At 37.4% G+C, this 243,793-nt stretch overlaps 11 protein-coding genes and 8 long non-coding RNA genes across 39 annotated transcripts in view; 9 read left to right on the top strand and 10 right to left on the bottom strand.

Annotated features, from left to right (window-relative positions):
- The first annotated feature begins 495 nt into the window (after positions 1-495).
- LOC309476035 (uncharacterized protein) lies at positions 496-42,180 on the top strand. 6 transcript variants are annotated; one of them, XR_014197910.1, is made up of 9 exons: positions 496-785; positions 35,483-35,794; positions 35,878-36,213; positions 38,650-38,961; positions 39,148-39,258; positions 39,364-39,389; positions 40,115-40,213; positions 40,347-40,544; positions 41,230-42,180. XR_014197910.1 is itself a non-coding variant. In XM_082139154.1 (9 exons), exons 1-8 carry the CDS (start codon positions 30,999-31,001, stop codon positions 40,482-40,484), a joined length of 1,449 nt encoding a protein of 482 aa, XP_081995280.1. In that variant the 5' UTR covers positions 30,945-30,998; the 3' UTR covers positions 40,485-40,495; positions 41,230-42,180. The 6 variants fall into 6 exon arrangements, 3 of the variants coding, with proteins under 3 accessions (XP_081995281.1, XP_081995282.1, XP_081995280.1); XR_014197912.1 differs by lacking the exon at positions 496-785 and adding an exon at positions 30,945-31,113; XM_082139154.1 differs by lacking the exon at positions 496-785 and adding an exon at positions 30,945-31,113 and having other exon boundaries at positions 40,347-40,495.
- Positions 15,505-24,236, bottom strand: LOC309476082 (uncharacterized protein). 3 transcript variants are annotated; one of them, XM_082139242.1, is made up of 7 exons: positions 24,079-24,236; positions 23,134-23,451; positions 22,715-23,050; positions 19,382-19,693; positions 19,073-19,192; positions 18,981-18,999; positions 15,505-16,488 (listed from the first exon to the last, which is right to left on the bottom strand). In XM_082139242.1, the coding sequence occupies exons 1-7, from the start codon at positions 24,122-24,124 to the stop codon at positions 16,476-16,478; spliced, it is 1,164 nt and encodes a 387-aa protein (XP_081995368.1). In that variant the 5' UTR covers positions 24,125-24,236; the 3' UTR covers positions 15,505-16,475. The 3 variants fall into 3 exon arrangements, 2 of the variants coding, with proteins under 2 accessions (XP_081995368.1, XP_081995369.1); XR_014197923.1 differs by having other exon boundaries at positions 15,505-18,465; positions 18,954-19,192; positions 24,079-24,235; XM_082139243.1 differs by lacking the exon at positions 18,981-18,999 and having other exon boundaries at positions 24,079-24,235.
- Positions 42,181-44,824: 2,644 nt separating the features above from the next.
- On the top strand, positions 44,825-115,877 carry LOC309476364. Of its 2 annotated transcripts, none has more exons than XR_014198062.1 (4): positions 44,825-45,492; positions 98,789-99,139; positions 110,864-111,331; positions 111,399-113,656. It is a non-coding gene; the product is annotated as an uncharacterized lncRNA (long non-coding RNA). The 2 variants fall into 2 exon arrangements; XR_014198061.1 differs by lacking the exon at positions 111,399-113,656 and adding an exon at positions 115,692-115,877 and having other exon boundaries at positions 44,832-45,492; positions 110,864-110,943.
- Positions 48,344-118,257, bottom strand: LOC309476216 (SLAM family member 9-like). Of its 6 annotated transcripts, none has more exons than XM_082139471.1 (5): positions 91,421-91,534; positions 58,798-59,136; positions 56,288-56,434; positions 55,161-55,228; positions 48,344-49,668 (listed from the first exon to the last, which is right to left on the bottom strand). In XM_082139471.1, exons 1-5 carry the CDS (start codon positions 91,461-91,463, stop codon positions 49,615-49,617), a joined length of 651 nt encoding a protein of 216 aa, XP_081995597.1. In that variant the 5' UTR covers positions 91,464-91,534; the 3' UTR covers positions 48,344-49,614. The 6 variants fall into 6 exon arrangements, with proteins under 6 accessions (XP_081995597.1, XP_081995599.1, XP_081995598.1 ...); XM_082139473.1 differs by lacking the exon at positions 91,421-91,534 and adding an exon at positions 59,513-61,585 and having other exon boundaries at positions 48,344-49,656; XM_082139472.1 differs by lacking the exon at positions 91,421-91,534 and adding an exon at positions 59,513-61,585 and having other exon boundaries at positions 56,288-56,422.
- Positions 56,297-63,902, top strand: LOC309476327 (uncharacterized protein). Its single transcript, XM_082139623.1, has 4 exons — positions 56,297-56,452; positions 61,592-61,930; positions 62,472-62,756; positions 63,382-63,902. The coding sequence occupies exons 2-4, from the start codon at positions 61,759-61,761 to the stop codon at positions 63,510-63,512; spliced, it is 588 nt and encodes a 195-aa protein (XP_081995749.1). The 5' UTR covers positions 56,297-56,452; positions 61,592-61,758; the 3' UTR covers positions 63,513-63,902.
- On the top strand, positions 66,381-82,618 carry LOC309476081 (uncharacterized protein). 2 transcript variants are annotated; one of them, XM_082139241.1, is made up of 7 exons: positions 66,381-66,746; positions 68,413-68,715; positions 70,930-71,269; positions 71,507-71,817; positions 75,817-75,942; positions 80,675-80,722; positions 80,912-82,618. In XM_082139241.1, exons 1-6 carry the CDS (start codon positions 66,701-66,703, stop codon positions 80,719-80,721), a joined length of 1,173 nt encoding a protein of 390 aa, XP_081995367.1. In that variant the 5' UTR covers positions 66,381-66,700; the 3' UTR covers position 80,722; positions 80,912-82,618. The 2 variants fall into 2 exon arrangements, with proteins under 2 accessions (XP_081995367.1, XP_081995366.1); XM_082139240.1 differs by having other exon boundaries at positions 66,382-66,746; positions 70,930-71,265; positions 71,503-71,817; positions 80,912-82,204.
- Positions 74,096-75,808, top strand: LOC309476384. Of its 2 annotated transcripts, XR_014198089.1 has the most exons (4): positions 74,096-74,432; positions 74,714-74,808; positions 74,904-75,283; positions 75,474-75,808. It is a non-coding gene; the product is annotated as an uncharacterized lncRNA (long non-coding RNA). The 2 variants fall into 2 exon arrangements; XR_014198090.1 differs by having other exon boundaries at positions 74,714-75,283.
- On the bottom strand, positions 76,013-80,668 carry LOC309476476. Its single transcript, XR_014198188.1, has 2 exons — positions 80,224-80,668; positions 76,013-78,437 (listed from the first exon to the last, which is right to left on the bottom strand). It is a non-coding gene; the product is annotated as an uncharacterized lncRNA (long non-coding RNA).
- Positions 103,424-105,471, bottom strand: LOC309476410. Its single transcript, XR_014198117.1, has 2 exons — positions 103,922-105,471; positions 103,424-103,561 (listed from the first exon to the last, which is right to left on the bottom strand). It is a non-coding gene; the product is annotated as an uncharacterized lncRNA (long non-coding RNA).
- LOC309476372 lies at positions 113,020-115,653 on the bottom strand. Its single transcript, XR_014198073.1, has 2 exons — positions 114,833-115,653; positions 113,020-113,821 (listed from the first exon to the last, which is right to left on the bottom strand). It is a non-coding gene; the product is annotated as an uncharacterized lncRNA (long non-coding RNA).
- A 305-nt stretch (positions 118,258-118,562) lies between the features above and the next one.
- LOC309476254 (uncharacterized protein) lies at positions 118,563-123,722 on the top strand. 2 transcript variants are annotated; one of them, XM_082139526.1, is made up of 6 exons: positions 118,563-118,721; positions 120,464-120,865; positions 121,196-121,255; positions 122,096-122,209; positions 122,304-122,352; positions 122,543-123,722. In XM_082139526.1, the coding sequence occupies exons 1-5, from the start codon at positions 118,676-118,678 to the stop codon at positions 122,333-122,335; spliced, it is 654 nt and encodes a 217-aa protein (XP_081995652.1). In that variant the 5' UTR covers positions 118,563-118,675; the 3' UTR covers positions 122,336-122,352; positions 122,543-123,722. The 2 variants fall into 2 exon arrangements, with proteins under 2 accessions (XP_081995652.1, XP_081995651.1); XM_082139525.1 differs by having other exon boundaries at positions 122,087-122,209.
- On the bottom strand, positions 123,577-124,840 carry LOC309476526. The gene is made up of 2 exons (XR_014198238.1): positions 124,552-124,840; positions 123,577-124,286 (listed from the first exon to the last, which is right to left on the bottom strand). It is a non-coding gene; the product is annotated as an uncharacterized lncRNA (long non-coding RNA).
- A 37,132-nt stretch (positions 124,841-161,972) lies between these two features.
- On the bottom strand, positions 161,973-166,353 carry LOC309476556. Its single transcript, XR_014198270.1, has 3 exons — positions 164,450-166,353; positions 163,542-163,575; positions 161,973-163,293 (listed from the first exon to the last, which is right to left on the bottom strand). It is a non-coding gene; the product is annotated as an uncharacterized lncRNA (long non-coding RNA).
- Positions 166,354-167,763: 1,410 nt separating this feature from the next.
- Positions 167,764-170,831, bottom strand: LOC309476192 (uncharacterized protein). The gene is made up of 4 exons (XM_082139441.1): positions 170,632-170,831; positions 169,677-170,003; positions 169,110-169,397; positions 167,764-168,863 (listed from the first exon to the last, which is right to left on the bottom strand). The coding sequence occupies exons 1-4, from the start codon at positions 170,672-170,674 to the stop codon at positions 168,706-168,708; spliced, it is 816 nt and encodes a 271-aa protein (XP_081995567.1). The 5' UTR covers positions 170,675-170,831; the 3' UTR covers positions 167,764-168,705.
- A 9,149-nt stretch (positions 170,832-179,980) lies between these two features.
- LOC309476555 (zinc finger BED domain-containing protein 4-like) lies at positions 179,981-181,924 on the top strand. The gene is made up of 2 exons (XM_082139644.1): positions 179,981-180,190; positions 181,335-181,924. Exons 1-2 carry the CDS (start codon positions 179,998-180,000, stop codon positions 181,760-181,762), a joined length of 621 nt encoding a protein of 206 aa, XP_081995770.1. The 5' UTR covers positions 179,981-179,997; the 3' UTR covers positions 181,763-181,924.
- Positions 181,925-200,154: 18,230 nt separating this feature from the next.
- On the top strand, positions 200,155-205,427 carry LOC309476256 (uncharacterized protein). Of its 2 annotated transcripts, none has more exons than XM_082139528.1 (6): positions 200,155-200,455; positions 202,241-202,624; positions 203,256-203,309; positions 203,439-203,558; positions 203,647-203,697; positions 204,102-205,427. In XM_082139528.1, the coding sequence occupies exons 1-5, from the start codon at positions 200,413-200,415 to the stop codon at positions 203,688-203,690; spliced, it is 645 nt and encodes a 214-aa protein (XP_081995654.1). In that variant the 5' UTR covers positions 200,155-200,412; the 3' UTR covers positions 203,691-203,697; positions 204,102-205,427. The 2 variants fall into 2 exon arrangements, with proteins under 2 accessions (XP_081995654.1, XP_081995655.1); XM_082139529.1 differs by having other exon boundaries at positions 200,156-200,455; positions 203,650-203,697.
- Positions 205,428-210,181: 4,754 nt separating this feature from the next.
- LOC309476235 (SLAM family member 5-like) lies at positions 210,182-213,433 on the bottom strand. Its single transcript, XM_082139505.1, has 3 exons — positions 213,275-213,433; positions 211,666-211,983; positions 210,182-211,506 (listed from the first exon to the last, which is right to left on the bottom strand). The coding sequence occupies exons 1-3, from the start codon at positions 213,321-213,323 to the stop codon at positions 211,154-211,156; spliced, it is 720 nt and encodes a 239-aa protein (XP_081995631.1). The 5' UTR covers positions 213,324-213,433; the 3' UTR covers positions 210,182-211,153.
- Positions 213,434-215,503: 2,070 nt separating this feature from the next.
- Positions 215,504-216,821, bottom strand: LOC309476554. The gene is made up of 2 exons (XR_014198269.1): positions 216,580-216,821; positions 215,504-216,070 (listed from the first exon to the last, which is right to left on the bottom strand). It is a non-coding gene; the product is annotated as an uncharacterized lncRNA (long non-coding RNA).
- A 10,643-nt stretch (positions 216,822-227,464) lies between these two features.
- LOC309476251 (uncharacterized protein) overlaps positions 227,465-243,793 on the top strand; it is a 24,257-nt gene continuing 7,928 nt past the window's right edge. The window contains exons 1-7 of one of the 4 annotated variants that reach the window (XR_014197982.1): positions 227,466-227,695; positions 228,687-229,088; positions 229,400-229,471; positions 230,907-231,017; positions 231,113-231,163; positions 235,289-235,369; positions 235,924-236,052. Coding sequence is in view for 2 of the 4 variants with exons in the window: in XM_082139522.1 (XP_081995648.1) it covers positions 227,650-227,695; positions 228,687-229,088; positions 229,400-229,471; positions 230,907-231,017; positions 231,113-231,156 (675 nt within the window). In the remaining 2 variants the exon portion in view is untranslated. Of the gene's footprint in view, positions 227,696-228,686; positions 229,089-229,399; positions 229,472-230,906; positions 231,018-231,112; positions 231,164-232,108; positions 235,256-235,288; positions 235,370-235,923; positions 237,485-243,793 lie in introns of those variants that run through there. The other 3 variants (XR_014197983.1, XM_082139523.1, XM_082139522.1) reach the window with 3 other exon arrangements.

Below are 243,793 nucleotides of genomic sequence, written 5' to 3'. Positions count from 1 at the left end.
AGACAATGTTCTTATTCATTGTGTGTGTGTGTGTGTGTGTGTGTGTGTGTGTGTGTGTGTGTGTGTGTGTGTGTGTGTGTGTGTGTGTGTGTGTGTGTGTGTAGAGAGAGAGAGAGAGAGAGAGAGAGAAATATATATAGAGAGAGCCTACATTAGATCTTATTGAATCATATAAGCTCATTTTATATTTTAATTGTCACACTTTAATGGGTAAAATAATTTATTTAATGAACAAATCAAACACAAACATGTAAGGTTTTTATTTGTACACATAACATTGAAACTATGGAGTGTGTTGTGGTTGCTTCATCTGCCAGAGCTTCTAACACAGGCTTCTGCCTGCTTTATTTTAAATAACCACCAGATGGCGCTGCTCTCGGCGCTGTTCTCGACACTCTCGAAGCTTTGAATCTTTTCCCGGAACAGTCAGGGGATAGCCTCAGTGATTCATGAGGCTTCATTTCCCCATCCCTAGTGTCATCACTCTAGCTTGTTTCTGATTGGAGAAAAATAACATGTTGCAACCATCCCCGGTCTCCCTACTGACATTCTGAAAAGCATATATGATCCTCGACGCGCTCCGTTGGAAATTGCCCTGCTGGATCCATGCTGGAGCCTCAGTAGCCGCGTTTCCACCTATGGTTTCCACTGTCGGGTGCGAGCCAGGGCTTTATTAGACGTGCCGGGCTAATTGTTTTAATTCTAATTGTATTGTCACCAGACTCAACTTATCATCAGTATGAAGAGCCTTGAATTAATCTTTCTTTTCTCATTAGTTGTGAACGGTAAGTGTTGGCTTTTTGTTTGGTTGGTTGATTAATTTTTTTTATTTTTATTATTATTTTTCATCGCTGCAATCTTTTGATTTTATCTACTAGTGGAAACGTGTTTTAGGAAGCTTGGCTTCCGCGGGTCTGAAACCCCTAATGTGTTTTTTTTTACACTACCATTCAAAGTTTTAGATCAGTAAGATTTTTTTTTGTTTATGTTTTTTAAATAATTATCTTCTGCTCACAAAGGCTGCATTTATTTGTACTAAAATACAGCGAAACAGTAATTGTGTGAAATGTTTTTCTAATTTAAAATAACTATTTTATATTTGAAAATATTTTAAATGTAATTTATTCCTGTGATCAAAGCTGAATTTTTACTATCATTACTCCAGTCTTATATGTCACATGATCCTTCAGAAATTATCCTGATTTGCTGCGCATGAAAAAATGTGTTATTATCAAAATTGAGAACAGTGTTGTTTATGATGCTTTGATGAACACTGTAAAAAAATATTACATCCCCAAGTCAAAAATTTCAAGTGACCGATAACATCTAAATTTTTCAATTAGTCTGACGTATTATTTCTCATTGAGCCAATGTTAACAGACTATTGCAACAAGAATTTCACTTGGGCCAATTGAAAAATGTAGATGTTATCGGTCACTTGAAATGTTTGATTTGGGAGGGTTAGAAATTTTTTACAGTGAATAGAAAGATCAAAATAACAGAATTTATCTGAGACAGAAAGCTTTTGTTTTATTATAAATGTCTTTACTGTCAGTTTTGATCAATTTAATGCATCCTTGCTGAATTGTAAAAAAATATATATATTTGAATGGTAGTTTATAATGTTACAAAAGCTATTTCATCTCATTTCTAGTGCATCTCATTTCTCTGAATCGTCTTCGGGACATTAATTGGAGTAAATCTGTCGTATATATATATATATATATATATATATATATATATATATATATATATATATATATATATATAGTTTAGGCGGTGGGTAATTTTATTTCTGCTTTCATATTTAATGTGAAATTCAATGTAATGAACTGTTTTTGTGTGTTCTGCAGATGTGTCTGGTGCGGAGACAGATGTTGTAGAGTCTGTATCAGTGATTGTTGGAGATTCTTTCACTCTACATACAGATGTTACTGAAGTACAGAGAGATGGTGTAATTGAGTGGAGGTTTGGAGAAGATCTTATTGCTAGAATCAGTAGTGAATCTAATAAGAACATAATACTTGTTAACCCTAATAAAGAGACACTGAAGATGGACAATCAGACTGGAGATCTCAAGATCAGGAAAGTTAGAATCACAGACTTTGGACTTTATAAACTTGAGATCAACAGCGACAGGGGGATATCATCAAAGACATTCAATGTCAGTGGTGAGTATGTCAGGTATTTAGATGAGGTTTGAGACTCAAGGTGGAAGTGTTTGCTCTCTAACAGAAATGTTTCGGTTCATTAGGTGTGAATAAGCTGGTGTCAGATGGAGTGACAATCGTGCCGGTGCTGGAGAGAGACTCTGTCATTCTACCGTCTGGTCTTACTGAAATACAGAGAGATGATCAGATAACCTGGAAGTTTAAAGGCACACTCATTGGTCAACTAAAAAATCAAACAGCTGAAATCTTTGCTGATGTTCTTGATGGGAGATTTGAAGACAGACTTCAGCTGAACCAACAGAATGGATCGCTCATCATTACTAACGTCAGACCCAACACCTCTGGACCTTATGAAGTAGACATCACCAAGAGCGGCAGCAGTTACACCACACACAAGACTTTCAGAGTTACTATCATTGGTGAGTCACTTTAATATTGCAATGCTTGAAGGATCTCAGGGTCATTAACAAATGGTTTAAAAATCTAGATGTAAACACACGTGCCAAGTTCTCAAATGTTTTACAATCGATATGCGCCCTCGATGCGCACTATTGCCGAGCCTGCACTGATGTGAGCTCCGCAGCAGACATGATCCAGACAGTCAAACCGATGTCGGAAGACCGCAAGTGCTTAGGGTGCCATTTGGGACAGGGCCTACATTATAAAATAAAAAAAATAAAAATTATCATTTTTGACATCATTAAAAATGCATACTTCAGGGCTCAGCATGGTATACACTTGTTTGTTCATGGTTTGAACATTCTTATTTTCTTTATCATTCAATAAAGTTATTTTCGAGATGTGTGGTAAATTATCCATTGCCGCTTATATTACAGATATAAAAGCCATGCAAAAATGTCTGCCACAGTGTCGCAGAAGTAAAAACCATTCAATAAATGGAATTGCCCTGTTCCTTTTCAAGATCGGTTCATTGACATTACATTAGTAGCTGATGCTATGGGAAAACATGTTTCTCCTGGAATACTGAAGCCCAATTGCATAGGCCAATGACGATCAAGCGCACACGTGATGGGCAGAGCCATCTTCTATATAACACGGCACTAAATAATCTTTCTCCTTCAAGCTATTGGAATATGACTCTCGCCATAGATTTATGCTCTCAAGAAGACAACGCTCTCTTCACAAATCCCCTTCAACGTTCCAGTGAAGAAGAGGATGGCCCTGAAGGAATGCAACATGTGTGGGGGCCCAATTCAGCTCCCGGATGGATACAAGGCTTGCATCTTGTGCCTGGGCCACGCCGAGATGGCGTTTGACAGGCCTAGTGGTCAGCACTGCGAAGAGTGAAGAGCTTTCTATTGTGTTGAATGCTGTATCTGCTGCCCCTCCGCTTCCTCCTCCTCCTGCCATTGAGACATGGGACAGGAACCAGCGGCAGTCACGCTCAGGAGGCTCTTTAAGCGATCTCAGGCTGGCCCAACATCCGTGTTCTCCGCAATCATTGGAGCCTCCTCTCTCTTATGCTGTGGACAGTCTCCGCTCCTCTGAAGGAGACCACAAAATTGTCAACACCGGCCTTGGAAAAAGACAACTGGTGTCGTAGCTTGCTCCAGAAAGATATAATATTATATTTAAATATATATATATATATATATATATATATATATATATATATATATATATATATATATATATATATATATATATATATATATAATTGACTCACCTACAGACCTTAAGAGTGTTGTAGATTTTTCCCTAAACCTAACTATCTGGGTCGTCTCCAATCGACGTTCCCTATATAGTCTACCTGGGTCGTCTCCAATCGACATTCAATATATAGTCTATCTAACTAACTTGCTTCCCCAACTAGCTTTCTTGCTGCGCAGCAATGATCGACAAACAGACTTCAGCAAATGTCCTTTAAATGCTTTATTCACGGCCGGAAGAGTTCCCGAGCAGTTCTCAGAGAATCTCTCCCAAGAAGAAGCAAGGCCGGAGGATCTCAGACAAATTCCATTGAGAATCCCACCAGCTAACACAAATACAACAGTTTTTATAGAATAGGGAGGTATGGCAAAATGATATGAATTTGATTCTTCATATGAAAACCCTTCTGTTACTAGGTAAAGCAAACTTTGTTTTAATGATTGGGGGTGGTGGTGGCGCAATGGATAAGACACATGCCTTTGGTGTGAGAGACCCGGGTTCGAATCCACTGTGAGACACCAATGTGTCCCTGAGCAAGACACTTAACCCCTAGTTGCTCCAGAGGCGTGCGACCTCTGACATATATAGCAATTGTAAGTCGCTTTGGATAAAAAGCGTCAGCTAAATGAATAAATGTAAATGTAAAATGTAAAATGATTACATCATTGTTACTCACAAGGTTCTAACCTAGTCATCTGTCTACTTTCATTTCCCATATTTGTTATTTTTACACTCACACCACCAAAGTCAATGGGGTATGGCAACACAATATTCAAAAACACAGGACAGAACGTTTAAGTACATTGTGTTTCAAAGTGTTAGTTTTGTTAGGCCTAAAAAGGGAAGTAAGGTTAGATGTTAGAGTTAATATTAGTTTGACATACAGTTTACTATTTTATTCATTAAAAATTCAACATAAAATTACTGCTGTAGCAGTGCTACCTCATCCACTCCCGCAGAAGCTCCACTACCGCAGCAGCGTTATCTCTCCTGTTCCCGCAAGAGCTCACCTATGTGCGACCTTCCACAGCTGACTACCAGCAAGGCTCACCCTTCTGATTCCACGACCATCAAACTCTCATCTGACACAAGAAACCCTTCCGATCCAATGACTAACCCCTCCCTATGATTGGCACACCTTCAGCTTCGCACTCTGCAAGTTTTTGGGGGGTTATCAACATCATTTTCTGGCTGCTGTCCCGCGTTAGTTTTGACTTTTTGGGGGGAGTACTCTCGGCCAAATACAGAGCTCGGAGCCCTCTCCTCGGACAGCACAATAAATACGCATACCATTTATTCTATCTTACTTATTTGTAAGGGTAAATTGTGAATGCTTCACTGATGTGTCCTGTACACTCGTTGCACGTTTACATTGAATGCTCAATTAAATTTCAGAGAGACTGTCTCACTGGATTATGTATTAGTTTGTCTTTGACATGCTGCTGTTTTGGACTCTATTGTGACTTTTTCATTTCCAAGAAATGGATGAACTTTGTAAAAAAGCACATGCCAAATGCGTAAATGTTTTACTGTATGCTTAATCTCTGTCTGTTAACGTTCTCCTGTGTTTTACTGTATGTTGAGACAGATGGAGGGAACAGGCTGTCGGTGATGGAGGGAACTTCTGTCACTCTAGAATCTGGTGTTTCTAAAATACACAGCGATGATGTGATAATATGGAGGTGTGAATATGGAGACTCTGTCATAGCAAATATCAGCACTGGGATCTTTGCTACATTTGATGGTACTGATGGGAGATTCAGAGGCAAACTGGAGCTGGACTTAAAGACCGGATCTCTGACCATCAGGAAAACAATAACTAAACACACTGGACTTTATCATCTCGATATCACCGGCAACCGACGCACCATATTCAAGAGATTCAATCTTTCTGTCTCTTGTAAGTATCTGAAGTCTTTTAATGTAACAACAACAACCATATTTAGATCACCATGTTTTCAAATTAACTGAGGTTAATTGAGCAAACTATTAATATTATAGTGTAACTGACAACCAAAACTGACAGTTGCAAAAGCCAGTCAGAAATGATGGTCAGATTGCTGATTGGTTGATCTCTTTATCATTACAGCACAAGATTGGTCTCCATGTGTTATAGCAGTAATTGGTGTTGCTGTTCAGCTTCTGGTCGTGGTTGGAGCTGCTGTTGTGATTTGCTGTCGAAACAGGGTCTCTCGTAAAATAAAAGATGGTAAGTATTACAAACAGCTGCTATAACACGTGAAGCATTTGAGATTTAAGTTTTTTTTTTTAAACAGGCATCAGGGGGAATCCTGAACATCAGGTAAGATGCTGTTTGCACTATTATTAGCAGATAGTTGGGGCCTTAAGCACATTTTCGCGCAAATTCATTTAAAAGCGCCAAATTTGGCACAGATGTAGGTCATGTCATACTGAAATGATTTAGCTAGGCTGCCGGAGCCTGCGACCCTTGGTGCCAAGATGGCGGCCAAATCCAATATGGCCACCGCCTAAAAGGGATTCGGCTATAGCTTTAGAGCCAGATGAGATACAAATACAAACTTGATGTCTATTTTACATTTTTTGACCATGGGAAACCCATAGGAATACTTACATTTATGATTGGGTATATCAGGACCCCCCAGATTCCATAAATTCAATATGACTGCTGTCCGAAAAAGGGTTTTGGCAAAAAATTTAGCAGGACATAAAGCAGGATATTTTTTCTATTTTGCAATTGTAGTCATTAAGAACAAAACACATGTAGATAAAAGTAAACCTGGTTACTTACACGAGGAAGGAAGTTGGTAGGAAAGGAAGTAGTTGGCTAAACACTGTTGTTGGTCATCTTCATCTTTCACCGTTGTTGTCCATCTTGCTCACAAGCATGGAGAAGCACTAAACAGCTGCTCCACCACAGTCCATACAGTCAACTAGTATTCTCAATATTTGCTCAACATTGCCCAAATCTATGCTGGAATTCTATGCTGGAAATCAAATATGCCTTCCTTACATTCTGAATTAGAAAATTGGTGGGAATATTTGGAAAGTATGAATTATCAGGTAGTTGCTTTCTTGTAAATGCAAATGTGGGGTCTAAACATAGACAATCACAAATGTAAGCATACCCGTGTTTTTGTCATGAAAAAAATAAATAATAATTAGACATTAAGTTTTCATCTGTAGCTTATTTGGTTCAAAAGTTGTAGTCAAAACCCTTTTTCGGACAGTAGCCAGATTGGATTTGGGGACTTTGAGGGTCCACATATACCAAATCATAAATATAAGTTTTTTGTGTGTGTGTGTTCCCCATAGCCAGAAAAGGTGAAATATCAAATTTACATTTGTATCTCATGTGGTTCAAAATATGCAGCCGAATCCCTTTTCACGTGGCGGCCATATTGGATTTGGCCGCCATCTTGGTCTCAGGGATCACTGGCTCGGGCACCCTGGCTAAATCATTTCAGTATGCCGTCAGCTGCATCCGTGCCAAATTTGGTGCTTGTAGATAAATTGCCGCAAACAATGGGGTGTCAGTCCAAATTGCTTTTTTGGACAGCGGCCTTATTGTAATTGGAGGAATAAGGGGTCCAGATGCACCGGGTCATAAATATAAACATTTTTATGTGTTTACCATGATCAATTAAGCTGAAAAAGACATCAAGTTTGTATTTGTAGCTCATGGTTCAAAAGTTATGGTCGGAACCCTTTTCGGGCAGCGGCCATTTTGGATTTGGCCGCCATCTTGGCCCCGAGGGTCGCTGGCTCCGGCGTCCTAGCTTAATCATTTCAGTATGACCTGAGCTACATCTGTGCCAAATTTGGCGCTTTTAGATGAATTTGCACGAAATTACCTATTTATGAGCTTAAGTCCCCCAACTAAGAACATATAATAAAATTACTAACAAAATATGTTGTGTTTGTGCTTGCTTTGTTTTTGTTAGTAGCTTTTTTATTGTCCACACTGATGCCGTCATCTGTGCTCAGCTTGTCAGTTTAAAAAAGAATGTAATGCAAAATGTAGCAGGAAACTTTTGCCAAATAACACCAGTCTTGTCGTCCAAACCAATGCCTTCTTCACTTTGCAAATGTTAGTTTTGACACATGATAGTTTATTTATTTATTTATTTATTTAGAAGCAGCCTCTTATTTTGTTCTATTGGCTGGATTAATGTATTACACATAATGGAATTACGTTTAATAAAAAAAAAAATCTGTTTAAACAGCGAAAGACAATTTTTGCATGTTGCTGATTGTATCTCATGTTCTGAGCTTATCTCTTGTATTTGTGCTTATCTCTTGTAGTTGCCGTCTGTGATGTAATATGAGAGTGATGGTTCTGCATTTTTGCGTGGTGTTATCAGATATGTGCAATCACACTGGACCTGATGTACAGGAATGGAGGTAAAAGATGAAATTCAGCCAAAAAAATATTTAGCAAGGCTCAGGAAGCTTCATCAAGAGGAATCATCCTTACTATGAGCTTTTCAAATGGAATAATTTAATTAATTAAAACACTGTTGTTCTGATGTCCATATTGATCAATGTTCAATCACTGATGCTTTGTGGTTTTATTTGTTTTTTATTGACAACAGAATGTTACTGTATGATTTATATACAGTACATTATCAAAACATAGTGCTAGCAACATTAATGCAAATATAATGCAATCCGAGTCATATTTTTTTTGCCATATCTAAAATGCTTATTTTTAGCAACCAAGGAAAACAGTGCTTTAAAGTCTTTGGAAGGTTTTTGGAAGATCTTTGTATGTTCATGTGAATTCAGTGTCATAAAAACAAATTGTATTTAATAAGAACATCTGTAAATTGTTATGAAATGATGTATGAGTTTAAAATAAATAATATGTACTGAACTGTCACTGAATCATTTCACCTTTAACATTTCAGGCTTCTGATCTAAGGATTGATTAAAAGTGTGTGTGGCTTCAAGATAACAAACGTACATCTGCGTTACACTGTTTATCTCTTTTATATTGCTTTTATATTTGCTGATTTTATTTTTATATTATTTTATATTTGTATGCCACTGTAAAATCTTGTTTTGCTCTTTGTTTTGCACCACATTATCCTCATAATTGACTTGGAGATAAGGGAATGGGAAACGTATGCTTTCACTGTGACATAATAATACATGTTGCATCTGGTCAAAATCTTTATATGTAAGGCAAGTTTAATTAATTTTTTTTATATAAATACTATGATCTTCTTTTTCTGAAACAATGAAATCAATGAAGTGATAAATGTCAATAAAAATATTTTTCCATAATGACTAGAATCATTATTAATATTAAATATTGGATGGTGGCACTAATCTTGGAATGGTGAAGCCATTCCTCTAGTGGTCAAATCCTGTTATAGTTTCATTTCGGAGGGTGTTTATCTGCAGCACATGTAGGAAGGCAGTGAGATACTTTATTTATATATATATATATTTTAAATAACATTGTATGCTGTAATAGATCTCTGTGTAAGTTATGTGAGCTATGCTAGGTGTAAACACACATCGGCTAAATTTGATTAGCGAATCACGAAACAAAGTGGTAAATTATTGGCTAAATGTTAACATGCCTGACTCATTCCATATTGACGGGATGCTACTATTTAGAGCTGTTTGTATTTCCCCAAGCGCTAATGCTAGTGATGCTCTGAAAGTGCTTAATGATAACATCTGCTTACTTCAGAAAAAGCATCCAGAGGCATTTTACGTCGTTGCAGGAGACTTTAACCACGTCAACTTGACGGATATTATCCCTAGTGTTGGGGGTAACTCATTAGTTGCGTAATCAGATTACTTGTAACTATAGTAACGCTACTTTTTCACATTTATTGACTGACATGTCCCCATGTTGAGAGAAATAAAGTGAGGAGGTGTTGTGAGTAAACATGATGGTTATTTTTGTGCTAGACTACTTTTCATCTCACTGCCACGAAAACATTCAGTATTCCTGAAAATGAATAAAAACAGTAAAGTGCAATCACAGAATTGTATATAATTTAGTATATTAAATAACACAAATATAGTTTATGTATTTAATCTCACTTTATTAACCAATGTCTTGCTGCTGACCTTCAATGATTCAACCATACTAATAAGCAAAAATAACTTCAGATTCGATTTAGAAATAAGAGTGTTGAACTTCCTTCTCCTGTATCCTATTGTTCTTTGATCCAGAATGGCAGAAGGTTTGTTTGAGCGGCGCCCTCTACTGTGCAGTAGTAAATATGCATTTCCTTCAGCCTGAGGCTTTTTCATTTCCCTTTTGGTGTGAAAGGGCCTTAACATTTGCCAAAAATAGAACTTTTTTGTTGTTATTAAAAAATAAATAAGCAAGCCCATCCCAGGTGAGAAAAAGTAATGAAAAAGTAATGTCATGCTAAGTAACACAATACTAAGTAACACAATTATACTTTTTTGGGGATTAACAGAATATTGTAATGCATTACTTTTAAAAGTAACTTTTTTAGAAACCCTGATTATCCCGGGATTTTAAAGCGGATCTGCCTTCTGGTTCTGATGGACATTTTTAATATTTCACTTTTCCAGGCAATAGTTCCGTCATATGCGTTTCGTAACAAATCCTTCCCTCGTGGGTCATAATGATCCGAAGCCCTAAAATAATACTTCATTTTATTTCTATCCGGAAGCTTATTTTATTTCATTAAGATAATTGTTTTTCTATTTTTTACGATTTGCGATTTATTTTATTTACCTTCAAATTACTAGATTTGATTGATAAATAATAAATATATAGTAATTTAGTCATTTAAGCACATTCCTCAAATTCTTTAAACTTAAATAAAAAAAAAGAATACAAAAAAAACATGCATACACCTTTTAATTTAGCTCAAAATATCTTACATTGGGTGTCTTTCCCGAACTCTTGTGGAATATTATATAACATGTTTCATGACTCTAGCCACTAGATGGCCTTATAACACTATAGAGAGCAAATGAGCTGTTCCGAATTGTGTGGATTTTGAGCATTTTAAGGTTTTTCTATGTGCACTGAAGCATGCCTCGCATTCCATTCATTCCTGGTCAAAATGACCCTTGAGGGAATGATTTGTTAGTTTTTACTTGAATCCATTAAATTATTGTTATTATTTTATTATTTATTTTTGAAACTCATGTTACTGGTTTTGTGGTCCAGGGTCACAGATGTTATTTAATTGTGAGTTAATAGGATTTGGTCTTAGACGGCTGAAATATCTGCCTGGAGGTGTTGCAAATATGGCCGCCGAATGAACAGAGCAACAGACTTTCCTTGAAATAGACTTTGACAGCTCTCAGTGAAACAATTAGTGGTAGGATCGTTAGATTTTAAATAATGTAGATTGATTTAGCAGAGAGGACCATTTTCCTTTACTGTTGATTTTTAAAATTAGAACCAGCAATGCCCGATTCATGAATGAATCACTAATTTTCCTCTGTATTGTCCTTGTGTTGGTCAGACAGGTTAGCAATACAGTGTGATTCAGGCAGATAAACAATAGTTTTAAGCAGGGTTTCCAAGGCCTATGAGATCTACCTTCCAGCAAGTTCAGCTCAAACCCTAATCAAACAACCTGAACCAACTCATTTATGTCGGGTTCACACTACTCGATTTCGAACTTTGCAGGAAGGTGGATCTTCAGGAACAGGATTGTGCACCCCCGGTTAAGAGCATCCAGTATGTCGGTGCCGATGGCCTCGTGGTCAGCGCGCCAACATGTAGCGCTGTTGCGGTCGGGCGGCCCGAGTTCGAGTCCCGGTGTTGTGTCCAATTTCGACCCCCAGCCAAATTATCACCCCCCTCGTTGAAGTCAGTACCTGATTGACTAATCCTAACCCCACCCCTAATCCTAAACCTACCAATACTAGGGGGGTAATAATTTGGCGGGGGTCGAAATTCGGCACAACACCGGCACGTGGACCTTTCCGATCCCGTCCCCTGTCTCTCTCCCACCTCGCTTCCTGTCAACTCTCTACTGTCCTGTCACAATAAAAGGCAAAAATTGCCAAAAAACAATACACACACACACACACACAAAAAAAGAGCGTTCAGTAGTGTCATTTATTACTGTGCCTTTGGCTGCTCCACTGTGAAATTTGTTTTTATACCACACTCTGTATTTATTTTGAACACTAGATGGCGCTCACGTCTTGGTATGATGGTATGCACACTTTATCAGGGGTGTCAAACTCAGTTCCTGAGGGAAACTGTCCAGCACTGCGTCCCAATCTGCATACTATCCACCCTCTCTGCCCTAAATAGTATTGACAATTACTAATGTCACATGCTATTTAGGATGGATAGTATGCACATTGGGACGCAGGTCACATTATGTCGTCAACCCTGATTAAACACATCCGAACCAGCTTATCAAGGTCTTCAGGATTACTAGAAAGTGCAACACTTTACAGGACAGTGGCCCTCCAGGAGCAAGGTTTGACACATGTGATCTAAATCAGGGGTCAAGGTTTGTTTGGTTTATATGGTCTATATGGGGGACATTCTACCAGAAACGTACATTTCCACTTCTAAAAAATCTTGGGGGAAAAAATATATTTTTCTTAACGTTGAGTCATATGTTAGACTATGAGAAACACATATCATGCCATCTCAGCATGTTTTTATGATTGAATAAAATAAATTTTTATACGCATTTCACCCCTAAAATGTCAGGCCCGGTCACAGATCTCAAACAATAAACTGTCTGCACACTTAAATCCTTTAAGCAAATTGAATCACCAAGCTTTCGGTCAAACGACCATCCTCAGGGCATACAGACAATAAATGTAGCAATCAACTTAACTGTGTTCAAACACATCAGGACAATCAACAGTGATTACCACACCTGTGAAAGCCAGGTAGGCCCTGTCACAGACAAATGTGTATGGTAGAATGGTTTCCTAATGAATTTCTTTGATACAAACAGCATTTTCTTATTGATCACATGTCCCTGATTTTATCTAACATGGTTTTATAATTCCTTTAAGAAATATAAGTAACTTTTCGGTCAACTGTAGTACACAAAATCACAGAATACCCGCCAGGCACTCATATAGTTGTAAAATAACTACCTTTATATAACTTCCATGGCCACAGTCAAGCACCTGGGCCTTCATTTTACTATTGCATGCGTTAAATACATAACATATGCAATAAATGTAATAAAAAAAGAGCAATAACATTAATTTGTAAGGCCGTGTCACACAGGAATGTGACAGGGCCTGATGTGACAGGGCCTGACGGTCTGCCATTTTAAACTGCCTGCTAGTTTACTCAGCCTGCTAGCATGCTAGCATAAAAACTGTTAACATGCAAGCAAGGAATTTCAGTAACCGTTTTAGACATGTTTTGGATTTAAAACATTTTCATTATTTTCTGGAATGTTTTACCGTGACAGGGCCTGACCCTTTAGCTCGTCTTCCTATTTGCAATTGCGTTTTCTCATTTGAGTTTGCCTCAAATATGCTCATATTCAGAAAAAAATCGAATCAAGCTAAAGTCAATGAAAAAGTGACATTTGACAAGTTTAATGCCATTTTTCTCAGTTGTTACGGCTTTTGTCTCTGTGTGCGTGTATCGTGACACCTGACTCATAATGCGACGGATCACTTTAAATATTACAACTCCCTTAATCTGTGATTAGAGTGAGTCAACTCCCTTAGTCCCTTCTCTTTTAGTCTGTGACTTTGAAACTATAAAAACACTACGAATGAATGGCTGAGTGTAGCCTATAAAAGGTCATTTCACCCACATAATGGTGTAGTTAAAACATCTAGGCTACAGTATAAGCAGGGGTGAATAGACCATGGGACATTCGACCAGAAACGTACATTATCTGTCCTTGAATTGTTACAGTGAATAAAAAAGTATTTCATCCCAAAATGTCTAAAACTGGCTCATAGTTGTTCTGTAAAGGAATATGTCATTCATTAGGTTCTCAGATATTTTTTTCTTTATTAAAAACAGTTTTGAAAATTACAAATCCTGTCCATGTCCTTGTCCTCAGCCAAATTGGAGCTACAGCTTTAAGACATATTTACAAGTTTTGATCCACAAACAACCGATTGTCTCGACAAAGTGGGAAATGGTCCATTTCAGGAGCGTATAGCCTGCATTGTAGGTTCTGGAAGCTGTTCTCTGTAAAATGTGCTGCACACAGATAAACGTTTGGGTTTATAATGTTCAGGAACAGTGTTTTTAATTAAATTTGAACCACTAAGTTTGTTTTCCTTAGGAAGGTCAAACAAATGGGTTTTGGAAGCGGGGTGGACAAAACAACGTCTCATAGACATAGGGACAACACTGTCTTCTCTAATGCAGATCTACCAGGCCCCGCACCTTTTTTTTGCGAAATCCGTGGGTGGAAACTATAGATGAGTAACATTGTGACTCGGGGAAAATGCGTTGTTGTCCAAACGAGCTTTGTAGTGTAATCTTGCAGATCTGTTTTATTCTCAAACAGCAACATTGCAGACTGATATATATTGTGTTATTTAATATAGTCAAGTCAAGTCAAGTCAAGTTTATTTGTATAGCGTTTTTCACAATACAGATTGTATCAAAGCAGCTTCACAGTATTAAATTAAAATAATACAACAAAGTTTGTTTCAAGAGGAATTTATTGATTGATAAAATTAAATTAAATATCCCCAAAATATCCCCAACTGAGCAAGCCAAAGGCAACAGTGGCAAGGAACCGAAAAACTCCATCAAGTGACCTAATGGTGTCCTAAAACTCCATCAGGTGACCTAATGGAGAAAAAAAAACCTTGGGAGAACCCAGGCTCAGTCGGGGGCCAGTTCTCCTCTGGCATTTATGAGCTAGAGGCCGGATTGTAGTTTGAACTGTAGGATTATATGAATGCCTGGCTGAAGAGATGCGACTTTAAATTATATATACATATATATAATTTAGTATATATATAAATATATATATACTAAATTATATACAATTCTGTGATTGCACTTTACTGTTTTTATTCATTTTCAGGAATACTGAATGTTTTCGTGGCAGTGAGATGAAAAGTAGTCTAGCACAAAAATAACCATCATGTTTACTCACAACACCTCCTCACTTTATTTCTCTCAACATGGGGACATGTCAGTCAATAAATGTGAAAAAGTAGCGTTACTATAGTTACAAGTAATCTGATTACGCAACTAATGAGTTACCCCCAACACTAGGGATAATATCCGTCAAGTTGACGTGGTTAAAGTCTCCTGCAACGACGTAAAACGCCTCTGGATGCTTTTTCTGAAGTAAGCAGATGTTATCATTAAGCACTTTCAGAGCATCACTAGCATTAGCGCTTGGGGAAATACAAACAGCTCTAAATAGTAGCATCCCATCAATATGGAATGAGTCAGGCATGTTATCATTTAGCCAATAATTTACCACTTTGTTTCGTGATTCGCTAATCAAATTTAGCCTATGTGTGTTTACACCATAGCTCACATAACTTACACAGAGATCTATTACAGCATACAATGTTATTTAAAATATATATATATATATAAATAAAGTATCTCACTGCCTTCCTACATGTGCTGCAGATAAACACCCTCCGAAATGAAACTATAACAGGATTTGACCACTAGAGGAATGGCTTCACCATTCCAAGATTAGTGCCACCATCCAATATTTAATATTAATAATGATTCTAGTCATTATGGAAAAATATTTTTATTGACATTTATCACTTCATTGATTTCATTGTTTCAGAAAAAGAAGATCATAGTATTTATATAAAAAAAATTAATTAAACTTGCCTTACATATAAAGATTTTGACCAGATGCAACATGTATTATTATGTGACAGTGAAATCATACGTTTCCCATTCCCTTATCTCTAAGTCAATTGTGAGGATAATGTGGTGCAAAACAAAGAGCAAAACAAGATTTTACAGTGGCATACAAATATAAAATAATATAAAAATAAAATCAGCAAATATAAAATCAATATAAAAGAGATAAACAGTGTAACGCAGATGTACGTTTGTTATCTTGAAGCCACACACGCTTTTAATCAATCCTTAGATCAGAAGCCTGAAATGTTAAAGGTGAAATGATTCAGTGACAGTTCAGTACATATTATTTATATTAAACTCATACATCATTTCATAACAATTTACAGATGTTCTTATTAAATACAATTTGTTTTTATGACACTGAATTCACATGAACATACAAAGATCTTCCAAAAACCTTCCAAAGACTTTAAAGCACTGTTTTCATTGGTTGCTAAAAATAAGCATTTTAGATATGGCAAAAAAAATATGACTCGGATTGCATTATATTTGCATTAATGTGGCTAGCACTATGTTTTGATAATGTACTGTATATAAATCATACAGTAACATTCTGTTGTCAATAAAAAACAAATAAAACCACAAAGCATCAGTGATTGAACATTGATCAATATGGACATCAGAACAACAGTGTTTTAATAAATTAAATTATTCCATTTGAAAAGCTCATAGTAAGGATGATTCCTCTTGATGAAGCTTCCTGAGACTTGCTAAATATTTTTTTGGCTGAATTTCACCTTTTACCTCCATTCCTGTACATCAGGTCCAGTGCGATTGCACATATCTGATAACACCACGCAAAAATGCAGAACCATCACTCTCATATTACATCACAGACGGCAACTACAAGAGATAAACACAAATACAAGAGATAAGCTCAGAGCATGAGATACAATCAGCAACATGCAAAAATTGTCTTTCGCTGTTTAAACTGAAAAAAGTTTTATTAAACGTAATTCCATTATGTGTAATACATTAATCCAGCCAATAGAACAAAATAAGAGGCTTCTTTTAAATAAATAAATAAATAAATAAATAAATAAATAAACTATCATGTGTCAAAACTAACATTTGCAAAGTGAAGAAGGCATTGGTTTGGACGACAAGACTGGTGTTATTTGGCAAAAGTTTCCTGCTACATTTTGCATTACATTCTTTTTTAAACTGACAAGCTGAGCACAGATGACGGCATCAGTGTGGACAATAAAAAAGCTACTAACAAAAACAAAGCAAACACAAACACAACATATTTTGTTAGTAATTTTATTATATGTTCTTGGTTGGGGGACTTAAGCTCATAAATAGGTAATTTCGTGCAAATTCATCTAAAAGTGCCAAATTTGGCACAGATGTAGCTCAGGTCATACTGAAATGATTAAGCTAGGATGCCGGAGCCAGCGACCCTCGGGGCCAAGATGGCGGCCAAATCCAATATGGCCGCTGCCCGAAAAGGGTTCCGACCATAACTTTTGAACCATGAGCTACAAATACAAACTTGATGTCTTTTTCAGCTTAATTGATCATGGTAAACACATAAAAAATTTTATATTTATGACCCGGTGCATCTGGACCCCTTATTCCGCCAATTACAATATGGCCGCTGTCCAAAAAAGCAGTTTGGACTGTAGTATGGGGCCTTACACCCCATTGTTTGCGGCAATTTATCTACAAGCACCAAATTTGGCACGGATGCAGCTGACGGCATACTGAAATGATTTAGCCAGGGTGCCCGAGCCAGTGATCCCTGAGACCAAGATGGCGGCCAAATCCAATATGGCCGCCACGTGAAAAGGGATTCGGCTGCATATTTTGAACCACATGTAAATTTAAATTTGATATTTCACCTTTTCTGGCTATGGGGAACACACACACACAAAAAACCTTATATTTATGATTTGGTATATGTGGACCCTCAAAGTCCCCAAATCCAATCTGGCTACTGTCCGAAAAAGGGTTTTGACTACAACTTTTGAACCAAATAAGCTACAGATGAAAACTTAATGTCTAATTATTATTAATTTTTTTCATGACAAAAACACGGGTATGCTTACATTTGTGATTGTCTATGTTTAGACCCCACATTTGCATTTACAAGAAAGCAACTACCTGATAATTCATACTTTCCAAATATTCCCACCAATTTTCTAATTCAGAATGTAAGGAAGGCATATTTGATTTCCAGCATAGAATTCCAGCATAGATTTGGGCAATGTTGAGCAAATATTGAGAATACTAGTTGACTGTATGGACTGTGGTGGAGCAGCTGTTTAGTGCTTCTCCATGCTTGTGAGCAAGATGGACAACAACGGTGAAAGATGAAGATGACCAACAACAGTGTTTAGCCAACTACTTCCTTTCCTACCAACTTCCTTCCTCGTGTAAGTAACCAGGTTTACTTTTATCTACATGTGTTTTGTTCTTAATGACTACAATTGCAAAATAGAAAAAAATATCCTGCTTTATGTCCTGCTAAATTTTTTGCCAAAACCCTTTTTCGGACAGCGGTCATATTGAATTTATGGAATTTGGGGGGTCCTGATATACCCAATCATAAATGTGAGTATTCCTATGGGTTTCCCATGGTCAAAAAATTTAAAATAGACATCAAGTTTGTATTTGTATCTCATCTGGCTCTAAAGCTATAGCCGAATCCCTTTTAGGCGGTGGCCATATTGGATTTGGCCGCCATCTTGGCCCCAAGGGTCGCAGGCTCCGGCAGCCAAGCTAAATCATTTCAGTATGACATGACCTACATCTGTGCCAAATTTGGCGCTTTTAAATGAATTTGCGCGAAAATGTGCTTAAGGCCCCAACTATCTGCTAATAATAGTGCAAACCATAGACATGTATAGAAAGGCTAGATGGCTCAAGGCGGAGTCAGCTGTGTCGTCACTTGGCGGCCATCTTAGGTCAGGAGACTGCGCTGCTGCTCCCTGCTGCTGTGGACGGAAGGTGAGTGACATACGCCAACTAAAATGCTCGTAACTTGCTGAATTCTTGACGGATTTACAAACGGTTTGGTTTATTACAAACCTTATTAACGTGGCTATGATTTGTGCTGATGCCGTTTGTGGCTATAATTTTTCACAAGTATGCAGTTAAATAGCCGCATCCCTGACGTTTATGACACACCAAGCCGTTTGAAAATCGGTTGAAAATTGAGCAAAATATAGTTATTTCAGCACTACATGCACAATAGACTTTAATGTTATAACTGGACGAGCGGTCCTGTCCTAAGATGGCCGCCGTGTGACGTCGTCGGGTCCCATTGGCTCTCAGCGCCGGTAAGCTATCTAGCCTTTCTATACATGTCTATGGTGCAAACAGCATCTTACCTGATGTTCAGGATTCCCCCTGATGCCTGTTTAAAAAAAAAACTTAAATCTCAAATGCTTCACGTGTTATATCAGCTGTTTGTAATACTTACCATCTTTTGTTTTACGAGAGACCCTGTTTCGACAGCAAATCACAACAGCAGCTCCAACCAGGACCAGAAGCTGAACAGCAACACCAATTACTGCTATAACACATGGAGACCAATCTTGTGCTGTAATGATAAAGAGATCAACCAATCAGCAATCTGACCTTCATTTCTGACTGGCTTTTGCAACTGTCAGTTTTGGTCGTCAGTTACACTATAATATTAATAGTTTGCTCAATTAACCTCAGTTAATTTGAAAACATGGTGATCTAAATATGGTTGTTGTTGTTACATTAAAAGACTTCAGATACTTACAAGAGACAGAAAGATTGAATCTCTTGAATATGGTGCGTCGGTTGCCGGTGATATCGAGATGATAAAGTCCAGTGTGTTTAGTTATTGTTTTCCTGATGGTCAGAGATCCGGTCTTTAAGTCCAGCTCCAGTTTGCCTCTGAATCTCCCATCAGTACCATCAAATGTAGCAAAGATCCCAGTGCTGATATTTGCTATGACAGAGTCTCCATATTCACACCTCCATATTATCACATCATCTCTGTGTATTTTAGAAACACCAGATTCTAGAGTGACAGAAGTTCCCTCCATCACCGACAGCCTGTTCCCTCCATCTGTCTCAACATACGGTAAAACACAGGAGAACGTTAACAGACAGAGATTAAGCATACAGTAAAACATTTACGCATTTGGCATGTGCTTTTTTACAAAGTTCATCCATTTCTTGGAAATGAAAAAGTCACAATAGAGTCCAAAACAGCAGCATGTCAAAGACATACTAATGCACAATCCAGTGAGACAGTCTCATGTAAACGTGCAACGAGTGTACAGGACACATCAGTGAAGCATTCACAATTTACCCTTACAAATAAGTAACATGGAATAAATGGTATGCGTATTTGTTGTGCTGTCCGAGCAGAGGGCTCCGAGCTCGGTATTTGGCCGAGAGTACTCCCCCCAAAAAGTCAAAACTAATGCGGGACAGCAGCCAGAAAATGATGTTGATAACCCCCCAAAAACTTGCAGAGTGCGAAGCTGAAGGTGTGCCAATCATAGGGAGGAGTTAGTCATTGGATCGGAAGGGTTTCTTGTGTCAGATGAGAGTTTGATGGTCGTGGCATCAGAAGGGTGAGCCTTGCTGGTAGTCAGCTATGGAAGGTCGCACATAGGTGAGCTCTTGCGGGAACAGGAGAGATAACGCTGCTGCGGTAGTGGAGCTTCTGCGGGAGCGGATGAGGTAGCACTGCTGCAGCAGTAATTTTATGTTGAAAGGAGAAACGAGGCACGAAGAGATTAAACTGATGCAGCAGTGGAACCAAATTTGTTTTTCAGCTTGCATTTCCCAATTATCCAATGGATAAGTTGGACGGGGCTCCTGCAGGAGCAGAGGAGGTAGCCCTTCTGCGACAGTAGATGTATGCCGAAAACTTTTGTGGTGGATTTTTAATGAATAAAATAGTAAACTGTATGTCAAACTAATATTAACTCTAACATCTAACCTTACTTCCCTTTTTAGGCCTAACAAAACTAACACTTTGAAACACAATGTACTAAAACGTTCTGTCCTGTGTTTTTGAATGTTGTGTTGCCATACCCCATTGACTTTGGTGGTGTGAGTGTAAAAATAACAAATATGGGAAATGAAAGTAGACAGATGACTAGGTTAGAACCTTGTGAGTAACAATGAAGTAATCATTAAAACAAAGTTTGCTTTACCTAGTAACAGAAGGGTTTTCATATGAAGAATCAAATTCATATCATTTTGCCATACCTCCCTATTCTATAAAAACTGTTGTATTTGTGTTAGCTGGTGGGATTCTCAATGGAATTTGTCTGAGATCCTCCGGCCTTGCTTCTTCTTGGGAGAGATTCTCTGAGAACTGCTCGGGAACTCTTCCGGCCGTGAATAAAGCATTTAAAGGACATTTGCTGAAGTCTGTTTGTCGATCATTGCTGCGCAGCAAGAAAGCTAGTTGGGGAAGCAAGTTAGTTAGATAGACTATATATTGAATGTCGATTGGAGACGACCCAGGTAGACTATATAGCAGACATCCCAACCTGCACAAAGTCATTTCCGGGAGTCAAGAAATCTCCAACGGGGGTGGGGGGTTCTGATTAATTCGGTTCGAGAAATCTCCAACGGGGGGAGGGGGGGGGGGGGGGGTTTCTGATGAATTCGGTTCGAGAGTAGAGATAAAATCCCGAGGCACACACGCAAGCTCTCGCTCCCTCTCTCTGCCGTGCGCGCGCTTCCGGGAGATTTTAACTGATTTGCGGGCATCAGGGAGCCGCTATCAATATGCGGGAGACTGCCGGAACTTCCGGGAGACTTGGGATGTCTGATATAGGGAACGTCGATTGGAGACGACCCAGATAGTTAGGTTTAGGGAAAAATCTACAACACTCTTAAGGTCTGTAGGTGAGTCAATTATATATATATATTATATAAATATAAATATATATATATATATATATATAATATTATATCTTTCTGGAGCAAGCTACGACACCAGTTGTCTTTTTCCAAGGCCGGTGTTGACAATTTTGTGGTCTCCGTCAGAGGAGCGGAGACTGTCCACAGCATAAGAGAGAGGAGGCTCCAATGATCGCAGAGAACACGGATGTTGGGCCAGCCTTAGATCGCTTAAAGAGCCTCCTGAGCGTGACTGCCGCTGGTTCCTGTCCCATGTCTCAATGGCAGGAGGAGGAGGAAGCGGAGGGGCAGCAGATACAGCATTCAACACAATAGAAAGCTCTTCACTCTTCGCAGTGCTGACCACTAGGCCTGTCAAACGCCATCTCGGCGTGGCCCAGGCACAAGATGCAAGCCTTGTATCCATCCGGGAGCTGAATTGGGCCCCCACACATGTTGCATTCCTTCAGGGCCATCCTCTTCTTCACTGGAACGTTGAAGGGGATTTGTGAAGAGAGCGTTGTCTTCTTGAGAGCATAAATCTATGGCGAGAGTCATATTCCAATAGCTTGAAGGAGAAAGATTATTTAGTGCCATGTTATATAGAGGATGGCTCTGCCCATCACGTGTGCGCTTGATCGTCATTGGCCTATGCAATTGGGCTTCAGTATTCCAGGAGAAACATGTTTTCCCATAGCATCAGCTACTAATGCAATGTCAATGAACCGATCTTGAAAAGGAACAGGGCAATTCCATTTATTGAATGGTTGACACTGTGGCAGACATTTTTGCATGGCTTTTATATCTGTAATATAAGCGGCAATGGATAATTTACCACACATCTCGAAAATAACTTTATTGAATGATAAAGAAAATAAGAATGTTCAAACCATGAACAAACAAGTGTATACCATGCTGAGCCCTGAAGTATGCATTTTTAATGATGTCAAAAATGATAATTTGTATTTTTTTTATTTTATAATGTAGGCCCTGTCCCAAATGGCACCCTAAGCACTTGCGGTCTTCCGACATCGGTTTGACTGTCTGGATCATGTCTGCTGCGGAGCTCACATCAGTGCAGGCTCGGCAATAGTGCGCATCGAGGGCGCATATCGATTGTAAAACATTTGAGAACTTGGCACGTGTGTTTACATCTAGATTTTTAAACCATTTGTTAATGACCCTGATATCCTTCAAGCATTGCAATATTAAAGTGACTCACCAATGATAGTAACTCTGAAAGTCTTGTGTGTGGTGTAACTGCTGCCGCTCTTGGTGATGTCTACTTCATAAGGTCCAGAGGTGTTGGGTCTGACGTTAGTAATGATGAGCGATCCATTCTGTTGGTTCAGCTGAAGTCTGTCTTCAAATCTCCCATCAAGAACATCAGCAAAGATTTCAGCTGTTTGATTTTTTAGTTGACCAATGAGTGTGCCTTTAAACTTCCAGGTTATCTGATCATCTCTCTGTATTTCAGTAAGACCAGACGGTAGAATGACAGAGTCTCTCTCCAGCACCGGCACGATTGTCACTCCATCTGACAGCAGCTTATTCACACCTAATGAACAGAAACATTTCTGTTAGAGAGCAGACACTTCCACCTTGAGTCTCAAACCTCATCTAAATACTTGACATACTCACCACTGACATTGAATGTCTTTGATGATATCCCCCTGTCGCTGTTGATCTCAAGTTTATAAAGTCCAAAGTCTGTGATTCTAATTTTCCTGATCTTGAGATCTCCAGTCTGATTGTCCATCTTCAGTGTCTCTTTATTAGGGTTAACAAGTATTATGTTCTTATTAGATTCACTACTGATTCTAGCAATAAGATCTTCTCCAAACCTCCACTCAATTACACCATCTCTCTGTATTTCAGTAACATCTGTATGTAGAGTGAAAGAATCTCCAACAATCACTGATACAGACTCTACAACATCTGTCTCCGCACCAGACACATCTGCAGAACACACAAAAACAGTTCATTACGTTGAATTTCACATTAAATATGAAAGCAGAAATAAATTAAAAACCCCATCACCTAAACAATATTTACAACAGATTTACTCCAATTACTGTCTCAAAGACAATTCAGAGAAATGAGATGCACCACAAATGAGAGGAAATAGCTTTTGAAACATTATAAACTACTGTTATATATAATAACAATAATAATAATATTGAAATAAAAATTATTGAAAAGATTAAGAAATTATTCAGCAAGAAATCATTAAATTGACTTTGAACTTTCTATTGATCAAAAGAATACTGAAAAAAACTTTGATAAAATGTTCAAAAAAAATAATAATCTACACACTATACTGTTTTTCCTTATTTTGGTACAAAATAAATGCAGCCTTGGAGAGCAGAAGAGAATTATTTTAAACAAACAAATCTTACTGATCTAACACTTTTGAATGGTAGAATAAAAAAGGGAAAAATCATTAGGGGTTTTAGACCCGTAAGCCTCTAAGCTTCCTAAAACATGTTTCCACTGGCAATTTAAACAAAACGCATTTGGAGCGTTGCCAAAAAAACTAACCAAAACAATAAAAAACAATTAAAAAACAGAAATCCTAACACTTACCGTTCACAACTAATGAGAAAAGAAAGATCATTACAAGGTTCTTCATGCTGATGATAAGTTGAGTCTGGTGACACCATAGACAGTAAAAGAAGGGGTGACACTGAGGCTCCAGCACAGATCCAGCAGCGCAGTGTCCAACGGAGCGCGTCGAGGATCATATGCTTTTCAGAAAGTCACATGAAGAACGTAAAGGAATCTGCCGGCATTAATGTTTCATTAGGCGTGTTTAAACTTGACTCCAAAAACCGGTATAGTGTAGATTACTCTGAATGCTTTCTATAAGCAGCATGTTGTTGAATTTACTAGGCTATTATTAATTTACTAAACCTACTTTTTGCTAATTTTCGTTGTTTTTCTGTAGTTTGGTGTTCAGTGATGGATAAAGAACATTCTTCTGCAAGAATGACAACAGATAGAAAAAGTTACTCCGTTTAGAAAAATAATAATAATATATACATTATATTTCCATGTGTTTCGAATGCTGAAGAGTAAAGCTTCAGATGTTCGTGGGGCTTCATTTCTCCATCCCTAGATGAGTGAATTCTGCTGAATTTTGCTAAACATTGTAGCATATAAATGCTAAAACACATCTTTGTTAAAACAATATTTATTGAGATTTAGTTCAACTTTGAGTCGGCAGTAAGGTCTTAAAACACAGTAATATTAGTGATTAGGCTATATTCAGAAAACGTCCAAATGTTGACATACAGAATTCAACGGATTAACCATTTCATTGAATGTGTCAAATACACTTGATAATTCAGCATGAAATAAGTTGATACAATCTGACTGGGAAAAAAATAAAGGTTTTAACTGGTCAACACAATAAAAGCATGTTTATCTAAATAAATGTCAACACATATACAAATATAGTTTATGTATTTAATCTCACTTTATTAACCAATGTCTTGCTGATGACCTTCAATGATCTATAATTCAACCATACTAATAAGCAAAAATAACTTTAGATTCGATTTAGAAATAAGAGTGTTGAACTTCCTTCTCCTGTATCCTATTGTTCTTTGATCCAGAATGGCAGAAGGTTTGTTTGAGCGGCGCCCTCTACTGTGCAGTAGTAAATATGCATTTCCTTCAGCCTGAGGCTTTTTCATTTCACTTTTGGTGTGAAAGGGCCTTAACATTTGCCAAAAATAGAACTTTTTTGTTGTTATTAAAAAATAAACAAGCAAGCCCATCCCAGGTGAGAAAAAGTAATGAAAAAGTAATGTCATGCTAAGTAACACAATACTAAGTAACACAATTATACTTTTTTGGGGGAATAACATAATATTGTAATGCATTACTTTTAAAAGTAACTTAAAAAAAAAAAAAAAAAACCTGATTATCCCGGGATTTTAAAGCGGATCTGCCTTCTGGTTCTGAATAACATTTTTTATATTTCACTTTTCCAGGCAATAGTTCCGTCATATGCGTTTCGTAACAAATCCTTCCCTCGTGGGTCAAAATGATCCGAAGCCCTAAAATAATACTTCATTTTATTTCTATCCGGAAGCTTATTTTATTTCATTAAGATAATTGTTTTTCAATTTTTTAATGCAATTTTTTTGCGATTTATTTTATTTACCTTCAAATTACTAGATTTGATTGATAAATAATAAATATATAGTCATTTAGTCATTTAAGCACATTCCTCAAATTCTTTAAACTTAAAAAAAAAAAAAAAAAAGCAGAGAGGACCATTTTCCTTTACTGTTGATTTTTAAAATTAGAACCAGCAATGCCCGATTCATGAATGAATCACTAATTTTCATCTGTATTGTCCTTGTGTTGGTCAGACAGGTTAGCAATACAGTGTGATTCAGGCAGATAAACAATAGTTTTAAGCAGGGTTTCCAAGGCCTATGAGATCTACCTTCCAGCAAGTTCAGCTCAAACCCTAATCAAACAACCTGAACCAACTCATTTATGTCGGGTTCACACTACTCGATTTCGAATTTTGCAGGAAGGTGGATCTTCAGGAACAGGATTGTGCACCCCTGGTTAAGAGCATCCAGTATGTCGGTACCGATGGCCTCGTGGTCAGCGCGCCGACATGTAGCGCTGTAGCGGTCGGGCGGCCCGAGTTCGAGTCCCGGTGTTGTGCCGAATTTCGACCCCCAGCCAAATTATCACCCCCCTCGTTGAAGTCAGTACCTGATTGACTAATCCTAACCCCACCCCTAATCCTAAACCTACCAATACTAGGGGGGTAATAATTTGGCGGCGAAATTCGGCACAACACCGGCACGCGGACCTTTCCCGATCCCGTCCCCTGTCTCTCTCCCACCTCGCTTCCTGTCAACTCTCTACTGTCCTGTCACAATAAAAGGCAAAAATTGCCAAAAAACAATACACACACACACACACACACACACACAAAGAGCGTTCAGTAGTGTCATTTATTACTGTGCCTTTGGCTGCTCCACTGTGAAATTTGTTTTTATACCACACTCTGTATTTATTTTGAACACTAGATGGCGCTCACTTGGTATGATGGTATGCACACTTTATCAGGGGTGTCAAACTCAGTTCCTGAGGGAAACTGTCCAGCACTGCGTCCCAATGTGCATACTATCCACCCTCTCTGCCCTAAATAGTATTGACAATTACTAATGTCACATGCTATTTAGGATGGATAGTATGCACATTGGGACGCAGGTCACGTTATGTCGTCAACCCTGATTAAACACATCTGAACCAGCTTATCAAGGTCTTCAGGATTACTAGAAAGTGCAAGTGTTTTGAGGCTGGTTAGAGCTACACTTTACAGGACAGTGGCCCTCCAGGAGCAAGGTTTGACACATGTGATCTAAATCAGGGGTCAAGGTTTGTTTGGTTTATATGGTCTATATGGGGGACATTCTACCAGAAACGTACATTTCCACTTCTAAAAAATCTTGGGGGAAAAAATATATTTTTCTTAACGTTGAGTCATATGTTAAACTATGAGAAACACATATCATGCCATCTCAGCATGTTTTTATGATTGAATAAAATACATTTTTATACGCATTTCACCCCTAAAATATCAGGCCCTGTCACAGATCTAAAAAAATAAACTGTCTGCACACTTAAATCCTTTAAGCAAATTGAATCACCAAGCTTTCGGTCAAACGACCATCCTCAGGGCATACAGACAATAAATGTAGCAATCAACTTAACTGTGTTCAAACACATCAGGACAATCAACAGTGATTACCACACCTGTGAAAGCCAGGTAGGCCCTGTCACAGACAAATGTGTATATGGTAGAATGGTTTCCTAATGAATTTCTTTGATACAAACAGCATTTTCTTATTGATCACATGTCCCTGATTTTATCTAACATGGTTTCGGTCAACTGTAGTACACAAAATCACAGAATACCCGCAGGCACTCATATAGTTGTAAAATAACTACCTTTACATAGGAGATTTTTACAAAAAACATAGTAGTGGATATATACCCCCACCTTCATCTACACAGTTAAAGAGATTAATGAATTAATATTTCCTCAAATAGTACACTTTTGTCATAATTTCCTGTGTGACAGGACTGACCATGGCGTGACAGGACTGACGGTACTGTGACAGGACTGACTTTATGGATTTTGATGATGCAGAAAAAGTTATGTTTTGTGTTCTTTATTTTAAGTTTTGATTGGCATTTCTTTTTTAAATTATTATTATAATTTTAATGTTAATGTAATATTATACTATGGTCAAATTCAGCCAAGGACATGCATAATATTGCCAAAAGTATTGGGACAGCCCTCCAAATAATTGAATTCAGGTGTTCCAATCACTTCCATGGCCACAGTTGTATAAAAATCAAGCACCTGGGCCTTCATTCTACTATTGCATGCGTTAAATACATAACATATGCAATAAATGTAATAAAAAATAACTATAACATTAATTTGTAAGGCTGTGTCACACAGGAATGTGACAGGGCCTGACGGTCGGCCATTTTAAACTGCCATTACTCAGCCTGCTAGCATGCTAGCATAAAAACTGTTAACATGCAAGCAAGGAATTTCAGTAACCTTTTTAGACATGTTTTGGATTTAAAACATTTTCATTATTTTCTGGAATGTTTTACCGTGACAGGGCCTGACCCTTTAGCTCGTCTTCCTATTTGCAATTGCGTTTTCTCATTTGAGTTTGCCTCAAATATGCTCATATTCAGAAAAAAATCGAATCAAGCTAAAGTCAATGAAAAAGTGGCATTTGACAAGTTTAATGCCATTTTTCTCAGTTGTTACAGCTTTTGTCTTTGTGTGCGTGTATCGTGACACCTGACTCATAATGCGACGGATCACTTTAAATATTACAACTCCCTTAATCTGTGATTAGAGTGAGTCAACTCCCTTAGTCCCTTCTCTTTTAGTCTGTGACTTTGAAACTATAAAAATACTACGAATGAATGGCTGAGTGTAGCCTATAAAAGGTCATTTCACCCACATAATGGTGTTAAAACATCTAGGCTACAGTATAAGCAGGGGTGAATAGACCATGGGACATTCGACCAGAAACGTACATTATCTGTCCTTGAATTGTTACAGTGAATACAAAATTTAATCCAAAAATGTCTAAAACTGGCTCATAGTTGTTCTGTAAAGGAATATGTCATTCATTAGGTTCTCAGATATTTTTTTCTTTATTAAAAACACTTTTGAAAATTACAAATCCTGTCCATGTCCTTGTCCTCAGCCAAATTGGAGCTACAGCTTTAAGACATATTTACAAGTTTTGATCCACAAACAACCGATTGTCTCGACAAAGTGGGAAATGGTCCATTTCAGGAGCGTATAGCCTGCATTGTAGGTTCTGGAAGCTGTTCTCTGTAAAATGTGCTGCACACAGATAAACGTTTGGGTTTATAATGTTCAGGAACAGTGTTTTTAATTCATTTTGAACCACTAAGTTTGTTTTCCTTAGGAAGGTCAAACAAATGGGTTTTGGAAGCGGGGTGGACAAAACAACGTCTCATAGACATAGGGACAACACTGTCTTCTCTAATGCAGATCTACCAGGCCCCGCACCTTTTTTTGCGAAATCCGTGGGTGGAAACTATAGATGAGTAACATTGTGACTCGGGGAAAATGCGTTGTTGTCCAAACGAGCTTTGTAGTGTAATCTTGCATATCTGTCTTATTCTCAAACAGCAACATTACAGACTGATATATATAGGCCTATGTGTTGACATTTATTTAGATAAACATGCTTTTATTGTGTTGACCAGTTAAAACCTTTATTTTTTCCCAGTCAGATTGTATCAACTTATTTTATGCTGAATTATCAAGTGTATTTGACACATTAAATGAAATGGTTAATCCTTGAATTCTGTATGTCAACATTTGGACGTTTTCTGAATATAGCCTAATCACTAATATTACTGTGTTTTAAGACCTTACTGCCGACTCAAAGTTGAACTAAATCTCAATAAATATTGTTTTAAAGCCACACCGTGGACTTTGTGACCTAAAGAGTTGACGCATACGAGTTATTTTAAATGATTCCTCAGGCCAATATACAGCGTTTGACACTATTAATGCTCCGATCGGGGCTGCCCTCTTGAAATACCGCCTATGTAAGTTTGGAGAAGACGGACCGTCGTTGGCCAGGTCATGTGACCTGGAGAACGTATCGCTTTACGGCCGTCTTCCCCCGGCTCTCCCTCGTCGTCCTCTCCCTATTTCGGGAGAGGACTCTGTAGATTCTTCAAGCGGTGAAGAAAATGACTGACAATAAAACGAACATCGGCATAAATGTGGATATATAATGTAATATTTACTGCGAAGTCTGGAAATCGTGTAACAAAACTGATATAAGTCACAACATAGCCTACTGCCGTTATTTGTAGGCTTCAGTTTCTTTGTCCTTTTACACATTCATATATGTGTGTATTATTATTAGTGGCTTATATGATTTTAGATACAAACGTGTATGTATTATTAGAGGCTTATATGATTTTAGATTCAAATTCATAGGTTACTACAGGAAAAACACAAATAAAACGATGCAAGTCCGATCTAAAGATAAAATGACTCCAAAACAAGCACAATAACAACTTAGTTTTAGGTACAAAACGTCTATAACCTGCTCCCGCCGATCGACTGTCCTGACCTGCACAGTTTATCTCCAACCCTAATCAAACACACCTGAAGCAACCAATTAACTTATTCAGGATCGCTTGAAAATTAAAGACATGTGTGTTTGATTGGAGATGAACTGTGCAGGACAGACGATCGGCAGGAGCAGGGTTGTGCACCCCTGGTCTATGCGACTTACCTGATCAGACATTATTTTCTGTTCACTTTTTGTGCAATTAATTTATTAAGTGGATGTCTTCTAGGCTTTTGCGACAGTGCTGCGGCGCTTGTGGCCTCTAGGGGCGCTAGACGTGAAAGTTACAGGTCTAGCGCCCCTAGCGCCCGCAAAAGTTCCGCGGTGTGGCTTTAACAAAGATGTGTTTTAGCATTTATATGCTACAATGTTTGGAAAAATTTTAGCAGAATTCACTCATAGGGATGGAGAAATGAAGCCCCACGAACATCTGAAGCTTTACTCTTCAGCATTCGAAACACATGGAAATATAATGTATATATTATTATTATTTTTCTAAACGGAGTAACTTTTTCTATCTGTTGTCATTCTTGCAGAAGAATGTTCTTTATCCCTCACTGAACACCAAACTACAGAAAAACAACGAAAATTAACAAAAAGTAGGTTTAGTAAATTAATAATAGCCTAGTAAATTCAACAACATGCTGCTTAGAAAGCATTCAGAGTAATCTACACTATACCGGTTTTTGGAGTCAAGTTTAAACACGCCTAATGAAACATTAATGCCGGCAGATTCCTTTACGTTCTTCATGTGACTTTCTGAAAAGCATATGATCCTCGACGCGCTCCGTTGGAAACTGCGCTGCTGGATCCATGCTGGAGCCTCAGTGTCACCCCTTCTTTTACTTTCTATGGTGTCACCAGACTCAACTTATCATCAGCATGAAGAACCTTGTAATGATCTTTCTTTTCTCATTAGTTGTGAACGGTAAGTGTTGGGATTTCTGTTTTTTAATTGTTTTTTATTGTTTTGGTTAGTTTTTTTTGGCAACGCTCCAAATGCGTTTTGTTTAAATTGCCAGTGGAAACATGTTTTAGGAAGCTTAGAGGCTTACGGGTCTAAAACCCCTAATGATTTTTCCTTTTTTTATTCTATAGGCTACGCTACCATTCAAAAGTGTAAGATCAGTAAGATTTGCTTGTTTAAAATAATTCTCTTCTGCTCTCCGAGGCTGCATTTATTTTGTACCAAAATAAGGAAAAACAGTAGAGTGTGTAGATTTTTTTTTTTTTTTTTTTTTAAAGAACATTTTATCAACGTTGAAAACAAAACAAAAAAGGTGTCATGCCTTTTTTTTCAGTATTCTTTTGATCAATAGAAAGTTCAGAGTCAATTTAATGATTTCTTGCTGAATAATTTCTTAATCTTTTCAATAATTTTCTTATTTAACTTATTATTATTATTATTATTATTATATACTGTATAACAGTAGTTCTCTTACGAGAGGTCTCTCGTACTGCGTAAGATATCTTACGCTAGGGGAAAATCCTTTTTCCGCGAGATATTGAAGCCAAAAATTATCCTTAATTTTGTAATAATGCAAAACGCGTTGCGGCAGCATGCAGACATAGGCGAGGCAGCTCGCGCGCCTATTGGCTGCTCTGCGGCAACTGCAGCAGCCTATCGAGCGAGGCCTATCGAGCGTCCCACCGAAACGGGCGTGGTCTAGGCCTATAAATACCGCTCGCAGGCAGCTATTATCAGATTTTTCATCCTTCAAGCGAAGCACACGCATCGCTGGAGCTGGAGAAGAAGCCGCGCCGTCTGAGAGAGCACCTTCAGCGGGACGAGTCACTGAAGTCGCTGGCCGCGCCGCCTTCCTTGCCTTCCTGCTGCGCTTTCCGGCACTTATATCCTTTTCATTACTCTGTACTGTGTGTGTGTGTCGCCGCCGCGACACACATTCTAAAAGAGCTAGCGTCTTTTTCAAGATGCCTTCCTGCGGCTCGTGCAGAGCCACACTCAGCGACGGGGACCGCCACGTTGTTTGCGTTTCCTGCCTGGGTGAGGAACATGCAGTTCTCGTACTCGCTGACGGCGGCTGCCCTCACTGCGAGTCTGAGGACTCGCCTGGCTTTCTTCACCGAGACTGCTCCCCCGCCCGCCGCGGTGTCGCGCCGTAAAAAGCGCCGTGCCCAGCGAAGCCCTTCTCTTCCTGACGGACAGCGGCCGCTGTCTGCCGCCGCTTCCGTCGACATCGCTGACGAGGAAGCCCTGCTGGGAGAGGATGATTCCTGCTCTATCCTGGCGTCAGGCAGTGAGGATTGGGCGGGCTCTGAGGATCCCGCGCCCCCTGCCCGCACATCGTCAGGCAAGAGAGCGTCCATCGAGACGGAGCTCATGCGGATATTCGCTAAGTCTTGGAACGCCCCTATTCAGCTAGAGTGCGTCCTGCTGTTTCTTTGACATTCTCTACAGTTGACGATGCCAAGAACAGGGGATACCTTTCGCTACCGCCGGTCGAAGAGGCGATAGCGGCCCACTTATGTCCATCTCTACACACAAGCACAGCCTGTCACACAGGGCCCGCGCACATAAAATCGACTCAGATCGGTTGCGCTTCAAACGTGATAAATGTGCCCACTACCCAGTGCCCACAAACACCACGCTATGCATGTCTCACGGTTTCTGTAAAAACGAAACCAGCGTGCATTCGCTTCACTCAAGCGAACAATGCTTTCGGTGTGATAAATGTGCCCGCTGTCCCGCGCCCACATCCACACATAGACATGACAGTTCCTACGGGACTCGCCCAGCCCTCCCCCTCGCGGTTGACCGCCGCAGAGGAGTCGAGCGCAGGCAATCTGCCCGCTGTTATCAGCGCGCCCCATGCCTCAAATGTCACGAGCGCGACGCTTGTGTTACAGCACACCGAAGCTTCTCCATCGCTGAGCGAGCGGAGCGCGCTTCGTATTCAACCCCTAGCTATTCATGCAGTCGCATGGGCAAAGCTGCCCGGGGTTTCGAAGTGGGTGCTGGACATTATAAAAAGAGGCTATTCGCTACAGTTTCGCCGACGCCCTCGCCGCTATGCGGCGCGCGTCGAGACCACGGTAAAAGCAGAAGTAGCACATTTACTTCGAGCCGAAGTGGCGAAACTATTGAACAAAGGGGCCATTGAGCCTCTCTCTCAAGTTCAGAGCGAAGGAGGGCTATACAGCAGATACTTCCTGGTACCGAAAAAAGACGGGGGTCTCAGACCCATACTAGATCTAAGGCAACTGAACAGAGTGCTTGTGAAGCGACAGTTCAGGATGCTCACGACCAGACAAATCCTCGCCAAGGAGATTGGTTTGTGTCAATAGATCTGAAAGACGCGTATTTTCAAATACAGATAGCGTCACGTCACAGGCGATATTTGAGATTCGCCTTCGAGGGCCAGGCAAATCAGTACACAGTCCTGCCGTTCGGTTTATCCCTGGCATCCCGTCCATTTACGAAGTGCATGGATGCGGCGCTCGCACCCCTCAGAATGAGGGGCGTGCGAGTACTGAACTATTTGGACGATTGGCTGATTCTAGCGCAATCTCGCTCAGTGCTCATAGAACACATGACCATTTTACTCGATCACCTCGAGAATTTGGGTCTCAGTGTCAATGGGGCGAATAGCTCTCTGTCCCCCAGTCAGACGATATCTTTCCTGGGCACAGAGTTGGACTCGCTGTCCATGATAGCGCGACTATCACCACAGCGCGCGGTAGACATTCAGCGCACAGCGAACTCGTTCCGCTGGCTCATGTATGGCCCCGCCGCCCGCTCTATGCTTTTCCCCCCGTCTCTCTCCTGCCTCAGGTGATAGAGCAGATCAGGGAAGAAGGATGCTCAGTATTGCTTGTAGCACCGTTCTGGGAAAACCAACCTTGGTTCCCAGTTGTGATGCAGTTAGCGAGCACTGCCCCGTGGCCAGTGCCAGTGAGGAGAGACCTCCTCTCTCAGGCCCACGGCTCGATCTGGCATCCTCACCCGGAATTGTGGTCCCTTCATGTCTGGGCCATCAACGGGAGTATTAAACACGATCACGCAGGCTAGAGCTCTGTCTACGAGACGGAATGGTCAGTGTTTTCGGGCTGGTGCACAGCCCGTGGCGTGTCACCCACAGACTGTGGAGTGACGGAGGTGCTCTCCTTCCTACAAGAGCTGTTGGATAAGGGCAGGACCCCTTCCACGCTCAAAGTTTATGTGGCGGCTATAGCAGCGTTCTCAAGAACAACGCTTGGTCAGTCAATAGGAAGGAACGATTTAGTCATCCGCTTCCTTAGAGGGGCTAAGAGACTGAATCCTCCCAGACCTCCCTCAGTCCCCGTATGGGACCTTTCTACGGTTCTGGAAGCCATTAAAAGGTGGACCATTCGAGCCTTTACAGTCAATTGATCTGAAACATCTGTCTTTCAAGACACCCACATTTCCCCATCAGTTCAGGCCATACCCCGCCCTGTCTGTATGATGAAATTCGCGTCTAAGCGACGCTGCCATATGTGGAAGAGTGCGGCTTCGCCCCTCCCTCTTCCCGGACTCCCTGTGAGTTCCCTGGGTGATTGTGCACTATATGAACCCCGGGATTTCGCCCTTGGGTCTTTGATGTCAGATCATCATCTCAGCATGCACGGCGTTTTGCATTGGGTCCCCTAGCGTAAGATATCTTACGCAGTACGAGAGACCTCTCGTAAGAGAACGTACTCGGTTACTAACGTAACCTCGGTTCTCTCTAGAAGAGGGAACGAGTACTGCGTATCTTGCCGTGCATGCACACGCTCTGGTTGCTTCGATAATGAAAAACCAGATAATAGCTGCCTGCGAGCGGTATTTATAGGCCTAGACCACGCCCGTTTCGGCGGGATGTGACGCAGCGGGCGCGAAGCACCCTCATTGGGTCTGGCGTCACGCCAGGCCTCGCTCGATAGGCTGCTGCAGTTGCCGCAGAGCAGCCAATAGGCACGCGAGCTGCCTCGCCTATGTCTGCATGCTGCCGCAACGCGTTTTGCATTATTACAAAATTAAGGATAATTTTTGGCTTCAATATCTCGCGGAAAAAGGATTTTCCCCTAGCGTAAGATATCTTACGCAGTACTCGTTCCCTCTTCTAGAGAGAACCGAGGTTACGTTAGTAACCGAGTACGTTTATAATGTTACAAAAGCTATTTCCTCTCATTTGTGGTGCATCTCATTTCTCTGAATTGTCTTTGAGACATAGTAAATCTGTTGTAAATATTGTTTAGGTGATTGTTTTTTATTTTATTTCTGCTTTCATATTTAATGTGAAATTCAACGTAAATAACTGTTTCTGTGTGTTCTGCAGATGTGTCTGGTGCTGAGACAGATGTTGTAGAGTCTGTATCAGTGATTGAGGGAGATTCTTTCACTCTACATACAGATGTTACTGAAGTACCTGATGGTGCGATTGTGTGGAGCTTTGAAGATGTCGTTATTGCTAGAATCAGTAGTGAATCTAATAAGAACATAATACTTAACCCTAATAAAGAGACACTGAAGATGGACAATCAGACTGGAGATCTCAAGATCAGGAAAGTTAGAATCAAAGACTTTGGACTTTATAAACTTGAGATCAACCGCGACAGGGGGATATCATCAAAGACATTCAATGTCAGTGGTGAGTATGTCAAGTATTTAGATGAGGTTTGAGACTCAAGGTGAAAGTGTTTGCTCTCTAACAGAAATGTTTCTGTTCATTAGGTGTGAATAAGCTGGTGTCAGATGGAGTGACAATCGTGCCGGTGCTGGAGAGAGACTCTGTCATTCTACCGTCTGGTCTTACTGAAATACAGAGAGATGATCAGATAACCTGGAAGTTTAAAGGCACACTCATTGGTCAACAAAAAAATCAAACAGCTGAAATCTTTGCTGATGTTCTTGATGGGAGATTTAAAGACAGACTTCAGCTGAACCAACAGAATGGATCGCTCATCATTACTAACGTCAGACCCAACACCTCTGGACCTTATGAAGTAGACATCACCAAGAGCGGCAGCAGTTACACCACACACAAGACTTTCAGAGTTTCTATCATTGGTGAGTCACTTTAATATTGCAATGCTTGAAGGATCTCAGGGTCATTAACAAATGGTTTAAAAATCTAGATGTAAACACACATGCCAAGTTCTAAGAAATGTTTTATACCATTTTTCAGTGGTTTCAGTCGAGAATACCACACTTTTCTCTTTTTTAAATGTGACTTTTGAATATGAGAACAGCCACACCACCCTCAAATTTCACTTAATGCCTCAAAAATATACATATAAATTAATTCAGAAATTTAAAGAATGATCATCACAGAAGAGGCATCAGTGTTTGAATGTGATCATTATGAGTTTGCGTTTGTTTGAATCATAGATGCTTCATTTTCCCCACATTGTTCAGACATAGTGTTTTTTTTTTTAACACCAGATGCAATGTGTCTTTTTTTTTCACTAAACGTGACAACAATAATCACAAATCACAGCCAATCAGAAGAGCTCATGGGTGGGCTTGCTGTCTCACACTTGCAACAAATAGGATAAGTGGGCTACTACATAATCAAATGAATGAAAATTCAAAAAATAATAATAATTTGATATCATTCAAAATGCATACTTCATGGCTGGTACAATATATGTCATGGTATACACTTGTTTGTTCATGGTTTGAACATTCTTGTTTCCTTTATCATTCAGTAAAGTTATTTTCAAGATCTGAGGTAAATTATCCATTGCCGCTTATATTACAGATATAAAAGCCATGCAAAAATGTCAGCCACAGTGTCGCAGAAGTAAAGACCATTCAATAAATAGAATTCCCCAGTTCCTTTTCAAGATCGGTTCTTTGACATTGCATTAGTAGCTAATGCTATGGGGAAACATGTTTCTCCTGGAATACTGAAGCCCAATTGCATAGATGGGCACTCTTGTGCTGAGAACAGTCTTCGCCCCTCCAGCGGAGGCCGCAAATTGATCTCATTTGGCGCCTTGAACTATGACATAATGTCAACAACAGTCTCAGAAAAAGACTCCAGGAAGAGGACGCTCCCCACAGTATAGTGAGTGAGCTGAACAGTAGCCCGCCAATGCTGATTTACTGCGGATCCTCTACCCTTCGGCTAGAGGCTGGAAGTCCAAGGCATTGTTTCCGTCCAAGCCATGGGAGGGAGGCCTTCACAGGGAAGAGAGTTGACATTTCAGGACTGCGCTGTCGTCGCGTCCAGGCGCAGGTCCTTCATCAGATCTGGATACGGCCCGGATCCGGCGGACTGCGGTAAACCTTGGGATAAACAGAGAGACTAATATTAGCGTAGACACCATTCTTCTTATGATGTAGCGAGTACATCAGGATTTATGGGAAGTGTTCCCGGTTCCGGCTGGCCTAATCTATCCAGCCTAACATTGAATTCTAAAAGTCTATAATGTGTTATGTGTATGCTAGGTCAAAGAGATGTGTTTTTAGTCTAGCTTTGAACTGACAGAGTGTGTCTGCTTCCCAAAACTTTTGGCAATATAGTGTATGTGGCTGCTATCACATCGTTTCATGCCTAAGTAAACCAATGCTCGGTTGGGAGGCATAAGCTGGTGACAGGTTGTGGTGAAGGGAGCGAGGTAGCTAAACCATCCGTGCTCTTCTATGAATCTGTCTGGGATTTGGCATTAGTTCTAAAGGCACTTTCTGAACCAACATTTGAGCCGCTTCGCTCTACTTAGCTGTGACTGATCTCATTTTAGGCGTTAAACCAGCTTGTCTGGAGTTTGGACGGGATGATTGTGTGTTTAGGCTGCCGTTGTTGTGGTTTCTCTCTCTTGTGAAATCACTTCTCAGGGATCTTTAATGCCAGAATGATTAGACCTTATTTTACAATAAAGCCGTGCATCTTCTGCAAAGATCACTCTAGATTTCTGCTCAGCTTACACATATATACCAAAGATTGTTTTCCAAAGATGGTAACATATTTTGGGTAAAAATCTTGTACCATATGACTTCTCAGAATAAAATGGCAACATTCCATGCCTTTCTTCAGGCTGCCAAAAGTCAAACCAAAGTCACACACAGAGGAAATAAGTGTAAAAATATATAGATAAATTACTTATTTTCTAAATAATAAAATCTTCTACACCATTTACCCCAAAGGAGTTAGTAATGGTTTACAGATGCCACTTATGCTTCACCGCTGTGTCCTGTACTCTCATTGCAGGTTTACATTGAATGCTCTGTCGAATTTCAGAGAGACTGGATTGTGGATTAGTTATTTGCGATTGGCTGATGCTGAGGATGTATTGTGTGATGTATTTCTCTTGAGCTTGATTGCTATTGGAATATTTGAGCCTGTCTTTGACATGCTGCTGTTTTGGGCTCTATTGTGACTTTTTCATTTCAAATGGATGAACTTTGTAAAAAAGCACATGCCAAATGCGTAAATGTTTTACTGTATGCTTAATCTCTGTCTGTGAACGTTCTCCTGTGTTTTACCGTATGTTGAGACAGATGGAGGGAACAGGCTGTCGGTGATGGAGGGAACTTCTGTCACTCTAGAATCTGGTGTTTCTAAAATACACAGAGATGATGTGATAATATGGAGGTGTGAACATGGAGACTCTGTCATAGCAAAAATGAGCTTTGGGATCTTCGCTACGTTTGATGGCGCTGATGGGAGATTCAGAGGGAAACTTAAGCTGGACTACAAGACCGGATCTCTGACCATCAGGGACACAAGAACTAAACACACTGGACTTTATCATCTCGATATCACCGGCAACCGAAGCACCATATTCAAGAGATTCAATCTTTCTGTCTATTGTAAATATCTGAAGTATTTTAATGTAACAACAACCATATTTAGATCACCATGTTTTCAAATTAACTGAGGTTAATTGAGCAAACTATTAATATTATAGTGTAACTGACAACCAAAACTGACAGTTGCAAACGCCAGTCAGAAATGAAGGTCAGATTGCTGATTGGTTGATCTCTTTATCATTACAGCACAAGATTGGTCTCCATGTGTTATAGCAGTAATTGGTGTTGCTGTTCTGCTTCTGGTCGTGGTTGTTGTGACTTGCTGTCGAAACAGGGTCTCTCGTCAAGCAAAATTTGGTAAGTATTACAAAAAGCTAATATAACTAGTGAAACATTGAGATTTACTGTGTAAAAGACACAATCAAAAAAACATTTTAAATCTGTTTAATGTTTTTAAAACAGACAACTGGAGGAGTCCGGAACATCAGGTGAGATCCTGTTTGCAATATTATTTGCAGCATATATAATAAAATTGGTAACAAAATAAATTTTGTTTGTGCTGCCTTCGTTTTTGAGGTATTTGACTTTATTTAAAAAAATAAAGTGCCATCGGTGTCGTCATCTGTTGTCAGCTTAAAAAAGATGTAAAATGATGTAAAACCTTACATGTAAAATGTAACAAGGAACTTTTGGGATAAATGATACCAGTCTTGCCATCCAAATCTTATTTGCTTTGTAATTGTTATTGTTATTATTATTAATATTATTTTTTAAAGAAGCTAAATAAAATAAATGTATTTATTCTAATTCTGTTTTATTGGCTGGATTAAGTTCAAACAGTGAAAGCCTATTTCCTGCATGTTGCTGATCGTATCTCATGCTCTGAGCTTATCTCTTGTCTCTGATGTAATATGAGAATGGTGGTTTGCATTTTTGCGTGGCTTTATCGGATTTGTGCAATCGCACAGTTGATTTACTGGAATGAAGGTGAAATGAAATTCAGCCAAAAAATATTCAGAAACCCTCAGGCAGCTTTATCAGAAACACTGATCTCAAACATTTTGTAGTGTTGTCTGCGTTGTGTGTTTTGTACAGTTACACACAGGACAGCAGGCGGCAGTTTCGCTGGATCTTTAATTCCTCTCCTGATATAAAAGAAAACATCCACTGCCTCTGTGAGTGAATTGCCCTTAACATTCTCTCTCCCATTCAGTTACCATGCGAAAAGGAAGAGGAGACAGAACAGGAAATGATGTTATGTTCAAACATCATGCCATCGAAAGGGAAAGTCACTCAAATTTCATTCCGTCAGGTGTGTGTTAATGAAAAATTTTGAGTGAATTCTACTCAATGATACATATATTTAACAGTATAATTTAAAGTTACTCTAGGAGCTTGTTACAAAGGCTATTGTTTGCCTCTGTATTACATCTCTCCCTCTGTAGTTTCAGGAACACTCATACACAGCAAATTGCTTGAGCCAAACATTCTCGGCAAACTTTAATCGCATGAATTACCCCACCGTCACAGAGATGGAAGATCACAGTGGAACACGGAGACGCCTGCTAAAGAAAGTGATGTGACGTGCAGCAAAGTATGGTGTCCCATTCTCGGATTTTCTGATCTGCATTTCACCCTTCCAGGTGTGCACACACACACACACCGTGAACACACACCGTGAACACACACCCGGAGCAGTGGGCAGCCATTTTTGCTGTGGCGTCCGGGGAGCGATTTGGGGTTTGGAGCCTTTGCTCACTCCCCTCACCTAAATTCCCTGCTGATACTGAGACTCGAACCCACGACATTCAGACTCTAAACATTAGGCCACGCCTGCCCCTGTAAAGTTACAGCAGCATAATAAATAAGTGTTTATATTTCACCTGATTGACGAAGTGCTGTGCGTAAATGCAAAACTATATTTGCAATCTTTAATTTTATACATGAATTCTATTTCTCTATTTTATACGGGAACATTTTTTGTAAACAACTTGTTACACGCTTTGCCCAGACCGAGTGGCGCTACACAAGGTGTCGGGTTACAAATGTCACTGTGTATAATATAAAGCTTACAGCCTGCCTTATATTTGCTCTCAATCATTTGCTGATAATGTTTAATTATTCATTTATTTTATGTATGCTGTAGTGTCACTATCTTTAATTATCACTATTATTATCCCTTATGTATACTTATGTTTATGTCACTATTTCTATTTTTATAGAAAACCACAACCACTCATAAACACCCCCATCTATAGCATCTGATACTTCTGAAAATCAATCAGTTGAAAACGAGTGCTGACCATAAATGTGTTTTTTTTTCCCCAGAAAACAAGCGAGTCTTCATTCCGTATCTATCCGGACAGCCTTTGGTGGGTCAGCACCCGGAGCCGGCAACTTGTCTCTGGTGAAGAGCTACTAAGAGCCAACAATGTTTTCTTAGCTTTTCAACAGGAATCATTTCATTAATTAAAGCCCTGTTGGTTTGATATCCATATTGATCAATGATCCAGCTTGGTGGTTTTAGTGTGTTTGACTATATAATGTTACTGTACGATTTCCACACACATTTATATACATTATTATCACCTCATGAATGAAAACATAATGCAATCTGAGTCATTTTGTGTCATATCTAAAATACTGCTAAACTTTTTCTTTAGCAACCAAGGAAAAGACTGCTTTAAAGTCAAGTAGGTTTTTGGAAGATCTTTTGTATGTTCATGTGAAAAACAAATTGTATGTAATCACAACAGCTGTGAATTTGTTTGTTATGAAATGAATCTGATGTATGAATTTATTATTGTAAATTAATGTGTACTGAACTATCACTGAATCATTTAAGACCTTCACCTTTAACTTTTCAGGCTTCTGATATAAGGAATGATTAATAGTGTGTGTGTGTGTGTGTGGCTTCAAGAAAGCAAACGTACATCTGTGGTGTTACTTCATTTATGCTGTTTATCTCTTTTAAATTGATTTTTTTATTTGCTCATTTCATTTTATATGATTTTATATTTTTCTGTTACTGTCAAATCTTATGTTGTTGTAATCTTCACCATTGATTTATAGAGAAGGGAAAGTCTCCATTTCTACGAATGTTTTCACTGTGATATAATAATACTTGTTGCATCTGCTCAAAGTCTGTATATATAAAGCAAGTTTCAGTTTGACATTTCATTTTATTTTTATATAATTACTTTGCAGCTATTTTTTCTGAAACAAGGAAATGAATTATAAATGTGATAAATGCCAATAAAAACAGATCTGATTTTCCCATATTGACTAGAATCTTTGACTAGAGTTTGTCATGCAATTATTGAGTTTGTAATCAGAAATAACTCATCTAATAAACTGTAATTTTAGCTTTTTAATATTATTATTATTATTAAACTAAGGTTACTATTGTAAATGAAATTGCTTTGTGATTTATAAGTGCATAATTTTCTTTATGGTGAACATTTTCAATAATTATAATATACAGTATACAATAGTAATAGTGAACTGTTGCCTATAGCAAATAGCATTACACAAGCATAATATTCTGTGTGAATAATGACCCATCCCTCTAGTGGTCAAATGCTGCTATAGTTTCATTTCTGAGGGGGCTCTGCAGCACATGTAGGAAGACAGTGAGGTAATTGTAGATTTAAATATATATATATAAAAATAAAAGTGGCCTGGGGATAAAACACATGTTGGGTTATTAATGATTACGGATTAACTTCAGTCCTCTAAACGTTTTTTTTTTTTTTAAATACTCCACACAAACACTGATTTGCATGATAATTCCTTTATTTTCCACTTATCTTTCAACAGTGTTCGTGTTTTTTTTTTCTATTAGCTAGTAGAGATGATCGGTTCACGTGCGCTAGGGATCTGTCGTGTACATTTGCAAGCGCCAAAACGGTATTTATTGTTTGAATTGCGTAATAAAATTGACAGAATCTGAGAGCTGAGATTTTTTTATATCATAAGTAACCTGCTCTGTCTAGTCTGTCGGTCTCCGTGTCCTCTTTGCTTCGCAATTTTTCTGTGCGTGAGAAAATTGATGTGTGGGCTGAGAGCGTGTGAAAAGTGTCAATTGCGTGAGTCTCACGGTGAATGCGTGAGAGTTGGCAGCTCTGGCGCTAGCTTGGTCAACATCAGCGGATGGGCCGTAGTTAACGCATCGGTACGCATACGCGTCCACAAGGCTACGCGTCATTATGCGCCGATGCACGCAATACTATGCGTTGTCGGCGGGGGCGACATTGCAAGTATTGTACATTCATTCAAGTATATTATGTTTACAGAAGAAGATTTGAATACAATGGCGGGCGAAGAGAAAAAATTATGCGAGCTTATGCGCATACATCTCGTCTACGATGTGTGTGTGTGTGTGTGTGATTTTGGTTGGGTGACAGTTGTAGGTTACAGTTTGAAAAAAGCACAATGTTGTGTTTTACATAAATATAAGTAGGCCAAACACTTTGCAGTTTTAATGATGTCCTGTATGAACAAAATGCTACACACACACACTCCAGCATTGCAATCTTGACATCGGAGCCTGTTATTAAGCTGCGTCCAAAACGCGAATAGCGTCAAATTCGCGTCTAGTTCGACGCTTGAAAATTTTGAATCCATTCGCGCGTCCAAAGCGAAAGCGAGCGTTTGAAGCGAAATATAGGCGTGCGTTCAGAACTATGACATTTCATGCATCGCCCGTGATGCTTGCATCTGCTTGCGTCCACTGTTTTGACTATGAAAGGGAGCGCGTCGCTCGCGTTGCCCGCGTTGACTATGTTAACGGCCTAACTATTAGGAGTTGGCTCGGCTTCGGCTAGGGTCGTTGTGAAGGTAGGGGCGGAGCATAGAGACTATGCCGTTTCTCGGTTGTTACTCTAGAGTAGACCAACTCACTTTCTGGAGGTATACTGCCCCCATCTGGTATGGAATCTGGAGTATGAATTGATTTTTTGGCGGACATTACACAAGGCACCTTTAATATTTTTATATTATATTTAAAACGAAAAGAGGCAGGTTTGTGTTTTATATTTCGTTTTGTTATAAATAGGCAAATGTTATATGCAGTGAATATAATCAATGCGCGTTGCCTGAACCACATTTGTGTGGCTATAATGTTTAAGATTTCTTTAAATGAAAACGAAAAGAGTTAGTATGGTGTTTTATAACATATTTCGTTGCCTAAAATATACAGAGATAACCGGAGTAGCAGAGCGAGCTGAGTGACGCGTGCTGCGTCAGAAGGTGGGCGGGGTTAGGATTTTTCAAGATGGCGCCGCCCATACCCCCCATAAACGGCTTCAAAACCGTTCTTCAGAAAGTCTATGGGTGACGTCACAGACGCTTTGTCCAAATTTTTTACAGTCTATGCTCGAACGAACCCCAGATCTTATTTAACGAGTCATTGTTGGCTCAGTCTGGTTGATGGGTTTGTGAGGAGAGAAAATTTATTTATTTAATGAACAAATTAAACACAAACATGTAAGGCTTTTATTTGTACACATAACATTGAAACTATGGAGTGTGTTGTTGCTTCATCGGCAAGAGCTTCTAACACAGGCTTCTGGCTGCTTTATTTTAAATAACCACCAGATGGCGCTGTTCTCGACACTCTCGAAGCTTTGAATCTTTTCCCTGAACAGTCAGGGAAAGCCGTTTATATACTGTCTATATGGGGAAAGCCCATAGACGGGAAAGCCTCAGTGATTCACGAGGCTTCATTTCCCTATCCCTAGCTAGTTGTCAAACACAAATGTCTCAAATTATTTATATAATTATAAATTATAAAATTATAAATAATTATAAATAATTTGGAAAAAATGTGATGAATGGATTCTAAATACAGGATTACGTTTCCGTGTTTATGGCTTATAAGAAATCCTTTCTGATCTGTAAAAAAAAAAAAAAAAATGTCTTCTAGCATCCGAACCCTAGTGGAGAAACTATGCTAGTGCTATCATTGGTGTTGTCTGTGTACCGTTCAGAGAGGGTCCGTGTTTCACACACTACGTTTACTGATACTGAGATGTTTTAATATGATGTAGTGCCATTTTCGATCAATTTCATTTATTTAAAAGCGAATGTTTATGTCATGTGTTCATCACATCTCGCTGCGTGCCGCCATGTGCGCGTGACGTCACGCGCTCTCGCATCTCGTAAACAAAGGTTATGGACTTCCGCGTGAGTTGGAAATATGATTTAAGAGACTTTTCTAATCAGAAGTTGGAAAGTATCACTTTGTAGGTGGACTAATTAACATTAAATATTAAAAATAATATTGCACAGTTACAATTTGCAAGTACAAATGATCACATTTACGATTTTCACCTGGTGGATGATAAACAGATGGAAAAATTCCTACAGACTTGGAACGAGCGAAAAAGCGACTCGAGCAATATCATAGTTGATTTGACTCTTTAGCCTAGTAAACAACCACTAGCAACCACACGGAACACCTTAGAGACCTCATAGCAAGTCTCTGAAACCGCAGACCACATTGACAGGTACTATTGCAAAGCTGGAGAAGGTGCAGATCTTCATCAGTCCTCTGAAGTCTGGAGTTTGACGCCATCAGGATCCCTCAAGGTGAGATTAAGTTTGGTAAACGCCTTTTTCAGACACATTTTGGGATTTAATTCAATTTCCTTGAGACTGTTCTGACTAAATGTTGTTTCAAGTTGATGACTGAATTACGTTTGAATACAATTTTAATTATGAATTTCTTGTATAGTTTGGAATTGCAGAATTTGCAGAAATCGTTTGTAAAGATTCTTACGTTTATCTATTAAGGGCAATTTATACAAAAATAGGGTTATGGACCCTTATGTAGATAGCAATTAATTGTAGCCTATTTATGTTTCATAAAAGAGGCCCTGTATACCGCAAATCACACTCATATTATCTGTCGCCATTTAAAAAAAGTGTTTAGCCCTATATATAAATTTAATAGACATTTCCTTATTTCGCCAATAATGTGTCCGGTATTTTCTGAAATACGAATCGTTCTTTTGAGTCGGTTCTTTTCAATGAAATGGCCAAACGCGTTAGCAGAATGGTTTGAATCGAATCGCGATTCACTCTGAAAGATTCATTAAAGGGATAGTTCTCCCAAAAATGTAAATTCTGGCATCATTTACTCACCCTTGTGTTGTTCCAAACCTGTATGAATTTCTTTCTTCTGCTGAACACAAAATATTTATTTTGAAGAATGTGGGTAAACATTTGATGGGCCCATTGACTTCCATAACAAACATGTTAAATAAATCGTAGTGGAAAAAAAAAATCTGGTTACATTCATCTTCTTTTGTGTTCAATATAAGAAAGAAATTTATACAGGTTTGGAACGTCTTGAGGGCGAGTAAATTATTACAGATTTTTATTTTTATTTTATTTTTTTACTATCCCTTTATGAATCTTTTTGAGCAGATTTTCACTAGCAAAACAACAGAGAGAACCAGAAGAGCCCAGCATGAAGCAAATCTTTACTGACAGTCATTTGAAACTAAACTAATGCATTATCTGTCAGTGTTGAAGGTCTTTATTAAGCTGAACTCTTTACTGCAGATAAAACCATTTTAGACCTGAATTGAAGAAATAAAATTAAAATACATGAAAAAATTTAAAGTATCTGACTTATCAGTTTTTTGATGTTTTATACATTTTCCTAAAATTAGATACAAACTTGATTTGTTGCTCTACTGTGAGATCTATTTGACCATCTGTTAATAGTAGAGCTACAGTATTCTTGAACACTAGATAGCGCCAGTCTAATAGTGTAAACACGTGGTATTATGGCACTCTAACTCCAGGGGCCAAAAGTAATATGTTCATAAAAAGTAACATGATCGATTTCGGCTATCGGATTGGATCAAATCTTGAAAATGGTTGTTCAAAAAAAAAAAAAAAAGATTCAGAAATAAGATTAGGCCTAGATCAAAAAATCCAATCTTGGTTTTGTTAAAAACTTTTTAAGATTGAGATACTTTTAATCCTTTAATAAAAAAAAATCTGGATTATACTGATCCCAGCAGAAAAGAGTGGATTTCAGGAACAAAAATATAATTAAACTTTAAAACTGGTAAAAAATGCAACACACACACACACACACACACACACACACACACACACACACACACACACACACACACACACACACACACACACACACACACACACACACACACACACACACACACACACACACACACACACTTATATTTGTATTTTGCTTTTGATTAGTTTAACTGTGAAAGTAATACATTAGAAAGTAGGCATTAGGCCTTTCGGTAGCCTACTGTAAAGTAAAAAAGAGATTTTGGTGCCATTAAATAATCCCCGAACAGCTGTAAAAATCAGACAAAAATATTATATTTAATTCAAAGTGTTTTATCACTGTTTCTAAACTACATTGGCACAATCATAAGAGATGAACCAGTCAAAAGATCTTTGCAAGTGAACACAAAGTTTTTTTGGTGAACGCTATACAAAACTTTTTATAATTTTTTTCCTATCTCATCTTTTTTCCATCACCATGTCCCTTTGGGGGTTCCGTAGAGCACCAGTAAATCCACATTTGGTAATCAGAAAAAGTGTACATCCAGATCGGGGTGATCCAATCCAATTTTGCTTTGAAAAACCGGCACAAAAGTAAGATGGATTACCTGATCCTGGATAGCAAAACATGGGATTTCCAAATCCAGATCATTCTGATCCAGATTAAACTTTTTGAACAACTGGCCCCAGGTGGTCAGGGTTTATCTGGTCATCATAGCCTTGTTAGGCTCTGCAGTTATATACTGTAATTTCTCCATTTTACAGGCAAAAATACTATCTTTCCATAGATTTTTTTGGGGGGCTTTAAACAGTGTAAACTAGACGTGTCTTTCACTGTCTGCTAAAAAAAAAGTTTTAATTTAGAGCGATCAGTCACGTAACATGATTCATGCGGTTAGCATCTGACATGCTACACTGCTATTGAAAAAAGTTTCTTAATGTTTAAAACAACAATTATGCTAATGCAAAATGTTATAAATGTAAGTAAGAAACTCCCCAAAATTGATGAAAACTAAATAAATAACTTATGCATGATGCACTGAAAATCTTGCAAACACATCAATATTGCAACTGGCAGTAAATCAGGCATTGCATTTATTTTTAAATTGATTTACTTGTTTGTGTCTTTGCTTAAAAGATAGACGAACAGATAAGAATAGTGGAATCTTCTTAAAAACAATGAAGTGTTGCTGGAGCTGCAAATAACACTGAAACTAACACTTATTATCTATCAGGATCACAGCATGAGTATGAGGTCATGGAAATATAGAGAGATGCAAATGCTGCTGAATATCAATCTTATATTTCACATGCACAGAGTGTATGATACTTTTTAATATTTCTCATTCACACAGAAAAATCTCACAGAGTATATTTTTTAAAACATTTTCCATTCTGTACTTTATTTTGCAGTAAAACATTGTTTTGCATAAAGAGGAAGTAAAACTGTGGAAGTTCTTGAACCCCTCAAGATTCACAGGATCACACACTCACACTATTCACAGAAACACACACTCACACTATTCACAGCTCAAGACGAGCAAACACTGATGCACATTAACCACAAACGTCCATTAAAGACACGTTCTCTTGCTCTCAACAGATGAAACCACATTTCTTTCCAGATCTAAAGCTGAGGCCTTCTGTGGTTTGAGTCTGTTGAAGGCAATACTGTATAATACACCAAAAACATCTGTTTTCTGCTCATATTTATCATGAAATTAAAAGGTGTAATGTTATTCTGCAGATTTATGTATATCGAGCAGTGACTTTTAATCTGAATGCATTGATAATGTGCTGTTAGATGCTATATACAGTATAAGGTGCTATATAAAATTGCTGTTTAACCTCAGCTGGGATTTCCTGAACACACACAGAGTAAAACTGAAAAATACCCTGTTCAAAATAAATACTTGTGAACAAACATCTGAGCCGTTCCATGTGAGCTTTAACATCAGGACCATAGAGATGGTGTTATCTATGTAACTTTGCACTCTCCCCATCAATTTGTGTTAAATTCAGTTCATGTATGTCTGGTAAATGTGGATGAGTTTTAGGCTTCAGAATCCAAAGTAAATCTTCAAAGCTCTTGAATAAAATCCAGGTAATGTCCCATGATGCTCAATTATCCCTGTTATTTTTTTTTTTTTTTTTTTTTTTGGAGCTTTTAACCTTAACTACAACTGAAACACATTAACATACAGGATCACAATAAACAGAAAATGTACAAATAAAATAAAAATTACACACAAAAACACATTTGAGAAAAGGTAAAATGAATGTTCAGAGTTTACATGCACTTAAGAAATTGGTTTATTGCAGCGTTCAGAAATGCGGTGTAAGTGTGATGCTCTTAACCTGCGTACACAGTGGCTGATATCAGTAATCGGCTTTAACCAAACCCCTGTGTTACTTTAGTTATCTCACAGACACATGCACACTCTTCAGAAAACAGTAAGAACACAGTAAGAACACAGTAAGAACGCAGCTAATGCTTTTGCATGGCCATAAGCTGTTACTAATACAGTGCATGTAAGCATGAGCAATGCTTCGAATCTTAAACAGCTTGGTTGCAATACCGGCTTTCTAGTGTGCATGAAAACCCTATTGATAATAACACCAATAATGAGGAAAAAGCCTCAGAGAGTTCATTAATTAACGTCTGGTGACGACACCTGCGTATAACACCTCATCCTCCTGTTTAACACTCTGAAAGAAAACACACACAGAACATACAAAGAGACAAATTGTCACTTATTCATAGTATGCAATGCTAAGTCTAGTAAAAAAAGATTTAACAATAGCAATATATATCAAATATGTATTTGCTGGAAATAAGGTTGCTATGATATAAATTTTAGATACCAGGGAAATTTCACAATTCTCAATACTAATTTCGATAATATGTTACTAGGCACACAAATAAGCAAATTACAAACAATAGGACACATACAATAGAAAAGATACAAATTAAGCAAACAGTGCTTTAAGATTTCAAGTATCAACAGGATACTATACGGAATTGAATAATCAAATGTAAAATAAAACAGCGTAGTCTTCACTATAAGAATGAAACTTTGTTTTATTCTTAAAGCTACTCAAAGCTCAGTCAAGAGCAGTAAGTGATTTTCCTTGTCTTTTGTTGTTTGATTAACATAAATGACATGGGCGGCATCAGGTTTATTAAACAGTAAACTTGCACAACATTCTTGAATGAATAATTTATTAGATTGTTGTAGGGACATCGACTTTACATTTTCACACCCCTAAACATGACACGAAACAAAACAAACTGTGGTTGGTTGCATTACATGTCTGTCCATGCCCTCTTGGACGGCCCTTGACAAATGAAAGCTGCGATGGAGTCCAGACCTTCTGCTGTTAGTCTGAAGGTCTGGCTACATGAGACTAGTGTGTGGTGTGCTGTCTTGGTCACATCACGGCATTTCACACACAACACGATGGGAACAAATCTGTTAAAGGTTGTATCAGCGATTTCAGGCCCAAATATAAATGATCATTCATCTAATCTTTCCTAACGATCCGCTGGCTGCCCGCCCCATAAGCATGCCGTCAAAAAAACCGCGTCTCTGTAGGCAGCCTAGGCTCTGAGATCTGCACACAAAAACATTTGGTTTCACCAACCACTCAAAACCAAAATAAATAGTGTTCCAACCAATCACCGACACTTCGCATGCGGCCGCCATAGGCAGCTGTGCACGAGCGCAAAACCTCACAATACCCACCCCCTGTCTGTGATTTTGGTTTTGAGTGGTTGGTGAAACCAAATGTTTTTGTGTGCAGATCTCAGAGCCTAGGCTGCCTACAGAGACGCGTTTTTTTGACGGCATGCTTATGGGACGGGCAGCTAGCGGATCGTTAGGAAAGATTAGATGAATGATCATTTATGTTTGGACCTGAAATCGCTGATACAACCTTTAAATCATGATTTTTTTTAATTGTCATATTTGTGGTCTGGCAGATTTTTTAAAATCTGAAAAGATTGTGAAAATCTTTTAGTGTGGGCCAGCCTTAAGGTGTCATGTCTCTACATAAACAGTTAATCTTGCTTTTTTTCTTTATTGACTGCTGTCTGTAACACATTACTAGGCAGTATAATTACATCCTCATGATGACACGTGATTATTGTTAACTAAAGATGGCTAAACTCTCTCAGCCAGTCAGCTAAATATTAGAGCAGCAGTTCTGTCATATAGGCCTACACAAAAATACAATTTATATATGATAAAAACAATATTAATAAAAAAGCATAATTCAAGGATGGGCCATGTTTAAATGAACTTATGATTTCTTATTAGCCACTGCACAGCATCTCAAATGTTGGTTTGATCATCTAAAATGCCTGTTACAAAGTCGTCAAAGGGACATAATTTGTCTCCCATGTCTCCTTTGACAGCGTTCTCAAAGATCAGGCATCAGCCTCTGAATGCAAGATTACTTGACCACATTTATTGTGTCGTTTGCACGCTCTGAGGCGCAAGTAATTTAACATGTATGAAAAAAGAGCCACAGTGGCTTCTCCTACAGCAACTTACATTTTTATTTGGCCCTGTTTCCACCTGGCATTAAGGATATCAAGTGGACGACGCTAAATACAGGTGTAAACGGGGTCCAAAACGTTTTGAGCTTTTCCACTTTTAACCACTTCCAGAGGTAGTTGAAAACTCGTTTGACCGGATTGCTTTCATAGTGTAAAGGCTCAAGTGGCTGAATGTGTTCGAACAGCCACAGAAGACCGTCTCTCCGTCTACCTAATGCGTAACATTATGGGAAGCGCTATAGCCAGACGGGATGTGAACTTTGTCGGCTGAAGACCCAAGTTTGGTTTGAAGATGAAAATCGTACCAAGCACAATCCGTCCAGGCAAAGTAGCGTTTTACGACAGACTAATTGTAAAATAATTTTGTGCAGCTTGGATCATTTCTATGAGGTGTCCAGAACAACATACTAAAAGAAATCCTAGTTGAGGAAATGTTTAATTCTCATCAATCCGAGATGTGTGCCAATAAGGCCAGGCAACAACACACCCCAATGGGACTATTTTCTTCCTTTACTCCTATCAAAATGAATCTTTACACAATGAAAGTACCCATGAAAAGTAAAAAAAATTGTATTACAAGTTTATTTGAAAATTTATTTTAATATGCAAATGAGCTATACACTAATCGAATATGCCCAAAATACACCCAAATAGGCTTATTTTTTTTCCTTTACTCCTACCACAATAAAACTTAACATAGTAAAAGTATACATGAAAAGTAACTTTTTTGTATTACAAGTTTCTTTTGAAATGAATTTGAATATGCACATGAGCGATACACTTATTGAATATGCCCTAATTTGCATAGGCAGAAACACCATTCATATGTATGACAAATACATCGGCCCAATCTTCATCCAATCATCCTACTGCCAATGGGTGATGGCAATGCTGCTTTTAGACTGGCCTCTAACCTGAAAACTGCCTGGCTTGGTAGTACCTGCCAGGGGTATACTATAACCCCCGCCAGTATAGTCTTCAGGGTCATGGAGGCACACAAGCCTCTCCACCACCACAAGGTAGCAACAACAGAGGAGGTTTCTTTTTTTTTTTTTTTTTTTTTGTCTTTAACTAACCTAGATATTGCTATTGCTAGCTTCTCATAACACTGCAAAGCTACTTTACAAACAAATACTTGCTAACTACAAAAAGAGAAGCAGTTTTGGTGTCTGGCAAAATTATTTTAAAGAGCTGGAATGTCTGGAAAGTGTGTCTATCCAGTTTTTCATCTGTCTTCTGTGTGAGAGTGAATCGTTTAGTTGGTAAGAATGACTTCTGCCTATAATCTCGTAATCTTACCAACAATACCAATCATTTGTAAATCCACCAGCCCAAAATTTAATTTCACCACATTACCAATGACTAAGATGGCTATTCTGACTTTCTTCTGATGTTATCTGTGGGGGAATGTCATTAGCAAAAATAAATTAATAATAATAATAATTTAGAAAGCAACTGGGGGCAAGATTGTGCAATCAATTCGTAAGGTCAATATAAGTCTTTTTGTAGCAAGTAACCCAGGTAAGTGTGGCTTTTTATGCATAGGTTAACTTACTGAATGGACATGTATGTGTTAGTTATTTGGCCCCTGTTTTTTCTACTTGTGACTTTATGGTTTCTTGGCCATAAGTCAATTAGGCCTAGTGTTGAGCTCATTTGCATATTTAAAATAGATTTTTCAAAGAAACTTGTAAAACAAAATTTTTACTTTTCATGTATACTTTAACTCTGTGAGGTTTGATTGTGATAGGAGTAAAGGAAAAAATAAGTCCATTAGGGTGTATTTTGGGCATATTCGATTAGTATATTGCTCATTTGCATATTCAAATTCATTTTCAAAGAAACTTCTAATACAAAATGTTTTACTTTTCTTGTAGACTTTCATTGTGTAAAGTTTTATTGTGGTAGGAGTGAAGGAAAAAATTAAGCCTATGCGGGTATATTTTGGGTAGCCTATATTTGATTAGTGTATAGCTCATTTGCATATTCAGATACATTTTCAAAGAAACTTGTAATACAAAAAAGTTTACTTTTCATGGGTACTTTCATTGTATAAAGTTTCATTTTGATAGGAGTAAAGGAAAAAAAATAGCCCCATTGGGGTGTTGTCTGGCCTTATTGGCACACATCTTGGTTTGATGAGAATTAAACATATTTCCTCAACTAGGATTTCTTAGGACTTTTAGTATGTTGTTCTGGACACCTCATAGAAATGATCTATGCTGCAAAAAATTATTTTACAATTAGTTCTATTTTTGGCTCCAAAATGAGTTACTTTGCCTGGACTAATGTTCTCTCACTATTCCTGATTTGTAAGCGTTCGGCTGGTCTTGCGTCTGTCAGAGCAGAAACTAAAGCTGCCGCTCTCCGTGTGTCTTTCCGTCGTCTCCGGGCGCATTCATATCTAAATTGCACAAGCTTATTTTTGTTCATTAGTTCAAAAGATATGAAAAAAAACAACACACATTTACCCACCCATAGAAGCTCCCCTTGAAGAAATCAGGACAAAAGTGATTGAAAGTAGACTAAAGAGACTGATTAAATCCCCAGGTGTAAACGGGTATGTGTCTGCCTCGTCTACTTGTGATCCGATCAACCAAAACACATCAGGTGTAAACTGGGCCTTAGTGATATTTGGTGCCAGTTTACCAGGAAGTGATGGTTTTGTTCTCTTGAACTCATTGGATGGAACCGGAGCTTCATTCAGAAATGTTTTATGCGATATTCTAATTTTCAATTCACAACTTGACACTGACACGGTTTTTAATCTTTTATACTGTAAGCTGTTTGCTTTAAAGCAATACATTTGTATAGAGTGCAATCTAAATATACGTGACATGACTTTACTGGAGTGCTGAATTGCAGATTTCTCAACGCTGTGATTTTTGTTGCGTGTTTATTTTGTTATTGAGAGGAGCATGAATGATGCACATACATATTAATCTAAATAAATATAAATATTCACCTGACATATAAATATTCATTTAAATGTCACTCTTGTTGGGAGCGTTGGGATGTTTGTGAGTATATTGAGACATTAGGGGTAATAGACACATGAACTGCCCCTGAATCTCAAGTGCTTGTGAAAGAGGTTTGTCTTCGGCTGCTTCGTGAAAGTTGAGATAGTGTCAGCAGATTGGGGGGTTTGGGAACTAAACTTTTGTTTCACACTTTTTTTTTTAAACACTCTTGACTTTGGGTGAACTTCCCATTTATATGTTATACATACGCATGATGTTTTCTCAGAACTAGCTTCACTTTTTTACATAATTTGTACCCACTTAAACTGGTACGGCATTTATTTTTAGTGAATGTATGAAGTCAGATATCTACTCTAATCCGCATTTGAAGTGAATCAAAACCTTTCATTCAAGTTATACATGAATTTTGATTATGTGTGTATAACTGTTTGATTGTGTGTATAACATATGACATTAATGTGATTTAATGTCAAATGTTTAGTGTTACCTGTTTTTTAGTAACTCCCACTACAATCTAAACTAGTAGTTGTATTAGTTTTAATTTAATAATAAAGAAAATCAGGAAGCATAGCCATTTACACGTATACAGGAAAACACTAAACACATCTAAATGTGATTCTGCTGATTATGACACAGATGACGGTCATAAATGATCTTACCGATTTCTGTGTGTTTCTCTTGTAGAATGTTGGATCAGCGTAGGTTATCTCTTCATCACGAGTCTCATCTGTAAACAACAATAGATGCATTAAATCAACAAAGTGGAATCACTAAATCAGTTTTCATCCTAAAAATACATTATTTGAGATTGTGATGGCCAGGATTTGTGCAACACATAATTCATACATTTATCTTTGAATTGATCAATAAATAAAAGGACATTACTGTATTGGTTTGATACATTATTGTCATTGTACTGAGTCAGTGCATGGGCTTAGATATTTGGCTTAAGGTTAAAACATTAAAACCAGTTAAAATTCCTCTTTGGCTAAAATGTGATTTTTAAAAACAGCTAAAATTGTTAAAGTTCATTTGGTATTTAACATGATTTTAAATGTTTATACCTGGTGTGTTGTGGGAATGGACCAGCTTAGTGTCAAAGAGATTTAAACAGGAAGTTGATCTGTTTTATGGTAATTGTAAAGGAAATTACACTGTACTAACTTAGATGTATTAGAGCGGACATACTGTAGGAAAACGTGATGTCGTGATTTTTGATTAATAGAATTATTTTTGCATTAACTTAAATGTATCCATGGCTCTAAATGTAGTTAAATGTATTGTGTTCATTTCAGGGTTTGTGTTGTTACTTTTGTTAGAATTTTGTATGGTTTTGCTTCCCTTTTTTTGTTTTTATGGTGCTGGCCACCTCCTATTCAGTGTATGTCTTATCTAGAGAGTCTTGTTTCTTATTGTACTCTGGAAAGTGGTGCTGATTTTGGTCCTCTGTCAGTCTGAGAGGCTCAAGTATGATTATGTCCTGAATACTTGCTATTTCCTGTGATGTAACTGGAATATGACTTTTGGATTTTTCTAACTGTTACAATTTTTGCCTTTGTCCTCTCTAATGAGGCTTGATCACTTTTTGTTTTGTTTTTGTGCATAAGAAAGATTCAATAAAGACTGTCACAATTGAAGACCACTTTGCTCCTTTGTGACGATAGATTCATTTTTTTTTATAGTGATTTGTTAAGACTCCGTCACAGAGATGAATTCTAAAAGTTTATAATTATTCATTGATATATAATAATTTTTTTCAGTTGTATCAGTAGTAGGAAATACTTGCCGACTTGATCTCTTTTTCTCTGTTTCCTGCAGATCCAGATCATCCCAAATGCAGCAACAATCAACAGAGATCCAGCAGAAGCAGAAATCTGCACTATCAGAGATTCAGGACCTGAAGGAGGATCTGAAGGAGGAGCTGCAGTAGGAGCTGAAGGAGGACATAAAGGTAAACATGAAGGAGAATGTGAGTAGTTTGTGCGTCTGGTGTTGTAGTGGCTAAAGAGAGACAGTCATTAGTAGGAGAAAGTGTCAGGTCTGTGTAACGTAGCTGACATGGAAGCAAACAAAGACAATAGTGTAGAGGACACAGGTGCAGTTTATTACAAGGTTAATAATCCAAAGATAGTGATGGCAATTTCAAAACAATGCTTCATGAAGCTTCAAAACCTTTACGAATCTTTTGTTCCGAATCAGTGGTCTGGTGTGTATCACACTGCCAGAGTCACGTGATTTTAGTAAATGAGGCTTCATTACATCATAACTGTTTCAAAACACTTTGAAATGTCAATGGTTCACCACTGATGATCTCTGTCAACCCATGAATCATGAGGAGTCTCTGAGAGCCAATGAACAAGTGTCTGTGGGTTTTACCTGATCTATGAGCAGTTTTATACATTGGTAGACGTTTCAATTAGACATTAGTATAATTAAACTGAATAATGGTAGTTAATAGTCTCTTATTGGCCTGTTTAGCTGAGCCATTTATAGAACAAACCCTGACAATTGATTAAAGAACATATAGACACTTGATAATCTTATTAGATGATTAGATAATTGCATTTGAAATACTTTACTTTCAATAAAAAAAATTGCAATAGATTTTTAAAAGGTGTTTTTATGCATGTTTGGCCAGGGTTTTTGTTGCATTTACACTGTTCTGAGCACTAGGGGTCACCGTGGAGACGGGTGTCGAATTGAGTGTTTCGAAGCCTCGACACAATACGGCACATTTGCTGTTTCAGTGTTTCACAAAGCCTCGATCTGCCCACCACTATCCAAAGATGTGAAACATCAACTAGGAACTTGACTTGACTGATAACAGTAACATGGAAACAGCATTACATTGTTGAATACAATTCAATGCAAAACATAAGGGCTTAAAGACTTTGGGGATCACATGACAAAAGCAACCAATGAACAGACAGAACTAATGAAACCAGAACCAATGAGTACATGACTCATGAAACAAACGAACCAATGAAAACAAGGCACATGGAAAGGTGAAGCACATGACAGGATCACATCAAGGGAACAGAGAAGCACAAGACTAAATTCCACAGGCACAAAAAAAAACCTAAAACAGACATGAAAATCTGTAAACAAAATAAAAAAAATTAAAATACAATTAAAAAACACCCTGAAATATCTGCATTATAAAGTGAATTGGGATGTCATTTGGTGAGAGTTTATTGTGATGATAAACTTGTGATGTGATAAATAATTTCACAAAACATTATCCACCCTTTATCTGACCATCAGAATGAAACGCTTGGTTTTGAAGCAGATTCTCATTTAAGTGTTCAAAATAAATCTGTATATGGTACAACACACTGAAAAAACACTGTCCCAGCAGTCAAAGACGGCAATCTAGTCTGTTAACATAGAGCAAAAATTATATTGATATAAAATAGAGCAAGAATGTGTCTAGTTTGAACAACTCCTGATAGTTATTTGTTATATCTCTTTCTCCACATTATAACGTCACAATTCTGTATAGCCTGGTTTCAATAAATGTTTTCAAGTGAGGTTTTGAGGGCTGAAATATAAAGTATGTTTTTATAATACACTGACCTGTTATATGTCAAATGATCAAATACAATTTCAGGTGAACGTTCACTAGCTGAAATGGTCACGGTTACAAAAGGATAAGACAGGTTATAAGATTATATGGGGGTGGTGGTGGCGCAATGGATAAGACACATGCCTTTGGTGTGAGAGACCCGGGTTCGAATCCACTGTGAGACACCAATGTGTCCCTGAGCAAGACACTTAACCCCTAGTTGCTCCAGAGGCGTGCGACCTCTGACATATATAGCAATTGTAAGTCGCTTTGTATAAAAGCGTCAGCTAAATGAATAAATGTAAATGTAAATGTAAATAAGGTGATAATCTTTCTGTAATACGCTCCCAGAAGCTGCTCTGTTTGAATGGAAGTCAATGGAGATGTTTCAGTCTACAAAAATAAAATGTTTTTCTGTGGAGATGGTTCATCGTATAAGTATATGGCTAAGTTTGCATGAAATATCATTTGGACTGAGCTATATGGGTTTTTATATGAACAATTATAACGGTATGATGGAGGAATTATTTATGACACCCACTGTCAGAATCAAGAGGCTTCTCTTATGGTCAGTTTTCAGTGTTTAGAAGCATATGGATTACTATTTAAAATGGAATTGAAGTGTCATAGAGACATTTTTAAAATTTTATTTTGTAGTATTAAGAGGAATTATAACAATAAAATGGCACTTCTGTAATATATAATAGAGTGAGCTGTATTTCTCTACTCACCATATACAGTAACAGTGAATCTGTAAGTAGACGATGGGCTGCTGCTGCGGCTGATCTTAACTTCATAAACTCCAGCATCTTCAGTTCTGATGTTCATGATGGTCAGAGATCCAGTCTTATTGTCCAGCTTCAGTCTGTCTCTGAATCTCCCATCAGGATTATCAGGGATCATGTTGTTCACTCCATCAGTTTTAGCTATAAGATTCCTGTTAGTTCCAAATGTCCATTTTATATCTTCATCTTTCTGTATTTCAGTGAGACTAGAGTTTAGAGTGACTGAATCTCCCTCTATCACTGACACTGACTCTGTCTTCACTGCATCTGTGTCAGCAAACACTCCTGAAGAACACACAGAAACAGTCTCTCAGTCACACATTCAACTTTACAATGTTTTAATGAAGCTTTAACTGTTAGTTTCTAAATGATTACAAACTTTGAGAAAGTAGAAAGATAGAAACAGCATCATGGGAAATAAATGGCAGGGTGGAAAACACAGATATCTGAGTTTACACAACTTCACATAGTTTACATTTTATGTTTGGTTTAGTGTTATAAGTTCCATAAGTAAATACAACAGTAGGAAACTTCTCATGGTCACATCTACATCTCAGTAATATCTGTGAATAAGAGCAAGAGCTTCTTCTGACTGATTTAAATGATGGACTGTTGATCTGAACTAACTTTTACCAGAACACAAAAAAAGTTTGTAACTCACCATCCAGACGGCAAAAGTACAGCCAGAAAAAAACTGTTTTTCCTTTAAACATTTTCTTCCAACGGCTCTGAGGTATGAAATAGGAGTTTTGGATAGGAGAAATCTGAGAGCGATGTGGACTCGTGAAGGAAAACCCTTTCTTCTACTTCTGTCTCTGTGTCTCGGCTGAGTGAGCATGTGTGGAGCGCGTTTCACAACAGTGATGTCTTTTCACATTTTCATTGGGCCGTGTGTCATTGTGCTAATGATGCTGTATTGATTCAGACCAACAAAATCTTGGACTTGAAAAAATAACTGGATGATATGTCTTCAAGAGAACATGATTATTGAGAGTTACATTTTTTTCCTAAATATAAAATTAATCTGTTGCTCTTCTAAACGTGTGGAAAAAACATGAAGCAGTGGTTTTTCTTATGAAGAGGTACAAAATTAGACATGGCAAAACTGATGGACTTGTGATCTCTAAGTCTTCAGTCTTGCATGTCGAAGAAGTCCACGTGAATTCAGGGTGTTTCATCTTATGATCCTTTACAGTGACTGTGTACCCTCTCTACCCGAGCCTCTCCTCTTCACACTTCTGCCCTGTGGCTGATTTTCACCCTGCATGTTTTTAAGGATTGTCTCTTCCATTATTACTATATTAAGACTGAACTGTTTTCTGGATTCAGATTTTTGAGAACAGTTTTGAATGGACTGTTTATGCAATTAACCGTAATATATTCGGTTATTAGTCAGTCTGAGGCCATACTTGAAAACGTACACAATTGAACGCTATTATATGACGCCACTTTGATTTATAGGCTACTTATTTAAATAACGAATGTGTGTGACAGACACACATTCGGGATTTTAACACTTGGTACACATTACATTACATATTCCACATAGTTGTTTAGGTCACTAAATGATATGGGGAGCCATACAGGAGGATTTGTTTGTTGTTTTGCTCAGAAGTGTGCCCTCTCCTGGTGACTATATGCCAGAAGAAAGAAAAAACAGACATTATAAATTAATTATATAAAAAGTACAGTATGTTATCAGCTCCAGCGTGCAAGCATCTGTCAAATCCAGTTCTATATTTTCAGCTATATATACTGTAGAGTTATGAATATTTCTGTGCTGTGAGGCTGGGCCGGCTCTGGGCAGTGTGGCAAAGTTAAGGATTGCTCAAATGTATGCAAATGAGCAGAGACAAGATGTGACGACGACAAGTGGGAGTGTAGAAAGAGATCTTAGAAACTTAGAAACCACAGCATTGTCAGTGAATGATCCTTAAATCATGTGCTATAAGAGATTAAGATATTTATTTAATCATTTTCTTTGAAATAACACATAAATTGTACTTACTTGCCAGCTATCACTGAAATTGATGTCCTGACACCTGTCTGTATGATAGCCTGTAAACAGCTAAAAATTATTATTTAAATGTGAGAGACTTTAATCAGAAAACTTGAAGGCTTTCTTACCTGTCAATCATTTTGTGAATTCTGATTGGCTGACAGGTCTTTGAGCGGGTTTTGTAGAGAGGGCGTGTGTTTGGAGGCAGGGGGCGTGGCCTAATTCAGTTTTAAGGAAGTTAACAGAATAGTTTAAGCTGTTAACAGCTTGTATCTACTCATCTTTACAGCAGACGCTCTCAGGTTTTCACACTTAAGTCTTACTATTTCAGACCACTGAACTATTGAAGAAAATGTTTCACACATTTGCTTTTTGCTGTCTGTGCTGTTGCTGTCTGGTTGGTGAGTTATAAGTATGTTTTATGATTTATAGTTGCATGTTATTTGTGTGGAGCTCTGATGAACTTCAGTTCCACCATCAATGAATAAAAATGGAGATATTTTATAACTGTTTACTTATGGAACTTATAACACTAAACCAAAACATAAAATGTAAACTATGTGAAGTTGTGTAAACTCAGATATCTGTGTTTTCCACCCTGCCATTTATTTCCCATGATGCTGTTTCTATCTTTCTACTTTCTCAAAGTTTGTAATCATTTAGAAACTAACAGTTAAAGCTTCATTAAAACAATTTAATGTTGAATGTGTGACTGAGAGACTGTTTCTGTGTGTTCTTCAGGAGTGTGTGCTGACACAGATGCAGTGAAGACAGAGTCAGTGTCAGTGATAGAGGGAGATTCAGTCACTCTAAACTCTAGTCTCACTGAAATACAGAAAGATGAAGATATAAAATGGACATTTGGAACTAACAGGAATCTTATAGCTAAAACTGATGGAGTGAACAACATGATCCCTGATAATCCTGATGGGAGATTCAGAGACAGACTGAAGCTGGACAAGAAGACTGGATCTCTGACCATCATGAACACCAGAACTGAACATGCTGGAGTTTATGAAGTTAAGATCAGCCGCAGCAGCAGATCATCGTCTACTTACAGATTCACTGTTACTGTCTATGGTGAGTAGAGAAATACAGCTCACTCTATTATATATTACAGAAGTGGCATTATATTGTTATAACTAAGATGATTCAACTTTATTTTTAATGTAAAAGTATAGATCTTATGATATATAAAAATGGGGGACGGGGTCTTGCATTGGACATAGCACACATGATGCAGTTTGTTAAAATGCTTTCAGTGATGATCAGGATCTGGAGGGATAGATTAACTATATTTGGTCTCCTCAAGAAGTAAAGACACATTTGTGCATTTTTATTATATGAGACTGTAATCATTTTTCTTATTCAAGAAGCAAGAGAGCAACAGCAGTGCTTGTGTGTAAAGACTCTCAACTGCATATGCCAGTATTAAAAGTTGTTGTAAGTGTGGGTCAGTGGATAGACGTTGGCTCTTAATCATTGCGTTGTGGGTTTGAATCTCACACAGTGTTAAGATCTGCCTCTATTCATTTGATTCTTTGCATTGTGCTTTGTGGAATGTAGATCATGCATGGCCTCATAATTTATTCTTATTTTTCTGTTCTTTCATGTTTTTCAGCTCCTCTGCCCATTCCTGTCATTAGCAGTAACTCTTCAAACTGTTCATCATCATCAGTGTCTAAATGTGTGCTGGTGTGTTCAGTGTTGAATGTGAGTCATGTGACTCTCTCCTGGTACGCAGGAATCAGTGTATTGTCCAGCATCAGTGCGTCTGATCTCAGCATCAGTCTCTCTCTACCTCTGGAGATTGAGTGTCTGGATGATTCCTACAGCTGTGTGGTGGCTTCTTCATTCACCAACTGGACCACACATCTCAACTCTGAACTCTGCCAGACATGTCCAGGTACGTCAGCAGTTATTTTACCAGTTATTTACTGAGTTTATGTGTTCCTTGTCACTGATTTAATGTATTTTTATCAACGAAGTTATTATTAGATGTGTTGATGTCCTCGGACACTGAACTCTTTCTAGATTTTTGATGATTGTTCTTTCAAGAGAAATTATATTTCCCAAAATATTTTTAAGAAAGTTTAACATTACTTTACTGACAACTTCTCTTGGCTTTTCTATGTGCTAAGATGCTTTCATTGAAAAAAAAGGTGAATAAAAGCTGTTATAGTGAGCACAGATCCACACTTCGAAAATCCACTGGAAATAGTAGACCATCCTGGGACTTCTGGCGTACTCTTTCAACATACTATGCTTTGGGACACACTTATTTTAATCTCACATACTGTTTAGGATGGATAGTGTGGACATTGAGACGCAGGGAGGGAGTGTTCAGAAAACCATTTTGAAAACATGAATTAATTTTTCAATTCCATTTTGTGCCACTAGTGGAGCAGATATTACACAATATTCAATGATAATAAATGCCGTATATATGGTTCCTTCTGTCACTCTCAGGTGAAATGCTGTTAGTGTCCAAATGTTCTGTTCTGATTCATATTGTTCTTTTATTTCCTCAGACTGTGTTTTATGTTGTCATGTTTCTGAAGCTGTCACCCGATTGGTCATCTCTGCTCTGGTGGGTGTGGCTGCTGCCTGTATTGTGGTGTATGACATCACATCCAGAAAAGTTGAACAGGAGAGAACATAACAGACATCATCATCATCATCATCATCATCAGACCCTCACAGATGAATCATATAATGTCACATTGTGAGGAAGAGGAGGAGGGAATGGGGCTTTGCCAGAATATTCAGTTGATCTTGAATGAATTTACAGAGTAAAGTTCAGTTCTTTCAATGATTCATTCTTTCCCTTTTAATAATTATTTTTACACTTATTCTGTTATATAACTGAGAATAATGGGATTGCTGGATTATTTTACTCAGTTTTTTTCCTGTTTATGTTTTTCTTATTAACATTATTTATTATTAAATATCACTTAAGTATTATTTATTACTCTGTGTGAAGAGGGTGCATTAATCTGTGCATGTGGCAAAAGCTTAACAACGTTTAGTAGCAGGGAAGGTTGCTGTTTTTTTTTGTTTTTTTTTTAAATAATGTAGCTGTTCAATGTTTACAGTATTTTATTAAGTGAGGTATTGTTGTCAAGGCTCTCTCTTTCTGCCTGTGTCCTATTCAGCTTTCACCCAGTTGGGAAATTGTCATGTTTTCCATGGATATTAAAATTTATAAAAAAATAAAAAAAGCTTGACTAGTGTTTTTTTTTGTTTTTCTGAGTGTTTTTATGTGATGGTAGCAAAACGTCCACTGAGAACCTGAGGACCTGGAATCTGAATTGGGACATTTTATTGCCGTCCAGTTAATAGAAAATAACAAGGATCTTTCTTTCTTTCTTTCTTTCTTTCTTTCTTTCTTTCTTTCTTTCTTCAAATGTCAATTGCAGCATTGACTAGTCAAGCATATATATATATATATATATATAAAAAAAAAATCTTTAATAGAACATTGTGTTTCAAAAATGTTTAACATAAAATAATCAGTAAAAATATCAGTAAATTAGGGGGCACTTTAACTTTGAAGTGATTCAGGATGTCAGAGGCCCTGTCCCAAATGGCACCCAAAAAAAAAACACTCGGGCTGCGTTCGAAACCGCATACTCACATACTTACTTAACGAGCGCTAAAAGAGTAGGTAGGCTACTTAATAGCCAGATCTCGTTAAGTATAAATGCGAGCAGTACATCATCCGCCATGTTGATGTTTTCATGTGACCTACTACGTTATCACAAGCGCAACAACTTAAAATATATATTTTTTTTTTTTTTTTTTTTTACTTAAAAGATATGAGCGACAGGTTTAGTTCATCTATCTGTAAATATCTTGATATTGACGAAACTGGCTAATTTTGTGTCCTTGTTGAAGAAACAGCTAGCCATTTATTTTGTGAATACATTTATGGTTGATTTCTTATATTTTAAACCCTACTAACGTGACCCAGTTTTATCCTTAACGATATTATTTTTATTACGAAAACCCAAAATCGTCATCTCTTGAATATGTTGTTAATTTCTTTGTTTTATCCATGGCTTAAATCTCCTTTATGTTTTCCTCTTTTTCTTGTTGAATTTATAAATAACAAATAACAACAAAAAATGCTTTTTTTTGTATGTATTATGATGAATTATTTAAAGTTATTTAACCTCATCATTGTTCTTTTTTCCTGTGCATAAAATATCATATTATGATTTATGCAAACCCATTATATTTGTTATTTTATTCATTCATTGTTAAATATACAACCATGGTATTTTTCCCTGATTTTGAATGTAACTAAGTTTGGCAATAAAAAAAAAAAATGTATATGAGCGACAGGTGCACTAACACCTCACAACATCAGTAACTCGACAGCCCTATAGAATGGTTTTCCAAAGCGTTTGTAATGTCTGCACAAAGGAGACGGGCAGCTGCTCGAAGATCTCACCTTTGGAGAAAACTGTTGATTTTATACTCGAAAAATGTAAGTATCACTCCTTAAAAATTAATATTACCCCAGAGCAAATTGTATTGCTAGCCCACCCCAAAACTTACACACGATAATAATGATAAATGCTGGCCAATATTTATAATTATATTACCTTTGTTGTCTCGTAAGGGCAGGTGGAGTGATGGAGGGACTTGTCCATGGAACCATCTCCAGGATTCAGCTCTGGGCTCCTCATCCTCAATGCTCACATCAGTCTGCAGAGATTTAAGATCCTACAAAAATACACAAACATAATACAAAAGCAGTCATTTTAACATCACTATGTCATTTTATTGTATTAGAAGTAACAAAATATATATTTTAGTAATATTTTATATTTTAGTAAGATCCCTAAAATACCCTTTTTTTCCCCCCACAAATGCCACCATCATCTTCCTTTGCAGGTCCTGCCCTTGCAGGTCCAGGTCCTGGTACCACAAAAGATCTGCAGCAAATACACAGAAATCAAGAATAAATTAAAATAAACTACAACAATATGTTGTTATTCATTTCTGTAGTATAGCCTACTCACTCAAAGCCTTCTTCAGCCACTCTCCATCGGATAAACACACACGTGTTCATCTGTCCCTGTAACATCCAGACAAGATACCTCTGTAATTTATGAGCTCAATACTAAATTTACATGTTGAGGTTGTTGCTGATGTGTTAACTCACTTTTTATCCAACATAAATGTTTCTCAATTTATCAACAGTACAAATTGACAAATAAAATATATAACTTATGTTTAGTTACTTTATAGATTTGTTTATTAACTTTACTTACAACACATTTGTCTAATGTAAACAGTGTTGACAGCAGTGAAATATCCGACATAATAGCACACATTCATCACTCAGATGTCTATTCCATGTTGTGATGTGCTCATCTGCAATACTTATAGAAGATTTCCCTGTCAGATGTAAATAGACATTTAAAATAAGTGTCTTTAAGATGTATAATTATGTAAATCCATTTTGGAGACGTCTCCATCTCTCTATAGGCCCTATATGGCTCTGGTTGGTAGGTGGCGCTGTAGACTAGCCTATATATCTGATACAGACACAAGGAAGATTCAGCCATTTTTTAAAACGGGACTTCGCTTTTTATTGGTTTAAATCCATAAGCAATATATAGCATCAGTCTCTTTCAGCATAATAGAAATAAGCAAGATATACTACACCAATAAATCGGCGTAAACATCTCGACGTGTTTTTTTTCTTTCTTTTTTTCTGTTAGTCGTCTCGTGTAATAATATCTCTGGTTCAGGGCGCGGCTCAGAAACACTGAGAGAACAGAGGACTTTAATAACTCTACAGATCATCTACTATCCAACACTCATCTCTACATCAACATGAAGAGCGCACTTACACATGTTCTTTTCTTATTATGTGCGATCGGTAAGTGACTGTGGTTGTTGTTGTTTTTAACAAAACTGCAGCACTTTCGTTTTCGTTTTCTACACACTGGGAATTAGCATTTTCTTTAAAATATGTTCTTATTCTTTGAATTTCAACTGTGATCACTAGCTGTAGGACTTGTATAGTGCACAATAATGACTACGTGATATTTTAGTCGAGTAGCCTAGCCTAATATTCATGGTAGACACTGGCAGTGTTCACACAGGCCTTGTTGTTTTCAACGCATACAGACCCTTTCCAAAAAATTAGAATATCATGGAAAAGTTTATTTATTTCCGTAATTCCATTCAAAACGTTAAACTTTCATAGATTATAGATTCAGGGCCCACAACTTAAACGATTTCAAGTATTTTGTTGTTTATTTGTACATAATTTGGGCTTCCAGCTCATAAAACCCACGAAAACAGGATTTCAAAAAAAATTGAATATTACATGAAATCACACAGTAATTACACAGTAATACCATGGTCATTGAACCAGGTTTTGGTTATTTTGGCAGTGTGGACAGGTGCAAATCCTGCTGGAAAATGAAGGAAGCATGAAGTGCTCTGGAAATGTCCTGGTAGACGGCTGCGTTGACTCTGGATTTAATAAAGCACAGTGGACCAAAGTCCTCTTTTCTGATGAGAGCAAATTTTGCATCTCATTTGGAAACCAAGGTCCCAGAGTCTGGAGGAAGAATGGAGAGGCACACAATCCAAGATGCTTGAAGTCCAGTGTGAAGTTTCCACAGTCTGTGTTGGTTTGGGGAGCCATGTCATCGGCTGGTGTTGGTCCACTGTGCTGTCCACTCAACGCAGCCGTCTACCAGGACATTTCCAGAGCACTTCATGCTTCCTTCAGCAGACAAGCTTTATGGAGATGCTGACTTCATTTTCCAGCAGGATTTGCTCCTGCCCACACTGCCAAAAGAACCAAAACCTGGTTAAATGACCATGGTATTACTGTGTAATTACTGTGTGATTTCATGTAATATTCAAATTTTTTTAAATCCTGTTTTCGTGGGTTTTATGAGCTGGAAGCCCAAATTATGTACAAATAAACAACTAAATACTTGAAATCGTTTAAGTTGTGGGCCCTGAATCTATAATCTATGGAAGTTTAACGTTTTGAATGGAATTATGGAAATAAATAAACTTTTCCATGATATTCAAATTTTTTGGAAAGGGTCTGTATGTCGCAACATGGTTCGAGTTCCAATTAATCTAATGCATTGAATAATTTGAATTAAATTATATTGTTTGTTTGAGACGAAACTCGAATATAGCCTAATAATTGTTGACTCATATCTAGGTAATTGTTAATAAGAGTGAGTTATAAGTTTGGGTTCCTTAAATGCAAATATTTATCCGTTGTTGTTTGTTACCACATACTAAATATTTTATATTACTTTTGTATTTATTTTGCGTAATATATATATATATATATATATATATATATATATATTTGTGTGTGTGTGTGTGTGTGTGTGTGTGTGTGTGTGTGTGTGTGTGTGCGCGCGCAGAACAGTGTAGACTCAGATTTAATGCAGACTGCTGCAAATCATGTGAGATTTATTAGTACCGCTGATCAGTCGACAAGATTCATGATTTCTGAGTGTTTTGTATGTTTTATTTCCGACTGACTGTTTCTGTTTGTTCTCCAGGTGTGTTTGGTGATGCAGAAGTAGAGACAGTGTCAGTCATTGAGGGAAAGTCTGTCACTTTACACACTGGTGTTACTGAAATACAGAGACATGATGTGATAGAATGGAGTTTAAATGATAAACGCATTGCTAAAATCAGTGGTGATGACGCCAGGACTGATGGGGTATTCAGAGACAGACTGAAGCTGGACAAACAGACTGGAGATCTCACGATCACAAACATCAAAACCACAGACTCTGGAGAATATAAACTAGAGATCAGCACTACCAGAGGGTCCTCAGTGAAGATATTCAATGTCAGTGGTGAGTGTCTCACAGTTTTTTAATTTAACAATTGCTATTTACATAAATTAACACATTATAAACAATTAAAATTATCCACAATGTTTTATTACAGATTTAAAATGTTACTGGGAAACTGTTGTTTATACAAATCATTTATTAATTCTGTTTTATTTATGAATAAAATACTTGTCATTATCTGACAAGAAAACTGACAAAAAGACCCTTTAAAATTCAATACAACTGCCTCTGTGCTGCACTCTGTACAATGACAATAGAGTTGAATCTGATCTAGCAGATTTCTGAATAATCAGTCAATAGTTACAGAAGTCCAAATTCACCCTCATCCGGAATGCAGAATCCCTGACAACATTCAAAAGACAGCTGAAAACCAATCTCTTCCGTGAGCACTTAACCTTATAGAAAAAAAAAAAGAAAAAAAAAGTTTCCTTTCCCTTTGAAACATCACTTATCAGGCTTATGCTACTCTGAATAATACCTGAACTTCGTATTTTGAGCACTTCTTGCGTTGTTGTTGCTTTTGCCTCTTTATGATGACTCGCTGAATTTTGTCCTAATTTGTAAGTCGCTTTGGACAAAGGCGTCTGCTAAATGACTAAATGTAAATGTAAATGTAAATTGTATGACGTCTCAGATGCAGTTTATTGTGCAAACAAAAGATCAGATCAGCCTGTAATGCTGAATGTCCTCGGACGCTCAGCATAATGTATTTTTTCTAATGTCAGGAATGCATTTTTACTCTTTACTTCAGAGTATTTGATATTTTGTATTGATTATCTTTAAATTGATTCTGTAATTATCATGATACATTTACCTGTCTATTAATGAATTGTTACATTTGGATTTATTCTGACTTACTCTGAAATGATTGATTCTAGTAGATTACGTTGCATCCATTGTTACCGCAAATCTGCGTCAGGTTAGTAACAGAATACAGTGATTATATTTGCTTGCTGCGCAGCATTAACTAAACAGACTCCAGACAATGCCGTTAAATATGCTTTAATCACGGCCGGAGGATCTCAGACCAATTTCAGAGAGAATTCCACCAGCAAAAAGATATAAAACCGTTTTTATAGAATAGGAGCTTAGCAATGGTGACATGATACATTACATAATTTCCCTACAATTTGATTGGTTCTTCATATGCAAACCCTTCTGTTACTAGGTAGAAGCAAACTCTGTTTTCTTGTTTACTTCACTTTGTTCTTTAATCACGAGTTTATAAATGTAGATATTTGTCTAGTTTCATTTCCCCTTTTATCCAGAGATGATTCACTAATACACACTCACACACACTCAGTCACGAGTTTATAACATTTATAAGTTTGGAAACATTAAGGATTCAAAAGCATGTGAATGTTATTCCTGCAAGAAAAAAACTGTTAGTTATGATTAATTAAAAAATCCATCAAAGATCAAAACCTTTCATCAAAGTTATACATGAATTTTGAAGTATACCCGTTCTTGTCTAAGGACAGCTTTGATGAACTTTTTTTGATCCAGTTCAAATGTTGACTACTGTATTTTCTGCAGTAAATCCCATAAGTGTTACTGGCCTGAATGGCATCTTATCACAGACTGTCTGGTTAGGACATGATGTCACTGTTTCCAGAACACCTCAAACTCAGATTCATTTAACAGCGTCTCACAGTCTCTCTTCACTGATGAGATGAAGCTGTTATAGTGTCCTGTTCAGTGAAGCTTCTGAGCACTAGTGAGGGTCTGTTTCTCAGACTAGTTCAGTTGAGTTTGACTTCATTTTGTAAGGTTTGACCTGCAAGTGTATTTAAGACTTAAGCTACTAGAAACTAAGTATTGAAAAAAAGGTCTGGGCTTTGCCAGCATAGGGGATAATGGAAATTGTAGCTTTTAAAAATGTTTAGAAAAGATTTTTTTGTAATGTTTTTGTATTATGTATTTTTTTTTAATATATATATATTTAAACTTTTTATTATTATTATTAAATACTGTTTGATGAGTTAAGTACCTTGATGAACATTTATAAGCATGTAGTATGTGTGTGATAAGCTTTCTCCATCTGCTTTGGACTAGTTCAAAAAAATCTAAACAAAATGACTGGTTACGTTAAATTTAGACTGCAGAAAGTCACATGATGTTTATTGCACAAGACTCAGTGATCATCTGTAAATATCTTATACTGACAGTTATAAAAGTGATAACTGACAGAAACTCTTCTGGTTTGTTCTTCAGCTGTGTATGATCCTAGGTTTGATGGAGTGACGGTTGTGTCAGTGACGGAGGGAGATTCTGTTGTTCTACACGCTGATACTGAAATACTGGAAGATGATGAGATACTCTGGAGGTTTAGAGGGAAATATGATATTGCTAAAATGAAAAAAGATGAACACATCTTCTCTACATATGATGATGTTCCTGATGGGAGATTCAGACACAGACTGCACCTGAATTATCAGACTGGAAATCTCAGTATCAGTGACATCAGATCCAAAACCTCTGGACTTTATGAAGTTTATGTCAAGAGGAGATCATACACCATACACAAGTCATTCAGAGTGACTATTACCGGTGAGTCGCTTCAGTATTTAAATGTAATAATGGTTGTATTCAAATCAGCACTGTAAATAATTTACATACTCTGTTTACACAAAAACACCAAGACAAAAATCTGTATCTGAAACTGTTACTTTAGTATTCATTGGTAACCAAAGTTAACAAAATAAAATATGTGTATAGAATGTATTATTATGGTTCTCTGTGAATGTTCTCATGAATTTTATTCTTGTATGTTTTATCCTGAGACAGACAGACTGAACAGACTGTTAGTGAAGAAGGGAGATACTGTCATTCTAGAATCTGGTGTTACTGAATTAGACCGAGATGATCTGGTACGATGGAGATTTGAACATGAACTCTTAGCAGAAATCAATAAAACGGCTGGAAACTCCTCCACATCTGATGATGTTCTTGATGAGAGATTCGGAGACAGACTGAAGCTGGATCCTCAAACTGGATCTCTGATCATCATGCACATCAGAACCACAGACTCTGGACTCTATGACCTTGAAATCACCAGCGTCAGACACGTCATATTCAGGAAATTTGTTATTTGTGTCAGTGGTGAGTATATCAAGTGTTTTAATTAAAATATATATAATCTATTTACATCAGCACTTTGTGAACCTTTTTTGTATTGTAATATGATGTTTACTAAAATTAAACCAATTTTAACCACTAAAGGTACAATCTTAAATAGATTTTAAGGAGTTTAACAAAACACTGCAAAATGATATTTCAATATATTTTTAAAGGAACCAAATTATATTATTACTGACTACTAAAACAACATATTTAAATAATTTAGATTTATTTAAATTATTGGTAAAATCCATTTCACTAATTATGGTTTATTGTAGAAACAGGAATCTAAAAAGATGAGTATACAAATGGATTTTACTGGTATTTGTTTCGAATCACCTCAGGGATCCGCACAAGGAAAGAGGGATTTAGATAATAGAGCTCCTCTAACTTCTAGACTAAACAGAGTCTCCCAGAGTCACACCTCTTCACAAACACACTTGGGTATTAAAATATAAGGAGTTGTTCATTTAAGCAGCAACTCCATAAGGAGACCAAACTAATTCACTTTGGGAGAGAGAAAAGGCTAAACCAAAAACACAAGTAGCTCCGGGGGGTTAATAAAGGCCTTCTGAAGCGAAGTGATGCGTTTGTGGAAGATAAATATTCATATTTAATGATTAATAATAATGATGTTAATCATCATGCAATCTTTAATACGTTTATTTAAACATTAACAAGCATGTTATCTCATAGCTATTTGAATATATTTTAACTAACGATCCATTAAGTATTATATAATGTTTGTTAATGATTTATTAATGAAGCGTTTATTCCTTGTAAACCATCCTCACTCAGGTTATATAGTGCTGATGTTTATAGTGTGTGTTATAGATCAGACACACTCACACTAATGTCTGTCTTTATCATTACAGTATCAGATCTACACTCAGGTTATATAGTGCTGATGTTTATAGTGTGTGTTATAGATCAGACACACTCACACTAATGTATGTCTTTATCATTACAGTATCAGATCTACACTCAGGTTATATAGTGCTGATGTTTATAGTGTGTGTTATAGATCAGACACACTCACACTAATGTCTGTCTTTATCATTACAGTATCAGATCTACACTCAGGTTATATAGTGCTGATGTTTATAGTGTGTGTTATAGATCAGACACACTCACACTAATGTCTGTCTTTATCATTACAGTATCAGATCTACACTCAGGTTATATAGTGCTGATGTTTATAGTGTGTGTTATAGATCAGACACACTCACACTAATGTCTGTCTTTATCATTACAGTATCAGATCTTCACTCAGGTTATATAGTGCTGATGTTTATAGTGTGTGTTATAGATCAGACACACTCACACTAGTATCTGTCTTTATCATTACAGTATCAGATCTACACTCAGGTTATATAGTGCTGATGTTTATAGTGTGTGTTATAGATCAGACACACTCACACTAGTATCTGTCTTTATCATTACAGTATCAGATCTACACTCAGGTTATATAGTGCTGATGTTTATAGTGTGTGTTATAGATCAGACACACTCACACTAGTATCTGTCTTTATCATTACAGTATCAGATCTTCACTCAGGTTATATAGTGCTGATGTTTATAATGTGTGTTATAGATCAGACACACTCACACTAGTATCTGTCTTTATCATTACAGTATCAGATCTTCACTCAGGTTATATAGTGCTGATGTTTATAGTGTGTGTTATAGATCAGACACACTCACACTAATGTCTGTCTTTATCATTACAGTATCAGATCTACACTCAGGTTATATAGTGCTGATGTTTATAGTGTGTGTTATAGATCAGACACACTCACACTAGTATCTGTCTTTATCATTACAGTATCAGATCTTCACTCAGGTTATATAGTGCTGATGTTTATAATGTGTGTTATAGATCAGACACACTCACACTAGTATCTGTCTTTATCATTACAGTATCAGATCTACACTCAGGTTATATAGTGCTGATGTTTATAGTGTGTGTTATAGATCAGACACACTCACACTAATGTCTGTCTTTATCATTACAGTATCAGATCTACACTCAGGTTATATAGTGCTGATGTTTATAGTGTGTGTTATAGATCAGACACACTCACACTAATGACTGTCTTTATCATTACAGTATCAGATCTACACTCAGGTTATATAGTGCTGATGTTTATAGTGTGTGTTATAGATCAGACACACTCACACTAATGTCTGTCTTTATCATTACAGTATCAGATCTACACTCAGGTTATATAGTGCTGATGTTTATAGTGTGTTATAGATCAGACACACTCACACTAATGTCTGTCTTTATCATTACAGTATCAGATCTACACTCAGGTTATATAGTGCTGATGTTTATAGTGTGTGTTATAGATCAGACACACTCACACTAATGTCTGTATCATTACAGTATCAGATCTACACTCAGGTTATATAGTGCTGATGTTTATAGTGTGTGTTATAGATCAGACACACTCACACTAATGTCTGTCTTTATCATTACAGTATCAGATCTTCACTCAGGTTATATAGTGCTGATGTTTATAGTGTGTGTTATAGATCAGACACACTCACACTAATGTCTGTCTTTATCATTACAGTATCAGATCTACACTCAGGTTATATAGTGCTGATGTTTATAGTGTGTGTTATAGATCAGACACACTCACACTAATGTCTGTCTTTATCATTACAGTATCAGATCTTCACTCAGGTTATATAGTGCTGATGTTTATAGTGTGTGTTATAGATCAGACACACTCACACTAATGTCTGTATCATTACAGTATCAGATCTACACTCAGGTTATATAGTGCTGATGTTTATAGTGTGTGTTATAGATCAGACACACTCACACTAATGTCTGTCTTTATCATTACAGTATCATATCTTCACTCAGGTTATATAGTGCTGATGTTTATAGTGTGTGTTATAGATCAGACACACTCACACTAATGACTGTCTTTATCATTACAGTATCAGATCTACACTCAGGTTATACAGTGCTGATGTTTATAGTGTGTGTTATAGATCAGACACACTCACACTAATGTCTGTCTTTATCATTACAGTATCATATCTTCACTCAGGTTATATAGTGCTGATGTTTATAGTGTGTGTTATAGATCAGACACACTCACACTAATGACTGTCTTTATCATTACAGTATCAGATCTACACTCAGGTTATATAGTGCTGATGTTTATAGTGTGTGTTATAGATCAGACACACTCACACTAATGACTGTCTTTATCATTACAGTATCAGATCTACACTCAGGTTATATAGTGCTGATGTTTATAGTGTGTGTTATAGATCAGACACACTCACACTAATGACTGTCTTTATCATTACAGTATCAGATCTACACTCAGGTTATACAGTGCTGATGTTTATAGTGTGTGTTATAGATCAGACACACTCACACTAATGTCTGTCTTTATCATTACAGTATCAGATCTACACTCAGGTTATATAGTGCTGGTGTTTATAGTGTGTGTTATAGATCAGACACACTCACACTAATGACTGTCTTTATCATTACAGTATCAGATCTACACTCAGGTTATATAGTGCTGGTGTTTATAGTGTGTGTTATAGATCAGACACACTCACACTAATGACTGTCTTTATCATTACAGTATCAGATCTACACTCAGGTTATATAGTGCTGATGTTTATAGTGTGTGTTATAGATCAGACACACTCACACTAATGACTGTCTTTATCATTACAGTATCAGATCTACACTCAGGTTATATAGTGCTGATGTTTATAGTGTGTGTTATAGATCAGACACACTCACACTAATGACTGTCTTTATCATTACAGTATCAGATCTACACTCAGGTTATATAGTGCTGATGTTTATAGTGTGTGTTATAGATCAGACACATTCACACTAATGACTGTCTTTATCATTACAGTATCAGATCTTCACTGATGTTTATAATGTTTGATATATAAGACACATCACACTAATGACATTCTATATCATTACAGGTTCAGATGATGTAAAATGGATTGTTCCTATTACTGTTCTTGGTGTTCTGCTGGTGGTTGTAACTGTAGCTGCAGCTGCTGGTGTGATTTACTATCGCCGCAGAAGCATTATACTTGCCAGCAAGGGTAAGTATCACACAGTTCATATAATATGAAAACATAAAAGTCTGGTTCCCTTTAAAGGTGGGGTAAGTCGTTTTTGAAATATGCTGTTTGGATGTTAATCGGTCCGACACAATAACAAACATTTAGCCAATCAGCATTAGGAGTGTATGACAGTGAGGAGAGAGAACGATCAAGAGGGAGATTTGAAGAAAGACTCTAGAAATAGAGAGGAGACACAATACAAAAGCGAAAAGTTCAGAAGAAATCACTGGAAAATGAAGGGTTATGTCTGCAAAAGAGTTTGATACGCTCCACATGTGAGTAACACTGGGATTGAGTGTCATTGTGTGTCTGGAGCTGCTGTGCTGTTGGCAACCAACAACCAACTCTTGTTTGTAATTACTATTGTGTTACTGCACTTTTCACACGCTCTCACGCCACACATCCATTTTCTCACGCACAGAAAAATTGCGGAGCAAAGAGGTACTTTTAATATTAAACTAATTATCAGCTCTTAGATTCCGTCAATTTTATTACGAAATTCAGACAAAAATACATTTGGCGCTTGTAAATGTGACGTGACAGATCGCTGAGCGCCTCAGTTCAACTGCACGTGAACCGATCATCTGTTACTTTTTTATTTAAAGATGCAGTACAACTTACCGAAAGTATACATAATATCGACCAATTAGTGTTTTTCAACCACTGAAAGAGGTCAATATATAATAACAGGAGAACAATAATGTCACATAACGTTACATTTACCTCAGGAAAGCCATTTAATGACCATAGCATGTTAATTGAATAGAAAAAATAGCTAGAGAGGAGATTTTGCTGAGCACCAGATTACATATTTATTATATTTTTACTTATGTCATTAAATAATTGTTATTATAACAAAAACTGCATTATATTTAATTTCATTTGTTATTTTTAACCTTTAATAATACCAGCAGATTGGGCCCTCTATGTTTACAGCGTTAGGTGAGATTATTTTTTTTAAATAAAATTTAAAATAAACATGTATCCAAAGTAGTCAATATTGAATCAAAATCGGAATCAAAAATGCTTCTCGTGTTTGGAAAAATGAAGAAGGGGTGTGTTTGTTTGGTTGATTTCAAATATCAACATTGGCCAACATCATATTTCAAAAACGACTTCCCCCACCTTGACAATAACAGATGAATGGCAGATACTGACCCACTGTGAACTCTATCTGTGTGTGTAAAACTCAAACTCAGACACAGTTATTGCAGATATTATAGTGTTTAATCTCTGCAGCATGTTTGTGTCTGTTTGTATATGACGTGCCTTCATCATTATAATGGTATTACAGATATTCAATATTAAACAGCATTACAAAAGAAACAGCATTAATACAGAAATACTGAATCCAGCACTGATCTTGTGCTTTTAGCTTTAGACTAAAGAACAAACCCTGTATCAGTCTGAACAGTAAGCCATATATTACACAAAGCTAACTTAAAGGAAACTTAGATGTTTAACTAATTATAAATATTATTAAACAAATATTAATAGTATAATTATAAATGCAGCATGAAACATCTGCATGATCATGCAACATAAACATCTGCACACTGCACAATTTAAGAACAGTAAAAGGAAAAGGTTTTTAATCTGGTTAAATACAGGTTAATACAGTCAGTGCTTATGAGTATAAAATAATGACTGCATTTCTCAGAGTTTTCAAAGGTAGTCCTGCACATCAAATCTGAGTTTTGTTTGTGGCACACATTAGCAACTAGAGCGACCATGTGAACAGCTTTTTGTGAACAGAACTCTGTGTTTGCTTTCAGCAAGGCATTCGAACTTCCGGTGAGAATGAACAAACACTGTGAGATGTTTGTGATTCATTCCTGTTGTCCATTCAGAAATCATTACAATATTAACCCTATTAATACAAATATATATATATATAAAAAAAAAATATTTAATGTTTTTTCTGACTGACTTTCTAATTTTCCTGACTACACTTTACAGAGAAGCTTTACAAATAGGCCTACTATTTTCTACGGGTGTTTTCACGCCTGATCGTTTGTTTCAGGACCATGATGTGTTTCTCTCTTGGTTCGGTTCGTTTAGGCATGTGTGAACACGGCAATCGCGCTCGGATCCACACCAAAACAATCACTCCGAGACTCTGGGGCGGTTCGCTTGAGGTGTGAAAGTAATCCGACCAACGAACCAAATGGTACTATAATTCATAACAGGAATTGTGCCATATAAGTAGCAGAAGTGTCCGATTCTGTGAGTGAGCACATCAGCTATCACAGCTGAAAACTAAAAGAGCTCCTGTTCATCTTTAAATGTTGTGTAATTGAGCTTCTCAGTGCTAGAATGCTGTCCTGAAGAAGCCTTGATTCCTCCTCTAACTGCATTATAACATTCATAGTGTTTGCGTGAGTCTTTACACAGTTCATCTCTAGACAGCGCTGCAGATCCAGAGAGAGCGCATTTGAATCTGCTGCACTATTAATACAAATGTATCATCTGGGCTTCTTCATAATTGGGTCACACTTAGCTTCCTCCCGCCCGAAAACGGGCGAAGCCTTAAAATTGTACTTAACTTTTTCCTAGGATAACCAATCAAATATTTTTTTGTTCTATAATGTTTTCTGATTATTATTTAGAATTTTTAGAATTTTTTATGATACTTTGCATTAATTATATAATTTTTATGAGCTATTTTTTCCATTAGAATTAATATTTATATTTTTATTTTATTTATTTTATTTTATTTTTCAATAAATGCAGCATTTCACATCAAAATAGAGTGCAGGCCTAAAAAAAAAAAAAATTCAAGTGAGAAGAGCGCCATCTAGTGGCTTCAAAATGTATTAATTTATGTCATGTCCTATAACCGCCTATAGGCGGCCTATAGCTTTTTTATTTATTTATTTGATTTATTCCCATTCGGAAAGAAAAACATTGATTACTAAGCAACCACTGAATGGAACAACACAAATTATATATCATTTTAAAGCTTAGGATCTCGGCTTTTTAATGCATCTAATTACATTTATTAGCTCCTAACGAGTGCTGAGTAATCCCTCTAAAACCAAGTGTACCGCCAGAGGGCGCCACCTAGCTGCGAAAATATTCATTACCATATTTTTCTAAAATCTTGCCTTGAGTAACACAAAGTTGATGTCATTTGAAAGCTTAGAGTCTGAGCTTTACAGTGAATGTATCCACTTTGAAAAACTCTTAAGTATTGCTGAGTTATTTGCTGATAAATAGAATTTCTTTTTTTTCATAATCTATAAAATAATGTACTGCAATGTGTCAAAAACATCATACAGCTCATGAAACATTCTCAGATAATTGAAAATGGCACTTCATTTTTTACAGCATATTATTACAAATAAAATGAGCCCAAAATTAACATAATCTATTGCTTTTATGACAAGATATTCTTCATGGAGAAAAAATTGCCCATGAGGGGGTGTCAAAGACTGTACAAAAAGGCTATCTCTTTTCCAAATGCTGTAACTTTTGATTCCTTTATCCAAAAATTATAATTTTTTTATCCAAATGAAGCTAACATGTAGGGGGACTTCACTAAAAAAGAATTTTCCTCCTACCTTATTTCCTTCCGGAGTTATTCCTTGACAAATAAGAAAGATATGCAAAATCATAATAAAAATTATATATATATATTGTCTTTTATCCGCCATTTCTTGGCAGGACAATGTCTAAATGTAATGTAATTTATATTTTCAAAAAATTTAAAAAGAGTTCTTTCAAACGATACCTAACTTTTGATTCTCCTTGCTATAGTTTTGGAGTTATTATGATTATATAATTTTTATATAGTTTGGGGCAAAATTTGCTGTTTCAGTCTTACCAGTTCATTTCTCTGTGTGTGTGTGTGTGTTTGTGTGTGTGGGTGTGTGTGGGGGGGGGGGGGGGGAGGGTGTCTTATTTGCACTCTTGACGTTTTAGAGTGTCACCCCTTCATTGCTGTACACTTTTTTTCAGCACAGTGGCTGATCTGTAGCTTGTACCACCAAAAGTTTCTCTGAGTTTTGCTATTTTTTCGTATTTCCCATTCATTTCCTATGTCGCCCGTTTTCGGGCGGGAGGAAGCTAAGTGTGACTTTTTTTTTTACGACCCTTTAACATATCAGAATCATCTCCTTGATTTTTTTGTGTGTTCATATAGGTAAAAAAAACAAAAGTCACCAAGTTTCACCCCAATCCGATGAACCAAAAAAATTAAACAATTCAAAACGTTCAAGTTTTCGCCCGTTTTCGGACGAAGAAGCTCAGAGGGTTAACAGCAGGAATGACGGCTACATTTATATAGGCCTAGTGTTTGTGTGTCTCGACACAGTTACAAATAAAGTTGTACAACTATAAAAGACAGTTGTACCACATTTCGGCACACTTTGAAATGTTGCCTTGTGAAAGCGAACCGAACCAAGAAGAAAATGCAACATTTGTAACAAACGAAGTCCATGTTTCGGAACAAAACAAACGATCTATAGGTGTGAAAACACCCTAAGAAACACTGACCTTCATTCAGATATGAACCTATTTGAGAATATATGTGTATGTTGCTGTGGAAAATAAGATCCTGCAATATAGAAGAAAGACATTTACTAGTTTTAACAAAAGATATTTTATTACATCTAGAAATGGCAAGAGACTAGAGACTATAGCAAGAGGAAACATCTCTATTTTGTTAAATTAGCATTTAATTCTTTGTGTGATTTATGTTTCAAATCAGCCATGGAAAGAGGAGGAGAGTTTAAGGAGATGTTACCAAATGAATGAGGTAAGATTACTGTAGCGTTTCATTGTGGAAAACTCTTGATTACACATTTCTCTGATTTCACTCTGATGACGAAAGCATCTTTAAACATTTGAAATAATCCTATTCACTGATAGATGACAGATCTGAAATTTTAAATCACAGTGTTCATTTATTTCTCTTTACATTCTGTGATTGATTATTTTCTTACAGGTGAAATATGAAGGTCACATGATCTACAATGATCCCTCAGGATTGACATATAGCCACCACGGTATTTCCATTTGAATTAAATAGCTAAACAAAAATGCATATTACATCTGTTGAACTGTAACATATTGAAATACTTTGCAGACATTTCCGAATGTACCTTTACCTGTGGAAATGGTAAAATCAGCTGTTACTAGCATAGATCATATTCACTGTGTGGTTTGTAATATTATGATCTAAGTGTCATGATTGTGTGTGTGAAGAAAGTTACGCAGGGCTTTTTCAACCCTTAAGTATTAGTAAAACAAACTTTGGTGATATCCACAGCTTATAAACCTAAGTACATTTAGCATCCAGCTTTATTCAAAGAGTTATTATAATAAGTGCCTTTTGTGGTTATTTTGATTAAAATTACGAGGGTGCATGAATTAAAGAAAATATGTACATGGATAAATCACTGCAATATTCCAAAGAAATTATAAATGACCATTTTGATTTCATGGCGACTTAAATGTTTAAAAATGTACCTTTTGTCTTTCTGTTATTAGTATTCAAATCACATATAGTGTTGGCCACTTGTTGTATTGAGCCATATTGCTAAATGTATACAACAAATGTTTTCTGATATTCAGTTCAGTTCACTGATGCAGATTAATGAATGCGGTGACTGGCTGAACAATCCCAGCAAGAACTATTCTGAACTTTCACTTTCATTATGGTCTCCAAACTTAATCCAATCAGCCCTTTCAAAGTCCACAACATGACAAGATGCAACAAAGGCATGCCTTATTTCGGTAATCTCTGTAAAATTGTTGCACTATTACATAGATCTTTGTACTGGAATATTTTCAAACTAGTATTGCAGCACTATTATCCTGGTTTAGTCCCAGACTGAAATGCATGTTTGAGCTGTTTTAACTTGCACTAACACAGTGCCATTGTTTTGTCTAAAGATGCACATCAGTAATGTGTTTTTTTTTTTTTTTTTTATAAAAGATACTTAAATATCCTAATTGAACTAAGGCCTAATCCTGGTTTAATCTAAACCCTGTCTGTGAAACCGGGCCCTGATGTCATAAAGCTCAGCGGTTCAGATAAACCTTTCAAGAGTGATCACCTGTGATCTTAGAAGTTATGAGATCATGCTTCTGTTGCAGACATGCACTGTGTATTTAATGCACAAAAATATATTAAATACCCAAATTCCAGGAAAAGAACTACTCTACCCATAATCCTGAAGAAAAAGGGGGGAAATCAGAATCATGGCAAACGTTGTTCTCAATTCCTAAAAAAGAAGTACATCTTTGTCTTTTTTTCTAATCTGCATAAAGTTTTTTTGCTTCGAATCAAAGTTTGTATTAGTGTGATTCAGTTCATGGATGGTTCACGGCTTAAAACTGAGATATGGAAAATTATAGGAAAAATACTTCCAGTACTAAAAACTTCTGAAAATGTAGACTCATTATGACTGAAAAATTATGAAATATTGCACTCTTTGTATGTTTGAACATTATATTATTTAATTCTTTATGACTAACCCATTGTTCTGAGTAAAATACTGTATAGGGTGTAACAGTGTTTAACTGTTTTAACTGATCACCGTTTTAATTTCCCTTGTTTTTATTTTTTGATTATTTTCTATGTAAAGCACTTGCCATAGTATGTGAAATGTGCAATATAAATAAACTTGCCTTGGCTAAATGCTATAAATGCAGTTTTTTTTTTTTTTTTATCCACAAAATGAGTCAAATATGAAGTTCTCCAAACTTTATCCAAACAGCCCTCTCAAAGTGCACAAAATGACAAGCTGCAGCAAACACATGCCTTATTTATGTAATCTCTGTAAAATTGCTGTAAAATCTCTGCAAAATTAAATCTCTGTAAAATGTAATATTAGCTTAATAGTATTAAGCTAATTATACTAATCTGAATAATAGCTTTTATATTATTTCTGTGATTTTCCCCTGACTTCAGCCAGAGATGCTGGCAGAGATGGGCACAAACACATCAGAATGTATTTAAATAAAAAATACAAAATAGTCTGTTTAAACAGATACAAATAAAATATAAAATACTGTTAGGAAAATTGTATTAAACACAAACACAGTATTTTGTGTTTTGAAAATACATGTAAAATTGGCCATTCAGTGAATTATCAGCTGAAATTTATCTGGACCTATTCTGAATGCAAAGAACATTTTACAACTGCTTTGAAACTTGTGTTTATTTCCCCGACCTCTTCCCTCCTCCTGTGTAATAGCAGGAGGATTAGTAATGTCTGCAGGATGTAACGGGATTGGGGGGGAAGTGGGCCTTTCCAAATACACACTCTTGTGGTCTTATGTGTACGCATCAGAAAGTAAGTGTGCAAGACTGTCCCATGTCTAAAAAATGCCTAAGCGTAGTGCCCTGAACGCACACTAAACACACACACACAAGTTGAATACTAAGTGTATCCCATATAGGGCTGAACGATATATCGTTAGCGTATCTATATCTAGATATGAACTTTCAAGATATTACTATCGAAAAAAGCAACGATATAGACGATATAGATTTCCCCTCTCCGCGCTCGCCCTGCATACAACTCTGGCAATCACAACAAACATCAGTTTTACGAGTGCCCTTGAATGCACCGCTAAAGCCAGCGCGCGCACACTACCAGGGACGTGGGAACTATATTGTGAGAGGGGGGGCGGCGTTTCCATGGTGACGCGTCATTGCTTGTCACGTGACACACCGCAGCAGCAACAGCGCTGAATGAATGATGATCTGCTTTTATGTCATTTTTCCTTTTTTATTCAGAATATTCACAAATGTGTTAGCTATGGCATGAAATATCTGATATTCCGATTGTCAAATACATGCAAGTGGAAGTATATTGTTGTTTAAACACCTTTACGATCGCGTTAGTTGAGCTGTATGTGCGATGGGCGCCGCCGTGTTAGTTTGTGCCGCAGACGCAGTTCAGAGAATCGGATCTGTTGGATTTACAACCTCTATGTTTACAACACGTGAATTCATCCACTTCTCCCGAAATACTTAAAAGTAAGTGGCTGGTGAACTGGGAATAGAATAGAGTAAACATTGAAGTTACTTACACAATGTGTATCTGATATGAATAAAACGTGTCGAATTATAATGGAAATGATTATTATTACCTCTTCCATAGACATCAGTGTGTATTTTACAAACTCTAAATGTATTGTTTTTTTAGTACTTATGTGAATTTATATGTTTGAAACCTAAAATAAACTATACTTTCCACATTTTTTTGTATTATGATCTTTTTATTTTTCTGAGAAATGCTTGGTTTTCACCGAACCCGTGGTCATATCGTATTGTATCGATATCGAGATATCTGGCATGAAAATCGAGATATGAAATTTTGTCCATATCGTTCAGCCCTAATCCCATCATGCATTAGATTCGGGAAATCACATGCCACGAAATCACGAGATGTCAAGGAAAACATTCCACTGTAAGTTAAATTAATTAGATATTACTTGTAATTTTGTAGTAACATAAATTGTTGACGTGTCTCTTTATTGGTGCAAAGATGATTAGGGTGTGTGTATATTGTACAACATTTACAACTGTTTTTATCACATAATTAGAAGCACCACAATATTAAAATTGTGTCTTCTGTTACATAGGGAATACTGGCCAGATATTTAGAAGTTTATTTTATAATGCAAATTATTGAAAATCAAAACAAAGCTCTGTAAACACTAGCAATTTTGTCTGATCGAGGAAATCAAAAGCTCAACACACACTTGCAGTCTTCACACCAACTTTGGGGCCAAATAGAGGAAATACGTCATGCAAGTGGTCAAGCGCAAAGACAGCAAGTTTGGGTTAGTGGGTATTCTCAAACCTGTATGAGTTTCTTTCTTCTGTTGGACACAAAAGAAGATATTTTGAAGAATGTCAGTAACCGAACAGTTGACTGTATATACTTGGACTTCTATAGTAGGAAAACAAATTACTATGGAAGTCAATGGGGTCTATTAACATTCTACAGAATATCTTCTTTTGTGTTCGGCAGGAGAAAGAAACTCATACAGGTTTGAAACAATGTGAGGGTGAGTAAATGATGACAGAATTTTAATTTGCTCTGTGAACTAACAATTCACTGAAAGATTCAGTAAAAGTTTGACAGAAGTAAATCAGGGCTGGACATTGGATTGTTCTCCACATGAGGCTTTATCACACCCCGCACCGCATGGGTCTTTCACAGCATCACTAGTTTTGATTTCCTCACTGTTGATATGCATTACACTGACTGGTGAGTATAATATAGCTCACTTAATATTTGAATGGAAGTAAAAAAAACAGTTGACAGCAATTATAATATTTTTAGCAACAAGTAAAATCAACCATATCATCGTCATCTTATATTCATTTTATCAACTTGATTCCAGGTTAGATTCCTAAACTCCAAGAATTGATTCTGAACCAATATTTCCTATTTTTATTGAGTCAGAGATCATGTGTGATTACCATGGACTGTTTTCAGTTGAATTGTGCAAATTACTAAACAAATAAAAAAATTAAAAAAATAATAATAATTAAGGCGTAAATGTAATTCTGTGTCATTCTGTAGGCCTACTGCTAAATTTTGTACAAAAAGTACAAATAAATGAATAGTATCAATTAGCTACACATCAGTCAGATCAAGGAAGATATATTTATAACCCTATAACTAATCAAATAACAGTTAATACTATTGTGCATGTGAACAGTTGATGTCTCAGTTAGCTTTGTGTGATAGTGAATTAGAATATTAGCTGTCTAGTGCTGTCTAGAATAATACTTTGCACTTTTATCCATAGATCACGTCACGTCGAAGTCAAAGGTGGAAAGTGAAAAGTCTTGACTTGTTGATACAATGGCACATCTAATACACAGTAAAGAGTGATGAGAGACTGCAATATCAATCTTCTGGATAGAGACAGAGAACTTATTGAAAGATTGTGTTTCAGCAGAGCTGAATTGTTGGAATTAAATGACGAACTATGACGAATCTGTAGCTCAAACAGTAAAGCGTTGGCGCTTGCAACCCCAAGGTCAAGGGTTCGATTCTCAGGGAAAGCAAGAACTGAAAAGAATGTAAATGTGTACCTTGAAATGCTATGTAAGTCGCTTTGGATAAAAGCGTCTGCCAAATGCATAAATGTAAATTGTAAATGTAATCAGTTGCAACCCAGCCAACATGTCCATGTGGGGTATGCAGTCCTGCACAGACAACCCAAATGGGGCTCATAGAAATTTGTCCCACATGGGTCCCATGTATTTTAGCCCATAGAGGCACATGATGGGTCAATAGTGGGCTCTAAGAGGGGCTGATTTAGATGTTCATTATATGGGCTCACTTGAGTCCACACATAAACCTTATGGGTGATATGGGTGATCTAACCTTGGTGAAGGGTATAATTGCTGTGAAAAATGAATGTACAGAGGGTGGCCTAAAGTCTTGATGACTTCTGCCTGATGAAACTTCAGCTAAATGTTCTTCTATTGACTGCACTTCTGACTCTGGGTCTTCATTCATCATATCTGGTCCTTGGGTCTTTAAATGTATATTCCTAACACTATACATGATTTACAGATGTAAAGCAGTTCGGTTGGTAATCAGTTTTCAGTTGTTCAACTCTACAGGGATTTATTGGTGAGACACATATTTTTACATTTGTAATTGCGGGGTTGCTGCTTATTAAACAAACTGGGAAAAGGTAACGTAACAAATTAAGAAAAAAATTAAAACTGTGATCAACTAAGTAATGTAAAATGGATGGCGTTAAAGAATAAAATGAAATATTCCAGAATATTCATCGTTTTGGCCACCAGATGGCCCAATACACCTTACATTCTTGTACCTGATGGAGTTTTAGGACACCATTAGGTCACTTGATGGAGTTTTTCGGTTCCTTGCCACTGTTGCCTTTGGCTTGCTCAGTTGGGGATATTTTGGGGATATTTAATTTAATTTTATCAATCAATAAATTCCTCTTGAAACAAACTTTGTTGTATTATTTTAATTTAATACTGTGAAGCTGCTTTGATGCAATCTGTATTGTGAAAAGCGCTATACAAATAAACTTGACTTGACTTGACTTGACATTCCTCCACCAATAATATTTCAACACCTCATTCTCCCTCTCACTGCACACGTGCTGCTACTCTTGGTTATTAATATTCCTCTATATTAGTAATGCACTGTTGTAGGTGGCGGACCGGACACCTTTTAAGTTTTTGTTTTTGCAAGAAGCAGTCCATTTTTTATATTTTATTGTAGGTCTATGATCAATATTTTGCAAATAAAGGGTGAAGGTCTTAGGATGGTCACTAAGGGTTACTAACTAACACTAACAGTCGATCACACACACACACACACACACACACACACACACACACACACACACACACACACACACACCACACGTCTGAATATAGACACACTGACGCTGAAGGTTTATTTTCATCAACAGATCAAACCACATCTCTGTACTGAAGTCAGTAGAGGTTTACTTTGAGCTGCTCGAGTCTGAGTCAGTCATGAGCTCATGTACGGTCTGTGCTTCTTGTGTAAATTGCTATATTATAATATATGTGTTTTGCATTAGTTAAAGATTCCTTCAAATGCTCTGTATTTACTTTAAATCCTGCTGCTCATTATATCACATTCATTGATTAACAATTTAAATCCACAGGCAGTTTAGTCTGGAAACACACTGTTTTGTCATTTCTCTTTATCATGATAAACAACAAAAGAAACAAAATATATTGTATTTACATTTTGGAGACTGAGTCACACTGCAGAATATGACAAGACAAACACTGAGGCAGGAAATATTTACAAACACAGAATATTTATATATGTATAATTTATTTATTTATATAGGCTATACATTTTGAATTCGGCACCTCTGATTAAAAATAAAATCACCAAGTGAAGACCGTTCAGAACAAATTATCTTCCTCACGCTGACTGCACTAGTCCTGTAGGAGGCGGTAAACTCCTTCTGTTATAGAACACACAAACACAAGAAGAAGAAGTATTGCTGAAACGTCACTCATGGAGCAGCATCGCTTACTTGCTAGTAAGTGAAAGTAGTAAAGGGAAAGCAACACACTGACTCCAGTGTTTCCTTTATACTACCTAGTTTTCATCCCTCCAAGTAGGCCTGCTTCCACTCTGAAAAACACTTTCATTCTAGCACACACGCTGTTTTTCGGTACTCGCATGTATTACGGTAATAAAGTGTGACTCATTTCAAATTCGATCTTGCGCTGATCGTAATATCACATTTATTCAGTCAGAATCTGTCAACCGTGGCGCTAATCTTGGAATTGTGAATTCCTGGTTAGAACACTAGATGGCGCACTAGTATTTATAAATGAGTTACCAGTCACAAAAGCACACTGTGGGATTGTTCCTAATCTAAGGAAAATCTTACACTCTGAACATCACATATTTAACAATGATTTTAAAGTGAGAACCAAAAAAAGTTATTAATTTACTTAATTTATATATGGAGAAAACTGTGATGTCCATGTACTAAATGTGTACTTGTCCACAACTTGTAAAGATCAGAGTTCACATACTGAAACCAAATGCTCAGAGCTCACTAGTGAATGGGACTTATAGACTACTCTCGTCCAGACAGACGCATAGTCCACGTGATTCTCCTCTGTAGCTGTCTGTAACAAAAAAACATTAAACAAGATACAAAAAGAAAATTAATAAATGTTTGAAATGAAAGAAATTTGAATAGCCTTATTTATCGTGTGAATGCACACTTCAGATTCAGATGCATAACAACAAGTGTGTTTTACTAGGCTAAAACAAACACTGTGGCAAATATTGTTATTATTGGACAAAGGAAAGAACTGCAGCAATGAAATTGTCCCAAATACTATACAGTTTGTTTGGACACACAAACTATTGGAATCAACATCCTCTTCCATTTTAAACGTCTACTTATTTAGCTAACTATGCATGATATGGTTTCTTGAGTTGTATTATCTAGGTTTTTTCCTCCCCTGCTGTCTGCTATCATAACAGACCTACTACCTTTTTTGGGTCACACACAACCCATAAACTGTGAACCACTGATCTACTCAACCCATCAGGGCAGAAGACATCTTAATTGTAAGTGTGTCAGATCATCATATAAAGCACATACACCTGCACTCATACTCACAATAAGACACAGAAATAGAAAATTAACTTACCAGTTTACGTGCATTTCGTTTGTAGAATGTTGAATCAGAGTAAGTGATCTCTTCATAATGAGTCTGCACTGTTGCATCATCATCAACAACTATAACAATAAAAATAGGCATTAAAAACAAAACTGAAATTTAACTAATTCTTTGTATTCAAAAAGTTAAAGTGTTAATTTATGTGATTAATGTCAGATAAAATTGACAAACTGTCTCCTAACTTGTCACTAAGGTAGTTCCCTAAACAGGTTGAATGTGTATGTAGCGCCATCTAGTGTCTTAGATATACACATACATATTGCAAATTAAGTGTTCACAGAAATGGTCAAACTCAGTACTACACTAAATATTTATAATTCTATCTTATAAGCAGTAGGTAACACTTGCCTTGATCAGTTTTTCTGTGTTTCCTGCAGATCCAGAAGAGCATGAATCCTGCAACAATCATCAGAGATCCAGCAGCAGCAGAGATCAACACTATGTAGAGCAAGGGTAGGCCTTGATCTGTAATGGACAAAATGAGCCATGAATCTGATCTACAACAAACACTTTGCAATACCAGCACTGTAACATGATAAATAAACAATCACATATATCATGAGTGCTGTGGTACCTGCACATGTGTGACAGAGTGTGTTGATGTCCAGATGTGTGGTCTGGTTGCTGATGGGATTGTTCAGCACACAGCTGTAGGTGTTTTTATCCTGATATTCCACCTCCAGAGGTAGAGAGAGACTGATGCTGAGATCAGACGCACTGATGCTGGACAATACAATGATTCCTTTGTACCAGGAGAGAGTCGCATCACTCACATTCAACACTGATGAACACACCAATGAACATGATGATGATGATGATGAAGAACAGTGTGAAGAGTTACTGATGATGACAGGAACAGGCAGACGAGCTGAGAAAGATTAGAAAAATCAGGATCAATCATATCAGTAAATAAGACGGCTCTTTTTGACTATTTTAATATGTTGAGAGAGTTTCTGATGTCATTCACAAGTAGACTACTGTGATTCCAGATTTTTTTTTAAATAATCTTTGAGATGCCAACTTCATAATAATTAATCAAAAGGAAAATGTTCAATAGGCTGAAAAGGAAAGTCAGAAAGATGTGTGTATCTCAATATTTATCATTTTAAGATTGAAAAATCAAATATTTAGGATTTATGCACTTTAATTATAAAAATGATTTAACTCACCGTAGACGGTAAGACTAAAACTCTTGCTCACACGATCTTTAATCTCTAGTTGATAAACTCCAGCATGTTCAGTTCTGGTGTTTGTGATGGTCAGAGATCCAGTTTGATCGTCCAGCTTCAGTCTGTCTCTGAATCTCCCATCAGGACCATCATCATATACAGCGATTCTGTCGTCCAGTACATTGATTTCAGCTATTAATGTGCTTTCATCTCCAAACCTCCAGTAAATCAGATCTTCATCCATCATTTCAGTAAGATCAGAGTTTAGAGTGACTGAATCTCCCTCCATCACTGACACTGACTTCACTGCATCTGTGCCAGCAAACACTCCTGGAGAACAGAGTTTATCACAGATTAAGGGTCCCAAATAACTTAAATAGACCAGTTTTCTAAAGGTATGAAGAACAGCAGAAGTATCTGGGATTAATATTTATTTTTTGTGATGTTATTTTTAGTTATCAATACACTGTTATCACAATACAGATTATCTGTGGGAGGAGCCACAGGGGTGATTGTGTCTCATCTTAAATCTGATTGGCTCCTTCAGTGCTTCTGCTCTGGAGAATGAAGGATTATGGGAAGCCAAATAGAGCAAATCAGGAAAAGCAGATGAAAAACACTCCACTAATGTTTCTTAGAGAAACATACTTGACCCAAAACACCAGATGAACAGCCCTTAAAGCCCTCGACTTTACTTTGAACTTATATGAACATATATAGTTTTATATTAGTATCCAGTGTATTTTTTATTAAGAAACCAGTAAATGCAACAAACAGTCGGCTATAAACTTCAGAGTAGCGAGATTCATCAATAATCATCTCATGTCATTGTTTAGGGTGATGAAGCATGAAATATTTTAAATAAAACAGGATCTGCTGTTTTTGAACCTGTCATATTTTTCTCTTGTGGTTTAAAATAGATCTCACAAAACACAATCATCATTTAGTTTGAGCATCTTTTATATGGGAAATCCTCTGGCTGATTAAAAAAAAATGTTTTATGGCTCCGTATTAAATCTCTGTAAATATAATGTATTAAAACTAAAGTCTTAAACTGAATATGATTATAACTCACCGACCAGACGGCACACGCAGAACAACACACACATGTGAAGCATTTTCAGATAATAGCACTATATGTGAACACTTCAGAGACAGAGAGACTGTGAACTAACAGGACAGTGTTAAACTGTGAGATACAGTAGTGTTACTGCGTCTGATTCCTCCACCAATAATATTTGAGACCGCCCTCTTACTGTACATGTACTGTTACTCTTCCACTGGTTATTAATATTCCTCTGTATTAGTATTGCACTGTTGTAGGTGGCGGACCGAACACAATACCTTTTAAGTTTTTGTTTTTGCAAGCAGAAGTACATTTTAAATATTTTATTGTAGGAATATGATCAATATTTTGCAATTAAAAGAGTGGAATGGTCTTCGGATGGTCACTGAGGGTTACTAACACCAACACTAACTTTGTTTTCCATCAGCCGATCACACACACACAAACCACAGGTCTGAATATAGACACACTGATGCTGAAGGTTTATTTTCATCAACACATCAAACCACATCTCTGTACTGAAGTCAGTAGAGGTTTACTTTAATCTGCTCGAGTCTTCAAGTCAGTCATGAGCTCATGTACGGTCTGTGCTTCTTGTGTAAATTGCTATATTATAAATGGATTTTGCAGGTAAAGATTCCTTCAAATGCTCTGTAGGCTATTTACTTTGAATCCTGCTGCTCATTATATCACATTCATTGATTAACTATTTAAATCCACAGGCAGTTTAGTCTGGAAACACACTGTTTTGTCATTTCTCTTAAATTCTCTTTTATCTCTTGATAAAAAACAAAAGAAACAAAATATATTGTATTTACATTTTGGAGACTGAGTCACACTGCAGAATATGACAAGATCAATCTGAGGCAGGATAAATTTACAAACAAGGAATATTTATATATGTATAATTTATTTATTTATATAGGCTATACATTTTGAATTCGGCACCTCTGATTAAAAATAAAATCACCAAGTGAAGACCGTTCAGAACAACTGCACTTCCTCATGCTGACTGCACTAGTCCTGTAGGAGGCGGTAAACTCCTTCTGTCATGTATTGCTGATACGTCACTCATGGAGCAGCATCGCTTACTTGTGAAAGTAGTAAAGGGAAAGCAACACACTGACTACAGTGTTTCCTTTATACTACCTAGTTTTCATCCCTCCAAGTAGGCCTGCTTCCACTCTGAAAAACACTTTCATTCTAGCACACACGTTGTTTTTCGGTACTCGCATGTATTACGGTAATAAAGTGTGACTCATTTCATTTCAATTTCAATCTTGCGCTGATCGTAATTTCGCATTTATTCAGTCAGAATCTGTCAACCGTGGCGCTAATCTTGGAATTTTGAATCCCTGGTTAGGACACTAGATGGCGCACTAGTATTTATAAATGAGTTACCAGTCAGTCACAAAAGCACACTGCTTTTGGGATTGCTCCTAATCTAAGGAAAATCTTACACTCTGAACATCACAAAATAAACAATGATTTTAAAGTGAGAACCAAAAAAAGTATGGAGAAAACCGTGATGTCCTTGTCCTGCTCAGTTCAGTTCTTATAATGGTCTCAATGCAGGCAGATCAATAATATTGTTGAATATTAACACTTTCACGCATAGTGGTCACTACAGTGGACAGCTATTAAAAAAGCATTTTCTTGAATTTGCACGGGTTTTTATGGCAAAGTTGCACATCAGCCTCTTCATTGGACCCTGGTGCATCATCCTATAAATTGCAACCAAGTGGCAAGCCGTTGTGTTTCGATTTTTTTCCCCCCTCCAAACCAAGATGGCCAATGGTCAGTCAGACATGCCAAGTTGCTCCGGAATATCCACCCATTCCTTCTATCCTAGGAGACTCTTGTAGGTAAAAAAAAAAATTATTGCCGCTTCAAGCAATATCTAATGAGTCATATCACAGTCAAATTTTCCAAGTTTTGATTTTAGATTGAGAGAAAACTCTGATTAATCACATGTCCACTGTAGTGGACGTCATGCATCAATTGCTATATTTCAGCTACAATTCATAATTATAATGTGAATATTGTTTTTGAAACTTAAAACTTAAAAACTTAATCTGCAGTGACTTTTTTTACTGTAAATAAATGTATTTAGAATGTAATTTTCATTGACATCGAAAAAAGTCATGTGATTACATAATGTATGACACTTGTAATGCATTACTTTACTTGTTAGATCAAATTGTTTTCGTAATGCATGTTACTTGTAATGTGTTTCTTTACTCATAACATCAAAAAGTAATCTGATTAGGTAATGCATGTTACTTGTAATGTGTTTCTTTACTCGTTACATCAAAAAGTAATCTGATTAGGTAAAGCATTTTACTTGTAACACATTACTTTTACTTGTAACATCAAAAAAGTAATCTGAATGCGTTATGCATGTTACTTGTAATGCGTTACCCCCAACACTGATCATTTCAGATGAGATTGAAAGAACGTATCGCTAGGTTTTCTCCGAGGAGGGCTATGATAGAAATGTGCATGTCCATCTTGAACATAATCAGAATTATCAGCTAATAAGGGTAAATCTCCATACTCTGGTGCACTGGAGGGAGCATCTGAGTGGTTTCCACAGTTGTACCTTGACAGACTGTAGAAAATTCTGATGGAATCACGTCCTCATGTTCTGATATCAAAGATACGCGAAGTGCAACTTGTATGAAGTTGTATGAAGCTTTTGCTATATTTCGCATTTATATTTTTGGTATTTTATAGTTTTCACATGATTTGATATAATTGTATTGATTAGTTTGTTAAATTCACATACTTTATCTGTTTGATTATTGTCTTATATTTAATACAGTATATCTTCAGTTTAAACCATAACCGCATGCTGTCCACTCAAGTGGACATCTGAAGATCTCTTTGAAAAATTTGTAAAAAAATAAAATAAAAATCAATTCTTGTTTTTCATGCCCTAAGAGCAATAAAAACACAGGAAAAAAATCCTGACTGAGGTTATCATAATTCATGCATGAAAGGGTTAAATTAAATGTCCCCAACTAAGCAAGCTAAAAGCCAATGGCAACAAATGTGAAAAAAAGCGAAAAAAGGCGACAGTGGCAAAGAACCAAAACTCCATCAGTGACAGAATGGAGAAAAAAAAACCTTGGGATAAACTACTCAGTCGGGGGCCAGTTCTCCTCTGGCCAATGAACGAACAGTGTATGATTATGATTCAGGCAGCATTACAGATCAGAAGTCAGATTAGTTCTGAACAATCAGAATATTATCCAGTTCCATCTGGTTTAAGATCGGAGTCATCACGCGCGTAGGCTATAATTTACTTTGTGGTGAACATTTTTAATACTAATAAGCAATGGTAGCCTAATTGTAAACGGTTGCCTAAGCAAATAACACATAGCAAGTATAATTGATTCTGTAGGAATATGACCCATAGTGGTCAAATGCTGTTATTTCATTTCTGAGTGTTTAAATCTGCAGCACATGTAGGAAGATGGTGAGATAGGATGCTATCTGAGCTATGTATGAACTGACAGAATATTTGTAAAATGTTTATAAAACAGGCGCATGTGGGAAAAAAATACATTTGATGTGTGATATTATGTACAAAATGTGGTAAATTTGGATAAACACAATATGCTAGCATACATTTTCATAGTGTTTCAAGTGTACGATTATCAACAGATAGGGACATAGTGTCGTTTCCTAAAAGGTTTCATTATAATATAGTGTAAGAACTGTAACTCATTTTATCCACTTTGTTTGCTTAAAAAGTAATATTTGTTATGAGTGTAAACAACTCAAAGGGTGCCGCCATGTTCGTGTGACGCTATAAGCACGTCATCAACGTGTTGTGGACTTCCGCGTGAGTTTTAAATCTTGGACTCGAGCCATTTATGTGGAGACCACAATATCAGAGACTTGAGGGGGAACTGCTTAAACCTCTAAACAACCACATAAACACCCAGACTACCGTAATCGCATCATGGTACTTAAAACCATAAGAAAGTTTGGTTTTTATTAATTTACGCCTACTGAATTGGGATGAATAACCTTTTAATTGTGGAGTTTGCATCCTTTCTTGTTTTGGGTGGTGTGACATTTTGAGTTAATCCATTGGGGCAATTTACGGAAGAATGAATGTAGGCCTATAGATGATACTATATTACAACGTAATGTTCGTTAACTGGACTGCAGATCACACTCATCTGCCACTGCCACTAGAAAATCTTTTTTTTAACCAGTTGGCGTCGCCAAATAGCTACTTATTTTATCTAGGCTGGCCTACCATGTCAGATCCAGGGAAATGCATAACTTTTTTAAATAATACAATTTTCTAACATTTAACAATTCTTCAATAATTATTTTAAATGTGATTTATTTTGTCATGCATTAGAACTATATAGGCTACTAATATTAATAAGAATATGCTAATTCGTCTCTTCAGTTACGTCACACCAGCAGTGATGTCATGTTCTTCTTCGCACCAATATCCATATTCCAACTAGCACCCTTTTTATGTTATTACAAAAATGGCTAAACCGCTGTCTATGACACATTTAATTAAGAAACGCATCCAGACAAAGAGGACAGGATTCTGTAACAACTTGACAGTTTTGTCTTTTGAAAGAGAACTAACAGATAATCATCAACATCTTAAAATTGAAACCCATCTGACTCTGTTTAGAACAGACATGAGCAATACAAGGTAAACTATGGTTAGGATTTGAGTCTGGCCCGCCGTCGCGGCATTGGTTATATTTGCATGTAATAGGCTATTTGTGAACAAGGGGTTTTCTGAAATGTCCATAAGCCACATGTACTGTATTAGCAATGGCAGGTGTCGATACAAGACTCAGACATTGTGATTTCTCTTCTTGATATAGTTGTTATCAGGACTCGGGTTGGATCTCTCTCTCCAGAATTGCTTTGTTTTTGTTTTCAAGTTTTCATGCATTGGCCCCTCAAACTTCATCGCACTGTGCAGCCGGCACTTCAGTGCTTAAAGGTGAAGCATGTCGTTTCTGCGGCACTAGTGGCACCATTATTCAAAAATAATGCAACCTTGCAAACCTTGCCCTTCCGCACGTCCCAGCTAAAGCCCAAGTATACTTCGGTTGTCTGCGTGACATAATTTTGTCATCAGGAGGGTCCACACACACCGCCCGTGTACAACAGCGCATGTGCGAGTGACTTGACCGCTTGAAAACAAAATCCACTTGTTAATGCGCAAGTGCTGAACTCGTCTTTCTGTGCTCACGGCCAAAGGAGTAGAGTTTGAAAGACTTTAGGTGTCAGGTTACAAAGCCTGCTTACAGCCTGCCTTATATTTGCTTTCAATCATTTGCTGATAATGTTCATGTTTAATTATTCATTTATTTTATGTAGGCCTATGCTGTATTAGTGTCACTATCTTTAATTATCACTATTATTATCCCTATTATTATGTATAGGCCTACTTATGTTTATGTCACTATTTCTATTTTTATAGAAAACCATAAACACCCCCATCTATAGCATCTGATACTTCTGAAAATCAATCAGTTGAAAACGAGTGCTGACAATAAACGTGTTTTTTTCCCAGAAAACAAGCGAGTCTTCATTCCGTATCTATCCGGACAGCCTTTGGTGGGTCAGCACCCTGAGCCGGCAGCTTGTCTCTGGTGAAGAGCTACTATAAGAGCCAACAATGTTTTCTTAGCTTTTCAACAGGAATCATTTCATTAATTAAAGCGCTGTTGGTTTGATATCCATATTGATCAATGATCCAGCACTGATGCTTGGTGGTTATAGTGTGTTTGACTATATAATGTTACTGTACGATTTCCACACACATTTATATACATTATTAGAACATGGTGCTAACCTCATGAATGACAATATAATGCAATCTGAGTCATTTTGTGTCATATCTAAAATACTGTCAGATTCTCAGACTCCTCACATCTGCTAATCCGCTTCTTTAGCAACCAAGGAAAAGACTGCTTTAAAGTCAAGTAGGTTTTTGGAAGATCTTTTGTATGTTCATGTGAAAAACAAATTGTATTTAATCACAACAGCTGTGAATTTGTTTGTTATGAAATGATGTATGAGTTTATTATTATCATAAATAATATGTACTGAACTCTCACTGAATCATTTAAGACCTTCACTTTTAACATTTCAGGCTTCTGATCTAAGGATTGATAAATAGCGTGTGTGGGTTCAAGATAGCAAACGTACATCTGTGTTACACTGTTTATCTCTTTTATATTGCTTTTATATTTGCTCATTTCATTTTATATGATTTTATATTTTTCCATTACTTTCAAGTCTTATGTTGTTGTGCGCTGCATAATCTTCACAATTGACTTAGGGATAAGAGAATGGGAATGGGAAACGTATGCTTTCACTGTGACATAATAATACTTGTTGCATTTGGTCAGTCTTTTTTTATTCATAAATTTGTTGAACATTAACAAAGTTTTTGGTCAAAGTCTGTATATGTATATAAGGCAAGTTTGAGTTCGACATTTAATTTTTGTATATAAATACTATAAATACGTTACAGCCCCTTTTTTTCTGAAACAATGAAATTCATGTGTTCATGTGATTAATGCCAATAAAAACAATACTTGATTTCCCAATAATGACTGGAATCTGACAGTTTGTCATGAAATTTGTAATCAGAAATAACTCAAGTGACTGATACTAATCAACTGTAATTTTAGTAACAATTATTATGATTTTTATTATTGGATGGTGGCACTAATATTGGAATGTTAAATTCCCGGTTAGGACACTAGATGGCACACTAGAAGTATGCCATGCATAGTGCTACTATTTATAAATGAGTTTCCAGTCAGTCACAAAAGCATGCTGTAGGGTGCTGTTCCCAATCTAAGGGGGAACAAAACATACACTCTGAATATGGGATATATTAAATAATGATTTTAAAGTGAGAAAAATAACTATATTTACAGTGACTTTTTTTGGGTGAAACTATGGTTACTACGGTAAATTGCTTTGTTGTTTATAAGTGCATAATTTTCTTTGTGGTGAACCTTTTTAATAATTCTATATAAGCAATAGTAATAGTGAACTGTTGCCTCACCAAATTGAACATTACAAACATAACTGATTCTGTAAGAATAATGACCCATCCCTCTAGTGGTCAATGCTGATATAGTTTCATTTCTGAGTGTGTTTACTACTTCTGCAGCACATGTAGGAAGAGCAGAGGTAGTAGATGATACTAACACTTATAACGTTACTGATATAGGCTATGCTAGCATACATGTTTCAAGAGTACGATTATCAACGGGACACAGTGTAGTGTAAGAACTGTAACTCGTTTTATCCACTTTATTTGCTTAAAAAGTTATGTTTTTATGGACTGTAAACAACTCACAGGGTGGCGCTATAAGCGTATTATGGACTTCCGCGTGAGTTTTAAATTTTGGACTCGAGCCATTTATGTGGAGACCACAATATCAGAGACTTGAGGGGAAACTGTTTAAACCTCTAAACAACCACATAAACACCCAGAGCACCATAATCGTATCAGGTAGGCTACTAAAAACCATGCAAACAATTATCTAAGTATTAAATTCTCAAATAAAGTATTTATTATTATTATTATTGATTGATAACACGACAGACTGCACGTTCAGCCGTGTTTTGTTTCCTGGATCGTTTCCCCCTGGAAGTGGTTTGTGAAGAGGAGCAGATCTTCATCATCTCTGGATTCCATCAGGTTCTAAGGTGAGATTTTCTGCATCTTTAACATTTTGGGGTTCATCTTTGTCCTTCTTTGACAGCTGTTCAACTGCTGACTAAAACAATGTACAGTGTTTTATTATTATTATTATTTATTACATGGCTTTCTTGGTTGAATTCTAATGTAGAATGCGGTCTGTTATTTCTTGATAACAGACCGCTGCTAAGTATAACACACCGTTGCCATGAAAAACACTGCGTTGCTATGGACGCAGGATTCTAACCGTAAAGACGGAACGGACTATTTTCTTTAGCGGAAGCAATACAATCGTTTTTAAATCAATAAACTCCTTTTTAAATCAATATTTTGTGTCAAATTATTGATTTATTTGGTAGGTAGCCATGTAATAAGCGGGATTTGAGTAAATCCATTGGGGCAATTTACTTTTAGAATGAATGTTTAGGGTAAACGTACCTATTAAGCTCACCAAAATCTACATTGAGACATTTTTAGTTCACAAGATATTGGTTTTAGTACAATAAGTTATTTTAAAATAAAATATTAATCTCTCACACTATATTATTTCATTTTATTTTAAATGACAAAAGTATTTCAATTAAGATGTAACGTTACATCATTAAATATAAAAAGTCTGGCTGTGCTTAATGTGTATGTTTTGTACCCTTTAAGCACACCCCTGTTCCCAATAAGCTCACAACAAGTTTTATTAAAAATTCTTGGTTATTTTAAACAACCTTTTTAAGGAATAATTGAAAAAAGTTTTATTTGAAGGTACAGAGTCAATCACAAAAAAACAGAACACTAAAATCAAGCAACAAGGCATTCAGTTTGATCAGGTAGCCTATCCTATTCATAGTGACGTGTCATTCAAACTCATTGCAACATTTCGTCTAGCTTTTGTCATCTTAAGACTGTGAAAACAAGTTTATTAATCTTTTTTTTTTTGAAGATTAACATAGTGACAACCATCAGTTAATATTTAAAGTCTGATTATGAAGTATTTACATAGACGTTCAATGTGGATGAGCTTAAAGGGAGCACACTGTGCTTAATTGGAGCAAAAACAATTTTTAATTAATAAATATTAAATGAATTTGAAAGGAAAATATTTAGCTAAATTAATAATCTAGGTAATGTATTAAGTTTATACCAATTTTAATATGAACAACTATTATTGACAATATCTATGAAATGCTTTTTCTAATTGATGTCACACTGAAGCTGTGTGATTGTCAGTAGTGCACCCTTTAAGCTCACCTAACATTAATATGAATTCTTTAAAAATTACAGCAGTTTAAAACCACAGACTATCAATAAAATGTAAAATTATAATATTATGGATTTAAAAGTACAAGCTATTAATGCCTGTGAAGTAATATATTAGTGTAGCACACAATCTTATACAGCTAGTAAGCTGGCTATATTCGTAGCATCTGGGCTATGTTGCTAAAACTATCTTTTAGATCTAACTGTAATTATTTCCCACATCCAGGTTCCAGGTTATAATATGCAAAAGTCTAAACATTAATCTCTTAATTTTGCAATAAGTAGATGTACTTAGCCAAAATAAAGGCTTAAACATATAAAATGCACATTTGAGGGGCTCTTCTTCTGGTGAAAGTTTTCAGACAGCTTTCAAAATGACCACCAGACAGTGTGAACACATGGACACACATATCTCAGTGTGCAATGGTCTGATTGGTTTAAAATTACAGGAGGTATGCAGTAACAAACACATCAGTTGGTTAATACATCAAATAGGATAATACATTGCTGTTTCTTTTTATAATCTGAGCTCCAAGATGGTAGTGTGCTTAATGGGTACTTGAGCTTAATAGGTACGTTTACCCTAGATGATATTGCAACGTAATGTTTGTTTACTGGACATCTGCCAGCAGAAAATCTTTTTTATAACCAGTTAGCGTCGCCAAATAGCTAATTATTTATTTTATCTACGGGGGCCTATAGGCTACCCATGTCAGATCCGGGGAAATACATCTATTTTTTATTTAAATTATAAAATTTTCTAATGTTTAACAATACTTATTTTAAATGTGATTTATTTTGTCATGCATTAGAACTAGGCCTATACTAATATTAATAAGAATATGCTAATAATTCGTCTCTTCAGTTACGTCACACCAGCAGTGATGTTATGTTCTTCTTCGCACCAATATCCATATTCCAACTAGCACCCTTTTTATGTTATTACAAAAATGGCTAAAGCGCTGTCTATGACACATTTAAGAAAGAAACACATCCAGACAAAGAGGACAGGATTCTGTAACAACTTGACAGTTTTGTCTTTTGAAAGAGAACTAACAGATAATCATCAAAATCTTAAATTGGAAACCCATCTGACTCTGTTTAGAACAGACATGAGCAATACAAGGTAAACTTTGGCTAGGATTTGAGTCTGGCCCGCCGTCGCGGCATTGGTTATATTTGCATGTAATAGGCTATTTGTGAACAAGGGTTTTTCTGAAATGTACATAAGCCACATGTACTGTATTAGCAATGGCAGGTGTCGATACAGGACTCAGACATTGTGATTTCTCTTTTTGATATAGTTGTTATCAGGACTCGGGTTGGATCTCTCTCTCCAGAGGGTTGTTCCATAAAACAAGATTAGAATACAAGCCAGGCTTATTTGGTTAGTCAGACTTATTGTCGGTGGATTCTGTTTCATAAAGCAAACTTAAAATAGTTTGAACTCAGTTACTCTGGCAACTTATGCTGGTCCAGGGCAGGCTAACTGTCAGGCTAAGCCTCAGCTGTTACACAGATCCTATAACACTGACCAATAGGAACACAACAACTGACACTCTCTCATACCATTATTTGACCTTATAAACCATTATCAGTCCAAAAATAAATATACAGTAAAAAAAACAAAACAACTTAAATAAGGCTGCAATGATAAATGAGACAATATAGACCTAGAAACGTGTTAAATTTTATATGAAATGTTTGTTAACATTGTTAACATAATGTATATATATATATATATACACAGCAGGGGAAATAAGTATTGAACACGTCATCATTTTTCTCAGTAAATATAGAGAAAGCAGAGTAAGTCAAGCCCGTTTCTGAAAGAAAGGTAACTTATACTCATGGGGGTATAAGTGGGGAGAGATAAGAATACCCGTTTATAGATTTAAACTTTGATTCTATAGGCTACTCCACATAAAAATGTGAGCAAATCTGAGATTAATCTTTTTAATTTTGCATGTTTAAATAAATATTTACAATTATATTATTGTTTTTTTATTCTGTCTCCCAAAGTTGTGTGCATATTTTTAAAATAGCCTTTAAATTATAGGCTGATAGCTCAAGACAACATAAGAACTTGGAGTTGCATGCTGCATGCTGGGAATGTTGCTTTACACTCAACTGGAAATCTTTTTGATACCGTCATACTTTATAATTTTTTTATATCACACCCGTCATACGTTATCAAAGGTTATCATAAATGTTAAGCTTCAGATGCATTAACAGTTGTTGTTGTTGTTGTTTTTCTAGCAATGCTTTAGAACGTTGGTCAAATTAAGTGAAAATAATGACTAACCATTAATCATAAAAATAGGCCTACATCTTATCAGTTTAGTAATGTCATCATTCTTATGTAGTTTTTTTGTGAACAAGTAAACACAAAAACACACTGGTGTAGTATGGGTCTACTAAAAATGAAGGAAAGGTATAGTTATAAATTCATATTTGAAAAATAATATTATAGTAAATATTTTATTAGTCCATGTAGTAATTTTGTCCTTGATCCCATGTTTTTCTATTGTCTAACATTCTCATTTGTACAGATGAATATGAATAAAATATTTAATTTTAAGATACTTTATCTTACTATAAAAGGAATTTTGAGTTAATGAATGAATGCTTTAAAAAAAATCAATACATTTTACACAGAAATATGTTGAGGCAGATGTTTTTGTTTTTCAAATTTAAACAGTCTAGATAGTATTTAGGATAGGTAGATAACTTTATGTATATTATATCATAAACATGGTTTCTATGCTCTTCTTTAAATGATAATACTTTTTAATTATATGTCCATGATCCACCACACCCGAGAAACTTATTTTCTGACCTGCAATTAACTATTGTACACAGCTCTGGACAATTAATAATTGGTTCATTACATATAGTTTGTGGAGCATTCAACATCCAATTGGCTATGGTGATGTTTTAAAAGAATAACGAGTCTCATCCACAATTCATAAAAATAAACCTACCCATACTTGTTGAATTTGTCATTTTGGCTGTCAATATATATCACTGATTCTTGAGAGTCGGGACAAAACATGTCCCACATAGAAAAGTCTAATTTATAGCAAAAATTAAGAAATTCATCATGATTGACATACTTACAAAGTTAAATCTAAAGGAATTCTATATACCTATCTGATTTTTAGAATAACCCTTTTTATCTTTTTGGGGAAAATTTGTTTAAATGTATGGTCTGTGGTTAGAAGGTCCATGTTATTGCACTTGTCCTCAGCAAGAGGTCACAATATTAACTATCCCAAAAAACTTTTAAAAAGCTCTACAATTATGAGAACATATATATCAAATAAAAAATAAGGGGTATAAATATAAAAAACAATGCATGGAGTGAACATCAAACAATATTTTCTATAAAAATCTGCCTATTAAAGTTGTGTCCTCAGTTTCTGTCAACTCCGTCAGATTTTTTCATAAAGCTCTTTAAATCAGGAAATAGCATGGTCGGCTATATCCCTGAGGACCCCTTTTCATCTCCCTGCCTGTGGTGAATGCAGCACTACCACACATGCTCTGGTACATTTTACATTTTTTTATATTTTAGACAAACAATGTCAATATTCCTATGGTCACAGCTGCACCATGTCAATACCATCTTTCTGTTAAGATACTTTTTTTTAAACCATAGTGGATTGAATTTAAGCATTTTAGTGAGGTTATTGGGACAGCTAGCAACTGAGGAAAAACTACCTAGCTGCAGTGTACAATACATGTTTTGGCAGGAAAATACATGCCCTTACGTCAACTCTGTCAGACGTCAACTCCGTCAGGTTCTATGACAAATCCACCAATAACCTCTTAATGTGCGAATATAATATTATTTGTGAATATAGTGAAGGGTTAAACTGTTATTTCAGGGTTTTATTTACACATAAATGCACATACATAGCATGCATTACATTATTTAACCATACGTATCTGACTTGTAGATAATGGGCAGGCAGTGGTCTACTTATTATTGTGTAACGTGTAACTTTGCCAGCACTTTAATATATATATTTATATATGTAGAGACAGAGATAGAGAAATGAGAAGCCAGTGTAGGGCTGGGCGATATGGCCAAAAAAAATTATCACGATCTTTTTTTTATATCAGTCGATATCGATAATTATCACGATAAATGTCTTTCAAGTTTAAAGGCAGATTTTTGCTCCTAAGTGAAAGTTGTAGAAAACACAATAGTTAATTGTGGTTTTAAACTACTCTTTATTGTCAGAACATATCATGACAAACAGGTGAACACTTCACAAATCTGAGGTAAAACATTCAAACATTTTCCGTTAACACCGTCAGTTTTTCCGTCAACACCGTCACTTTTTCCGTCAACACTGTCACTTTTTCCGTCAACACCGTCAGTTTTTCCGTCAACACTGTCACTTTTTCCGTCAACACTGTCAGTTTTTCCGTCAACACTGTCACTTTTTCCGTCAACACCGTCAGTTTTTCCGTCAACACTGTCAGTTTTTCCGTCAACACCGTCAGTTTTTCATCAACACCGTCAGATCTTCGTCAACAGCGTTGGATGTTTGTATGTTTTTGTTAATTTTTTGGGGAAAAAAAATATTCTTCCTTCAGTTTATGTTGTTTTTGTAATAAAGGACCATCTGATCTACATCCTCTTATGTTTTATTTATTTAAGGAATTTGTTTTTACAATATTGAAATTAAAATCAAAGTTTGAAAATGCAAATATTTAGAAATCTGAGTTTTCAGAATAGTGTGAAATCACAACTTAAGTTTATATATTGTATTTTTTTTTACATATCAGAGTAACTAAACACCATTACAATATACTTCAGAACTTTAGATTCTTGTTGGATTTGAAGAATTAAAATTGTATACTTTTTAGTGTGTCTGACGGAGTTGACACAAATCCAGTTCTGAAGGGAAACATGTTTATTTGTTAAAAATGTGTTTTTATTTAGAACCTGTTCCTTTACATGGTTAAATAGCTAAGACCTTTCTCTGCAGAAACATATAACTCTAATTGATATAGTGTGTATTTTAAAAAAAAGTTTTTTTAAACGTGTTTTGTCCTGACTCTCAAGAATCAGTGAGATATATAAATATAAAAAAATGTCCTTCTTAGAAGGGCACAGAACTTCACAATCAAAGGTGAGTAAAGTAACACTAAGTGATTTCTCTGATAGAATCTTCATGATCAAAACATACTATTAGATGAGGTCTTATACTATATTATACAGTGAGGTTTTTATTTGCCCTGGGAGCCTTATGGCCTAAAACATAACATGGGCTCTTCCTTGTTTCGATTGCTGTTCAGTGCACAGAGCATGCCTTCAAGGAACATCTCTAATTTTCATTTTCAACCACAACGTCCTATATAGCCTATGGGAAAATACGTACAGCTCAGTTTGAATTTAGAGCTACATTCATGGAGCAAATCCTAACCCATTATGTAATATAGTAACCATTGTGTCACCAAACTTGGCGGTGACTACTGAGGTCAGAAAAGGGAAATATTACTACAGCAGGAAAGGCAAACTATAAACTACTATCACGACTACAAATTGCACAAACTAAGTAGCTACAACATTTACTTTAGTTGGACCTTGCTTTGTATACATCAATACAATTGAAATAATTATCACTTAATTTGACCAACGTTTTAAAGCATTGCTAGAGAAAACAACTGTTAAAGCAACTGAAGCTTAACATTTATGGTAAAGTATGACAGTTGTGTATCAAAATTATTTCCAGTTGAGTGTAAAGCAACATTCCCAGCATGCAGCATGCAACTCCAAGTTCTTATGTTGTCTTGAGCTATCAGCCTATAATTTAAAAGCTATTTTAATAATATACAGACAAATTTGGGAGACAGAATAAATACACAAGAATATATTTGTAAATATTTATTTAAACATGCAATAATACACATTTAAAAAGCTTAATCTCAGTCATTCATCATGAGAAACGAACAGTAGTTTAGGACAAAACACGATCTGAGGCGCTCACGCTAATAATTTCTGTTCCACGCTTGTATTGGTCGCCCCCGCCCACGATATGGTCTGGTGAATATTCATGGTAGCTCCACCCATTGTAACCAAATATTTCATGAACCGAATATATTATAGAACCCGGAAATCATCCGACCGTTTTTACAAGGAGGGACAGAGCAGTGTAGAATAATGGTTAAATATGCTAATTTTTAAAAACTAAGCATGAACACATGTTACAGTGCACCCCACAAACACAATCAAGCCTTTGAAAAAAGGTGTTTTACCACCCCTTTAAACTAGCAAAAGTGGATTCGGGCGCATTGGACGCCCTAAGTGCACTTTAGACATTTGGCCCTATTTTAACGATCTGAAACGCAAGTATCAAGCGCGAAACACAAGTAACTTTGTGGGCGGGTCTTGGGCGCTGTTGCTATTATACCGGCGGGATAAATGACTCTTGCACCCGACGCAAATCTAAAATGGGTTGGTCTGAAGTAGCATAGGAGTGGTTTGGGCGTAACGTGAAATAAACCAATCAGAGCGACATCTCACATTCCCTTTAAGAGCAGACCTGAGGGCTCACATATATACTGTTTCACACTCAACTGTTATGGGATTGAAGGAGAACCCAGGCGCAGACAAAGTACACTAAACACGATTTATTATAGGCAAAAAGGGGAAAATAAAGCCCACAATGGGGTAAAACAAGACAAGACTGAGGATACTAACTAGACTATAAACTTGACAGAAGACTAGACACTAACTAACAGCAAATACACGAACAGGATCTTCACAGGACTCGTAACGAAGACAGGATACTCACAGGAACTATTTTGCAATGATTCACATGAAATAATAGCACAGGCAAGATTCACAGAGTAACATCACAGCAGTATTCACAATGAACCGACACAGGACAGAAAACATGAGGGGATTAAAAAGGGAGAAACTAATCAGGAACAGGTGACACAGGTAAAGCAATAATCTAACCAGGGACACAGGTGAAACAATAATGACTAAACAAGGGTAACAAGGGGGCGGGGTTACATGACGAGACAACACAAGCACATGGCCAAACAAATGGCCATGTGCTGCACATGAAACATGGGCCTGTCATGATCCTGCCTCAAGACCAGGGAAAATCAGAGACAAGAAGGCAGAATCATGACACTCAACATATGGTTTATGGCTTTTTGCCCAGGGTAAAGCAAGGAAAACTACAACTTTTTCTAAAAGCAACATAATAGATGGCACTCATATCCTCAGGGAGGTGGAAAAACAAGTTCTTTATGACCCGCAGGATTTCCTGTTTAAAGATTTAAATGCAAAAGAAAAAAGGCTTGATAGTCTGATGTATTTTGTCAATTATGTTTTAATTTAAAATGTTTGTTATTCTAACATAAGAAAAGTATGTTTAAATGTTTTGCCACTTGCTTGAGAAGCTTAATATAATATATATGTACAGTACATCTATATACTGTAAGTAATGCATTGAATACGTTGTTTAAATTTAGATCTATTGTGCACTGCAAACGCAGCATGTGAAAATACAGTGAGCCTGTGATGCTCCTCCATCGCATACGTGCAAACGGAGTATGTGTGAACCGGGCGTGAGAGTGAAATCACGTGTGTCACACCAAATGCGTGAAAGTTGACAACCCTGTGGAGGTGTTTATGGCCGTCGAGTGAACAGAGTGACTCTCCTTGAAAGGGACTTTGACAGCTCTAAGTGAAACCATTTACTCAGTGCTAGCGTTGTTAGCTTTTAAATAATGTATTTAGCAATGAGGACATTATTCCTTGATAGTTCTTCAGCAATCATGTGTGTCCAGTATTTTCTGTTAGCTATTTAAAATCAGAACCAGCGATGTCCGATTCATGAATGGATTACTAATTTGAGTAGGTACTTTATTTTCAGATCGGTTTTAGGCCTCATTCAAATGTGGAAATAAATCTGATGTGAATGTATGAACGATCACATGACTCTTTTTAATGGCGCAATGGCACATGCAGGCTCAACCCATTTAAGAGACCAATGCTATGCTGACCTTTAGATAAGATGGTGCAGAAAGCAAAACCTTGTATTATCATATCAAATGAAATCCCAAAGGGTCAAGGTTTGTCTGGTTAACATGGTCTGTTCGCCCCTGCTGTTAGATGTTGTAACTTCACCATTATGTGCACAAAAGCACCTTTTACTGTTATTCATTCATTATAGTATTATTATAGTTTAAAAGTCACAGATTTAAAACATTTTAAAAGAAACTTGTGTCTGAGAAGTTGTAATATAAAGTGAGTGATCAGTCACATGGTATTATGAGTCAAGTGTCACGCTACACACACACTCAAAGACAAAACACTGTGACAACTGAGAAAAATGTCATTAAACTTGTTGAAAATGGCACTTTTTAATTGAATTTTGCTTTATTTGATTTGTCTAAATATGAGCATATTTGAGCCAAACTTATGTCACAGAACAGATCATGGACTTAACTTTGAGAAAATGTGTAAATATCCTTTTGGATATTTTACTATAAATATATAGTTTGCATTACAGGAGATATGTGTAGCAGCATTGCAACTTTTAGTTTGTTACTCCCAAGAAGTGCTAAAAACATAAAATGAATCATTAAAAATGTGCATAACAGCAGTGAATCTTAAGTTTGTTCTTAAAAATACTCTCAGACATAGACACTGACAGGTATGATGTTTATAAAAAAAAGGTGTGATAAAGAAACATTGTTTTTAGAAATGACTTCAGCTTCTCTTGCTCGAGCTGGAAATAACTGTAGACTTTAGCGCTGTTTATAGAGCATTAACAGACACGACAGAGCAGGTTACTTTTGATATGAAACAGTCTCAGCTTTCATAGTAAAGGTGTATTAGATTTTCATATTTTGCAGTATCATTTTGATGTGATGATTTTTTTTTATTTATTTTTTTTATTCATGGTAAAGCTGTTCTGTGGAAAGCAGAAGTCAAACTGTGAACATTGTATGTGATGAAGTGGAAAAACACCCTTAAACCACAAGCTATTGAGACATCAACATAAACTGACATCAACCACAGATGTCCAGATATAGACTCGTGCTCAAGCAGACCCTGTTTACCCTACAGATCAAACCACAACTCTTTGGAGATATAAATTATTCAGACCCACTGCAGGTTTTATTTTTGATATACAAACTAGAGCCTCAAACTGCCAGGGGCCCCTAAAAAAAGTTCACAGTTTTTACAGAAAACTAATATCTTAATTTCTTTGCCTTCAAATGTTAAGCCATCAAGCTTTTATTTTGACGGATAACTGTAGAGAGACCTTAAAGCTTCTCTTTTGTTGATAAAAGATTTATAACTGATTCTCATTACAAATTTGGGAAGATGTTTTGCATGTTACATTTTTAAATGAGCGAATAAGCGAATCAAAGTCACAACACTTACAGAGATGCAGTTCTTTTGGAGCAACATTTACCGTTGATACTGTATCTGTGGCATTTACTGTGAACCGAGATGCTCTTGACACACTACTGGATCATGAGCTGCTCATGTGTAAATGAACACAGTGCCGTGCTTCACTCTGAGAAACATGTCCAATTTGGCATTTCATTTTTTTTTTATATGCAAAAAAACAAAACAAAAAAAACACAAAATGGACAATGTAAATGCAAATCTAAAAATCTGATTTTTTTATTTTTATTTTTTATTTTTTTTAAAGCACATTTTCTCATGGACTGTTCTGTTTCTGCTCTCTCACATGTTGAAGAATATGTGCTTATGTGTTTGTCTTCAGCTGCCTGTCAGACAGTTAACAGTGTGTTTTAGCAGAAACTAAATAAAGGAATACAGGCCTGCATTTTACTGCTTTTGTTTTTATTAACGTCTGTAAAAATTGTAACAAAATTATTTTTATATTATAAAATTTAAATATTTTTAAGACTCCACTTTATTAAAATTTATCATTCAGCTTCCATAGTATCCTACATTTGGATATCATGTTAACCACTGGTAAATCCATGCATGGCACCTCACTGGTAAAATTAACTGTTTATATGGTTTTGTTATGAAAAACAGTGGCCTAAACACATAGTATAAATACAAATACACAAAAAATGGCTATAGTTTAATAACATAATACTTTAATGCATTTAATATGTGTAATATAATAAATATATCCCACATTTCTGCCACAATACGGTTACAGTTCGTGTTACCACAGTAAATCCATGGTAAATGTTGGTGATTTGTTGATTGAAAAGCCTTATTGTTGTGGAACAGAGATGATCCTGTTTTCCACATCTAAACGCATTAACCCCTTTTCCTTTTTCAGAATAAATTAAAGGCCTAAAGTATAAACCAATATAAACCTGTATAATATGTAATTATTCCATATTTAAGACATCAAAGTAGCAGTTTGTCCCATATAGATGGTAGCCTATATATTATCATCATGCAAAAAAAACACGTTTGTTTCCTGATAATGGTTTGTTTTCCTCAGGAGGCGGTTTATGAAGAGCAGGAGCAGATCTTCATCATCTCTCACAAGTTTGTATCTGGACTCCATCGGGTTCCCTTAAGGTGAGATTTTCTGTCTACATCTTTATCTAACTCATCTTTTACATTTTGGGGTTCATTTTGTCCTTCCTTTGAGTGCTAAATGTTCAACAGCTGACCAAAACAACCTATTGTTGATGACGTAATGAACAATGTTATTTATTTATTTATTGAATTGTTCAATTTATTGGACTGTTCGTTTTTTATTTAAGGAGCTATCGGAGGAGTTTTGAGATATAGTCAAAATAGACTTAACCCCCAGCAGTGCAGCGATCGTTTCCGCACCGAGTCTATTTCTGCTGTGCTGCACGCGCTGAATTAAAGTGACAGCGCATCGTTCATGGTCAAAATGAACACAGATTGACATGAAAATATAATAATCTCACCATAAATGCATTTAATTAAATAAAATGTAGTAATCGCACCATAAATGTATTTGTTAAATACTACTATTTTCACAGTCATCTTTATACTTTAAGACTGGGGTAAAGCAAGGAAAACTACAATTTACCTCAACAAGGCGACATAATGAACAACACTCGTCTCATTCGTGGAGGTGGAAAAACAAGTTCTTTGTGACATGCAAGATTAATTGTGTTAAAATTTAAATGCAAAAGAAAAGGCATGAGAGTCAGCTGTTTTTGTCAGTTTTAAGTTTTAATTTAAAATGTTTGAGATTTTAATATAAGTAGGCCTACATGGTTAAATGTTTTACCACTTGCTTGAGCAAATTAATATATAAATCTATATAGAAGTAGCCTAATGCATTGAATAATACGTTGTTTAAATTGTGTTTAAACGTGAATACGTTTATTAAGGTCACTGTTTTCATGTTTGAGCTGCTAGAGCCTCAAACTGCCAGTGGCCCCTAAAAGAAGTTCAAGGACATTTTAACAGAACAACAGTAAAATTACAGTACTAATGTAAATGGCCATCTTAATTTCTTTGCTTTCAAATGTTAAACCATCAAGCTTTTATTTTGGCAGAAAACATCAGGTAGACCTTAAAGCGTCTCTTTTGTTGACAACAGATTTACAACTGATGCCGGAGATGGTAGGTGCCTATTGTGTTTTAAAATGCATTTTATAAGCGACTCAAAGCTAGTGCACTTGAAGAGATGGAGTTTGTGTGAAGCAATATTTACATAAGTTTCTCATGTTTAAATGAACTCAGTGTAACACTTCACCATAAACACTCACTACGTCAGACTGTATTTATATAGTTAAATTGCAGCTTTTAATATTGATGGTCACACTAAGCCAAAGGGATGAAGTTATTCTGCTTATTGTACATATACAATACAGCTAGTTTCATAATTGTGACCACACAGATAAAATAGAGGTCGACCGATAGTGGATTTACCAATAACGATATCTAGGTTGGACCACGCTGGCCGATTACTTAGTTTTTAAAATAGGTACTGAATGAAAGCAAAAATAACTCCTCTGTAAAATAGTGCTGAATTGTATTACAAAAATAAAAAAGCAGTACTGAACTATGAAAATGTACTGTATTTTTTAAATATTAATAATTTGATTATACCTTGATCATTTATGTTAGTTCATAGTCCAGTGCCTAATGTTAACAGATTTAAAATGTAAAAATGTATTAGTAAATGATGAAATGAACAATCTAACAGTGAACAATACTTCTACAGCATTTACTAATCTTAGTTATTGTTACAGATGGACTCTTATTGTAAAGTGTTACCATTTCATATAAATCCAAACATTCTTTCTTAAAGATGGCCTTCACTAGCTTTAAATAGGCAACTTTGTTGGTTAACTAATGGTAACAATTGTGACAGTAAACATTTGGGTTGGTCTTGCAAGGACTTTTGTTACACCGTTTTAGGGTACAACGGGGCTAAAGGCACATCTTCAGAAAAATGGGATTAGTATAGAAGAACATTTTTCTGAAGATGTTTGTATTGAACATTGAAGGAGCAACAGATTTTGTGTGAAAATAAATCATAGAGGTTGTTTATTTTGTTTAAAAATCTTATAATTGTATGAGGTGGCGAAAGGGGCCTTTTACACACATGTTCTTCCATTATTATAAATTTGTTGTTGTCCTGTCACACAGTGTTTTCAGGCATACAGATTAATAAAGTTCTCAACAAAGTTTAACAGCAAGTATACTCAAAAACATATGAACAGGCGTTAGCAAACACAACTAAACATGATCGTGAACAGACAAAGAGTGAAGACGGGTACAATATAGCAAACTAAACAAAGTAACTAATAAAACACAGCTGGAACAAATGAGTCCTTGAACTGAATTAAACTGAACATAATGATGACATCTCCACTAATGCAGCATCTAGTCAACAACAGTTATGTGTGTATATATAAGTATCAGATCTGGACTCTGTATCGGCAGATACTCAATATTCAATGACTCTGATCGGATCGGGGGCACAAAAAACGTGGTCGGGACAACCCTACTAAGCCAGATTGTGTTCTCACAACCATTCATTGCTAGAAATCATAAAATGACCTGCCAACTTGTGAGTAACGCTTTCATACACTCGCCAATGCTGATTTTTACTCACATTTGGCAATTGAAGACAGTTTATATTAGTTCCAGGCCACAAGATTTTTCTTACAAGTCCTTGTATTAGAAAGAAGTTTTTTAGAAGAGCATTTTATTAATATTTATCTGAATGTCACACCTCAGTTCGCTGGGATAACCTGGTAAAACTAGAGCAAAACTGAAAAATATCTATCTGAAAATATATTTTATACACATGGTTAATGTTGTGATTCTCACCAATCCCAAATCTCAACCACAGACTCCCGGTGAAAGTGATCACACAGCTGGATCTTGAACTGAAGTGAAGACTGAAGTTTGATCATCTTCTGACATCTGCATACACTACTTCATCCTCCTCTTTAACATTCTGTACAAAACACAAGATATAATAACAATAAAACATTTGAAACCTGAGTTCAAAGTTTGAGTTCAGATATGTTTTATCGTAAGACATTGGTAAAGTCCAGATTCTTACTGCTAATGTGAAGCAGCTTGAGGAAACAGCTTCAAACCTTTTGACATCTTGCTGATATACTTAATTTAGACATGCAAATATTTAAACAAATTCTATTACAGTGAATATTAATAACAAAAAAATTACAGAACTGGGGTGTTTAGAGATGGCCAGAAATACTTATTATAATGCCGTGATATGACAGTAAAATAGTGCCCGTCCCCTTTTTCACCGGCGTTGGTTCCGGAAGTATTTCTTACATATATTTTTTTTTCCCATATGGGATTTCTTCATCAAAGAGTTATAATAAGCCATGAAGCAAGCCAATCAGCTACGATATGAATCACAACATTACAAACTACGATTTGATGCACACACAAAAAAAATTAAAATTGGACAAAAACACAAAGGTACAAGACTGTGTACTTAACGGCTTTAGTGAGGGAAAGAACTGCAATCCCATGAAGAATTGAAAACAGCATAATCAAGTTTAAAACAGTGTAACACATATAGACATGCAGAACATGCAGTGCATTTTTGTCACATTCAGTTTCCTGTTTATTTCTGCTGGATCTCGCTAAACTATAACACGATTACTGGCTTAAGATTTTTTAACACGTATTTGAAAAATCTCAAGTGTTGATGAAATTTAGAGATCCTGCACTCTTTCAGTGTTTCTTGGTTGCTTAAAAAAATTTATTTCAGTACAAATAACCTACAGACAAATTGTTCTGTAAAAATGTTGGACAGCGATGTCATCAGCTGACAGTAAATACAGCATTAGTGTCTATCAGTTGAACATTACAGAATCATCACTGCTGTTTTGTCTGTGTCTGTAAAATGATACGTACAAGCACACAACTATAAATCTGACTGGTAAAATTATAAAGAGCACAGCATAAATTTAAGAATAAATGATCTCACCGATTTCTGTGGATTTCTTTTGTAGAACGTCGGATCAGCATAAGTGACCTCTTTAGCTGTTTAAACAAAAATTACAGATGAATTAAAATCTCAATACTCAATCTCATCTAGATCCGTTTCATTATCATGAAAGGGGGAGGGGGGTTAGGGGTTAGCTATTGTAAGAAGAAAAAAAACGAGTGGGAGAAATGAAGATTTTGTTCATATCTCCCACTCCTTAAATGTGTTAAATAATCATGATTACAATCCTGACCAAAATAATTATGATTATGATTTTTGCCATAATCCAGCAGCCCTACTGTAGATTATATAAACAAATCAGTCAATAAAAAATCATAATCTAAGGTAATTGTTGAATATTTAATTTAGTTAAAATATATAGAAATGTCACCCCTGAGTTAAATATAAACAGAGATGTTAATTTGAACACCAGAAGAGGGCTGCATCTTTACACATGCAGGATTATGGTCATAAATTGTAGAGAAAGCTGAGTATTATTAAAATCATTTAGATGTGCATTTCTGAGTTTGTATTTCCGGTGTGTTTTAATGCAGTTTTGAGAAATATATATATATATTAAAAAAAAATTGTGCAAGTGAGATGAGTAAAGAGCGGTGTCCAGTGTCATTATTACTACACCCAGTAACTATACATATTATATACTATATTATTTTGGTCTATTTATTTCCATTAAAAGGAACTAGACAGTAAAAACTAAAAAAAATTTTTTTTTTATATATATTTATGGCTATTAATTGGAAAACTAAAAATGGTAAATATATATTTTTAAAGTGTTATTTGTTAAAAAACTTGTTTGTAACACTTGCCTTCTTGAACAGTTTTTCTACATTTCTTCCAGATCCCAACGATTGCAGCAACAGCAACAATCACCAGAGTTCCAGCAGCAGCAGCAGAGATCAACACTATGTAGAGCAAGGGTAGGCCTTGATCTGTAATGGACAAAATGAGCCATGGATCTGATCTACAACAAACACTATGCGATACCAGCACTGTAACATGATAAATAAACACACACATATATCATCAGTGCTGTGGTACCTGCACATGTGTGACAGAGTGTGTTGATGTCCAGATGTGTGGTCTGGTTGCTGATGGGATTGTTCAGCACACAGCTGTAGGTGTTTTTATCCTGATATTCCACCTCCAGAGGTAGAGAGAGACTGATGCTGAGATCACACACACTGATGCTGGACAATACACTGATTCCTTTGTACCAGGAGAGAGTCGCATCACTCACATTCAACACTGATGAACACACCAGTGAACATGATGATGATGATGATGAAGAAGAACAGTTTGAAGAGTTACTGATGACAGGAACAGGCAGATGAGCTGAGAAAGATTAGAAAAATCTGGCTCAATCATATCAGTAAATAAGACGGCTCTTTTTGACTATGTTGAGAGAGTTTCTGATGTCATTCACAAACAGACTACTGTGATTCCAGATTTATAAAAAAAAGTTTGAGATGCCAGGTTCATAATAAATCAAAAGGAAAGTGTTCAATAGGCTGAAAAGGAAAGTCAAAAATATGTGTGTATCTCAATATATATATATATATATATATATATATATTATTTTTTTTCAAGATTGAAAATTCATTCATTTATTGTGTATCTGCTTTAATTATAACAAACAAAATATGTAACTCACCATAGATGGTAAGACTGAAACTCTTGCTCACACGATCTTTAATCTCTAGTTGATAAACTCCAGTATGTTCAGTTGTGGTGTTTGTGATGGTCAGAGATCCAGTTTGATCGTCCAGCTTCAGTCTGTCTCTGAATCTCCCATCAGGAACATCATCATATACAGTGATTCTGTCGTCCAGTACATCGATTTCAACTATTACAGTGTTTTCATTTCCAAACCTCCAGTAAATCAGATCTTCATCCATCATTTCAGTAAGATCAGAGTTTAGAGTGACTGAATCTCCCTCCATCACTGACACTGACTTCACTGCATCTGTGTCAGCACACACTCCTGGAGAACAGAGTTTATCACAGATTAAGGGTCCCAAATAACTTTGCTGATTTACTTAATACCATTTCTTGTAACTATAATGACTAGCAGCACAGACAGAAATAGCTGGCTATTGAATAGAGAAAAACAAAGAGAAGAGCAGCACAGACAAAGAAATTGAAAAGGTTTGAAAAAGAAAAGCACCATTCCACAAAAATAACAGCATCAGCATCATTGATAAAATACTAAAGCATGTACTAAATTACACTGATATAAAATTATATATATAAAACATACATTTATAACTTACCAACCACTTGCCACAAACACGAGAGGAACAAAACAACAACGTGAACCATTTTCTTTAAAATATTATAAAAAAGACTGCTTTGAAATGACAGAACTCGTGTGCTTGTGGATCCTCCCCTAACAGGAACTGACCACCCTTCAGCTGACGCACACTAGCTGTGATCATATATATTACATATATATACATATATACACGTATATCAAGTTTGCTGTATCTTTTCTTTCGATTTTTTTAAATCTTTCAGGTCATGAATTAAAAATGTAAAAAAAATTGTGTGAAGAGGAAAATTGTGACGTTCATATTAGCAAGAGATGTAAAACTAATTATTAACTGATATACTGATGTCTGTCCAATAATATAAGTAAAACAAATTTTTTAACTAGTTTTATTAAAAATAACTGGATGAACTATAGTTTCTGCAGTGATATTTAATAGCCTAAATTTAACCTGTTAATATTTGAGTGTGCATAATAATCTTCATTACAACCTTTATAATATGGACATACACTCACCGGCCACTTTATTATGTAAACCTTGCTAGTACCGGGTTGGACCCCATTTGCCTCCAGAACTGCCTTAATTCTTTATGGCATTGATTCAACAAGGTGTTGGAAACATTCCTAAGATATTCTGGTTAATATTGTCATAATAGCATCACACAGTTGCTGCAGATTTGTTGGCTGAACCGTTGATATAAGGCAGGATCGAGGCACATCAGACAAGGCAACATTTGTCCAATCTTCTACTGTCCAGTTTTGGTGAGTCTGTGTTAATTGTTACTTCAGTTTTCTGTTCTTATCTGTCAGGAGTGTCTGGTGTGTGTGTTAATTCTGCTGCTGTAGTCCATCTGCTTCAAGGTTTGATATGTTGTGTGTTCAGAGATGCTCTTCTTCACCTCGGCAGATCGTCTTGATCATGCCCAAAACTGTTTTTCAAAAACTACTGATCCCACCTTAAGGTTTAAGTTAGGCTAATAATAAGCAGTTGAACAAGTGTACCTAATAAAGTGACTGGTAAGTGTGAGCTGTTAAACACAGGCAGAAAGCTTAAATAAGGAAATTAGAAATGGCAAATAAGGAAATTAACAACAGCATACTACTTGTACAACTTTTGCTGTAGCCTATCTTTCTATGGCAGAAATAGTAAGAGTAGTGTGCTGGTCTACTTTCTACAGCGCTCTTCCTAACCAAGGCTTCAGATCACGCTGATTGGTCAAGCCTGCGTTACTTTCACTTTCATTTGACCAGAATCAAAATATGCAATATTGCCTTCGGGCTCTTTAATTTGACAGGATAAATCATGATTACTATAATTTCACGTGTCCTGTTTTTAATTATCCATTTTTAACCATTTTATCTTTATACTAAATGTCAAAAACAGCTGTAGTAAAATCAAATGATGCATTGAGGGCGGGGGTTTCCCCGCTGAGACAGGAAAAGAAAGAGACCGTAGCAGACGCCATTTCTACCCAGCAAACAACCAGTGGGACGCCATTTGAATCTTCAATATAGGCTATCTTATTCAATTTACCAGAGCCACAGCAGTTAAAAGGATGGGAGGCTATATTATGTTCACCCTTGTTGTCTTGCTCGTTAATGGTAAGACATTTTTGTTTCTTTCTTTTTGTTAGTTTGTTTCTTTACTTTCAATCCTTTACATTTCAGCGAAGAAAAATGACGCAGTTTCAGTTCGGAGAGCGGGGCACAAACTAACATAGGACTAGTTGTAACACACATGGTTTAAATACGTCCACATATGCTAGCATTAGTGTTTCTAGATGCCATATCAACACTATATAGTGATTTAATTTTTTTTTTTTTTTTTTTTTTTTTAATCAGAAATCTTTGGAAGATATCCCCGAACATTTATTTAACAATAGAAGAAAAAAAAAAATATATACATTTCTTAAGTTAATTTTCATCTGTATTTTCTGTTTATTTAACATTAGACTAATCTAATATTATTTCAATCTCCAATCTAGATAGTTCTTAAATGCTTCACTAACTAGCAGAAGACACTAGCCGGGTTTCCGTTCTACACTGCATTAAAACGTACCCCGTTATTAGAATGCTATTCCATACAATTACCGATGCAATTAGCATAATTCACTTTTATAAATTTCTGTTGAAAACCCGCAAGAAACAGGTGAATAAAGACTGAGAGGAAGAACCTGAATATTCAGAATGAGTATTTCAGGAAATTTACAGCATTCGTACTGGCTTGTCTATTTGTGTCCTGTTCTGTGAGAGCTATGTGTGAAGGGAGGGGAGTGTTGTGTTTCAGCTCTGTGTTTTTATGAATATGTTTCTTCATCTATTTGCCTGCATTGTTTTGAACTATGTTGTATAGCTGTGTTTTGCAGTGTGTTCATTGTCAAAATTATTTATTTTGAATTTTTTTATATTATGTGTTTTATTAGACAGATGAGCAACTGTTTGGATACCGTTATCAACAGAAAACGAATAATTGTTATAGCTCAAAACAGTTAGTCTTATTGTTTGAATCTCTTGTTTTCTTGATTTACAGCGAGTAACATGTTTGTACCTCAAAGACAACACTGTTTTGTCAAGTGGCTAACAATGCATAATCTTTATTTATAGTAATACAGCATTTTCTCCACCATTCAATATTTTTTTTTTAAATTACTTACATGCTCTTTGGCAACACAAGTCATCTAGTTTTTATTAATATGATATTCTAATATCAATCTAGTTCACTGCAATGCGCATCAAGTGTCTCATACCAGCCACTGAGTGAACACACAGAGTAATGTAACATTCAACACACTCAAATGTATTTTAGTATGATTATTTTCACCAAGAAAAACAGTGTTGCATTACCCCACAATTTTTAATTTCTCAAGTAACTTGACCTGTATGAGTAGTAATTCAGCATTTGTGGCTAACAACCTCATTTGTAAAAATGGTATAAAAATATAGTAAATAATTTCGCTGCAGCTCCTTTCGTTTTTTATTTTATTTTTATTTTATTTTTAAGATTACTTAAATTCAATTTGATTACTGTTATTAGATTTAAATAAATTAATGTGAATTTAAGTAATCTAAAAAATAAATAAAATAAAAACACGAAAGGAGCTGCAGCGAAATTATTTACTATATTTTTATACCATTTTTACAAATGAGGTTGTCCCCAAATGAGTTTGTAAGAGGTTTTGTCAGATTTATCTCACTTCTGGATACACATGTGTCATCAAATGTATACACACACTGTCTTTGTCGGGTCTTTTCATTGGCACCTGTTGTTATATTTTGATCCCCACAATATAGGTAAAACATGTACACACACCCACACTAATGTAACTGTTAATTTGTGTCTTCAGGTGTGTTCGGTGCTGAAACAGATGAAGTGAAGCAAGTGATGGAGGGAGGTTCTGTTACTCTAAACACTGGTGTTACCAAAGGAGAACATGACAAGATGCTGTGGTATTTCAAAGACACTCGCATAGCTCAGATCAACGGACATAACCATACGAGCTGTTTATATGATGGAGAAGACAGGAGATTCAGAGACAGACTGGAGGTGGACTATGAGACCGGATCTCTGATCATCACAAACATCAGATCTGAACATGCTGGACGTTATGAAGCAGAGCTCAACATAAAGAAGAGCTCAGGAACCAGCAGAAGCTTGAACAGAAACAGCAAGTGTGACAACACAAAAATCCTCCCAAAGACCAGCAGCACTCATGACACCACAAAAACATTCATTGTTTCTGTCTCTGGTGAGTCACTCGATGTTATTAACCCTGAAGTATTTTACAGATTAAATACTGGAAATAAATGATTTTTAATTTTGTACTTGTTTGAACATGTTTGTTTATTGTCAGGAAAATCCTGTATGTTATTGTTCATATCTAAATAACCTGTTTTACAGCACAAACTGATTTCTGTCACAGTTTTCAACATTCAGACATTAAATAGAACAAAATTATATTTTTAAAAACAAGTTCAACTTTCATTGACGCCATACTGCCATAGACCTATTTCTTTAACATAAATTATTGTGTTCCCCCCCCCCCTCCCCTTTATTTGTATTCTCTTGTGTTTTCCAGTTGCTGACAAGACCAATAAAGCATCCCAAATGGCACCAAATGAGCAGGAGACTGACATGAGTATATTTCATCCTACCTTCCGTTTTCATCTATTTATAATTGCACAAAATATATTACAAAGTATTTATAAATGTACATTGTTCTTGTGTGTCAGCAATGATAGTGTTGTTGTTGTTGTTGTTATTATTTTTTATTATTTAAAAAAATAATTTAAAAATATTTTTTGCCTAAATATTTAGCCTAAATAGTAGTCATTAGCCTACAGTGTATACTCGGCGCAGTAAAAAGTCGCGCCTGGCGTGACTTTTTACTGCGCCGAGTCGAATACTCCCAAAAGTGCTATTCCGCCATACATTATAGTTATCCTTTTTAACCCGCTTAGAAAAGCGACACGTTTTATTTTGTGTCACCATACTTGGTCGTATAACTACTCGTGTAACTGTTTTTAAATAGGGAAAACGTGGAGGTGTTTGGTCACTTCTAAATTCATTGCTGTTAGATATCATTGAATGAACTGGGCTAAGCTAAGTGCTATCAAAGTGTCACCGCGCGCCAGAGCGATTAAGTGCACGCACTGAGACGAGAGAGGTATGTATCAACTCGTCTTAGTTAAGGGAATAACATAGTTTAATATGAAAAAACGGTGGAGTATCCCTTTAAATGACAAGAGGCGAAATGTAAACAGAACAGAAACAGTTCAGTCAGGGAATTCACAGATAATAGAGATGTTTTAAATCTGAACTTAAGAATCGCTGCTGACAGACTCATCTGGTGTCCTATACAGTCCATCACTGCATGTTTTTGAATGAATTCCATCTGAATCCCATATCTGATGAATATGTTATAAATACACAGTCAGATTCACTCACACAATTGTCTGTTTGTCTTTAGCTGTTCCAGGTTCAGGTCTGTCTTCAGGTGCTGTTGCAGGAATAGCTGTTGCTGTTCTGCTGGGGTTTGCTGCTTCAGCTGTTGCTGGTGTGATTTACTATCGCCGCAGGAGCTTTAGAAAGGGCAAGTATCACCTACCGATATTATAGTGAGAGGAAAACATCTTTATCTTGCAAAATTAGTGTTTAATTGTGCGTGTGATAATTTTTCAAAGCAGATGTGGAGAAAAAGGCCCGAGAGTTTCTGTAGAAAGTCTTAAGTATAAGGTGAGATACTGAACTAGTGTGTCTTTATTGATTTGTGTTTGATTTCATCTGTACTGACAAAATCATCTTGGTTACAAACATTTTAAACAGAATCTCATTCACTGATTTGATGACAGATGTGCTGATTTTCTGAGTTTCTGTTGCTGTTTCTTTCACTCTCTTTATTTTCTGTGATTCGTTGTTTTCTAAGATGGAGAAAGATGAAGGTCACATGATCGGAGAGGATCGTAACCGCTTCCGCAAGGCAACAAAAAAGCTTCCTCTAAAAATACATAAGGGGAAAATGAGCTTGTGTTTTTGAGCTGAAACATGAAAAGCTTTGCTGGCCTCTCATTAATCATAAATCACTTATCTTCAGCTGTTATGCAAATATTAAACCAGCTGTTACTGGAAACAGAGATAATGTTACCTGTGTGATGCTCATAATCATATTTTCTAGCTGGATGTTAATTTGTAATTTTATCATCTAAATGTCCTGTAATTATTTGCGTGACAAAAGTTACTGCAATAACATTTCAACCTTATTTTAAATATGCATAAAATAAACTGCATTTAAACTGATGTAAATATCAAATATATGCAGCTTCTAAACTTGCAGTGCATTTAGCAGTTGCTTTTATCCAAAGAAACGAATGGAGAAATATCAGGAGTTAATCATAGTTTTGTTGTAGCAAGTATTTTTATGGTTCAGTATTAGTTAAGTGCTTGTGGAAGAAGTTTGAAACAGAAAGTGACTACGTAACTTGTTTCTCATTCATTTTCTTAAAGTGCATGAATTAAGTTTTTCTATTTGTATTTAAATCTCAAATAATTTATAGAATTTGGCCTTTCTGCTAAATGTATACAACAAATGTTTTGTTATTGTTAGAAGTGAATGAATGCAGTGACTGTACCAACAAAATAAGGACACAAACTCACTGTTCGGAACTTTCACTTTCATTGTCCCTCAGAAGATGACATCATCTTCCAATCTCTGTCCAAAAAGAAAAGAGCTATAATACCTTTAAAACTCGAATTGCAGCATCTCTACTGTTATGGATTCTGAAAGTTAACATTGTAATTCTCTCTGTAAAGAAAAGGGGGCTTTTGATGATTTAAACCTTTATAACTTTAAGTTTATGTATATGGTTCTGGCCTTCAGTCAGTATTAAACATCAGTAACCAAATTAATTTCATTGACAAATTGCACATTTAAAAATTGCACTTGTAGTTTTGGGATTGTAGTTCTTTATTGAGAAGATAAATAGGAAAAACACTTCCAGAACTAAGACTAAAGAAAAATTTGCCTGTGTTTGTTGCACTATAATATTGCCTTATAATGAACTTTACACTTTCTGCTTGTTTTTTGAATAAACTGTTTAATGCTGTAAGTGTGTTTTTATTCGATTTGATTCTGAATTCATAGTTTATTCTTATTATGATGGAAATTGTAGTAAACACCTTCAGTTATAATACTATATAATTATGTATATCAGTTGGGTAGGTAATATTTAGTTGTTTTTTTCCCAAATATTTTTACATTTGTGTTGCTTCATACATTTATGAAAGAAAATAAAAATAACAAACATAAATTAAAAACAAATTGTGTAATTAACAAATAATTGTAACGTGGATGACATTAAAGATTACAAAGAAATATAATAATAATAAAAAAATCATCATTTTAGCCACCTCCAACACCAAATTCATATAATCAACCTTTTCCGATACAGTTTAGGAGAGAATAGGTAAGCAAAGCTTCTTTTCACCATCACTAAACAATTAGACCACATATTTTTTTCATATTATTAAAACTGCAGTATATGTCACAATATTTATAATATCTGTTTTGTTTTTTTATATTAACCTCTTGTAGATCTGACGTCATCAGCCACGCCCATCAGCCGCTGTGACGACCAATCACAGCACAGCACAACTGAATGACAACAGCACTTCTGAAAAAACAAATAAGCAATTATACAATGAATTGTGATTTTCAACAAGCTGACTCGGTCATGAACTCAAAAATATCACCTTTTACGCTCCACACAAGAAAAGACACGAGTAATGATGATGATGACAGAAGCTCATTCATAATTTCTGGCATCTTAAGTTATCAGTCTCATTAAAATCAACACATTAATTCAGTGAATGAATGTGAATAATATCAGTGCTGTAACATGATTAATAAACAATCACATATCATCAGTGCTGTGGTACCTGCACATGTGTGACAGAGTGTGTTGATGTCCAGATGTGTGGTCTGGTTGCTGATGGGATTGTTCAGCACACAGCTGTAGGTGTTTTTATCCTGATATTCCACCTCCAGAGGTAGAGAGAGACTGATGCTGAGATCACACACACTGATGCTGGACAATACACTGATTCCTGCGTACCAGGAGAGAGTCGCATCACACACATTCACCACTGATGAACACACCAGTGAACATGATGATGATGATGATGAAGAACAGCGTGAAGAGTTACTGATGATGACAGGAACAGGCAGACGAGCTGATATATGAATAAATGTAAGCAACAATCTTAGTGTGATCACATTTAGTGTTACTGTAATCTCAAATTATAAAATAATATATATTTAAATAAGAAAATTTGAAGGACAGGACAAATGATCTCTACTCACCATAGACAGACACATTGAATGTTTTTGATGAAAGTTTTGCTCCATGTATCTCTAGTTGATAATCTCCAGCATGTTCAGTTCTGGTATTTGTGATGGTCAGAGATCCAGTTTGATCGTCCAGCTTCAGTCTGTCTCTGAATCTCCCATCAGGAACATCATCATATGTGGAGGAGATTTGGTTCTCTTTGATTTTAGCTATCAGAGAGTTTTCAGCTCCATATTTCCACAGAATATCTTCATCTTCAGGTATTTCAGTAACATCAGAGTTTAGAGTGACAGAATCTCCCTCCATCACTGACACTGACTCACCAAACACACCTGGAGAACAAACAGAACCAGAATGTTTTTTTGTTTGTTTTTTTGTTTTGTTTTTTTGGGTTGGTTTTACAAATTAAGGTTTCTGTTTATAAATCAAAAATTTGCTGTAGTTTGTAATCTTTAGATGTGAATTAAAGAACACAAAAGAGTCTCTGCTGATGCAGGAACAGATGAACTGGAAAACATGATGAGAGAAATAAGAATCTAATAGGAATAAAGTGTTTATTGCAACATCAGTCGGTCAGTGGCCAATGCTGATGTTCTAAAACATTGTCTGTATAAAAGTGTTTTAGGCTGTCAGCACACGTTCACCACACAGAGGAAAGAGGAGAGTTGTGTGGAGGAGAGACATTTTCACCGCGCTGCAGCTGTATTAGGGCTGCACAATTAATCGAAATGAAACCGCACGCTATAGGGGCAAAGGTGTGTGTTTGCACACCAAATATGCCATGCCACAGAAGTAAGATAACACACATCATTCCAGGAAATCCCTATGGGCATCATACTATCTGTAGCTGAATGAACAGAAGATTGAAACGTTTTGATTGATTTATTAAATGTTGTATTAATTGTTGGACAAGAGGTTCATTAATGTGAACAAAATAAAAGTTTTTCAAAACAAAATTCCTGGTGAAAAATTAAAGTAGACTAGTGTGATCAACAGTGCCAATTTTCTTCAGATTTTATTTAATATTTCCAAAATTATTCAAAAATAAAGTTTTTTTTTCTCAAAAAATGAGATGCCTACTGTCAAATAAATGAGGCCTACGATTATTCAGATGCAAATAGAAATATAAAACCAGTCCTAATTGAAAGAGAACAAGTTGACAAAAAGATTGAATCCAATATTGGGTGAAAATATAATGAGAGATTTATAAGCTATTTTTTATAGTCCGGTCATTTTTGACTGAGAACATCACGGGTGTTATAGGGTTGTGAAAACCACACAAGGGTTAAATAGTTCTATTTTAGAATGTGTTACAGTTTTTATTTTATTTTTTATATTGAGACGTTCTAGTATGTTTCAGACATTTGTGTTGTCTGGCTTGTATACGGTACAGTCTCATAATGACCTAATCGATCTGGTATACTTATGTTCTCAGATTTCATTGAAAGTATTGCTTAATTGGAATTTCATAATGTATTTCAATATCTTATTCATATTTTTTGAATTGCGGTTCTCGTCATGCTCATTTCTTGACCGGTTAAAGTTCTTTACAACAAGTTACTTGTTTTGCTTATCTAGGTCTATTCAATTTTGTTTGTTTTTTCAACATGTCTTTATCTGTTGTTTCTTTAGATGCTAGAGGGCTAAGAAATCATATTTGAGCGAAAGGCTGTTTTCTTATATCTCAAACAATTCAAATCAGATTTTTGTTTCCTCCAAGAATGTCACTCAACTGTCAAGTCAAGTCAAGTTTATTTATATAGCGCTTTTCACAATACAGATTGTATCAAAGCAGCTTCACAGTATTAAATTAAAATAATACAACAAAGTTTGTTTCAAGAGGAATTTATTGATTGATAAATTTATATTAAATATCCCCAAAATATCCCCAATGTAGCGGATATTAATTTAGATATTAAATATAGTGGACATATGGATGTCTCATGGTACGACACATTCAGCTGGTGTATGCATCTTAAAAAATCAGTTTAAAGGGAAGGTGTTACATAATGTAAGTAATTAAGATGGACGTTATATCTGTCTCGTTACTAAAATATCTCATATTTGACGTGTATTTTTGTTTGTGTTTATGGCTATAACCAGCAGAAAGAAAATTAAGCCTTTATTAGTCGTTTAGAGGAACGTGTTAAAATTATTAACTAAATACCCAAATTCCATGCTTATTTTTGGTGGAGATTTTAATGTTGCTTAGATGGCAGCATAGACAGGTGGCCTCCAAAACTCCCTGACAATACTTGAAAATGTTACATCCCTCTCAAAAGATGTTCACATGGAGTAATAAGTCTCTCTCCTCACAATCCCGAATTGACATGTGGCTTATCTCTAAAGAATTATGCAATGCCTCTACTGATATTTTGCCATCACCATTTTCTGACCACAAGAGTATCTTTATTCGTACCCATTTTCCTGCCTCTGACAATGTGCACGGATTCTCTTCTTACTGGAAACTTAACTACTCCATTCTCTCTTACAGGGAAGTAGAAGATGAAATTAACAAGATAATTCACAAAAATTGGAATAAAGCAAGAGAGGAGAATAGTTACAGCAGCAACTGGGAATTTACTAAATGTGAAATTGGCAAATATCTTTTAGTACTGATTTAGTACTGATTTGGCAAAAAAGAAAAAAACATTATGCAAAATCACCAATCTTTTATCTAAAAATGTGGATGATTTACTTGATTGTGAAAAAGCAGAATTGGTTGATTTATAGTGCAAATTAGACAACATATATAAACATAAAGCTGAAGGGACATTTATTAGATCGCGCAAAAAATGGATTGAAGAGGGTGAACAAAACTGCGTATTTTTTCAGATTGGAAAGACAGCAAGCTAAAAACAACCAAATTCAAAAACTAATGATTAATGGTAATATAAGTGATGACCCCAAAAAGTATAGCAAAGTTCTGTGCCGAATTTTATAGTGATTTGTATACTTCTAAATTTTCCCAACAACATATGAATGATTTCTTAAAATCTTTACCTAATATAAACCAGTTGAGTGATTTAGATAAACACTTTTGTGACGCCTCTATCACATTGAAGGAGATAGAGGAAGCTATTAACTGTTTAAAAACCAACAAATCTCCCGGAACAGACGGACTCAGCTCAGAGTTTTTCAAGCTATTTAATCACAGTATAGCACCATTCTTGTTAAAGGTATATGAGGATTATTCATTACAGCGAGATGGTCTTTCTGCTGGGCCTTAGGCCTGTCGCACCTCCAACGGTGCCTTTGGTGGACTATGCATGGCAGAGGCGTCCTCTTCCCTGAGGCAGGCCTAAAAATGTCCGCATACCGCACGGTTTTGCTGCAGGGTCTTCAGCTGGGGACCACCGCTCATTGACGTTTCGCCCCTTAACCCAGAACATCTCATGGTGGCGGGGCAGTGAACAGGGACGTCTCCCGGACACCCCCTGCAGCAAAACCTAATTAGATGGGTAATCTAATAATGTGGTCTAAGTTTAAATGTTAGAAAAAAAACAAAAACATTTTTAAGACATCTTGCTATAGCAAAAGTGAACGTTTCTGTAGAATGACATCTCACAGCCAAAGGAAGTGTGTAAAATGTGCCCTGTATTCAGTCTCGGCCCACAAAGCCTGCTGTTGTGAACTTAGAATCGAAAGACCAGGAGACTTGGTTGTTTCCTCAGCAGGATTCTTTATTGAGAACACGAGCTGTCGGTAGCTGCAGTCACCAAGTCTGACGTGAATGTTCTCTTACAGTTTATATACATTTAGGGGCAGGAACCGAACCGGTTTTAGACTGAGAGCTTTGCCCACCATAATCCACTCAGCATATCTATTCAAACACTGAGACCCGAGTACAGGACTGGCTGGACTTTCTTGCTAAAACACAAACTCCAAGAGTTTCAGTAAAACAGGACTGACCAGAGTCTTTTGCTAAAAAACTCTGATAATCATAATTTATACCTAACCTTAACATGCTAAATTCAATGTAAACCTAAATTAAACATTTTAATAAATTTGCATTCCCACACTGCTCTCCGAAAAAACACTGATTTTTCACCATTGTTACTCTGATTGAGAATATTCTCACACAGACAAATTTGCACTGTTTGTTAGATCTACATGTTCTTTACACTGCAGTCGAGTGCCCATTAAGCATAAATACCACTAATGAAGTTTGTTCTCGTATACTAATTTGCAGCACAAACTCCTGAGTAAACAGAAAGTGGATTTGAGCTGTGGTCAATCACAGAAAGACAGGGAAGGTTTTCTGTTGTTCTTTTTGATTGTTTAATAAACCTGATTTTGAAGCATATTGATGGTGTGCTTTTGTCTAATTGTTACAACTTACCCCAGCAGAGAGTGCTGAATAAAGCTAACATTGTGAATGATAGGAGGCATCCCTTATGTATGAAAAACAGATCCAAACTATCTTTTATCCCCCAAGAAATTACATTTTTAAATTCGTCTTCTAGTGTTTATCGGTAGTCAGCTGGTCTGGTTAAATTAGATGTATTTGGTTTAAATTATTGCTTGTAGGCTATATGCCAACTGTGATTATTAGGGGCCAAGCCCCGAAGGGGCAAGGCACCTATTATATCTGTTAGTTTTCTTATTATTATTAGGGGCAAGCCCCGAAGGGGCTGAGGCACCTATTGTATCTGTTAGTTTTCTTATTATTATTATTCCGTAAATGGAAGTCTATGGCAGCCCTATGAACCGTAAGTAGGAAAATTATGAAATTTGGCACACTTGTACAGATGGTCATGAAAAGTAATTGGAACAATTTTGGAGTCTCTAGGAGCAACTCCATAGCGCCACCACCAGTTCAAAAAATGCAACATTGAAATGGATATAACTTTTGAACCATTTGATCTAGAAAAATGAAACTTAGTACACTTGATTCCTCTCATCATGGTGATCAAGACCAATATAGTCCATTAAGACTCCACCCATTACAGTAGTGGCCATTTTGAAAAGTACAGTATTAAGTTTTTTCGCTACTCCTCCTTCAAAATGTAACCAATTTTGACAAAAAATTACTCAAATGATCATTGGACTGAGCCGCACAGAAGTGAGTGAACAGATTTTTTTTATTCATCTCTGTTCAAAAGTTATGATGTCACAAACTTAACAAGTCTAAAATCGGCTAAGAGGCTGTATCTTGGCCAAACTTTGATCAATCGAAACGAAAATTGGTACACTTCATCAGAAGCATGATCTGAGGTTCCATGCCAAAGTTGGGAACAGCGCCACCTACGGGTCATGAGATATGGAAAATTGCTATTTTGGCCAATAACTTTTGAACAGTTTGTCAGAAAATCATAAATGTGGTATCTATGGATTCCTTGCATCATGCCGAATCCGTGGATACCGAATTATCCAAGATCGGATGAACCACATGTCCGCCATTTTGATTTTTGTCATAAATTGCAATATCTTATAAAGTATTTGACATATCGGCACAAAAATTGGTAAGGATCATCATTAGCATGGCCTGAAGGTACCTGAGAACTTTGAACACAGCGCCACCTAGTGTTCCAGAGGTATAAGGTGTTTTGCAAATACGCTTATAACTTTTGAAAACATAGGTTAAAATGTGATTTCTTTATTTCATTACGTTCCTTGGATTATGCAGATTCCGACGATATCTCATTTGTCATTTTCCAACAATGTGACTGTCCGCCATATTGAAGCAAATGGTAAACAGTTTTTTCGCTACTCCTCCTTCAAATCTTGCTCAATTTTGCCCAAAGTTTGCTCAGATGATCTTTGGACCAAGCCGCACAGAAATGACTGAATAGATTTTTGATATTCGCTAGCGTTCCCGAGATATTCGTCTCCAAAGTTGACCTAGCCTGTGTTTGTTGCCTTATGCTAGTTAGCTTAGCATAATCATTGGTTAGCATGCTAACCAGATGCCATTCTTTCTAATGTGGCTCTTCAGCTATCAGGATAACCATAAGCTACATTAGCATTAAGCTAGCTTAGCGTGCTAATCTCGTTAACATGTTATGGAACTTTTTTGTGAACTCATTCTCACACTGAACCCTCTCCTCTGCTGCTTTGAAATTCACGTCTTCTGAGTGGCGCAATCTGCTAAACCATGTATCTCGCATCCCGAACCATTCTGGTTGTGGATTCGAGTCCCATGTGGGACGACTTTAAAGTTGTCATTTAAATTCCTTCCGGCTCTGCACTGCTGTTGGTGCTTAAATGCTCGCTGTGTTTCATTTACATTTATATTTAATTTCTGCTGTTTTTGTTCTTGCGGCTCTGCACTGCTGTTGGTGCTTAAATGCTTGCTGCGCTGCTGTGCTTGATGTATATTTACATGTATATTCAACTTCTGCTCTTTTTGTTCTTCTGGCTCCGCACTGCTGCTTAAATGCTTGCTGCGCTGCAGTGCTTACAGTACTTGCTGTGCTTGATGTACATTTAATTTCTGATGTTTTGTTCTTCCGGCTCCGCACTGCTTTTGGTGCTTAAATGCTTGCTGTGCTGCTGTAATTGATGTGCTTACAGTACTTGCTGTGCTTGATGTACATTACATTTCTGATGTTTTGCTCTTCTGCACCACGCCCGTTTCTGAAACTTTGCACATGTCTACTGGCTAATAAATGTGATGTGTCTGTCGAGTTTCGTGCAATTTCAAGTATGTTAAGAGTCTCAAAAGCATCAAAAAAGAATATTAAAGTTTGATGCGTTGCCACGGCAACAGTATCTAAGATATCAATAATCCTTTCACAGGTCTACATCTGCCATGTGTTTACATTATACACATAAAGTTTGAAGCAAATCTGGTCAAAATAAGAGGGTGATTTCAAAGCATTTTGAAAGTGACACACTTCCTGCTGCCAGTTGGTGGCGCTATAACTTTGACTCACAATAGTCACATCCATGTGATCGGCCTCTTACAACGAACACACTGTGGAAGTTTCATCAAGATCAGTTAATGTATGCTGAAGTTATAATACACTTCCTGTGACCCTTTATTCGCCATAAATTCGTTTCCTCGCCACAGCCAAACCGTTCGAGATATCAAAAATCCCCTGGCAATTTTTCATCCTCAATGTCTTGACTTCATGCACACCGAGTTTGGAGGCAATTGGATCAATTCTCTAGGAGGAGTACATCAAATTCCTGAGCATGCGTTTCCAAACAACCCATAATAGCCGACTTCCTGTTGGGCTGGCGTAAAAAGTAAAAGTAGGAAAGTTGTTCGGCCCGATGAGATCTATATATGTACCGAGTTTCATATTATTACATGCAAGCGTGTCTGATTTATGGACCAAGTTTTCGGACCCCGTTCAAGGGGGCGCTGTCGAGCCCCCCTGCCACGCCCGGGTACCAGCTTCAGCCCGGCCCTGATGGCCGCGGGTTCTGACCCGTGTGCAAAGTTTCAAGAGTTTTCGAGCACGTTAAGGGTCTCAAAAGTGCCCGAAAGGTTGACAGAAAAATAATAAGAAGAAGAAGAATAATAATAAATATAGCTGCGAGCAGCGATTGCGGGCCCAAGCCGGTGGCACCGCCACCCTGGTGCCTTTAGTTACACTAAAGGCACCGGGGTGGCGGTGTCACCGGCTTGGGCCCTCCATCGCTGCTCGCAGCTATATTTATATATATATATATATATATATATATATATAACAAAAACAATATATATATATATATATATATATTTTTTTTTTTTTTTAAGTGTTTATATATATATATATATATATAAAAAATTTTGATGCTAAACATTTGTTTATTATAGGCTTTGTACTTCACTCACGTTCCACTATTGAAGGGAAAAAATTATCCTCTTCACATGCGCAAATATGTGCTTGGAAACATCACAGTTTAGCAGTGATTACTGTGTTTAAATAGTCAGAACAATTCATACTATTCAGAGCAGTGTAATTTTTATATGTTAGGTTGACTATTTTATTATTATATTTTATAAAGGCTATAATGAACAGACTGCGATATCAAGATTGCAATGCGCTCGCTCTGCACCATTATCAATGTCCGTGCAGACGAACATATTTTACTTTCGTTTTTAAGTTACCGATTCAAAAGCCCCCAGCAGTGTCACACATCGATTAACCGGTGGGAAAATTTTCCCACAGTCACATCCCTAATATATTTATATATAAATACAATAGGCCAACCTGAAAGAGAATTTTACTTGCCCGACCAGAGTAGCCTGATTAGAACGTCAATGACAAAAAAATAACTTGGGAATCACTAAAACGAGAGATTATTCTAATTTTATTACATTAATTTTAAGTTGCAATCAACAGTTGTTAATAAATGGATTACCAGTAATCAGTTGATCAATGGTAACAAGGTTGCGCTGCTGAGGCTCATGCAGCTTCTCCAGGAGAAATGTAAACAAATGAGATCAGCACACAAAAAACAAACTCAGTTAACAACTTACTGACTATAAAAATTATAAATATGGAGTTTTGATATATTTTATAACAGTTAAGCAACCTCACTTGACGAGAAGGCTGTTTCCTGAATACAATCACGATTGAAACTGTGACATTGATTTCATACAACAGGTTAAAAAACAGTTACAATCAAGTCACTTACATTTTAGATGCAATATTGACTGTTTTTGTTCTGTTTCAGCAGCGAAAATAGTTAAACAAAAAGATCACAGCAGAATCATCACGCGCATCTCTCAGCAATGTGTTTTCTCATTTCTGAATGATTCAGCATTTTGAACGAATCGGTTGACTCAAAGATTGAATGATCAATCCATAAACATATGTCTTAATCATGAATGACTCAGTCATTCAAACGAATCGTTTGAACGAATGAATCAATGACTCACTCATTAAGACGGTCGCCTGGCGACACTTAATGGCGGTTTAGTGTTATGTTTAAAAGTATCATTCTTTCCAACGTGTGTGTGATTTGTGTGTGCAACATTATCAATGTCCGTGCGGACGTCCGTATTTTTCTTTCACTTTTATATTAGCAATTTAAAAGCACCCGCTCGTGTCACACGTCGATTAACTGGTGGGAAAATATCCTCAGACACATACCTAATAAATGTATATTTAAATACAATATTGGCCTACCTGGTAAAAAGTTTTATATACTATTTTGATGTCCTTTTGGATACAAGAGGGCAGAATAGCCCTATGTATGACTTTTTTTTTTTTTTTTTTACTGTTTTTAATTTTAGAATAAAATTAGAATAAAATTCTTTTTAAAAACAGAAAAAAATGGGTTTAGTTGTAATATTTGTATACTTTTATATAGAAATAAATGGTATATAATTACATTTTTAGAAGATTTGAGGCTTTTAGTTTTTCCTTTTTGGACATTACTTTAATCCCTCGCCATAGCAAAACCGTTTGAGATATTTATTATCCGTTCACAATTTAGCATATTTAATGTATTTTCATCATGTTGAAAAAGTTTGGTGGGAATAAAATAAATAGTTTAAGAGGAGTGGCTAAACATTCAGAGGCTGATTTTGCAAAAAAATCCACATTCAGACCAAAATATCTGACTTCCTGATGGCCGGAGCTAATGAATGTAAATTAGAAAGTTGTCCGGCTTGATGAGTACAATATACAAACTATTTTTTTTTTACTGTAGTTAAAACTAACCCGCCCACTTTTGTCAAAAGCATGTTGAAAGTGACACTTCCTGCTGCCAGTTGGTGGCGCTATAACTTTGACTCACAATAGTTACATCCATCTGATCGGCCTCTTACCACGAACACACTGCTGAAGTTTAATCAAGATCAGTTAATGTATGCAGAAGTTATTCCACTTCGTGTTTCTCTTTTCTCGCCATAAATTTGTTTCCTCGCCACGGCCAAACCGTTCGAGATATCAAAAATCCGTCCGCAATTTAGAATCCTCAATGTCTTGACTTCATGCACACCGAGTTTGGTGGGGATTGGATGAATTCTCTAGGAGGAGTACTTCGCATTCCACAGCAAGCATTTTCCAAACAACCCATAATAGCCGACTTCCTGTTGGGCTGGCGTAAAACTTAGAGCACGAAAGTTGTTCGGCCCGATGAGATCTATATGTGTACCGAGTTTCATATCATTACATGCAAGTGTGTTTGATTTATGGACAAGTGTTCGGATCCCGTTCCAGGGGGCGCTGTTGAGCCCCCCTGCCACGCCCGGGTACCAGCTTCAGCCCGGCCCTGATGGCCGCACGTTCTGACCTGTGTGCAAAGTTTCAAGAGTTTTCGAGCACGTTTAAGGCCCCAAAAGCCCCTGAAACCTTGAAAAACAGGAATTTTAAACAAATCTCACTCAAAAGACAAATCCCCCCTCCCCTCACACACACAGAGACGCAGAGGCAGGGAGAGAAAATTCTTCAGAAAATCCACATTCAAACCAAAATATCTCTCTTCCTGTTGGTCGGAGATCGTTAATGTAAATTAGAAAGTTGTCCGTCTTGATGAGAACAATACACATACCAAGTTTTGTTGTTGTTGATAAAACTAACCCCCCCACTTATGACTAAAGGTGGCGCTACTGAGCCCCTCACCACGCCCGTTTCTGAAACTTTGCACATGTCTACGGGCTAATAAATGTGATGTGTCTGTCGAGTTTCATCCAATTTCAAGTATGTTAAGAGTCTCAAAAGCATCAAAAAAGAATATTAAAGTTTGAAGCGTTGCCATGGCAACAGTATTAAAGATATCAAAAATCCTTTCACAGGTCTACATCTGCCGTGTGTTTACATTATACACATAAACTTTGAAGCAAATTGGGTAAAAATAAGAGGGTGATTTCAAAGCATTTTGAAATGGACACACTTCCTGCTGCCAGTTGGTGGCGCTATAACTTTGACTCACAATAGTCACATCCATGTGATCGGCCTCTTACAACGAACACACTGCTGAAGTTTAATCAAGATCAGTTAATGTATGCAGAAGTTATAACACACTTCCTGTTTCCATTATTCGCCATCAATTCGTGTCCTCGCCACGGCCAAACCGTTCGAGATATCAAAAATCTGTCCGCAATTTAGCATCCTCAATGTCTTGACTTCATGCTGACTGAGTTTGGAGGCGAATGGATGAATTCCCTAGGAGGAGTACATTAAATTCCACAGCATGCGTTTCCAAACAACCCATAATAGCCGACTTCCTGTTGGGCTGGCGTAAAAAGTAAAAGTACGAAAGTTGTTCGGCCCGATGAGATCTATATGTGTACCGAGTTTCATATTATTACATGCAAGCGTGTCTGATTTATGGACCAAGTTTTCGGACCCCGTTCAAGGGGGCGCTGTCGAGCCCCCCTGCCACGCCCGGGTACCAGCTTCAGCCCGGCCCTGATGGCCGCGGGTTCTGACCCGTGTGCAAAGTTTCAAGAGTTTTCGAGCACGTTAAGGGTCTCAAAAGTGCCCGAAAGGTTGACAGAAAAATAAGAATAATAATAAAATATAGCTGCGAGCAGCGATTACGGGCCCAAGCCGGTGGCACCGCAACCCCGGTGCCTTTAGTTACCTAAAGGCACCGGGGTGGCGGTACCGCCGGCTTTGGCCCTCCATCGCTGCTCGCAGCTATATTTATATATATATATATATATATATATATATATATATGTGTATATATATATATATATACCGTTCAAAAGTTTGGGGTCAGGAAGATTTTTTATGTTTTTAGGAGAAGTCTCTTCTGCTCACCAAGACTGCATTTATTTGATTAAAAATACAAACAAAAACAGTAATATTGTGAAATATTATTCCAATTTAAAACAGCTGTTTTCTATTTTAAAATATTTTACACTGTAATTAATTTATGTGATCAAAGCTGAGTTTTCAGCATCATTACTCCCGTCTTCAGTGTCACATGATCCTTCAGAAACCATTCTAATATGATGATTGATGGTCAATAAATATTAATTATTATTTTCAATGTTGAAAACAGTTGTGTACAGATTTTTTTTCAAAATGCGTTGATGAATGTAAAGTTCAAAAGAACAGCATTTATTTCAAATATAATTTTTTTTTAACATTATAAATGTCTGTACTGTAACTTTTGATCAGTTTAACTCATTCTCGATGAATAAAAGTATTGATTTATTTTATTTCTTTCCCCCAAAAATAAAATTAAAATTATTACTGACCCCAAACTTCTGAACGGTAGTGTTTAATGTTACAAAAGCTTTAGATTTCAGATAAATGCTGTTCTTTTGAACTTTCTATTCATCAAAGACTGTACATAACTGTTTTCGACATTTAAAATAATAATGAATGTTTCTTGAGCATCAATCATCATATTAGAATAATTTCTGAAGGATCATGTGACAGTGACGACTGGAATAATGATGCTGAAAACTCAGCTTTGATCACAGGAATAAATAACAGTTTAAAATATATTAAAATAGAAAGCAGCTGTTTTAAATTGGAATACTATTTTACAATATTACTGTTTTTGTTTGTATTTTTAATCAAATAAATGCAGCCTTGGTGAGCAGAAGAAACTTCGCTTAAAAATCTTACTGACGCCAAATTTTTGAACAGTAGTGTATTATATATTTATATAAATATATAAAAATGTAAGGGATAAGACACAGATAATTTTACTTGCCTGACCTGATTAGAACAATGAAAAAAACTTAAATGAAAACATAACTTGGGAATCAATAAAACGGGGGCGCGATTGAACAGTGGACACATAAAAACATACTCTGTCATTTTGTTCAGAACATCATTCAAACTGCAAAGTGTTAACTTATATTTTTGTACAGTAGCAATAAAACACAACATTGTGCTTTTTTTAAATACATTCAAGCAATCCGCCCCGAAAATGAAACTAAAATGCTCACGGCTGCACAGGCATTCATAATTTTGGGGTCCCAGCGAGGAACGAGCAGAACAGAGTCAACGTTTTTTAGGTCATTCCTCCTTCCATAGGAATTTATTGTAAACGCTCGCTCTGCTCCGCACCATTATCAATGTCCGTGCAGACGAACATATTTTACTTTCGTTTTTAAGTTAGCGATTAAAAAGCCCCCAGCAGTGTCACACGTCAGTTAACCGGTGGTAAAATATTCTCACTGTCACATACCTAGTATATTTTTATATAGATATAATAGGCCTACCTGATTTTGAACACAAGAGGGCAGTATAGCACTATGTTTGACTTTATTTTATTTATTGTTTAGACTAAACAACCATTCTGGCAGTTTTTAAACTTAAACTTCATTCTTAAATTGAAAAAAAAGAATAAAATGAGTTAAGTTCTGATATTTGTATACTTTTATATAGTAATAAATGGTGTATAATTACATTTTTAGAATATATGAGCCTTTTAGTGGTTCCTTTTTTGACATTACTTTAATCCCTCGCCATAGCAAAACCGTTTGAGATATTTATTATCCGTTCACAATTTAGCATCATTAATATATTTTTATCATGTTGAAAAAGTTTGGTGGGAATAAAATAACCACTTAGATAAAGGTGGCTAAAAATTCAGAGGCTGATTTTGCAAAAAAATCCACATTCAGACCAAAATATCTGACTTCCTGATGGTCAGAGCTAATGACTTTAAATTAGAAAGTTGTCCGGCTCGATGAGACCAATATACGTACTGATTTTTGTAATTGTGGGTAAAACTAACCCCCCCACTTTTGTCAAAAACATTTTGAAAGTGACACACTTCCTGCTGCCAGTTGGTGGCGCTATAACTTTGACTCACAATAGTTACATCCATCTGATCGGCCTCTTACCACGAACACACTGCTGAAGTTTCATCAAGATCAGTTAATGCATGCAGAAGTTATTCCACTTCGTGTTTCTCTTTTCTCGCCATAAATTCGATTCCTCGCCACGGCCAAACCGTTCGAGATATCAAAAATCCGTCCGCAATTTAGCATCCTCAAAGTCTTGACTACATGCACACCGAGTTTGGAGGGGACACGGTGAATTTTCTAGGAGGAGTATTTCACATTCCACAGCAAGCGTTTTCCAAACAACCCATAATAGCCGACTTCCTGTTGGGCTGGCGTAAAACTTGACCAGGGGAAAGTTGTTCGGCACAATGAGATCTATATGTGTACCGAGTTTCATATTAATTCATGCAAGCGTGTTTGATATATGGACCAAGTTTTAGAACCCCGTTCAAGGGGGCGCTGTTGAGCCCCCCAGCCACGCCCGGGTACCAGCTTCAGCCCGTCCCTGATGGCAGGGGGTTCTGACTTGTGTGCAAAGTTTCAAGAGTTTTTGAGCACGTTAAGGACCCCAAAAGCCCCTGAAACCTTGATTAACAATATAAAAGCAATAGTCAAATCCCCCCCTCCCCTCACACACACAGAGACACAGAGAGAGGGAGAGAAAATTCTTCAGAAAATCCACATTCAAACCAAAATATCTCTCTTCCTGTTGGTCGGAGGTAGTTAATGTCAATTAGAAAGTTGTCCGTCTTGATGAGAACAATACACATACCAAGTTTTGTTGCTGTTGATAAGACTAACCCCCCCACTTATGACTAAAGGTGGCGCTACTGAGCCCCTCACCACGCCCGTTTCTGAAACTTTGCACATGTCTACTGGCTAATAAATGTGATGTGTCTGTCGAGTTTCATCCAATTTCAAGTATGTTAAGAGTCTCAAAAGCATCAAAAAAGAATATTAAAGTTTGAAGCGTTGCCATGGCAACAGTATTAAAGATATCAAAAATCCTTTCATAGGTCTACATCTGCCGTGTGTTTACATTATACACATAAAGTTTGAAGCAAATCGGGTAAAAATAGGAGGGTGATTTCAAAGCATTTTGAAAGGGACACACTTCCTGCTGCCAGTTGGTGGCGCTATAACTTTGACTCACAATAGTCACATCCATGTGATCGGCCTCTTACAACGAACACACTGCTGAAGTTTAATCAAGATCAGTTAATGTATGCAGAAGTTATAACACACTTCCTGTTTCCATTATTCGCCATCAATTCGTGTCCTCGCCACGGCCAAACCGTTCGAGATATCAAAAATCTGTCCGCAATTTAGCATCCTCAATGCCTTGACTTCATGCTGACTGAGTTTGGAGGCGAATGGATGAATTCCCTAGGAGGAGTACATTAAATTCCACAGCATGCGTTTCCAAACAACCCATAATAGCCGACTTCCTGTTGGGCTGGCGTAAAAAGTAAAAGTACGAAAGTTGTTCGGCCCGATGAGATCTATATGTGTACCGAGTTTCATATTATTACATGCAAGCGTGTCTGATTTATGGACCAAGTTTTCGGACCCCGTTCAAGGGGGCGCTGTCGAGCCCCCCTGCCACGCCCGGGTACCAGCTTCAGCCCGGCCCTGATGGCCGCGGGTTCTGACCCGTGTGCAAAGTTTCAAGAGTTTTCGAGCACGTTAAGGGTCTCAAAAGTGCCCGAAAGGTTGACAGAAAAATAAGAATAAGAATAAATATAGCTGCGAGCAGCGATTGCGGGCCCAAGCCGGTGGCACCGCCACCCTGGTGCCTTTAGTTACACTAAAGCCACCGGGGTGGCGGTGTCACCGGCTTGGGCCCTCCATCGCTGCTCGCAGCTATATTTATATATATATATATATATATATATATATATATAAATAAATGTAACAAAAAATATATACATTTTATGTAACAATAAATAAATAAATAAATATATATATATATATATATACTGTATATATGGTGTGCATCCACGGCGAGGAACGGGCAGAGAAGAGCGAACGTTTTTTAGTTCATTCCTACTTCCATAGGAATTAATTGAAAACGCTCGCTCTGCACCATTATCCATGTCAGTGCGGACAAACATATTTTACTTTCATTTTTAAGTTAGCAATTCAAAAGCCCCCAGCAGTGTCACACGTTGATTAACCGGTGGTAAAATATTCCTCACCGTCACATACCGGTACCTAGTATATTTTATATAGATACAATAGGCCTACCTGACTTTGAACACAAGAGGGCAGTATAGCACTATGAATGACATATTTTAAAAAGAAAATTTGGACTAAAAAAACATTCTGGATGTTTTTAAACTTAAACAATTATTAAATAGAAAAAAAAAAGAATAAAATGGGTTTAGTTCTGATATTTGTATAATTTAATATAGAAATACATGGTGTATAATTACATTTTTAGAAGATAGGAGGTTTTTCGTGTTTCCTTTTTTGACATTACTTTAATCCCTCGCCATAGCAAAACCGTTTGAGATATTTATTATGCGTTTACAATTTAGCATCTTTAATGTATTTTCATCATGTTGAAAAAGTGTTGTGGGAATAAAATAAACCACTTAAGAGGACTGGGTAAAAATTCAGAGGCTGATTTTGCAAAGAAATCCACATTCAAACCAAAATATCTGACTTCCTGTTGGTCTGAGCTAATGACTGTAAATTAGAAAGTTGTCCGGCTTGTGAGACCAATATACGTACTGATTTTTATAACTGTGGGTAAAACTACCCCCCCCCCACTTTTGTCAAAAGCATTTTGAAAGTGACACACTTCCTGCTACCAATTGGTGGCGCTATAACTTTGACTCACAATAGTTACATCCATCTGATCGGCCTCTTACCACGAACACACTGCTGAAGTTTCATCAAGATCAGTTAATGTGTGCAGAAGTTATAACACTTCGTGTTTCTCTTTTCTCGCCATAAATTCGTTTCCTCGCCACGGCCAAACCGTTCGAGATATCAAAAATCCGTCCGCAATTTAGCATCCTCAATGTCTTGACTTCATGCTGACTGAGTTTTGTGGGGATTGGACGAATTCTCTAGGAGGAGTATTTCACATTCCACAGCAAGCGTTTTCCAAACAACCCATAATAGCCGACTTCCTGTTGGGCTGGCGCAAAACTTAGAGCACGAAAGTTGTTCGGCCCGATGAGATCTATATGTGTGCTGAGTTTCATATTAATTCATGCAAGCTAGTTTGATCTATGGACCAAGTTTTCGGACCCCATTCCAGGGGGCGCTGTTGAGCCCCCCTGCCACGCCCGGGTACCAGCTTCAACCCGTCCCTGATGGCAGGGGGTTCCGACTTGTATGTAAAGTTTCAAGAGTTTTTGAGCACGTTAAGGACCCCAAAAGCCCCTGAAACCTTGATTAACAATATAAAAGCAATAGTCAAATCCCCCCTCTCCTCACACACACAGAGACACAGAGAGAGGGAGAGAAAATTCTTCAGAAAATCCACATTCAAACCAAAATATCTCTCTTCCTGTTGGTCGGAGATTGTTAATGTAAATTAGAAAGTTGTCCGTCTTGATGAGAACAATACACATACCAAGTTTTGTTGCTGTTGATAAAACTAACCCCCACACTTATGACTAAAGGTGGCGCTACTGAGCCCCTCACCCCGCCCGTTTCTGAAACTTTGCACATGTCTACGGGCTAATAAATGTGATGTGTCTGTCGAGTTTCATCCATTTTCAAGTATGTTAAGAGTCTCAAAAGCATCAAAAAAGAATATTAAAGTTTGAAGCGTTGCCATGGCAACAGTATTAAAGATATCAAAAATCCTTTCACAGGTCTACATCTGCCGTGTGTTTACATTATACATATAAACTTTGAAGCAAATCGGGTAAAAATAAGAGGGTGATTTCAAAGCATTTTGAAAGGGACACACTTCCTGCTGCCAGTTGGTGGCGCTATAACTTTGACTCACAATAGTCACATCCATGTGATCGGCCTCTTACAACGAACACACTGCTGAAGTTTAATCAAGATCAGTTAATGTATGCAGAAGTTATAACACACTTCCTGTTTCCATTATTCGCCATCAATTCGTGTCCTCGCCACGGCCAAACCGTTCGAGATATCAAAAATCTGTTCGCAATTTAGCATCCTCAATGTCTTGACTTCATGCTGACTGAGTTTGGAGGCGAATGGATGAATTCCCTAGGAGGAGTACATTAAATTCCACAGCATGCGTTTCCAAACAACCCATAATAGCCGACTTCCTGTTGGGCTGGCGTAAAAAGTAAAAGTACGAAAGTTGTTTGGCCCGATGAGATCTATATATGTACCGAGTTTCATATTATTACATGCAAGCGTGTCTGATTTATGGACCAAGTTTTCGGACCCCGTTCAAGGGGGCGCTGTCGAGCCCCCCTGCCACGCCCGGGTACCAGCTTCAGCCCGGCCCTGATGGCCGCGGGTTCTGACCCGTGTGCAAAGTTTCAAGAGTTTTCGAGCACGTTAAGGGTCTCAAAAGTGCCCGAAAGGTTGACAGAAAAATAATAAGAAGAAGAAGAATAATAATAAATATAGCTGCGAGCAGCGATTGCGGGCCCAAGCCGGTGGCACCGCCACCCTGGTGCCTTTAGTTACACTAAAGGCACCGGGGTGGCGGTGTCACCGGCTTGGGCCCTCCATCGCTGCTCGCAGCTATATTTATATATATATATATATATATATATATATATAACAAAAACAATATATATATATATATATATATATTTTTTTTTTTTTTTAAGTGTTTATATATATATATATATATATAAAAAATTTTGATGCTAAACATTTGTTTATTATAGGCTTTGTACTTCACTCACGTTCCACTATTGAAGGGAAAAAATTATCCTCTTCACATGCGCAAATATGTGCTTGGAAACATCACAGTTTAGCAGTGATTACTGTGTTTAAATAGTCAGAACAATTCATACTATTCAGAGCAGTGTAATTTTTATATGTTAGGTTGACTATTTTATTATTATATTTTATAAAGGCTATAATGAACAGACTGCGATATCAAGATTGCAATGCGCTCGCTCTGCACCATTATCAATGTCCGTGCAGACGAACATATTTTACTTTCGTTTTTAAGTTACCGATTCAAAAGCCCCCAGCAGTGTCACACATCGATTAACCGGTGGGAAAATTTTCCCACAGTCACATCCCTAATATATTTATATATAAATACAATAGGCCAACCTGAAAGAGAATTTTACTTGCCCGACCAGAGTAGCCTGATTAGAACGTCAATGACAAAAAAATAACTTGGGAATCACTAAAACGAGAGATTATTCTAATTTTATTACATTAATTTTAAGTTGCAATCAACAGTTGTTAATAAATGGATTACCAGTAATCAGTTGATCAATGGTAACAAGGTTGCGCTGCTGAGGCTCATGCAGCTTCTCCAGGAGAAATGTAAACAAATGAGATCAGCACACAAAAAACAAACTCAGTTAACAACTTACTGACTATAAAAATTATAAATATGGAGTTTTGATATATTTTATAACAGTTAAGCAACCTCACTTGACGAGAAGGCTGTTTCCTGAATACAATCACGATTGAAACTGTGACATTGATTTCATACAACAGGTTAAAAAACAGTTACAATCAAGTCACTTACATTTTAGATGCAATATTGACTGTTTTTGTTCTGTTTCAGCAGCGAAAATAGTTAAACAAAAAGATCACAGCAGAATCATCACGCGCATCTCTCAGCAATGTGTTTTCTCATTTCTGAATGATTCAGCATTTTGAACGAATCGGTTGACTCAAAGATTGAATGATCAATCCATAAACATATGTCTTAATCATGAATGACTCAGTCATTCAAACGAATCGTTTGAACGAATGAATCAATGACTCACTCATTAAGACGGTCGCCTGGCGACACTTAATGGCGGTTTAGTGTTATGTTTAAAAGTATCATTCTTTCCAACGTGTGTGTGATTTGTGTGTGCAACATTATCAATGTCCGTGCGGACGTCCGTATTTTTCTTTCACTTTTATATTAGCAATTTAAAAGCACCCGCTCGTGTCACACGTCGATTAACTGGTGGGAAAATATCCTCAGACACATACCTAATAAATGTATATTTAAATACAATATTGGCCTACCTGGTAAAAAGTTTTATATACTATTTTGATGTCCTTTTGGATACAAGAGGGCAGAATAGCCCTATGTATGACTTTTTTTTTTTTTTTTTTACTGTTTTTAATTTTAGAATAAAATTAGAATAAAATTCTTTTTAAAAACAGAAAAAAATGGGTTTAGTTGTAATATTTGTATACTTTTATATAGAAATAAATGGTATATAATTACATTTTTAGAAGATTTGAGGCTTTTAGTTTTTCCTTTTTGGACATTACTTTAATCCCTCGCCATAGCAAAACCGTTTGAGATATTTATTATCCGTTCACAATTTAGCATATTTAATGTATTTTCATCATGTTGAAAAAGTTTGGTGGGAATAAAATAAATAGTTTAAGAGGAGTGGCTAAACATTCAGAGGCTGATTTTGCAAAAAAATCCACATTCAGACCAAAATATCTGACTTCCTGATGGCCGGAGCTAATGAATGTAAATTAGAAAGTTGTCCGGCTTGATGAGTACAATATACAAACTATTTTTTTTTTACTGTAGTTAAAACTAACCCGCCCACTTTTGTCAAAAGCATGTTGAAAGTGACACTTCCTGCTGCCAGTTGGTGGCGCTATAACTTTGACTCACAATAGTTACATCCATCTGATCGGCCTCTTACCACGAACACACTGCTGAAGTTTAATCAAGATCAGTTAATGTATGCAGAAGTTATTCCACTTCGTGTTTCTCTTTTCTCGCCATAAATTTGTTTCCTCGCCACGGCCAAACCGTTCGAGATATCAAAAATCCGTCCGCAATTTAGAATCCTCAATGTCTTGACTTCATGCACACCGAGTTTGGTGGGGATTGGATGAATTCTCTAGGAGGAGTACTTCGCATTCCACAGCAAGCATTTTCCAAACAACCCATAATAGCCGACTTCCTGTTGGGCTGGCGTAAAACTTAGAGCACGAAAGTTGTTCGGCCCGATGAGATCTATATGTGTACCGAGTTTCATATCATTACATGCAAGTGTGTTTGATTTATGGACAAGTGTTCGGATCCCGTTCCAGGGGGCGCTGTTGAGCCCCCCTGCCACGCCCGGGTACCAGCTTCAGCCCGGCCCTGATGGCCGCACGTTCTGACCTGTGTGCAAAGTTTCAAGAGTTTTCGAGCACGTTTAAGGCCCCAAAAGCCCCTGAAACCTTGAAAAACAGGAATTTTAAACAAATCTCACTCAAAAGACAAATCCCCCCTCCCCTCACACACACAGAGACGCAGAGGCAGGGAGAGAAAATTCTTCAGAAAATCCACATTCAAACCAAAATATCTCTCTTCCTGTTGGTCGGAGATCGTTAATGTAAATTAGAAAGTTGTCCGTCTTGATGAGAACAATACACATACCAAGTTTTGTTGTTGTTGATAAAACTAACCCCCCCACTTATGACTAAAGGTGGCGCTACTGAGCCCCTCACCACGCCCGTTTCTGAAACTTTGCACATGTCTACGGGCTAATAAATGTGATGTGTCTGTCGAGTTTCATCCAATTTCAAGTATGTTAAGAGTCTCAAAAGCATCAAAAAAGAATATTAAAGTTTGAAGCGTTGCCATGGCAACAGTATTAAAGATATCAAAAATCCTTTCACAGGTCTACATCTGCCGTGTGTTTACATTATACACATAAACTTTGAAGCAAATTGGGTAAAAATAAGAGGGTGATTTCAAAGCATTTTGAAATGGACACACTTCCTGCTGCCAGTTGGTGGCGCTATAACTTTGACTCACAATAGTCACATCCATGTGATCGGCCTCTTACAACGAACACACTGCTGAAGTTTAATCAAGATCAGTTAATGTATGCAGAAGTTATAACACACTTCCTGTTTCCATTATTCGCCATCAATTCGTGTCCTCGCCACGGCCAAACCGTTCGAGATATCAAAAATCTGTCCGCAATTTAGCATCCTCAATGTCTTGACTTCATGCTGACTGAGTTTGGAGGCGAATGGATGAATTCCCTAGGAGGAGTACATTAAATTCCACAGCATGCGTTTCCAAACAACCCATAATAGCCGACTTCCTGTTGGGCTGGCGTAAAAAGTAAAAGTACGAAAGTTGTTCGGCCCGATGAGATCTATATGTGTACCGAGTTTCATATTATTACATGCAAGCGTGTCTGATTTATGGACCAAGTTTTCGGACCCCGTTCAAGGGGGCGCTGTCGAGCCCCCCTGCCACGCCCGGGTACCAGCTTCAGCCCGGCCCTGATGGCCGCGGGTTCTGACCCGTGTGCAAAGTTTCAAGAGTTTTCGAGCACGTTAAGGGTCTCAAAAGTGCCCGAAAGGTTGACAGAAAAATAAGAATAATAATAAAATATAGCTGCGAGCAGCGATTACGGGCCCAAGCCGGTGGCACCGCAACCCCGGTGCCTTTAGTTACCTAAAGGCACCGGGGTGGCGGTACCGCCGGCTTTGGCCCTCCATCGCTGCTCGCAGCTATATTTATATATATATATATATATATATATATATATATATGTGTATATATATATATATATACCGTTCAAAAGTTTGGGGTCAGGAAGATTTTTTATGTTTTTAGGAGAAGTCTCTTCTGCTCACCAAGACTGCATTTATTTGATTAAAAATACAAACAAAAACAGTAATATTGTGAAATATTATTCCAATTTAAAACAGCTGTTTTCTATTTTAAAATATTTTACACTGTAATTAATTTATGTGATCAAAGCTGAGTTTTCAGCATCATTACTCCCGTCTTCAGTGTCACATGATCCTTCAGAAACCATTCTAATATGATGATTGATGGTCAATAAATATTAATTATTATTTTCAATGTTGAAAACAGTTGTGTACAGATTTTTTTTCAAAATGCGTTGATGAATGTAAAGTTCAAAAGAACAGCATTTATTTCAAATATAATTTTTTTTTAACATTATAAATGTCTGTACTGTAACTTTTGATCAGTTTAACTCATTCTCGATGAATAAAAGTATTGATTTATTTTATTTCTTTCCCCCAAAAATAAAATTAAAATTATTACTGACCCCAAACTTCTGAACGGTAGTGTTTAATGTTACAAAAGCTTTAGATTTCAGATAAATGCTGTTCTTTTGAACTTTCTATTCATCAAAGACTGTACATAACTGTTTTCGACATTTAAAATAATAATGAATGTTTCTTGAGCATCAATCATCATATTAGAATAATTTCTGAAGGATCATGTGACAGTGACGACTGGAATAATGATGCTGAAAACTCAGCTTTGATCACAGGAATAAATAACAGTTTAAAATATATTAAAATAGAAAGCAGCTGTTTTAAATTGGAATACTATTTTACAATATTACTGTTTTTGTTTGTATTTTTAATCAAATAAATGCAGCCTTGGTGAGCAGAAGAAACTTCGCTTAAAAATCTTACTGACGCCAAATTTTTGAACAGTAGTGTATTATATATTTATATAAATATATAAAAATGTAAGGGATAAGACACAGATAATTTTACTTGCCTGACCTGATTAGAACAATGAAAAAAACTTAAATGAAAACATAACTTGGGAATCAATAAAACGGGGGCGCGATTGAACAGTGGACACATAAAAACATACTCTGTCATTTTGTTCAGAACATCATTCAAACTGCAAAGTGTTAACTTATATTTTTGTACAGTAGCAATAAAACACAACATTGTGCTTTTTTTAAATACATTCAAGCAATCCGCCCCGAAAATGAAACTAAAATGCTCACGGCTGCACAGGCATTCATAATTTTGGGGTCCCAGCGAGGAACGAGCAGAACAGAGTCAACGTTTTTTAGGTCATTCCTCCTTCCATAGGAATTTATTGTAAACGCTCGCTCTGCTCCGCACCATTATCAATGTCCGTGCAGACGAACATATTTTACTTTCGTTTTTAAGTTAGCGATTAAAAAGCCCCCAGCAGTGTCACACGTCAGTTAACCGGTGGTAAAATATTCTCACTGTCACATACCTAGTATATTTTTATATAGATATAATAGGCCTACCTGATTTTGAACACAAGAGGGCAGTATAGCACTATGTTTGACTTTATTTTATTTATTGTTTAGACTAAACAACCATTCTGGCAGTTTTTAAACTTAAACTTCATTCTTAAATTGAAAAAAAAGAATAAAATGAGTTAAGTTCTGATATTTGTATACTTTTATATAGTAATAAATGGTGTATAATTACATTTTTAGAATATATGAGCCTTTTAGTGGTTCCTTTTTTGACATTACTTTAATCCCTCGCCATAGCAAAACCGTTTGAGATATTTATTATCCGTTCACAATTTAGCATCATTAATATATTTTTATCATGTTGAAAAAGTTTGGTGGGAATAAAATAACCACTTAGATAAAGGTGGCTAAAAATTCAGAGGCTGATTTTGCAAAAAAATCCACATTCAGACCAAAATATCTGACTTCCTGATGGTCAGAGCTAATGACTTTAAATTAGAAAGTTGTCCGGCTCGATGAGACCAATATACGTACTGATTTTTGTAATTGTGGGTAAAACTAACCCCCCCACTTTTGTCAAAAACATTTTGAAAGTGACACACTTCCTGCTGCCAGTTGGTGGCGCTATAACTTTGACTCACAATAGTTACATCCATCTGATCGGCCTCTTACCACGAACACACTGCTGAAGTTTCATCAAGATCAGTTAATGCATGCAGAAGTTATTCCACTTCGTGTTTCTCTTTTCTCGCCATAAATTCGATTCCTCGCCACGGCCAAACCGTTCGAGATATCAAAAATCCGTCCGCAATTTAGCATCCTCAAAGTCTTGACTACATGCACACCGAGTTTGGAGGGGACACGGTGAATTTTCTAGGAGGAGTATTTCACATTCCACAGCAAGCGTTTTCCAAACAACCCATAATAGCCGACTTCCTGTTGGGCTGGCGTAAAACTTGACCAGGGGAAAGTTGTTCGGCACAATGAGATCTATATGTGTACCGAGTTTCATATTAATTCATGCAAGCGTGTTTGATATATGGACCAAGTTTTAGAACCCCGTTCAAGGGGGCGCTGTTGAGCCCCCCAGCCACGCCCGGGTACCAGCTTCAGCCCGTCCCTGATGGCAGGGGGTTCTGACTTGTGTGCAAAGTTTCAAGAGTTTTTGAGCACGTTAAGGACCCCAAAAGCCCCTGAAACCTTGATTAACAATATAAAAGCAATAGTCAAATCCCCCCCTCCCCTCACACACACAGAGACACAGAGAGAGGGAGAGAAAATTCTTCAGAAAATCCACATTCAAACCAAAATATCTCTCTTCCTGTTGGTCGGAGGTAGTTAATGTCAATTAGAAAGTTGTCCGTCTTGATGAGAACAATACACATACCAAGTTTTGTTGCTGTTGATAAGACTAACCCCCCCACTTATGACTAAAGGTGGCGCTACTGAGCCCCTCACCACGCCCGTTTCTGAAACTTTGCACATGTCTACTGGCTAATAAATGTGATGTGTCTGTCGAGTTTCATCCAATTTCAAGTATGTTAAGAGTCTCAAAAGCATCAAAAAAGAATATTAAAGTTTGAAGCGTTGCCATGGCAACAGTATTAAAGATATCAAAAATCCTTTCATAGGTCTACATCTGCCGTGTGTTTACATTATACACATAAAGTTTGAAGCAAATCGGGTAAAAATAGGAGGGTGATTTCAAAGCATTTTGAAAGGGACACACTTCCTGCTGCCAGTTGGTGGCGCTATAACTTTGACTCACAATAGTCACATCCATGTGATCGGCCTCTTACAACGAACACACTGCTGAAGTTTAATCAAGATCAGTTAATGTATGCAGAAGTTATAACACACTTCCTGTTTCCATTATTCGCCATCAATTCGTGTCCTCGCCACGGCCAAACCGTTCGAGATATCAAAAATCTGTCCGCAATTTAGCATCCTCAATGCCTTGACTTCATGCTGACTGAGTTTGGAGGCGAATGGATGAATTCCCTAGGAGGAGTACATTAAATTCCACAGCATGCGTTTCCAAACAACCCATAATAGCCGACTTCCTGTTGGGCTGGCGTAAAAAGTAAAAGTACGAAAGTTGTTCGGCCCGATGAGATCTATATGTGTACCGAGTTTCATATTATTACATGCAAGCGTGTCTGATTTATGGACCAAGTTTTCGGACCCCGTTCAAGGGGGCGCTGTCGAGCCCCCCTGCCACGCCCGGGTACCAGCTTCAGCCCGGCCCTGATGGCCGCGGGTTCTGACCCGTGTGCAAAGTTTCAAGAGTTTTCGAGCACGTTAAGGGTCTCAAAAGTGCCCGAAAGGTTGACAGAAAAATAAGAATAAGAATAAATATAGCTGCGAGCAGCGATTGCGGGCCCAAGCCGGTGGCACCGCCACCCTGGTGCCTTTAGTTACACTAAAGCCACCGGGGTGGCGGTGTCACCGGCTTGGGCCCTCCATCGCTGCTCGCAGCTATATTTATATATATATATATATATATATATATATATATAAATAAATGTAACAAAAAATATATACATTTTATGTAACAATAAATAAATAAATAAATATATATATATATATATATACTGTATATATGGTGTGCATCCACGGCGAGGAACGGGCAGAGAAGAGCGAACGTTTTTTAGTTCATTCCTACTTCCATAGGAATTAATTGAAAACGCTCGCTCTGCACCATTATCCATGTCAGTGCGGACAAACATATTTTACTTTCATTTTTAAGTTAGCAATTCAAAAGCCCCCAGCAGTGTCACACGTTGATTAACCGGTGGTAAAATATTCCTCACCGTCACATACCGGTACCTAGTATATTTTATATAGATACAATAGGCCTACCTGACTTTGAACACAAGAGGGCAGTATAGCACTATGAATGACATATTTTAAAAAGAAAATTTGGACTAAAAAAACATTCTGGATGTTTTTAAACTTAAACAATTATTAAATAGAAAAAAAAAAGAATAAAATGGGTTTAGTTCTGATATTTGTATAATTTAATATAGAAATACATGGTGTATAATTACATTTTTAGAAGATAGGAGGTTTTTCGTGTTTCCTTTTTTGACATTACTTTAATCCCTCGCCATAGCAAAACCGTTTGAGATATTTATTATGCGTTTACAATTTAGCATCTTTAATGTATTTTCATCATGTTGAAAAAGTGTTGTGGGAATAAAATAAACCACTTAAGAGGACTGGGTAAAAATTCAGAGGCTGATTTTGCAAAGAAATCCACATTCAAACCAAAATATCTGACTTCCTGTTGGTCTGAGCTAATGACTGTAAATTAGAAAGTTGTCCGGCTTGTGAGACCAATATACGTACTGATTTTTATAACTGTGGGTAAAACTACCCCCCCCCCACTTTTGTCAAAAGCATTTTGAAAGTGACACACTTCCTGCTACCAATTGGTGGCGCTATAACTTTGACTCACAATAGTTACATCCATCTGATCGGCCTCTTACCACGAACACACTGCTGAAGTTTCATCAAGATCAGTTAATGTGTGCAGAAGTTATAACACTTCGTGTTTCTCTTTTCTCGCCATAAATTCGTTTCCTCGCCACGGCCAAACCGTTCGAGATATCAAAAATCCGTCCGCAATTTAGCATCCTCAATGTCTTGACTTCATGCTGACTGAGTTTTGTGGGGATTGGACGAATTCTCTAGGAGGAGTATTTCACATTCCACAGCAAGCGTTTTCCAAACAACCCATAATAGCCGACTTCCTGTTGGGCTGGCGCAAAACTTAGAGCACGAAAGTTGTTCGGCCCGATGAGATCTATATGTGTGCTGAGTTTCATATTAATTCATGCAAGCTAGTTTGATCTATGGACCAAGTTTTCGGACCCCATTCCAGGGGGCGCTGTTGAGCCCCCCTGCCACGCCCGGGTACCAGCTTCAACCCGTCCCTGATGGCAGGGGGTTCCGACTTGTATGTAAAGTTTCAAGAGTTTTTGAGCACGTTAAGGACCCCAAAAGCCCCTGAAACCTTGATTAACAATATAAAAGCAATAGTCAAATCCCCCCTCTCCTCACACACACAGAGACACAGAGAGAGGGAGAGAAAATTCTTCAGAAAATCCACATTCAAACCAAAATATCTCTCTTCCTGTTGGTCGGAGATTGTTAATGTAAATTAGAAAGTTGTCCGTCTTGATGAGAACAATACACATACCAAGTTTTGTTGCTGTTGATAAAACTAACCCCCACACTTATGACTAAAGGTGGCGCTACTGAGCCCCTCACCCCGCCCGTTTCTGAAACTTTGCACATGTCTACGGGCTAATAAATGTGATGTGTCTGTCGAGTTTCATCCATTTTCAAGTATGTTAAGAGTCTCAAAAGCATCAAAAAAGAATATTAAAGTTTGAAGCGTTGCCATGGCAACAGTATTAAAGATATCAAAAATCCTTTCACAGGTCTACATCTGCCGTGTGTTTACATTATACATATAAACTTTGAAGCAAATCGGGTAAAAATAAGAGGGTGATTTCAAAGCATTTTGAAAGGGACACACTTCCTGCTGCCAGTTGGTGGCGCTATAACTTTGACTCACAATAGTCACATCCATGTGATCGGCCTCTTACAACGAACACACTGCTGAAGTTTAATCAAGATCAGTTAATGTATGCAGAAGTTATAACACACTTCCTGTTTCCATTATTCGCCATCAATTCGTGTCCTCGCCACGGCCAAACCGTTCGAGATATCAAAAATCTGTTCGCAATTTAGCATCCTCAATGTCTTGACTTCATGCTGACTGAGTTTGGAGGCGAATGGATGAATTCCCTAGGAGGAGTACATTAAATTCCACAGCATGCGTTTCCAAACAACCCATAATAGCCGACTTCCTGTTGGGCTGGCGTAAAAAGTAAAAGTACGAAAGTTGTTTGGCCCGATGAGATCTATATGTGTATTGAGTTTCATATTATTACATGCAAGCGTGTCTGATTTATGGACCAAACTTTCGGACCCCGTTCAAGGGGGCGCTGTTGAGCCCCCCTGCCACGCCCGGGTACCAGCTTCAGCCCGGCCCTGATGGCCGCAGGTTCTGACCTGTGTGCAAAATTTCAAGAGTTTTCGAGCACGTTAAGGGTCTCAAAAGTGCCCGAAAGGTTGACAGAAAAATAAGAATAATAATAATAAATATAGCTGCGAGCAGCGATTACGGGCCCAAGCCGGTGGCACCGCAACCCCGGTGCCTTTAGTTACCTAAAGGCACCGGGGTGGCGGTACCGCCGGCTTTGGCCCTCCATCGCTGCTCGCAGCTATATTTATATATATATATATATATATATATATATTATACAAACATATATATATATATATGTATTTATATATGTGTATATATATATATATATATATATATATTATACAAACATATATATATATATATGTATTTATATATGTGTATATATATATATATACACCGTTCAAAAGTTTGGGGTCAGGAAGATTTTTAATGTTTTTAGGAGAAGTCTCTCCTGCTCACCAAGGCTACATTTATTTGATTAAAAATACAAACAAAAACAGTAATATTGTGAAATATTATTCCAATTTACAACAGCTGTTTTCTATTTTAAAATATTTTACACTGTAATTAATTTATGTGATCAAAGCTGAGTTTTCAGCATCATTACTCCCGTCTTCAGTGTCACATGATCCTTCAGAAACCATTCTAATATGATGATTGATGGTCAATAAATATTAATTATTATTTTCAATGTTGAAAACAGTTGTGTACTGATTTTTTTTCAAAATGCGTTGATGAATGTAAAGTTCAAAAGAACAGCATTTATTTCAAATATAATTTTTTTAACATTATAAATGTCTGTACTGTAACTTTTAATCAGTTTAACTCATTCTCGATGAATAAAAGTATTGATTTATTTTATTTCTTTTCCCCAAAAATAAAATTAAAATTATTACTGACCCCAAACTTCTGAACGGTAGTGTTTAATGTTACAAAAGCTTTAGATTTCAGATAAATGCTTTTCTTTTGAACTTTCTATTCATCAAAGACTGTACACAACTGTTTTCGACATTTAAAATAATAATGAATGTTTCTTGAGCATCAATCATCATATTAGAATAATTTCTGAAGGATCATGTGACAGTGACGACTGGAGTAATGATGCTGAAAACTCAGCTTTGATCACAGGAATAAATAACAGTTTAAAATATATTAAAATAGAAAGCAGCTGTTTTAAATTGGAATAATATTTTACAATATTACTGTTTTTGTTTGTATTTTTAATCAAATAAATGCAGCCTTGGTGAGCAGAAGAAACTTCGCTTAAAAATCTTACTGACGCCAAATTTTTTAACAGTAGTGTATATATATTATATAAAAATGTAAGGGATAAGACACAGATCATTTTACTTGCCTGACCTGATTAGAACAATGAAAAAAACTTAAATGAAAAAATAACTTGGGAATCAATAAAACGGGGGCGCGATTGAACAGTGGACACATAAAAACATACTCTGTCATTTTGTTCAGAACATCATTCAAACTGCAAAGTGTTAACTTATATTTTTGTACAGTAGCAATAAAACACAACATTGTGCTTTTTTTAAATACATTCAAGCAATCCGCCCCGAAAATGAAACTAAAATGCTCACGGCTGCACAGGCATTCATAATGGTGCGCGTCCTCAGCGAGGAACGAGCAGAACAGAGTCAACGTTTTTTAGGTCATTCCTCCTTCCATAGGAATTTATTGAAAACGCTCGCTCTGCTCCGCACCATTATCAATGTCCGTGCGGACGAACATATTTTACTTTCGTTTTTAAGTTAGCGATTAAAAAGCCCCCAGCGGTGTCACACGTCAGTTAACCAGTGGTAAAATATTCTCACCGTCACATACCTAGTATATTTTTATATAGATATAATAGGCCTACCTGATTTTGAACACAAGAGGGCAGTATAGCACTATGTTTGACTTTATTTATTTATTGTTTAGACTAAACAACCATTCTGGCAGTTTTTAAACTTAAACATTCTTAAATTGAAAAAAAAGAATAAAATGAGTTAAGTTCTGATATTTGTATACTTTTATATAGTAATAAATGGTGTATAATTACATTTTTAGAATATATGAGCCTTTGAGTGTTTCCTTTTTAGACAATACTTTAATCCCTCGCCATAGCAAAACCGTTTGAGATATTTATTATCCGTTCACAATTTAGCATCATTAATATATTTTTATCATGTTGAAAAAGTTTGGTGGGAATAAAATAAACCACTTAGATAAAGGTGGCTAAAAATTCAGAGGCTGATTTAGCAAAAAAATCCACATTCAGACCAAAATATCTGACTTCCTGATGGTCAGAGCTAATGACTTTAAATTAGAAAGTTGTCCGGCTCGATGAGACCAATTTACGTACTGATTTTTGTAATTGTGGGTAAAACTAACCCCCCCACTTTTGTCAAAAACATTTTGAAAGTGACACACTTCCTGCTGCCAGTTGGTGGCGCTATAACTTTGACTCACAATAGTTACATCCATCTGATCGGCCTCTTACCACGAACACACTGCTGAAGTTTCATCAAGATCAGTTAATGCATGCAGAAGTTATTCCACTTCGTGTTTCTCTTTTCTCGCCATAAATTCGATTCCTCGCCACGGCCAAACCGTTCGAGATATCAAAAATCCGTCCGCAATTTAGCATCCTCAAAGTCTTGACTTCATGCACACCGAGTTTGGAGGGGACACGGTGAATTTTCTAGGAGGAGTATTTCACATTCCACAGCAAGCGTTTTCCAAACAACCCATAATAGCCGACTTCCTGTTGGGCTGGCGTAAAACTTAGAGCACGAAAGTTGTTCGGCACAATGAGATCTATATGTGTACCGAGTTTCATATTAATTCATGCAAGCGTGTTTGATATATGGACCAAGTTTTAGAACCCCGTTCAAGGGGGCGCTGTTGAGCCCCCCAGCCACGCCCGGGTACCAGCTTCAGCCCGTCCCTGATGGCAGGGGGTTCTGACTTGTGTGCAAAGTTTCAAGAGTTTTTGAGCACGTTAAGGACTCCAAAAGCCCCTGAAACCTTGATTAACAATATAAAAGCAATAGTCAAATCCCCCCCTCCCCTCACACACACAGAGACACAGAGAGAGGGAGAGAAAATTCTTCAGAAAATCCACATTCAAACCAAAATATCTCTCTTCCTGTTGGTCGGAGGTAGTTAATGTCAATTAGAAAGTTGTCCGTCTTGATGAGAACAATACACATACCAAGTTTTGTTGCTGTTGATAAAACTAACCCCCCCACTTATGACTAAAGGTGGCGCTACTGAGCCCCTCACCACGCCCGTTTCTGAAACTTTGCACATGTCTACGGGCTAATAAATGTGATGTGTCTGTCGAGTTTCATCCAATTTCAAGTATGTTAAGAGTCTCAAAAGCATCAAAAAAGAATATTAAAGTTTGAAGCGTTGCCATGGCAACAGTATTAAAGATATCAAAAATCCTTTCACAGGTCTACATCTGCCGTGTGTTTACATTATACACATAAACTTTGAAGCAAATCGGGTAAAAATAAGAGGGTGATTTCAAAGCATTTTGAAAGGGACACACTTCCTGCTGCCAGTTGGTGGCGCTATAACTTTGACTCACAATAGTCACATCCATGTGATCGGCCTCTTACAACGAACACACTGTTGAAGTTTAATCAAGATCAGTTAATGTATGCAGAAGTTATAACACACTTCCTGTTTCCATTATTCGCCATCAATTCGTGTCCTCGCCACGGCCAAACCGTTCGAGATATCAAAAATCTGTCCGCAATTTAGCATCCTCAATGTCTTGACTTCATGCTGACTGAGTTTGGAGGTGAATGGATGAATTCCCTAGGAGGAGTACATTAAATTCCACAGCATGCGTTTCCAAACAACCCATAATAGCCGACTTCCTGTTGGGCTGGCGTAAAAAGTAAAAGTACGAAAGTTGTTCGGCCCGATGAGATCTATATGTGTACCGAGTTTCATATTATTACATGCAAGCGTGTCTGATTTATGGACCAAGTTTTCGGACCCCGTTCAAGGGGGCGCTGTCGAGCCCCCCTGCCACGCCCGGGTACCAGCTTCAGCCCGGCCCTGATGGCCGCGGGTTCTTACCCGTGTGCAAAGTTTCAAGAGTTTTCGAGCACGTTAAGGGTCTCAAAAGTGCCCGAAAGGTTGACAGAAAAATAAGAATAAGAAGAATAATAATAAATAATTCTACCGAAAACAATAGGGCCTTCGCCCTTTCAGGGCTTGGGCCCTAATAATAATAATAATAAATAATCCTACCGGAAACAATAGGGCCTTCGCCCTTTCAGGGCTTGGGCCCTAATAATGTATATATATGTATATTTTTTTGTTACATTTATATATATATATATATATATATATATATATATAAATATAGCTGCGAGCAGCGATGGCGGGCCCAAGCTGGTGGCACCGCCACCCGGGTGCCTTTAGTTACACTAAAGCCACCGGGGTGGCGGTGTCACCGGCTTGGGCCCTCCATCGCTGCTCGCAGCTATATTTATATATATATATATATATATATATATATATATAAATGTAACAAAAAAATATACATATATATACATTATATATATGTAACAAAAAAAAAAAAAAAAAAAAATATATATATATATATATATATATATATATATATATATATATATATATATATATATATATGGCGAGGCGAGGAACGGGCAGAGAAGAGCGAACGTTTTTGGACATTCATCATATTGCATTGGTTTTCATTTCTTGTCCTCAAACCGAGCACTAATCTGTTTATTTTTAAGTCACACATTCTCCATTGATTAAAAAAGACAATCAAATGTATTTTTTATTGGTAGTATTATTTTATACAGAAATAAATTATTTATAATTCAGATGAGAATAAAGTTAGTGTTAATTAAAATTGTAAGGAAAACAAATATATTGATCTAAAATCTACTATCATTTGCTGCAAATAGGTTGACTATTTATATTTATTATTATATTTTATTACGGCTGTAATGAACCGGCTGCGATGTCAAGATTGCAATGCTGGAATGCACAGTGTGTGTGTGTGTGTGTGTGTGTGTGTGTGTGTGTGAGGCGTGGGCGCGATCGAACAGTGGAAACATAAAAACATAGGCTACTCCGTCGGTTTGTTCATACAGGACATCATTTAAACTGCACTGTGTTTACTTATATTTATGTACACTCGCAATAAAACACAACATTGTGCTTTTGTAAAAAAACATTCAAGCAATCCCACCCCCAAAATGGCGCTATTTTTTTAAATGAAACTAAAATGCTCACGGCTGCATGGGCAATAACGCGTCTACAGCGAGGAACGAGCAGAACAGAGTAAATGTTTTTTAGTTCATTCCTACTGGACGTCCGTATTTCACTTTCGCTTTTAAAGGGATACTCCACTTTAAAATGAAAATTCTGTCATCATATACTCACCCTCGTGTTGTTTTAATCCTTTATGAATTTCTTTCTTCTGCTGAACAGAAAGGAAGATATTTAGGAGAATGTCAGTAACCAGACAGTTTCTGATCCCATTGACTTCCATAGTAGGAAAGAAATGTATACTATGGAAGTCAATGTCAGGTTACTGACATTCTTCTAAATATCTTCCTTTCTGTTCAGCAGAAGAAAGAAATTAATAAAGGATTGAAACAACATGAGGGTGAGTATATGATGACAGAATTTTCAATTTAAAGTGGAGTATCCCTTTAAGTTAGCGATTTAAAAGCCCCCGCCGCGGTGTCACACATCGATTAACCAGTGGGAAAAAATTCTCAGTCACATCGCTATTATATTTATATATAAATACAATATACAATGGGCCTACCTGATTTTGAACACAAGAGGGCAGTATAGCCCTATGTATGACCTATTTTTTTTACTAAATAGCGCATTCTGGCTGATTTTAAACTTGTACATAATTCTTGAATTGAAAAAAACTGAATAAACCCAAAACTAGTTCTGTTTCGGTTTAGTTCTGTTATTTGTATAATTTTATATAAAAATAAATAGTGTATAATTAAATTTTAAGAAGATATGAGATGTTTTCTGATTCCTTTTTTGACATTATTTTAATCCCTCGCCATGTCAAAACCGTTTGAAATATTTAATATCCGTTCACAATTTAGCATCTTTAATGTATTTTCATCGTGTTAAAAAAGTTTGGTGTGAATAAAAAAAAAACACTTAGCAGGAGTGGGTAAAAAGCAGAGGCTGAATTTGCAAATAAATCCACATTCAAACCAAAATATCTGACTTCCTATTGGTCAGAGCTAATAACTATAAATTAGAAAGTTGTCCGGCTCGATGAGACCAATATACGTACTGATTTTTGTAATTGTGGGTAAAACTAACCCCCCCACTTTTGTCAAAAACATTTTGAAGGTGACACACTTCCTGCTGCCAGTTGGTGGCGCTATAACTTTGACTCACAATAGTCACATCCATCTGATCGGCCTCTTACCACGAACACACTGCTGAAGTTTCATCAAGATCAGTTAATGTGTGCAGAAGTTATAACACTTCGTGTTTCTCTTTTCTCGCCATAAATTCGTGTCCTCGCCATGGCCAAACCGTTTGAGATATCAAAAATCCGTCCGCAATTTAGCATCCTCAATGTCTTGACTTCATGCACACCGAGTTTGGTGGCGATTTAATTAATTCTCTAGGAGAAGTGTTTCCAATTCCACAGCAAGCGTTCTCCAAACAACCCATAATAGCCGACTACCTGTTGGGCTGGCGTAAAACTTAGAGCACGAAAGTTGTTCAAGCCGATGAGATCTATATGTGTACCGAGTTTCATATTATTACATGCAAGCGTGTTTGATTTATGGACAAGTGTTCGAATCCCATTCCAGGGGGCGCTGTCGAGCCCCCCTGCCACGCCCGGGTACCAGCTTCAGCCCGGCCCTAATGGCTGCGGGTTCTGACCTGTGTGCAAAGTTTCAAGAGTTTCCGAGCATGTTAAGGGCCCCAAAAGCCCCTGAAACCATGAAAACCAATAATTAAAAGTATTCTCACTCAAAGAAAAATCTCTCCCCCCCCCCCTCTCCCTCTCCCTCTCACAGAGAGAGAGAAAATTCTTCGAAACATCCACATTCAAACCAAAATATCTGACTTCCTGTTGGTCGGAGGTAATGAATGTAAATTAGAAAGTTGTCCGGCTCGACGAGAACAATATACGTACTGAGTTTTATCATTGTAGATAAAAGTATAGACCTAACTCCCCCTCTTTTGTCAAAAGGTGGCGCTACTGAGCCCCTCACCACGCCCGTTTCTGAAACTTTGCACATGTCTACGGGCTAATAAATGTGATGTGTCTGTCGAGTTTCATCCAATTTCAAGTATGTTAAGAGTCTCAAAAGCATCAAAAAAGAATTTTAAAGTTTGAAGCGTTGCCATGGCAACAGTATTAAAGATATCAAAAATCCTTTCACAGGTCTACATCTGCCGTGTGTTTACATTATACACATAAACTTTGAAGCAAATCGGGTAAAAATAAGAGGGTGATTTCAAAGCATTTTGAAAGGGACACACTTCCTGCTGCCAGTTGGTGGCGCTATAACTTTTACTCACAATAGTCACATCCATGTGATCGGCCTCTTACAACGAACACACTGCTGAAGTTTAATCAACATCAGTTAATGTATGCAGAAGTTATAACACACTTCCTGTTTCCATTATTCGCCATCAATTCGTGTCCTCGCCACGGCCAAACCGTTCGAGATATCAAAAATCTGTCCGCAATTTAGCATCCTCAATGTCTTGACTTCATGCTGACTGAGTTTGGAGGCGAATGGATGAATTTCCTAGGAGGAGTACATTAAATTCCACAGCATGCGTTTCCAAACAACCCATAATAGCCGACTTCCTGTTGGGCTGGCGTAAAAAGTAAAAGTACGAAAGTTGTTTGGCCCGATGAGATCTATATGTGTATTGAGTTTCATATTATTACATGCAAGCGTGTCTGATTTATGGACCAAACTTTCGGACCCCGTTCAAGGGGGCGCTGTTGAGCCCCCCTGCCACGCCCGGGTACCAGCTTCAGCCCGGCCCTGATGGCCGCAGGTTCTGACCTATGTGCAAAATTTCAAGAGTTTTAGAGCACGTTAAGGGTCTCAAAAGTGCCCGAAAGGTTGACAGAAAAATAAGAATAAGAATAATAAATAATCCTACACTGTAAAAAAAAAAACTGTGAAAAAACGGTATTATTCCGGCAGCTGGGGCGCCAGAAAATTACCGTAAAATAACGGCAAAAAACAATCTCGTTAAAATACAGTAATTTTCCATAATTAAATAACAGATTATATCTTTAATATTACATAAAATCTTATGTAATTATTGGGATTTTTAACGTTTAAAAAAAGTCATATACACCTTTAAAACAATTAAATACTGTAAATTTAAGGTTTTATACAATTATTTTATATAATAATGCTGTCTATCTACAGTAATTTTCTTTTAATATAGTTTTTCTGTGTAAAATAACAATGAAATTATGTATAAAAAATGCACACAAGTACATAAATTCAAATACAAATGTTTGTAAATTTACAGTTTTTATTTTTATTTGTACCGATCCAATTTCACAACATCTCTAATTAAGTTCTTAATAATAGCAAATGTACAGTCAATTTCTTTTAAATTAACTAAATGTATGAGTACAGAATACCTGCATATTTACAGTATTAGTAATTGAACAAACACTAAACATCAAGATAAGTGATTGATAGGAAATAGATGCTTAGTATATAATTTAGAACATGTAAATATATCCACAATAAAAAGCAATTACCGTATACCTTTACAGCATAACTTATTTTAACATTTACAATTACATTTTATCCAAAGTGACTAACCAATTAAGATAATAATTAAAGATAATAAAAAGCAACAAGTGCAGTGACAAGTCCCAGTTAGTCGCACAGTACACATAGCAAGGTTTTTTTTTTTTTTTACAAAGATATAGTATTATTGGGTGAAGTGTTTATGAAAAAGATGGATCTTTAGCAGTTTCTTGAAAATGTGTTGAGTTGTGCCGGTCATTCCACCACCAGGAAACAGTCCAGGTAAATGTCAGTGAAAGTGGTTTTGTGTCTCTTTGGGATGATGGCACCACAAGGCGCCGTTCACTTGCAGAACACATGCTTCTGGAGGACACATAGATCTGAAGCAGTGAGTTTAGGCATAGGGCTACCTTTAAAGACAACTCTTGCTGCAGCATCTGGATCAGTTGCAGAGGTTTGACTGATACTGGAAGAGCTGCCAGGAGAGCATTACAATAGCCCAGTCTGGATAGAACAAGAGAGTTGTGTAGCTCCGATAGGAAGGGCCTGATCCTCCTAATGATAAGGCAAATCAGCAGGATCACAGCAAGTATGTTTTGGCTGAAAGTTGAACCATAAGCAGTTCTGTCTTGGCAAGGCTGATTTGAAGGTGAAGGTCATTCATCCAGCAAGAATTTTCCATCAGGTAGGCTGAGATGCGAGCAGCAACTGTCAGATCATCTGGCTGGATTAAAAGGTAGAGATATGTGTCATTAAGATATTAGTGATAGGAAAAGTCATGTTTCTAAATGACAGAGCCTAGTTTAAAAAAAAGAAAGAAAGATGGGTGGAATCTAACACAATCGTAATCTTGCTGTAGCAAATCCAAACCTTGTGCATACTTTTAGTGCAATCATATGGAATCAGAAGACTTATGAACATATGGAATCAGAACCATTATGATTTTTATGTTTTAATGAATTCTTCCCATACCTTGTTTGCCATGATCATCTGCTTTCCACGTGACCTGAAATCACACACACACGTTATTTTAAAACTCAGTATTAGATTTACACATGTAAGAATATGTTCCATTGGGACAATGCAAAAACTCAACTGACTATGATCTTGAAGCTGAGCTGGAAAGGCCAGCTGTAATATTTTGAGCTGCCATGTGATTTTAGCTAAGTTACATTTATAGAAAGTAACATTAAATGAATATGATTTACTGTGACCTAGACCTAGATACACCTAGGGGTTCATCATGTTGTATTCATATTCTAGTCTTCCTGTTCTAGGCTTTCCTGTATCATCAACAAGTACGTTAAGTTACAGACAGTATTTCGATTTCTTAACGGTCTTAATAAAGTTAGTCATGTTAACTATTACGAAATAAACAAAAGAAACACAGTAGGCCTATTTTTAGTAAAACTGTGGCTATTACAATGGTAAAAAAATCAGCTAAAAACGTGTTTACTACAATTTTACTATAATAAAATAAAGTAAAAAAAAAAGTTTACAAAAAAAAATAAAAATTGAAAAATAAAGTTTTCAGCTTCCAGACATGGTTTCAAAATGTCCCGCCATTTAAGAGATTGGTTTAATGTTACTGACTATCATAACGAAAATTTTATACACAATTATGGACTTTAATATGAATAACAAGTCTACTAAAGATTGTTTTAGGTCTATAAGTTAACAAGTAAGTTAGAGTGGGTTCAACTGATCTTTCTTAACACAGATCGATAATTGAAAAGACCCATGCTGCATTTGTGTTTTGCCCTCGACGCCAGTTATGACTGAACATAATTTAAGAATGCTAACGTTAGCATGGAAACAGTCTAACCACTTAACACAAATGTAATATAAAATATCACTTACATGTAGTATTAGACTCTTACCTCAGCCGTTGATCGGTCGGGATGAGGTCTGCTGTGACGAACCAGGCTCACTGAAAAAGGGCGCGTTATTTCCAGACTGACTGACACCAGACTACAACTAATATTGTGTTCAGCAGCGCTCCTGCTCACGGCTGCTTCTGTCGAATACGATTATAGCTCTGAATTCAAATCTCCCGCTTGCCCTTGACACAGATCGACGACAGAGACAGATTTGTAGCTAACCGTTGTGGGCTGGGCGGGACTAAGCAACGAAACGTAATGGCGGATAATTTGAATCTGCGCGCGACCGCGCGCGCGGGCACACACACACACATTCAAACGCACACAAAGCCACGCAATGTGCAGCAACGCAGATTTGGAAAAACGATTCATAAAAGACATAAAATATATGCCTAAATGAAATTTACGGGCAAATACAAATGATGATCAAAATGAACATCTATTTGCAAGACAAAATTAAAAGATTATAAATAATTAAATAGGCCTGCCTAATGTGTGGACAAATCTTAAAACTCACTTTAACCCCCACATGCTTAATAATCTTTAAGGAAAACATGTTAAGTGACTGCTGATTTCTGCAGTTATACCTTATTTTCTTTGTTTTCTAATTCCACAGAAATAATCTGTAAAATATTACTTAATTTTTTATGTAAAATTACACATAACCCTATAAAATTACAGATAATTTCCTTTAAAAAACGTTAAATTAATGTAAAACCACAATAAAAGCAATTACCTGTAAATTTAATAGTGGATCTTTAAATTACAACAAATATCTGTAAAATAACAGGTATTCACTGTATAATGACAAAACGGCAAAATTCTGTAAAAAATACAGACAGTTTCCTGTAAATTTACAGTTTTTTTTTACAGTGTACCGAAAACAATAGGGCCTTCGCCCTTTCAGGGCTTGGGCCCTAATAATCCTACCGAAAACAATAGGGCCTTCGCCCTTTCAGGGCTTGGGCCCTAATAATAAATAATCCTACCGGAAACAATAGGGCCTTCGCCCTTTCAGGGCTTGGGCCCTAATAATAATAATAAATAATCCTACCGGAAACAATAGGGCCTTCGCCCTTTCAGGGCTTGGGCCCTAATAATAAATAATCCTAACGAAAACAATAGGGCCTTCGCCCTTTCAGGGCTTGGGCCCTAATAATAATAAATAATCCTACCGGAAACAATAGGGCCTTCGCCCTTTCAGGGCTTGGGCCCTAATAATAATAATAAATAATCCTACCGGAAACAATAGGGCCTTCGCCCTTTCAGGGCTTGGGCCCTAATAATCCTACCGAAAACAATAGGGCCTTCGCCCTTTCAGGGCTTGGGCCCTAATAATCCTACCGAAAACAATAGGGCCTTCGCCCTTTCAGGGCTTGGGCCCTAATAATAATAAATAATCCTACCGAAAACAATAGGGCCTTCGCCCTTTCAGGGCTTGGGCCCTAATAAATAATCCTACCGGAAACAATAGGGCCTTCGCCCTTTCAGGGCTTGGGCCCTAATAAATAATCCTACCGAAAACAATAGGGCCTTCGCCCTTTCAGGGCTTGGGCCCTAATAATCCTACCGAAAACAATAGGGCCTTCGCCCTTTCAGGGCTTGGGCCCTAATAATCCTACCGAAAACAATAGGGCCTTCGCCCTTTCAGGGCTTGGGCCCTAATAAATAATCCTACCGAAAACAATAGGGCCTTCGCCCTTTCAGGGCTTGGGCCCTAATAATAATCCTAACGAAAACAATAGGGCCTTCGCCCTTTCAGGGCTTGGGCCCTAATAAATAATCCTACCGAAAACAATAGGGCCTTCGCCCTTTCAGGGCTTGGGCCCTAATAATAATAAATAATCCTACCGGAAACAATAGGGCCTTCGCCCTTTCAGGGCTTGGGCCCTAATAAATAAAAAATGTCACTCTTTAGCGACCCCAGTGGACGTTTGTGTTTCAAAACTGTAGCAATACGTACCGGGTGGTACATATTTGTGGCACTGCAAAAAAGTGTGCAGAGGTACGTATTTTATGGAGGTATTTTTGGTGCAAAACTACTGAACGCCTGTGACAGTGGAATTTGTAGTTGTAGAGAATAGCCACACATGTGTATCAGTAAATTTGAAGTCACAGAGATAAATGTTTTAAGAGTTGCAAACTTGTAGACTTTTTTTTATCTTCCACAAACACAACACAACAGTTACACCTTCTCAAATTCTTCATTGCAGGTGCACAAATCCTATTCTACAAATCACAAATAAAGAAACTCATACGCTCACATTTTTGCTACAGTTGCTGCAGTGAATATGGTGCAAAACGCATTTACACACCCGCATCAAGAAATGTGAAGTCACGGAGAAATTTTGCTCATCTGCAAATCAGTATGTGAATTCATCCAATGAGAGTTGCACACTTGTAGAATATTTTCTCACAAATGTCTTGTATATTTTTCTAGCACAAACACAAGTACATAACTACAGCTGCTTGAATCTGCTGCGACGAATCTCAAACACTGTTTTTCGCTTTCAAGTGACAAGTTTCGCGCGCTCTCCCTTTTGCACCAAGTGCACCGTGAAATGTGGGGCAAAAGTGAGTTGTGCATCTGTAGAGGCAGTGGGCGGAGCCTATATGAATATTCATGAGTTTCCCGGGCATGCGCGTGGAACTGCTCATTCTAGTTCACGCTCCTCGTTTCTCAGCAGGTTTAATGGATTATTTCAAAAAAGGTAAATATAGTTTCAGCGCGAACTTAAACTACAATTGTGTATCGTTTTGTTAAATTCATAATGTTTTTATTAATTCGTCACTGACTGAATGATTGCTGGCATTCACTTCGTGTAGGCCTATATACAGTAGAGAAATGTGAAGTCACGGAGAAATTTTGCTCATCTGCAAATCAGTATGTGAATTCATCCAATGAGAGTTGCACACTTGTAGAATATTTTCTCACAAATGTCTTGTATTTTTTCTAGCACAAACACAAGTACATAACTACAGCTGCTTGAATCTGCTGCGACGAATCTCAAACACTGTTTTTTGCTTTCAAGTGACAAGTTTCGCGCGCTCTCCCATGCACAACTCACTTTTGCCCCACATTTCACAGTGCACTTGGTGCAAAAGGCTATTCTCTACAACTACAAATTCCACTGTCACAGGCGTTCAGTAGTTTTGCACCAAAAATACCTCCATAGTATTTCCCATGAGACCAGGTTGGTAGTTATATGTGATAGGTGTTGTGTGTATAGCAACAACGTTTAGTTCACGAGTTATTGAACGCGGAAGTCCGCGAATGTGCATATATGCGGATATAAAACAAACTTTACCTAATTGTAACGTCTCATTGTGAATCAAATTAAAATGTTCTTCTCTTTGCAAACGTAGGCAGAGGCATATAGTGACAGATTAATTAAATAATGTTGCAAAGATATTGCATCAATCCATATGTTTCATTGGGCTACTAGGCTATTTGTTTTGCCTTACTCTTTACCCAGACAGCAACATAGTATCAGCCCAGATCTGGCCCAAATCTGGTTAATTTGGATTCCACACGGTCCAGATGTGGGCCGGATCTGGGCCGACACTATGTTGCTGTCTGGGTATTCATTTAGGCTATTTATTCAGTTGATCATCATCTTCCGTCCTTCGCACTACTTGTGTAGCGCACGCATTCTCAGACCTGTCACCTGTCACTCATCATCGTAGGAGAGGTGTTTGGAATCATTCCCGCGTTACAATCATCAGCCAATCAAGGTGGTCACTTCAGTCAAACTCGTGCATGAGTAAGGACGTCATCCATAGCAACGAAGACTCACTCTTAGTTTAGGAGTTGTCATTTTTCTTAAGAGTAGGTCTGAAAGGCGTTGTGAATAACTTTTAAGGAGAAAACTCCTAGCTAAAATCTTTTAGTGCGATTTAGGAGTACTCCTAGTGGTAAGATAAAATGCTTTGTGAATACGGCCCCAGGTCAATTCTAGTGATTTACTGGAGTGCAAATATTTTTACATTTGTGTTGCTACATACATTTATGAAAGAAAACAGCAACATAACATACATTTAATACATATATAGTATAATTAACAAAGGAATGTAACATGGATGACATAAAAGATTACAATTAAATATACAGTAGGCCTATAAAAAAAAAATCGTTTTGGCCACCAGATGGCCCCAATACACCAGATTCAGGTAATGAAGATTTTACTATCCAGTTCAACAATTAGACACACTTTTTTCATCTTTACGGATTAAAATTCCAATATATGTCACAACATTTATGACATCTCTTCTGTTTTCTCCGTTTTACCTCTTGCAGCTCTGACGTCATTGACCAGAAGAGCAGCAGCAGCCGCAGAAGCCACGCCCATCAGCGCAGTGACGACCAATCGCAGCACAGCTTCAACTGAATCACAATAATGGACTTCTGGGGATACTAATGAAACAAATGATAAATTATATTAAAATTTTCGACAAGCTGACTTTAGTCTGTCGTGAACTCGGGAAGATCTCCTTTTGTGCCCCACAGAAGAAAATAAGTATAAGCAAAAACTGTTTAGAAGATATGAGTAAATGATGACAGAAGCTCATTCATGATCTCTGGCATCTTAAGTTATCAATCTCAATACAATCAACAAATGAATTCAGTAAATACACACATATATCATCAGCGCTGTGGTACCTGCACATGTGTGACAGAGTGTGTTGATGTCCAGATGTGTGGTCTGGTTGCTGATGGGATTGTTCAGCACACAGCTGTAGGTGTTTTTATCCTGATATTCCACCTCCAGAGGTAGAGAGAGACTGATGCTGAGATCACACACACTGATGCTGGACAATACACTGATTCCTTTGTACCAGGAGAGAGTCGCATCACACACATTCAACACTGAACACACCAATGAACATGATGATGATGATGATGAACAGTGTGAAGAGTTACTGCTGATGACAGGAACAGGCAGACGAGCTGAGAAAGATTAGAAAAATAAAGATAAATCATATCAGTGAATAAGACGGCTCTTTTTGACCATTTTAATGTGTTGAGAGAGTTTGTGATGTCATTTACAAACAGTAGACAACTGTGATTTATAAAAGATGAAAACTTCATAATTAATTAAAAGAAAAGGGTTCAATAGGCTGAAAAAGGAAGCCGAAAAGATATATCTCAATATTTAGAATTTCAAGATTGAAAAATCATCTATTTAGGATGTATCTACTTTAATTATACACAAAATATGTAACTCACCGTAGATGGTAAGACTAAAACTCTTGCTCACACGATCTTTGATCTCTAGTTTATAAACTCCAGCATGTTCAGTTGTGGTGTTTGTGATGGTCAGAGATCCAGTTTGATGATCCAGCTTCAGTCTGTCTCTGAATCTCCCATCAGGAACATCATCATATACAGTGATTCTGTCGGCCAGTACACTGATTTCAGCTATTAAAGTGTTTTCATTTCCAAACCTCCAGTAAATCAGATCTTCATCCATCATTTCAGTATCAGAGTTTAGAGTAACTGAATCTCCCTCCATCACTGACACTGACTTCACTGCATCTGTGTTAGCAAACACTCCTGGAGAACAGAGTTTATCACAAATAACTTCGACTTTTGTTATGAAGAACAGCAGCACAGACACAGAAGTAGCCTGGATTAGTAGTTTTTGTGGTGTTATTTTTATTTATCTGGCACTGTTGGCACATTACAAGTGATCTGTGGGAGGAGCCACAGGGGTGATTGTGTCTCATCTTAAATCTGATTGGCTCCTTCAGTGTCTCTGCTCTGGAGAATGAAGGGTTAAGGGAAGCCAAATAGAGCAAATCAGGAAAAGCAGATGAAAAACACTCCACTAATGTTTCATAGAGATACTTGGACTCAAAGATAAATGGCCCTTAAAGCCCTTGACTTTATTTTGTATTTGCTCGAATGAAAATATATAGTTTTATAGTATCCAGTGTATTTTTATTAAGAAACCAGTAAATGCAACAAACAGTAGGCTATAAACTTCAGAGTAGCGAGATTCATCAATAATCATCTCATGTCATTGTTTAGGGTGATAAAGCATGAATTATTTGAAATAAAACTGATTCTGCTGTTTTTGATCCTGTCATATTTTCAAAAGTACTTTATGTCTCTGTATTAAATATCAGTAAATATTATGCATTAAAACTAAAGTCTTAAACTGAATATGATTATAACTCACCAACCAGACGCCACATGCAGAACAACACACACATGTGAAGCATTTTCAGATAATAGCACTATATGTGAACACTTCAGAGACAGAGAGACTGTGAACTAACAGGACAGTGTTAAACTGTGAGATAGTGTTACTGCGTCTGATTCCTCCACCAATAATATTTGAGACCGCCCTCTTACTGTACATGTACTGCTACTCTTCCACTGGTTATTAATATTCATCTGTATTAGTATTGCACTGTTGTAGGTGGCGGACCGGACACAATACCTTTTAAATTTTGTTTTGTTTTGCTTTGTTTTTTAAAGCAGCAGTAAATTTCTAATATTTTATTGTAGGCCTATGATCAGTATTTAGCTATTAAAAGTGTGGAATGGTCGGATGGTCACTGAGGGTTTAAGACTGCATGTTCTCATGGTTCCATCAGCCGATCACACTCACACAAACCACACGTCTGAATATAGACACACTGATGCTGAAGCTTTTTATTTTCATCAACACATCAAACCACAACTCTGTACAGAAGTCAGAAGGGGTTTACTTTGAGCTGCTCGAGTCTGAGCAGTGAATCACATTCACATACGGTCTGTGCTTCTTGTGTGCTTTGCTGTATTACACTATCTGTTTTTTTGTTTTTCAGTATAAAGATTAATTCAAATGCTCTGTATTTTCTTTGAAACCTGCTGCTCATTAGATCACATTTATTAATTAACAATTTAAATCCACAGGCAGTTTAATCAGAATTTTTTCTGCTTTGTAATTTCTCTTTATGATGAGAAAAGAAACAAAATAATATTGTACTGTATTTACATACTGGAGTCACATTGCAGAATATTTACTGTAATACTCCTTACAGGACAAACACTGAGACAAGAACAAACACAGAATAACAATTCCATAGTTATTTTGTGTATTTTTTTTATTTATAATTTATTTATCTGGCACCTCTGATAAAGAAAAGAAAAAAATTACCCATTGAAGACCTTCCAGAACAACTGATCTTCCTCATGCTGACTGCACTAGTCCTGTAGGTGACGGTATACTCCATCTGTCATAGAACACACAAACACAAGAAGAAGAAGTATTGGTGGCCCTGTCCCAAATGGCACACTTCAAATGCACGTTTGCTATTGTGGACTTACAATGACTGCCGCGTGCGCTTGTCCCATAAGTCCAAAAAAACGTGTCCCATTTATCAGTTTAGGTCTCAGAAGGATGCTCGCGAGTGTCTCCTTTGCGGTTGATATGCGCCCTCGATGCGCACTTTTGCCGAGCCCGCACTGATGCGAGCTCCGCAGCAGACATCTTCCCGACAGTCAAAGCGGTGTTGAAAGAGTTGTCATGAGAGAAATACAAAATTCTGTCATGAAACTCTAGATGGTGCAGGCTAATAGGTCCTAACTCAGCCTGCTCGTAATCGCATCGTTATCAAGCGGGCGCTGCTTATTGGTTTCTCTTGTATATAGCCAATGAGCTTGCGTCCTCAACCTTCAAATACTTGGGTAGCATTTGCCTTAGCAGTGCAGCGCACTTTCAGAAACCAACCTTCCCCATCTCCACCTGTATAGATCCGCTACAGGTAATTCATGTATGCTATATTGTACAGCAGCAGCATGTCTTGCTTGCTCACAGCAGCGTGTCGTGTGTGTATTGGCAGTTGCAAGTCCCGTACTTGCTCTGCCGCAGCAGCTGCAGCAATAAAAGCAGCAGGAGAGTATCAGATCTATTCCGCCAAGACCAAACATACAACATTGTCACACCCATTACCATGCCAACCACTCAGAGAGTTGTCATGACAGAAATATATTTTCGTCAGGTACTGGTTATTAATCACTCAAGACCCTTTATCTGCTCTAACTCTAATCAAACCACCTGAACCAGCTCATTTATGCCGGTTCACACTGTTTGATTCAGAAATTTGCAGGAAGATGGCTCGTCTAGAACTGGATTGTGCACCCCTAGTTTAGATGATTGCGTCCAATGTTTATTATTTGTTTATTACTGGGCCTTTGGCTGCTCTACTCTGAGATTTGTTTATTCCACACTCGATCAATCAGCGCTGTTTCTGTTCCAGAGGTGAAGTTTTATTTTGAACACTAGACGGTGGACGTGAACAGCTTTGAATAGGGCGTCACGTGTTGTCATCTCGAGACTACGGTAATTACGACTTGACATGAATGTAGAGTTTAGCTCCAACCCTGATTAAACCTGTACACTTACACCTGAACCAGTTTATCAAGGTCTGCAGGATTACTAGAAACATCCGAGCAGGTGTTTTGGGGCTGGTTGGAGCCACACTTTGCAGGACAGTGGCCCTCCAGGAGCAAAGTTTTACACATGTGATCTAAATGAAGGGTCAAGGGTCAAGGTGTGTCTGGTTAATATGATCTGTTCGCCCCTGCTTATGTTTTAAGTCAAGTCAAGTCAAGTCAAGTCAAGTCAAGTAACCTTAATTTACATAGCGCTTTTAACAATATAGATTGTTTCAAAGCAGCTTTACAGTGATAATAGGAAATTAAAGTAACAGAGATTGTTTTGGCTTTATAGCAGCTCTAGAATAAAGTTATTGTCCAGATAAAGTTAGTTTGATTGATTCACTTCCGTCGCAACGATCATTAGTTATTAACTTAGGGACCGCTAACACGACACTGTTCAAACAGAAAACTCTCAATGCGCTCCGGCTGCTCATTCACACAAAACAGTGCCTGGTGGCTCGAGAACGCAAACCTTGAATAGGTCCAAGGTGCAAGCCTTGAAGAATATATATATATATATATATATATATATATATATGCACAAGCTTTAAAAACGCAAACCTGTGAAAATGCTGACGGCGTGCACATGCGTATTATGAGTTTAGTCTGTATGTGCGCAGGCGTGTAGTCTTTCTTTACAAATTGACCTAAACAAATGACTTGTCTGTCCTTAAAAATGTATAATACAGTATTATGTATCGCTTCCACATAGCCATTTGAACTGGAATTATTTTGACAACGCTTTATCTGTACAGAGGTAAAGGGAAGGGAAGGAGGCCTTCACAGAGACTAGTTGAACTTCAGGACTGCGTTGTCGTCGTGTCCAGGCGCAGGTCCTTCATCAGATCTGGATACAGCCTGGATCCGGCAGACTGATAAACAGAGAGACTAATATTAGCGTAGACGCCATTCTTCTTATGATGTGACAGGATACATCAGGATTTATGGGAAGTGTTCCTGGTGATGAGAAATTATACACATAAAGAATGTGGAAATATCCTTTAGAAAGCAGCACTGTTATTAAAAAAAAAAAAAAAAAAGTTTGCATTATAGTAGAAAGCTGCTGTAGTAGTTAGTTACTCTTAGTTAGTTACTCCCCAGAAGTGATGGGAAAAAAATAACCACTGGACATTTACATAACAATATAAAACAATACAGCAGTATAAATACATTGTACTCTCAAACATTTACAGTCAAAAACAGGATATAATGTTTATGAAAAAACTTGGTTTGATATCAAGAAAAGTTGTTCTTAGAAATGACTTCCGCTTCTCGTGCTTGTAATATTGTAATAATAGTAATATCATTGATGACGTTTGATGTGAAGGGTTTTTTTTTTTTTTTTTTTTTTTTTGTCAAACATCAGCGTTTACTGGCTCAGTATTTCATGGTAAAGCTGTTCTGTGTAAAGCAGAAGTCAAACTGTGAATATCGTATGTGAAGGAATGGAAAAACACCCTTAAACCACGTGTTACTGACACGTCAAGATAAACACGCAAAAAATGACATCAACCACAGATGTACAGTTATAGACTCATGCGCATGCAGACCCTTTATGTCTACCCAACAGATCAAACCACTTCTCTGTAGAAGTAAATTATTTAGACCACAGCAGGTTATATTTTTGACACAAACTGAGTTGCAAGAGCCTCAAACTGCCAGGGGCCTCTAATAAGAAGTTCAAAGACGTTTTCACAGAACAACAGTACAATTACAGTATTTTTCTTAATTTCTTTGCCTTCAAATAAACCATCAAGCTTTTATTTTGGCAGAAAACTGCTGAGAGACCTTAAAGCTTCTCTTTTGTTGATAAAAGATTTTTAACTGATTCTCATTACAAATTTGGGAAGACGTTTGAGCATGTTACATTTTTAAATAAGGTTTTGGTGGGTGGTAGTGACTTGCTGTAGTTCCCTTTCAAGGGAACTCGCGTTGCGTCGAAATGACGCTATGGGAACGCTTTGCGTGATGACGTCTTGAAGCACATGTAAAATCAGTCCAATGGTGTGGCGGAACGTCAGAGGCGGGTGACGTCACGTACCAGGAAGCTATAAAAGCCGGCCCGAAACAGAAAACGAAAGCTTTCTGAGTCTTCAGTTGCGCTCTGTGTTGAATCTGTCCTTGTTATTTGGTGTTGTCTGTCTATATTATATATATATATTCAGTATGGCGAGCAAGCAGCAGTTTAGAGTGTGTGTCCATCCCTGCCCGCGTTATTTAACGGGAGGTGATACTCACACTCTTTGTGTTGTTTGTTTGGGTGAGGAGCATGCCCAGTCAGCACTCGAGGGTGGTGACTGTGTGCATTGCGAGGCGCTTCCATTGCGTACGCTCCGATCCCGCTTGGCTCGGTTCAATCCCGATCACATTCCCCAGGGCTTGGGTCCCGCCGCTGCCGAGGCACGGCGTCGATCTCAGACCTGGCGTTCACAAATGGATTTATCAGTGGATGTTGAGACGGGCTCTGCCTTATCTCAACATCCTTCTGATAGATCCAGTGCCTCTCATCAGGGTGTGGAAGCACGCGCTGCGGTTTCTTCCCCCCCGATGGAGGCACCAATACTGCAATTGTCCAGCTCTGAGGAGTTGGACGTTGTTAGTATTGAAGCTGAGTCTGAGGATTCGCCACCTCAGTCTCACGCTTTTGAGGAATTGCTCGATGTTGTCACGAGAGCAGTTCACAGATTATCTATTGAGTGGCCAGAGGATAGGCAGGACGTTCGTTCGAAAAGTAAGCTCGACGAACGCTTCCTGCCATCTCGTACACAGCCTCAGCGAAGAAGCCTTCCGTTTTTCCCCGATCTCCACACCGAGGTGTCGAAATCGTGGGGAAAACCGGTTTCATACAGAGTGTATGCACCACAAACATCCCACTATTCTTCCATTCAGAAATATAAAGAATATGGTTATGGGGAGATGCCGAAGGTGGAGGAGACGCTTGCGAGCTATCTCTCTCAAGCAACGGCATCTTCCCTGAAAGCTCCTTCACTTCCCTCTAAGCCAGTAAAATTCACATCATTTCTGGTTCATAAATCGTATGCAGCCGCTGGTCAAGCTGCAGCGTGTCTGCATACGATGTCTATTATGCAAGCCTATCAGGCAGAATTATTGGGGGATTTAGTGGAGGGCGGGGGAATTGGTCCTGACACAGTGGCTGAACTACGCAGAGCCACAGATCTGTCTCTCAGGGCCACCAAGGAGACCGCTAAATCAATCGGGCGGTCTATGGCAGCCCTGGTGGCCACTGAGAGGCATCTGTGGCTCAATTTGAGCGATATAAAAGAGAAAGAAAAGCACGTTCTCTTAGATGCTCCGGTTTCCACTGTTGGTTTATTTGGTGATGCAGTAAACAGTGCGGTAGCTAAATCTCAGGAAGCTGCTAAACAGGCAGCTGCATTACAAAAACTTCTCCCCCGCCGTTCTTTCATTGAGGCTGCTGAGCGGGAGCAGCCTCACTCCTCTAAAAAGAGCGCTGAACATCGTGCCACTCAAAAACAGAGTGTGTCCTCTCGTGCTCCCCCACAAAAATCTCGGGGACACGGAGGGCGCTCTCAAACCCAGCAGTCTTCGAGGGGTAAAACGGATCTGCGGACCGTTATTACCGCCAAGAAGGCTGCTGGGAAAAAGTCCTGATGTCTGAGGGCTCAGGACAAATGAGGGTAGTCCCCCCGAAGCAGAGCGGTTAACACCTCTTTTCACGGTGCCCGTCTCTCTTCGGTGCCCTCAGGGGACCGTTCTGCCAACCCTGCCACCTCTGGTGTTACAGGGCGCAGCGGTCTCCGGCGAGCACATATCTCAAGGTCCACCCGGAAACGTAGTGGCCTCGGGATGCCCGCCCCCTCTGAGGAGGGTGCTAGAGCAGTCTGTTTGGTCGTTCCCTGCCGGTGCGCCGTTACAGGGCGACGAACCGACTACTCAACAGCAGGAGAAAAATACGGTGCCGTCTCTCTTCGGTGCCCTCAGGGGACCGTTCTGCCAACCCTGCCGCCTCCGGTGTTACAGGGCGCAGCGGTCTCCGGCGAGCACATATCTCAAGGTCCACCCGGAAACGTAGTGGCCTCGGGATGCCCGCCCCCTCTGAGGAGGGTGCTGGAGCAGTCTGTTTGGTCGTTCCCTGCCGGTGCGCCGTTACAGGGCGACGAGCCGACTACTCAACAGCAACAAAATCCAGAAACCAGTCTCGAGAGACTGGTACCTCTAGTAGAATCTTTGACAGCGTGGAAGCTACTGTCAAATGTTTCTCGTTGGGTCCTGCAGACCGTGGAAAAAGGGTATTAGATACAATTCTATTAACGCCCACCGCGGTTTATGGGGGTCCTGCCCACAGTGGTGGGCCCCGAGCAGGTTCTGGTTATGGAACAGGAAGTAAACACTCTGTTAGAGAAAGGGGCCATAGAATATGTACCCCCCTCCAACAGGGAAACCGGGTTTTACAGCCGGTACTTCATAGTTCCAAAAAAGGACGGGGGATTGCGTCCCATTTTAGATCTTCGAGTTCTGTACGAGTCAGCAATGCAGCTCAAGTTCAAAATGTTAACCTTGAGACAAATCGTGCCACAGATCAGGTCCGAGGACTGGTTTGTCACGATAGACCTCAAGGACGCATATTTCCATCCGTCCGTGTCATTGGAAGTTCCTGAGGTTTGCTTTCGGGGGCAAAGCATACCAATATCGAGTTCTTCCATTCGGCCTGGCTTTATCACCCCGCACTTTCACCAAATGCGTGGATGCAGCTCTGGCGCCTCTGCGCCTCCGGGGTATTCGCATCACGAACTACATCGACGATTGGTTGATTTTAGCTCAGTCGCATTAGATGGCGGTTCAACATCGAGATGTTGTTCTCGCCCATATGAAAGAGTTGGGGTTACGGCTGAACGCCAAGAAGAGTGTGCTTTCTCCATTTTAGAGGACCACTTTTTTAGGCGTGGTTTGGGATTCAGTGTCGATGCAGGCGCGCCTGTCATCGCCACGCTTCGATTCCATCCTGGCAGCTGTGAGAAGTGTAAAGCTAGGCCAGCTACTCACTGTCAAACAGTTCCAGAGACTGTTGGGTCTCATGGCAGCAGCTTCCAACGGGATACCTTTTGGACTGCTGCACATGAGGCCCCTGCAGTGGTGGCTCAGGACCAGAGGGTTTTTCCCCGAGGGGCAACCCATTTCGCACAATCAAGGTCACGTGGTGATGCCTACGTGCCTTGGTTATGTGGAAGAAACCTTGGTTCCTGTCCCAGGGCCAAGTGCTGGGAGCTCCTTGTCGTCGCAAACTGCTAACGACGGATGCTTCCCTCACGGGTTGGGGAGCGATCCTGTGGGTCGCTCATCTCAAGGTCTGTGGGAAGACCATCATCGTTCCTGGCATTCTATAGCCTAGAGATGTTAGCTGTCTTCCGGGCTCTGAGGAGCTTTATCACAGGTCTCAGGGGACACCATGTGTAGTACATACGGACAACACGTCGGTAGTCGCCTATATCAAGGGGGTTTGCGCTGGCATGCCATATCCTCTTGTGGTTCCAGGGGAAGTTGCTGTCACTCAAGGCAGCCTACATCCCCGGGGTCCAGAATATAGGAGCAGACACTCTGTCGAGACAGGGGCCGAGGCCCGGGGAATGGTGGCTCCACCCCCGAGGTGGTGGAGCTGATATGGAAATTATAAGTGGATCTGTTTGCGTCTCGAGAGACGTCTCACTGTCCACTTTGGTTCTCCTTCACGCATCCAGCTCCTCTGGGACTGGATGCTATGGTACAGACGTGGCCGAGGCTACGTCTGTACTAGGGGTTTCATCAACTAGTCGACTAGTCGACTAGTCGACTGTCACAACCACTAATCGGCGCTGTCGGCCCTAATCGACTAGTCGGAAACAAAATGGCGTCAGGCGTTGAGGTACCGCGTCCAAAACGGTCAAGGTCATCCTATGTGTGGAAATACTTCACAGAAAATGTAGACACATCCACCGTTACCTGTAAGTTATGTAAAGCACTGCTAAAATACAATAGCAATACGTCTGCAATGGATAATCATCTTAGGATGAAACACCCACTGCCAACAGCAACCGTTCGTGGCAATGACGCTAGCCATGCTAGCACTGCATCATCGTCAGGCAGGCAGACAACAATCGATTTTTCAACGCGCCTAATGACTGACAACAGAAGGCGAAAAATCACAGATTTGCTAGTCAACTTCGTTGTCAAGGATGTCCGCCCTATATCCACTCTCTCTGGGGAAGGCTTTAAGGACATCATCCAGTACTTTGAGCCAGGCTACACAATCCCTTGCCACCGCACGGTTTGGAGCAATATCATGCACCAATACAACACTGTCAGAGCAACGATTATGGATGAGATGAAAGACCTCAGTGTTTCCCTCACTACCGATCTGTGGACATCATGTACTATGGATCCTTATATAACCATAACAGCTCACTACATCACTGACAGCTGGGAGTTAAAGTCAAGAGTGTTGCGAACCACCGTGATGCGCGAGAGACACACTGCTGCAAATATTGCCCAGCGTCTGAGAGAGACGATCGAGGAATGGGGCCTCAATGTTTTTTGCACCATCCATGACAATGCTAGTAGCATGAACCTAGCAATGGAATTGTGTGATCTATTTCCCCACCACCTAGGATGCACCGGGCATACACTGCAACTTGCCATTAAAAAAGGTCTCAACTTACCCGAGATCACGAAGACAATTGATGCTGCGGGACGTGTAGTCAGTCATTTTCGTCACTCCTCAGTGGCACATTGTGCTTTGCAGAACTACCAGAAACAACTGGGAGTACAAGTGAACAGTCTGCAAAACGATTGTGCTACTCTGTGGAATTCTACATTCACTATGCTAGAGCGTTTGTATGAACAGAGAATTCCAGTGCAGGCCGTTCTCACGGATGAGAGCATAACGAAAGTGGACGTCCGAAAATCCTTGACCATAAGAGAGCACCAGTGGGAATTGATCGAGCAGCTGATCCTGGTACTTAGGCCTCTAGCTAAAGCAACCACAATAATGTGCGCAGAGTTACATGTCGGGTTGTCATTCATCTATCCCGTCCAGCTCAATGTCTGCGACATGCTGAGAGTGACAGGATCCGACCTGGGGGCTATTCGCTCTTTCAAGGACATGGTGAGGAAAGAACTCGTAAAACGCTTCAAACTAGAGTCTGACATCCTGGCAGATTCAATCCCGATAACGGCATGCCTGCTAGATCCACGGTTTAAGCACCTGAAGTTTCTCCCGGAAAATATCAGAGCGGATGCCCTGGCGCACCTGACTCAGCTGGTAGGAGAGGATGAGGAACAGCCTGCTACTACGGGTAAGTTACTAAGTTTAGAACTAAAGTTGACTCTAATGTCTAAACCAGGGGTCGGCAAAAGGCCAGCAATATTTTCTGGCCCGCCGGATTATTTTGGAAGTCCGTTTTTTTTTTTTTTAATCAGCCTATTTTTATTTTACAATAACAGTTTACAAATAGGCCTAGGCCCCGTGTATTATTCGTTCAATCGTTTTTTCAAATTAAAACCAAAAAAAAAAAGAAAAAGAAAAATGACTTTTTTCCATTTTTTTATTTCCTGAACTAAAATGAAAAAACGAATAACGACTCGTTTTCCGATTTTCTGATTGTGCGCTCAGATCAAAAATAGAAAAAATTAATAACTGGTTTAGACACATTTTTATTTTGAATTTTACTAAATGTCCGTGGGATATTTGGTACCAGGCCGCAAATAAAGAATAAATAACTTAATGTATTTTCCGGACTATAAGTCGCATCAGTCAAAAAATGCGCCATGAAGAAGAAAAACATATAGCCTAAGTCGCACTGGAGTAGGGCTTTAAGTCGCATTTATTTAGAAATTTATTTTAAAAATAAAAAAATAAAAAAATGTTACGGACGGGACAGTTCTCCATTACGGACGTGAGCGCCCTGAAAGCGGCACTAAAAGACTGCTTTAAAACTTTCACAGAGACCTCAAACAGAAAGCACAAAACCTGTCTTTTAAATTTAATTTCGTTTTGTATTAATTGTATCTTAATTTTAATCAATGTTTAATCGACCAATTGTCTGGATTTAGTAGGCTATATATTAGAAAATAGATATAATCACGACACGGAGGCACCAGCGCGTGAACCTGGAGCTCGTCTCATTAATGAACCGAAACTCAGCATATAAGGTAGCCTACTTGCCTCACAGACCTGAGACATATAAGAAGCTTGAAATGTGTAGCCTACTTTTAAACAGAACAATTCAAAACGAAAGAAAACTGACTGTTCTCTGCTTAGCCTAATCCGTATGAAATGTGCATTTCTCTCATGGCGCGTTCACTACTGCGAAGATCGCGAGTCAGCATCGTTAACTTCATCTTTTCAGCCAACATAAAAATACTGGTTTATTAGTAAACAATTAAAATATCTCCTGCTATATTTAACATATTCAAAATCATGCAATTTTTTCATTATAGACCCTGGTGAAGGTGAAGCTGACGGTGGGGACAACCAGTCTGACTTTGGCAAGAAAACAAGGCTGGAGAACGACTTCGAACAGCTGTTTGGACCACATTATGAAGGTGCAAAGAGCAAAAGGGCCAGGATGACCAATGCAGACGAACTACGGGATTACCATCAATTAGCCCACATACCCACAATGGATAATCCACTGAAGTGGTGGGCACAAAATGAGGGCAGTTTCCCCCGTCTAGCCAAATTGGCGAAGAGTTATCTAGCTGTTCCAGCCACCAGCACCCCAAGCGAGAGAATTTTTTCCCTGGCGGGGAACACAGTCACCCGACAGAGGAGTAGCCTCCATCCCTCCCACGTCGATGCGCTGGTGTTTCTCAACGCTAACCGAAAAGGCAATGTGAATTTGATCCGGGAACAGGACATTGACTAGTAGGCTAATGGAATGGCAACGAAAAAAAGGCAGGGCTGTATGGATAATATTTTTCAATGTTTCACACTGTTTTAGTTGACACCGCTTTGGGGTAAGTGAAGTTAAGATTTAAGGCTCGACAAAAAAATATAGTGGTTCAACCTAGCCTACGTCAAACTTGTATTGGCCTATACTTGCTTAATTTATACTTGCTTAAAGATGCAATGCACAGTTAAAACTTATGCAAAAGAGAGTTGTGATGTTGACAATGTTATGTCTGAGGCTAGCCATGTGGCAATGTTTATTTGCAACGTTCGCTGATGCGCATGGTGTGGCGCGGTTCATAACAAGAATGTTTTAATTACAAGAATGTTTTAAATGAATGCTGCTGTTTTTTTAACATGTTGATGAAAATAATAACTGATGAATTTATTTATGATGTTATTTCTGAATTTCAAAAATACATTTACAATGATTCACCAGAACTCCTCTGTGTCTTCCTTAACAATGCTCAATGCGTTAATGCGTCAATTTTAATGAAGAAATAATTTAACAACTAGTCGACTAGTCGTCGACTGTTATGCAAAACTAGTCGACTAGCAAAAATCAGTAGTTGTGAAACCCCTAGTCTGTACGCCTTTCCCCCAGTTGCTCTGCTCCCGGGAGTTCTGGAAAGAGTTCGCAGGGACCGGGTTTGCCTGCTTTTTATAGCCCCGCGCTGGCCGGGCAGAGTATGGTTTCCCGATCTTGTGTCCCTCCTCGACGGGCATCCTCTGGAGCTACCCGTCAGGAGGGACCTTCTGTCCCAAGCAGGGGGCTCGATTTTTCACCCCCGACCAGAACTGTGGAACCTGTGGGCTTGGCCTCTGAGGGGGCCCAGCTCATAGAGTCAGGTCTCTCAACTGAGGTTGTTGAGACCATTCTACAGTCCAAGCTCCCTCCACGAGGAAACTTTATGCCCTGAACTGAAGAGTATTCACCTCTTTGTGTAGTGACCGTCGGTTGGATCCAGTCAACTGCCCAATTGGTACAGTTCTGGAGTTCCTGCAGGACCGGTTCACTGCAGGTCTGACCCCGTCCACTTTAAAGGTTTATGTGGCGGCCATAGGTGCTTACCACAGTCCTTTGGGTGGAATGTCTGTGGGGAAAGACCCTTTGGTATCTCGTTTCCCTCGTGGCACTTGGAGGTCCTCATCCCTTTCGAAATCGGACCAGGAGGCGAATAACTTGCTTTGCCCTGTTCGGGCGTTAGACGCGTATGTCCACAGAGCTGCCCTGTGGCGTAAAAGTGACTTTTGCTCCCCTAACAAGGGAGGTCCAGTGTCTAAGCAAAGGATGAGCAAGTGGGTGGTTGAGACTATCTCACTGGCTTATGAGGCGGCTGGACAGCCTTCTCCTTTGGCTGTCCGGTCGCTCTCTACTAGGAGTATGGCGGCCTCTAAGGCCCTTATATCAGGAGTATCGTTACAGGACGTCTGTGATGCGGCAGGCTGGTCCTCACCGCACACCTTCGTCAGGTTCTACTCTCTGGATTTAGACTCTACTCCAGGGTCTCATGTTTTGTCTTCTTAGTGCTGCTCACATGATTACACACAGGACAGACATTTGTAGCTATGGAGGCGTTGGTATAGACGTTCCCATAGCGTCATTTCGACGCAACGCGAGTTCCCTTGAAAGGGAACGCCTCGGTTACGACTGTAACCTCGGTTCCCTGAAGAGGGAACGAGCGTTGCGTCGCCTTGCCATATCTCCTTCATGCCTGTCAGCGCGACTTCAGACTTTACGAAGCTTTCGTTTTCTGTTTCGGGCCGGCTTTTATAGCTTACTGGTACGTGACGTCACCCGCCTCTGACGTTCCGCCACACCATTGGACTGATTTTACATGTGCTTCAAGACGTCATCACGCAAAGCGTTCCCATAGCGTCATTTCGACGCAACGCTCGTTCCCTCTTCAGGGAACCGAGGTTACAGTCGTAACCGAGGCGTTTTCCAACAGGTTTTTGATTATCACTTTTTAATTTTTGACATTTTACACAGGCTCTCACATACTGTTTCACAGTGAACCACACGCCTGGTCAAAATGCTACTTCCTGAAGTTGCTAAATATGTTTTGTAGATTCCTCCATGGCCACTCAGTGGAGTGATAGTGATGCAGAAGGAAGGATCTGACACTGCTGGGAATGTAGACTCTGTAATGCAGTTGTTTATTTGCCAGGTATGTCTTCAGATACAGTTTGTCCTCAAGAATCTCACACTGGTCCATCAGACTGGCACAATTATCTGCAACTCCTTGCAATAGTTTTTTAACTTCGGGGTCTTTGTGCTGTCCCTCCCATAGGAACACATTTGATAGAGGCAGTTCTGGATCTTTTCCGCTGGTGAACAGGTAACATCTTGAGGTAACAAAAGACCTGGATCAATAGGAGCTACATTTAGCTTCCCTTTTCTGTACTCAATAACAAAATCCAATTTCTGCAATCGCAGGACCCAACGGATGAGGCGGCTGGTGGTTTTAGTGGAGCTCATGATCCATTGCAGCGCAGAATGGTCGGGGACAACTGTGAAAACCTAATGTTGCCACTTTTCTAGGGTCCAGACGACTGCAAGACGTTCTATCTCCGTTGCGGTATAATTGAATTCGGCCCCAGTTAAGGTTCGGCTTGAATAGGCAATAGCCTCCTCTCTGTCACAGTTCATGGGTTCACTGACTCATTCTCTCATTGTGCATGTATCTGTTGATTGCTGCTGATGAGCTAATCAATGCCAGCTGAGATTCATCAGCACTGCTATTTGATGTCTGTGCTATCCGTCCATTCTGAGATCTTCTCTCTTCACTCTTTAATGCAAGCTACTCTCCAGGTGTTGGTGTGACGGCGAATTCCAGCGAGTTCACATTGCCTGCTGATCTGTGCAGTGGCACGTCTTTTTAAATATGTCTTGCCCGTGCACTTCGGACTGTTTCTGAGTTTGATGGGCACAATCGGTGCCTTGCGTTTTTGGACTTAGATCGCGCTAAGGCAGCTTTTGTGGATGAACCATGTTCTCATTGCGGGAACATGATCATCGCGACACTGCGGTCAAGACTCAATGACCTCACTCGAGCGACAGTCCCCTCATCCACACCTTGATCTATCCCCTCTACGAGAGGTGGTACTTTGAGAGTTGGCGGGGTAGCGCCCTCCTGTGGCTCCCGCCCCTCCTGCCCGGCCCCAGCAGCAGCCTTCATCTGGGCCGCGCCGTGGAGGAAGCAGCAGGAAGATGCCACAGCCCACTTGGGCCCTGCAACCCGCTAAACGCTAGGCTAAGTGGTGCCCCTGAGACGAGCTGCTCAGAGATGGCACTCAGTTCTTCACAGGAGCTGGTAGCAGGACCACTCCTTCAGAATCTTTTGTTCTCCACTCCACGCTGCTCGCCACTCGGCGGGCAGCACCCTAATGTGGTTAAAGAAAGAACTGACACACCCATCTCTGAGCCATCAGAAGCCTCGGATGACGAGCTCACGAGCCTCGCCACTCTTGTCCCCAGTGGAACGCTGGTCCTTCCCTGGCCTCCTCTGTCAGGACGTGGCAAATGACCGTGCCCCCACACCGGGATGCTACGCCTCCCATGTCCGCCTCCCCATTGAGGGTACGTCTGTGGTTCAAAGCTTGGGAGCTTGGTTAGAGCTTCCCAATCTGTCCCGCTGGGTCACGAGAACCATCAGGCTCGGCTATGCGATTCAGTTTGCACAATCTCCTCCCCGCTTCCGGGGAGTCCGCTACACCATGGTCGGTGGCAATGCCCCTGTCATGCGTACAGAGGTCGCCACCCTACTGGCGAAGGGTGCAATCGAGACTGTCCCTCCAGCTGGAATGATGTCCGGCTTCTATAGCCCCTACTTCATTGTACCCAAGAAAACGATCCCTTCACAGGCTTCCGTTCAGGATATTGACAGCAGAACCCATTTTCAAATGCGTCCGTCCATTGGATTGGTTTGCAGCGATCAACCTAAAGGAAGCCTACTTTCATGTCTCCATTCTTCCTCGACACAGACCGTTTCTACGGTATGCTTTCGAGGGGCGGGCATATCAGTACGCGGTTCTCCCATTCGGGCTAGCCATGTCTCCTCGCTTCCTACCAGATCTCTTATGAATGGTTGTCAAGTCTGTAAAGAGGCACATGCAGATTTTAGAATTTAAAAATGATTTTGGTAAGAATGTATTTTTTTAAAAACAAAACTACATTTTGTTTAGGACTTACATTTTGCAGATAAAATCATATAACGTATATTAGATTAAAGCTACAATATGTCATTTTTTTAACCCCTTACAATAACAAAGGCATAGGTTGATGATGCATAAGCGGAATTATGGAACTAGCCGTCATGCTGAAATATCTAATAATGTTTGTGGATGAGTGAATACATTGATGTTTTAAACATGACTGTGGTATGAAGCAGGGCGCGGTTGCTAATGAGAGACAGATATCAGCGCCAACCGCGAGTCCCACAGATATAAAGGAATAAGGACATTTCATTCTACCAAACTAACTTACCCGCAAGTGCAGAATTAATACTCACACAGGTCAGTTTATTTGACGAATGAAACTTGGTGTCAGTATTTCAGAAACTGCTCATCTACCCGGATTTTCTCGCACAACCATCTCTAGGGTTTACAGAGAATGGTCTGAAAAAGAGAAAATATCCAGTGAGCCGTGTTGATGTCAGAGGTCAGAGGAGAATGGCCAGACTGGTTCAAACTGATAGAAAGGCAAGAGTCACTCATATAAACACTCGATACAACCGAGGTGAAGAGGAGCGTCTCTGAACGCACAACACATCAAACCTTAAAACAGTAGAGCAATTGAGCATCCTTTAACCCTCTGGGGACCAAAAACGCGCCCGCGCGTTTTGCTCGTTTTTTTTTTTAGCAATGAAAAATAAACACAAAATGCTCTGTTAATTTTGATCTTTCATTTTTGTGTAATACATCAATCGATCCTGTTCAGTTTCTATTTTTTTTCTGTATACTCACAATACAAATAAAGTGTTTTGCTTTTTGACAAATAAAGAAAAACTAACATGATGCTATTTCTGCCTTCTCTCTGTCAGTAAACTCCCATTTGAAACGCGTTCGAAAATGATCTATAACTCCGCGAAAATTCAGTCAAACAGGCAAACAGACCCACGGGCATAAAGCTTGAGATCGCAGCTTTTAAATGAAGTAATTTATATAAAAAACAAATATTATCAGCTTCTGTAATCTGTATAAAAAGAGAGCGACTCCAGTCGAGCTCATTACGAGCCATTCAAAAGTAATTTGACCACGCCCCGGAGAGCGCGTGCTATTCAAACGCAAATTCTGAGAACCATTTCAGTCTGTGAAACGCCCCCACATCAGCTGTAAACAAAGAGGCATAATATAGCCTACCTTATGGAGAAAATTTTCCGTGCTGATATGAGGAGCAGATCCCGCTGAGGAGTGAGGTAGGCTAAGTTATCCTTTCTCAAGTGTTAATGTGGAATAACGTTATGGAATAACGTTGTAGGCTTATGTAAACAAAAAGATGAATCGCGTTTCTATAATATGAATCGCGTTTCTGTGAGATGAATGAAGGGTACATATTTGTAAAGACTGTTTAGCCTAAATATGAATCGCGTTTCTGTGAGATGAATGAAGGGTACATATTTGTAAAGACTGTTTAGCCTAAAATGAATCGCGTTTCTGTGAGATGAATGAAGGGTACATATTTGTAAAGAGTGTTTAGCCTAAATATGAATCGCGCGTCTGTGTGTGAAAGAATAAACTGCTTTTACAGTTACAGTTACTGCGTTACAGTCAGGCGAAGTATGAAAGATAACATTTTGTTGACTAGATTTGGGTACAGTTTTTACTGTAGAATATACTGTCACATCAAATAAGCTTTTCTGCTCATATATATAAAATACTATTTTGTCAAAAATAAAGTCATAGACTAAGATGTTCCAATGTTGGCTATATTCAAACTAATGAATACATATGATAAAATGTAGGCCTATAATCTTTTTTTTTTTTTTTTTACAAAGAAAGAGTACTTTTTTGCAGAAATATTGCTGAAATTGTAATTATTGTTGTAATTGTAACCTTTTTAATAAAATAGCAAAACATATTTACAAGATAGATGTAAGCAAAATCTTAAATGGTCAATATAAGTCTTCTTCAAAATATATATTTTGTCCTTGCATTGTGGCTCAGTCAGTGTCACACCTGAATGAATGGCTAATTATGCAGAGTCATTATGCAGAGTGGGTGGGACTAAGGTGTAAACTACTCCTCCCCCTCGCATATTGGCTTTCCAAGCAAAACCTGTTTTACACCATTTAAATCAATGTATTTTTTTTTGTGAACGATAAAGCAAGACTATTTTCACATAATTTTGAAGCTAGAACTGAAAGGGACAACATCCATTAGTCAAAAGTCTTGTGGGCACATATTTTGTATGAGTTTTGTGGTCTTATTTCAGCAACTTTCATTTTTATTTTTTTAAATAACCACGCATAAACATTATTCTCTTAAAAATACAAACATCTACATACATGTTGCTCGCATATTATGGTAGGCCTGTTTGTGCTATATAGAGTGAATTTACACCTTTGCCATTAACATGTTTATAAATAACTGAAAAAAGCACAAATGTCAGAGCATGTCAGAACATCTCAAGGGCCCCAAAAACAGCTTGGTCCCCAGAGGGTTAAACGCTCAAATCATCTTATTGAACATTACAGTGAGTTCACTAAACTCAAATGATCTCCGCAGACACGCAGATTTTAATAGAGCAGTTTTAGGATGTGGAGGAACAGGAGATTCACATCATGGATGTTCAGCCAACAAATCTACAGCAACTGTGTGATACAATCATGATGGACCAAAATCTCAGAGAAGTGTTTACAGAAACCTGTTGAATCTGTGCCATAAAGAATTAAAGCATTTCTGAAGGCAAGAGGGGGTCAGACCCGGTGCTAACAAGGTGAATCTAATAGCAGCCAGAGAGTGAATTTATATCTATTCAAGATATTTTGATTGTTCATGAGTCTCATTTTGGACACTAGATGGCGCTAGTTCATAGTGGGATGTTATGTTTTATTTGATAAAATTTAAGGGTCATGGCCTGTAGTGTTAACCAACCTAAAATAAAAAATAAAAAAAATAGTCAAATTGTTGAACATTTTTATTTAATTTTTGGGGGGATTTTTATTTAATTTAATTTTCACACTCCTTATTTTCCTGAATATAAGAATATTTCTTACACTTAATTGTAACATAGAAGCATTCTTGTGTTGCTTGTTAGTTACCTCACTAAACTAAAAATTAATACATTATTAACAAACATCATTCATTTGCATACATAAATAACAAAAATATTTCAACAGTACATCATGCATATGCATTCTTAAAATGACAGTTAAACATTAACAGACAAGTAGGATATGATCTATAAAGGGAGTGACATCAAGAATAGCATTAACTTTTGTATATCAAATCTTGACTGCTTGATTTTTATTATTATTTTGTCGAAAAATCTAACTATATTATCAGCCAACTTCTTATAAGTTGGATATATAAGTGTGTCCAACTTTATTTGCATACCGTATATTCACGTAGAGCAAAAATAGCAAATCTCTACTGCTTGTATCATCACAAAACTATATTATCGCCCAGCTCTAATCTGATAAATGCGACTATAAGGCATGAATATATTATAAACATTAACATCATGATTTTCTGTAAAGCTGCATTGTTTTAAAGAGCTAAACTGGTGCTTGAAGTCTGATCATCTTCTCTTGGCGATCGGCGCATACACCACATGATCCTCCTCTTTAGCATCCTGTCAAAAACACAATATATAATAATGCATGGATGTCCTTGAAATCATGTTACAATATAAAACCAGCCTCATGTGTCACAAAACTTCCATAGGCCTGAGTGTGAGAGACTCGCATTGTTTCCTTACTTTTGTTTCCTTACTTTTGTTTCCTTATGCCTTTTTTAATGCTTGCATGAGATGCTATAAAAATGTATTCCAGTACAAATGGCAAATAGATAGAATTGTGTTGATTTTCTCTGTTTCCCAAAAGAATCACAAAAGCACGTACAATATAATTTGGACTGTGATGTCATCAACTGACAGGAAATACTTCATCAGAGGCTCATTATGAACACTGGAAATATTAACTAATGTTGATCTGATGGTAGAATGAGTGTTGAGTATTATGGAATATGTTTCTCATATTGAATGATGATCTTTATACATATTTAATATGGTGGTGTTTTGTGTTTTTGTCTGTATAATGATCTATCACACACTGGCACACTCACTGCTGTAATGATACACAGACATGAATTAGTAATAAATGATCTTACCGATTTCTGTGCTCTTCTTTTGTGGAACGTTGGCTCGATGTAGATGATTTCTTCTTCATGAGTCTCAGCTGTTTCAATAATAATAAGATGTAATATAATAAATAGATGGATTAAAACAACGAAACTCAATTGTTGTGTCTTGTACAGATAAAATTATACACAGAAAAGTATGATGAAGTAGGATATGTTTAATAGTCTCATCATGCAACAGCACAACCAGGTGTGCAACTCCATAGATATCATATATAAAGGCTAGATGTCTTATGGCGCAGTCACTTCCGGCATCATCGTTCGGCCATCTTGTCACAGTGAATCTGAGAATTAAGGTGAGTGATCAGCATGCACACAAATCCTCTTATCTCGCTGAAATCTTGACGGATTTACAAACGGTTTGGTTTCTTACAAACGTTATTAACGTGGCTATAATTCCGAATGCTTGAACATGTATGTTATAATTATTCATATGCAGTGTATGTATGCAGTGTCATAACTACATCTCTGACGTTTATAACAAACCAAACCGTTTGAAAATCGGTAGAAAATTTAGCAAGTTATGGTTATTTAAAAGTACATGCACCATTAAACGAGTGAGCGAGCACACTGTGGCAAGATGGCCGCCACGTGCGGACGTCGACCTCCATTGGCCAGCAGCGCGCACGAGACATCTAGCCTTTATATATGATATCTATGTGCAACTCTACCCATAGACATGTATAGAAAGGCTAGATAGCTTACCGGCGCTGAGAGCCAATGGGACCCGACGAAGTCACACGGCGGCCATCTTAGGACAGGACCGCTCGTCCAGTTATAACATTAAAGTCTATTGTGCATGTAGTGCTGAAATAACTATATTTTGCTCAATTTTCAACCGATTTTCAAACGGCTTGGTGTGTCATAAACGTCAGGGATGCGGCTATTTAACTGCATACTTGTGAAAAATTATACACATAAACATCGGCATCAGCACAAATCATAGCCACGTTAATAAGGTTTGTAATAAACCAAACCATTTGTAAATCCGTCAAGAATTCAGCAAGTTACGAGCATTTTAGTTGGCGTATGTCACTCACCTTCCGTCCACAGCAGCAGGGAGCAGCAGCGCAGTCTCCTGACCTAAGATGGCCGCCAAGTGACGACACAGCTGACTCCGCCTTGAGCCATCTAGCCTTTCTATACATGTCTATGACTCTACCCCAACACTTCTTCACTGCACTCTCTCTGTTCACTGCACTATCTCTACCTTAACCCCCCAGTGACACCTAGTGTCAAAACAATATAACATCAATGTAGATCTGTTTCTTTACAACATGTTATTAGGGCTGTTGGCCTGATGGATCTGAGCTTATGCTCCTCAGTTTTTGAGTGAAAAAAGCATTATTTATGGCTAATGTTGGCATTGTTCACTCAACAGATCAATGAGTCCCATGAATCCCATATTTGCCAATAATAGCATATAGCATATATAGCATAAATCATATTTTTGGAGGCCGGTCACTTTTGACCAGGAACATCACAAGTGTAACAAGTACAAAAATTATCACATTTTTGTGGGGAAGATGTTATACCCTGTGTGAGCAAAGTCAGTAAGTTTTAGTCCAACGCGATAATGTTAAATAGCATTTTCACGAAAAAGAAAATTCTCTCCAGGTCAACATTACGGTGACATGAGGGTTAAAAGGATAAATTAAAGTATATTATTATTTGGTATAAATCTTCCTACCTTTACAAATTCAATAGCGTTTATAATTTAACACTTGCCTTCTTGATCAGTTTTTCTACATTTCTTGCAGATGCAGAAGATCCCGACGACTGTAGCAACAATCATCAGAGATCCAGCAGAGATCAACACTATCAGAGGCACTAATACTGGAGGAACTATAGAGAGAGAGAGAGAGAGAGAGAGAGAGAGAGAGAGAGAGACAGTTAGAGAAAGGAAGACCAAGATCATATCAACTGATAACATTGATAAATTAGAGCCTAATGGAGAATTTTTTTTAGATTGTTTCGAGGATGAAGCTTTTATGTGCCCTTGTGACGTGCACTGATTCAACTAGAACTTGAGAAATATTACGTTTATGGTGGGCAAGATGGTTATGAAGTCTTTAGACAAAATATTCAAAAGCAAAGTAATCAATTGCTGATGGATATGAGAATACTTCATACTTCATGGGAAAGCTGAATGATCCAGAAACAAGACCGAAGTAAGATTGAGGAAATATGAGCTGGAGAAAAATCCTGCGTGTGCCGTGAACGACAAGATGAACCAACAAGCCAGTCATTGAGGAAATCAAACCAGAAACTCAAAGCACAAATGATGAAACTGCATTTGTTGTACTTTGGTACTTTCAAAGGAAATATCAGTGGAAAAGGTGATCATGATTGAGAAGATTGAGGATAAAGCTGCAGCATACGTATCAATAATCCATATAACAGAGATGTTTATGTTGAGTAAAAACAAAAGAAGGAACATAGTTCAACAAGTAGGAATCAATGTACATTTTTAAGCAATAAAATGCTGAACATTTCTTTTATCACCAATAATTGAAACCAGCTCCAGTCTTTATAATGAGCTCAGTAAATACACACATATATCATCAGTGCTGTGGTACCTGCACATGTGTGACAGAGTGTGTTGATGTCCAGATGTGTGGTCTGGTTGCTGATGGGATTGTTCAGCACACAGCTGTAGGTGTTTTTATCCTGATATTCCACCTCCAGAGGTAGAGAGAGACTGATGCTGAGATCACACACACTGATGCTGGACAATACACTGATTCCTGCGTACCAGGAGAGAGTCACATCACACACATTCAACACTGATGAACACACCAATGAACATGATGATGATGATGATGAAGAACAGTGTGAAGAGTCTCCGATGATGACAGGAACAGGCAGACGAGCTGAGAAACATTAGAAAAATTTAATATTTAGGACACATCTATACTTTAGAGCTAACAAATAAAACAAACTAATATTAAACTCACAATAGACAGTGAGATTGAAACTCTTGCTCAGATTTCTGATCATCTCTAGTTGATAAACTCCAGTATGTTCAGTTGTGGTGTTTGTGATGGTCAGAGATCCAGTTTGATCGTCCAGCTTCAGTCTGTCTCTGAATCTCCCATCAGGAACATCATCATATACAGTGATTCTCTTTTCCATTACACTTATTTCTGCAATTAAAGTGTTTTCATCTCCAAACCTCCAGTAAATTTGATCATTATCATCCATTATTTCAGTAAGATCAGAGTTTAGAGTGACTGAATCTCCCTCCATCACTTGACAACTTCACTGCATCTGTGTCAGCACACACTCCTGGAGAACAGAGTCACAGATTAAAGCTAAATTTATGTTGGTATCAGTAGTTTGTAACTATTTCAAAGTGAAAGGAAGTGCAAACAGAGTAATATCACAGACAAAACATAATTAGATAAAGAAAAAGAAAAATCAACAGACCGAATAGAAAAGAATGGGAATAACAGGCGATTAAAGAGAAAGGCACTATTAAGGGAAACAATATACAAAACTCCTGGCCTTTGTATTTAAAGATTATTAATGATTTGTTTACTGATGTTGCACTACAGAAATAACATTTTAGAAGAATTTCTGCCTCAAGACTTTAAAACTAGTTGTATATTTGCTTCAAATATTTTACTGGGATATTCAGAGTTTGTGTTTCTGATTGAATCTGTTCATAATGTGATGATCTGTGATGAAAAACCTGAATCCAAACGAGATCTTACAGTAATTGATCTGCTCTTCTTCAGAGTATCTTTTATCTGGAAATAACGAATGCAAATCCATCATATTACCCTTTATGAAAAGCAGAGCATAAACTAAATCAGTAAAAACAATGATATAAAACACTTACCGAACCGTTGCCACAAACACAAGCTGAACAAAACGCCAACATGAACCATTTTCATTGAGCACTGTAACATTATAATGTAAATCTCCGACAGAAGTGTGATATTAATATAGTGTGTGTGTGTGTGTGTGTGTGTGTGTGTGTGTGTGTGTGTGTGTGTGTGTGTGTGTGTGTGTGTGTGTGTGTGTGTGTGTGTGTGTGTGTGTGTGTGTGTGGATCCTCCCCCATCAAGACCACCTATCAGAGACCACACACTAGATATTACTGTCTCAATACAGCATTTATTAAGACTCACTTAATACAACATTCTGTAACACAGGCAGTTATTAAAATGATCAAACATTTGTAGAATTGTATCTTTAATTTCTTATGCAGTCTTTCTTTTTGAGGCAGTGTCTCTATGTGTGTATACACACACCAGAAGTGTCATGAATAAATATATATCTTCATTTATAATGCTCAGCCTGTGTGAAATATGAGTCGATGAGTGATGCGTGACTGTAAGTATCCTGTATTATCTGTGACTTTATGACTGTTACTCAAACTTCAGTCTCTATAAAGCTGTTTTTGTGAAAAGGAAGTCTGATGGTGAGGTTCATAACAGGAGAGGAAATAAAGACACTCTTTATCCACAAACATCTGACACACACACATCATGTGCCTAACAATAACACACACTCATCAGGTCAAACTACATTTCTTAAATAAATGAGACCGCAGAGGTTTCACTTTGACACAAACTGATGCTGGTGTCACATTCATTGAATCGCATTCATTCTCTGAGCTAAAAAAATAAATAAATAATGAAATGAAATGAAAAAAAAAGAAGAAAATGTTTGGGTGATTTGCTTACCTTGTAACTAGTTCTTAACATCGATTGTAATCCTGCTTTGTCTTTCTCACTGAAGCTGGATTTAGGCTACATATGCTTTCTATAGCAAATACATTCATCTAAGGAATGCATGAACTGAAAATGTGCATTTTGAATGCAAAATCGGTTGCAATGGACTGTTTTTGGAGTGTCGGTCTATAAATACATATAGCCTGTAAATACATCTTCACCCACATTTAGGGGAGAGCGGAACACAACCTAACACTTTTTGACTTTCTCAGTTTGTGTAAATCTACTTAGGGTTCAGTGTATTTATTTTCTCCCACATTCATTTCACACTGTCATGTCTAGTACAATTATGTGGTTTTGTTTTATTAATACAGTGTATACTTTTTTTCTTGATTTACCCTGAAAGAATGGAAGTTAAATGTGAAAACATAGGTGAGGTATATTGTAACATGATGACCATATGACAGCATAAAATGCTATCTGATTTGATCTAATAAAAACAATATATATATACAAGAAACACTAAAATATTTCTCAATAAAATACAATTATTAACTTTTTCATATAAAATAATGGCATTTTTTAATAATTACAAATATTTCTGAGTTTAACAATGAACACACCGGAAAACACAGCTATACAACATATATCAAAACATAATAATTTCTGGACATTGACTCTCAGTCTTTATTCACCTTTTTTCATATTTTCTCAATAGAATTCATAAAGATATAGAATAGAATATCACAGTTCTAATGATCACATACCCCACCTGCATAACTGGGATTTACACCCGGCTACTGTCCTCTGCTTAGCGAAGCATTAAAGAACCATTTCAACTGTTAAAGAACATATTGGAGATTAAAACAATATCTTATAATGTCTCATTTATAATAAACACCAAAGATAGATGAAAAATTAACTTTATTTTTTCTATGCTTAAATAAATGTTGAATGATATCTTCCAAAGATTTCTGAATTGTGGCGCACTCTCTATAGTGTTGATATGGCAACTAGTAAATACACTTAGTTTCATCATGCTAGCGTGTGTGGAAGTATTTAAAACAAGTGTGTTACAACTAGCCCTGTGTTATAGGCTGTGTCCCGCTCTCCCGTAATAAAGTTCAGTGGCGTGAACAGACCTCAGGGGCGGAAGGACCAAAAAGGCACACACACACAAAAAAAAGTTTCTTGTTTTTCTTTTCTTTTTATCCTTTATTTCCTTGGCATTCTATGGAAAGACGTTGATACAATTAGAGTGCATAACACATCAAACGAATATAGGGCAATGATGATAATATTAGGCTACTAAATATTATTTACTTTGCCAAACAGAGAGAATCAAGAAGGTAATTATGAGGAATTCATGTTTATTTTGTTGATGTTGTAAATTGTATGTAGCCTATGCAGTGCTTTAAGTGGGCCGGTACGCGCCGGTACTTAGTACCGCCACTTCCAAATATAGCTCTTGAGCGCAGGCACGGATTTAGAAAGCAGAGGCCCCTGGGCACAAGATCTTGGAGGCCCCCCTCCCCCTCGTAGGCTCGTGGCCCAAACTAACACAGCATCTTAATTTTGAGAAACAGTAAAAGGAAGCTGTGGGTTCTTCTTTACTTTAAAACAAAACCACTTTCTCCAACTCCATTTCTTGTAATGTTAACTGTGACAGCAAAGGAGCTCTATAAATGCACTGTTAGACATTTTATCGTATTTTTGCAGTAACTTACTGGCAGCACTATTGCCAGTAAGTTACTGTAAGTTCCCCTTTACAGTAGCTAACCTGTAAAATGTGTTTTACGGTATGATGCCCTTACCGCAAGTTCATTTTACAGTAAGATGCCCTTACCGCAATTTAATTTTACAGTAAGATGCCCTTACTGCAATTTAATTGCGACTTATTTTTGCAGTATAAAACAGTACTATTTTATTATTTATATTTTACATGAATGCTACTGAATTTAATAAATTCCAAAAAAGTGACTTGAGTCCATGTACATCAGCATATTCCTTATTCACTGTCACAATCAATTACATCCATTTTATTTTTTTATTGTGATGCAACATTAGGCAAGGCAGTTGTATTCATATAGCACATGTCATACACAGTAGGGAATTAAAATAATCACAAAATAAAAGCAAGGAAAATTAAAGTGCCCCTATTATGGATTTTTGAAAATGACCTTTCGCATTAACAGCTCTAAGGCCTCGTTTACACTGTAAGTGAAATGTAACCCAATTCCGATTTTTTGCTCATATGTGACACAGATCGGATGTGTTCTATGACAGTGTAAACACGGAAAAAAAAGGCATGCATTCGTATATTTCGAGATCGGTTTCAGGCCTCATTCATATGTGGAAATAAATCAGATATAAATCGGATATGTGCCAATGCGACTGTCATATAAACAGGCAGATCGGATTTTCTTAGGCAGTAGGCAACGTCTCCGTGGTTTAATGATGAGAGCAACCCCGACGCGCGTCTGCAAAGGGGCGGATGGGCCTCGTTTACACTGCAGGTCTTGATGCCCAATTCTGATTTGTTGCCTATATCCGATTTTTTTGACCGTCCGTTTACACGTTCTTTCAATTGTGACCCATTTCCGATTCATGTATTTACACTTGACATACTATCTGAAATTCTGCACGATTAAAGGGAGTTCTTGTACGGATGGACAAACGCGAAATATGCAAAAGACCTGCAGTATAGACAGTACGAGGCCTAAGTGAATGAAAACATCCTGCAAAGTTTTAAATCTGAAAGTGCACCGTATATAAAGTTATTTTCTTTCAAAAATAAGAGTCGACAATGAAATGAATCGTTTTTCAAACGAGTCATAAGCCATTTCGTTGTGACGTCAAGACGAAACATTAGCATATTGCCGACACCAGGAAAAACTTGAAACCCTTCAAACACTACAGCTGATCCCTGTGGATGCTGGATAGCATCATGTTGAGAAGACGCTGTGCTCTACAATGTGAAGGTAAAGCCAGTTTTATTTTCACTGCCCAAGAATGAGTATCAGCGGTGAAGAATCAGCGGTTAAAGTTCATCTTTACCACGATATCACAGCAGTATAATCCTAAACTTTTGCTGTGTTCCCTTTATTTTACTGACGACTGCTTCTCAAATCTCAGAGTTCAATGCAGGATTCGCAAACCGCTTGCTCTTGGAAGATGGAGTTCAACATTTTTATTTTGTGTCGGTCTCCTGCTAACTGGCTAACTCACGTTATCATGTACCTATGCTAATCAGTTTGTGGGCCACTATTACCTAAAACTGTGTCTATTAATGCAGATTGTCTGTCGTTCTCACTACTTTGAGGAAAGATTAAGCATGGAGCAAGATTTGTTTTACCAACGTTTATGTTACATCAGTCATTCACGCTAGAGCTCGGCTAATATATGCACTGTAATTGATACAGTTTCCACGTGTTCATCGCAATAAATTAGAAAAATACTCTGTAAATAAATAAGTACAAGTAAAATAATCGGTTTGTTGATGAACATGCACTTGTTAATGCTGATGGTGAGGAATTACAGTTGCAACATCTCATAATGTACCTCAAACTGAGTAATGTATCACTGAGAAACGTCCTGCTCAAGTCGTCCTTGTGATGGAGGTTCGGGTTGAATAACTAGTTCTTCCAGTGTTTCATTATTGGACTCACATTCGGATTGATATGGTAAAATCGACGTCATCGTTCGTTACTGTGTTTAGTTTACGGTGTAGGAAGTCACAGCCAAAAAACTGATCAGATCATGATACTTCTTTGTGTGCAAATAAATTATTGTTAACAAACATACACACAACACACACACACACACACACACACACACACACACACACACACACACACACACACACACTCATTAAAGAATTTTATTTTAATTTAATTTTAAAAAAGAAGAAAAAAAAAGGATGCCATACAGTTAGTGGGGTCTTGGAGGCCCCCTAGAGGTCGGAGGCCCCCGGGCACCGGCCCAATCGGCCCGGTGGTAAATCGTGAGCGTACCGCCACCTCTCTGTGCGCCCAGAACGTGCTTTTAGCGTACCGGTACGCTCATTTGCACACCTGTTTTAATCCTTTGGCTGACGCTTTTCAGAGCGCCCTTCACAATGCACGCTTCCTAATTCGTCCCACCGAGAGCAGAGACTATTACCCATACACCCTTGAGTTTTACAAGTGAAAAGCGAATGCGTCGCTTTTGCCGCTGTCAGTGTCAACAACTCAACGTGGTTCGGAGAGGGTGTGTGAAACGCGCAACCATAGCTGCTCGGTTAAAATACAAATACAATGAACACTAATGCTCTCCTGGCTTCTGAGTCTGAGTAGTAAAAGAAAATGATTTGTACAGTATTTCTCATTTTTCATTTGGTGTAGGCTACTGTGTATTTTGGTGAATCTGCTTTTGTATATTTTTCAAGGGTAAAGAAATGAACCATCTTCAAGACCCATGTTTATGTTCTACTCTTCTATGGTTATTATGTTATTATGTTTTATAATTTATTTTATGTACATTTTGTTAAAAATTTCAATACCCTTTTGCACATTTTATTTATGTTCAGTAGCTCTTTCTACAGTAGCTCTTTCTAAGGGTATATTTTTCAAAACCCTTTTGCACATTTTATTTATGTTCAGTAGCTCTTTCTAGCTCAAGCAAATCCACAAACTAATAAAAGGATTTATTATTTTTATAAGGTCGTCTGTTGACTGCTGTATAAAACCCCTTCAATATAGTTGTTGTTACCCCTGGGGAGGAGGGGAGTCAGCAAAAAAAATAAAATAAAATAAAAAATAATAATAGAGTACCGGCACCTCTTTTGGGCCACTTAAAGCACTGAGCCTATGTATAATATGCATTAAAGTGTTAGCTATCATGAAATCAGTAACACTTTACAATAAGGTTTCATTAGTTAAATTTGTCAACATGAACTAATAATGAACTGCACTTCTACAACATTTATTAATTTAGTCAAAATTGTAATGGGGATCTTAGATCTTAGACCACAACATGTAGCCTGCAGCACAATTTCCAGTGAAATCCTGAGGCTTGTTTCGTTTTTCAGAAAAATCGCGTAATGGCAAGAGATTCACTTTCTGTTTAGTGTTCAGTCGCGTTATTTTGCCTCGGATCTTTACACCATAAAGCTGGAACAGTCGGACAGTCGGACTAGCTGAATGTGTAATCTAAGATTTGGTCAAAATTTCATTGTAGATCAACCTTTTAAATTCTTAGTGGACTAGTTTTGCTTGAAAACACCTAGGCTATGCCCCGCCTATAGGCGAGACTTACTCATGCTCCTTATTTCCATTATACAGATCATTTAACAGGAAGCATAGCAACCAGTAATAAGTGTAATAATTGTACCTTGTTTGTTATTGTTTTATTTTTTTATTTTTGTTGTTGTTTGCGTGTGTGTTTCTGTTTCCCTCTCTATACTTGTTTAGTCTTTAGTTTAAAAAACATTTTCATTCGTCGAGATAAAGACGGACTAGACTAGAGGGAAGTACAATCATCTGAATTCAGATTAGTTGATTCATCACGGGTAGCCTATACCTGTTGCGAGGAGCAATTGGCTATGGGAGTCTATTTTGTGTTCATTCTGTATATTTTTCTTGTCGGTAAGTCACTTAAATTTCACTTGAACTCTTAGCTATTGATTACACATGTTCCACTCGTTCAGTCCGTGTAAGGTTTTTTTTTTTTTTTTTTGTCCTTTGAAGGTTTTCCTAGTTCAAGGGTGTTTTGTTTTTATTTAAAGGTGTATTATGCAAATGTTTTCAATATAAAGTATCTAGACTCTTGCAAAAGATTGCCTCTCAATCATGACTCATGATCGTTACGTCTGTGTTTACAGAAACACTACTGTGTGTCTGTATTTTTTTAATTTCTTGTTTTGCTGCCGGGAGGTTTCAGAGGGCGGGACTTTATCGTCTGTGTCTGAAGCTCGAAGTTCCGTCTTCTGTGTCGACACAGAAACAGTTCGCTAATGTTACTAATGCCTTGTCTCCTATCTGTAACTCCCGACATGTTGTTGTTACTATCTTCTACGCTTTTATGACACATAATAATTGTTTGTTAACGTGCGTTTCTGTCAGGGTTCCGCCCGGCAGGATTGAGGGCCCGAGTTTGAATGTTATTTTTTACAAACAGCTACTTGACATGAGGTTGCCAAGCCCGCTATTTTCTAGTAGGCTATCGCGAAACGAGTTTCAGAGTCAGACTGACAGCAGAAGGTCTGGACTCTATCGCAGCTGCTCTTGGCCAAGAACCGCCCAAGAGGACGCTTGACTGACATACATTTAACGCAACCAATCACATTTCGTTTTGTTCTGCGTCATCTTTTGGGGCATGAAAATATAATATCGTTGTCAAATAAATTATCAATTCAAGCACGTTGTGCAAGTTTACTACAACAATGGTGCCGCAAACTTCACATAGCCTACTTTTGAAAATCCAGTGTTAGTTGATCCTGGTCAGCGCTCATTACATTTTTAAACACAACGACTTTCTTCTTCCACGAGGGGTTTTGGTGTCACGCCATTTTTTTCCAGAGAACGCGACACACACACACACACACACACACACACACACACACACACACACACACACACACACAGAGATGTAATTTACTAAATATTTAATTAATTGAAATGATGTGCATTTTTTTTTACCATCCTTCATTAAACGCGTTATATCATTAGGCACACATAGTTGGCACAACACTTCATGATTTATTTTAATTAAACAACATACAATATAACACAATATTTATAATTAAATGAATCATTTTGTCTTTATTCATTAAAGTGCATAATGGTAGCGTCACATCATATGCATACATGTAGTTATAATAGTCATTTCAATTCAAGTCTTATCAGAATTGGTCAAACCTGAAAGGTTTTATTTTCTTTAGACAATAAACAGTATCACTCAATATTACTATTAAATACTATGGTAATGCTGTAAATGAGTCCTGCCTGTCACGACATTACCTTCTCTGCCTTTCCTTATAAAATAACCTTTTAACATAGTAAAATCTATATGGTTCCCAACAAAAGTATTGTTTAGCATAAAACATGTTGAAGATTAGCGAACAGGCTGTCGATTTCTTAAATGATAATGTGTTTCCTCACAAAACTGGTTTATTCAGTGTAGTGAAGCCTCCCCTCCATAGACATCCATTCATAAAAAATGTCCTCTGCTCTCCTTTCCAGCGTACCAGCGTTAGCATTAGCCGTTACGCTTTTTTGGCTAAAGGTTGCATGCTTTTGACAAGATTGTAGTGGCTTTGACACACCTCTCCCAGACATCCTGTATAATTCAACCAATCAGAACACGACTTTAAATTACCATGCAAACCATACATACACACGGATAGCCTAATTGTTTATGTGTGTCCTCAGGTGTGTTTGGTGATGAAGTGTCAGTGTCCGTGCTGGAGGGAGATTCTGTTACTCTAAACACTGGTGTTACCAAACAACAACGCGACAAGATGCTGTGGTATTTTAATGATATCCTCATAGCTCAGATCAACGGAGAGCCCAGTACTAGTTGTCTGTATGATGGAGAAGATGGGAGATTCAGAGACAGAGTGGAGGTGGACTATGAGACTGGATCTCTGACCATCACAAACATCAGATCTGAACATGCAGGACGTTATGAAGCAAATTTCATCCAAAGCAAGAGCTCAGGAACCAGCCAAAGCTTGAACAGAAACAGCAAGTGTGACAGCACAAAAATCCTCCGAAAAATTAGCAACATTGGCGACACCATACAAACATTCAGTGGTAAGTCCTTCTGACCTGGTCAGGATTAGAGACTGGCACTGTTCAATCTTTTTCAGTAGTCTTCTTTTGTGAGCTATTAAACATGATGATTATATGTTATGATTATATTGTTATGATTATAACAAATGATAAATGTGAGTTGAAGGAGCAAACCCAGCAGTTTATTTACAAGATGTGAACCAAGCGCAAGACAGACAGAACTGATAGTAAACGTGAAACTCACCCACAGAAATTTACATAAAATAAAGCTAGAAAAGCGACAATGGAAACTTGAAGGATATACACAAAGGATGTGTCTGAAATCACATAGTCTCTTGAGTAGGCACTTATTCTGAATAAGTACTGTGTGACCATTAAAAAAGTAAGTTTGTCGCTTCATAAATCCTCTCCCGTGGCCTTATGGGATATTAAAGTGTCCATCATATGCACACTTCAGAATCTCACCAGAAGAAGTGGCTCATCCGAGAACATTTTACCTACTGTTATATGATTTCTGTGAATTCAGACATACTTCTTTTGTCACTGTTTTCACCTGCTATATAGTACGGAAGTATGCAATTTAATATGATAATAATAATTATTGCTGTGTGTTTTTAAAAATTCTTTATTATTATTCTCTCGTCTTTTCCAGCTTCTGTGTCTAAGTCCAACAAGAGGTGGAATGAGCAAGAGTCTGAACAAGAATGTATGTTTCTCCTCCATATCTTTCTGAACACTGCACCATGTACATTGCTGTTTATCTGTAAATGCACATTATTATAATATAAATATGGAATGAACACACTGACAGATTCACTCTTTGTATCTGATCCAGGTTCAGGTCTGTCTTCAGTTGTTATAGCAGGAATAGCTGTTGCTGTTCTGCTGGTGTGTGTATTTGCAGCTGTAGCTGTTACTGGTGTGATTTACTATCGCTGCAGGAGCTCCAGAAAGGGTAAGCATCTCTTACAGACACTATAGTGAGAGGAAAACATCATCTTTATTGTGCAAAATGTTTAATTGTGTGTGTAATTGTTTCGAAGCAGATGTTGAGAAAAACAAGCAAGTTCTTCTATTGAAAGTCTAAGTATGAGGTAAGATGTCTTCGAAAGAAATTATGAATGTACATCAGAAAAAATATACAGTATGGTGCAAATGTCTCAGGCATGTTATAGCCTTTGCTAAAAATGTTTAAGACAGTTATTTATATAATTTATTGCAGTGGTTTTCAATCCTGCATATTCAATCACCGCTCTGCACATTTTGTACTTCTCTTTTCTGACACATTCAATGCAGTTCTGATGATCTGAATCAGATGTGTTAAATAATGGAGACATATAAAATTTGCAGAGCCATTCATGGGTTCCCATGATCAGGATTGAAAACCAGTAGTTAATATAATTAAAAAAGAAAAACACTTTATGTGCCATTAAATTGTAATAATACAGTGAGATTTTTGCATGAACAAAGAGTCTGACAACAGATGTTATCCACACAGAGATCTGATCTCAGTATCTTCTAGGTCCTAGGACTACATGAAGAGTCAGACAGAAGATATGAATGGAATTCACAATTGTAATGTATCCATGAATTATTAAATATCAATGTAAATGTTTCAAAGAATATAATCAATGAAATGTAATTGTACCTTTACTTAAAAAATGTTAACTTATACATATAATACTTAGGGGGAGAGTATACTATACACTATATAGAGAAACATTAGAAAATCTATGCTATGAGGTATGCGATGTTAGATCGGATGGATCTCCACGTCAGAAATATCAGATATATTTGACCCCGGACGCCAGATCTTGTCAAAAGATATCTGTTTTGTCTGGTGTTCAAAACCTGTCAACAGCAGTCAGACATTATTGTGTTTGAATATGAAAATCGTGTTCACATCTAAACCCAACGTTTGTTCAACATCAAACTTCATCGTCAGACCGACATCGGATTTTGGTTGGTGTAAGCGCTGCAATGTAAACATTAAAAAAAAATTAAAGAAATCGTAAAAAGGGTGGAACGGATGGCACATTAAATCTCTCAAGATCTAAACAGAGGAGGATTAAACAACTCCACAAACAGCATTACCAGCTTCACTTATTACTAACCAGACTGGTTTATATGTTTTGTTTGATGTCACCATTATGGTAATCAGTGTTTGCTTTAGTCGTGCAGTTTGACTTTTTAACATTAGTTTTTCTCTGGCGACTCTTACTGTGTTTGTTATGGCAAGAACAGCAAGAGAAGATGTACTCAGATGATGTTGGCTACCTGTGGATGATAAAGATATAGTCATCATATAGTGGTCTGAATCACTGATGTCATCCAGAATCGAATCTTTTGATATGCTATCATTGTGTATAATTAATTATAACAAGCCTGTAATTCTACATTGTCCACTAAACATTTTGAACTCCAGCATTTATTAGACTCACTCAGACATCAAGAATCAGCATATAAATATCAACAATGGTGACATGCTTAATGCCGCAATGCAGTCTGGGAGCCATTGATGAGTCTTATATGATGCACCCAGAATGCATTGCAGCATGTCACCGTTTATTGAGATTCTTATGCTGATTCTACAATGTCTGTGTGTATCTTTAAAACTTTTTGGTGTACAATCCCTCAGATTAAGCGGCTGGATAACAATCACAGGACTGTTATAATCAATAATATGAAATCTATAACATGATATCTATATAATCAAAGAATAGTCTCTGAATATGATCTCTGAATCAAACACATATCTTTATCAACATCAAAAGGGCCGACACAATCTTATCACATTTTCTCTAGATGTTCTTGCCATAATAAACACTGTTACAGAAGCCAGAGAAAAACTTATGTTAAAAAGTCAAGTCAAACTGCCCAGATAAAGCAAACACTGATCATAATAATGGTAACATCAAACAAAACATTTTCAGCCAAACATTAACATCTAAACCTCTGTTGATTCTCAATAAGAAAAGTGTGTAAAGTGAAGCTGGTAAGTTGTGAAGTTGTTTAATCAGATTTTGAGAGATTATTCTTTATCTTCAGTTGATTTCATCTAAGGCTGTCTGTCTTCAACCGTTATTTCCACTAATGGTAAACGTTTGGCACCCTGTACTGCCACGCATTTCACAATTTTTTACGTTTTTTTGTGTTTATTCCAACCAAAATTCAATGTCACTGACTATGCATATATGCACCCTTGCAATTATAATGTGAATATATATATATCTACCTCATACTTCATGTGCAATACTTTGATCAAACTGATGCGTTTATAAGCTCATAATCCTAATTAGTAAAAAGTGGAATATGATTTACGATACGATTTTATTAGCAATCAGAATAAAATTACATTTAAGCAGGAGTGAAGTGGTTTGCTATTGTGATGAAATCATATTACTTTTATTAAGTCTTATGTCTGATTGTTGGAAATAATCTTATTATTAGTGCACATGTAAACGTTGTCAATGTTCAGTTTGATTTGACTAATTTCATCTTAAGGGTAATTTCTATGTTCTCATGCCTTTTAAAAGATTTCTTTGTTTCTTATGTTAATAAAGAAAATATTTGTAATTTTAACTATTATAGAGAGACTGATGAAATCCCTAGTTTGATCTTGGCTGTTTGACTTGCTAGATATTATTATTCCCCTTTGTTACTTTCCTAGACTCTGTATTTATTGATTTACGTGTAGCTTATAAGTGAACCTGATTTAATCAAGTACATCATGTTCCTGAATCAACATTCCAATCAACCAATCAGATTTGAAAGACACATTTACAGTTTATGTCAAGTCTAGGCTTAAACCATGGTTAAGTGCTTTTACACCAGTGTTATTCACTGTCATTTCCCTTTGGTTTTAGGTATAACTTATGGGTAGGGTTAGGGTTAGGACTACATTTTCGGGCAGTGACCGTAGCTTATGCCTTTGCAGTTTTCATGATGCCCGATGATGCACCTCAAATGGCATCAGTCCATCGATTGAATGTAAAATATATATGCAGTTTCTCAAACTCACCTCTAGAGGCAATTATATCATTACAGATTTCTCTATAATATTTAACCTGCTACTCAGATAATACAACTAATATAAACGATGAAAAAGTATATAAGTATAAAACTAATAAACTAATTAGAATATAAAACAAATGACACAGAAAAATCTAAGCTATCCAAGATACTGTGGAAATATATATGAGCATCATATGTTGAGCTCACAGTGCTATAATGCTGTTTCAGGTGCTATTACTTTCTTTTTTTATATCACTTTTTTTTTATTTTGTGTAACTGTTCAGTCATCAATCCCGTTGTTAATTTCATTCATTTTTACCTTCTGTGAATGTGTTGTCTTAGGAGAATGGTGTAGAAGACGTTTACCCTATGGGTAATCCAAATACAGTACTGTGATGGAGACTGACAATGGGTCATGTATTGATGTATTGTACAAAAGTATTGTAGCTATTTTTGCAAATGTTTTCAAGAAAGTATTATCAGTGACAGAGCTAATACTGTGACACCAAAAACCCTCAAATGAATTATTATTATTATTTTTACCTCAGAGTTAACATTCTAGAATGTGATTTCAACACTCTCTGACAGACTGTACTTTCACCTTTTAAATTTTCAACTTCACTTCAAGGGCTCTGCTCTTCGTATAGTGAATTTGTAGGGCAGGGATGCTCTCCTCTGTTTGGAGTTTGCCCAATGTGCACGGATCCACACTTCAAGAATCCACTGGAAATAGTAGATCATCTGGGGACTTCTGTAATACTCTTTTCAACATACTCAATATCCCTCCTTGTCTCCTCGCTCCTCCGTCCTCCATCCTATGACCCCGGAAACCGATCGAGCTCAGCCATCTTGAAGGGCATCTCAATTCTCTAACGGCACCGCGAGGAGGTGATAGGAACGAGGAGCAGTGGCGCAAACAAACTGAATTATTAATGCAGGACTGAATGTAGGCTAATTGTTAAATAACCATTTAACAGTGATAATAATGTATCATTAGCCTATTGCTTAGCTAAACATGGAAAATTCAGCATTTAAAGCATGCCATAAAGTTGGGTTGGGCAGTAGCCAAAAGAAATCTGAATGTTTGGGCTAAATGGCGATGTATGTATTAGTTAACTTTATGAACTAATCTCAGTATTTATTTTTTTATTTTTTTCTATTTGAATTTTTAAAATCTGTATTGTTTCATATCCTGATCAATATTGTCCTACAAACAATGTTCATAATGAAGGCTATGAAAACAAACATAGTGAATGTAACCTTGCAGTCTATCCAAAAAAGGGGTCAAATCACATTACATTCATTGCAACATTACAATCTAAAAACAAAATAATGCTTTTTAAAGAAGTAGTTAAATTGACTAAACTTAAAATGAAAATAAATAAAAACTAAACAGATATCATAAAAATACATCTGTAGGTTTGTAATTCTTTGGCTCTGGCTCCGCACCAGCACTGCCTTGGTGGAAAAGGTGTATCAGAGGAAACAGAGAGTTTTTGAGAGCTTGATAAGCACACACTGTGGCTCATCTAATTTATAGCCTTATGTCCCTTATGGGACTTTCTTCAGAAGCTCTCATTTGTTTTTCACCAAATCTGCTTTGGAAAACAAATCACACACACACACACACACACACACACACACACACACACACACACACACACACACACACACACACACACACACACACACACACACACACACACACACACACACACACACACACACACACACACACACACACACATACACACAGTGGTCGGTGACACTGGATAGACACTGGGTGCGCTCCGATTACGTCACCAACTGATGCTATTAATACCTCCGGGTCAATTCTATTGACATGTTACACACTATATTCACAGCTGGTCACGATTAAAGACGTTCCCAATGCTCTAAGCAGCACAGCATCAATTGTAGCTTTTGAAAGGGAAAATGTTTTCCATTCCATTATGCTACTTTTCCATTGTTTTTCAATATCTGTACCTAAATTCTGATTGGGTGGGCTCAGTCACCCCTGCCCATGCCTAGAGCTGGCCCTGTCACTGTGTGAAAGTGATCTACTTTTAACTGAATCAGAATTAGATTAACTCTCTCAGACAGACTGATATCTATCCAGTGTCACCGACCACTGTGTGTGTGTGTGGTGTGTGATTTGTTTTCCAAAGCAGATTTGGAGAAAAACAAATGAGAGCTTCTGAAGAAAGCCCCATCAATGAGGTGAGATACTGAACTACTGTAGTTTGTCTTTGTAGTAAATGAGAAATGACATCACATTCAGATCTGTGTTTGATTTCACCTTCATGATAAATCATCCCGATAGAAAATAAACATTTCAAACAGGATCTCATTCGCTGATTAATGACAGATGTGCTGATTTCTGGAGCTGGAAACTACTGTTTATTTCTCTTTCACCTTCTGTGATTTATTGTTTTCTTACAGATGGAGAATGACTGAGGTCATGTGATCTGAGAGGATCAGCAGCTTCTGAAACATTATATTACATCATAGGAAAATGAGCAGAAACTTGATTAGAAACTAAACATGAAGCACTTCACGTTACATGTTACTGGAAACAGAGATAATGTTATACTGTAAATTTCTAATTTTATCATCTAAATATCCTCATTTTTATTTGTGTGAGGAAAGTTCCTGCAAGGACATTACAACTATATTGTCAATAAGCTTATTGGACAGATATTTGCTACAAACAGCATTTAGAGCAGATTGTTAGTTTATAAACCTGAATTTAACCCTTTAGCAGATTATTTTACCCAGAGCAACAAATGATGAACCTCAGGAGTTCTGCTTGTGTATTAAGCTTGTAAATAATTTTAAAACTAATGGGTGAAGGTTGTAGAAAAGTTTGTAGGAAAACATTTCGTTAAAATGCATGGATTAATTTTCTACCTAAAGTATTTGCATTTAAATTACAAATAGGATTGGGCCTTCTTGCTAAATATATTTGTTGTGATCATTATTTTAATAAAATAAAACCCCACCTAAATAGTCAATTTAACAGATACAAGACTCAGTGGTGCAGATGAATGAATGCAGTGACTGTTTCTACCATCAACATAAGGACACAAACTCACTGTTAGAACTTTTACTTTCATTGTCCCTCAGAAGATCCAAAAAGAAAAGAACTGTAATATCTGTAATGTTTATGAACAACTTTGAAACTTCTTCATTTTCAAAGTCTTCCTCATTTTCTTCATAGAGAAAGGTTTTTTTTTAATCATTTGTATAAACCTTTAAGACAGACTCGCTGTGATATCTGAAGGTATATGGATCTGTTGAAGCCTTCAGTCAGTATTTATCATCTGTAACAAAATCCATTTAATTGACAATTTCCTCATTAAGAATTACATTACCCATAATCCTGAAGAAAAAGTCTGAGAATCATGGCAAATGTTGCATTATGGGATTGTAGATTGTAGATCATTCCATCATAAAATACATTAAGTACAGTGTTTTAACCTTTGTGTTTTCCTTATTTTCATAAAGGGGTGTGTGTGTGTGTGTGTGTGTGTGTGTGTGTGTGTGTGTGTGTGTGTGTGTGTGTGTGTGTGTGTGTGTGTGTGTGTGTGTGTGTGTGTGTGTGTGTGTGTGTGTGTGTGTGTGTGTGTGTGTGTGTGTGTGTGTGTCAGACCAAAAATAGATCTGTCACTGTTGCACTAAACTGCCTTCTTTTGTTATGTGCACATTTACACTGTTTGTGTGGTTTTAAATAAACTGAATACATTGAAAATGTGTTTCTAATCAACTGTCATTATTCATACAAGTCATAGTTTATTTTTATGATGACATCCCCTCAACTATACATGATTTATTGGTGTGACACATATTTGTATTTGTGGGGTTTCTGCATATAAAACAAAATGAAAACAGCAACATAACATAAATGAAGAAAACATGAAAACAATGTAATTAACCAAGAAATGTAAAATGGATGACATTAAAGAATAAAATGAAATATTCAAGAATATTCATCGTTTGTCCACTAGATGGCCCAATACACCAGATTCCGGTAATGAAAGTCCAGTTAGAGTAAAGCATTAAGCAAAGCATCGTTTCGCATCACTAAACAATTAGACTACACTTTTTTTTTTCATCTTTACTGATTAAAACTCCAATATATTTCACAATAATTATGACATTTGTTCTGTTTTCTCCTGTTATCCTCTTGAAGCTCTGACGTCATTGACCAGAAGAACAGCAGCAGCCGCTGAAGCCACGCCCATCAGCGCAGTGACGACCAATCGCAGCACAGCTTCAACAGAATCACAACAGGGGGCGTGGCCTTCTGGAGAAACTAATGAAACAAATGATAAAATGAATTAAGATTTTCAACAAGCTGACTTTAGCTGTCACAGGCTCAAAATTTAAATAAAATAAAGTAAAATAAAATAAAATAAAATAGATATCAGCACAATCTCATTTTGTGATCCACAGATAAAACAAATCAAACTTGTTCAGAAAGCCATGAGTAAATGATGAAAGAAGTTCATTCATAATATCTGGCATCTCAATTTATCAGTCTCGGTAAAACCAACAAATTAATTCAGTGAATATTATCATCAGTGCTGTGGTACCTGCACATGTGTGACAGAGTGTGTTGATGTCCAGATGTGTGGTCTGGTTGCTGATGGGATTGTTCAGCACACAGCTGTAGGTGTTTTTATCCTGATATTCCACCTCCAGAGGTAGAGAGAGACTGATGCTGAGATCACACACACTGATGCTGGACAACACACTGATTCCTGCGTACCAGGAGAGAGTCACATCATCACACATATTCACCACTGATGAACACACCAGTGAACATGATGATGATGATGAAGAACACTGTGAAGAGTTACTGATGATGACAGGAACAGGCAGACGAGCTGAGAAACATGAGAGAATAAACAAATATGGATACATATAATCAACAATCTATATGTTCAATTGTCTTAAGTGTTTCTGTGATCTCAAATTATAAGATTTCAGTGTGTGAAAAATAAAATAAGAATATCTGAAGGACGAGACAAATGATCTCTACTCACCATAGACAGAAACACTGAATGTTTTTGATGTCAGTTTCGCTCCTCTTATCTCTAGTTTATAAACTCCAGCATGTTCAGTTGTGGTGTTTGTGATGGTCAGAGATCCAGTTTGATCGTCCAGCTTCAGTCTGTCTCTGAATCTCCCATCAGGAACATCATCATATGTGGAGGAGATTCGGTTCTCTTTGATTTCAGCTATCAGAGAGTTTTCAGCTCCATATTTCCACAGTATCTCGTCGTCTTCATGTATTTCAGTAACATCAGTGTTTAGAGTGACAGAATCTCCCTCCATCACTGACATTGAATCACCAAACACACCTGGAGAACAAACAGAATTTCTTCTTTTTTTTTTTTTTTTTTTTACAAATTAAGTTTCTGTTTATAAAAAAAATAAAAAAAGCTGTAGTTCTTAATCTTTAGATGTGAATTAAAGAACAGAGGCAGAAACACAAAAGAGTCTCTGCTGATGCAGGAACAGATGAGCTGGAAAACATGAGAGAAATAAGAATCTAACAGGAACAAAGTGTGGTCAGTGCTGACACTGACAGTCCTGATGTTCTAAAACAAACCTTTTTTTTTTTTTTAGGCTGTCACCACACGTTCACCACAGAGGAAGGAGGAGAGCTGGGTGGAGGAGGGACATTTCCACTACAAGTTCAACAAAACTGAAGATCATCTATAATGACTGGACAGTGGATTGTGTTTGTGTGTGAAGAATGCGTTGTGTAGCCAAGAGTCACGGGTGGCAAATGGCATCCTAAGAAAAAGCATTGCCACTCTAGAATTATCCAGGTAAAAAAGATCAATTCAAGCAGTGTTTGCTCTACCTTATAGCAGCGGTGCTTCAGTGTGAAAAAGGTATGTTTGAATACATAGTAATCGAAAAACAGGAGGCAAAAAGTCCCCGGATGACACAGCTACTGCCGAGATTCAGAAGTATACAATGGACACTTTTCTATCCCATAAGGCCACAGGAGAGTTAATCTATTATTATGTATTAACTCAATATTTTCATGTTAATGTTGTGTTAGCTGACGCCTTCGTCTTGTATTGTGTTAGATTATCAAAATCATCAGCTGAAGTCTATTGCAGATATAGATATTCATACATGCGTGTAACTACAGTTGCAGACACTCAGTTACAAAATGGCGGACGGCTGTTTGTATTTCACAAAAAAACTCTATAGCGCCATCTAAGTTATACGCTTCTAATGGAAAATGTATTTTACTATAACAACAATATTAACATGATTTAACTCATAATAACATTTCATAACTGAGCAACAAACAACACTGACTTTCAGATGATTATACTTTTCGACTGCTTGCAGAAGCTGTCATCATTTGCACATCAGATTCATCATTAACGATGGACAGCGAGTAAAGCCATGAACTCTGAAATTATCACAATACTTATATTCTAAAATGTCGTTGCACAAGAGAAAAATAAATGCAAAAAGAGCGGAATCTGTTTTATTTCAGCTTAACTTGTGCATCTTTTATTTAGGATTAACAGAGAACAAAAATCCTCTGACTGATTAAAAAAGCAGCCAATTGCTTTGTATTAAAACTAAAGCAAAATGTAATGTCTTAAAAGAAATATAACTTACCAGCAATATGCCACATGTAGCACAAAATAAACAGATGAACCATCTTCATATTACAGTGCTTGATATATGTGAACACTTGTGTGACAGACAGATCGTGAACTGACACAACAGTGTTAAACTGTGATATTAATATATAGTGTTGAGTGTGTTTCCTCCACCGGATTTGAACACACCCACATGTGTGAGTTACTCTGGCATGTGTTGCTCTTTTCTCCTTTTAAGACTTGTTCTTAGTTGCATTGTTTATTTTACAAGTTGCACCATTTATGTTCTATATTTCAATTATTATTCATTCCACTGACCTCTGGCCTGACTCTATTAGTGGTGATTGTGAAGCAAAGCATCACTATTGTTCTCTTGCACACTTATTAGTGGTGTTTGTCATATACCCATGGATGTGCTTTGACTTTTATAAGCGATCAGGGGTACGATGTTCACAAGCGAAAAATTGCATTGACTTTGAACTTTGACGGGTCATAGCTCTGAACTTGAGCTCTGATTTTGTAGAAATGTGTGGGTTTCCACATCTGAAGAGAATGGCAAGCTCTGTAACAACATACCTCACAATGGGGTGTACGTTGTAGCCCTGGGTCGCAAGAGCTGCCCAAATTTTCTCTATAAACATACTATGGTGAAGCGAAACATTAAACAGGAAGTGTGCACATGTGTTTTTCCTACTATGGGAACTTGCATAGGAATATTGAACATAACTCTGGATTACAGTGTCATAGAGACATGAGGGAGGGGGAGGGCTCATTTCACTCAGGCAACCAATCAGTCTCTCAGGATCATTAGAGCTATCAAGCCACACCCTAGCAACCATTTAGAGCACCCTAGCTACTGAACCCATAAACTACCATTATAAAAGGCCCGGATGGATATCTTTGCAGCTCACGAGGGTGGGCTTGTTTCACTCATGCAACATTTTGAGCTCCCTAGAAACAAGTTCCATTGAGTTCCTTTCAAATAGATCAAAAGGAATATCTTTGAATAGAAGTTTCATAGAAACATGAGAAAGGGCTTGTTTGACTCGGGGCAGCAAACAGCAAAATCATGAAACACCTTCACTATAGTGTCGACTCAGATCTGGTACTTGTGGAATCCACGTTTACCAGATGTGGTCCGGATCTGGGCCGACACTATGTTGCCGTCTGGGTCTTCATCTCTGCATCAGAACATCCTGTTGACTTGATGGTTGGCTCTTTTGACTTATGTTAGCAAACAGGTCTTCCAGCATGCTACACATGCTAGCAGTGAATAGTTACATGCTAATAGTGACATTTTTACTGAAATATCGTAGAGACATGTTTGTGAGCTTTTTGGACTCAGTGTAGTTGCACACAGCTGTTGAGTGATCAAGGGGTCAAGTTTTTTTTTTTTTTTTAAGCAACTTATAAATTATAATTACTCTATTTTCTGTAATGCAGAAACTGTTAGTCCAGCCATCAGCTCAAACCACATCTCTGTTCAGCTGTAAACAGATCAGACCACTGACGGTTTCACTGTGACTCACACACTGCTAAACTCAAACGGCCTCCGCAGTCACCCAGATCTCAATCCAATAGAGCAGTTTTGGGATATGGAGGAATGGGAGATTCACATCATGGACGTGAAGCCAGTAAACCTGCAGCAACTGTGTGATTCTTTCAGGACAATATGGAGGAATCTCTGATGAATGTTTCTAGCAGCTTATTGAATCAATGCTATGACGAACTGAGGCAGTTCTGAAGGAAAAGGGGTCCAACACAATACTAACAAGGTGTATGTAATAAAGCAGCCGGAGAATGAATTTATATCTGACAGGTAAAGCTGTTATTGTTTAAGAGTTTTATTTTGGACACTAGATGGCGCTATTTAATAGTGGGATGTTATGTAATTTAAGTGTCATGTTCTGTTAACCAACAGCAAATGATAAAAATTATAGTCAAGTTGTTGAAAGATGTAATTTTTTATTGGATTTTGATTTAATTTAATTTTCACACTCATTTTTTCCTTGAATATAACCATATTTCTTACACTTAATTGTAACATAGAAACATTCATGTGTTGCTTGTTACTACCCCCACCCCCACCAGAAAATAAAGAAATTATTAACAACCATTGCATACATAAATAACATTAATATGTCAACAGTAAATCATACATATGCATTCTTAACATGACAGTTAAACATTGACACACAAGTAGGCTTACTATAGCTTTAACTTGTGTATATCAAATCTTGACTGCTAAAGCTAAAGTGAGACTGTGAGTCTTCATATGAGCAGGAATGGAAATAAAGGCCTTCAAACACACAGTAATGAACGACACCTCAGTGCGTCTGTCAAACATCGACCACAAACATCCAGCAGAAGAAGATCATGCAGAACCAGCAACAAATCAAACCACTTTTCTGAGCAGATGTAAATCACACCAGCTCAAACTGGCAGGAGCTCCAGAGGAAGCCGAACACAGCAGGCTTTATTCAACAGACACATACATTCATATATTTCTCAAATGAAGAGGCAACATATGTTTCTTGTTTGTTGTTGTTTTGTGGATTTGTTAAAAAGGAAAACATTGAGGCTTTAAAAAGTCAGATAATTTGTTAAAAGTGCTTGTACATTCTTAAAGAGAGTTTCATTAGTCCATAATTGAATATCACACTTCAACAATCTCAAAACTCAAAACTAAAGAGCTGAGAGGAAATACAGCGGTTCCTGTGAACGCGATCACACCGCTGGTCTGGTGCTTGAAGTTTGATCATCTTCTCTTGGCGATCGGCGCATACACCACATGATCCTCCTCTTTAGCATCCTGTCAAAAACACAATATATAATAATGCATGGATGTCCTTGAAATCATGTGTCCTCACAATATGCAGATATAAAACCAAATGTGTATCATAAAGCTTCCATAGGCCTGTGTGTGAGAGACTCGCACTGATTCCTTGCATTTGTTTTTTAATGCTTGCAAAATAATACTTGATATAAAAATGTATTCCAGTATAAATATCATATAGACAGAACTGTGTTGATTTCCCAAAAGCATTGCAAGAATCACAAAAGCATAGTGTGTGAAACTCTGAAGATTTGGACTGTGATGTCATCAACTGACACTGTCTGGAAATATGAACTAATGTTGATCTGATGGTAGAATGAGTGTCGTCAGTATTATGGCATATGTTTCTCACATTGAATGTTGATCTTCATACATATTTAATATGGTGGTGTTTTGTGTTTTTGTCTGTATAATGATCTATCACACACTGGCACACTCACTGCTGAAATCATACACAGACATGAATTAGTAATAAATTATCTTACCGGTTTCTGTGCTCTTCTTTTGTGGAACGTTGGCTCGACGTAGATGATTTCTTCTTCATGAGTCTCAACTGTTTCAATGACAATAAGATGTAATATAATAAATAGATGGATTAAAATAATAGATGGATTAAAATAATGAAACTCAATTGTTGTGTCTTGTACAGATGAAATTATACACAGAAAAGTATGATGAAGTAGGATATGTTTAATAGTCTCATGCAACAGCACAACCAGGTGTGCAACTCTACACCAACACTTCTTCACTGCACTCTCTCTGTTCACTGCACTATCTCTACCTTAACCAAAACCTCTACCTTAACCCCCCAGCGATACACAATATAACATCAATGTAGATCTGTTTCTTTACAACATTTTATTAGGGCTGTTGGACTGATGGATCTGAGCTTATGCTCCTCAGTTTTTGAGTGAAAAAAGCATTATTTATGGCTAATGTTGGCATTGTTCACTAAACAGATCAATGAGTCCCATGAATCCCATATTTGCCAATAATAGCATATAGCATAAAGCATAAATCATATTTTTCAAGTGTAACAAGTACAAAAATTATCACATTTTTGTGGGGAAGATGTTATACCCTGAGCAAAGTGAGTACGTTTTAGTCTAATGCGTAACGTTAAATAGTATTTTCACGAAATAGAAAATTATCTCCAGGTCAACACTACCGCAACACAACATGAGGGTTAAAAGGAACTACACTATTAAAGTATATTATTATTTGGAATAAAACGTACTACCTTTACAAATTCAATAGCGTTTATAATTTAACACTTGCCTTCTTGATCAGTTTTTCTACATATCCTGCAGATGCAGAAGATCCCGACGACTGTAGCAACAATCATCAGAGATCCAGCAGAGATCAACACTATCAGAGACACTGAGACTGGAAGAACTGAAACTGGAGATATAGAGAGAGAGAGACAGTTATTAGTGTGTGCTAGTGATAAGAGAACATCATAGTTAGGAGTATTTAGCTGATTTTCATTTAAATTCATTAAAAAATTCTAGTTTATTACATTTTACTGTGGGTTACAGTAAAAATTGCTTTTGTTTTTATTTCAGGCTGAAAGGCAGCAAAGAGTGGTGATGATCTATATATAAATATGAGTAACAATCTGAGGTATGCCGACAACACATCACTGAAAAAAAGAAAGATATGGAATAGATATGGAGAAAGATATGGCTGAGGAAACTCAAGAGAAGAAACTAAACATGCGGAAGACCGAGATCATGTCAACTGATAACATTGATAAATTTGGTGCCCTTGTGACCACTGATTCAACTAGAACTCGAGAAATATTACGTTTATGGAGGTGGGCAAGATGGTTATGAGGTCTTTAGACAAAATATTCAAAAGCAAAGTAATCAGATTGCTGATGGAGATGAGACTACGTCATACTTCATGCGAAAGCTGGATGATCCAGAAACGAGACCAAAGTAAGATTGAGGAAATATGAGCTGGAGAAGAATCCTGTGTGTGCCGTGATCGATGAGATGAACCAACAAGCCAGTCATTGAGGAAATCAAAAGCACAAATGATGAAACTGCATTTGTCGTACTTTGGTCACATGGTTTGAAGGGAAATATCACTGGAAAAGGTGATCATGATTGGGAAGATTGAGGATAAAGGTGCAGAAGACCTTCAGTGAGATACGATTACAATGAGGACAGGACGGATCCTGGAGGATCGTATCAGACTCGAGCAAAACCAAATCCTTTTTAATTTCTTAAGTCTATCAAGTCACCAAGACTCAAATTTGAGCTAATGGGACACAACAACAACATACGTATCAATAATCCATATAACAGAGATGTTTGTGTTGAGTAAAAACAAAAGAAGGAACATAGTTCAACAATTAGGAATCAATGTAAATGTTTAAGCTATAAAATGCTGAACATTTGTTTTATCACCAATCATTGAAACCAGCTCCAGTCTTTATAATCAGCTCAGTAAATACACACACATATATCATCAGTGCTGTGGTACCTGCACATGTGTGACAGAGTGTGTTGATGTCCAGATGTGTGGTCTGGTTGCTGATGGGATTGTTCAGCACACAGCTGTAGGTGTTTTTATCCTGATATTCCACCTCCAGAGGTAGAGAGAGACTGATGCTGAGATCACACACACTGATGCTGGACAATACACTGATTCCTGCGTACCAGGAGAGAGTCACATCATCACACATATTCACCACTGATGAACACACCAGTGAACATGATGATGATGATGAAGAACACTGTGAAGAATTACTGATGATGACAGGAACAGGCAGATGAGCTGAGAAAGATTAGAAACATTTAGAGTAAATCATATCGAGTGCTGAATTTGTGATTTTCAGATTTATGAAAAATTAAACTTGTCAGAGATGCCTTTATCAAAATAATTCATCCAAAGAAAAGTGTTCAGAAGGCTGAAAAGGGAAAGTCAAAAATGATCGTGTATCTTACATTTTACTTTAGAATCATATATCTAGGATAGGTCTACTTCAAAGTGATTAACAAATAAAGGAAACCAATATTAAACTCACAATAGACAGTGAGATTGAAACTCTTGCTCAGATTTCTTATCATCTCTAGTTGATAAACTCCAGTATGTTCAGTTGTGGTGTTTGTGATGGTCAGAGATCCAGTTTGATCGTCCAGCTTCAGTCTGTCTCTGAATCTCCCATCAGGAACATCATCATATGTGATTCTGTTGGCCATTACATTGATTTCAGCTATTACAGTGTTTTCATCTCCAAACCTCCACAGAATCAGATCTTCATCCATCATTTCAGTAAGATCAGAGTTTAGAGTGACTGAATCTCCCTCCATCACTGACACTGACTTCACTGCATCTCTACCAGCAAACACTCCTGGAGAACAAACAGAGGTAAACATAAACAATTAAAAAAAATTAAAAAAACTCATGCAGTCTTTGCCATTTGCAATAAGAGATTCTGATGGTTCCAAAATGTTTGCTCACTAATTTTGCTAAACACAAAAAACATCTAAAACAAAATAATTTTGAAGAAATGTTCTACCTTGAGACTGTAAAACTATATTTTATTCAAATACCTTAACGTGATATTCACATGTACATTTGTAATGAATTTAATGAGCTTATTAACAAGCTGAATGAATCTGTCCATAATGTGATCAGTAATGATAGACCTGAATCCAAAAGATCATAAATCCAACTTATTACTTTGTATACAAACCAAAGCATGAACTAAATCAGTAAAAACATTGATATACAAAAATGCATTAAAAATATCTTACCATCCAGAAGCCACAAACACAAGCTGAACAAAACAACATGAACCATTTTATTTGATCGCTGTAACATTATAATGGAAATCTCTGAAAGTTGTCTGTCTTGAACTGTGTGTGTGTGTGTGGATCCTCCCCCATCAGGACTCGACCACCCTTCACTGACCACACACTGGATTTCACTTTAAAATTACACAACAATATTCTTTATAATCCCTGTATAGTGGCAGAAAACATGTTATACCACAGGAAGATGATACATGATTTGGACACGTTATTATTTTAGTTTTTTGTTATACTCTCTCTCTCTCTCTCTCGTGTGTGTGTGTGTGTTTGTGTGTGTAGGAAGAATTAATGTATGGATGAAAGTATAACCTCATATGTGATGTGTTAATTAATTAATTGTCTATAAGTGATGAATGATGAGTCAGATTAATGTTCTCTGACTCTTATTTGACTGTTTCTGAAACATCAGTGTCTTTTATCAGTATCAGTTTTCGTGAAAAGGAAGTCTGATGGTGAGGTTCATTAACAGGAGTGGAAATAAAAGCAGTCTTCTTTGCCCACAAACAACTGACACACACACATCAGTGTGCCTACCAATAATACACATATTTTCCATCCATCAGGTCAATCTACTTTTTTTTTTTGAATAAATGAGACCGCAGAAGTTTCACTTTGACTCAGTTGCTGGTGTCACATTCGGTGGATCGTGTTCTTTCTCTGCGCTAGAAAAGAACATGCGCTGTGGTTTTCTGTGGAGCTGTGGTTAAAAAAAAAATCGTATCTATGTTCGAATGCAACCATAGTGGGAGGGCTGCAAATCTTGTTTACCTTGAAATAAATCCTTCTATTTTCATTTTGACGCATTCGGGCCTATTTGCAAATCAGTCTTTCTCACTGAAGCTGTATTGACCTTTTGTGATGTTCACACATTCACAGGATAAAGTTAGGTTACTCCATGAATTGCACCCTAACCCTAACCTTAACTCTTAAGTACATGTAGTTAATTAATATTACTCAGTACTTACACTTATTTGAGTAAGTAGGCTTCAATGTAACTACGTCGACTTAAAATAAAGTGTAACCGAACTAATTGTTTGCTCACCATCTAATCTCCCCAGACATATGTAGTCTTGTTAGGAGATGATCAACGATATCCTACGGTGGCCGAGAGAGCTCAACGCGCTGCAACTGAAGAAAACACATGCAAATAGAAAAACACCTGCAAATTAAGAAAACATCTTCATCAGTTTCACAACACATGTGTGCTCCAAATACTCACAACACAACCAAATACAGAAACGCGCTGCAAATAGGACAGAACACAACGGAAATGTTTCCGGGAATGAAACAGAAATGAAATCACCCAATAAGTGACGGACCCGGCTGGGACGTTTTTTATTGCTCGTGAGCATTACCTACATAGACGTTGGAACAGGGGGGGCTGGGGGGGCCCCTCCCCTTTCCCGTATTGTTTTTAAGCCTTTCGCACGTACGATCACACAGGTGTAATCAGTCTAGGCTGGTCCCTGGAGCGTACGATCAAGTGCATCACATGATCAACTGCTAAATTCAAATGTTGAATTTAGCCAGAGACAGGCGCGCTCAGAGCTGTCATGCATATATCACAACTTGTCAGTGTTTTCAACCACATACTGTTTATTTTAGGTTTCAAACATATAAATTCACATAAGTACTAAAAAAACAATACATTTAGAGTTTGTAAAATACACACTGATGTCTATGGAAGAGGTAATAATAATCCTTTCCATTATAATTCGACACGTTTTATTCATATCAGATACACACTGTGTAAGTAACTTCAATGTTTACTCTATTCTATTCCCAGTTCACCAGCCACTTACTTTTAAGTACGGGAGAAGTGGATGAATTCACGTGTTGTAAACATAGAGGTTGTAAATCCAACAGATCCGATTCTCTGAACTGCGTCTGCGGCACAAACTAACACGGCGGCGCCCATCGCGCATACAGCTCAACTAACGCGATCGTTATAAAGGTGTTTAAACAACAATATACTTCCACTTGCATGTATTTGACAATCGGAATATCAGATATTTCATGCCATAGCTAACACATTTGTGAATATTCTGAATAAAAAAGGAAAAATGACATAAAAGCAGATCATCATTCATTCAGCGCTGTTGCTGCTGCGGTGTGTCACGTGACAAGCAATGACGCGTCACCATGGAAACGCCGCCCCCCCTCTCACAATATAGTTCCCACGTCCCTGATTACCTATGCCCTAACGTTACTCCCTTAAAAGGGCAGACGGCAGAGCCCTTGACGTGGGCACTTTGGAGGGAGCGGGGCACTTGTGTGCCATTATGTAGCCGTTTGAAACGGACTTGATGAAGGGAGCAACGAAAGCCAATGTAATTTCCTCATTATTTTCACCTGGGATGTTCCCATGACAACGCAGCGCCGTCTCATATTTGGACCTCTTATATTCACCTTATTCCGGAAGTAGCACTGGGTGGCGCCATCCGCGTAATCTCACTTCCTGGTTTAGCTACTTAGCGCTTTGTTTGCCCTGGTCCAATCTGTTATCTGTCTTAGTTTAATTTAATTGCCTTCCAATTTAAAGAAATTAGAGATGGCCAGTGTTAACTGTGCAGTCCGTGGCTGCCATAACAGCTGGAGAAAAAGAAATTTGACGCTGTCTCAGCTTTGTTATGAGCATCAAAAGAAGAGATCTGAATGTTGTGGGCCAGCATTTACTCTGCACCGACCCCCGGTCAAGGAAGAGGACAGGCGTGCGTGGCTTAAGGCGCTGAATTTAAAGAATCCGCCGAAGTTTCCTTTTGTCTGTTCGTATCACTTTGTGGATGGTAAACCTACTCCTGAACATCCATACCCCGAGAAATGGTTAGGCTACGTCGCGCCTCTGAAGAGACCTCGCCGGGTGCTAGTAAGACACACAAGTAAGTTGACATGATGAAGAAGTTGTTTGACAAGACTCCGCCTGATCCTGTTCTTGTATGTTTAGTGTAATAGACATTATTTATTGGGCTATCAGGACATTTAACAAAGATCATGTCATGTTCTTTAATTTGTTAAAATATGTAAAGTAATGTGATTGGTTCTATGTAACACTTTGTGAAATTATGAAAACCAGAGGTGGGCAGTACTGCGTTAGCTAGCTATATTTACAAAGTTTCTTTACTTTTAATGTAATTGAGTATTTTTAACAGTCTGTTATAAACTTTTTTGTTTAACTAAAAGCTTTATTTTGACAATATGAAACATTTCTTCTTCCAAAATTATTTCATTATTTCTTAGTTTTGTAAATTTAAGACCAGATTTTGTGTACTTTTCATTTGAATTGCATGCTTTTTTTTGTACAAATTGTCAAACGGATATAGCGTTCACAATTTCTCTAATTTGAGTACATTATTTTTACTTGAACCCCTACTGTTGTATTGAAGTAACTTTACTTAAATATACATGTTGGTTACTTAAACCCACCTCTGGTAAAAATAAAAACTACTCTGATAAATGTGCTTTGTCAATAGAAGTTAAATTTTGCAGAGATGTCACCAATGTTGTACTATTTTTGTTTCCTCAGCTGCATCTGCCACCTGTGCTGTGGAAGACAATAATCATGAGGAAGAAACCCCTTCGCTTCCTCCTGACCACGACTACGCAGGGAGTCCTACCCCATTATTAGACCAGCCACTTAAGCACGATAAGGCAACACAGTGCTCGGGTCCCCCCGAACTGAACAAACAACTTCTCCGCTCTGATCACCTCAGCCTTCTGTACACAGGCTTGAATTTGGAAACCTTTTCTTTTTTAGCTGATCAGCTGACAAAGGATTACATAAATGCCTTTCAGATGGATGCTCGTGATCAGGTGTTTGTCACTGATGAAGCTGCGGCTGAATTTGCTGCAGGATCACCTTGCTGAAATATTTCATGTCTCACAGTCACAAGTCAGCAAGATTACATCATTGTGGTACGACATCATGGAGGAGAAGATGAGGACTTACATCCCATGGCTGCCCAGGGAGACCATTCAAGCTACAATGCCACAATGTTTTAAAGATCACTATCCAACAACAACCTGTGTCATTGACTGCTCTGAAACCCCCCTCCAGAAACCCCACAACCTTGACTCAAGAGGCGAGTCTTACAGTCATTATTACGGCCAAAATACAATCAAATACCTGGTGGCAATTGCTCCCTGTGGTCTAATAATGTTTGTGTCTGCTGCATATGGAGGACGGTGCAGTGACAAATTTATTACAGCAGATAGTGGCTTTTTGGACTACCTACGTGCAGGAGATGTAGTCATGGCGGACAGAGGCTTCATCATTTCAGACCTCCTCCGTGAACGAAAAGTTAAGCTCATCTTGCCAGCGTTCACAAAAAAGGGGCTGCAGCTGTCAGAAGAGGACACCACCAACACCAGACGCATTGCCAATGTCCGTGTCCATGTTGAACGGGTCATCCGTCGCCTAAAAAACTTCAGACTCATTTCACAGACTGTTCCGATTAATCTGGCCCCCAAATTGGACAAAATCTTGAGAATCTGTGCAGCTTTATCTAACCTGCGTGGGGATATCATTCATGAAGAGGAAGATTAGTTGTAAATTAATAATTGTAAATACTTAAAGGGATACTTCACCGTTTTTTCATATTAAACTATGTTATTCCCTTAACTAAGACGAGTTGATACATACCTCTATCGTCTCAGTGCGTGCACTAAATCCCTCTGTCTTGCGGCGAAACTTTGTTAGCCCAGTTCATTTAATAGGGGCCAAGCAGAGAAGATACCAAACACCTCCACGTTTTCCCTATTTAAATACAGTTACTCGCGAAGTGTAACTCGACCTAGGACGGTGACACAAAACAAAACGTTGCGCTTTTCTAAGCGTGTAAAATGGATAACTATTTTGTATGGCGGAATACCATAGCAAGTGCTTGTAAGCACTTCGACTTGGCGCAGTAATATCTTCACTCGTGAAAAATCCTCTCACCGGCCCCCGCTCCCTCTAGTGAAGATATTACTGCGCCAAGTCGAAGTGCTTACAAGCACTTGCTATGGTATTCCGCCATACAAAATAGTTATCCATTTTACACGCTTAGAAAAGCGCAACGTTTTGTTTTGTGTCACCGTCCTAGGTCGAGTTACACTTCGCGAGTAACTGTATTTAAATAGGGAAAACGTGGAGGTGTTTGGTATCTTCTCTGCTTGGCCCATATTAAATGAACTGGGCTAACAAAGTTTCGCCGCAAGACAGAGGGATTTAGTGCACGCACTGAGACGAGAGAGGTATGTATCAACTCGTCTTAGTTAAGGGAATAACATAGTTTAATATGAAAAAACGGTGAAGTATCCCTTTAAGTTAAGCTTTTCTTTAACAGTGTTTCCTCTACTCAATTGTCTTTAGTGATTCCTGCGTGCTTATATTCAGCAACTGAGGCTTGTGTACATTTTTTTTACATAATGCACGTTTTAAAGAAACATGAAATTGATACATGTAGAGTTATAAAATGTTGATAGAAACAATCACTGCTTGTTACAATGAAAGATGTTTATTTGTACATTAAACAGAACATGGAACATTGTTTCTTCCCATGTACTTTTCTCCATTGTTGACATCTGTGAAAGATAAAAGTAATTAGTATAGTCAGAAACACTTAAAATTGAAATGTAACAGACTAATGATGCAGCAGACAGTGTGAAATAAGAGAGCGCTGTAGCTACATTTGTTTTTACATTTATGCTTTACTGTTCTCAGTATGATATTGATATAAGTACATATACTATAATAGTATAGCCAAATGCGTTGGCCTATGGTTATTAACAACTGCTGCAACGTACTAAAGTACATTTCACTTGAAGCTTTTGAAACAATGCCACAATCAAATTATTTAATAGCTGTGTCTTTCTAATAGCTATTACTTAGTTATGAAGATGTGCACAAACACTACTACATGTAAAGTTTGAAACATTATTACACCACAGTTTGTTTTCTTAATCACCAGATACATTTGCAGTGTATAGCCAACAGATGAGAAAAAAATAGCCACGAACTGGTGTAGAAAGAAAGTAGCTGCTAGAGCCTCAACTAGATGAACAAGAGGGTAACGTTAGCTTAGCTAACTGCTAGCTGCAATTTCTTATGGTTTAATCTCTAACACAAGTAATGGCTGTAAAATAAATCCAGCGACTGAATTCTAGAGGACCATAGCTTTCAAACAAGGTATAGCATGTGTATGTGTCCTGTTTAGATGTTTGTGGCTAATGTAGGCTAAACACTACACATCGGCCGGGCTGGGATCAGACAGGCAGACGGGTCATATAAACACCTAAAAGTCGTTTAAAAATTACCTCGAGAAACAGTGCATTGCTGTGCTGTTGGTACACACGTACATAGCACATTTGGCACAAATTAGCTTACCTTATGTGACATTTTATCAGTGAGACTTCTCTGCAGTTCTCCTCGAAATTGAATGAGGGTCCGCTAAACCGGAAGTTGGTTTACAACGGAAGTACTGGACAGAAGTAAAAGTGGGCGGGGCGGAATAAGGTGAATAGCCTACTGTCATACTAACATTTCTTATGAAACTTATTTTGACATAACATGAACGTGTACAAATATCTTTCCCTCATGTTTTTTTTCTCTATCTTTTTTCTTTAATTTATTTTAGTCTTCAGCTTGTTCTTTTCTGATTAGTATTCTTATGACATTGAACATATTACAAATGCATTTTGTATATTGTATACAAAGTTGTATGTCATAAACGTGTAATCTCTGTACGTTTTGCAACAAAAATTTTATAATAAATTAAATTAAATTAAAGTAGACAGCTCTGTAAGCACGTCCCAGCCGGGTCCGTCACTTATTGGCTTCCCCGGAAACATTTCTGTTGTGTTCTGTCCTATTTGCAGCGCGTTTCTGTATTTGGTTGTGTTGTGAGTATTTGGAGCAAACATGTGTTGTGAAAGTTGAAACTGATGAAGATGTTTTCTTAATTTGCAGGTGTTTTTCTATTTGCATGTGTTTTCTTCAGTTGCAGCGCGTTGAGCTCTCTCGGCCACCGTAGTTTTGGCTCATCTGTGAACATCATACTGGGAATGAAGCCATGTTGAACTGGGAACAGCGCCATCTGCTGGCTCATATGCATGTTTCATCAACTGAGAAAGTTTCATGAACAAAAGGTATTTTCTTCTTGCATAAGCAGGCTAAATACTTTTTTGTAATAATTACACACACACACACACACACACACACACACACACACACACACACAGTTCACAGTTCAAGACAGACAGCTTGAACTGGAAATCAGAAGGAAATCAAAAAATAAATTCTAATCTATAAAGTAGGCTAGGCTAGAATCTGTTTTATTGATAAATTAATCATAACATACTGTTTTGAAAACTATGTAGCCAACACCCACATATTTCAACCAACAAAATTAAACAGACAACTTACGCAATTTAACAGAAAACGAAACTAGTTTTACTTCGTGATTTCCTCAGAAACGATACAAGCCTGGATGGAATTTTGTAAAAATACAACCACGCCTACATATTAAATAAAGGAACTGCGTGTACTGACTCTTTGTTTACAGGAACACCCATAGACAGTATAAAAGGGAACATCGCAACCACTCCTTAACTGCTGCTCCGTGTCCTGCTGTCCTCCACCGTCACATGGGACGTGCATAGACAGATCCGGGGAAACACCGATGCAGCAGAATTCAAGATTCGATTAATCTGATTTACATGTGAACAACGACAAAAATAAAATAAAATAAAAAAATGGGATGTTATCGCGTGCTCACTCTGTTTGTTTTTCTCGTTGATGGTAAGTCGCTTGACTTTGTATTTTTGATAGGCAATGCATTGCAAATGCATTCATGTAGAAATGCATGAATTAAAGTGATAGGCTATACCTTGTGTGATGTCAATTGGATGTAGGCTATCTGCCGAATGCAGATGCATCACACACATGCACAGGATAGGGTTATGAATTGCATAATAATTCAGTCCATAGTTTAAGTTTGTGCAATTCTCATGTTTATTTTATTTGTTTGTTGTTTGGCGAGCTTAGTGACAGAATCAGTCAGCACTACCTTTGACCATTTTGACCAGTTCTGCCAGCAAACGTACCCACTAGCCAATTTAATGCTTTTAATGTATACTGTAAACGAATTTCCTATATCTCTCCCTTTCTTGTTCTGTGCCTGCAAGTGATTGAACAAAAAACAAAACTCATGCTGTTGATCACGTGATTTTGGGAGAAACGATACAAGCCTCGACACGTTTCTTAATATAGCCTACAGATGAACTCGAGCCTCTGCTTCATACGCAACACCACTAATGAATGCTCTAGTCTTCACTGGTTTAGACCAGAATAACCAAACTTAAGTGCTTAAACTCTTTTGAAAGCAAACAGAGGTGACTGCGCAGTATAGGCCTAAACCAGGAAACAAGCTCAGGCTGGTTTAAGGTGTTTATAACAACTCCCAATATATTCACCTAGAATCATGACTCGTCGAAAATGCATTTTAGATATCTTACTTGTTAATCGTTGTAAGTTGACTAGCAGGCTATGTTTGTCCTAACTTTAGAAATAGTAGCCTATTATAATAGTTATGAATTATTTTAATGTTTACATGTAAAACGAGGCTGTAAAAATCAATATTTATCCACCACAGAGATCTTTATGATTTAAGATCTTCTGTCATCGGCTTTCTCATAATTCAACACATTGCCGTTTTGTTGAATTTCTTATCAAATGCATACACACACACATACACACACACAATCAAATTATTGTTAATCTTTCTCTCCAGGTGTGCTTGGTGACGCTTCTGAATTGAACTTGGTATCAATGGAAGGAAAATCTGTCCCTCTAAACACTGGTGTTAACAAACAAAAACGTGACAAGATGCTGTGGTATTTTAATGACATTCTCATAGCTCAGATCAACGGAGAGGCCAATAAGAGCTGTTTATATGATGGAGAAGACGGGAGATTCAGAGACAGACTAGAGGTGGACTATGAGACCGGATCTCTGACCATCAGAGACATCACAACTGAACATGCTGGACGTTATGAAGCAAATTTCATCCAAAGCAAGAGCTCAGGAACCAGCCAAAGCTTGAACCGAAACAGCAAGTGTGACAGCACAAAAATCATCAGAAAAATGAGCAACATCGGCGACACCATACAAACATTCATTGTTTCCATCAGCAGTGAGTCATTTAATCATTTTGCCTGCAGCACTTTTGACACACGAGATTGTTTGAATGTCAAAACCGTGACATTCAAATTCCAGTGTATCATATTTCCTTGTATAAGACCTGTTTCAGAAAAGATTTCCTGCATGTCTGGTTTGGCAAGATTAGACTGACACTGTTAAGTCCTTTTCGGTAGACATACCTTGTGAATAATTCAACATTATGATGATATAAAAAATATTGTAACTGGTTCTAAAAGGCTCCTTTTCTGACTGCCTATATATCAAACTTTTTTTTAATTTCTTCTATTCTCTTGTATTTTCAAGCTTCTCTGTCTGTTCCTGACAAAATCAATGATGAATTGGATGAGATGGGGAAGGAGCAGGAGTCTGAAAGGAGTATGTTTCTTCTCCCTTTCTTTTTTACAGTCATGTGAAACAGTTTGTGCTGATATGCTGTGTTTGATCTTCTATGCACTTTGGTCTCGCCTGTCTAAAGGACATTGTTCTGGAAGTTTGTGGGTTTTTTTTGCAAACCTAAGCCGTGCTGCTGTGTTCTTTATCCTGGCAACCCTTCCAAACATACTATACTTGTCCAGTTTTTTTCTAATTGTACTGCCATGAACTTCATCATTTCACATGCTAACCGAGGCCGGTAAACTCTGAGGTGTTGCTCTTGGGTGTTTTGCGATTTCTCTGATCTTTGGGTGAATTTCCTGGGACGTCCACTCATGAGAAGATTGGAACTGTCTTGAATGTTTTCAACTTGTGATTAATCTTTCTTACTGTATAGAATAATGGACTTCAAACTGTTTGTCAATGGCCTTGGAACACTTCATAGATTAATGGCAGCAACAATTATTTATCTATGGCTACGTTTTTGGCAGACTGCAGCTAAATGTTGCCCCAAATCCAAAGCCAAATTATTATTTTTTGCTCATGTGACTCAGATCTTTTTTTTTTTTTTAACACAGCACAAACCACATCATGGAATCTGATCTTTTCATTTCCCATTCGGGTCACTTCCACATATGATCCTAAATCAGATACAGGTCTGATGTTTTGCTATGCGACCTCAGTCTGAACAGTCATATGGGAATTCATGAGACTTTTAAGTCACTCTAGTCTAGAGCAACATTCGTCATATTTCTGCGCTCATGGGAGTCACTTCAAATATTTTACATACCTGAAGTTATCAAGACAGTTTTGAAAGGTAGTCAGAAGGACAGTGATGTGTCAGAACTCATAATTATGACAGTGATACAAGCAAAACATCATAAATGTTTACAAACAGCTTTCTTTTTTCACATCCTCCTCTTTGTTTTTGTTTTTTTATATATTACCTGTGCATACATTAGCTGGCTTTTGCAGCAGATCACACTTTACATAAACGCATAATCGCTTACTTTAATGTGGTCCGTTTTTCCGAAATCGGAATTGGCTCACAGTGTGAGAGCAGCCTATGATCATTGCTGGTGTCTTTCCTGCTTCGCAGTGTGTTAACACACAAATGAAGGCTCCATCAAAACTTCTGCTGTTATAAGAGATGATCACACTTGCTGAAAATCAGTTAATCAAAGCCATTTGATTAGCAGCGCTAAGACTGCTACTAACCCTCTTCATTCTTATTTTAACAGTAAAGGTGTACTTAGTTTTTCATACATGGCTTCTCCACTTTGTCTAGACGATTTTTTTTTATTATTATGTCCCGATACATAAAACCATGGAATTCAACGAGGGTTTAATTTATTTTATTATTTTTCACATGACTGGATATCCAATTACTGTATCAGATTCACTCCCACTAATGATTGTCTGTGTTAATCTGTTCCAGGTTCAGTTCTGATTCCAGTTTATGTAGCAGTAATATTTGCTGTTGCTGTTCTGATGTCTGTAACTGCAGCTGTTGGTGTGGTTTACTATCGCCGCAGGAGGTCTACAAATGGCAAGTGCCACCTACATATACTATAGTAAGAGGAAAACAACCTCTTGATTGTGCAAACATAGAATTTAATTTTATGTGTAATTTATTTATTACAGCAGAAGTAGAGAAAAACAAGCTTGAGCATCTGTTGAAAGTCTGAATATGAGGTAAGATACTGCACTACTCTACTATGGTGTCTGTGATGGATTTGTTTTAAATTAATCATAACTAACATTTATTTTTCTAGCAGGAATGACATTCATATGATTTTGAATCCTAAATGTTTCCAAACCCTTTGGTCAAAAACACTCAGTCAGTGTCTGTTTGTTAGTGAATCATGTCTGAATATAACAAAAGGGGAAAATAAACTAGACAGATATCTAAATGTATAAACTAAACTATCCCAAGTGACAGTGTTCAGAAATGAACGAGACGTCGTTCGACTCAGTGTGAGACTCTTAGGGGTTAGATTCCGGTCAGGTAACTACAATCCTTAGGCATTTTATACGGTCAGAATAGCTATCCTTAGGCATCAACCAGCGCGTTCAGAAGTAAACTCAACTGAGTGTAATATTTTAACTGAGTCGACACTCGGTTAAACTTGGTTTCCCCTCAGGTGTGTAGGGGAAAATCTACCACGTGTCTTTGTAGAAAGTTTTCATAAAAAAAAAAATTATGATGCAAATGTCTTATGCATGTTGCAAGTTTTGCAAGAATGTTCAAAAATGTTCAAGTTTAATGTTTTGCTCTAATGTGCCATTTGTAAATATAATTTCCAAATATTCTGTGTGCCATAAATTAAGTAATATTTTTCATTTCACAAAGAATGTGAAAACAGTGCAAACAGAGATCTGATCTCACCATCATCCAGTTATCCTGAGATTACATGAAGAGACAGAAAAACTGAGACTGTATCTGTACAGTATATTAACTGTATATTTATAATTCCACTGACTAAATAGAATTTATATCAAAGTTATCTAACTGGAAAAATAACTTTTAAACCTTATTTTAAAATAAGGTCATGCGAACCTTATTAACTTACTGATGACAGATGTGTTGATTTCACTGCTCATTTCTCTCTCTTTACCGTGTGATTTGTTTTCTTACAGGAGAAATACTGATGTCATGTGACGTCAAAGGGATTAGAGGATCCCAAGGGTTCAGGTCATAGTTAGAAAGAAGGGGTTACTATGTGAACATTGGTGACCATAAGGCTGAGTGGATGTCCATGACATCTGAAATCAAACAAGGCTCAATTCTAGCACCACTCCTGTGTACATGCTCCCACTGAGCCAAATAATGAGAAAGAACCAAATTGCTTAAAGCTGCAGTCCGTAGCTTTTTTGGGTTAAAAATTATCATTATTACTAAAAATTAGTAATAATGTATTTAATTCCAGTGGTGGATTTCTGTGGGAAATTCGAGCATGTATTTGCATCATTACGTCACATCTGTACACATAAAGAAGAGTCTCGGCCAGTAGGCTGTGAGTGTGAGGATGTTGGACGTGGAGATTTATAGCCTTGATATGATTAGCCTTAAAGGTGCATTAAGCAACTTTTTCATGTTAAAAATACCCGTTTTCTAACCCAAACATGCTTAAACAATTGCCTGATGGGCTGAATGAGCCCATCTCTGATCACTGAGATTGTCTCTATAATCCTGTAAAGTAAAATAAATAAGAGGGATTCGGGCCGGAATTTTAGACTGGGCGTGACGACATGCGCGTTCACGGCACGCTCACCTGGCTGTCTGGCAGGTTTGTGTATTCGCCGCCATTCTCCGTAGAAGATGGATTCTAAGAGACCGGCTTGTAGTTCATTTCAAACACCAACGCAAACTCCACGTAAGATAAAAAAAAAGAAAACTTTTGTCCGTGAGCGTGCACACTTCTGGCTGCAGTTTCGCTTGCCGCCAGAGGGGGCATAGTTCTGCAAAAACTCAGAGACTTGCGCAATGCACCTTTAATCACTTGATATGATTAAACTTATCAATTTGATGGCGGATCCAGAAAGGTTCAAACGACAATCACCAACTGGAGATTCACCCGTTGTAAAACGCAAAAGACTTCGGACTTCGGAGAAAAAAAGAGACTGCAACCGGGCCCATGCGAAAACAAAGGACAAATATCGGAAGGGCATTAAATGTAGTCACGCAATGCTGATGTTGTTAGCATTAACAATTTGAGAACAAAGTATAATTTGCACGGTTTGACGTGATATGATAAGCGATCGTAAGATTCAATCGGCCCGATTTACTGCAATGCTTTTTCCCCCTTAGTTGGTCAGAACAAAAGTGGATGTTACTTACTTGTTCAGATGACATTTTCCAGTGAAAATTCGTATGTTGGTCATACTTCCAAAAAGTAGAATCTGTGATTCCGAATGACAGTCTCCACACCACCGGCGCGGTGATTGACAGCCGCACATTCTATTATCTCACATTATATTGACTCCATAGCGCTGTGCCATGCCGAGGCACAACGCACGTAAAATTGATAATTCAGCGAATAACTGCAATTGCAGATTTCGAACAGAGATGGCGACAAAGAGGAAAAACTGCAGACTGCACCTTTAACTCTAAAAAATGAAAAAGTTGTTTTAAGCCATGTTTTGGTCAAATATGGACAAACCCAACCGTTAGTTTAACATTTTTATTAAATAATAATCAAGCATAGCATTAGTTCTGGCAGGTCACGTTAGTCAAGCTCGCATCAGCTGACTCTCAGCTGATCCATGTCACGTTTATGCTGAATTCTATGTTCCATGTAGTTAGTCACCTGACAAGTGGGCTGTCTTTGTGTGAAATTTCATAAAACTTTTGGGAACTGAAAATGTAAAAGTTAAAAAAAGAAAAATTAGGGAGAGTCAATAATTTGACATTAATGATATTATTTCTGAATAATTCCCTGCCATTTTTGTGGAAAAATAAGTAATCATGTAGTCAAAGTAACTGGATTCTGATTATGAGCATCTAAAAAGGAATATAATCTAATTACATGTGCTTATTTTTTGGAATCTGTAAAACAGTTGTGCAATTTTAACTGTAAAATATTGTAAACTTTAAAAAAGAAAAAAACTGTTTATAGGTTGACAAGTTCAACAACTGTAAAAGATTAGACATTTCATGTAATTAATGTTTTTAGAAGTAAAAAAGGCGACTCAAATTATCATTTAAGGCGACAAACTGTTAACTGATATTCAGAGAATCCCCTGTTTGACACTTCAAATTTGGTGTTTGTGTTTGCCTTGTGTTTCACCTTCTATATACAGTACTAGTGTAATTCAGCAGCTTGTGGACAACAAGCTACTTGTGATGAACTTCTTCATGATTCTTCATGTGGCAACCACCATTATAATAATGGTGGTTGTCACTATATGTTAAAGGTGACAACTTTTTTTTATGTAAATAGATTTTAGTAGCAGTGTGCGTTGTTAGATTTACCGGTTTAAATAGCATTTTTTTTCTTTTATAGAATTACTCTTTTATAGAATTACTTTTTTTCTTTTTTTTGGAGATGTATGTCCTGCTTGTTCTTGGCCTCTACAACCATACTATTGTGGACTTCCTAAAAAGACCATAAGACAGTTGCAGCTCATACAGAACTCTGCCGCTAGGATTCTGAGCAGAACCAGAAAATATTAACATATCACACCAGTCCTCAGGTCTTTACACTGGCTCCCAGTTACATTTAAAATTGATTTTCAAGGCCAAGGTACTTTTTATTGTCTCCTTTATGAGAAAATTGTTTTGGATGAAAAAAACTGCTGCAACATCAACCCACAAAAAAACATACTTTATACACCATTAACAAACCATCAGTATTTTAAAGTACTGCGTTATAATGTACAGCATTATAAATCACTCAATGGCCCTCAATACATTGCAGATATTCTCACAGAATATGAAACTGACTGTATATAAACAGATCACTCATATCATCAGAATCAAGTCAGCTAGCCATACCAAGGGTTTACTCAAAGTAAGGAGAGTCTGCTTGTATCTATTATGCCAGCGCAGCTGAAACCAGCTTCCAGAGGAGATCAGATGTGCTCCTACTGTAGTAACTTTCAAATCCAGACTCAAAACACACTGTGCTACTGTACGTCCGACTGCACTTTATCTTATCTGTGTAACTCTTTTGATGCATTTAAAAAAATCTTTGATTGTATTATTTTTTTAATATTTTGTGTAAAGCACTTTGAATTATTATTGTGCATGTATGTGTTTTATAAATAAACTTTAGATAACATGTGTCCACGGGGGCCCGCTCATGTCACTTGCTATAGGTATAGGGCCGGCACATCCAAGAGGATAAGCAGAATGGAGAATGGATGATATATTATTGAGCATCTCAAGAAAATGTTGAAGTGAGTGAAGATCCACTGCAGACACTAACATTATATTGAATGTACTGGGTATTTTAAATTAATTTGCTTGATCTGTTATAAATGTCCACGTATTTAATTACAGAACAAAATGTTTACTGTTACTCTTACTAGTTTTTCCACTTTTGCGCTATATAACAAGTAGTGAAGCCATCATTTTATCCTAAAACATGACATGAATTTGAATGTTTATGAATAAAGACTCCATTATGTTAGAAAAATATTAAACCTAATTAAAAAGACGGCATTCTGTTTAATTAAAATGTTTATAATTTATATTGCCATTGTACTTATCTGAAAACTAATGGTTAAACTATTATACTTATGTCATTATACTTATGTCACAGTGCATGTGGTTTAATTTTCCACATAAAATCAAAAACATTTGCATTTTTTTTATAAACTTGACAAATCCATTTACATCCACACATTAAACCTCTTATTTCATTGATAACCATATTTCAATCAAAATATGTTTAATATATTCAACTCTTTACAGATCAAAATACCAAGATATATCACATTTATGTTGTCAGTTTTTTGTCCCCTCCTCTTGTGGATCTGATGTCATAAGCAAGTACAGCTACAGTAGCCACGCCCACCAGAGCAGAGACAACCAATCGGATCACAGCTACAGTAGAACGACAACAGTGGACGTGGATTTGGTTTGTTTTTCTAATAATTGTATAGAAGTCCCTAATGTAGGCTACATGAAATATGCATAGCGTATTAGCTTTTTCTCTTGTTCCTTTAGCTTTCTCTCTCCCAGAAGTCAAGACTAAACCAATTCACCTTGGTGACCACATAATCGTTTTGTATTACCTATTTTTACCTATTTTATTATTAGCCATTTCAACTGTATTTATAATATTATGAATCAAATGTGTGTTATTTGGAAGAAAGTCGAGGTATGACTTACTTTAGCCCACTAATTCCATTAGAGTATTGCTCTATACAGTGGATCCCCCATTGTTCCCATAGACAGTAAAAGAAATGGACACAGCGACCCCATTGGATTCAACGGAGACAAAGTGAAGTCAATTAGAAACTCTTACTTCCTGGGGGTCGAGCGTACTGCGCAGACTCAAACTGAGCTTGACGACATAGATGTGACGTGAGCAACCCGTCTGTCTTCTAGTAGCTGTGCCAAGAGAAATCTGAATCATTCCCTTCCGAAACTTGCAGAGACGGAGAGTGTGAGTAGGAGGTGTCCATGAGCTAGGAGCATGAGCAACTTTTGCTAAGTATTCTGATTAATTACTTGTCATTTTGCCTCCACGTCCCCCCGATTGCCCGCGAGCTTCTCCTCCTGTCCATACGGTAATTCTCTACTTTGCGACAGAGAATCGCGTGGTTATGACGCAATCGTTAGCCTATTTTTACAAAAACTGCATCTACGGGGCCATAATGTAAGCTACAAGGTAATGGAGCCTGTTATACATTTTCGTGTTTCTTTAGAAATAAACAATGGACAAATGGAGTCTTTAAACGCATCAGATGTAAAGTTATTCACTGTCAAAGTGACGCCAAAATGAATAGGAGTCAATGGGATGCTAACAGCAGGTGGGGGTCCGCTAGCCAATGGCGGCGCCCGGGGCTTCTACAAAATAATATAAAACCCGGCCCCCCTGGTTGTTCCCCCCTTGTCCGCTCCTTTTGGGAGAGGAGGTGAACTGTCCGTGCGATATTTTTTTTCCCAGGATGGTAGGGGAAGGTACCGCCTTTTTCGCCTCTGATTGGCTAGAAGGGCTCTCCTCCGATTGGTTATTTGATTTAGCCGTGAAACGTCATCTCCAACGACATAGCCAATAGGCTACTATAATTACGCTGGCTTGTAAACGTGAGCTACGCGATCTATGACATGCTGAAATATATGCCACTGTACCTGGGATGAAGACATTTCACACGCAACGCAGGCAGACTGCCCAAGACGTGAGAAGTCCTTCTGCAGAGTTCGGGGGTATCGGCTTGTCAACAAATACACGTGTATCCCCTGGTGTTACCATGACAGATTTTGCGACAGTAGTAGAAGGGTCCGTGTACTTGGCGGCCAACGGATTTTCGTTTTGAAAGAAAAAAAACAAAAAAGAAAAACGGCCGGTTTCCCAATTACTATGAGTAAATAGGAAAACGAAAAACGGAAAACAACCCATTATTCGTTTTTTGTTTTGATATTAAAAAACGGAAAACGAAAAACAATCAAGTTATCCGATTGTCCTTGATGTGTTTATAGATGGAAATCGGAAATCAAAATACTTATGTATAAAGTCGTAATCCTTAATTCTGCATTAGTATTTTTTCGTGACCCGGTAAACAATCTTAAGTAGTAAGCAGTTGTCATAGATACACTTATGAGCGGTTGTATGCTAGATGCAGGTGGGTAATCTATCGACCGGAAGTTGAAGCCGGCCGCGTGCCGCCATCTTGTAGCAGAACTTCACTTGCGTTAGCATTTCCATTGACTCCCATTCATTTTGGCGTCACTTTGACAGCGAATAACTTTACATCTGAGGCGTTTAAAGACTCCATTTGTCCATTATTTATTTCTAAAGAAACACGACAATGTATAAAGGGCTCCATTACCTTCTATGTTACATTATGGCCCCGTAGAAGCAGTTTTTGTAAAAACAGGCTAACGACTGCGTCATAACCACTCGACTCTCTGTCGCACAGTAGAGAGATTACCGTACAGACAGGAGGAGAAGCTCGCAGGCAATCGGGGGGACGTCAAGGGAATAACATTTTTAAATAAATACAATACAAAATAATTAATCAGAATACTTACTCCTGCTCACTCACACCAAAGAACTCTTTGCTCAAGCTCACCGTCTCTGCAAGATTAACGTTGGCAGTTTGCACGCACAGCTACTAGAAGATTTACATCTGTCAGACAGGTTGCTCACGTCATCAAGCTTAGTTTGAGACGGTTTGAGTCTGCGCGTCAGGAACGGAAGTGCTAAAAAATCGCTAAAAATGGGCTTCACTTGTCTCAATTGAGTTCCAATGAGATGGCTCTGTCCACTTCTTATACTGTCTATGGCTAGATGTCGCCTTGGCTACGGCAGTTCATTGGAACGAATGCGTATATATATTTTAATGATCACAATTAAAGTTTTAATTTTATTAAATTGAACAAGCGCAACATTCAGCATTCAATCAAATATTCTAAAAGATGTATTATTAATAATAATGTTATTTCAACATAATATCTCGTTATTTCGACATAATATGTGTGCGTGCAACAAGCAAGATGTGCATTTGTAAATCCGGTGACACATGCATTGATTTTTATTAATAAACTAGTGTTTTCGGACAGTGTCGACTGCAAAGATGAAGTTGACGATCGCCATATTCGTAGTGAACGCGCATATAGAGAGAAATGCACATCATGGATTACATAATCAGAGAGTAGCCTTTTTCTTTTCGTTTTGAATTATTTCGTTTAAAGACATTTCAAGCTTTGTGTATTTGATGCATTTCTCATGTCTCTGTGAGGCATACACTGAGTTTCGTTAAGTTAGGATGAGATGAGCTCCAGTTAACGTGCAATGCAAGTGACCGCGCAAGCGCCTCCATGATTATATTGTCTGTTACATTTGCTTCTTATTTATTCAATCCAGGCAATTATGTTGATGAAAAATTGATTAAAATTAAGATACAGTTTATACAAAACGAAATACACTTTAAAGAAAGGCTTTCTACAAAACAAAACTTAATGAAGTGGTCAAAATCATGTCTGACCCACTCCATGTCTCTCGATGTATTGCGCATCTTACTCGTGCTGTTCACTGCAAGCATAAATGGAAAAAAAATAACATTATAATATTTTAACAAATATGAAACTAAATGCGCTTATTTAATGGCTACAACAGTATAGTAGGCCTACAGACTATCTATTTGTACAAATTGCTGCACATTCATTTAATTCTGAATTTTGCACACACAAGTTGAAAGGCATTTGTTCAAATCAAGTTCACGGATAATTGTGCGTGCATTTATTAATCATTATGATACTAAAATCATAACAAAGTAGGCTATGCTATGTACAAAAAAATCAGATGAGCCCAGAATATGAATGCAACGTTTACTTGTTCAATTTAATAAAATTAAAACTTTAATTGTGATCATTAAAATAATTGAATATTAAATATTTAGTGGCCAAGTTTTTCTCATTTATATATATATATATATATATATATATATATATATATATATATATATATATATATATATATATATATATATATATATATATATATATATATATATATGCATTCATTCCAATGAACTGCCATAGCCAAGGCGACATCTAGCATACAACGCTCATAAGTGTATCTATGACAACTGCTTACTACTTAAGATCGCTTCCGGGTCATGAAAAAATACCAATGCAGAATTAAAGACATACGTATTTTGATTTCCGATTTCCATCTATAAACACATCAAGGACAATCAGATAACGAGATTGTTTTTCGTTTTCCGTTTTTTAATATCAAAACAAAAAACGAATAATGGGTTGTTTTCCGTTTTCCTATTTACTCATGGCAATCGGGAAACCGGCCGTTTTTCGTTTTTGTTTTTTTCCTTTCAAAACGAAAATCCGTTGGCCGCCAAGTACACGGACCTAGAAGACAATACTGTTTCCCAACTGTAGGGGGACCCCGAGAGCAAAAGTTACTTGGTGTTGCTTTAAGTCAAAGCTGAGCATGATGATGCATCACTAGTTTTCATTAGTCTAGAATAGTGCACTGCACTGCACACAACTGGGCAAAATAGTGCCGTATTATTGTATTGCATGCATCTTAAACCCAGGCAATGCATAGGCCTAAATATGCTTATGTACTCAAACTGTTCAGTACTTGAGAGCCACGGCGAGTTTACGAAACGTAGACTGGTCAGATTTGTACAGATTTGTAAGTTCACATGTTCGTCACAAAATTCCCCCAAACAGCTAAGACTAATCTAAACACGATCTAAACAGGCTATGAAATTGTGAACATGGAATATAAATCTGAAGACACGCACATATAGCGCTTTTCTTAGTAGGCTATGTTGGATTGACTTTGTTTACTTCTGTTGTAAAGACGATCAAAACAGACTAGCCGACAGTCTGCCTTGAACATGAGATGACGTTTCACGGCTAAATCAAATAACCAATCGGAGGAGAGCCCTTCTAGCCAATCAGAGGTGAAAAAGGTGGTACCTTCACTGTAAAGAGGTTGCTGTAAATTTTACAGTAACTTACTGGCAGCTGGATGCCAGTAATTTACTGTAAAATGTTTACAGTATTATTACTGTATTTTCACTTACAGTATAGTGTACATTTACTGTACTTGCATTTACAGTATTATTACTGTATTTTCACTTACAGTATACTGTATCATTTACTGTACTTGCATTTACAGTATTATTACCGTATTTTCATTTACAGTACTAGTATTGAGTTTATTAATTTTTTTTAATTTTCATCATTTAAATTAAAAAAAAAAAAATTTATGTATGTTTGCCCCTACCCCCAAAAAATCACAATAACTCACAAACATTTGTCCTTATAATATTCTTTTTAATCGTTGAACATTTTGTTTTAGAAGTACAAATGACAAATCTTGACCTTTAGGAGCCACTAGCTGAAGAAAAAAAAAGGCAACATCTCTAAAGTCCATAGAATTAATCTCCTGGTGACCATTTGTATCTGTAGCATGGCAAAAACATACACACACTGAAAAGCAAAACAGGCCTTAAAATAATGAAATACAGTCAAAGTCAGTTTGTGTTGTTACATTTCAGTAATTTTGCCAGTCAAAGTTGACAAGCTCTCTGATGAGAAACACTGAGGCTGAGGCTTTTCTTTGGACCTTTCCAGATTTCCATCTGATCTGTTCCTTTGGTGTTTGGTGCCATCAGGGTTGATTCTCAGAATGAACCTACAAGCACAAGCAGGGAAAAATATATAATTTTTTCAGACCGGTGTTGGCAGAATTTTCCCTAACTCTCAAACTTGATGCTGCATGTACTTTGACGTTAATAAAAGCACCACATCTGATTCTGAATCCACCTACAGTAGTGGTGGGGGAAAAATCGATTCTGTTCAGTATCGCGATATTTTGTGCACGCAATTATATTGATACAGTAGCGCAGTAGGCTATTGCAATATTTAATTATAAAATGATCTGTTTTACTTTCAGGTTATAGGGTTGTGACGGTGGCAGTTTTTTACCACTGCGGTGGTAATGGATCAACTACCTGCGGTGGTTGGGGGGTTGTTTTGAAAATTGAAATAAAAAAAATGTAGTGTTTATTCAAGTCTTTATTTGAGCAATTCCGTCAAAGAAGCAAGACAAAGCCTGTAAAGCATTGAAATAAATATCAGTAAATATTAGAAACTTAAATAATAAAAAAGTTAAATCTATTAAAAAAAACAACTTTCGTTTAATACTTCCACACAAGACGCGTGATTCCACATGAAGCCATACCGCTCTGCGCTTTGAGAGGGATGTGGGACACGAGGAGGAAAGAGACCATCGATCTATTTTCTGATATCTTCATGTTTTCTACTTGTTGTAAAAGGTATGAAGAGCGAATTTAATCTTCCACAAGGGCAAGACATTTAAGCTATGTTTGAAATTGCGCTGCCAGTGAGAGCGAAACAAAAAATCACACGCGCGTGTGAAACGCGCTTTACAAATAAACTTGACGCGCCTTACATGTCTAATAACAAGCAAAAACTGTTTAAATGAATCTGACGTGCAAGTAAAAATGTATAGGCTATCTGTCCTACAACGTTTTTCTACTTTACCACAGTAAAGAATGTGAATATAATATGCCTAATTAAAAGCGATCCAAGGAAGAAACGTTTATAATCCTCTTCGAAAATCGAGACGTAAGTGACGATTTTGGGGAAAAAAACAAGAGATTACATGCAGGGAGTCACGATTTTTGAATATTCGATTAGTTTAACTATAGAATTATAGAATATCGAATAGGTTGTGTAATTATTCTCTAAAATAAAATCTCCATGTTTTTGGTGCTAATGCGGTGGTGACGTGTTCATATAATTACGTTCTGTAATACGCTCCTGTGTCCTGAATGTTCAAGGACAAAGTTTTTGCACTACCCTCCTAAGTTGCACTTCAGTAAATGTGTAGAAGATGTTCACAGATTTAATGTGACATTTGAAGTGAGTTGAGCAGTCTTATTTTCCTGTAATGCCTTTGAATAATATGGGGGACATGAATCGCAATATATCGCAGAATCGAATCGCAATACTTGCTGTATCGCAATATGTTAAGAATCGCAATAATATTGAATTGTGGCCCAAATATCGCAATACTATCGAATCGTCAAATTTTTGCCAATTTCCACCCCTAACCTACAGGGATGATATTACCTCATAATCCATTACATTAAAATCATTAAAGCTTTATTTATTTACTGTTGCCTTTGGCTTGCTCAGTTGGGGATATTTTGGGGATATTTAATTTAATTTTATCAATCAATAAATTCCTCTTGAAACAAACTTTGTTGTATTATTTTAATTTAATACTGTGAAGCTGCTTTGATACAATCTGTATTGTGAAAAGCGCTATACAAATATACTTGACTTGACTTGACTTAATATCATTGTTGTCAAAGTCTAGGTCGAGTCGCAAGTCATCTTTGATTATGTGTCGCAAGTCATCAAATTTGGGACTCGAGTCCAAGTCAAGTCCAAGTCATGCGACTTGAGTCCACAACCCTGAATAATATACTAACCTTTTTGGTGAGTCACATGATCTTTTGTCCGTTAACTGCCAATTCAACCCCTCAAAAAAAAAAGAAAAAAAAACCACTTGAAAATAAATCTCTCTTGCCATTGGTCAGTTTTTCGCGGGCAAGTTCACTACTGTAAATTGATTTACAGTAGGGAAGAATTACAGTAGTGACCATATATTTTCCCATAATCCTTTGCTGTTTACAGTATCATACTGTATACATATTTTACAGTATCTTACTGTACATATTACAGTAAAATACTGTTCAAATGATAGAAACCTGTTACTACCATCCTGGGAAAAAAAATATCGCCCCCCGCGCCCATTTTGGGGGCGCCAATTTGCCAATTCCCCACACAGTAAAATGATAGATAGGTTTTTTTTTTTTTTTTACTGTTCGTGCCGCCCCCCATGTTTCATGAAAACATTCGCCCGTGCCAAAAACTGCTACTGCTCAGTGCTCTTTGGAGAGATGAGTCAGTTTATCTGTAATTCAGACAGCCTGAGCTGTTCTGCCAGTCCTCTGATCACTTTGACTTTTTAGTTGACAAAAACAAATATACAGACCCTTTCCAAAAAATTTGAATATCATGGAAAAGTTTATTTATTTCCATAATTACATTCAAAACATTAAACTTCCATAGATTATAGATTC

The sequence above is a fragment of the Leuciscus leuciscus genome (assembly GCF_965113295.1).
Source record: "Leuciscus leuciscus genome assembly, chromosome: 15".
Lineage (NCBI taxonomy): Eukaryota > Metazoa > Chordata > Actinopteri > Cypriniformes > Leuciscidae > Leuciscus > Leuciscus leuciscus.
This window is presented reverse-complemented; position numbering and strand designations above follow the sequence as displayed.

Coding starts and splice junctions, on each gene's coding strand:
- LOC309476082 (XM_082139242.1), bottom strand. CDS start 24,124: ATGAAGAACCTTGTAATGATCTTTCTTTTCTCATTAGTTGTGAACG. Junction 23,051..23,133: donor AAAGACATTCAATGTCAGTG/GTGAGTATGTCA, acceptor TCTGTTCATTAG/GTGTGAATAAGCTGCTGTCA. Junction 19,694..22,714: donor TTTCAGAGTTACTATCATTG/GTGAGTCACTTT, acceptor ATGTTGAGACAG/ATGGAGGGAACAGGCTGTCG.
- LOC309476035 (XM_082139154.1), top strand. CDS start 30,999: ATGCTGGAGCCTCAGTGTCACCCCTTCTTTTACTTTCTATGGTGTCAC. Junction 35,795..35,877: donor AAAGACATTCAATGTCAGTG/GTGAGTATGTCA, acceptor TCTGTTCATTAG/GTGTGAATAAGCTGGTGTCA. Junction 39,259..39,363: donor CTCTCGTCAAGCAAAATTTG/GTAAGTATTACA, acceptor TTTTTAAAACAG/ACAACTGGAGGAGTCCGGAA.
- LOC309476327 (XM_082139623.1), top strand. CDS start 61,759: ATGATCCCTGATAATCCTGATGGGAGATTCAGAGACAGACTGAAGCTG. Junction 61,931..62,471: donor ATTCACTGTTACTGTCTATG/GTGAGTAGAGAA, acceptor CATGTTTTTCAG/CTCCTCTGCCCATTCCTGTC. Junction 62,757..63,381: donor ACTCTGCCAGACATGTCCAG/GTACGTCAGCAG, acceptor TTATTTCCTCAG/ACTGTGTTTTATGTTGTCAT.
- LOC309476081 (XM_082139241.1), top strand. CDS start 66,701: ATGAAGAGCGCACTTACACATGTTCTTTTCTTATTATGTGCGATCG. Junction 68,716..70,929: donor GAAGATATTCAATGTCAGTG/GTGAGTGTCTCA, acceptor TTTGTTCTTCAG/CTGTGTATGATCCTAGGTTT. Junction 71,818..75,816: donor ATTTGTTATTTGTGTCAGTG/GTGAGTATATCA, acceptor ATATCATTACAG/GTTCAGATGATGTAAAATGG.
- LOC309476216 (XM_082139468.1), bottom strand. CDS start 117,172: ATGGTTCACGTTGTTGTTTTGTTCCTCTCGTGTTTGTGGCAAGTGGTT. Junction 116,835..117,123: donor GTGTTTGTGGCAAGTGGTTG/GTAAGTTATAAA, acceptor TCTGTTCTCCAG/GAGTGTGTGCTGACACAGAT. Junction 90,045..116,504: donor TTTCAGTCTTACCATCTATG/GTGAGTTACATA, acceptor AATCTTTCTCAG/CTCGTCTGCCTGTTCCTGTC.
- LOC309476254 (XM_082139525.1), top strand. CDS start 118,676: ATGGGAGGCTATATTATGTTCACCCTTGTTGTCTTGCTCGTTAATG. Junction 118,722..120,463: donor TGTTGTCTTGCTCGTTAATG/GTAAGACATTTT, acceptor TTGTGTCTTCAG/GTGTGTTCGGTGCTGAAACA. Junction 121,256..122,086: donor TGAGCAGGAGACTGACATGA/GTATATTTCATC, acceptor GTTTGTCTTTAG/CTGTTCCAGGTTCAGGTCTG.
- LOC309476192 (XM_082139441.1), bottom strand. CDS start 170,674: ATGCTTCACATGTGTGTGTTGTTCTGCATGTGGCGTCTGGTTG. Junction 170,004..170,631: donor CTGCATGTGGCGTCTGGTTG/GTGAGTTATAAT, acceptor TCTGTTCTCCAG/GAGTGTTTGCTAACACAGAT. Junction 169,398..169,676: donor TTTTAGTCTTACCATCTACG/GTGAGTTACATA, acceptor AATCTTTCTCAG/CTCGTCTGCCTGTTCCTGTC.
- LOC309476555 (XM_082139644.1), top strand. CDS start 179,998: ATGGTGAGGAAAGAACTCGTAAAACGCTTCAAACTAGAGTCTGACATC. Junction 180,191..181,334: donor GGAACAGCCTGCTACTACGG/GTAAGTTACTAA, acceptor TTTTCATTATAG/ACCCTGGTGAAGGTGAAGCT.
- LOC309476256 (XM_082139528.1), top strand. CDS start 200,413: ATGGGAGTCTATTTTGTGTTCATTCTGTATATTTTTCTTGTCG. Junction 203,310..203,438: donor GCAAGAGTCTGAACAAGAAT/GTATGTTTCTCC, acceptor TATCTGATCCAG/GTTCAGGTCTGTCTTCAGTT. Junction 203,559..203,646: donor CTGCAGGAGCTCCAGAAAGG/GTAAGCATCTCT, acceptor ATTGTTTCGAAG/CAGATGTTGAGAAAAACAAG.
- LOC309476235 (XM_082139505.1), bottom strand. CDS start 213,323: ATGAAGATGGTTCATCTGTTTATTTTGTGCTACATGTGGCATATTGCT. Junction 211,984..213,274: donor CTACATGTGGCATATTGCTG/GTAAGTTATATT, acceptor TTTGTTCTCCAG/GTGTGTTTGGTGATTCAATG. Junction 211,507..211,665: donor ATTCAGTGTTTCTGTCTATG/GTGAGTAGAGAT, acceptor CATGTTTCTCAG/CTCGTCTGCCTGTTCCTGTC.